The sequence below is a fragment of the Schistocerca serialis genome, chromosome 4 (assembly GCF_023864345.2).
Source record: "Schistocerca serialis cubense isolate TAMUIC-IGC-003099 chromosome 4, iqSchSeri2.2, whole genome shotgun sequence".
Classification (NCBI taxonomy): domain Eukaryota; kingdom Metazoa; phylum Arthropoda; class Insecta; order Orthoptera; family Acrididae; genus Schistocerca; species Schistocerca serialis.
Genome location: NC_064641.1, coordinates 95282306 through 95570663, shown reverse-complemented (window position 1 = coordinate 95570663; position 288358 = coordinate 95282306). Strand labels below are relative to the sequence as shown.

The window sequence follows — 288358 nt, the reverse complement described above, 5'->3', positions numbered from 1 at the left end:
GACCGTGTAGTTTGCAAATTCCTCCACTTGCGTCATAGGGTGTTGGGTTTCCGGATCCCGCTAATCAGGTCAGCAGTCCACTACACACAGGAAGTGATCACATGGGCAGCGGGACTGTTTTGACGGACTGGGTGGTTTTTTGGTTTAGGGGGTCTGGGGAGTTTTCAGGACGAGCACAAGAAGAGAGTGGACATAGGAAGGACCAGTACTGCAGTTGTAAACTGTCGCAGCTAAGTTGGAAAAGAACCAAGGACCAGAGCTCCAAGTGCTAATAGAAAGCACTGAATCCTAAATTGTTATAGGTACGGAAAGGTAAATAAAGCCGGAAATACGTTCAGCCGAAATTTTTTCAAAGTACATAACCCTTTAATAAAGGATATTTTAAATACAGTTGGTGGTGGAGTGATTATTGCTGTCAGAGGTAGCTTGCCTTGTTGTGAAATTTCAGTAGATAGTTCCTGTGAGTTATTATGGGTAGACATTCTACTTGAAAACAGAAATAAATTAATAACTGTTTCCTTTTATCGACCTCCTGATTCAGGTGATACAATTGATGCATAGTTGAAAGAAATGTAAAACAAGTTACAACTCACCTGTAAGGAATATTATACGTAGAATTTATACTGGCAGGCTGTGAAGGGGTTGCTTGTTTTTGCTAGCAGGAATTTCTTTTATTATTTTTTTTCCAGCCTGCTGTGATAGAACATCTTGGGAACATTCTTGTTTATGGCGACGTAACCTTCTCTCATTATTTTGCCGGTTATTTGATTAAGGTTTAGGCCCACCTAAGTTTTTAGAACAATCTTTATAGCGATTGAATTTATTATTTCCGGGTGTTCCTTTTCACCTGTGGATATTATAAGGTTGGAACGCATAACGCAAAAATATTTGTGGGGGCAGTCAGAGAAAACAACATGCTGTGAACTCATCTTGGAGCAAGAACCTTAGATTTGGGGAACGGAACGTATTCATCAAATGCTACTAATGTAACAGTTTTTTATGGCATGTTGAGAAATAAATTAGCTATAACGGAAATTTTCTTCAAATGAAAAATCTTTATTTTCGATTAATCTTTTGCATTTTAACAGTAATCTTTTTGCATTTAACAGACGGAGAAACATTCACGATATTTTTATAAGTGATCCTATGTCTTTCTCACACGAGAATTATATGCCGCGTTGGCTTTAATCTACATAGTCCTGTGGGGATGGAAGATCTGAGGAGCACGTGGTCACTGCTCTATTTTAAAACACAGACATTCACATGCGCTAAATCCACCACACAGGCAAGCGAATGTCGACAGCATTTTTAGTCAAAAGAATTGTATACACCTAGTGGCTGGCAACGAGTAGGGTTTTGTGGCGGCATATTTTTAGCACTCATCTTGCAACATGCACACTCGATACAGTTTTTCTTTTTTTGATAATTTAAAAATGTTTACCACGAATAAAAATAAGAAGACAAGCTGTAACGTTTAAGGTTTAGGTTGAGGTTTGAATTTATAGACCGCGTGGTCGCGCCTAACGGAAATCTCATTGTTCTGAACCCGCTTAATTGAACTAAAAATTATAACCGGTACCTAAATGATGATTGCAAAAATAGCTTCGAAAAAATTGTACAGTTTAACAAATACGTAACATATTCAAATACCTTTTATACCTTGTCCGACGCAACCCTTCTGAGGGAACGTCTGGTCGCTTAGCTGTTTCCACCCTCCCCCGACTAACCGTCGCTCGGAGCTCTCCCCGAGCAGTGCGAGATGGTGGGGGAGGCCCATGACCAACCTTTGCTAGGAAGACGTTTAGCTTTACGCATCTTTGGCCAAACCCTCCTGTTCCTGCTCTCTGCCTTCTACTGACACCTTTTAGGATGTTAGAAGATTAAGAAACCCACCACTTCTCTGGTTCGTCTACTACTACATTCAAATCACTCACACATGACCACACACTTTAAGGAAGGGCGAAAAAACGGAAATAAGGACACAGGACGTATACATACGAATGAAAAAGAAAATACCTCGACCCATATTGTTTCTACAAGCATGTGGTTGTTGGGGCTGAGATTATTTCACAGTTAATTAGCTGCATACAAGATCGATTTCATTCTGATTTTGTTATATCAGACGCTACGGTCGCAGCTTCGAATCCTGCCTCGGGCTTGGATGTGTGTGATGTCCTTAGGTTATTTAGGTTTAAGTAGTTCTAAGTTCTAGGGGACTGATGACCTCAGATGTTAAGTCCCATAGTGCCCAGAGCCATTTGAACCATCTCAGCAACAAATAATCCTGCCCGAATAAGTAGCCACTTGACAGATACGAGAATTAGTGACCACAAGGTTTTTGTAGCTAGAGTTAACTCCGGTACGTCCAAACCCACCAAAAATTAAATCTATTTAGAAAGCAGATAAAAATTCGCTTCACAGCCTTCGTAAGAGACAGGGTCCACTCCTTTGAACCTGACTGTGTAAGTAAAACCAGATATGGTTTGAATTCAGAGAAATAGCATCGATGACAGTTGAGAGATGTACACCCAATAAATTTATAAGAGACGCTACTGATCCCCCGTGGTAAGCAAAACAGGTCAGAACACTATTGGAGAATCGGCGAAAAAAGCATGCCATATTTAAAAGAATGCAAAATACCCAATACGGACGAAGATTTATAAAAACTCGAAATTTAGCGCGAAATTTAATTCGAGAGGCTTTTAATAGTTTCCACAACGAAACGCTGTCTCGAAGTGTGGCAGAATACCCAAAGAGATTCTGGTTGTACGTAAAGAACACCCGTTGCAAGACGCAATCAATACCCTCACTGAGCGATAAAAATGGTGATGTTGTTAATGACAACTCCACTAAAACAGAGCTACTAAACACGATTTTCCGAAATTTCTTCAGAAAAGTAAACGAAGAAAATATTGCAGAATTCGAACCAAGAACAACTGTCAACATGGATAAGTTAGAAGTAGATACCCTCGGTGAAGCGAAGGAGCTTAAAACACTTAAGAAAGGAAAGGCTTCCGGTCTAGACTGTACACCCGTCAGGTTCCTGTCGAAGTATGCTGACAAGTAGCTCCATATTTAGCATTCACGTACAACCGCTCGCTCCTGGAAGGATCCGTACCAGAGACTAGAAAGTTGCGCAAACCACACAAATATCCAACAAAGAAAACTGGAGGAAACCGCTGAATTACAGAGCGGTATCATTAACGTCGATCTGCAGAAGGTCTTAGAATCTGTACTGTGCTCGAACATTATGAATCACCTCGAAGAAAACGATTTACTGACCAATAGCCAACACGGATTCAGCAAATACCTTTCTAGTGAAACGCATCTAGCTCTTTATTCTCATGAAGTACTGAGTGCCAATGTCATGGATCTCTAATAGATTCCATATTTTTAGATTTCCATAAGGCTTTCGATACCATTCCTCGGATGAGACTTTTAATCAGGTTGCGTGCCTGTGAACTATCGACCCAGTTGTGCGACTGTTTTCGTGATATCCTATCGGAAAGAACACAGTCCCTAGTAACTGACGGAAAAACATCTAGTAAAACAGAAATAATATCTGGTAATGTTATAGGCTCACTGTTATTCCTGATCTACATAAACAAATTCAAATGGCTCGAAGCACTATGGAACTTAACATAGGAGGTCATCAGTCCCCTAGTCTTAGAACCACTTAAACCTAACTAACTTAAGGACATCAAACACATCCATGCCCGACGCAGGATTCGAACCTGCGACCGCAGCAGCAGCGTGGTTCCGGACTGAAGCGCCTAGAACAGCTCGGACACATCGGCCGGCTACATAAACAATTTAGGAGGCAATCCGAGCAGTTCTCTTATACTGTTGCAGACGATTCTATCATTTACCATCACTTAATGTCTTCAGATGATGAAAACGACTTAACACAATGATTTAGACAAGATATCCGTCTGATGACACTATATCATGAAAAGTGTGAAGTCATCAACATGAGCACTAAAAAGAATCCGCTAAATTATTTCAGTTACTGGATAAATCACACAAATCTAACGGCTGTGAACTCAATTAATACTTAGGAACCACAATTACGAATAACTTTAATTGTAATATGTAGGTAATGTTATGGGAAAGCAAATCAAAGACAGCTACCTATTGATAGAAAACATAGGAAATGTAATAGATCTACCAAAGAGACAGCTTACACCACGCTTGTCCGTCGTCTTCCGGAGTACTGCTGTGCGGAGTGAGATCCGAATCAGATAGGACTGATGGAGAACATCGAAAAAGTTCGAAGAAGGGTTGTTCGTTTTGTATTATCGTGAACTATAGGAGATACTGCCACGGATGTGATACATGAATTGGGGTGGCAGTCATAAAACAAATGCGTTTTCCACTGCTGCAGGCCCTCATGAAATTTCAATCATCAACTTTCTCCTCAGAGAGTGAAAATAATTTTCTGACCTCCACCTCCTTAAGGAGAAATGATCATCATAATAAAATAAGTAAAGAGGGGAAGGAGAAAGGTGGAAGGAGTATATATCGGACGATATACTTGAGGAGTGTATTATGGAAATGAAAGAGGACGTACATGAAGATGAAATGGGAGATATGGTACTGTGTGAAGAGTGTGACAGAGCACTGAAAGACCTAATTCGAAACAAGGCCCCGGGATTAGACAACATTCCATTAGAATTACTGATAGCCTTGGGAGAGCCAGCCCTAACAAAACTCTTCCATCTGGAGAGCAAGATGTACGAGACAGGCGAAACACCTTCATACTTCAAGAAGAATATAATAATTCCAGTGCCAAAGAAAGCAGGTATTAACAGGTGTGAAAATTACCGAACTATCAGTTTAATAACTCATGGTTGCAAAATATTAACATGAATTCCTTACTGACTAATGGAAAAACTGGTAAAAGCTGACCTTGGGGACGATCAGTCTTCATTCCCCAGAAATGTTGGAACACGACTCACCGTAGAAGATAAATTGGGGAAAGGCATACCTACATTTCTAGCATTTGTAGACATAGAAAAAGCTTTTGGCAATGTTGTCTGGAATACTCTTTCATATTCTGAAGGTGGCAGGGGTCAAATATAGGAAGCGAAAGGCTATTTACAATTTGTACAGAAAGCAGATGGCAATTACTTTGTCTACGAGTCGAGGGGCATGAAAGGGAAGCAGTGGTTGAGATGGGTGTGAGCCAGGGTTGTAGCCTATCCCCGATGTTATTCAATCTGTATATTGAGCAAGCAATGAAGGAAACAAAAGAAAAATTGGGTGTAGGGATTAAAATCCATGGAGAAGATATGAAAACTTTCAGGTTCGCTGATGATATTGTAATTCTGGGGAGTCAGCAAAGGACCTGGAAGAGCATTTGAACGGAGTGGACATTGTCTTGAAAGGAGGATACATGATTAACAGCCAAAAAAGCAAAACGACGATAATGGGATGTTGTCGAATTAAATCAGGTGATGCTGAGGGAATAAGATTAGGAAATGAGACACTCAAACTAGTGAGTTTTGTTATTTGGGGAGCAAAATAACTGATGATGGTCGAAGTAGAGAGGTTATACAATGAAGACTGGCAACGGGAAGGAAAGCGTTTCTGAAGAAGGGAAATTTATTAACATCGAGTATGTATTTAAGTGTTAGAAGTCTTTTCTGAAAGTATTTGCCTGGAGTGTAGCCATGTATGAAACATGGACGATATACAGTCTAGACAAGAGGAGAGCAGAAGCTCTCAAAACTCAAGGTTAGATGAGCAGATCACGTAACTATTGAGGAGGTACTGAACAGAACTGGGAAGAATAGGAATTTGTGACTCAACTTGACTAGAAGAAGGGTCCGGTTGGTAGGAAATGTTCTGAGGCATCGAGGGATCGTCAGCGTGGAGGGTAAAAATCGTAGAGGAAGACCAAGAGATGAATACACTAAGCGAATTCAGATGGATGTAGGTTGCAGTAGATACTTGGAGATGAAGAAGCTTGCACAGGATAAACATGGAGAGCTGCATCAAACCAGTCTCTGGACTGAAGACCACATCAACAACAACAATAACAACAACAACAACAATAGAAAAATAACAGGAATCACAACTCACACGGAAAGATTTAAGTGTTCGTTTTCCCAATAAAAATAAATAAAAAAAAATTGGTTCAAATGACTCTAAGCACAATGGTACTTAACGTCTGAGGGCATCAGTGTCCTCGACTTAGAACTACGTAAACCTAACTAACCTAAGGACATCACACATAACCATGTAGGATTCGAACCTGCGACCGCAGCAGCTGCGTGGTTCCGGACTGAAACGCCTAGAACCGCTCGGCCACAGAGGCCGGCGTTTCTCCCGAGAGTGGAACGGTAGAGTGGTAGCTTAAAGTTGGTACGATGAACCCTCTGCTTAGGAACTTAATTGTAAATTTTAGAGTAATGTCGTAGGCGCAAATGTAAGTTTTGGCGAGAGGGAAGATAAATAAAAGATAGTCTTTGCATCTACACATACCAACAAAAGTTTTGCGTCATCCTTTATTTCAAAATTCATGGCTCCGAAAACAAAACCTATATTTGAGTCAATTGTAGATATTCACTTGCAATGTCTCCATATCGCCAAATCAAGAAAAATAAAAGTAAAAAAAAAAATACAACTGCAAAACCACAAAACCGTCAATCGAGGATATTCAGCTCAGTTTCCAATCATGAGATTGTTGCCACAACATGTTTCGCAATAACATTATTCCTTTTTTCAAGTGCTGAAAACAAGGAAACCAGATAAAGCAACCCTTTTTATACCGACTTACATATAAGAACTACAGACGTCCTGAGTTATAAACAACCTTAAGTAATTTTTATGCAACTAGGCCTTGTCACAACTCAAAAACAAGTTGGACACGTGCATTGTAAACTTAAACGATGAAACTTAAGAAATTACAGGTGCATGCACCGTTCCCGAGGTACAGTTGGGATCTGAAAGCAGCTGCCGTCGCCTACCAACGAGGATCTGTACTGAAAGACTAATGCTCATGCTCAGTACCAACGATATCACTGCTTGTCATCTTTGAGAAAGGCCTGTATGGTCCTAGCCCATTCTAACTTAAAGGTCTCTCTATGCTGCAAACTGAAAGGAATAGCATGCGTAAATCCTGCCTCACTAGATAAAATATGTACGTGACTGCTTTTTAAGGAGGATATCGCTAAAGTGTGCCCAGAAATTTCGTTTAAACAATTCTTTCCTCTCATTTAAAACTCAGACGCACTCCTCTTTCAAGGCAAAATAAATCTTTAGCCTCCTCTAAATTTGATAGCAACTATCGTTTTTCTTCAACATGTTACACCCCCATGCCTTCCGTTTATCCCCAATGAAAGCTGCTCATTCTTGAGATACTTTATACAGCTGATAAGCCGTTCTCTCTATTATTTATGTTCTTTAAATCTCACTTTAAAATTCAGTCCCTTCTGCTCCACAAATCTCGCTCCAGAATTCTGACATTTTACTTCATATACCCCTGACGTCCTCATCCAGTTGTCATCTTTGTCGATCTTATGCCTCAGCCTCTGTCCTAGTTCGTTGTCCGTTGTGAAACCAATTCTTCCATGTTAAACAACCGTGCTAATTTATGTAAGATATTTCCAGAATGAGATTTTCACTCTGCAGCGGAGTGTGCGCTGATATGAAACTTCCTGGCAGATTAAAACTGAGTGCCCGACCGAGACTCGAACTCGGGACCTTTGCCTTTCGCGGGCAAGTGCTCTACCAACTGAGCTACCGAAGCACGACTCACGCCTAGCACTCACAGCTTTACTTCTGCCAGTATCTCGTCTCCCACCTTCCAAACTTTACAGAAGCTCTCCTGCGAACCTTGCAGAACTAGCACTCCTGAAAGAAAGTCCCGAGTTCGAGTCTCGGTCGGGCACACAGTTTTAATCTGCCAGGAAGTTTTATGTGAGATAGTCCACCAATACTGCATGACTCTATGTTGGTCCTAATTTTTATCATTTTGCTGGTTACCATGCTTCTCTCCAACACCCAACCGATCAGTGATAATACAGACGGGATGGAATTTTAAAGTTAGATTTAGAGAGCATAATAATAGAGAGAACGGCTTGTCATCTGTAGTAAAGCATCTCAAGAATCAGCAGCTTTCGTTGGGGGACTTAACGGAAAGCATGAGGATATTGCTGGTTGAAGAAAGAGGGTGGTTGCTATCAAATGCAGAGGAGCTAGAGATTTAGCGTGACTTGAAATCGGAGTGCGTCGGCGTTTTAAATGAGAGGACGGAAGTGTCTAAAGGGAATAATTGTCACAATCCACACATGCATTCATCAAGCCACAATCAGATTTTGACTTATAATGTTACTTAAAATCCGTCTTGATTTCAAATTTTTTTTTTTTTTTTTATTATTCATATGACCGGTTTCGGTTCATTCAGAACCATCTTCAGATCTGTAAAAATAATTATACTAATTTACTATTTCACGAAAGCAAATCTTTTTCATCCTATCTTATCAACATCAAATGTACCAGAACGTACCTGATATTTAAGTTACAGGAGTAACCCGTCCAATTCAGCAACTTTCACATGCTACGTCACATAAAATTGGTTGGCAGAGTGCACGTCATTTATATTAATTATAACACTATTACCGACAGGTGGCGTCTGGTACATTTGTTACATTCCATTTGCACATACTGTATTCAGTAGATCTTTTTTATATTAAAAATATTTAATTAAAATATGTAGATGTCAAAGCTAAAATCTGTTCTTGTCAGGATTAAAAAACATTAAAATTATCATTTTTATACGATCTAACAGGCATAGGGCGATTTATATATCTATGGTGCTGGTGTGAACTTGTTTTCTTCTACGGTCTGCTTCCGTGGTTCCCGCCACTTTGGTGTTGTGCCGCGGTCCGCTCAGTCGTCTGCTGTCCATCGCCGCGGGCAAGAGGGCCGCACAGGAGGGCCCCGTCAACGACGCCAGGCGTTGCACGCGTCTTCCGGCTTCTCCACCGCGCACCATCTGTCATCCCTCGGCCTGGATCTCCATACGCAACAGTTGTCATCTTAGTAGGTCGTCATAAATGCTAAAATAGGCGTTATGATTGAATTCGCTTTGTTCGTTGAGGATTAAATCCGGATCTTTATTTTTGTGGGTGTATATTTCGATCTCTTCTAAAATGTTAAGGAACCGTCCTTTGTGAGCTCTATGCAGGATGTCTAAGTTGTTTTCAATATTCGTGACTGAGTGCTTTGTCGCAGCCATATGCGCCCCAAAAGCTGTTTTGTTTTGAGAGTAGGTGTGCTCCCTGAATCTGGTTTCAAAGTTCCTACCAGTCTGCCCTATATATTGCTTACAGCAGTCATTACATTTGATTTTATATACACCTGAATCCTGAAATTTATTCCTACTATTACACATTCTATGCCGGAGCTTCAATTTTAACGTGTTATTTGTTCGGAACCCTATTTTAACGTCGGATTTACGAAAGCATCTTTCAATTTTGTCTGCAATTCTTCCATTGTAAGTGAGAGCTACATATTTTTTCTTGTTGTTCCTCTTAACTGCTACTTGCCTTCCTTCTGTTTGTTCCATTTGCCTCTTCTTTATCTTCCTATAAATATTCATCACCTGCTTACACGTATATCCGTTCGCTACGGCCACTTGTTTTCAAATACGTAACTCCTTTTCTACTTCGTGTTGGCTTAGTGGCAATCTTAGTAGCCTGTATACCATCGAAGTAAAATATGCCCATTTGTATCGCGGTGGGTGACAAGAGCGCTCGTTGATAACTAGATCTGTACACGTAGGTTTTCTGAATATGCTAAATTCATGCTTCCCATTTTTCTTTATTAGTGTTAAATCTAACTAATCTATACGGTTGTTTTCTTCAAATTCCATGGTGAATCTAATTTTCGGGTGTTGAGAGCTCATTTTTTGTGCTAAGTTTTCGATATCATTTTTATCTCCTTTGTATAATAAAATGGAGTCGTCCACATATCTCCTGTAATATACAATTTTCTCAGCGATATTAGGATTTTCATCAAAGAATTTGTTTTCTAAGTGATTTACAAAAATGTCAGCCAGCGTCCCAGCTAAACTGTTCCCCATTGCCAGTCCGTCTTTCTGTTGATAAATTTTACCATTGAAAGTAAAGTAATTGAACGACAAGACATGTTCCAACATTTCCACTAGTTCAATCACTTCCCCCAGTGCCAATTTACCATGAGTGAGGAGATTGTTCTTAATGATCTCAATCGTTTCTTTTACGGGAATGTTTGTGTACAGATTGGTGACATCCAATGAAGCTAGTGACGCATTCTGAGGTATAAGTACGTCTTTAATTTGCTCGGCAAATTCGTAGCTGTTGCTAATGTTGAAAGTCCGACGATATGTATATGCCGCCTTCAATCTGTTATTTAGCTCTTTATTTAATTTATAACTTGGGCTGCTGGTGTTTTTAACGATTGGGCGAATCGATTTTTCAACTTTATGGAGCTTTATTTGTGATCGTAATTCGGGGATTCGCGGATTCATTACTTTCAGTTTAAACTTTTCCTCCTCTATAATCGACTTCTTTACTTTAATTGCCGTTGAAAATAAAATTTAACAAAACATGCTTAGACGCAGGGATTACTCCTAACTACGCAAAAGTAAAAATCAGGAATATGTCAAACATAGCACAAATTGTAAAACGTAAAAGTGAAGTATTATGGATTAAAACTCAAATTCGAGAAGCATATAAAATGAAAGACAAGTTAAATAGAGAAGCTTTTAATCTTCACTTGATTTTAGGTGACATTTTATCTCCATTACAGTTCACATACGTAAGCAGAGAGATTGAAAATAGAATTGGCAGGGAGCGAGAATTAACTCTTAACAGACATCAGAAGAAGATTTTTAACCTAGGTGTAGATTTTAATACTGATAACGAAACGGCGTATAAAAAGTTGCATACTTTTTGTGAGAGGGTCGTGAACTTAACTGAGATAGAATTAACAAAAGATGAGCAGAATCTTTTAAATAAAGGCCTGCAATATAACCTAAATCCCGCAATTAACTCAAATACAATAAAAAAGACTGTCGCAGAAGTGAAAATTGCAAGTGATATCGCAAATATGAATAGATACCAACAGACAAACACGGCAATTAAAGTAAAGAAGTCGATTATAGATGAAATGCACTCTGCTCACAAGAACAGAAACGAACTACTAACTCTTAAGGGCTTGAATAAGAAGTTAGAATCACGTAAGGCTATCGTCAAAGGCAGATAAGGGCGGCACTATGGTTATAATACACGATACAGACTATATAGAGAAAACTGAAAAGTTCTTTATGGAAAACGGAATAGTAGAAGTCAAGAAAGATCCAACCAAGAAATTTCAAACAGAAATAAGGAAACAAATAGATAACAGTTCAAATGGTTCAAATGGCTCTGAGCACTATGGGACTAAACATCTGTGGTCATCAGTCCCCTAGAACTCAGAACTAATTAAACCTAACTAACCTAAGGACATCACACACATCCATGCCCGAGGCAGGATTCGAACCTGCGACCGTAGCAGTCGCGCGGTTCCGGACTGAGCGCCTAGAACCGCTAGACCACCGCGGCCGGCTAGATAACAGTGTGTTTCTATTCACAGAGGAGGAAAAGTTTAAACTGAAAGTAATGAATCCGCGAATCCCCGAATTACGATCACAAATAAAGCTCCATAAAGTTGAAAAATCGATTCGCCCAATCGTTAATAACACCAGCAGCCCAAGTTATAAATTAAATAAAGAGCTAAATAACAGATTGAAGGCGGCATATACATATCGTCGGACTTTCAACATTAGCAACAGCTACGAATTTGCCGAGCAAATTAAAGACGTACTTATACCTCAGAATGCGTCACTAGCTTCATTGGATGTCACCAATCTGTACACAAACATTCCCGTAAAAGAAACGATTGAGATCATTAAGAACAATCTCCTCACTCATGGTAAATTGGCACTGGGGGAAGTGATTGAACTAGTGGAAATGTTGGAACATGTCTTGTCGTTCAATTACTTTACTTTCAATGGTAAAATTTATCAACAGAAAGACGGACTGGCAATGGGGAACAGTTTAGCTGGGACGCTGGCTGACATTTTTGTAAATCACTTAGAAAACAAATTCTTTGATGAAAATCCTAATATCGCTGAGAAAATTGTATATTACAGGAGATATGTGGACGACTCCATTTTATTATACAAAGGAGATAAAAATGATATCGAAAACTTAGCACAAAAAATGAGCTCTCAACACCCGAAAATTAGATTCACCATGGAATTTGAAGAAAACAACCGTATAGATTAGTTAGATTTAACACTAATAAAGAAAAATGGGAAGCATGAATTTAGCATATTCAGAAAACCTACGTGTACAGATCTAGTTATCAACGAGCGCTCTTGTCACCCACCGCGATACAAATGGGCATATTTTACTTCGATGGTATACAGGCTACTAAGATTGCCACTAAGCCAACACGAAGTAGAAAAGGAGTTAAGTATTTGAAAACAAGTGGCCGTAGCGAACGGATATACGTGTAAGCAGGTGATGAATATTTATAGGAAGATAAAGAAGAGGCAAATGGAACAAACAGAAGGAAGCCGGCCGAAGTGGCCGTGCGGTTAAAGGCGCTGCAGTCTGGAACCGCAAGACCGCTACGGTCGCAGGTTCGAATCCTGCCTCGGGCATGGATGTTTGTGATGTCCTTAGGTTAGTTAGGTTTAACTAGTTCTAAGTTCTAGGGGACTAATGACCTCAGCAGTTGAGTCCCATAGTGCTCAGAGCCATTGGAAACAGAAGGAAGGCAAGTAGCAGTTAAGAGGAATAACAAGAAAAAATATGTAGCTCTCACTTACAATGGAAGAATTGCAGACAAAATTGAAAGATGCTTTCGTAAATCCGACGTTAAAATAGGGTTCCGAACAAATAACACGTTAAAATTGAAGCTCCGGCATAGAATGTGTAATAGTAGGAATAAATTTCAGGATTCAGGTGTATATAAAATCAAATGTAATGACTGCTGTAAGCAATATATAGGGCAGACTGGTAGGAACTTTGAAACCAGATTCAGGGAGCACACCTACTCTCAAAACAAAACAGCTTTTGGGGCGCATATGGCTGCGACAAAGCACTCAGTCACGAATATTGAAAACAACTTAGACATCCTGCATAGAGCTCACAAAGGACGGTTCCTTAACATTTTAGAAGAGATCGAAATATACACCCACAAAAATAAAGATCCGGATTTAATTCTCAACGAACAAAGCGAATTCAATCATAACGCCTATTTTAGCATTTATGACGACCTACTAAGATGACAACTGTTGCGTATGGAGATCCAGGCCGAGGGATGACAGATGGTGCGCGGTGGAGAAGCCGGAAGACGCGTGCAACGCCTGGCGTCGTTGACGGGGCCCTCCTGTGCGGCCCTCTTGCCCGCGGCGATGGACAGCAGACGACTGAGCGGACCGCGGCACAACACCAAAGTGGCGGGAACCACGGAAGCAGACCGTAGAAGAAAACAAGTTCACACCAGCACCATAGATATATAAATCGCCCTATGCCTGTTAGATCGTATAAAAATGATAATTTTAATGTTTTTTAATCCTGACAAGTACAGATTTTAGCTTTGACATCTACATATTTTAATTAAATATTTTTAATATAAAAAAGATCTACTGAATACAGTATGTGCAAATGGAATGTAACAAATGTACCAGACGCCACCTGTCGGTAATAGTGTTATAATTAATATAAATGACGTGCACTCTGCCAACCAATTTTATGTGACGTAGCATGTGAAAGTTGCTGAATTGGACGGGTTACTCCTGTAACTTAAATATCAGGTACGTTCTGGTACATTTGATATTGATAAGATAGGATGAAAAAGATTTGCTTTCGTGAAACAGTAAATTAGTATAATTATTTTTACAGATCTGAAGATGGTTCTGAATGAACCGAAACCGGTCATATGAATAATAAAAAAAGAAAAAAATTTGCAATCAAGACTGATTTTAAGTAACATTATAAAATCACTGATTGCGGTTGTCCCATAAGACATTATGTCTGATTTTGCAAAGATTTTGACTTGTTAAAAGGTAGATGTGCATTGTGACAGTCATTCTGCGTACATTTTATAAGGTATGTATTACCATTTTGATGTTTGTTATTATGATCAGGCACTTTCAGTGCAGCCTCAGTAGGCCAGGCTGGGAAATGAACCAGTTGATTCGAAATTAGTCGCCAAACATATGTACCGCAACTGTTGACAGGTCCTTTAATAAACGGTTCGTGAAAGATCGCACACATGTTCGATTGCTTTCATTACTGGGTAGCAGACACGCCACTCCATTCTGGTGGTCCTAGGATGCTGAACGAACGTGTTCACGGGAACAGCACCGTGGACACGTGACTTGTCATCCATCAACGTGGAATCGTCTCCAAAATTTTGACGATATGGTCCTACTATTGCTTGTAGCATCTCGTCCCTGTTCCGTATAGCAGTTAGATTGCACGCAACAATGACGAGAGGTGTATGGCCGGCGCCAGATAACGCCACCCGAGAACTTAATTCCATCAAGACCATGTTGCACACGTGGGGCACAGTGTTGGAAGCGTTCGATATTACTGGTTGTCTCCAAACACTTGGTCTGCTATTAGTAGGGTACAAACCGAGCCGAGTGGCGTTCATTCTGTATGATTTCTTGCCCAACCGTGAAGGTCACCTTGGTGCTGTGATTTAGGGCGTGGTGGTCACCATGACCATTGTATATGGAGATTCTCGTCATACGACAGTCTCCTAAAACTTTGATGCGATACATGACGTCGGGTATCGTCTTTGAAAACAAATTCAGTTCCGGAGGACTCATTCCACACTTCATTTGACACAAAAGAGGTAGTACATATCGTTCTAGGCACCTGTCGAATATGAGAGCCTGGGCGGTGAAAATCCTCAATACTACCTGTCAACTCGAACCGATACCATGCCAGCATCTATCAGTTCAACTCAGATGCACAAGACGTGAAACTCCCTGGTTGATAAGTCTTTTGTGCGTAACGTGATGATGTGGACCCGATAACTGTTCGTGATTGTCCTTCACGTCACGATGGATGTTAACTCTAGTGTTGTACGTCTCTAAAGTGTCCCTACTAGCGATTCTGCAAACCTAGTGCAGCATTCTACCTGTTAGTAGCTCTAAAGGTAATAGTGTATATGTTTACAAACGTCAGGGCTCACCTCCTGATCTGTACAGGAACAGGCACAATGACAAGATAGGATGTATTGGGGTCATACAAATTTTTGTTGATCTGTGTAAGTCTCGCATGTCTATACGCCATAAACCACCTACGCGCTGTGGTGGAGGGTACTTCTGGCACCATTATCTCTTCCGCCCTTCCCTGTTGCATTCCCGAATGGTGCGTTGGATGAATGATTGTCGGTTAACCATCGTATTAGGTCTAATGTTCCGATTTTCTCGTTCTGTCCGTTTCGCGAGATGTATATGGAAAGATACAAACAACACCCGACTCTTCCTGGTAATTCCTCTTTTGGAATTTCAGTAGTAAACCTCTCCATAATGCACAACGCCTCTATTGTTTCGTCTGCCAATCGAGTTTAATGAACATCTCCGTAATGCGAACGCGCCGCTGTTGTCTATCTCAACCGTTAATCCTTCTTGTTCCTATGCCACTTGTGTCGTACATGAATTACATTTTCTTAAGTCTTCCTAGGAATCTCAGTCTGACATCTGCTTTCCTAGTATTCGCTTTGATGGTCACTAAACATTAGGTCACGACGGATGTTTATTTATAGGCAATTTTGGGCAGTTACTTGTCCAAGTGATTTTTCATCTGTAGTGTAACCGTACATTAGTGCGTTTCTTCTCTGTTTGTGCGCAATATGTTATTTATTTATGTTCAGGGTCAACTGCCAATCCTAAAGTTTTCCTATACATCGCTACAGTCTTCCGGCGTTGTTACCTTTTTATAGAGAGCGCATCATCCACGAATGCCTCATGGAACTTCCGACATTATCCAGTTGATTATATGCAGTAATTGCCTTATCAGACTCTTTGGGGTATTCTCGAAACTACCTTTACATTTGTCCATTTTGTTCGCTGACAACGGCGATTTGAGTCATATCTGCAAGGAATTCTAGTATCCACTCAGGAGCTTGTCTGATACTCGATAAGCTGGTATTTTGGTCAGTGAAAGACATAACCGAAGTGTATAAAATAAAGTCAAGGAACATGGCATAACTCAGGTGTCGACGTCTACGCACTCTGAATGTGATAGAGGAATGGAGACAGCTCTGTTTCGCAAGAACTATGTTTGTGGAATCCATGTTGGTTTTTTACAGGGGAGATTTTTTTCCTGTAAAAATGTTATAGTATGTGAGCATAAAGTATGTTCTATAATTCTACAAAAGGTTGACGTCAGCGATATAGATCTGTAATTACATGCATCTGTCCTACGATCCTTCTTTAAATGGCAAAGATCATTGCTTTTTTTCTAGTCGCTACTTTTTATCCGCTGTTCCAGGGGCCTATGATCAACTATTGATGTTAGGGCCGCAAGTTCATTCGTATATTCTCCGTAGAATCCTTAAAGTATGTCATCTGGTCCTGATATCTTTCCACTATTAAGTGATTGTAATTCCTTTTATATTCCGTGATCACGTATCTCAAAGTCTGTCATGTCGGCGTGAGATGACTGAAAACGAGGGAGGGGGGAGGGAGGTGGATGGGGAATGGCTGTATGGCTGTATTACGTGTATTACAATCTTCCTCTCCGAAAGTGTCTGACGACCGAATTTAGTATTTACGCTTTCTTTCTGTCATCTTCCGTTTCGGTGCCAGGGTGCTAAGAAAATTGAGAATCTGTTATATGATGATCATCCTGGCTTCAGGAAAGATGACTGCACCAAGGAGGCAGTGTTGATGTTGCACTTGATAATGTAAGCAAGAGTTAAGAAAAACCAAGACACCTTCATAGGATTGGAGTGCGTTGAAAAAGTGTTCTCCAATGTAAAACAGTGAAGGGTATTCGAAATTCTGAGAAAAATAAAGTAAGCTATAAGGAAAGAAGGTGCAAGAAGCAAGAGGAAAAAATTAAATTTAATGTATATACATTAAATAATGTCTGTATGAGACCCGCAAAGCCTCTGAAATCATGTCATTTCATTTGTAAAAATTACATAGGAACGTTCAAAACGAAATATTCGAATTGTAAATGGTGCAGTCCCTTTCCCCCTCCTCCTTACTTCTGTTTAGTCCCTACATCAAAGGAACAATGACGGAAATGAAGGAACGAAATTAAAATTCATGTTGAAATGATACTAGCGATAAGACTTCTTGACATCAGTGAAAGTGAGGAAGACTGGCTGGGCATGTTGAGTCTAATGAACAGACTAATTAGTACAGAATGCGCATTGGGAGCGAACCGAGGAAAGAATAATGAGCAGTGGGAAAAAGGAGGTCCGCTATAGGCATAAGATTAAAATTGAGGACTACGAGGAAGATGAAGTCAAACATATCTGCCATCTTGGAAGGAAAATAACGCATGTCGGATGAAGGAAGGAGGACGTAAAAATCGGACTACCGTTGAGAATGACGAAATTTATGGCCAAAAATCGTCTAATAGTAACAAACATCAGATTCAATTTGAAGAAACAATTTTGAGAAACTACTTTTGGAGCACAGCTGTGTATGAAAATAAGTCATGAACTTTGGGAAAACCGAAGAAGCAGAAATGCGAAGCTTTCAAGATGACATACTATGGAAGGAAGATCAAAACAATGTGGATTCATAAAAAGTGGAGAGTTTCTCCACATAACCGTTAAGAATAGGAACATGAGTAGACACTGACAAGAAGAATTGACTGAATGACAGGATATGTGTTGAGACGTCAAGAAATAACTTCCATGGTAGTTGAGCGAGCTCTAGAAGGTAAAAACCGTAGGCGAACATTGGCTATTTTCAGGAAGTAATTAGGACGTAGGTTGCAAGAGCTACACTCAGCTGAAGAGGAAGTTGCCGCGCCCCAAAAGAAAGATGGAATCCTACTTTCCTAATTCACTTTTTGCACTTTTATTATTTTTATATTTAATGAAATCATAAGCAACCACTTTCATAAAAGAAATTTAATTTCTTTACCGGATTCGGGCACTTATTGCCCTTTTTCCGAAGGCTGTACGGGAAAATACACCACAAATAACGACCATGGCATTTTTCTGTATGCACTTTACTACTGACACTCCCAAATAATGCGATAGGCATCAGTATGTGCCATTTTTAAATTTTAATTTTTACAACATTTTTAAAACTTTTCGCCCCTAACTTTAATATTCTTATCTCACTTCTACTTACTTGCGTGTATGGTACAGCGTTCTGAAGAAGGGCACTAAGTGCCCGAAACCGGTAAAGAAATTAAATTTCTTCGCTGCAACTGACTGCTTCTTATTTCATTATATAGACTACGGTTGCTGAAGAAGGATAAAATTCTAAATATTTTTAAATTTTCGTCTTTCATCTATTACCTTCAGTATTTCGTCCGTTATCCAGGGATTACTATCCATATTTGTCTTTTTCGACATTTAATTAATCTGCTGCCTCAAGTATTTCATTAGTCGAAGCTACGGATTCATCTTCTATTGTACTCCTGTCTCATGCTTCAATCAGTCGTAGCCTAATTGTGGCAATGAATCTCTGAACAGTCACTCCTTGAATTTAGTGAAGATCCATCTCTTAATTTTTCTACCTTTGTAATTCCTTCAGTTTTAATCTACAGTTCTTAACGTATCAGTTATGGTCGGATACCAGGTCTACTCGAAATTCTGCAGTTTAAAGTCTGGTTTCCAAATACGATTCTTAAACCAAGTGTTTGCAACAATTGTGATCTGTGCAAAACTCAACCAGCCGATTTCCCTTTCTTTTTCTCCTTTCATTTTTCTCCTGTCCATGTTATGCTATTTGTCCTCTTGCTTTCCCTACTACTGAATTCCAATCTCACACCACAACTGAATTTTCGTCTCCCTGATAGGAATGAACAATCTCCTTTATCTGATCCTATATTCTTTCTGCCTCTGCATCTGCGGAGGTAGTAGGTTTATAAGTTTCTAATATAGTGGTTTTTTTTTTTTTTTTTTTGGATTTGTGTCTGTCGTGGTTACGATAATGTGTACATTATGCTGTTCATAGTAGTTCACCCGCGTTCCTGTTTGGTTGTTTATTATTCGTCCTATTACTGCGTTATATCTATTTGATTTTGTACTCACCTGATCAGAAGACCGTCCTGCTCCCTCGCTATGTCCTGCTATTTCTATCTTATGCATTGCTGTTTTCAAAATCACGTGAAATACTTGTGAAAGAAGAATTTAGTGGTGCGCTTTATATTATTTATTAAAAATAATACGAACTTTTATATCCATACTTGATTTTGTGGTATTTGGTATTAACTTTAAGTTCCTTACCGAATATGTACAATAATGACTATTATAATATGTGCACCGATTGTCTGGATTAGTAACCACCTTTTCCTTATTATTATTTTTCTTTCTTGCCCTTTTACAACGACAATGTTAAACACTTTCTAGTAATTTGACAAATAGTTAACGTAGGTGGGGCAAATGTATATCACAACTAAGTGATGCAAAACAAATGCTTATGGTATTTGTATTAATATGAAGTGACTGATTTCGTGGCAATATGAACGGCACCGGTCTAACGCAATCAATTCGTTTAAGCCAGCCATTATGTCAGCTGAGATTAAAGCCTTTCTGCTGTACGCTCTTTGTGTCAACAGCAGTGGCTGCTATCCTCAAGGAGTTAATTGTCAAACGCGGTCCTTTCATGCAGCAGAAACAATGAGCGCGCGCTCTTCAAAATGCTTGAGTAAATTCACGGGGAGGTATTCTGGACCTGCGGCTGAGCTCTCGTCTTGAAAGCCCTATTATGCGCTCTCTTTCCTTTCTCCGCCCGAATTCACAACAAGAGCTCCGATAAAATAACCCAGGAGAAACCATTGTCTTTTGGAGTAGTCCTTGAAAGTCAACAAACGCATGCAATTAAAGGTGATGTACATATTTATGTTTAGACGAGAGACTGCAATTCTTTACCTGTTTTATCGCTGTTACCTACACCGATAAATCGTTTGTTTCGGAAAACTAGGTTGCGAAATAGCTTTAGGGCAGAGAACGCTGTAGGATCACGCATAACACCCAGCATGGATAAGAGTAAGGCATATAACAGTTCAAGAGTATATAAAATAATACGTAGTGACTATAATAAAGTATAAGTTGCGCAAACAGGGAGATATTTTAAAATGAGGTTTAGAGCTGATGTTAATGTCAGCGAGTCCAATACCACAACAATTTACAGCATTTACTGTTTATTTTAGCGAGTAAGAGTATTCTACTGACCACATCGCCAAGATCATCTGAATTTATCACAGGGCAAGAAACATTATATTATTCACTAGTCTGCCAGAAGCAGAGATTTACACTTACACGACAAAATATCTGGACATTGTCCTTAAAGGAGACAGATTTACGTATTAATATGTGCATATAGAAATTTAACAACATTTTAAACAGATACGTTGAGGTTGGAGTTTTCTCCGTTGTGTTGTATGTAAATTGATAACTATGACAATGTATACTAGTATGAATTTCGAAGAAACTAAGAAACGACGAAAAACGGAAAAAGTGATGATAATACAGGATGTCAGGCATTTCGCGTCAAATTACACTACAGTTACAAAAACATCCATGTCAGACTCCACAAGGCCATCCAAAGCAATAGATTCAGTCAGACTTGGGTATAAATAATCTAATTCCACAGTACATTAACGTAAAGGTCACCAACAACACTTTGGTAGCGCAAAGAACGTAATCATTAACACAAAATACTTGAATGGAATCTTCACTCTACAGTGGAGTGTGCGCTGAAATGAAACACAGTTTTAATCTGCCAGGACATTTCATATCAGTGCACACTCCGCTGTAGAGTGAAAATTTTATTCTAGAAACAACCCCCAGGCTGTGGCTAACCCATGTCTCCGTAATATCCATTCTTCCAGGAGTGCTAGTTCTGCAAGGTTCGCAGAAGAGCTTCTGTGTAGTTTGGAAGGTAGGAGACGAGGTACTGGCGGAAATAAAGCTGTGAGGACGAGGCGTCAGTCGTGCTTTGGAAGCTCAGTTGGTAGAGCACTTGCCCGCGAAAGGCACAGGTCCCGAGTTCGAGTCTCGGTCCCGCACACAGTTTTAATCTGCCAGTAAGTTTCATATCAGCACACACTCCGTTGTAGAGTGAAAATTTCATCCTAGAAACAACCCCCTGGCTCTGGCCTTTCTTCCAGGAACGCTAGTTCTGCAAGGTTCGCAGGAGAGCTTCTGTGAAGTTTGGAAGGTAGGAGACGAGGTACTGGCGGAATTAAAGCTGTGAGGACGGGGTGTGAGTCGTGCTTGGGTAGCTCAGTTGGTAGAGCACTTGGCCGCGAAAGGCAAAGGTCCAAAGTTCGAATCTCGGTCCGGCATTCAGTTTTAATCTGCGAGGAAGTTTCACAAAATACTTGGTTAAAAAACGTAATCAAATCGATTTATACCAATAAATTCATGCTTAATCGAATAAATTTTGATTCCTCCGCATTTATTAACAACCCAACGGTGATGGTTAACATTATACAGGAAACTGAACACATCGTAGCAAGTACATCGTAATATAGGCAGAACACACACAAATAAAAAATCAAACCCTCACGGACAAAAATAACAAGAAAGAAAACACAACAAAATAGAACATACCACCCAAAACGAATAAACCTCAAAGGTACAGAACTAACAAAAAAAGGAACGGATGTATAAGGGAAAGGGATGAAACATATCATCATTACAAACATAGACAACAACTACATAGAAGGTCTGATTGTAAAAACGTAAGGCATCGTGACTGACGAAGAGAAAGAAGACAACAACACTGTAAATATTGGGCTAATACTAGAACTAGCGAAGAAAGATGTGGGCAACATAATCACGTGTGGAAGATTGAGCAAAATTGGAAACTTCAAACAGAAAACTGCACAAAATGAATTTTATCCATAGTGGATGCTGTCGAACTCCGTGACTGTTCCTGGTGCTTCAGGTTTATGTAAGTGCAGATATATCAAATTCTGCATTACCACTTAAAATTGTCCCACTTGTATCTGTGTAGTCACCAGTAAATATTTTTTTTTGTAGTAATACCGTGATCTCCAACTGTATAAACATGTACATGAATGTATAAACACCTGAGGAAGGGCGCAAGCCCGAAACCAGTCGTGTGACAAATAACCTTTTATTGTGACTAGTAGCGGATATTTTTCTACGCCCTAGAAAACTGCACCACTAAGAAATTGAAAAAAAAGCTACACTCTAACAATACCATAGCCACAAGAGTTGACAAAGGGAACATTAGGTTACACCAATACAGAGAAACAAGGATGTCATCTCCTCTAAGAATATCACTGAGCTTGAATTTCATCCAGCAGCACGTTTTCAAACACACATAAACAGCAACCTGAAAGACATCAAACATACAGGGTGTTTCAGAAGTGGTGGCCAACATTCAGGAATATGACAGGAATGATCATTCGAAACAAAAAAGTCAAGTAAACATGAGGTATAAAACGCATACCTTAAGAGCAATCACCAATTCTTGATCTTAGATACTGTGAAACAAATCTCTTCTACGGCAACCTCTTTGCTTTCCATATTTTGCGAAGTGGTAGTATGGACCAAAACAAGAAAAATATGTCCAGTATACATGTGCTCGAAGATGCATACCTTAAAAGTTATGAGCACCTGTTCATTAGAAGAGTTGTATTTCAAAATAGCGAAGATGAACAAGTGCTCTTAGCAAGTTTTGTTGCAACCCGTGTTCACTCATACGAGCAGCCCTTAGCGGCTCGCCATCTTATCTTATTTACAACTTTTCATGACGTCGCCTTTCCAGCTTAGATGTTTTTAGAATGTGACTTGTAAGTACTGCATCACTTTCCAGTCAGTACTCTCTTTAGTTTATTAATTTCTTATATACCTATTATGTTTTAGAACGGTTAGTTTAATTCTGAAGACGAAGTAGCGTCGAAACCTGGTCAATTTTGAGATAATATTTGTGACCGAGGGCTTATTTGTTCTAATATAATTCCGACGCGGTCACTGAACCTTAGCAGCTATGTTCAAAGTTTTACGTTAATCTTGCGTCTAACCTCCAAAACTACAGAAAAACACGAGAAAACACAACGTACTTTAACTACTCCATAATGCATTTCTTTTATATACATTACAGGCCACCCGAGATGCTTCATAAGTAAAACAGGCGAATCACGTATGGCGAAAAACCAACAGCCTTTCATTTAGTTGCAAAGTCGGAACATACGTCAGTAGATTTTCAATCAACTAAGGAACGACGGAAAATGAGAAAAATTATGATATGAGTACGTCCTTACATCTAGGTGCAGGTTTCTAACCTCGTTATGTAGTACACATTGATTATTTTACGCTTACGTACATCTCGCTCCGTGTGCTATTCAAGACAGGTGACTTCAATTTTCTATCTCTTTATATACTGTAACGTTATATACTATTTCTCCAGTCGTGGTGCTGAGTATACACGGTAAATGTACGGCACAGATCTACTTATCTACTTATGTATGGTCTCAGCCGTAACAAGGCACCAATACTAAGCGAACCTTTGCACTGACCGCTAGTTTCGTGTTTTCTTACTGTGACAGTCGCGTCCGATACGGCGAAAAACATGACTTAGACAAGTGTCACTGGACTTCACCCAAATTTATATAGGTTGTCTGACGATACATTTTGCTTGTATTTAAAGAGACGAGCATTCTCATTCCGTTTAGCGTTTCACAGTTTTTAAAGTGTACACGCGACGATCTGTGCATCGCAGAGGTAAGATCCTCTATTTTTAGTAAGAGATGTCGCCCCCATCGTGGGCACGTTGACATGTTTATGTACAGTGTTGTGACTAGTTTTTAAATATTTACGGGTTTCTGTGTTTTCTAGAAGGAATTCATTTGTAACAATCGCAAATATTTCACTCTTGACAGACACGTCGTTTGCATAGTAGGCTTGTATTTCTGCTCCACCTTATTAAAATATTGTTGTGATATCGAGATAGATAAAACAAACAGTTATTTATCATCTGTGTCAGATGTCACAGATAATGAGTTCTGTGCCCGAATATCGGTCTGCCAAATAAATACTCCTGACCTGCAGCACATGAGGTACAACAAGATGTCACTTAATACTAGCAGCCGAGTACCCTGCATAAGAGATTTTGTACTGATAACCATGTATTGCATCCGGACGGCTGCAAACAACAATTTCGATCTTTATTTGCAACGAGAAACAGTCTCTGATATTAATATATATCTGTGGACATTGGTTGTATTTACTCAAATGAGTCTTCAGAAATTGAATGCAGAACAACGCACAACCTGTCACAAAATTATGCCTGCTATTATAAGCCAAGCTCCGAATTCTGCATTCTAGACGCACCTGGAGGCAGAGCCAAAACTTTTCCCTCTTCGCCTATTCTCTCAACCATACTACCACGAAAAAATGTGACAATGGCAAAAGCATTATCTGGAACTTTTGGTGGTGGCCAAATAGCGCATTGTCAGCACTGAAATTGCCGTTGAATATAGAGATCAGTCAGGCACCAACACGCAACATCAACAGAAATTCTGGAATGAGCAAAGTACTGACATCAACTCACTACAGCGCAAAAAAAAGCATGTGAAGAACTGCGTCGTATACTCAATGATTTGAGGGGAAATAATGGCTCTTCCGTGACACACTCATTTTATTGACTGATGACTTTCACCAACCTCTACCACCTACACAGGTTTCAGCAGTCACTGAAGAACTTAATACATATCTTAGATCATTGGTTTCTAGGTGACTCGTAGACAAACTGAGCTTGAAAACCAATACGCATATACAGTTACCACATGCTTCCAGAATGAGATTTTCACTCTGCAGCGGAGTGTGCGCTGATATGAAACTTCCTGGCAGATTAAAACTGTGTGCGGGACCGAGACTCGAACTCGGGTCCTCGGTCCAGCACACAGTTTTAATTTGCCAGGAAGTTTCACCACATGATGCATCTGCTGAACGTTTCCCAAAATATTTGTTGGACGTAAGGAATGGGGGAATGGCAAAATGGCAGTCGATGAATCCACACAATGCACCACATTGAAACAAACTTCTGCAAAATTACACAGACCACTGACAAATTGATTCCCAAATATGCGAATGACATACCTGTCAGAATCATTGGGATGCAAAGCAACAGTACATCTTCTGCTGTAAATTTTCCAGTTAAAAAAGTTACTTCTTCTTTTTCGCTGAATGCCAGTTCCGTTAAAAGTCGTGGCGGATTCGAGTTTCGGGGAAGTCTGACGGGCAACACAATCTTCAGGTTCGAAACTTGTGATGGCTTTCCTGGTAAACCAAGTGCTTTCAAGAGTTCAGTTGGACAGTTAACAAACACCTCTTGATTCATTCATGGACTGATGCGTTGTCGCATTACCTGGTATTTCATTTTGAATGCTGTAATTGATGGCACTGACATTGCTTTTGGCTGCTAAAATAGCATGTGCACTGGGCCACCGATGGTTTTTGTAATTCCTTGCGGTATTTGGGAATCAAATTGTCAGTGTTTGCTGTCTTTTACGTATGTTTATTGCTGACGTGAACCATTGTGTGGATTAATCGATTGCCGTTTTTCTATTCCCAGTGTCGAACAACTGTTAAGCGAAACTTTCAGCGGCTGCATCATGCTGTATTTGTGCAACGGTATTGGTAGTAAAGGCCACTTTGTGTACGTATCGCCGTAAATGTGCTGATTTGAGACAAGCATTAAATTCCTCAATGACTGCTGAACGCTGTATAAATGGTGACTTCGTTGAAAATCGCTTGACAGTAATATCAGTGTGCCATCAAATAGCTGTTCAATCCCTCTAATAACTCTGAGCATACGATGCAGTGTTTCCAATGACTTTCTTGTGAACCATAGCACATTCATTCCATATAATGAGTTGTTTTCATTTCAGTACTTTACCCATGTTGGTATCTAACTAATTTGCATATTTAATGACAATGTCAGTGCTGAGTGCGGTGTTAGCCCATTATCCAAAAGATTTTTCTCGCAGTTACAAATGATGCGAATGCCAGTGCCTTAATTTTTCGTGATGGAGTGGTTGAGAAAGTAAGTCAAATGAGGAAAGATTGGACTATGTCACCTTGCTCAACTAGGAAGAGGACTCTGTAGCTTTGGATGGTAATTACATACATACTTCTGTCACACACCATCCGTTGTTGTGGAGCCTATTTAAAAGAAGCTTCGTTTAAATTAATATGCCCAATCTGAGGGCGTTAAGGTGTGTTTCTCGCTGAGGTTCACGATCGAAAATTCGACTGCAGGTCGGTTCGGCGGAACAATACCAAATTCTACCACTACTTTGTTAGCGATTGCCAGAGGTGTATCCTCAGTCGAAACCAATGCCTCATTTTATACGTTTGGTGCGAATTGAGTGTCCGTTTGCGATTCATAGTACGCAGATGGTGTGGGATGTCATCAGTCTCGTAGTCTTTGTATTTTTCCCAAAGATTATTTGGTTTGGGTGGGATGAACTTTGTCAGTATGATAGTAAGTAATGTGTGTATCTGCTACGGTTGAGCAGTATTTGATGTATCAGCAACTGAAGAGTCACAATCTGCATCATTTTCATGAAGAGTTATTACTTGGCAAGCTTCATTATCATAATTTACTGTTCTAAATTCTTAGGAGGATGATCCACGTGCGTAGATTAACAGTAAATGCAAGTGAAAACGTACTGTATTCCTTAGGTGAATAAGTACAAATCACATAATACGTAGGTAGCATATGAATTGGGATATCCTGCAGCTGATTTGACTAGTCAGCGATGTTGAAACATGATCGCTGTTGCATTATGGATATAGTATGTTGGCACTTCAAATTAATGTAGCGTCTTAGCAAATATATTGTGCCTGCAGAAAATGAATAAACTGCAGTAAACGTTATTGGCGTTGTTAACAATGCTCTTACCTCTTTCACGTACATTTTCCGTTTATGAAGTAAACGCGCAGTCGATTTCCTAGATGCACTACCAAATGAACGTCTGCTGGATATGGTTCGTAGACTGGAAATAGACACAAAGCATCGCACTGCTTCATTGCTACTAATGTACAGTCCCAGTTGATCATGACTGATTTATTTGATAGACGCTGTCGCGTTTGTCACTGCAAAAAAACTGAGATATTATGTAGTTTGTTGACATATTTGCAAATGTGCTTGACTGATTTCACCGAATACCAGTACGCGACACTGATGAGTGTTTTTTACTTTTCGAGAGAAATGGTGAATATCGTAAAAGACAACGATTATCAACTTCGGTATCACTGTTGCGTACTTTTAAAGCGATGGATTGGCCACGAAATTCAGTTAATCGTCAACTTTAGTGGATTTTGAATCCAATTTGGAGTATATAACCGTCATTGCCAGTGATAATCTCGGGAAATCTCTTGGGGTACCGTTTTGTATGATTCTCATTAGACATGCATGGTAAACTGATGTTGGGTGTGCCACATGGAACATGAGACACGTGTGTCTGGGTCACTGTCGACGTCAGATATTTCTGCTGAGATGACATGATCAGTTTGATGTGGTTTAACTTTATCGATCAGCAAAGTTATAATGTCAGCAAGTGGCAATTCTCTTTTTTGATACCCACTGGAATACATTAAACAGTGTGCCTACCAAAAAAAAAAAAAAAAGAAATTGACAATGGAATCCACTAAATACTTCAATTCTTGTTTGAAGACTTACGTGAAAATACCATGTCAGAAGTTCATTGTCGAATGAACAGTAGTTATAATATTTTATACCACGTAAGACTGCATATGAATGTGATAAGTAATAAAATCTGGGCTACTCCAAATGATTGACGTAGTCCCCAAAACTCTAGATTTTGGTAAGAATACCGTGTACGGATGAACCTTAAAAGAGCAATCGATGCTTACGTTATACCTATGCGAGGAATTTTGAATGCTGTGACCGTGATATAACCTAATGGAAACGGAAAAATTAAACTGAAATTCGTTTGCGAAACACTCCAGCAGAGTACAGACAACAGTAAACAGGTGGATCAGGAACAGACGTTCTCCCAGCACAAAAGCAAGTTGTATCATTACATATTAAAACCGGTCACCAGCGTAATTAGGCATTCTTGCATCAAGCAAAATGATAAAGCAGAATGCAGTGCTAGGGCTAACATGACTTTCCTTGACGCACACACTCTAAACTCTTTCTTTATGACTGTTCATACTACAACACATTAACCTAACCCTGCATATAAATCTGCTACTATCAAACAAATGTCCACTGATATAGTAAACAGTAACATATGCTTCTCAACAACATGTACCTTAAATGAACTTGGTGTAACAGTTTACTTAAAAATGTTACCGTTACTTAAAGTTTTTTATTTATTGTTTAGGTAAATATTCACGTTTTTTTATGAGTGGAACCCACATTCCTGTAGTTTACTACAGGTATTGTTTATAAGACACCTGATATAATATTCTCATAGTGCTTTCGGGGTTCTATCAGTTGAAACTTAGTCTGAGTAAATGGCTTAAGGCGTTGCAGAAGTATTAATTTTTGTAGCTTATTTTCGACGTAAAATTTTTGGCATGAAATAAGTAAGAAACTACCTTTCCTATCAACGCCGCGTTTTTACCCACACACACGCCTTATTTTTGTCTTCATGCCGCTGGCTTTTCAGTAACTACAAGGTTCCAATATTTATTGGCTTTAGTCTTATTATTTATTCTGGTTACTTAGCACAACTATGCTTCCGTCGACGGTGGACCACGTGGGTGTTTCCCATCACGGGTCCAGAGCCTGCTTGAATATGCTCTATGTTCAGCAGAGACGGTATTTGTGGTACCAAATGAGTACGCCAATCGCTGCTACTCAAAGTTGACGCCATCTACTGATGACACCGCGAGACTCGCTGGACTCACTAAGGTCGGCCTCAGTGTGGCTGCTCTACCTCCTTAGCTGTCAACTCAACGCGTGCCGGAGTCGTTGTGCCCATTTCTCCGTCCAAAGACGCGCTGTCAAAGTCGGGTTTGTTGTTTAAAGTTCTCAGTCAGCCTCGTAATGGTGTGTCCTCACAAGAGTAATCCTTCAAGGCCTGTAAAATATCCTTCCAAAGCTGCTACTTTCACAGGACTCAAAAAATAGTTTATCCATAAATTTCTTAAGCCCTAGGAATGTTCGGATGCATTGAGTCAGTGTATTCGAACTGCATCATTACATATAGCGATTGTTTTCCAACTGTACCTGTGCTTTTCGTTCCTTCAGTGCATGACAACATTGTTTTGCTGTTGTCAGCAATGGATATGCCGCCGCAGTTTACATTTAGTTGGCGCTGAGACCACTAAGAGTAATAATCTTATAGCCGAGCTATTTTGTAAGCGAAGGGCAATTCACCTATAATTAGGACGAAATTGTGTAGATTCCTCTGTGTGACAATGTGTATCACAGTGTGACTAATTTTCAGTGATTTGCAGCAGCCCGAAATTAATATTGTGGCAAACGAACTGTTGTGATGAGCTTCACAGCCTGCCGAAGTGGCCGAGCGGTTCTAGGCGCTACAGTCTGGAACCGCGCGACAGTTACGGTCGCAGGTTCGAATCCAGCCTCGGGCATGGATGTGTGTGATGTCCTTAGGTTAGTTAGGTTTAAGTAGTTCTAAGTTCTAGGGAACTGATGACCTCAGCAGTTAAGTGCCATAGTGCTCAGAGCCATTTGAACCATTTGAGCTTAACATCCGTTGATCCAGAGTTATTAAATAATTCGAATATTGACAAACATGAGGGAAAAAGGAAATTTCATGCATGGGGATTAGAGTCACAGATAAGCTAGAGAAGTATATTATCCGAATGGAACGGAAATCGGTTGGTGTGATGCACATGTGGAGGCAAGTAATAGAATATCATCGACTGATTATCGCATAATCAGCATAACTGCACATGCATACAAGTTCCTGAAAATAATAATATTCAGAGTAATGGAAGAGAAAATTGCGGATGTATTAGGTGACGATCAGTTTGGCTTTAGGAAAGATAACACCAGAGAGGCAATTCTGACATTGCAGTCGATAATGGAAGCAAGACTAAAGAAAAATCAAGTTATGGAAATAAAAGAAAGTTTCAGCTGTGGAATTAAAATTCAAGGTGAAAGGATGTCGATGCTACGATTCATCGATCAAATTGCACTCAAGAAGAATTACAGGATGAGTTGAATGGAATAAATGGTCTAATGAGTACAGAATATGGATTGAGAGTAAATGGAAGAAAGAAGAAATTAATGAGAAATAGCACAAATGAGAAAAGCGAGAAACTTATCATGGGATTTGTCGACCTGTAAAAAGAGTTAGACAATGTAAAATGGTGCAAGATGTTAGCAATTCCGAGGAAAATGGGAGTAAGCTATAGGGACAGAAGGGTAATTATAATATTTACAAGAGCCGAGACGAAATAATATGATTGGATGACCAAGAACAATGTGCTTGGATTAAAATGGGCGTAAGAGAGGGATGTAGTCTTTCGCCCATACTGTTCAATCTGTACATCGAAGAAACAGTTATGGAAATAAAAGGAAGTTTCAGGTGTGGAATTGAAATTCAAGGTGAAAGGATGTCGATGCTACGATTCGCCGATGACATTGCACTGAAGAAGAATTACAGGATGTGTTGAATGGAATAAACAGTCTAATGAGTACAGAATAAGGATTGACAGTAAATGGAAGAAAGAAGAAATTGGTGAGAAATAGCAGAAACGAGAATAGCGAGAAACTTATCATCAAGATTGATGGTCACGATGCAGATGGAGTTAAGGAATTCCACTTCCTAGGCAGCAAAATAAACAATGTCGGACGGAACAAGGAGAACATCAAAAACAGGCTAGCACTGACAAAAAGGGTATTCCTGGCAAGAGAAGTTTACTAGTATCAACCATAGGCCTTAATTTGAGGAAGAAATTTCTGTTAATATACGTTTGGAGCACAGAATGGTGTGGTAGTGAAACATGGACTGTGGGAAAATCGGAACAGAAGAGAATCGAAGCATTTGAGAGCGGTGCTAGAGACGAATGTTGAGAATTAGGTGGACTGTAAGTTAAGCAATGAGAAGTTTCTGCGCAGAATCGGAGAGGAAAGGAATATGTGGAAAGTGGTACTTTGAACTGAAGACGCTGGCACTGGAGGAAAAAGCCGCTGTGGTGTAGGGGTGACGTGGATGGCATTCGTATGTCATAGCGATCCAACGATGAAGGTAAATGACAGCCCAGATCATCAACCACGGTTGTTGGACTGTATGGCAAGCGACAGCCAGGTTGGTATCCCACGTTTTTCGGGGCTTGTCCAAATACGTTTCCGCCGGTCATCGGGGCTCTTTTCGAAGCGGGATCTATAAATGCAAACAATTCTACTCCAGCCACTGAGATTCCAAGCCGAAGATGTGTCTGGAGACATCCTGGATAATGGTGGGATACTAACCTGTAGGTCTCCCAACATGCGACGCTACAACCAAAAGTAATGATACAGACACTATTTCGTTTCGTAGAAGTAATGATACAGACACTATTTCGTTTCGTAGCAGAAGCCCTTTTGTTGACGCTCGCGGTACCGTTACAGCTCGCCGATGATATTCTATGCTCCGTCGGATCTCTCTCCTATTGAGAAGTTTCGGAGCGTTATGGGCAATGTGTTTCGACAAGCGCGGGATTTTGACGATCTAACGCACCTACTGGAGAGAATATACACAGAATCCCTCAGAAGGACTGCCAACAAACCTACCAATTAATTCCAAGTCAAATAAATGATTTCATAATGGCCAGTCAATTTGTGAACATCTTTCTCTTGAAGAAGGCACGAAAATTTTGTAATATTGTACTAATTTTTTTGCACATGTACATCACACCTACCAATTTCCTGCCCATTAGGATCATTTCGTCGTATCGCGTCCTTTTATACGCTAGGAGTTTAAGATTATAATTTATGATGCACATTTTAAATTCATAAGAAACATTCTAAACTTATAAGACATGAAGGTACGACTTATGTTTGTGTTTGCCAACATGGTTATCTTGATTACGCAGTGTGGATTCGCTGCTAACAGTCTCGTCATAATACGTTCTATCGCCAATACATTACAGCTGAAACTAAAAACAAGTGTTGAGATAACAAAGAAAATTACGGAAACGGAAGTCAGAAGTAACAGGATTTGGTAAGGTGTAATTGTTCCAGCTATTCATGCAGTAGTGAAGAACAAACAGTACGCAGGTTAACGACCGACAAGACTTTATACTGAAATGGTGGACTGATTCTCTGCCTTAACTGGATAATGAAATCTAAGTGTGTGAGGATAAGTTTCTCGAATTTTCTTTCTGCCATGTTTCAGTTAGGCAAGCAACGAAACGTTACTAGAATGCCAGAAAAAAAAACACTTTTCGCGTCTATGCCTTCATGAATCTGTTGCACTGGTTATGCAATATTTGTGGAGAACAACAAGTCGGCGATATCGCCAGAAAGGGATGCGAAAATCTGGAAGCTGCGTAAGACTTTCAGTTGAAACGCCTTTAGAAATGAAACCCTTCTACTAAAATGTTAAAGAAAGTAAGACACATCCTAGTCTTCACGAAAGACTCTGCGCGGGAACTTCAGATGTGAAGAGTACATGAGTTCAACCGCAACTGTGCACTGCTCCACACTGGGGTGACGAAAGTCATGGGATGCCTCCTAAAGTTGTGTCGAACCTCCTGTTATTCAGCGCAGTGCAGCAACTGGATATCGCACGGCTCAACAAGTCGCGAAAAGTTCCCTGCAGAAATAATGAACCACGCCGCCTCTATAGCCGTCCATAATTACGAAAATGTTGCCGATGCGGGATGCGGGCAATTATCCCAAAGATGTTCGGGTTCACATGCGGTTCCTCTTCGTCCAAATGTCCTGGCTCCAACTCGTCTAGCGGTTGAACCGCAAGTGTCGCATTACACGCCCTAAATTAGACACTTGTGACCCTTTGTTTAAAGTGTCTGGCTGATGGCAAGTTTGCGAAATACAAAGTTAACATAACATATAATAATGTCTGGAACTAAATTAACGACCCATAAATGATGTAGGCTATACTGTTGCTATTTGCTTAGAATAATGTTTGTTCGAAAAGCAAACTAACAGTGAAAGTGGTCGTGTTTAGAGTTACTGGTTCACTCGAGTGTATATCCAATTGCCACAGTTCGATCATTCACAATCTCATCGCTAATTACAAGTTCAATACTCCACCTTGCTAACTACGCGAAAAGTTAGAGTTCACACTAGACGCGCTGCTGCTCACCGCTCAGAGACTAAGTCCCGCTATACCACACAACGCGAAAATCTTCCAAGTCGTTTCACTTCCTAGCTGCCTAAAGACCGGCTGTACACTTTCGCGTCTCAATCCGAACTGTCCTTCTGGCCGTCCCTGGCCGCGTTTCCCATGCGCCGAACATCTTCGCTCAACTGACTAGGACAGTTCCCTTTCCTGAAGCCGTCCATCTGACTGGATACAGCTTATTCTACATTATTTTACATTTTAACATATTTAAATAATCAAAGCTTCACCACTTTCACATTCTAAATAAAGTGACAATAATATTCATTACATAATAAACCTTAAATTCTTCCATGTAAAACCAATAAAGTTTCCTTCTCAACTTTGAAGGTCACGTCTTGGAGCCTAGCACCAATGTGCTTCCTGGTAAATAAATTACTATTATTTATCGTATGGAAATACACATGCAATTTACAGCTATATTTACAAAACACTAAAGAAATATTTATACATAACAAAAGGAATGTACAAGAGTTATGGACACTAATTATATCACAAACTGATATCCTGGGAGTCTACCCAACCCAGTACTGTTAGGGAGGCTAACAACACTGCTGTCCAACATGCTGAAAACCGATATTTTCGAGTCTGTCTTCGTGACAAAACGAGCAAGGCATATAACCTTAAGAATGGCCTACCACAAGGATCTGTCCTGGCCCCACTATTGTTCAACCTGTACCCAAGTGACATCCCAAAAACTATATCTATGAAGTTCTGCTACGCTGACGATACCACCATTGCGTATCAAAGCAAGCACCTACAGGAGGGAGAAAATGTGCTCACACAAGACCATAGAGTACTCGGTGATTATTACAGAGCAGGACGGCTAAAGGTCTACACAAATGGAGGTCCAACTTGACCTCATCTCTTTCGCGGTCAAAATGACATGCAGTGACCCCACAACGGCGCTTTTAAGAGCCAAACATCACAAAAAGCTGTAGAACCGTGTGTACGAGTTTGACAGCTAAATATACAAGAAATATCAAGACATAAATGCGACCATTTGAGCAAAATAGCGATAGAAAACGAAGTTGATATCATCTGCCTACAGGAAACACATCTCGCCGAGGGAACCCACATAAACACCCGAACCTTAGTAACCAGATATAGAACAGTAAGCATTATACCCTCCGATACCTGTTGATTAATTGTGTACGTTTGTCAAGACACACAAGACTGCAAGCTGCACACTGCAAGCTACCAGGAATAGAACACTGATAAATATGTACACAATAATAGTAACTATTATGCACTAAAATTTAGAACAAATATTCTATTACCTAATGATTCAATAATGTGTCATGCTGTCATCGCTCAAAGTGTTTCGTGTGGATCTGATGCTTAACTCAAAAGTACAGATAATTTAAATTTACTATATCTTTTAAACGAACGAAGTTACGCAGTTGGTATTTACAACATATCTCATTTGAATGATGGGCCTTTATATGAAATGTCGATCGTTAAAATCGACCAAACCGTTCATATTTTAACAGTCTGGTCTTTGTTACAAAACTTGTTAATTTCCCTTTAACAGTAAACCTGAAACTATTATAGATATGATCAATATTCAAGTTTTATTGGGATTACCATGAAAATTTAAGAAGGACGGTAGATTAAAATAACTGTGGCTTAGTTCCCTGAATTACTACAGAAATAAGTAGTTTTCATAAATGTTTTCCTCTATGGCCGATCTTTTGTCTGCCATATTTTACAACGCTTTGCTTCCCTGGGTTTCCCTATGACGTAGGTTCTCGACTGTCTCACTCGCACACTACAGAGCTTAGGCCTCACTAGACAACAGCCGCCTGTGAATTTACCCATCTAGTGGCGAATCTGCGCCCTTTGTGGCACACGGTCCTCGACGACAGGGTTCGTTTCACAAATCCTGAAGGCTGACTCTTTAGGCCATGTACTTAAATGAGAGCGAAATTCTCGTTAACTCACAGGGATATTGTGCACGAACTGACTTCCAGATTATGTCCTATAAATATTAGACGGAACTAATGTGGGGCAATTCGGGTGGCCAAGTCATTGGCTCGAGCTGCCCAGAATTTTCTTAAAACCAGTTGAGAGCAGTTGTGGCCGGATGCCATTGCGCACTGTCATCCATAAAAATTCGATCGTTGTTTGGGAACATGATGTTCATAAATTATTGTAGGTGGTTTCCAAGTAGCCGAACATAATCATTTGCAGTCCCGGTTCACTAGGTCCAAAGGATCCAGTCCAGTCCATGTAATCACAGTTCATGCCATTACGGAGCCATCACTGGCGTGCACAGTGAATTGTTGACAATTTGGTTCCAAGGCTCCGTGGGGTCAGCGCCACACTCTACCATCAGCACTTAACAACTGAAATCGGGACTCGTCTGACCAGGCCACGGTTTTCCAGTAGTGTAGGATCCAATCGAAATGGTCGCGAGCACAGGAGAGGCGCTGCTGGCGATGTAGAGTTGTTAGCAATGGCACTCGCATCGGTCGTCTGTTGCCATAAAAAAACACGAAATTTCGCCGCACTGTCCTAACGGATACATTCTTCGTATGTATCACGTTGATTTCTGCGGTTATTTAACGCAGTGTTGCTTGTCTCTTACCACTCTACGGAAACGCCGCTGCTCTCAGTCGTTAAGTGAAGGCCATCGGCCACTGCGTTGCCCGTAGTGAGAGGCAATACCTGCGATTTGGTATTCTTGGCACACTCTGGACACTGCAGATCTTAGAATATTGAATTTCCTAACGATTTCCGGGCTTGACTCATCCATGCGTCTAGCTTCTACCACCCTTCCGCATTCACAGTCTGCTATTTCCCGTCGTGCGGCCATATTTATACCGTAAACCTCTTGACATGGATCACCGAGTACAAAGTGACAGTTCTGGCGATGCACTGCCGCACTGCCGCACTGCCGCATCTGTATAAGTACATCGCATGACTTTTGTCACATTAGTGTACTCCGTGTTAGTGAAGGAGGTGTGATCGGATGATCCACAGGAATTCAAGATTTCAGAATAGGAACATCTTGTCGATGTAAATGACGGAATTCGTGCAAGTGAAACGCTGCTGGGGGAGCTATTTCACAATAGTGCGACAACTAAGGTACAAAACGGATTTTACAGTCCTCACTGCGCCGGCACAACTGCTCTGCCTCCTTTGGCTACTGTATCAACACTATCCTTCCTTGCACAGTGGAATAATGCAGAAGACGCAATCTGACGCATACGGTAGTTCCACTAGGTAAGGTAAAATTTTGTGTATATTTACGTAAAACATATAAACTCAAAATTGAAGAGACCTGTAGAAAAAGAGAACCACTTGGATAAATATCAAGAGCTCAGATGGAAACCCAGTTCTAAGCAAAGAAGAGAAACCAGAAAGGTGGAAGGAGTATATAGAGGATCTATACAGGGGCGATGTTCTTGAGGACAATATTATGGAAATGGAAGAGGAGGTAGATGAAGATGAAATGGGAGATATGATACTGCGTGAAGAGTTTGACAGAGCACTGAAAGACCTAAGTCGAAACAAGGCCCCGGGAGTAGACAACATTCCATTAGAACTACTGAAGGCCTTTGGAGAGCCAGTCCTAACAAAACTCTACCATCTGGTGAGCAAGATATATGAGACAGGCGAAATTCCCTCAAACTTCAAGAAGAATATAATAATTCCAATCCCAAAGAAACCTGGTGTTGCCAGATCTGAAAATTCTCGAACTATCAGTTTAATAAGTCACAGCTGCAAAATACTAACGCGAATTCTTTACAGACGAATGGAAAAACTGGTAGAAGCCGACCTCGGGGAAGATCAGTTTGGATTCCGTAGAAATGTTGGGACACGTGAGGCAATACTGACCCTACGACTTACCTTAGAAGAATGATTAAGGAAAGTCAAACCTACGTTTCTAGCATTTGTAGACTTAGAGAAAGCTTTTGACAATGTTGACTGGAATACTCTCTTTCAAATTCTGAAGGTGGCATGGGTAAAATACGGGGAGAGAAAGGTTATTTACAATTTGTACAGAAAGCAGATGGCAGTTATTAGAGTCGAGGGACATGAAAGGAAAGCAGTGGTTTGGAAGGGAGTGAGACAGGGTTGTAGCCTCTTCCCGATGCTATTCAATATGTATATTGAGGAAGCAGTAAAGGAAACAAAAGAAAAGTTCGGAGTAGATATTAAAATGTATGGAGAAGAAATAAAAACGTTGAGGTTCGCCGATGACATTGTAATTCTGTCAGAGACAGTAAGGGACTTGGAAGAGCAGTTGAACGGAGTGGACAGTGTCTTGAAAGGAGGGTATAAGATGAACATCAACAAAAGCAAAACGGGGATATTGGAATGTAGTCGAATTAAGTCGGGTGATGCTGAAAGAATGAGGTTAGGAAATGAGACACTTAAGGTAGTAAAGGAGTTTTGCTATTTCGGGAGCAAAACAAGTGATGATGGTCGAAGTAGATAGGATATAAAATGTAGACTGGCAATGGCAAGGAAAGCGTTTCTGAAGAAGAGAAATTTGTTAACATCGAGTATAGATTTAACTGTCAGGAAGTCGTTTCTGAAACTATTAGTATGGAGTATAGCCATGTATGGAAGTGAAACGTGGACGATGGATAGTTTAAACAAGAAGAGAATAGAAGCTTTCGAAATGTGGTGCTACCGAGGAATGCTGAAGATTAAATGGCTAGATCACATAACTAATGAAGAGGTATAGAATAGAATTTGGGAGACGAGGAGTTTGTGGCACTACTTGACTAGAAGAAGTGATCGGTTGGTAGGACATGTTCTGAGGCATCAAGGGATCACCAACTTAGTACTGAAGGGCAGTGTAGAGGATAAAAAGTCGTAGAGGGAGACCAAGAGATGAATACACTAAGCAGATTCAGAAGGATGTAGGCTGCAGTAGGTACTGGGAGATGAAGATTCTTGCACATTATAGAGTGGCATGGAGAGCTGCATCAAACCAGTCTCAGGACTGAAGACCACAACAACAACATATAAACTCAAAATAATTATTTGTAGAAGTATCTTACTGTGGGACAGCTTATGTAGACGATCATATAGACACTCATGTTCCTCCGCTGTATGCCACAGTAAGTACGCTAATACATCCTTTGTTTCATTTCATTCTAACCATAATAGGCTACCATTACATGCAGGGTACAGCTTTTCTAAATGGCGATACAAAAAAGAATATTCTCATTAGTTTTATTACTGTATTTTTAAAACATTACTCTCCAAAATATGTGTACGATAAATCGCACAACAGCCAAAAAAGTCCTCAACGGCTCACTTATTTTACATCTGCTGACTACACGTAAAAACAACAACAAGCAGAAAGACAGTCGAAATGCTGCGTTATGCACATGCGCGTGTACATCTCTTTGTTGCCCATGCGCCTATCTACGGTACGTTAGTAGGGTGCCAATTTGTCCCCGGTGGATAAATCTTATGCTGAAACCGCAGCTTTACCCGCTCTGCCGGTAGGCGGCAAGCCGCCTGCCCTGACTTCTTCACGTCAGGCGTGTCATGTAACACCGCCTTTAGCGACCATGGCTAATAAGGCGAGATTCTTCTTAAGATCTTGCCACTCCATCTATGCACCGAAAGCCACTTCATCTTTGTGGCTTAGGGTACTTCGGTTGCCATTGTCAGTTCCCCTATTCTTGCTTAAGTGGCGCGAATGGTCGAATCTCTCTGATTATACATCCAGTGCCTTCTCGCGAGTTGTATGTAGGAAGAAGCAGCGTACGCCCTCAGAAGTTTAATATCAAAGCACAAAGTGATGCATTACGCCTCTCTAGTAGCGTCTGCTACCGGAACCTGCTGAGCCAGCGTGTGACACTTTCTGGCTCCACTAACTTAACCTGTAACTAAATGCGCTGTTCTTCTCATGTGCTTCCCTATTTCTTCTATGAGTCCTAGCTGGTACGAGTGGGAACCTGACAGGCAATAGTCAAGCATTAATCGAACTGGCATTAGGGTAACCTACCTCCTCCGTGGGAGAACGACAGTTCGTGAAGATTTTTCCTCTGAATCTTTCGTCTGTCTCACATGCAAGGTACCAATTATTGAACCATATGAAATAAAATCGTCATACCTTCTGAACGGTTTGCGTTGGGACGGTCAGGCTGCACCGCTGGCAGCGGGGAATGATGGGAATTACACTCAAGAGCCAAAGAAACTGCCTAACACCGTGTAGGGTCCCCGCGAGCGCACAGAAATGTAGCAACGCGTCGTGGCATGGATTCGACTAATGTCTGAACTAATGTCTGGTGGGAATTGACACCAGAACCCTGCAAGGCTATCCATAAATCCGTAAGAGCACGAGGGGGTGGAGATCTCTTCTGAACAGCACGTTCAAGGCATCCCATTTATGCTCAATAATGTTCATGTCTGCGGTGTTTGGTGGTCAGCGGAAGAGTATGAACTCAGAAGAGTGTTCCTGGAGCCACTCTGTAGCAGTTATGGACGTGTGGGGTGTCGTATTGTCCTCCTGGAATTACCCAAGTCCGTCGGAATGGACAGTGAACATGAACGGATGCAGGTGAAAAGAGCTGTTGTTTACGTATGTGCCATCTGTCAGAGTAGTATGTAGACATGTCAGGTGTCCCATATCGCTCCAACTGCACACCACCCCACACCATTGCAGAGTCTCCACGAGCTTGAACACTCCCCTGCTGACATGAAGGGTCAATGGATTCATGACATTGTCTCCATATCTGTACATGTCCACCCGCACGATACAATTTGAAACGAGACTCGTCCGACCAGGCAACATGTTTCCAGTCATCAATAGTCCAATGTCAGTGTTGGCGGGCCCAGGAGAGGCGTAAGGCTTTGTGTGGTGCAGTCATCAAGGGTACACGAGTGGTACGGCTCCGAAAGCACATATCGACGTTGTCTTGCATAATGGTCGCACGCTGACACTTGTCGATAGCCCAGCACTGACATCTACAGCCATCTGCGGAAGTCTTGCACTTCTGTCACGTTGAACGATTCTCTTCAGTCGTTGTTGGTCCCTTTCTTGCAGGATCGATTCCCGGTCGCAGATATGTCGGAGATGTGATGTTTCCCGGGTTCGTGATATTCACAGTAGAATCGTGAAATAGTCGTAAGGGCAAATCCCCATTTCATGGCTGTCTCAGAGATGCTGTGTCCCATCGCTCGTGCACCGACTATAACACCACGTTCAAACTCACTTAAAAATTGATAACCTGCCATTGTAGCAGGAGTAACCGATCTAACAACCGTGCCAGACGCTAGTCGTCTTTCATAGACCTTGACGAACACAGCGCCGTATTGTGCCTGTTTACGTTTCATACTTTTGAATACGCATGCATATATCAGTTTCCCTGGCGCTTTAGTGTAGTATACACATATCCTCGCGAAGCCGAGTTTCATTTCGATGGGTTCGTCATTAAGCAAAATTGCCGCTCTTAGGGGACAGAGAATCCGAATTTCTGCATCAAAAACAGGTGACTGTGTGGTCACCGGCCGCTGTGGCCGAGCGGTTCTAGGTGCTTCAGTCCGGAACCACGCGGCTGCTACGGTCGCAGGTTCGAATCCTGCCTCGGGCACGGATGCGTGTGATGTCCTTAGTTCGGTTTAAGTAGTTCTAAGTCTCGGGGACTGACGACCTCAGATGTTAAGTCCCATAGTGCTTAGCGCCATTTTGACTGTGAGGTCTGCAGTGTCCAGTCACGCAGTAATCGGTGCGATATTCCTTGATAGCATGGTGACTACCGAAGGTTTTGGAAGACGATTTCATCCCCATTATCCAAAGTGAGCCTGATATCGACAAGATGAGGTTCACACAAAACAGTGCTCGACCCCATCGAAGCAGAAGAGAGTTTGATGTCCCGGAGGAACACTTTGGGGACCACATTGTGGCTTTGGGCAACCCAGATGCCACTGGCATGAGCCTCGATTAGCCGTCATATTCTCCGGCTTTGAACACATGCGGTTCCTTTTTGTAGGGCTATATTAAAGTCAAGGTGACACGTGGTACTTACTGGAATTAAGGAAAACGTGGAAGAGAGGACCCTCCAATTTAACTTTCTTTTCACACAACATGTTTATTTAACAGTATATAAACTGAAACTTCCTGGCAGATTAAAACTGTGTGCCGGACCGAGACTTTGAACTCTGGACCTTTGCCTTTCGCGGGCAAGTGCTCTACTATCTGAGCTATCCAAGCAAGACTCACGACCCGTTCTCACATCCTTAATTCTGCCAGTACCTCGTCTCCTACCTTCCAAACTTTACAGAAGCTCTCCTGCGAAACTTGCAGAACTATCACACCTGAAAGAAAGGATATTGCGGAGACAGTTCCATGGCTCCACGGTGCATCGCAGCGGATACTGAGTAGTGGCGATGAAATCCAGGTAGAAAAGGGCAGCCAGGCCACGAGGGGTCATCCGACACGATTGTTGCCAACCAACCGACAGGATGTCGGCCTGCTGCTTTTAGTCAACGCTGATCCCGGTGAAGTACTCTGGTACCTTCGCTCTGCGCAGGGCCTCCTTAGTGTGGTGTCACCGCCAGACACCACACTTGCTAGGTGGTAGCTTAAATCGGCCGCGGTCCATTTAGTACATGTCGGACCCGCGTGTCGCCACTGTGATCGCAGACCTAGCGCCACCACCAAGGCAGGTCTCGTGATACGAGAAAGCACTCGTCCCAGTTGTACGAGAACCTAGCTACCGACCAGATGTACGAAGCCTTTCTCTCTCATTAGCCGAGAGACAGAATAGCCATCAGCTAAGTTAATGGCTACGAACTAGCAAGGCGCCATTAGCCATACAGTGATTGTACTTAAAGTCTCCTGTGTATCGTCATGATCGATGTACCTCAATAATTGAGTAAAGTTAAGTATTAAACCTGCTCCGTACTTTTCTTCCTAACATTAATTACGTATCCTGTTCCAGTACTTCACGCCCGTCTGCGTTAGTCTAGCTTGCCTTTTCAGCCATCTCAACTTCACGGTGTCGGCCCAGATACCGACACAACACTTAGGCAGCTAGTGGCTTCGGCCGCTCGGACCTCGTAACCACCTCTTGTCGCGACGCTACCGCCAATCCCCAAACTTCGTGCCTCTTCCACAGGCCAGCGAACCCCGTACATATATCGGTCAGCAAGGACTTTCTGAGGACACAACCCACAGAAACCAACTCTTCCTCATATATACTGGCAATGGGGCAGCAAGAGGGATAGTCGATACTACACTCCTGGAAATTGAAATAAGAACACCGTGAATTCATTGTCGCAGGAAGGGGAAACTTTATTGACACATTCCTGGGGTCAGATACATCACATGATCACACTGACAGAACCACAGGCACATAGACACAGGCAACAGTGCATGCACAATGTCGGCACTAGTACAGTGTATATCCACCTTTCGCAGCAATGCAGGCTGCTATTCTCCCATGGAGACGATCGTAGAGATGCTGGATGTAGTCCTGTGGAACGGCTTGCCATGCCATTTCCACCTGGCGCCTCAGTTGGACCAGCGTTCGTGCTGGACGTGCAGACCGCGTGGGACGACGCTTCATCCAGTCCCAAACATGCTCAATGGGGGACAGATCCGGAGATCTTGCTGGCCAGGGTAGTTGACTTACACCTTCTAGAGCACGTTGGGTGGCACGGGATACATGCGGACGTGCATTGTCCTGTTGGAACAGCAAGTTCCCTTGCCGGTCTAGGAATGGTAGAACGATGGGTTCGATGACGGTTTGGATGTACCGTGCACTATTCAGTGTCCCCTCGACGATCACTAGTGGTGTACGGCCAGTGTAGGAGATCGCTCCCCACACCATGATGCCGGGTGTTGGCCCTGTGTGCCTCGGTCGTATGCAGTCCTGATTGTGGCGCTCACCTGCACGGTGCCAAACACGCATACGACCATCATTGGCACCAAGGCAGAAGCGACTCTCATCGCTGAAGACGACACGTCTCCATTCGTCCCTCCATTCACGCCTGTCGCGACACCACTGGAGGCGGGCTGCACGATGTTGGGGCGTGAGCGGAAGACGGCCTAACGGTGTGCGGGACCGTAGCTCAGCTTCATGGAGACGGTTGCGAATGGTCCTCGCCGATACCCCAGGAGAAACAGTGTCCCTAATTTGCTGGGAAGTGGCGGTGCGGTCCCCTACGGCACTGCGTAGGATCCTACGGTCTTGGCGTGCATCCGTGCGTCGCTGCGGTCCGGTCCCAGGTCGACGGGCACGTGCACCTTCCGCCGACCACTGGCGACAACATAGATGTACTGTGGAGACCTCACGCCCCACGTGTTGAGCAATTCGGCGGTACGTCCACCCGGCCTCCCGCATGCCCACTATACGCCCTCGCTCAAAGTCCGTCAACTGCACATACGGTTCACGTCCACGCTGTCGCGGCATGCTACCAGTGTTAAAGACTGCGATGGAGCTCCGTATGCCACGGCAAACTGGCTGACACTGACGGCGGCGGTGCACAAATGCTGCGCAGCTAGAGCCATTCGACGGCCAACACCGCGGTTCCTGGTGTGCCCGCTGTGCCGTGCGTGTGATCATTGCTTGTACAGCCCTCTCGCAGTGTCCGGAGCAAGTATGGTGGGTCTGACACACCGGTGTCAATGTGTTCTTTTTTCCATTTCCAGGAGTGTACATCTGAACCACTGGTGACAGACAGAACAGTCTTCTAACAAAATGCCGCCATGACTCACAAGGTGTACAGAAATAACATCAGAATCATTGCTGAGCTAAGCTGAAAACAGCCATTTAGGTCATCGACAGCATCGATGGTTCGACACATCAGCGAGTTACGCAGAATTTCGCTATTCGTCTACGTTTCATTATCGGCAATGATGGCAAGCATCTCGAACATGTCATAACTTAAATCCAAGTATTTGTAGTGACGTTTACATGTTGAATATAGTATGTGTAGTTTGTAGTTTTTACATATAGTTCAATAATTGTCACCCTGTATGATTAGTCTTATGTGGTCATTCCACTTTACATCGCTCCGTATGCATTCTCCTCGAGATTTAGCGGATGCGACTGTTTCCAGTGGTCGTTCTGCAATCGTCTAACCATACAATAACAGTTCTTTTTGCCTATTTGTGCGCAATACTTTATATTTGTTTATGTGGTGCGTCAATTTCCACTCCTTGAACTGTGGGCTGATTCTGTGCAGTTCTTAATTTCGCTAAAATTTTCTAGATTTGTGATTTACCTGTGTACAAAATTATCATATGAGGAAAGTCTCATGGAATTTTCAAAGTTATACCGAAGGTCATTGATAATAATGTTGACAAGTAATGGTCCTATAACACTCCCTGGACGTACACCCGAGGTAAATTTACGATAAAGATTTGTCACCTTTAAGAATTACATGCTGTGTTTTGTTTATTAGGAACTCTTAAGCCCAGTCACAAAGTTGGGCTAATATTCTGTACGCTCGTACTTATATATTAGGCGATAGTGCAAAAATATATCGAACGCCTTTCTGAAGTCAGGAATACATCGTAAATCTGGGCGCCGGTAACTACTGACTTCTGGCTCTCGGCGTCGAGCGTTTCACATGAGCATTGTTTGCGGAATCCATGCCGATTCCAACAATGGAGATTTTCGTTTCCAGGAAAGTAATAGTGTCCAAACATAAAACATATTTCGAAATTCTGCAATATACTCAGTGCAGCAGTACAAATCTACAATTCTGTGTATCTTTTAGATGTTCCCTGTTAGAATTGGGAATGGAATGTACTTTCTTCCGATCACTAGGAACACTTTGTTTCACCACTACCTTTGGTGTGCTCCTTAAATATATGTTATATACATCATATACAGGGTTATTACAATTGATTGAAGCGATTTCACAGCTCTACAATAACTTTATTATTTGAGATATTTTCACAATGCTTTGCACACACATACAAAAACTCAAAAAGTTTTTTTAGGCATTCACAAATGTTCGATATGTGCCGCTTTAGTGATTCAGCAGACATCAAGCCGATAATCAAGTTCCTCCCACACTCGGCGCAGCATGTTCCCATCAATGAGTTCGAAAGCATCGTTGATGCGAGCTCGCAGTTCTGGCACGTTCCTTGGTAGAGGAGGTTTAAACACTGAATCTTTCACATAATCCCACAGAAAGAAATCGCATGGGGTTGTCGGGAGGGCGTGGAGGCCATGACATGAATTGTTGATCATGATCTCCACCACGACCGATCCATCGGTTTTCCAATCTCCTGTTTAAGAAATGCTTCTGCTTTAGCCTTTTCCGTAAGATTTTCCAAACAGTCGGCTGTGGTACGTTTAGCTCCCTGCTTGCTTTATTCGTCGACTTCCGCGACTACGCGTGAAACTTGCCCGCACGCGTTCAACCGTTTCTTCGCTCACTGCAGGTCGACCCATTGATTTCCCCTTACAGAGGCATCCAGAAGCTTTGAACTGCGCATACCATCGCCGAATGGAGTTAGCAGTTGGTGGATCTTTGTTCAACTTCGTCCTGAAGTGTCGTTGCACTGTTATGACTGACTGATGTGAGTGCATTTCAAGCACGACATACGCTTTCTCGGCTCCTGTCGCCATTTTGTCTCACTGCGCTCTCGAGCGCTCTGGCGGCAGAAACCTGAAGTGCGGCTTCAGCCGAACAAAACTTTATGAGTTTTTCTACGTATCTGTAGTGTGTCGTGACCATATGTCAATTAATGGAGCTACAGTGAATTTATGAAATCGCTTCAATCGTTTGTAATAGCCCTGTGTGTTATATCAATGCAAGCACCGCCTATTTTGCAATATCTACTCACAGACAACATGTGGCAGCACTAGCAGTGGAGAGTGTATAAAGCATGTCCGGGGGGTGGGAGGAGGTGGGGGGAAGGGAGTGGATGTGGGAGGGATGAGAGATGGAAGGAGTGGACTGTGGGGGGGCATACTCTTGAAAACCGCACTCGTTCTCGCAATGCTAAAACGGAGAAGTTTGCTGGACACCCGAAATGGCTTTCAGCCCAATAATGGACGTAATTCCCAAACAGCTAAGTTTGTAAACTGTTCGTGTGTCTCCGTGGTTAAAGTAAATCACGCATGGCAAAATGGGGCTCTCCACCCAAGGCAAATGTGGTATACCATGGGCCATAGATGACAAGAGTGCGCCGCGACCACGCAGAGGTGTAACGAGCGAATATCCGTGCAACTGTAGGGCACTTGGCTGCCAAGATGAACCAGTGGGCTACTAACAGTGTCCCATCAATGACTGTTCAGCAACTGTTGCTGCATAGGGGCTTCTGCATCAGGCTATTAGTTCATGGACCCACGCTCACTGCTGTTCAGCGGTGACGAAGGCTGGAATTTGCACGGCGTTACCGCAACTGGACATCCAATGAGTCGGGACAGGTAGCCTCTCCAGATGACATATAACCTTTTGCGTGTAAGAAGTGAAGCGTCTGACAGCAAATCGTCAGAAGGGTCCAATCCGGAGGAAGGAGCGTTGTGGTGTCGAGCATATTTCTGGGTCATTCCCTGGGCGACCTCGCCTTTCCTGCGAAGCCACTCCCGCCGGAGGTTCGAGGCCTCCCTCAGGCATGGGTGTGTGTGTTGTTCGTAGTATAAGTTAGTTAAACTTAGTTTAAGTAGTGTGTAAGTCTAGGGATCTTGACCTATATAGTTTGGTCCATTAGGAATTCACACACAACCTCGTCATTCTGGAAGGCAGAATGGGTCAAAAAAAGTACTTAAAGTATGTGTCTCCACGTGGGGTCCACGCCCACCCCTATATGCAGTTTGTTTTTCTTTGGCACGATGGCACCTACCAGCAAGACAAAGCAGTGTGCCACACAGTTCACAGTATACATGTGTGGCTCAAAAATCTCCAGCGTGAGTCTATCGTACTCCACTGCTTACCAAACTCCTCGGACTTGAACTTCATCGAGATTCAGTGGTAGCACCTCGCCTTCCCAGTTCACATCATGGATCCGCAATCGAGAAACCTAGGGCAGGTGCTCATGGTGCTGGAGTCAGCATGGCTCCATATCCCTTGAAGTGCCTCCCAGAACCTCACTGGCTCTCTTCCTGCACTTCTCGCCGCAGTCCGTAAGGAAAAATGTGGTAGTAGGGGCTTCTGACAGGTGGTCACGTTAATGTACCTGGACAGTGTAGAACAGTAATATGTTTTTTTGGCTGTTCTACATAAACTCGCACAGTTTCCGTCCTGTTAAGCAAGTGTGGTAGGTCCTCTGTTGTTTTCTATCTACATAAATGATCTTTTGGATAGCGTGGATAGCAATGTGCTGTGGTGTACGGGACGGTGTCGTTGTTGAGTGACTGTGGGAGGATACAAGATGACTTGGACAGGATTTGTGATTGGTGTAAAGAATGGCAGCTAACTGTAAATATAGATAAATGTAAATTAATGCAGATGAATAGGAAAAAGAATCCTGTAATGTTTGAATACTCCATTATTAGTGTAGCGCTTGGCACAGTCACGTCGATTAAATATTTGGGCGTAGCATTGCAGAGCGATAGGAAGTGGGACAAGCGTGTAATGGCAGTTGTGGGGAAGGTGGAGAGTCGTCTTCGGTTCATTGGTAGAATTTTGGGAAGATGTGGTTCATCTGTAAAGGAGCCCGCTTATAAAACACTAATACGACCTATTCTTGAGTACTGCTCGAGCGTTTGGGATCCCTATCAGGTCGGATTGAGGGAGGACATAGAAGCAATTCAGAGGCGGGCTGCTAGATTTGTTACTGGTTGGTTTGATCATCACGCGAGTGTTACGGAAATGCTTCAGGAACTCGGGTGGGAGTCTCTGGAGGAAAGGAGGCGTTCTTTTCGTAAATCGGTACTGAGGATATTTAGGGAACCAGCATTTGATGCTGACTGCAGTACAATTTTACTGCCGCCAACTTACATTTCGCGGAAAGACCACAAAGAAAAGATAAGAGAGATTAGGGCTCGTACAGAGGCATACAGGCAGTCATTTTTCCCTCGTTCTGTTTGGGAGTGTAACAGGGAGAGAAGATGCTAGTTGCGGTATGAGGTACCCCCCGCCACGCACCGTATGGTGGATTGCGGAGTATGTATGTAGATGTGGATGTGTACCATTAGCTCTGTGTCACGTATCCTCGCTTGGTGTGACAGTGAGCGGCGAGGCGCGGCCGGGCGAGCTTCTGGGTGTGCTGGGCGCGAGCGGCGCCGGCAAGACGACGCTGCTGGACGCGCTGGCGCTGCGGGGTGCCGGGGCGCGCGTCGTTGAGGGCGAGCGCCTGCTGGCAGGCAGCCCCGCCACACCGCTGGCGGTGCGCGCGCTCTCCGCCTACGTGCGACAGCGGGACCTGTTCGTGGGCGCGCTCACCGTGCGGGAGCACCTCGTCTTCCACGTGAGTCGCTTCTGCCCAGTCTGCAGCGTTTATTTTATTCCTCTAGGTTTAAACGAAACGTACGCGAAAGAACTTGCCCCCCTGCTAACAGCCGTGTACTGCAAGCCTCTAGAGGAACGGATTTGAAATGAGCACAGGTAGTTCCAGCCTTCAAGAAGGGTCGTCGAGCAGATGCGCAAAACTATAGACCTATATCTCTGACGTCGATCTATTGTAGAATTTTAGAACATGTTTCTTGCTTGCATATCATGTTGTTTCTGGAAACTCAGAATCTACTCTGTAGGAATCAAACATGGATTCCGGAAGCAGCGATCATGTGGAAACCCAACTCGCTTTATTTGTTCATGAGACCCAGAAAATATTAGATACGGGCTCCCAAGGTAGATGCCATTTTCCTTGACTTCCGGAAGGCGTTCGATACAGTTCCACATTGTCGCCTGATAAACAAAGTAAGACCCTACATAATATCAGACCAGCTGTGTGGCTGGATTGAAGAGTCTTTAGCAAACAGAACACAGCATGGTGTTATCAATGGAGAGACGTCTACAGACGTTAAAGTAACCTCTGGCGTGCCACAGGGGAGTGTTATGGGGCCATTGCTTTTCACAATATACACTCCTGGAAATGGAAAAAAGAACACATTGACACCGGTGTGTCAGACCCACCATACTTGCTCCGGACACTGCGAGAGGGCTGTACAAGCAATGATCACACGCACGGCACAGCGGACACACCAGGAACCGCGGTGTTGGCCGTCGAATGGCGCTAGCTGCGCAGCATTTGTGCACCGCCGCCGTCAGTGTCAGCCAGTTTGCCGTGGCATACGGAGCTCCATCGCTGTCTTTAACACTGGTAGCATGCCGCGACAGCGTGGACGTGAACCGTATGTGCAGTTGACGGACTTTGAGCGAGGGCGTATAGTGGGCATGCGGGAGGCCGGGTGGACGTACCGCCGAATTGCTCAACACGTGGGGCGTGAGGTCTCCACAGTACATCTATGTTGTCGCCAGTGGTCGGCGGAAGGTGCACGTACCCGTCGACCTGGGACCGGACCGCAGCGACGCACGGATGCACGCCAAGACCGTAGGATCCTACGCAGTGCCGTAGGGGACCGCACCGCCACTTCCCAGCAAATTAGGGACACTGTTGCTCCTGGGGTATCGGCGAGGACCATTCGCAACCGTCTCCATGGAGCTGGGCTACGGTCCCGCACACCGTTAGGCCGTCTTCCGCTCACGCCCCAACATCGTGCAGCCCGCCTCCAGTGGTGTCGCGACAGGCGTGAATGGAGGGACGAATGGAGACGTGTCGTCTTCAGCGATGAGAGTCGCTTCTGCCTTGGTGCCAATGATGGTCGTATGCGTGTTTGGCGCCGTGCAGGTGAGCGCCACAATCAGGACTGCATACGACCGAGGCACACAGGGCCAACACCCGGCATCATGGTGTGGGGAGCGATGTCCTATACTGGCCGTACACCACTGGTGATCGTCGAGGGGACACTGAATAGTGCACGGTACATCCAAACCGTCATCGAACCCATCGTTCTACCATTCCTAGACCGGCAAGGGAACTTGCTGTTCCAACAGGACAATGCACGTCCACATGTATCCCGTGCCACCCAACGTGCTCTAGAAGGTGTAAGTCAACTACCCTGGTCAGCAAGATCTCCAGATCTGTCCCCCATTGAGCATGTTTGGGACTGGATGAAGTGTCGTCTCACGCGGTCTGCACGTCCAGCACGAACGCTGGTCCAACTGAGGCGCCAGGTGGAAATGGCATGGCAAGCCGTTCCACAGGACTACATCCAGCATCTCTACGATCGTCTCCATGGGAGAATAGCAGCCTGCATTGCTGCGAAAGGTGGATATACACTGTACTAGTGCCGACATTGTGCATGCTCTGTTGCCTGTGTCTATGTGCCTGTGGTTCTGTCAGTGTGATCATGTGATGTATCTGACCCCAGGAATGTGTCAATAAAGTTTCCCCTTCCTGGGACAATGAATTCACGGTGTTCTTATTTCAATTTCCAGGAGTGTATATATAAATGGCCCAGTAGACAGTGTCGGAAGTTCCATGCGGCTTTTCGCGGATGATGCTGTATTATACAGAGAAGTTGTAGCATTAGAAAATTGCAGCGAAATGCAGGAAGATCTGCAGCGGATAGGCACTTGGTGCATGGAGTGACAACTGACCCTTAACATAGACAAATGTAGTGTGTTGCAAATACATATAAAGAAGGATCCTTTATTGTAGGATTATATGATAGCAAAACAAAAACTGGTAGCAGTTACTTCTGTAAAATATATGGCAGTATGCGTACGGAACGATCTGAAGTGGAATGATCGTATAAAATTAATAGTCGGTAAGGCGGGTACCAGGTTCAGATTCATTGGAAAAGTCCTTAGAAAATGTAGTCCATCAACAAAGGAGAGGGCTTACAAAACACTCGTTCGACCTATACTTGAGTATTGCTCATCAGTGTGGGATCCGTACCAGATCGGGTTGACGGAGGAGACAGAGAAGATCCGAAGAAGAGGGGCGCGTTTCGTCACAGATTTATTTGGTAAGCGTTATAGCGTTACGGAGATGTTTAGCAAACTCAAGTGGCAGACTCTGCAAGAGAGGAGCTCTGCATCGCGGTGTAGCTTACGTCCAGGTTTCGAGAGGGTGCGTTTCTGGATGAGGTATCGAATATATTGCTTCCCCCTACTTATACCTCCCGAGGAGATCACGAATGTAAAATTAGAGATATTCGAGGGCGCACGGAGACTTTCTGGCAGTCGTTCTTCCCGCTAACCATACGTGACTGGAACAGGATAGGGCGATAACGACAGTGGCACGTAAAGTGCCCTCCGCCACACACCGTTGGGTGGCTTGAGGAGTATAAATGTAGATGTAGATGTAGACGAATAATCATCTTCCATCACATCACAACGCAGGGGTTGAACGGAAAAATGTTTCTATCGGAGCACGAAAAGTGCGGATATTCTCCTGTTTAAAAGAATCTGACTGAAAAGTGGAGTACTAGCTTCGTCGTTCCTTCTTCCTCCAGCACCTATAAAAATTTATCTACTAATTTTCGCAAGCAAACATACTCACGGTTCTTTTAACATTCAACTCACTCTTAACACCCTATTACAACTCACTCACACACACTAGTCCACCGCTGTTAAGTCGCGTATAGCCTCCTCTCCCACTTGGTCTTCTCACTCACTCATTCGACCTAACTTATTGTCATTATCTCTGACTGTCTCTCTGTCACTGTCTCACAGCTATAATCTCCTTCGTTCTGTCCTGCTACCACTGTCTCCTCTTACGTCGACACGAAGACGATTTTTAAACATGAACGCAAATAGTCTCAATCGCAAAAACTTGTATTTTGTGGTGACTGAGCAGTTGACGTTCTTGGAGTTATAGCACACTTTTCATTCGTCACCACTGTGTACCATCAAGGTATGAGGCCTGAAGATGGTCGAAAACTGATCGAAACCGGTTACCACAAAATAAACTTTTTGCCGTCGACATTGTTTGTGTTTATTTTTAGTATGTTTTGCCAGACAACTGTTCTCCACGAGAAAAGTTCTCAAAAATTACTAAGACGATCCTTCATTTGGGTATAATAATCACTCCTAGCCTAAGAGCTATCCAAAACACTTGACCCTACCCTTCTATAACCAACGTAACCCGCGATATGGGGTCTGGAACAATTCCATTTGTATGTGCGGCGTTTTGTAACATATTCGTAGCACATGATGTCGCCTGCGTACCAATTCGACCAATAGCTTGCAAACGGGCTGCTGTTTTGGGAGATTGAACTGCCAATGCACGTACTATTTCTAATCTCTGAATTAGTAGAACCATGCTTCGTTATAAAGAAGTTCATTATCCAATAAACAGTTTTAGTAGCGCAGTCTAAATCTGAAACAAATAAGATATTAACACAACATTTCACAGTTACAAACCTCGCTCACGCATTACGACGCGGGCAGCACGTATTACGATGCTGGATCATCAATCACTGATAAAAATCACTCTCAAGATCGTATAAAAATTGCAAGAGTGTAACTTATAGCTGATCACTGTGCAACGACGATCTTGGCCTCTCTCTGCAGTTACTCTACTTAGATATGGAAACGTTTAATTGCAAAATTATGGCTAAACACAAGACTATGACTTCCAAATGTAAGCAAAGTCCATTTCGCGAGTTATTGAAAGCAACTCTCAAGGTTAGAACAATCCAGTTACATGCAGGTGACAGGTTCCGGTAAACTATTAATTATTCAATAGTTTCTACCACTTAACTGCTTGAAAAAGGTTTTTTCTGCTACTTATAGTACCAAGTTCAGTACATCATCATTAGTTTCCTTACTGGTTTTTGCGACCGCCACAACTTCCTCCCCTGTGCCAACCTCCTCTTCTCAGAGTAGTACTTGCACACAGTACGCTTCATTATTTGTTCGATGTGTTTCAGTATCTGTCTTTCCAATAGTTTTTAACCTCGCCTAGTAGCATCGTCGAAGTTATTGCCTTACGTCGATACATATGTTCTATCAAGCTGTACCTTCTTCTTCTCAGTGGTACACATACGTTGTTTTGCTCGCAGATTCTGCGGAGAAACTTATTTCTTATCATTCCAACCAACTTAAACAATGTTCTGTAGCCCCTTACCTCAAACACTTCGATTTTCTAGCTTTCGATTATTCCGTAGTCCCAGATTCATTGCGATACAACGTTGCCTTCCAACGTACAGTTGCAGAAATCTCTTCCTAAAATGAAGGCTAGTCTTTGATACTAGTAAACTTCTTTTCACTATGCCAGTCTGCTTTTCATGTCCACCTTGCTTTGTCCGACATGAATAATTACGCTTTCAGTGTAGCACATCCTGTCACTTTCCTATGTCGTAGTTTTCAGTTTTAAGGCTAGAGTTTCCACTACTCTCATTTATGCTGCTCATCATTAGTTTTGCCTTTCTTCGTTTTGCTCTCAAAACTTGGCGCATTAGACTGTTTATTCAACAGCTCCAGTGTTGAAACTTCCTGGCAGATTAGAACTGTGTGCCCGACCGAGACTCGAACTCGGGACCTTTGCCTTTCGCGGGCAAGTGCTCTACCATCTGAGCTACCGAAGCACGACTCACGCCCGGTACTCACAGCTTTCCTTCTGCCAGTACCTCGTCTCCTACCTTCCAAACTTTACAGAAGCTCTCCTGCGAACCTTGCAGAACTAGTACTCCTGAAAGAAAGGATATTGCGGAGACATGGCTTAGCCACAGCCTGGGGGATGTTTCCAGAATGAGATTATCACTCTGCAGCGGAGTGTGCGCTGATATGAAACTTCCTGGCAGATTAAAACTGTGTGCCCGACCGAGACTCGAACCCGAGACTTTTGCCTTTCGCGTGTAAGTGCTCTACCATCTGAGCTACCGAAGCACGACTCACGCCCGGTACTCACAACTTTACTTCTGCCAGTACCTCGTCTCCTACCTTCCAAACTTTACAGAAGCTCTCCTGCGAACCTTGCAGAACTAGCACTCCTGAAGGAAGGATATTGCGGAGACATGGCTTAGCCACAGCCTGGGGTATATTTCCAGAATGAGATTTTCACTCTGCAGCGGAGTGTGCACTGATATGAAACTTCCTGGCAGATTAAAACTGTGTGCCCGAGCTCCAGTGTTCTTCCTGATTTTCACGAAGGTTAACTGTGTCATTGGGGAATATTATCTTTAAAATCCTTTCATCCTGAATTTTAAATCTGCTCCTAAACCTATCATTTATATCCCTGATCATTTCTACTTTGCATAGACGGAACACTAGGGACTGTAATAACGTTACAGGTACTTACACTACTCAAGTCAAGATGGTCCATTCAGTATGAGGTGCAGGAATTATGGTGCATAGTACTATGTACCTCTGCTATAGTGAAATCAGAAATGCTCTCTCAGCAGTTTTTATTTATTGATTAGCACAATGCCTGCTAGCGGTGATTCGAAGGTGTTGTTAGGGATCGATCCAGTGACTCTTGGCGCTGGGGAACGTTGTTGTGACGATAGCAGTACCTGCCACACTCAGCAAAGCATAGTAGTGCAGTAGTCTTCTGTGGTTGGTAACCATTCCGTGCGACGATGCGTCGGTTGCTGACAGAGCACGGCTGGCCAAGTGCTGGACATGCAGACTTGCAGGCACAGGCATTAGCGAGTGAGGTGGCAGCACTGGGCAGCAGTTTAGAGGCGAGGTGGAACGGCGTACCAGAAGTTGCGGCTCGGAGAAGAATGCAGCCTCACAAGTCTGCGGTGCCAGGGATTGTGTACACTGGACACTGAGTCAGAAAAAAGTTTGCTGTTGCACAGCATCTGAACCAGAGACTCCATGGAAACAATGAGAGGCCAGGTGGTGAGCTGTTTTTTTTTTTTTAAAAAAAAAAAACTTCTTTATTAAATCCATTACATGATACATGATAACCCACTACCTGACTACATTAGTGGGTCCTAATATTATACATGGAAAATGCAGCTATTAGTTATACACTACAGGTATTTGTATTATTGTTATTATTATTTACTCTAATCCTACCGCTATGAGGCTCTAACTACTTAATCTACGAGGAAACTACGTACTACCTGCAGCGATTACAAGTGTGCCAGTGCTACTATAAACCTACTGTTGTCGGCCTGGCCCACTGAGCTAATCCCAGTGGGATGTCCCTGGCACTGGGCTGGCCCTTAACTTGGTGTCGCTGCAGTCTATTCTACAATATTATCCTGTCTTCTAGATCTACTCTAATTATATTAGTCATTATCGGTGTGCGTTTAGTCCGGTATTTTTGTGCCCCCCTCCCTCCTAGTCCAGGACAAGGCGGATTCCAGCCGTCAAGCGGCTGGCCAGTCCCTACCCGGCGGTACAGGAAGGGTACACTAGTCAAAGTCGGTGGAAGTGTTGGTTTCTAGTGGCTATTGTCCCTTAAAAAGTTCTTAATTATCTTTTTTGAGATCTCATTTGTAAGTTTGTTTAAGGTGTCAAAGGTGTTGTCGTGTCTTAGTAAGTGGTACGTGTTGTTGTTTGGTAGTTGATGTCTTAGCTCTTGGGCTACATCATCGAAGAGGTGGCACTCATACACCACATGCTCTGGGGTGCCTTGCACTGCACCACAGTCACACGCTGGTGTAGCCTGCTTCCCAAACCTACATAGGTATGTTGGGTATGGTCCATGTCCAGTAAGAAAGTGCAGCATTCCTCTCGTAGGCGTGAAAAACGTCAGTTTTAATCTTTCTTCTATATCCAGTAGCAACTCGTATGTTCTGCGACCTGTATCCTCGTTGTTCCATTGTTCTTGCCACAGTTCTACCCCTCTCTTTTTGATCGTATATTTGTCCCCTGCGTACACCCCAAGTATCTCCCTAATTTTGTCTCTGTTGTCCTTCTTTACCCAGTACCAGGCAGCCTGTTCACGAATTTTTATGTCCAATGGACAGATTCCCATTAGCACTAACAGCGCTCCCCCAGGTGTTTTCCTATAGGCTCCTGCTGAACGTAAAAGCATGTTTCGCTGCACTCTTCTTACGGCCATGGCAGGCATGACCCTCGTGAGTCTGTGTGCCCAGACTCCTGATCCATATCCTACTATTGAGGTTAATATGCTATTGTGATATAACTTTATTAGATCAGGTGGAAGGTGAAACCGCTTGTGTCCAATTCCGATAAGATTGTTTAATAAAACCAGGGATTTCTGAGATACGGTGTCTATATGTGCTGCAAAGTTCCACCTCTCGTCGATGATTACACCCAGGTATCGGGCCTCGTGGCGCCGAAGGACTGGTATGCCGTTTATTCTTACTGTGGGGTTTCTGGCCAATTGGCCTTTGAGGAGTAGGTATGTGGATTTGTTGGGTGCAATCGTCATCTTGCTTCTATGGCACCACGATGTGAGAATAGTTATGGCTCTATCCACTTTCGGCTCTAAATCCTCGCGGCTTCTGCCGCCGACCGGCAGGAGGAGGTCGTCCGCGTATGCTATGACCTCTAGCACATCGTCACAGTTCTTTAGATCTTCAAGTAATGGCTCCATATTAATGTCCCAAAAGAGAGGTCCTAGGACAGAGCCTTGAGGTCATCCTTTGGTAACAGTCTTTCTGACTGTGCCGCTAGGGGCCGATAGCCAGACCTCCCTGTCTGCACAATAGCTCCTCAGACAGCCATATAGCGGCCCTGGGCAGTTCTTCTCCCGCAAGCAGGAAAAGAGTGAGGGCCACCACAGGTTGTCGAAGGCGCCACTGATGTCTACCATGATGCCGACGACATACTTGTGCGGGGTGGAGCCACAGACCTCGGCGGCCAGGGCGATTGCGTCAGACGCAGAACGCCCAGACCGAAAGCCGAATTGCCCGTCACTCATCCCGCACAGCATGCGGTGTGCTGTCAGTCTGTCTGCCAGTAGCCTCTCAAAAAGTTTGCCCAGTACATCTAACAAGCAGATAGGTCTATACGATTTAATTTCTGTGGGATCTTTGTCTGGACTCTTTTTAATGATAATTATGTTAGCTTTTTCCATATTTCTGGGAATTTCCCGAGTTTCAGACACTCGTTGTATAACTTAGTGAGAGGAGCTACGAGCTGGGGGGCAAGGAATTGCACCACTTCCGCAGTGATGCCGTCTGGACCAGGAGCTTTTCCCCTTTTGAGGGCCTTGATCTGGGCAGCAACCTCCTCCTCAGAGAAGGGGTAGATTCTGATGTTGTTGTTGTAGTCCCTTTGATCTTCTGTCCTAGTTCTTTTTTGTTCTTCTGTTTCATTTTCCTCCACATCGTCAGGCAACAGGACCCGAAGTAGGGCCTCAGCAGTTTCCTGCCACGTGCCCGTCATTCGGTCGCCGTCCCTGACGGTGGATAACACCATAGATGATCTTAATTTCTCTCGAACAAGTTTGTACGGGACTCCCCATGGGTCTGTAACCAGTTGGCTTTTTACGTAATTCTCCCAACTTCTGAGCCTTACTGCCCTTAACTCCTGTTGGAATTGTTCCTTGCTCTCTCGATAGATCTGCAACCATCTTTGTTTTTCTCTCCAGACGACACTCCGCTGGTAGTACCTCCTTGCCCTCCTTACAGCCTGTCGCATCTGTCCCAATTCGTTCGACCATGGTGTGGGGGTGGACGCTACGGCTCTCCTCCTGGTTGGTACAGCAGCTCGCACCGCCCTGGTGATCGCCTGTACCAGTCCTTTGGCGCATTCTTCCACGTTTTCGTCACCCTCCAGCAATGTCGGAATGTTGCACTCCCTCGCGAGACGGTCCCAGTTGGTCTTGTTATAGTTGAGCTGCAGCTCCCACCCCATGTCCCAGCGGCACTCCCTTTCCCCAATGATGAATGTGATTAAGTTGTGATCACTGGTGGTTGCTTTGTCCCATACTCTCCAGTTGTCAACCTTTGTAGCCAGGTTTGGTGTCACTAAAGTGACGTCAATATTTGTGCCTTCTCCCCCTCCACCAGTATAGGTGGGGGGGTTCCCTTGTTGGTTGGCAACCACCAGTTGCAGTGCCATGATAGTCTCCTCAGCTTTTAACCCCCGATCGTCGTGCGTGCCACTGAACCACAGGGGGGACTTTGCGTTTATGTCTGCCGTTACGAGTATTCTGCGTCCCCGCAATGCCGTGGCAACTTGTGTAAGTAACTCCAAAAACTCCTCTATTCCTCTACCATATTGAAAGTATATGTTGCAAATGTAAATCACTCCTGTGGGTGTTTGAAGTTCCACGACATTGCAGTGTTCGCCTGAGAATTGCGCAAGGACTGTGGCTCTGATTGATCTATTAATGATTATAACTGCAGCTTTAGGCTCTATATTAGAATGTATAATTTGCCAATTTGCAGCCATGAATGGGATCCGTCCTGCATGGGAGTACGGTTCCTGTAAACAGAGTACATCCAGACTCTTCTCCTCCACGACCCTTCGCAGTTCCTGCAAGACTAGTTTACTATTGTGTGTGTTTATTTGACCCACGTTTAGTTGGCTCACGTGGGTAGTAGGTATGAACGTGTGATTCTGGCCAGTTTTTTGACCAGTCGTGGGCTACTCTGCCATTTGTTATCACTGATTGACAATATAGTTCATCCAAGTCAAACTTCTCATTTCTTCTTTCGAAGACCTTTTTAACCAGTTCTCGCAGGGCTCCGAAGTCGGTGGGGAGATTCATTGTCTTGAGGTGGATTCTGTCTACCGCCTCCATTACTGGAAAGGTGACATCTCTACCATACTCGTGGCCAACACGTACCACGTGTCTCAGTGCAGTTGTGAGGATTGCCGGCTCCTCAAGTCTTGATAGCTGCAGAGCATGCTCCAGGTTGGGGTATATTCGTTGGGGATCAATTCCCAGTAGACCCCGGGATGGTAAGTCAGAGGATGAGTTTGAGCTACTCACTTCATTATACTGGACATTTTTGGTGGTTACTACATCTTTACTGTGTAATTGTGAACTCCCAAGTACAGGATGCCTGTGTGGTCCAGAATGCTCTTGTTTCGACCCAGGTCCCCAGCAAGGAGGAGAGGGAACGTCTTCTGCACATGGGTCTGTCTGTACGCAAACATCTTTCATTATTATCACCAAGGATCGTGGTTGCGTGATTTTCTGTAAGAATTCTTTGAATTTGTTTGCCCTCAGAGCGTCCCTCAGCCTCTTGCTTGGGGATTTCCTTTTAGGCTTCCTGAGTTCAGGTGTAGCCTCAGCCATAATCAATTCGAGAGATTAATCTCTGCTCTAGCATCCTGTACATCGGGCAGTTCCTCCCAGTGGTATTGCATGGTTTCCTTCCCCTTTTGGTACAAGGAATGCAGGTTGCGTTCTTATTGCAATTTTTCCTTGTGTGGTCCTCAGCCCCACACCTGGAGCAGGCCGGCTTCCTTTCACAATGCTTATGAACGTGGTCTAAATCACCACAATTGTGGCATTGGGGGACTACTAGATAGTCCCTAACATTTATTGCATGAAAACCAATGTAGATTCTCCCCATAGCGGTAAGCTTTCTCCACATCTTGCCGGAGACCTCGGCCACATGATGGACAACATCGCGTTCCCGAGGTCCCGTTTTAAAACGCAACTTGAATTCATTTCTGAATGTTTCATATTCTATATCTTCAAAATTTTGATTGTACATCGTTTCATAGATATCAGTTTCAGTTAATGCCACAGGTACGTCATACAATATTACCAGAGGATTTCTTTTCTTGGGAGGTTCACATTTAATGGCCTTATTGAGTTTGGTGTTATTTAGTATTTTGTCCCTGTCTTCCTCTGTTGCGAGATCTACAACAACTACATTTTTTGTGGCCTTGACTTCGTTTATTTTTATTTTATCCCTTGCTGGGTCAATTGTTGTTGTGAAGATCTCCTGTACCTTTTTAATAGTCTGGCCAGGCAGGGGTCTTAAAAAGACTGCCGTGTCTGGCTTTTTTGAGATCTTTGCAATAGTTTCTTTAGTTGTTTGGGCTTTTGTGGCAGGTTGCGCCACCACTCCGGCCCATGTCTTGACTGGCTGTTGTCTTAGTCTGGCATTCTCCTTTTCGAGCTCTTCAAGACGTCCCTCAAGCTTAGCGTTTGCGATAGCCCAGGCAGCGAGCTCGTTCTTAATTGCTGTGACTGCAGCCTGGCTTATTTTTCCATTCTTGATACTAGAGTCCAAAATTTGACTTATACGACAATGTCTGTCATAAACATTTTCATCATCTTGTCCCACTTCCTCCTGCGAGGTAGGGACAGTAGACATACTTGCCCTCGAAATAGCACTCGAATCACTCGTTTCCTGTTCAGCCATGATGATAACGAGTGAAAAAAGGTTGGGAGCCCGTCTCTTGCCCCGGACCGGCTCCTCTGAGATGGGGGGGGGACTGTTGCAGCTCGCCCACCGACCTCGCCCCTAGGTCAAGGGCACTCCTGAGCTGCAGGGTTCAGCGCGCCGTTGCCAGCGCACTGGTCCCCGTCGAAGGCCTCGTCGTCGACGATTTCACTCGACGCTCCTCGGCAAGTGCACCCCGCACTCCGGAGAGGCGGATGCACCCCTCGCCCTTCGCCGCCTACTAGCCCGAGTTTCCACCTGAAGGCCAGGGACCCACTCCTACTCAGGTGGTGGGTCGGTCCCCCAGTCGTTCGGCGGTCTGGGCCCATCTAACCTAGCCCAGGCGATGTCACCACCTCCTGGGTTTGGCAGAACACGCCCCGGTTACCCAGGGGCGCGGCGAAGCACCCTTGCCGACTCGCGCCGCGATCCCACGCCGACAAACGAGGTCGCCGGCATGCAGAGCACCTGCTGGTCTGTGCCCTGGGAACAGAAAGGGACTGATGTTCGGTCCCTTGACACAGCTCCCCCTGTGCCACGCACCCTTCGCTTTCGCATCGGGTTGGGTCGCAGCTCTCCCTTTTGTCGCAAGGCAGAACGCCAAGCTTAACATCTGGCACCACGGGAAGGCGGAAAGAGCCACTTGGGAAGGAGAGGCTATGAGAGACGCTTCACTTCCCCTGTGAGGACGGCCGCGGCACACCCGACTGGAAAGCGATACGCCCCAGTGCGAGCTTCCGTGCCCTACGGCGCGCCGGCAGCGGGCGGGCCCGCCCCGAAACGCACTGTCAAACGACTGACCTCACGCCAGACAGTGGTGAGCTGTTTGGTGGCCCGAGATGGATGGTGGTATTTCAAGTACCAGCAGCGTCAGGTGTATGAGCGGCCGACAGACCATCAGCTAGCGGAAGTGGCGGCTGGATGTAGTCGAAGTTGGGTGACCCATGTTGGGCCATCTGCTGGTGTGAAGAACACGTCGGCGTTGGTACCAATAGAACACAAAATACAGCTGCGTCTGGGTTTCGAGTATTTATGGTAAATATTCCCAGCTTTCTTATGACTGGCCAGCTCCTCTGGTTAAACAAGGACCTCATTAGTGCAGGGTGAGGCTAAGACATGAGGTTTCTTCAGCTACCTATTGTGGTGGACTGACTTCTTGCACCATGCCAGTTCAGCATTATTCTGGCCCTGGTGTCGGAACTTCACAGGCGGCCATCTGGCCCACCTGGCGACAAGTTGTGAAATCTCCTCGGAGAAGTTGAGGTGCAACACATCTACCCCGCGGTGGTCTAGCGGTTCTGGTGCTGCAGTCCGGAACCGCGGGACTGCTACGGTCGCAGGTTCGAATCCTGCCTCGGGCATGGGTGTGTGTGATGTCCTTAGGTTAGTTAGGTTTAAGTAGTTCTAAGTTGTAAGGGACATATGACATAAGATGTTGAGTCCCATAGTGCTCAGAGCCAGCCACATCTACCCCGCAACACACTTCCAATGCATCTCAGGCTGCTGCCCATTCTGTTACTTACTTAAACATTACATACTATATGTTTTTTCAGATTTATTCTTTTCACACTTCCCTCTTAATGCAGATCACCTGACGTCGCATGGAGATGGGTGCACTCACGTCTGTTTAAGTCCTACGGGTGTCCCACACTGTCTATATGAAGTGAACTAGTAGTTCGGGAAGATGGACAATTCTCCGCCATAGACAAAGGCTGCAAGTCCTAGAATCACGATTCTGATGATACCCGGAAACGAGATTCCCACCACCATGACTCTACTGCGAAACAGCTGATTATGTTGAACGCTTTATTCTGTACTAATGCACCTCTTCTATGCAGCTATAAGCTCGTCCACGGAGATGAGTAATGTGAGATCCAAGGTATTGTTCACGCACGTGAAGTTCCCAGTGGTTAGTACTTTGAAATGTTTGTCGGGGAGTTACACTACAGGGAATGTTGCGTTCCAGATATGTTATTGTTTCCTGAAGCCAAAATATTGATCCCAAGATCTCACTTTCCATACCATTCAATGGCAGTCCGCTGCCCCACAGCTCTCACTTTTTTCTGCCCTTAGATAGCTCTAGTTCGTAGCAATTTGCGATAATTTTGACTGTATTATATACAGAGTGAATTCAGTAAAGTCCTGCCACTTGAAAATAAATTGTAGCAACAATGTCCCGTGAGCATCACCCCACACATGTTCCTTCTAAAAGCAATTCTATCTCACACGTCTCTTTGACACTTGTGATCAATCTAGACGAGCTTACTGAACCATTCCAGGAACTTAACAACAGGCATGCAAGAGTTGCTATTAACTTGCCTTAAACCTATTAAAAGATAAATGCCAGAGTATGTCACTTGACAGTGTTCACAACTCAGACATCACAGTATTTTGCTTTCGGAAAAGAAAGTATTTTTGACGTTTAGTAATTTAGTCGATCATGTTATCGTGTCTGTTTTAATACACTTTTTACGGTGGCGTTGCGAAACACACTACGGAAGAAATGCAACACCTTCGAGAACTGTGTTCAATAGCACCTGTACATAGATGAGGGTTGTAATCTTACTGGTTCATTTGCCAAAGTCATTGGCTGTCAGATAGTGCTCAAGAATCCTGTATGTGAACATCCTGTTTTGACACTGCTGCCAGTAATTGTGCTGAGCTCAGAGGTGAAGAGCGTTAGCAACATACATTATAGAGTATAAACATGTACCCCTCCCCCCGCCCCCACCAAAGTACGTTCTCTTTGAACAGATCCAACCATTTGAACAGGGGCGTAATGTGGGCATAGCAGGTGCTGGATTGATGTATCGACAGACTGCTGCACACGTTGGGCTCAATGTATCGGTAGTGTGTTTAGTGTGTTGCTGCTTTCCGCAGTGGCCTGTGGAACATTGTACACCTGTAGACCAGTTTCTGGTAGTCCGTGTAGTACAGAAGCATGTCAAGATCGCTCATTGTACGAGCAGCGGTGGCTGACGGAGTATCATCTAGGGACGAAATATAGATATATGTTGCAGCTGCCGTATCCAAAGCGTGCGTCTGGGCAAGGTACCAACCACGATATCGCCAAATTTGGGTACTGTAGTGTCTCGAAATAGTTGACTGCAGAGTGGAATGGGGCTGTATAGTCTTCAGAGAATAACGTTCTCTTTGTAAGTGATGGACGTATGTGTGAGTGCCACAGACCTCGTGAGCTGCCTATTCACTCACGAGACACAAGACCCATCGCAGGTTTCATGGTGTGAAGGCCCATCAGTCAGAACTTGCTGTCACATTTGGCGTTCCTGCGGGATAAAGTAACCAGTACCCGCTACATTTCCTTTGCCATTTCTTAGACAGAAAGATGATGTGCTTTTCAGCAGGATAAAGCAAGTCCACAAACGACTGCTGCCACTCAGTATGCTCTTCGTAGTGTACATCTGTCCTGGCCAGCAATATCACCAGATTTCTCCCCAAATGAACACGGTTCGGACATGATGAAGCAGGAAGTTATTTGTTCTCTACACTGACTGCAAGAACCATTGCCAAATCGGAAAAAATGCGCTAGATGCTAGAGACAGTCTATCACAGGATGCAATTCGGCAACTTTATGATACTTTGCATGAGACAATACACGCCTGCGTGTAGCGATGCTACTGTTTGAGCCTCCTTTACTGTGACATGATTGTTCTATTTGGTCTGAATTTGTTATCGTGTATTCCTACGATGATGAACTTCCTGTCACCTCATTTGTCAATAGAATGACCTTGTCCTTCAGGATGCTACATTTTTCCCTGAAGTGTACCTTCCTAGGATACCAAAGTAATGGTGTTTCTGATAAACATCGAATTTAGAACAGGGACATGCCACAAATCAGTGGTTTATTACACAGCGAAATATTTTTACGAATGAATCTTTGCCCTTTATCCTATCTTTTGCAGTACGTTGGCACTTCGTAATTTTTTTTTGGACTAAGTTGTTAATCGTATAATTCAAACATCAATACTGACTGTTTTAAAATAAGCTAATTGGTAATCCGAATGTAATGGCACAGATTGTCTTATAAAAATTTTATCTAAAGGTAAACGGCTTTTGTGACAAACCATTCCCGTAGCGCCGATTACATCTAGCGCTTTTCTCGTAAATATGTGGCCGTCCAGTCGTAATAATTATCCCTATGGTAATATTTCTTTGTTACAGTGACACGATACTTGAGGCGCCTATTAATGTTTTGTGAGAGATATTTATGTTATTTATATATTGTAGAATTCAGCGGTACTTACCTATTAAAAGTAACACATCCATCTTTGAGGAGTTTCGATTTGCATATTCAGCAGATGTGCTCATCATTGCTCTCGCTAATAAATAAGTGAGTAGAAAGAGTGAAAGAACTGCAGTATTAAACTGTCAGTTGTTACATTAAAACCATGCAACTCACGAGCCTGTTTCGGCTTTGTGTGGACCACATGCGCAGTAGGGCTACGCTCTGTTCACACCACACATATTCCTACTGTATGGAGCAAAGGACGATGTTCGCAATCAAACCTTGATTTATTCTACCTAATGTTAAAAATCAGAAGCACATTCGGCTAGCACAATGGTTCCCAAGATTTCTGAGATCATTATTCTCGAATGCATTCAGATTTTAGCCAGGTAGTCCCATATGCCCCTTCGTTCCCCAACCCTTGCCACTCCACACGACACACACACACACACACACACACACACACACACACACACACACACAGTCACACACACACACATCATCAACATCAGCACCAAGCTGAACTTTAGAATGGAAAAGAATTTTCTTTGGACACTGGTTTTTTTTAAAGTGATGAAAAATAAAAGGTACATTACTGACCATTAAAATTGCTACACCACAAAGATGATGTGCTAGAGACACGAAATTTAACCGACAGGAAGATGCTGTGATATGCAAATGATTATCTTTTCAGAGCATTAACACTAGGTTGGCGTCGGTGGCGACACCTACAACGGGCTGACATGCGGAAAGTATCCATCCGATTTCTCATACACAAACAGCAGTTGACCGGCGTTGCCTCGTGAAACGTTGTTGTGATGCCTCGTGTAAGGAGGAGAAATGCGTACCATCACGTTTCCGACATTGATAAAGGTCGGGTTGTAGCCCATCGCGATTGCGGTTTATCGCATCGCGACATTGCTGCTCGCGTTGGTCGAGATCCAATGACTGTTAGCAGAATATGGAATACGTGGGTTCAGGCGGGTAATACGGAACGCCGTGCTGGATCCCAACGGCCTCGTATCACTAGCATTCGAGATGACAGGCATCTTATCCGCATGGCTGTAACGGATCGTGCAGCCACGTCTCGATCCCTGAGTTAACAGATGGGGACGTTTGCAAGACAATAACCATCTGCACGAACAGTTTGACGACATTTGCAGCAACATGAGCTATCAGCTCGGAGACCATGGCTGCGGTTACCCTAGACGCTGCATCACGGACTGGAGCGCCTGCGATGGTGTACTCAAGGACGAACCTGGGTGCACGAATGGCAAAACGTCACTTTTTCGGATGAATCCAGGTTCTGTTTACAGCATTATGATGGTCGCATCCGTGTTTGGCGACATCGCGGTGAACGCACATTGGAAGCGTGTATTCGTCATCGCCATACTGGCGTATCACCTGGCGTGATGGTATGGGGTGCCATTGGTTACACGTCTCGGTCACCTCTTGTTCGCATTGACGGCACTTTGAACAGTGGACGTTACTTTTCAGATGTGTTAAGGCCCTTTGGCTCTACCATTCATTTGATCTCCGCGAAACCCTACATTTCAGCAGGATAATTCACGACCGCATGTTTCAGGTCCTGTACGGGCCTTTCTGTGTACAGAAAATGTTCGACTGCTGCCCTGGCCAGTACATTCTCCCGATCTCTCACCAATAGAAAACGTCTGGTCAATGGTGGCCGAGGAACTGGCTCGTCACAATACGCCAGTCACTAGTCTTGATGAACCGTGGTATCGTGTTGAAGCTGCATGGGCGGCTGTACCTGTATACACCATCCAAGCTCTGTTTGACTCAATGCCCAGGCGTATCAAGGGGTACTGATTTCTCAGGATCTATGCACCCAAATTTCGTGAAAATGTAATCACATGCCAGTTCTAGTATAATGTAATTGCCCAATTAATACCCGTTTATCATCTGCATTTCTTCTTGGTGTAGCAATTTTAATGGCTAGTAGTGTTATTAGTTTTTGTATGTGTTTTATTGAATCACAAACTGGAGTCAATGCGACAATTGGTACAAAGTATTTCTAACAACCTTCTTCAACAGAAAATGAAACAATCCTCATTGTATCTGAATGCTGCCTACAACTTCTTCTCTCAATCAGAGTTGTAACCTTACTAACCACACTGAGAACCGACAATTGTTACAAACATGTGTCCTCTGCATCACTCCTCTGCCTATCAACGCTTACCTTACCCACCCCTTCACTCCAATGAAAATCAACCAAATTAAGTTTTATGCACTACCATAAGGCCTAATGTGTGCAAAACAATTGATTGTGTGGCTCCTTACTTCCGATCTGCAGAAAGTGGAAGCCTTCAGACTGCCAATGCATTGTATCTGACCATTGACTTTAACAATAGCTAAATCTTATTTTACATGGTTGCACTGAATATCACACTTAAATTCCTGGCAGAGGTTTCATCTAACCTCTGTTATTTCACTCTAGAATAGCGCACGAAAGAAGGAACACACATACTTTGCGTGCGAACTCTAATTTCCCTTATTTTGTTATAATGATCGTTTTTCCATACGTAGGTTGGCATCAAAAAAATATTTGCGCATTCCACTGAGAAATCTGGTGATTGAAATTCCGTGAGCATATCCTGCCGCATCGAAAAAGTCTGTCTTAAGGATTTCCACCCCAAATCCTGTATCACGTCCATCACACTCCCTCCTCTGTTCTTCGGTAACATAAAATGTGCTGTCCTTTTTCGACCTTCCTCGATGTACACCGGTAATCATATCTGGTAAGCATCCCACACTGTGCAGCAGTACTCCAAAAGAGGACGGATAAACGTAGTGTAGGCAGTCTCTTTAGTAGATCTAATGCATCTTGTAGGTGTACTGCCAGTCAAACGCAGTCTTTGTTTCGCATTTCCCACACCATTTTCTACGTTTTCTTTTCAATTTAAGTTATCCTTAATTGTAATTCCTAGGTATTTAGTTGAATTTACAGCCTTTACATTTGATTGATGTTTCGTACAACCGAAGTTTAATGGATTCCTGTTAGCAGCCATTTGGATGACCTCACACTTTTCATTATTTAGGATGAATCGCCAATTTTCGGACCATACATGTATCTTTTCTAAATCGTTTTACAATTTGTTTTGAACTTCTGGTGCCTTTATTATATGATAAACGACATCATCATCTGCAAACAACCTAAGACGCCTGCTCACGTGGTCTCTTAAATCGTTTATATGAGTAAGGCACAACAGAGGGCCTGCAGCGCTACCTAGGGAAGTGCTAGAAATCACTTCTGTTTTACTCGGTGATTCTCCGACAGTTGTTACAAACTGTGGTGTCTCTGAAATTAAATCACGAAACCAGCGGTACAACTGAGACGATCTTCCATAAGCACGCAATATGATTACAAGCCGCTTGTGAGGCACAGTGTCGAAAGCCTTCTGAAAATCCTTTGTCGAGAGTAATCAACACTTCGTGTGAGTAAAAAGCTATTTGTGTTTCCCAATAACGTTTTCTAATTCCGTGTTGATTGTTTGTGAATAGGCAGTTCTCTACAATGTAATTCAGTATGTCCGAACACTATATGTTTTTCAATATCCTGTGCAAATATCGACGATAATGATAAGGACTTGTAAGGTAAAGGATTCCTCATATTGCGTCTCTTGAGTAGTGGTGCGATCTATACAGCTTTCCAGTCTTTGGGTACGTATCTTTCGTCGAACCAGCCGTTGTACACGATTGTTAACTATGCAGCTGTTGCATCAACATACTCTGAAAGAAACATAATTGGTATACAATCTGGACCGTAATACTTGCTTTTATTAAGTAACTTAAATTGCTTCACTTCTCCGAGGACATTTATTTCTAAATCACTTACGATGGCAGCTGTTTGTGAATCGGATTCTGGAATATTTACTTCGTCTGCTTTGGTGAAGGAAGTTCGGAAGGTTGTGTTTAGTAAGTCTGCTTCAGCAGCACTGTCGTTAATAGAGTTTTCATTGCTATCGCGCAGAGAAGGCATTGATTGCGTCTTTCCGTCAGCATACTTTACATGCGACCAGAATATCTTTGAATTTGCTATTAGGTTTTGAGACGACGTTTCGTTGTGGAAACTATTATAAGAATCCCGAACTGACATTCGCGCTAATTTTCGAACTTCTGTAAGAGATCGCCAATCTTGGGAATTTTGTCTTCGTTTAAATATGAAAAGCTTTTTTAGTGTTTCCGCACAATGTTTTGACCAGTTTTGTGTACCATAATAATAACAATAATAATAATAATAATAATAATACAGTGTAGGACCTGCAGAAGCGTAGTAATAATTACAAAGAGAATAATGAAGCAATTTCTTGTCTATTGCGGGAAATACCTACAAATTGGAGACGGAAGCTATTTTCATGAGAGATTTAGGTGTACTTTATGTATACGTCGCAATTGTACTGCCATAAATGTATGGTACAAAGTACGAAGTATGTTTGTAGTGTGAGGACAATGTGAGGAAAATGTTTTTCATACATTCATGTCACAAGCTACGAATTCCACCACTTTATGTCATTCGTTAATTCTAGTTCTTGAAAAAAAAATATTTATTGAGGCCCTAATATTGTTTCACGGTCTTACGAAGTAGTGATGATAGTAATTATCTTTTGAAAGTAATTTAGTTCTTGACCGAAACAAAAATGAACCCCTTTGTCGTTAACCCTCAGTGAATTACATTTTACCCTTAGGGGTAATCACTCCAGGTTAGGAACCTCTCTTCTAGCGCAGAACCCGTAGTTTCCAATAAACTTTTTTGAGGCAAACGCATTATTCATTTACATAAGCAGTCTCACATTTGTAAAGGTTTTGTTTAGTGTGTAATATTTTTTTCATATATTTATTTTAGAATGCATTTTGCCAAAGACTTTACATCAAGTTTCATGAATATAGAGATTACAAGGAAGAATACAATTTACACTGTATCTCATATTGCTTTGAGAATAAATATAATTTTAACTCAGTTACAATATCATCGGATTTCCGTTGCAGTGCCTCAAATCATTTAGGAATTAAGTGTCAAAATTAGTGCAAATATCTACTCCGGAAACCGCGCACATCTGTGCTAGTGTGTACAGCATTCCAAGTCCCGTTACTGATTACTGAGCTCGTCCGTCAGCGCCAAGAAAGCAGTCCCCCAGGCCGCGGCTCCGTCAGCGAGCCAACTGTGTTGCTTTTTCTCTCCCTTGAGTCCTTCCTGAGGCTCCCGTAGACGACTGCATCATTAAGGACGCATCAATCTTACTCCGAGCTTTTATCGGGCGCTGAGAAGCAAAGGCCGTACTTTTCAGGAAAATATACATAAACAGCTACGACCGTGACCTCAAGAATATAGCGGTTTTAGGGAACGTGTTAATTAGTTCATTTAAGTGAAAAATCGTTAGATAATTCCGGCGTTCCAGTAATATGTTGTTCCTGATAATAAAAGAGCCCTTGCAGCATTTTAAGGATCAGTGACACAGATATAATTATATTTGCCGGCTCACTCTGAAGATGGCTGGACGATATTTAGCTGAAATATTAGAGGAAGAAGTCAAATTTATGCGGCTGCACGACCGAAATTTTATGGAAGAGTGTTTGCACCGGGAAAATACGAAGACGTAAATAATTATATTCGTTCATCTAGTTACCCCTTCATAGAATAACTGTGAAAGTAATTGAAAACGTATGAGTTTCAACCTAGTATATGAACAGTGAACTTCGTTGATTTCGTGACTCGGGATGATTTTCACTCCACCGGTTGCTAAGCAATAATCCAGCTCGACTCGCATTAACTGCATGAGTAGTAGACTGTTTTGTGCTATTAGTGGAGATGCAGTTATAGCAGAGTGCCGAAAAGATTTCCGTAAAAGTAACATGCAGGCTTGCAAATTACTGAGGATTGAAAACCACTGAGAATCTGTAACAGTTACGGAGGCTATCAACTATATGACAAGTCTGGCCACTGGTGTCAGCGGAAGGTTAAGAAATGCAGACAACACAGATTTCTCTCGCACGACCGTAATAGTTGATCTGTCACTGCCGACTATACCTTTTACGATACAAGTTTTCCCATTAACCAATCTTAAAAACTGCCTGTGGCATAATATTCTCACAGGCACTCATAGGCAACGGGGCTATAACAAAACCTTTGAATCCTGTAAACAAATAGCAGGTTAATACACACATCAAAAAAGGTTTGCATCACCTCGGTTTCGAGAGTTCCGGAACCTGTACAGAAAATTGGAATAGAGATCAACATAAACTTCATTTCCGCCCTTTTTATTGCTTATGAAAACCACACATTGCATTGTGTACCTCCATACAGAGAGACCTTCTGAGGTGGTGGTCCAGACTGCTGCACACGTACCTCTAATATCCAGAAGCGCGTCCTCTTGCGTTGATGCGTGCCTGTATTCGTCGTGGCATATTTCCACAGGTTCATCAAAGCACTGTTGGTCCAGATTATCCCACTCTTCAACGGCGATTCGGCGTAGATCCCTCAGAGTGGTTGGTGGGCCACGTCGTCCATAAACAGCCCTTTCAATCTATCCTAGGCATGTTCGTTAGGGTTCAACAACATAATACCGAGACTCGAACTCGGGACCTATGCCTTTCGGAGACACGTGCTCTACCAGCTGAGCTATCGTAACATGGCTCACGACCCATCCTCACAGTTTAACTTCCGCCAGTACCTCATCTCTTACCTTCAAAACCTCACAGCCTCCGATCTCACGTCCGTCGTTTCTCACGCGTTTCTAGTTGCAGGAAAGAACCAGTCCAACACAAGCACGTGAATTCCTTTGCAAATTCTCAGGACACTCCTCTTATGTCTCACAAGCGCCACTTAAACAAGAGTGTAGTATACCTGCAAGATATCTGTCCTCGCTTCTGAAATCGCCGTACCCCACTCTCTGCTGTCTAACTTACTGGCGCGCTCAAAGAAGACGTACGATCATATCGTGAGACTACATTCGGTTTTAAAAGGCAGAGTGATTTTATTAGACCCGTCATTTTATAGACTGGGTACTCTCTTAAGGTTTTCATGTACGGACGCTAATGCAACAGACGTACAGGGAACAAACAGTTGTATGCGATAGGAAAGAGAGGAAAAGTATAAAATTAGGGAGTCGAAAAAGATGTCCTCAGCAGTTGACATCTTTTCGAATTACACTATGTGATCAAAAATATCCGTACACCCCCAAAACCATACGTTTTTCGTATTAGGCGCATTGTGCTACCACCTACTGCCAGGTACTCCATATCAGGGACCTCAGTAGTCATTAGACGTCGTGAGAGACCTTAATGGGGCGTTCCGCAGAACTCACGGACTTCGAACGTGGTCAGGTGATTGTGTGTCTCATACGTTTGTACGCGAGATTTCCACACTCTTAAACATCACTAGGTCCACTTTTTCCGATGTGATAATGAGTGGAAACGTGAAGAGACACTTACAGCACAAAAACGTACCGGCTGACCTCGTCTGTTGAGTGACAGAGATCGCCAGCAGTTGAAGACGGTCGTAATGTGTAGTAGGCAGACATCTATTCAGAACATCACGCAGGAAATCCAAACTGTCTCAGGATCTAAGAGTACTATGACAGTCAGACAGGAGGTGAGAAAACTTGGATTTCATAGCCGAGCGGCTGCTTACAAGCCACACATCACTCCGGTGAATGCTAAACGACGCCTCACTTGGTGTAAGGAGCGTAAACATTGTACTTTTGAACAGTGGAAAAACGCTGTGTGGAGTGACGGATCACGGTACACAAAGTGGAAATCCAATGGCAGGGCGTGGGTATTGCGAATGCCCGGCCTACGTCATCTGCCATCGTGGTATTATGGTGTAGTCTTGTTTTTCATGGAGGGGGCTTGCATCCCTTGTTGCTGTTCGTGGCATTATCACAGGACAGGTCTATAGTGTTATTTGAAGCATCTTCTTGCTCCCCACTGTTGAAGAGCAATTCGGGGATAGCGGTTGCACATTTCAACACGATCGAGCACCTTTTCATAATACGCGGCCTATGACGGAGTGGTTACACGACAATAACAACCCTGCAAAGGACTGGTCTGCTCATAGTCCTGGTATAAATCATTTAGAACACCAAGCCTCAACGACCGACATCGATGCCTCTCCTCAGTGCAGCATTCCGTGGAGAATGGACTATCATTCCCCAAGAAACCTTCCAGCAACTGATTGAACGTATGCTTGCGAGAATGGAAGCTGTTATCAAGGCTAAGGGTGGGCCAACATCATACTGAACTCCAGCATTATCGATGGAGGGCGCCACTAACTTGTAAGTCATTTTCAGCCAAGTGTCCTGATACCTTTGATCACATAGTGTATGTGGAGACTATCATAGCGAAAGATTCGGTCCTACAGTTACGTATTTAACCACCCATCGGACATGGCTGCCCCACACTGAGGAAAAGATTATTGGGTTGTTTCAATCGTAGGCTGTTAAATCAGTAATGTCGATCAGTTTGATGGTGGTTTCGTGAGGTTTCCCAAACCCATCAAATTACTTCTGTCTGTACACGTTAAAGAGCATTAATCGATGGCATTGACAGCCGGACAGCACCATCGTTCTTGTACAATATTTCGACAACGTGACTCGTTACCTTCATCAGGTGCTATCTGGACCTACCTGAGTGTAGGGTAATTTCACCCATATCCGCCCCAAATATTCCAGATTGACAAACCTCAACCCGCTGCCCCACACCGAGACGACTACGATATTTATCTGAATAGAACAAAGTTCTACAACAGACCACCAGTTTATGCGTAGCGTTCAAAGATGTAAAAACAAATGTCTTTTTTGTGCGTAAAATTCTATTAGAGTCATCGTCTCATCATCAGTACACCGTCAAACATATCCTTGCACCATACATTTAAAGAACAGATTCGTACTGCAATCCTGTTACCAAGACCATCAGAGGAAACGTAAATTCAAATCTGTATTCCTTACATATCTATCATTTATATGTTTGTCCGCGGCTCGTGGTCTTGCGGTAGCGTTCTCGCTTCCTGCGCACGGGTGCGCGGGTTTAATTCCCGGCGGGGTCAGGGATTTTTCTCTGCCTCGAGATGACTGGGTGTTGTGTGTCTTTCATCGTCATTTCATGCTCATTCACTCGCAAGTCACCATAGTGGCGTTAAAGAATTTGTGGAGCGGCGGCCGAACCGCCCCGAGAGGGGTCTCCCGGCCACCAATTCCATACGCTCATTATTCATTTCATTATTTGTATGTTTGAGAAAAAGATGACAGCTTTCGGAAGCCACATCTTCCAAGCATGATGACCTTCGGTTTTTATTTGACAGCTCATGATAGTACTATTGCGAGATATATTATCGAGGTCATTTGTAAGATTTCATGTACAGTGTACCAAGTTATCTGACATTCTTAACTGCAGCAAGTTCTATGTCAAACGAAGTATGCCCAACGAGAATTAAAATGTCGGTACAGTATCCATTGATTGTCTCTACGTTATACTATTTTACTGACATACTTGACTAGCTGATTTTCTCCTGAAACAATAAATCTTTCCGTTTTAAATTCTAGTAATACACACTCAGTGACTTCACATTCCTTTCCGGGAAAGCCTTGTCAAAGAAAAATCTTCTGTTATTATAAATTTGGACGTTTTTGCTCACATTGTCCTTAGCGTTTTTCTGTGTTTTCTTCTTTTATGTTGGAAACCGGGTGGTATAAATTCGCATTTTTCGCCTCTGCTCGGATTCTGATGTACGCGCGTGGGTGAAGAGAATGACAAAGCGCTGGCAATACTCCAGATGTACCGACTGCTATAAATCCCCGACACGCGAATAAAAAGGCTCTCGAATGTTTTTCGGCTCATCGCGATGACATAAATTTTCCATCGAACCTCCGTACCACTGGTGTTCTGCGGTTTCTGCAACTAATGAGTTATCCGTGGGCAGCCCGCTAAAGTAAAACTGTGGTACCTCCATTTATCTTAGTTCTACGCAGATTGGCGTCCAGCTAAACTGTGACAATGGCCGGCGAGAAACGGCCAGATGAGTGAAACAGCCAGTATCGAAATACTCTTGGAACGAGAGTAAAATATTAACAAGTAGCCAGCGGAAGTTCCAACGGGCAGAGGACATCGAACAGGGTGCGAAACTGAACGGTGAAACACCTTAATTTTTTATGCCGTGCCCTTTTATCCATTTACACTTACGTCCAACTTCCTAACACCTTGTGCAGCTACAAAGTAAAAGTCATCTATCTTTCCTACACTGGTATCTCCACCTGCACCTGCATTAATACTCTATGGGCGGCATTTGAGTGCCATTATTTATGAATTTTAGCACAATAAATCTGAATACGAAATTGACAAACGTTCAATAGATACGGAGAATCTGGGCCTAGTTCTGGTGTTACAACGTGGAAAATTAAAACTATTTTCAATTATAATTTTTGAAATAAAGAAAATATACAAACTCGGATCCAATGGCGATATGATAAAAGAATTGCAATACGTGACATTTTAGAACCGCTACTTGTCTCTTCGAAAAATATAGATAGGACCAAAAATCTGTTTATATGTTTGCGGGTGAAGAATGGAGGTTGTCTACAGATTAAGAGCAAATGTACCTTTAGCACCTTTACTTTCATATTTTTTGTGTTATCATACTGTAAGACCGAAAATAAATATTAACAGTGGTCCATATGACAAATATTGGTACATAATATTTCAAACATAAGGAATTCAGCATTCCTAATATCGTTTAGTAATTTGCTTCAGACTTCCTACTTAATACTAATCGTTTTGTTTCCATAGTTAATTACCAAATTACATATTCGGGGAACATACTACACTAGATCCACTTTGGGTGAGTTTACGTAGTTAGTTTCTTTTGCTTGATAAATCATAATGATGTGAAATGAGTCATTTTTTGTTGAGATCATAAACTAGTTTGTAAAATAGCTACATGCCAATCACCTACTTGATTATTTTTTTTTTTTAACTAACAGATATGAGCCATTAATTCCTACCTATGTCCTTTTCACATTACAATAACAGAAATTCTTCTAAGGAATAAGAGTTGCCAAGGAGAAACTTTTGAGCTCGTTTTCAAATTTCGTAGCTCTCTTTCAGATATTTAATGTTACTGGGCAAATGATCATCAATTTTGGTTGCAGCACTATGCACTACTTTTTTTTGCTAAAGACACCCTTAACGTGATGTAATTAATTTCATTTTTCCTTCTGGTATTTTAGTTATGTACGCCATTGTTACTTTTAAATTGCACTATATTATATACAACAAACTTCTCGTGAAAATAAATATGCTGTGAATCAGTAATCAAAATGCTTAACTCCTTAAACAGATGCCTAAAACTTTATCGTGTATGAACACCAAACATTATCCTACAACGAGTTTTTGAGCATTAACGACTTTCTTTCCTAAAGAAGGATTTGTAACTGTGGCTGAAGTGTATACCTGACGTGTCAGTACGTGGAAGATTTGGGATAACTGCCTGAAAAGCACCATGAAGGTAACTAGCATAAACAAATAAGAACGACTTGGTGTTGAGTTGAAGCAGCACTTGCCTCCACGATATGACATTCTTGATACATTGCAACGTAGCCAGTCTATAAGGTAAAAAGAGACAGCGTAACATTTAATTATTCAGGTGTCTAAACTGTGATTTCTCATCGCTCTGTAAATGGATTGAAGACAAGGGTTTAATGCATGAGAGACAATGAAGGGACACAAGCTCGGGGTAGGGAAGTGTGGGAAAAGAGGTCGTCAGTGTATTTTTCAAAGGAAACCTCGCAGCATTTTCCAAAAGCGCTTTTCGGTAAATCGCGGAAACCTGAATTTGGATAACCATGCGGAGACTGGAAGCACCGTTTTTAAGCATGCGGGCCTAGTGTGTAACCACGGTGGTCGGTAAATGCGAATCGGAATAATAAAGTCAACTGTGGCGGTTAGAGTTTTAGTGTGGTCACATAGTGGCTGAAAAAATCGAAATGCAAAGGATCTGCTAGTGCCTAATTTAGAGAAATAAAATTGTACACTGACAGAAAATAAATTACCAACACAAGAAATAATTAATGTAGAATAACTGTAATTTCGGGAATAAATTTATCCACGTGACGTATTTAAGCAATTAAGTTGAAAATTCAAAGGTTACTCTAATCCCGAGAAAAACCTGTGTAAATGTGAATTGCTGGTACATTAATTAACGGCCAGAATGTTGAATGCGCGTATGCAAACATGCATGCTTGGTGTTGTAAAGGTGCCGGACGCCAGTTTTTGGGATGGAGTACCATGTCTGTTGCACTTCGTAGGTCAATACATGTACGGTTAACGTTTGTGGTGAATGACGCTGGAGTTGTCGTCCAATGATGCCTCATAAGTACTCGAATGGAGGTAGATCTGGCTATCGAGGACGTTAAGGCAACGTGTCAGCACTCTGTACAGCATGATCGGTTACAACAGAGGTATGTGGGTGAGCGTTGTGGAAAACACCCCGTGGAATGTTCTTCTGCTGGCCACGGTGGCCGAGCGGTTCTACGCGCTTCAGTCCGGAACCGCGCGACTGCTACGGTCGCAGGTTCGAATCCTGCTTCGGGCATGGATGTGTGTAATGTCCTTAGGTTAGTTAGGTTTAAGTAGTTCTAAGTTCTAGGGGACTGATGACCTCAGATGTTAAGTCCCATAGTGCTCAGAGCCATTTGAACCAGTTTTGAATGTTCTTCATGAACGTCAGCACAACAGTTCGAATCACCAGATTCACGTACAAATTTGTAGTGAGGGTGCTCCTGCTTTCACACGAAATCATAATTTCAGGTGTAGGTTCAGTGTGTCTAGCATACAGACAGGATGGTTGCAGGCCCTCAAGGCCCTCAACTAGCGTCATTCTGCCGGCCGGGGTGGCCGAGCGGTTCTAGGCCCTACAGTCTGGAGCCGCGCGACCGCTACGGTCGCATGCCTCGGGCATGGATGTGTTTGATGTCCTTAGGTTAGTTAGGTTTAAGTAGTTCTAAGTTCTAGGGGACTGATGACCTCAGAAGTTAAGTCCCATAGTGCTCAGACCCATTTGAACCATTTGAACTAGCCTCCATCTAACTAACTAACGGTCATCACTGGCACGCAAGCAGAAGCAGCTGTCATCTGAATACACAACAGACATCCACCCTGCCTTCGAATGAGCTCTCTCTTGACATTGCTATAGATGCAAATGGCCGTGGTTTGGGGTCAGTGGAATGAAAACTACAGCTCAACTGGCTCGGAGCTGTCCTTGAAGTAACCGGTTTGCAACATTTCGTTATGTCACTATAGTTCCAGCTGATGCTCAAATTGCTGCTGTGGGTATAGTAAGAAGCGTAAGAACCATATGTCAAACACGATTGTCTTTCCTCTCGTGTCACGTGGGTGTCCGGTGTCCGGTCTTCTTGCGACCGTTCATTCTCGTTCTCAGGTATCATGTGTTGTGGCTACATTGTTGCCAAGTCTTTCTGCAACATCGCAGAAGGAACATGCAACTTCTCGTAGCCTTATTACGCGAACTCGTTCAAACTCAGTGGGGCGCTGATATTGCGTCTTTGTCGCCTTAAAGGCATTCTTGCCTAACATCAACTCACCACGTCCAATCCCAAAGGTAGCCAACGCTCGGTCTTCAGGCCACAAGTGGCCCAACGGGACCATTCGACCGCCGTGTCATCCTCAGCTGAGAATGCAGATAGGAGGGTCGTGTAGTCAGCACACCGCTCTCCCGGTCGTGATGATGGTTTTCTATGACCGGAGCCGCTACTAATCGGTCGAGTAGCTCCTCAATTGGCATCATGAGGCTGAGTGCGCCCCGAAAAATGGCAACAGCTCATGGTGTTGCGGATGGTTACCCATCCAAGGTCTGGCCACGCCCGACAGCGCTTAACTTTGGTGATCTGACGGGAACCGGTGTATCCACTGCAGCAAGGCCGTTGCCAAATGTAACCGTCGTTCACGACTATTACAGAACGCATGTGAAGCAAACCTTATTTGCATCCTCGTAGTGGCGCTACCAATTTTTGTTTATTTCACACAGATCATTCTGGGTGATGGGATTTTTATACCCATGAGTGTATCATTGGTTATCTTCAAAAATAAGCTTTAAGTACGTCGGTCCTCACTGGAGCTAGTCCCGTGGGGCCTTTGAGATCCTACATGACGTTAAGTGTGGCTCTTCTGAACCCAACGATTTGTGTTCGCATGACAGTCATAGGATCTCGAGTAACATGGAACGCTAAGTCGCAGTCTCGACGTGGCACAGGCTCCTGTCGAATTCCCACAAGTTCTGCCAGAAATTTTTCCTTATTATACGAAGTATACAAAAATCTCTTCACAAAAAATTACAACATTCACAATCGATTTCTGAATGAGAATCACCCTGCGTGGATTTTTCTTACATAGAAACTATATCTCCTATCTACTTTGTGCCGTGGCACTGAAATGTTACTACCTACTTTGCATACCCTAACACGTAGTACACTTCACACCAGTTCGCCGTTTGTTGCATGCCTCCTTCGTAACGTTGTAGTTTTAATGGCCAAAAGGGTACGTCACATAGTATGTTGCGATAATGTTGTTTGGAAAGCAGCGTTCCCTTTTGGAAATCCCGCAGGCGAGGACCTGCGGTATTTCAAATGTTAACAGCTCTTCGGAGGCCTGCTTGCCATGAATCGTTGATGCGATAGCGTTGGGTCGCTCTCCGCAGCGCTCTCGTAAAAGCTGGCAGCAGCTTCGCTCTGGACACCACAGGTCGGCGAAAATATAGTGCTGTGTTACTCCATCAGCAGATTACTGCTGGAATTCTACAGTCTTTAATATCTCATACCCCTCCCCCTCCGCGGCAGAAATCTATTGGTTATGATTTTATTATTATCATTATTATTATTATTTTCATTTCGGTACAATTTATTTAGTTATCGTAGATATATTTATTCGTCATCTGGTTAAATTTAATCCAGAGGAATTATTGTCACTGGCTTGCTCTGGTTAAAGAGATGGTTAAAAATGTGACACATCTTTCTCTGCCTCTAAGCGAAACAGACATATTACGGTGTACTTACGTAGAATATTTTAAAAAAATATTATTAAAAACAATAAAAATGTGCACTTAAAAATAGTCGTCTCGGCTAAATTATTCACGAAATTACTCATCAACAATCCATACCTATTTTACGATAAATACGAGTATTTCCAGCTGTCTACTCTCATTAAAAGAGTTAAGCATATTTCCAAATTACCCAGCAATAGTAACTATGGACGATCCTTTTGTGTTTATGTAGGAATGTGGCTGTATGCATAATGCGAACTCCTTCGTCATTGACACTCTACCTCATCTTTTTTACTATGTATTTAACATATTCTCATAATTAACACTCCGTCTTCAGGCCACGAGTGGCCCACCGGGACCATCCGACTGCCGTGTCATCTTCAAAGGAAGATGCGGATAGGAGGCGCGTGGGGTCAGCACACCGCTCTCCCGGTCGTTATGATGGTATTCTTGACCGAAGCCGCTACTATTCGGTCGAGTAGCTCCTCAATTGGCATCACGAGGCTGAGTGCGCCCGGAAAAATGGCAATAGCGCGTGGCGGCGTGGATGGTCACCCATCCAAGTGCCCGACAGCGCCTAACTTTAGTGATCTCACGGGAACCGGTGTATCCAATGCGGCAAGGCCGTTGCCTCAGCCTTCTTACTAGCCCACATTAAATGCGCCAAGCAAGTCAAATAGTGTTTCGGAAGTGGTGAGGCCTGAGGATAGCGGTAATGTGCTGTCGAAACTAGTCGTGTGACAGAATAAAGACATTCGCAAGATATGGTGGTACTTTTTCTCATATAAATATAGTGTAGATACCCTTTGCGTATTATTCTGTATTACCACAAAATACAGTATAAGATATCTATCTCATTTCAAAGTACGAGAGCCAATTATTAATTCTTATCTTTTTTGATGGGTATAGTGTTGGCAATATAACGCTTTTGCAAGGAATTCATGTTTCAAAAAAAGAAAAAAAACTGTAGGTCCACGACAAGAAACTTCAAGTGCCAGCAGTCCAAACTGTGGTACAGAATCCTGTAACGTCAACCGTTGGTTTATGTGAGGAATCACTAGGGATTACAACAGAATGTAGAAATCTGTCTTATCGATTTATTTTTCCGCCCTTCCACAGACTTGTACTTTATACCATGTATTCTTTCGATGACTGCTAGGTATCTCCTGAAAATGAAAACAAATTTATAGCTAACTAGTCTAAGAAGCAATGAAAGAATTAAAAACAATGCTCAGGGGGGGAAGGACATCAGTTATGTGATTCGGTGTTGACACGGCTGTCTGTGAAATAACAGTGCAACATGTGGTGGATGGGATAGTATATTGAGCACAGAGTAATGGACTGAGATGAAATCAAAGAAGAGCGAAGTAGTAACGGTCTGCAAAAATTATGTGACACGCGTAGCATCAAAACTGGGATCCACAAAATAGACAAAGCTGAGGAATTCCGTTACATCGGAAACAAAATGACGTATGACAAAGCTAGGAGGATAGAAGAAGCAGACTAACACACGAAGAAAATACGTTGCTCACCAAAAGACGACAGCTAATATGCGATACAGGACTTAACGTTCTCAGAATACACAACTGCATTACAGTATTATATGGATGCGGTTAATGAACAGTGAAGGAATCGAAGCGACAGAGGTGTTTTGCTGGAGTACTAAGAAAATTAATTGTAGTGCTGATATAACAAATAAGAATCTCTGCAGGTTCAGCGAGGAAAATAATACATAGAAAAAATTAACTAGGAGGTGTTGGACTGACTGGACGTATGTAGGAACATCAAAGGGACTTGAGTGAGGAGTAAACGGCACAAGTTATAGGGAGATAACAACCAGAACCCACTGAAGGAAAAAATTGCAAGACAGAAGAATAATTAAGGTAGGGTAATGAAAATTCCTGAATGGATTTGTCTAGACAACATCTTTAAGTGATTAACCTTGTAATATGACAGGTTAATGTAAACTCATGAAAAGCCGGCGCAAATGCGAAATGCTGGTACATTAATAACAAGTGTACGAATCAGAATATTGTACGCAAGCTTGCAAACGTGAATGCATTGCACTGTACAGGCGCTCCATGTCAGTTTGCGGGATGGAGTTCCATGCCTATCGCACTTGGTTGGTCAATACACGGACGGTTAATGCTGGTCGTGGATGACGCTGGAGTTGTAGTCTGATGATGTCCCGTATGTGCTCTAATGGAAACAGATCTGGTGATCGAGCAGGTGAAGGCAACATGTCAACACTATGTGGAACTGTAGAGCATGTGGGGTTACAGCAGCGGTATGTGGGCGACCGTTATCCTCTTGGTATACACCAGACGGAATACTGTTCTGTACGATAGAAAACAGCTCGAATCACCCGATCGACGTGCAAATTTTCAGTCAGCGTGCGTGGGGTTACCACTAGGGTACTTCTGCTGCCATGTGAAATCGCACCTCGGACCATACGTCTAGGTCCAGTGTTTCTAGCATGCAGACAGATTAGTTGGAGGCATTCAACTGGCCTCCTTCTAACCAACACACAGCCGTCACTGGCACCGACCAGAGCTAGCTTTCATCAGAAGACACAAATGACCTCCACCCTGAGCTCCAGTAAGGTCTCGCTTCACACCACTGTAATCGCAAGAGGCGGTGGTTTGGGGTCAGTGGAAAGCACGCTACAAGGCATCTGGCTTCGAACTATCCTTGAAGTAACCGATTTGTGACAGTTAATTGTGTCAGTGTGGTATTGATTGCTGCTCAAATTGCTGCTGTAGATGCAGTACAATGCGCCAGGGCCATGCGGCGAACACGACGTCTTCTTTCTCGGTAGAGCCACGGGCCGTCCACGACCCAGTCTTATTGCGACTCTACATTGTCGTGACCACAGTTGTCAGCAATCATTTATAGTGACCACATTCCTGCCAAGTCTTTCTGCAGTATCACAGAAGAAATGTCCAGCTGCTCGTAACCCTATAACAAGACCACATTCAAACTTACTGTGTTGTTGATAGTGGCTTCTTTGTCGCCTTAAGGGGCCCCGGAAAGACTCAAAATCATGAAAAGTTCAATTTTTACTCTTTTGCGTTTTCTGAATCTGCAGACTATTACCTTTTAATAGATATATAATTTATTCAATTCCGAAGACTACAACTATTTTTAATTTTTTTTTGAAATGTGTTCTACATGGGCGTGACCCACTGTGGCGCTGTTAAACTGCTGTCAAATGGTGTTATTATTAACGTCCGTGTTCATCAGGTACATTTTAGTGATGTGAGATAAAGTATGTGTTGTGGCTAACCTGTGATGGTTCAATATATATCGCTCGTGTGATTGTCGATTGTTTCATGTTTATTTACTCTGTCGTTATCTCGAAAATATTCGTAATTAATTCTGTTTCTTGAGTCTCTGTTTTGTTGAAGTATAATAATGAGTAAAAGTAAAGTTATTAGAAATCCTCTGAAGGCTTTTAAGAAAAGGAGAAATGTTGGAAAGCCAAAGGTATGTGTCATTACTGTAAACAATAAAGACGATAACCAAGTGAGTGAACTTAACCTCTCAAGTACACCTGCCCATAGCAGTCAAAGTCGGAAAGAAAATACTTCACAGAAGAAGCTTGGTTCAATGAGTGAAAACTATGAATGTTTTATGGGGGAATCGGATGTGAATGAAATATTTGATATGTCGGTTCTCAAAGGAATTTTTTCAAACTGTGTAAGATGTATTCATTGTAGTGAAGTTGGTTTGGAACTCTCCATAATAAAGCACGTAGGACTTGCTAGTGAAATACAACTGAAATGTGATAAGTGTTCATACATGACCACCTTTTGGAACAGTGTTGCAGTAACTGTAACTGAAGAAAATGGTAGCAAAATCTACGAACACAACAACGAGCGATGTTTACTTTAGACAAGGAACGCCTTCGGGCTGCAGACAGGGCTGTAAAGAGTCTAGAAATACAAGCAAGAGTAAACAGGAGGAGGAACAAGAGGAAGCTGGAGGAGGAGTCTGCAGAGGATGAAGATAATCCATCCTATGGACCTGGACTGCACTAAAAAGTTAATCCAATCTTTTTCGCTCGATTCCCAAAACTTTTATTTTCTCATACTAATTACATGTTTTCTAAGGATCTTCCAAACATATTTGTTTCAAACTTTCAGTAGTTGTTACACAGTACCTTCTGCATAATTTAACACAGCCTTTTTCCAAAAAAACTGCATATTTTTGAATATATAAATAAAAAATTGCAAAAAAATGTTGTGAATTTTCATTACAATTGAAAAAATCATCTTTAATAACTGAACTAAAATTTTGTAAAATCCCTGTGTTAAGTTGTAGCCCATATACCAATAAATAATCTGTAAAAAGTTCAACTTCCTACCTCAAATACTTTGTGAGGAAAGATGTAATTTATAAGCGTTATTTTAACATTGCAAGTATAGGGCGTTCCGGAGCCCCTTAAAGGTTTTCTTTATTCAAATCAGTTCACCAAATCCATTCTCAAAGGTGTCTTATGCTCACCACCGTTACAGCGTCTTTTTAAAGCAAAGCTGGTTTGTATCTTACAGAGCAACAGGCGCAAAATATGGATAGACATCATCCTCGCGATGTAGAAACTCGCCTGCCGACTTTCGTTAATGTTGCACAACTCGTTGGTCTTGCGATTTTTTTCTGTCAGTATACATGTAACAAACGATTGAGGGCAATAGGGGGTTACAGCTAGTCTGCACCGGAAATTGTAGCGCAATAATACACTATCCCTCCCGATAGTAAAGTACCCTATATGGAAAAAGAAACGGTGTTGCCGTTTGCAAGAAGGATTATATGTTTTTACGCTTATAGTTGTAATTAATTTTTTTGTGTTTGATGACTCTTCATGCTAATGCCTGTGATGCGGTTTCTAGTTACTGGGGAATAGTTACCTATTCGCAAGACCTCCTTTCGGGATTACTTGTGTTAATGTTCATTGTATTTGAGACGTAGGCTCTTTTTAATGAAAGATGTGTGTAAGCTCTTGCGCTGCTAAACGTGTTTTCAAGCCTAATGAAATCTATCAAGAATCTTTGTTGGCTTCGTTTGCCTTATTTTTTCTATACCGTTTGCTACCATTAGTTAAGATACTAGAATCTCATTCGGGAACACTGGGCCATCTTAGTCTTAATGTGAATGGCGGGATGGATCTCCTGGATATTCAAATTTCCTTCCTATCATTGTCGTATCGGAGCAGGTACTTCATCTCGAATAGCCTGTTCATGTGTGGTTCACTAAACCCAAAAAAGTTTCTGTTACGCTAATTTCTCTGCAAGTTAAATCCTACTGTTCGAAATTTACCTGAGATTCTTATAAAGTCTGAGGACAGAGCCACACAGTAACCAACAGAAAAGAAGTTAAAATGAATTCTTCTTCGTAGCATGTGAATTACGGGAAATCGTATTCATTTTGTCACAAAATCGGCTTCCGATAAGGAAAACCTATTTGTAGCGTGTTTTCTCAATTGACATGTGTTTCCACATATTTGAATTTTTACTTCAATAGCTTCCCGTCTCTTGTGTTTCAGGCCATGCTGCGAATGGATGAAGAAATACCGTATGAGCAACGCATGCGCAGAGTAACCGAAGTAATATCAGAGGTATGTATGTACACTAAACGGATTAATAAAAGACGATGCTCTATTTGTTGGTGTAATTCTGCGTTCCATGTCGAAGAGCTAGATCTAATAAAAACAAACATGGACAATTAATACCCAGTAACATGAAGGCGTTGGTAAAAGTAACACGTTTCTGGAGGTAACTTTCTCATCTTTAATGCAGTCTGTGTAGTGTCTATTGACGGAGTATAAAATGTTCAGAAATCTCGAGAGAATGCGGCCGCGAAAATTCTTCTAAAGCTGCTGATATTTCGTCAGGTGACTGCATTTACACTGTTACTTATGCTAAGGTTTGTTGACTTCTTGTAAATACCAACCAGTCTTCTTCCAAATATTATACACTGCCGGAAAAAATGCAACGATACGTACAAGATGCTAGGAATAATCTATCGCATGATACCATTCGGCACCTTTACGATCGTTGGCATGCGGGAATACGTACCTATGTTGATGCTGGTGGGGGGGTGCACCATCTATTGGTGGGCATCCTATAATGTGTCATGTGTAATTTTTTCATAATGTAGGGCCACCGTCATAACATATTTCTTTTAAGTAAGTACCGCCATTAGTCGTTTTTTTTTTTTTTTTTTTTTTGGAGTGTTACATTTACACGATCATGATTTCGGCTTCAAGTTGCCATTACCATGTATTTTAATGTTATACAGTGCCTAAGTTGACATACTGTCGTGTTTAAAATATGCTATTAGACACATTGTCCAAGGGTCAATATTTCTAGTAAAAGCCTAGTGCTTTGTTTTATTCATTCAGTCAGGATGGTATACTCAGTGATAACATACGCCGATGGTGGTCATGGAAGGCTCCGGAACGGCTGTACGATACGTGAATGCCATTTTCCGACCGATAGTGAAACAATATGGGTAGCATATAGCCGAGGCATTCGTTTTGAAGGACGACAATTCGCGCCCCTATTGTGTACATCTTGTGAATGACTTCCTTCAGGATAACGACATCGCTCGACTAGAGTGGCCAGCATGTTCTCCATACGTGAACTCTATCGGATATGCCTGTGATAGATTGAAAAGGGCTGTTTATGGACTCTGAAGGACCTACGCCGAATCGCCGCTGAGGAGTGGGACAACCTGAACCAACAGTGCTTTGACGAACTTGTGTATAGTATGCCAGGACGTATACAGGCATGCGTCAATGCAAGAGGACGTGCTGCTGGGTATTACGGGTATTTTTGTGTACAGCAATTTGGACGACCACCTCTGAAGGTCTCGCTGTATGGTTGTACAACATGCAATGTGTGGTTTTCATGAGCAATAAAAAGGGCAGAAATGTTGTTTATGTTGTTCTCTATTTCAATTTTCTGTACAGGTTCCGGAGCTGTAACAACCAAGGTGATGCAAAACGTTTTTTGATGTGTTTATTTAACATCAAAAAGATACATTTTCGGACATTGCTTTCTTATCAAAACCTTATCTATTAAGACTCCTCTGTAACCCCTACATACGTATAACAGGAGTTATGAAATGCGTGTGAAATCATTTTACATATCAATGCTGAGTACAGTAGGCAAGTTTCATAATAGGAGACGGTGTTTTCAATAATGTAAATATCGTAAGTAAAATGGCTCTAATTTTTATGTTAGCATGAAGATGTAGTTACACATCCTCTCTGGCCTCCGAAATCGCCCGATTTCAATATTAGTAAATATTGTTAAGTTATATAATAGTATTCCTCAAGGAAATGAAGTTTAAAGCGTAAGAGTGATATAAAATACATGGACGACCTTTCGGGCTATGTATGCATCGACGACAGCAGTCATATTCCTATATTTGCAGGATATCCAGATTGCTGAAGCTGTACATGAGAATAGGAACCATTTACTGGAGCAATGGTGTATTACTACAACCTTGATCCATTGAATTCATCGGTAGTGGGACTACCATCGACATGACTTCAGTGAACCATATTACTAAATGGCTAACCCGCGGCACAGCCTCAGTTGCAGGTTTTGTATCGAAAGACTTCCAAAGGCAAAAAAAAAATTGGGTTTCAGTATTTCATACAGTTATTGATCGAATTTAAAAACTGAACTCATAATCAGCATAAAGAGCAGTAACATATTGTTCATTACCAAACAAGAGAAGTACTAAAGTTTCACAAATTTTGCGGCCTGTACTCATCCAATATTCGAGAAATAGAGAACTTAGCGACTTACAACAAACTTTACACATAATTTCAAACCTTGATTAATCTTTTTCTCTGTGATATACCCCAAAAAATTATGAAAGAAAATAAGTTTGTCATTTACTACATTTTACCTAATTATGCAGCAAAACCGCAGTATCAGGTATTATGTTTTAATTAATTACTTCTTTACTAACAACTCTATTCGCCACACATTTTACAGACGGTATGCACATTCACTGAAGAGACAAAAGTCACGGAACAGCGATGTGCACTTGTTCAGATAGCGGTAGTACCGCGTACTCAGTGTATAAAGGGGCAGTGCACTAGCGAAGCTGTCATTTGTACCCAGTTAACTCTGAACGCGGAATGGTAGTTGGAGTTAGGTGGTTGGGACATTCCATTTCGGAAATCGTTAGGAAATTCAAAATTCCGAGGTGCACATGTCAAGAGCGTGCCGAGAATATCAAATTTGAGGCATTACCTCTCACCACGGACAACGCAGTGGCCGGCGTCCTTCACTTAACGCCCGAGAGTAGCGGCGTTTGCGTAGAGTTTGTCAGTGCTAACAGACAAGCAACAATGCGTGAAATAATCTCAGAAATCAATGCGGGATGTACTAAGATCGCATCCGTTGGGACAGTTCGGCGAAAATTGGCGTTTATAGGTTACAGCAGCAGACGACCCCGTCAGTGCCTTTGATAACAGCGTGGTATCGCCTGCAGCGCCTTTTCTGGGCTCTTGACCTATCGATTGAATCCATGACTACTGGAAAATTGTGGCCTTCTCACATGAGTTCCGATTTCAGGTGGTAAAAGCTGATGGTAGGGCACAGACCCGATAAGGTCATGCACCCAAGTTGTCAACATGGCACTGTGCAAGCTGGTGGTGGCTCCATAATGGTGTTGACTGTGTTTATGAAACAGACTGGATCCTCTGCCCCAAATGAACCGATCATTGACCCGAAATGGTGATATTCGGCTACATGGCAACCACTTGCAACCATTCGTGTACTGCAAGTTCCCAAAACGCGATGCACCATAATACGGGCCATAATAGTTCGCGTTAGCTTGAAGAACATTCCAGATAATTCGAGCGAATGATTTGACCACCCAGATCGCCCGACAGTAATCCTACCGAACATCTGTCGGAGGCCAGTTCGTGTACAAAATCTTCCACCGGCAACACTTTAGCAATTACAGACTGCTATAGAGGCAATATTGCTCGATATTTCAGCAGGGATCTTTCAACGACTCGCCACGTCGAGTTGCTACACTATGCTGGCAAAAGGAGGTCCTACACGATATTAGGTGGTTTCCCATGACTTTTGTCTGCTCGGTGTATACCAGTGAATGTACCTTCAAAGTTATATCATTGCATGGAACACGAGGTTTTATATGTGGGAGATCGATTCTCTAAATGATTGACGTCAAAGATAACAATGCATATTCGAGAAGCTTTCGAGTGTAATTCACATTTATATCAAACGCGATTCTTTTTAAAAAAAGTTCCGTGGCAGTGTGGACTACTGTTTTCATTAATACTGTTGTTGGAAAATGAGATAGTAACTAATCGAATTGCATTATTTTATGGCAGCATCTATCGCTTCTACGAGTTTTAAATAAGTTTCGGACCATACGCTATTGCACTGTTTTTAGGATTAGAAAAACAGGACTTCATTTATATTGATGAAGGAAACAGGTAAAAATACCATCATAAATTCACCGTCTTTGAACGGTAATTCCATAGGTATAATATTACAAAACTACAGGAGATTGGGAGATCATTATGAGTTTACTCGCGAGAAACACACTACTTAATTTGTGGCACTCTGAGAAACAGTCGCCAGTACTTCAGTTCTTTCAGGAAATTTACATGCACTTTCCACAAAAAATCACTATTTCACAGTTTAATAACACTACCAGGCTTCAACCGAATTTCAGTTCTGCATGTTAAAATGTACTCTCTGGTTTCCTGCTGTTTCAGTGCCGCGCCTTACAGTTATGCACAAACCAATGGTTAGAAATGGAACAAGACAACGCAGCAAGCAACTCCGTTAGCAACGGGGATTGAGTACGCTCTCGGAAGAGTAATCATAATAAGGGAATCACACATCATCCTTTCAATATATAGTAGAAATATTACATGCCATAGAAACCTGTGTTTTTTAACCAATTACTTACTTTCCGTTAACAAGATAATGTAAGTATCTCGTATATTCTACTGAAGGAGACCAAAATCATTTACTTTACGGACCGTTATTAAGTTTTTATTACAAATACTTATCTATGCATTTAACAAGTATACTTGGTACTTTGCGTGAATGTGGGCGAGACAGTGCGTCGAGTACAATGTAGTTCAGTGACGTTTAATTACATCATGGCACGCACATGGCACATTTACTGCACAAAACGTTATTTACACGGTAGCCTTGAAACGGGCCAATGCTTCTTGTAAATTTCTGTGAAAATTTCCTGTTAATTTCAAGTTGATTACATAATTCATACTGTATGAAATTATATTCCTTAATCTATAGTCTTTTAGGCCCACTACATTGTTTATCTATTTTCATGCTGTAATATAATTACAATTCCAAAACCCCTGCTAAGTCTGATCGTTTTATTCTTTATAGGCCTATTACGGCAAATAGATAGCGTCAGTTACCTATAAGAAAATAGTGCATATCTCTAAATTATACGTTACTGTCAAACAGAAAACATTAGTATGTAATAACGTCAGATGGGTTTGACATCCACAGGTTACCGTGGTTCTTGGAGTAACAACGATTACTTATACTAGATATGACTTTTTACCTGATAAGTTTTTCAGATTTTCTTCCTTTTCTATAGAGCTATAATTATGTGACATCTTATTTGATTGATGTACCAGGGATATTGTGTAGATACAGTTAGTTTTGTTTATAATGCTGTCGTTTCGGTGATTTTTGTTAGTGGTATGATTGGTAGTCCTGTGTAGCCTCTGGATGCTTCGTAATATTTTGTGTCTCTATCCTCTTTCTTCACTGATAAATTCAATATAGGTTTTGATGTATTTTTTGTGTTCGAGACCAAATGGCTCATTAAATCTGTTTACGTATACAAAACTATCCATAAAAATGCTGAATGGACAAATCGACCTAAAATACAAAAAGAAAATACATAAAAAACTGAATTGGAATTATCAATCAAGAAAAAAGAGGCACAAAATATTGCGAAACAGCCAGAGATTACACAGGACCGCCAACGATAACACTAACAAAAATTACCGAAATTACAGCGTAATAAACAAAACTAATTTTAAATCTTCGGTTAACAACGAAATAACGATGTTTTCCTCTCGCGCTCAACAATATTGAGACAGATTGATTCATTATTAACAGTTAGACCTTAGACTGTGTGCCTGCAGTAAAAAAAAAAAATCTTCTCGACAAAGCAGGTAACGACACATATCGAAAGATTAGTTGCTTGCAGTTGAGGCTTGTGATCGGCGAGGTGGCTGGCACCGTTTCCAACAAATGTTTCGTGGAACTGTTACCAAGCGTTCTTAGTAAAACTTCGGTATGTCTTACTGATAAATCGTAAGCAATAACTGTTAAACTATCGTCGCTGGGAGATTTCGCTCATCAGATATCTTTTAAAATGGAAAATAAAGACGAATAAAAATGAGATCCCAGTCGACACATGCCAAAGGTCGGCTATAGCTTTGCATACGTGTCCAGATATCGAAACAGTTTTGATGCACCATCCTTCAACAGTGGTAATTACAGAATATCATCAATTGGGTACAATCTAAATGTGCTCTGAAGATCACTGTCCCAGAACGATCAAATGGAGATGGACCAGCATTAATCATTTTCGAATGTGTCGCCTCAGTGTCTGAGAAACAATGTCCAGAGATAAAAGGCAAGGCATCGATCACCGTCAGGCCAACAGCTAAGAGCTCCGAAAGCAACTGCATCGAAGAAGGCAAAGGCAAGTAAAAAGCGCAGTAGGAATGTTGAAGGGGATGTAGGTACGGTGGATATTGATAATGTCGCATAAACTGTGGGAGCTGTAAACGTGGAGAATAACATGAAGTTAAATACAGGAGTTGGGAATGGTAATGTGTATCCTACTTCCCAAATGTCTGTTAGTCGTAAAGACGTGAGCAATCCAGTGCCCACATTAGTTCCTCGCAGAGGACATAACACGTTTATTAGCAAAAGAAAAATACGCTAGTAAAGATAATAGATATAAACCAACAGACATGGGTCCCTATGGTGTCTTTGTAGAGGGAGGAAATGGTGATGTAGGAAAATTACATCCGAGGTCCTCTGTAGAAAGTTGTTTACAGAAAATAACTTAAGTCATTAAATTGTTCGTACCTTAGTTATTGGGAGAAACAGATATAAAATTGCAACCAAAAAGCCGCGCGTTATTAGCCGAGCGGTTTAAGCCGCTGCAGTCATGGACTGTGCGGCTGGTCCCGGCGGAGGTTCGAGTCCTCCCTCGGGCATGGGTGTGTGTGTTTGTCCTTAGGATGATTTAGGTTAAGTAGTGTGTAAGCTTAGGGACTGATGACCTTAGCAGTTAAGTCCCACAAGATTTCACACATATTTTTTTTGCAACCAAAACTGGGCAGTTCGCAAAACATATACGTTTTATTGTTGCTTTTTGAGAGAAAAATGTGGATGCTTGTGTCCATAATTTCCTAACAAAGAGATGGAGAGCTAGCCGTGATGTTGTTATTGAGTTATTCCACGAGTATATCCTTGCAGAAATAAGGTGGGAATTTTTAGTATATGACGTATGAATGTTCACGAAAAAAGTAATGAAAAATTGAGAGTGAAAGTACTCCCACGCCAATATGTGTTGTAACATTTAAATCTAAGCAATTTCCTCAGTATGTATATTTGTAAGGTATGCGATGCCCTGTTGAACCGTAAGTCGTCTGTTTTGCAACGTCGCAATTGCCTCAGTTATTCTTATTTAAGTTCGCAGTGTCGAAGTACCGCTCTCTGCGCCAAATGGGCGGGAGCTGATGAAACCTCGCAGTGCTCACGTCCCGGAGATCGCAAGTGATTTCATTGCAACGGAAGCCACGTCGCCACTGATCGCTGTTGCTCACTCTACGAGCAACACATGGAAGCAATGCGCAACGGATCCTACAGCGCTTGTTACGCAAACGTCGTCTCGTCACGGTGACCATCATTTGCGTAGTTTACTGGTGACGTTTCTCCGGTGAGCTCTCTTCTAGCGACTCTCCTAAAGTATATGAGAAACTAGCAGGTCTAAACATGACGGACAAAAGGTTGAAACGTCCCCTTTGAAATATTATACAAGACTGTGCTTAAACTGACACACAATATTTGCAGTGCAACGCAATCTGACTTTCAAAAATCTCTACAAAAGAATGGCCCTGACTAACATTAACCTATACCTTTCACAAATCACTTACCTCACCAAAAATCTTCGTTACTCGAACTACTGCGATACAGCGAGCACCACTACTGCCAGCTAAATAAAAGATTCAAACTACTGAAGGCACTAACTACTAATAGGCATAGTTAGCATATGAAAAATTTTAATAGAGAAAAAAAAATGTATTTACCTTAATAGTGTTGAAAAATCATAATATACATAGCAGTTCATGACATTCAGTCTTGTTGTTGTTGTGGTCTTCAGTCCTCAGACTGGTTTGATGCAGCTCTCCATGCTACTCCATCCTGCGCAAGGTTCTTCATCTCCCAGTACCTACTGCAACCTACATCCTTCTGAATCTGCTTAGTGTATTCATCTCTTGGTCTCCCTCTACGATTTTTACCCTCCACGCTGCCCTCCAATGCTAAATTTGTGATCCCTTGATGCCTCAAAACATGTCCTACCAACCGATCCCTTCTTCTAGTCAAGTTGTGCCACAAACTTCTCTTCTCCCCAATCCTATTCAATACCTCCTCATTAGTTACGTGATCTACCCACCTTATCTTCAGCGTTCTTCAGTAGCACCACATTTCGAAAGCTTCTATTCTCTTCTTGTCCAAACTAGTTATCGTCCATGTTTCACTTCCATACATGGCTACACTCCATACAAATAATTTCAGAAACGACTTCCTGACACTTAAATCTATACTCGATGAGAACAAATTTCTCTTCTTCAGAAACGATTTCCTTGCCATTGCCAGTCTACATTTTATATCCTCTCTACTTCGACCATCATCAGTTATTTTACTCCCTAAATAGCAAAATTCCTTTACTACTTTAAGTGTCTCATTTCCTAATCTAATTCCCTCAGCTTCACCCGATTTGATTTGACTACATTCCATTACCCTTGTTTTGCTTTTGTTGATGTTCATCTTATATCCTCCTTTCAAGACATTGTCCATTCCATTCAACTGCTCTTCCAAGTCCTTTGCTGTCTCTGACAGAATTACAATGTCATCGGCAAACCTCAAAGTTTTTACTTCTTCTCCATGAATTTTAATACCTACTCCGAATTTTTCTTTTGTTTCCTATACTGCTTGCTCAATATACAGATTGAATAACATCGGGGACAGGCTACAACCCTGTCTCACTCCTTTCCCAACCCCTGCTTCCCTTTCATGCCCCTCGACCCTTATAACTGCCATCTGGTTTCTGTATAAATTGTAAATAGCCTTTCGCTCCCTGTATTTTACCCCTGCCACCTTCAGTATTTGAAAGAGAGTATTCCAGTTAACATTGTCAAAAGCTTTCTCTAAGTCTCCAAATGCTAGAAACGTAGGTTTGCCTTTTCTTAATCTTTCTTCTAAGATAAGTCGTAAGGTTAGTATTGCCTCACGTGTTCCAACATTTCTACGGAATCCAAACTGATCTTCCCCGAGGTCCGCTTCTACCAGTTTTTCCATTCGTCTGTAAAGAATTCGCGTTAGTATTTTGCAGCTGTGACTTGTTAAACTGATAGTTCGGTAATTTTCACATCTGTCAACACCTGCTTTCTTTGGGATTGGAATTATTATATTCTTCTTGAGGGTATTTCGCCTGACTCATACATCTTGCTCACCAGATGGTAGAGTTTTGTCATGACTGGCTCTCCCAAGGCCATCAGTAGTTCTAATGGAACGTTGTCTATTCCCGGGGCCTTGTTTCGACTCAGGTCTTTCAGTGCTCAGTCAAACTCTTCACGCAGTATCTTATCTCCCATTTCGTCTTCATCTACATCCTCTTCCATTTCCATAATATTGTCCTCAAGTACATCGCCCTTGTATAAACCCTCTACATACTCCTTCCACCTTTCTGCCTTCCCTTCTTTGCTTAGAACTGGGTTTCCATCTGAGCTCTTGATATTCATACAAGTGGTTCTCTTCTCTCCAAAGGTCTCTTTAATTTTCCTGTAGGCAGTATCTATCTTACCCCTAATGAGACAAGCCTCTACATCCTTTCGTTTGTCCTCTAGCCATCCCTGCTTAGCCATTTTGCACTTCCTGTCGATCTCATTTTTGAGACGTTTGTATTTCTTTTTGCCTGCTTCATTTACTGCATTTTTATATTTTCTCCTTTCATCAATTAAATTCAATATTTCTTCTGTTACTCAAGGATTTCTATTAGCCCTCGTCTTTTTACATACTTGATCGTCTGCTGCCTTCACTACTTCATCCCTCAGAGCTACCCATTCTTCTTCTACTGTATTTCTTTCCCCCATTCCTGTCAATTGTTCCCTTATGCTCTCCCTCAAACTCTCTACAACCTCTGGTTCTTTCAGTTTATCCAGGTCCCATCTCCTTAAATTCCCACCTTTTTGCAGTTTCTTCCGTTTCAATCTGCAGTTCATAACCAATAGATTGTGGTCAGAATCCACATCTGCCCCTGGAAATGTCTTACAATTTAAAACCTGGTTCCTAAATCTCTGTCTTACCATTATATAATCTATCTGATACCTTTTAGTATCTCCAGGATTCTTCCAGGTATACAACCTTCTTTTATGATTCTTGAACCAAGTGTTAGCTATGATTAAGTTATGCTCTGTGCAAAATTCTACAAGGCGGCTTCCTCTTTCATTTCTTCCCCCCAATCCATATTCACCTACTATGTTTCCTTCTCTCCCTTTTCCTACTGACGAATTCCAGTCACCCATGACTATTAAATTTTCGTCTCCCTTCACTACCTGAATAATTTCTTTTATCTCGTCATACATTTCATCAATTTCTTCATCATCTGCAGAGCTAGATGGCATATAAACTTGTACTACTGTAGTAGGCATGGGCTTTGTGTCTATCTTGGCCACAATAATGCGTTTGCTATGCTGTTTGTAGTAGCTTACCCGCACTCCTATTTTTTTATTCATTATTAAACCTACTCCTGCATTACCCCTATTTGATTTTGTATTTATAACCCTGTAATCACCTGACCAAAAGTCTTGTTCCTCCTGCCACCGAACTTCACTAATTCCCACTATATCTAACTTTAACCTATCCATTTCCCTTTTTAAATTTTCTAACCTACCTGCCCGATTAAGGGATCTGACACTCCACGCTCCGATCCGTAGAACGCCAGTTTTCTTTCTCCTGATAACGACGTCCTCTTGAGTAGTCCCTGCCCGGAGATCCGAATGGGGGACTATTTTACCTCCGGAATATTTTACCCAAGAGGACGCCATCATCATTTAATCATACAGTAAAGCTGCATGTCCTCGGGAAAAATTACGGCTGTAGTTTCCCCTTGCTTTCAGCCGTTCGCAGTACCAGCACAGCAAAGCCGTTTTGGTTAATGTTACAAGGCCAGATCAGTCAATCATACAGACTGTTGCCCCTGCAACTACTGAAAAGGCTGCTGCCCCTCTTCAGGAACCACACGTTTGTCTGGCCTCTCAACAGATACCCCTCCGTTGTGGTTGCACCTACGGTACAGCCATCTGTATCGCTGAGGCACGCAAGCCTCCCCACCAACGGCAAGGTCCATGGTTCATGGGGGGGGGGGACATATAAAAACATTCAGTCTTACAAATTTCAAAACTCCGCCATTTCTCTCCTCGCATCAACCACTGCTGGCGGCTCACCTCTAACGGCCATGCTATGTGCTGTTAACATCCAGCTGCCCAACACTACAATGGCAGACAACAATGCAAACTAGCCACAGACTGCACACAGCACAGCCAGTGATTTTCATACAGAGCGCTACGTGGCGTTACCAATATAAAAACCTAAACAGCCTACTTACATAGCCCCCATGCTCCCCACCAAAAAATTTTACAAATTGTTTTGGGCACTGGCCAATACAGATTTGAAAAATTTTTTTCATAATTACAGTAAGAAAGATATCAAATGCACACACTTATTAATACAATGTTGGTCAAAAGCTAAGGTTTTCTCACAGTCCATACAGAGAGTCCTGATCATTCATCACAGTAAAACTGCCGTTTCTTTTCTCAAAGTCTGAGCAGTAAAAGACAATGCACACGGAAGTAGTGGATTTCCATGCAGTCTTGAAGAAGTAGTGTTGTCCTTCCAACGGAAAGACAGTGCTGACTCTTGACATGCTGACTGGTAATGGGCCACAACAGAGCAAACCCACAGCAGAGTAATTCGACGTTTTGAAGAATATTGGTAAGTAGGTCATCACAGAGCAGACCCACTGTAGCCCTGGTAGAAGTTACGGTATTGTTGGGCCACCAGAGGTGCAGACCCACTGCAGTCCTTGTAGAAATAATGGTATTGGTGGGTCATCAAAGATGCAGACCCACTGTACTCCTTGTAGAGATGGCCAGCAGCCATCTGCTGCGACTGTGCAGGTGCACAATCACCATCGAAGAGTCTTGCGGACAATATAGCAAGTCCATAACCACCACTTGTGCACTCACAAGGTTTTTGGAATTGTCCTTAGAACCAGCAATGCTGTTATCCAGTCCCTTGCTGAATTATTAACACACGTGCATACACTAACAGTCCCTACTTCTCACATATTGTCCATATACTATGACCAACAGAAACGTATGCAGTGAAATGGAACTCACAAGTTAATAATATGATGAACTGGTGTCAATTACAATTTTATAACATAAGAATACAATTACAAAGGTACAAAATACATCATTAAAGAACATAACAATACAGATAACACTTGTAGCACAGGCTTTACAAAAGAATAGAAATAGACATATACATCAGTGTTACCGGAATTATGACATAAGTAAATAAATAAAAGATCAGAATAACTTTTGAAACATCAGCTTCACACATGAGCATTAAAACAAAACAGAACAAATAATGTTTAAACATCTTTACAAAGTAAATAACATAGTATTAGAAAAATTCTACAACATAACAACATCAGCTAAACACATAAAGACAGGAAAAACACAAATACACAAGGGAACACAAACACATTGTGGGATAATACAAGGAAAGGACAGGGTTTCTTTTACTGCAGTATTTTGCAAACAAAACTTTCTTTACTTCTCGGAGATCTCCCTTCGTTCATCATTATTTCCAAAAAGTCCTATCTATACCTGCTTTCTGTACTTTTTTCGTATGACTTCTCAATGCATTTCTTCCAATTCATCGCAACTCATTCTCTTATATAGTCTAACCCCTCTTAAGCTAACTTAAATCTATTGAGCTCAGATGCTAAACTAAGGGACGAGGCAATGCAGCAGCACAAAACAGTTAACACAAACAGCAATGACAAAAAAATTCAAATTGGCAAAGCAAGCAGCAATATTACAACTAATATAAGGCAATGAGCAGCAAACAATAAAGATAAATCAGTAGTAAAACTGGCTTAACAGAGCAATGTAAAGTGAAATTTAGTAGCACTATGCCTGGCAAACAGTAGCAGCAAATGCAATAACTTATTTTTAAACATGACATAGCTCAAGCAGAAAAAATATTACAGTCAAAATGGCCTTGTTTAATACCCATGTCACATCTTAAACTAGAGTGATGCATCACAATAACTTACTCTAGCAGAAAAGTTACCAAATCGTAAAAAAATTATTTATGCAATTCCTGTGAAGGGAAATGTCTATTTATGTTCTCTCGTTTTCTTGGAAGTGGGTCACAAAATTGTTGTTTAATGGATCTGTAGACAGAAAATATTTACGTTAGTACATCTATTAAATTTTATTTTAACCAATGCTGCAGTGCAGCTAGAAGCTGGATATTAAACGAAATGAGCAAATATATACAAAGCAATGTGTGAAACGTCATTCACTAGGCAAATGGCAGGGGACGTTTCAAGGTTACAGCCGGGAACTAAACATATAGTTAAGTCGGTTCCAGCTTCCAGGACTTGAAATAGTAAACCATTTACCTTCAGCATACAAGTTAGTTTATTCTGATATGTTGCATGAATTTTAGGGTCCATAGATTTCAGTATGAAACAATCTGTATACTCCTCCTCCTCTGGCAACATTTAATACAGAACGATAAACTGCCATTAACAGCCTTTCTGCTTTAATTATGCAGATCTTTCTGTCTCTTAAAAACGAAACAAGCATGGTAACGACACAAGTTGTATACGTAATGCGTTGAACGCTTCTCCAAATCTGACAATGGCTTTTAAAGTACTCCAGTAGAATACACGGTCACTAATGTTGAACAGAGGAAGTCTTTATCTGGAGGTTAGCAGCAACCACATATCGGTAGCTTATATTTGCGGAAATTGGTTTCAACAAACACAGCGGATACAATTCAAAGATATACAGTGTTTATAAAAGAGATGGATGTGGAAAACGAGAAGGAGTAGATATTTTAATTACAGGGACGATTAAATTTTTAAAAAAAATGGACATTAACATTAGAACAATAGACTGTCAGGCAGTGGCTGTTGTAATTTATTCTCTTAAGGGCGCATTAACCATTGTCACCATTTACAAACCACCCTCGCTTAAAGTACGAAATCTTTTATTGGATCAGATTATTGCCCAGCTTCAAACGCTATTTCATTTGTATGCAGGCTTCAACGCCCATCACTCGCTATTGGGTTACGAAGTAGACGACACCAGTGCCACACAATTGGTCACACTCCTCGAGAGTCTCAACTTAGTTCTTGTAAGCGTTGGCTCTCCTACTATGTTACATAACCTAAACAGATGACCGTAGGCCGTCTATTTGACATTGAGCGCCGGCCGCGGTGGGCGTGCTCTTCTGGACGCCCCAGTCTGGAGCCGCGCTGCTGCTACGGTCGCAGGTTCGAATCCTGCCTCGCGCATGGATGTGTGTGATGTCCTTAGGTTAGTTAGGTTTAACTAATTCTAAGTTCTAGGGGACTAATGACCACAGCAGTTGAGTCCCATAGTGCTCAGAGCCATTTGAACCATTTTTTTTACATTGAGCTCTGCTGACTTCAACCGTGTAACGGAGTGCACAGTCGAGCGAGACCCTCTTCACTAGGCTCATCTCCCTCTAGAAATCACAATAGATCCACCTATAAGTCCAGTAGAAGGGTACCTATGCAAACAGTAGGTGGAAAATCATGTAAGCTGACTGACCGAAGTACACTGCTACATCCAGGCGAAGTTTCAATCTTTCTCCAACTTCTTAGCTCCAATAGACGCCTAACAACAATTTCAAGTACTGAAGACGCTACAACAACTTCCATTCGAAGCCAAGGGAAGTAATCGTTGTCAAGCAACGTCCATCAGTTTGTTGGACACCAGCGTGCTCTAGAGCCGTAGCACAGTGCAAATTTGCGTACAGTAAATTCTGTAAGCAACAAAATGTAGTAAGCTTCATTGAATATCGGAAAATAGCAGCGTAAGATAAAAGGCGTTTAAAAGACTGTAAAAAGAGTAGCTGGCAAAATTTATGTGCAACTGTAAATAACAATGTTAATGCAATTGACATTTGTAGGAAATTAAGATTTTTTTCAAAAACTAGAACTCCAATACGCGTCAGCTATTAAATGACGCATGGCTTGGAAACTTTGAAATTCGCTCTCACCAGCTTCCGTAGCCAGGGACACCTTTTCACCTTTTGCCCCCCCCCCCCCCCGCCCCCCCCCCCACTCCCCCGAGCAATGGAATCACAGTCACCTGCTCGTGGTTCCAATTTCTTACTAAGAACTGATGAAGGCCATTAAAAAAAGAGGTTGACATCCACACCTGGTAAGGACAGTATACACTAGCAGATGATAAGAAATCTCCCAGAGGTAGCACTCAGAAAACCGTTACAGATATTTATCCAATCGTGGATGAAGGACACAGTAATAAAAAACTGGACAACACAAATAGTGATATCTATACTGAAGCCACTTTAAGATGAAGAGCAGGCCAAGTAACATAGACACACTGCTCTATCTTCCTGTATCGGCAAAACCTTAGAGCGCCTGGTGAAAAATCGTTTGGAATGGTAGTTGGGACCATATCAGATACTGTCATCGAATCAGTATTGGTTTATACCTCAGATATTTATGACAAGAAAAGAGAACGTGACAGCTATCTTCCTGGATACAGCTGGAGCGTATGATAACGTTCATATAACTGTGTTGCTACAGAAGTCTGAAACCAATGGAATTACGCCACAAATGATATGTCGGATCAACACCTTCGCCGACAGACACATATTGGTTCGACTCCGAAATAAATTAACCGGACCAAGTCATCTTACAACAAGCCTTCGACGTGAAGCTAGACTCAGTTCCATACTACTTGCACTACATACTAACAAGCTGAAGAGAATTATCCCTTCTCCAGTTAAAATCCTCCAGTATGCAGATGATATTTGTATGTATCTACCAATTGGATAGTTCAGGCTGTGTGTGATCTATCCAAGGCGATGGGTGTAATCGATGAATCTTTGCATAACTGTGGGTTACCGATTTCGCCAGAAAAATCGGTACTTGTCACTTTCAAAAACCAAACTAGACCAAGATACTTGAACAGTGTAATAGTCTCAGGTCTTAAAATACCAACAAAATCTGAACCTAGGTTTCTTGGTATTCTCTTCGATTCCAGAATAAGTTGGATTCCTCATATTCAAACTGTCGTCACTAAGAGCGGAAAAGCGTTGAACGTTATAGGATCGGTGACAAGGGTATGGTGGGGGCTCACTCCAACACTCTGCTCAAATTATACCGCACGTTGATACGTTCCCGTATAAGGGATGCATCAATGCTGCTAGAAGTACCTAGTGTTGCTGGATAAACTGCAGTACAGAAGCTTACGCATCTGTTTCGTAGCTATGCATTCTTGTCCCACTAATCCATATCACCGGGGATCGTCAGGGACGCCGTTAAATATTCGCAGAACATTGCTGTGTGATCGTTATACCTTACAGCGAATGGCAGACACTGAACATCCACCGATAACTGAGTGCGGAACGCTCTCTCAAATCGAGAATAAGAGAAATATAAGGAAACAGTAGTTTTATACCTCCAGTCGGTACGAACACTGGAAGTATCTACGGAACAAGACATACCGAAGTGAAATTTTCCCAAGGTTTCTAAATGAGTAAAACAGCTCTTGTCACAATATCTCTCCAATAGAGGTCGACTGTTCCAGCAAAGAGAAAGGGTATGGGCAACTTTCACCTACATCATATTTCGCTGAAAAAAGGCCAGGATATTTTCAACTCTATACAGATGACTCAAGAATGGCGACATAAAATGATATCCGATGCGCTTTCTTCTGTCCAGAATCTGAGAAGAAAGAAAGATTCTACTACGAGTTGACGCTTTAATGTTTCTAGATGAAACTTTCGCTATTACAGAGGAAATCAAATTCGCAAGATCTCTCAAAATGCCCTATACAGTAATAATCATCGCCTGTCAAAGCGTTCTGGATGCAATGAGTTACAGGAACTGGAACAGAAGAACTAATAAATACACTTTAGACATTGTGGATCATTATCATCAAGCTAAGAAGAGTGGTCAAACTGTAGAACCTGTGTGGGTTAAATCACATTCTGGTATTCTATACAATGATAAAGTCGATCAACTAGCTAGAGATGTGATTAACACGGGAAGACCTATGGACATTTAACTCCTATACACAGAATGACTCTTAACATTAAAAGAACAAGCACTTCTCTCGTGGTAGAAAGAATACAATGAATGTCAACATACAAGAGGTAAAATCTTTGTACGTATACAGTCATTCATACCAAGACAGCCATGATTTACGAAGTCGAAACATTCAACGAAAATTGTAACATTCATTGTGAGAATGCATCTCAGTCATGAATCCTTCCCTGCCGATTTACATAGAATCGGTGAATGGAGACATCCTACTGTCAATGTGAAGAAGAAAAATTTGTGATATAAATCACATCTTTTACCAATGTAGACGCAATGAGAAAGGCAGAGTCAACTTTCTTTAGGGGCTCTTAAGAGTTGGTCACTACTAGCCGCTTTGCACGATCCCAGTTCTCATAGACATAACCAGGAGGATCTACGACGCCATATCCAGATTTATAGCTGAAGAAGACTTAAAAATTTAAACGGAATTATGATCATTAAACATAACTAAAGAAATTAATTAACAACAGAATGGTTAATTGTCAATTGTGTCTTTATGAATGAAAAGAACAAATATTACCTTGCTATGTCTATATGTATCAATACCTTTAAATTGTGATTGCTAAAATGTTGGTATGCTATAAGCCGATAAAATCAAATGAAATAACCATACACTATCACTGGTAAATCTGTGAAATAAGCTGTAACATAATTATTGCTCTACAGTAAAGAAAGACAATCTGAAAATTACGTCAGACAACAAGTCATATGCAGTATAAAACAGTCTGACTCAGCAGCGTTTTTGGAACCGTAATTACATTATATCTGTTCATTAAGTAAGAAATAAGACAGGTGGCATTGTAGATCTCCAATACGTGTTTTAAAGGATCAATAGAAATTTAGAGATTTATAAAGGCAGAGTGGTAAGTGTGTAAGTGAGTACGTGTGTGTGTGTGTGTGTGTGTGTGTGTGTGTGTGTGTATGTGTGTGTGTGTGTGTGTGTGTGTGTGTGTTATGCCATTATCACGGTCCACTTCTCATTAGAAATTTGTTCAGTACGTCTAATTTCTGTTCACAGTTTTCACTGAGCGCCTGCCAGGACGTGATTATTGGAATCCCAGGTCGAATCAAAGGAATCAGCGGCGGAGAGAGAAAGAGACTCGCTTTCGCCTCAGAGGTTTGTTGGAGCCTTCCATTTGTACCTAGTCTAGCAGGTTAACGTAACGTATTTCGATTAATGTGAACTACCCTGTTACACACGGTTTGGAAATACGTTACTTTACATATGTAGATGTTAAAAGTAACAGCTTCAGAGCAAAAAAGTAAATAAGTGAGTAGATAAAAGAGAGAAAGAATAGAGTTTAATGGCTGGTGGACATCAGGATATAAGTCTAGCAGTAACACGGATTGGGCAACAACTGGAGAAGTAGACGTGAAAATGGGCTTTTCTAGGGACCGATCTCAGTATTTACTAAAGGTGGCTCAGGGTAAACGAGAAAAACCACGATGGCAAGATCTGCACATGAGTTCAGAGTCTTAAAATCGCGACACTCTGCTAGCTAGCACGCTCTCACTTCGATCTTTCGCTCTTCACACATAAGTCCTGACTGGATTCCTTGTGAGCCACGATTAAATTAGTGCGGAACAATTAGCAAGTTGTTACAACCAAGGACTAGAGAACCGTATCAGGAATGTTAGATTGTAATTTATTTCATAAGGTAGGAGGTAACTAATTAAGTATAAGGTAACTATAGCACATTCGGTTCTCTTTTTGTGCAGCTACATCATCATTTACAATCTATTTACATATTTCTACCTGAACGTTTATTTTCATTTAGTAACTGTAAGAGAATTTATTCATTTGCACACGTTCTCATATTAGATTTACTTTGTTTTTCGTTCTATCAACAATGCAAATAGCTGGCTCTTGTAATTCCAAAGCATAGATTATTAAGATACTGGAGGAATAAAGACAAAATAGAATATTACAATTCACAACATACGTTTGTTTACTTATTTGCTTTCATAAATTGCAGATTGAACAATGATAAAGCTGTTAATATGTTAGTTTAACAGAAAAAAAGGAATTAATAAACTGTTAGGTTGTAAATTATGTGTGAGAGCCCCATATAATGGTCACACGTAAAGGGAACTCGACAGCATCATTCGACTTGTAGTTCAAATGGCACAGTTTAATGAACAGCTAAAGAAGCTGAATGTCACCTTTACCAGCAAATCAGCGCCCACCGTCCACATCTGTCATCGACATATGATCTTTCGATTGTCATATCTTGAATATTTCAAGGTAAACGCTGTTATGCTTTGGAAAAACAGTTTTTGTGCGAGAGGATCGATTTCGTATAAAAATTTTGTTTGTACTGATTCGCAAACCACATATATGGGTATAATTTACATAGTCATCACAGCACTTCGAATCTCTACTGCCATTTGTTCTTGACAACTTGCATGAAAGGAATAGCTGACACATTCTAAGGGCACAGTACACAGAGGAGCTATGTGCATCCGAGAAGCAAATTTTTCTTTGCTGTACTGGATACTACGCAATACTATACTGTTTTCACTCTACTTCGAATCGATAATAAGTGACGTACGTCAAGACTTAGGCTTTTCCGTTGTTCGATGTAGTACAGTAGCGTGCAATTTACCTGGGACAAGCACATATTTTAGAATGGATTGAACTTGGTTAGTTGTAACCAATGTTATCCCCACAGTTGTTGGACTCTTGGAGAAATATTGTTGCCTTGACTATGAACAATAATGCTTAAGTCCTCTCCAGTTCAACTGAGTACTTGTTTGTATAGCTAGAGCGTGTGTTATTTCTATGTTCTCTGCACGAAACCTTAGTGTTAACATGAACATTTCACCTAAGAAGCGATCAAAAACAGTTTTTCTTCAGGAACACACATCTAGATGTTTTTGACGTTAAAGATTTTCTGATGGACATCATTTCTGTTGGGGTAGAGAGGGTCAAATTCATATTATGGAAGTTACTTGAAATGTCTGGTCTGAGGAATTCCATAGCAGCATCTACCGAACCTGACAACCCCATCTTTTCAGTAACAGTTATAAAATGCCTGTTAAAAAGTTCTGCAACACTATACACATCTGTCACCAATGTATCATTTACTCTTACTGCTATTTGTTCCTCTTCATGTCTGGTTCTACCGGTCTCCTCCTTCACTATACCCCATATTGTCTTTATTTTGTTATCTGATATGACTATCTTTTCCTTGTAATATATTTGCTTTGACATCAGTATTACAGTCTTTAATATTTTGCAGTATTTCTTGTAATGTGCTATAGCATCAACATTGGAACTGTTTCGGATTGACAGATACAGTTTTCCTTTGGTTTTACAAGATACCCCTATTCCTCGAGTAATCCATGGCTTCTTTGTAGACTTTGCTCTAACCTTGGTAAGTTTTGGGGGAAAACAGTGTTCGAATAAGGCGAGCACTTTATTAGCAAAACTGTAAGATATTCTAAATGCGGCAGTAAACGGCGGTTAGCTACATGGAAAGACAGGTAATATACAACACGTACAAGAGACAAGAGGGAATAACAAGAGTGGAAGACCAAGTAACAAGTGCTTGTTTTAAAAAGAGTATAAGACAGGAATGTAGTCTTTCACTGCTACTGTCCAATCTGTAAATCGAAGAAGCAATGATGGAAACAAAACAGAGGTTTAATTGTGGAACTGAAATTCAAGGTGGAAGGCTGTCAATGTTAAGATACGCTGGTGACAATGCCATACTGAGTGAAAGTGAAGAAGCATTACAGGATCTGCTGAACCGAATGAACAGTCTACTGAGTACAGAATATGGATTGAGAGCAAATCGAGGGAAGAAGAAGGTAATGGGAAGTAGCGGAAAAGAGAACATCGAGAAACTTAGCATCAAGATTGTTGATCAGGAAGTAGATGAAATTAAGGAATTGTCCTACCTAGGCAGCAAAATAACTCATGACGGACGGAGCAAAGACATCAAAAGTAGACTAGCCCTGGCAGAGACGGAATTCCTGGCCAAGAGAAGTTTACTAGTATGAAACATAAGCCTTAAACTGAGGAAGAAATTTATGAGAATGTACGTTTGGAGCACCGCATTCTTTAGTAGTGAATCATGGACTGTGGAAAACCGGAACGGAAGTGAATCGAAGCATCTGAGATATGGTGTTACAGACGAAAGTTGACAGTCGTGTGGACTGATAAGGTAAGGAATGAGAAAGTCCTGCTCAGCGCTGGAGAGGAAAGGAATACATCGAAAACACTGACAAGAAGAAGGCACAGGATGATAGTACATCTGTTAAGATATCAGGGAATAACTTAAAGGTACTAGAGGAAGCTGTAGAGAGTAATTACTGTAGAGGAAGAAAAATAATGGAATACATCTAGCAAATAGTTGACGATGTAGGTTGCAAGTGTTACTTTCAGAAGAAGAGGATGGCACAAGAGAGGAATTCGTGGCGTGCAGCATCAAACAGGTCAGAAGACTTACGACTCAAAGAATGGGAGACCTAATTTGTCTTAACTTATCTTCGTGGTCCTTACGCGTAATGTATGTTGGCGGCTGTGGAAGCGGTTTGCACTCAGCTTCAAATGCCATTTCCCTAAATTTTGTCGATAGTATCCCTCGAAAAGATGGTCGCATACCCTCCAGACATTCCCATTTTAGTCTCCAAAGCATGGCCGTAACATTTGCTTGTTGTCCGAACCTACCAGTACCAAATCCGAAATGCTTCGATGTCTTCCTTTACCTCGACGTGGTACGGATCCCAAATACTCGATCAGTATTCAAGAACAGGTGGAATTAGCGTCCTATACAGGGTGTTACAAAAAGGTACGGCCAAACTTTCAGGACACGATCCTCACACACAAAGAAAGAAAACATGTTATGTGGACATGTGTCCGGAAACGCTTACTTTCCATGTTAGAGCTCATTTTATTACTTCTCTTCAAATCACATTACTCATGGAATGCAAACACACAGCAACAGAACGTACCAGCGTGACTTCAAACACTTTGTTACAGGAAATATTCAAAATGTCCTCACTTAGCGAGGATACATGCATCCACCCTCCGTCGCATGGAATCCCTGATGCGCTGATGCAGCCCTGGAGAATGACGTATTGTATCACAGCCGTCCACAATACGAGCACTAAGGGTCTCTACATTTGGTACCGGAGTTGCGTAGACATGAGCTTTCAAATGCCCCCATAAGTGAAAGTCAAGAGGGTTGAGGTCAGGAGAGCGTGGAGGCCAAGGAATTAGTCCGCCTCTACCAATCCATCGGTCACCGAATCTGTTGTTGAGAAGCGTACGAACACTTCGACTGAAATGTGCAGGAGCTCCATCGTGCATGAACCACATGTTGTGTCGTACTTGCAAAGGCACATATTCTAGCAGCACAGGTAGAGAATCCCGTATGAAATCATGATAACGTGGTCCTTTGGGCGTAGGTGGAAGAACATGGGGCCGAATCAAGACATCACCAACAATGCCTTCCCAAACGTTCACAGAAAATCTGTGTTGATGACGTGATTGCACAGTTGCGTGCGGATTCTCGTCAGCCCACACATTGTCAAAATTTACAATTAGATCACGTTGGATTGAAGCCTCATCCGTAAAGAGAACATTTGCACTGAAATGAGAACTGACACATTGTTGGATGAACCATTCGCAGAAGTGTACCCCTGGGGGCCAATCAGCTGCTGATAGTGCCTGCACACGATGTACATGGTACGGAAACAACTGGTTCTCCCGTAGCACTCTCCATACAGTGACGTGATCAACGTTACCTTGTACAGCAGCAACTACTCTGACGCTGACATTAGGGTTATCGTCAACTGCACGAAGAATTGCCTCGTCCGTTGCAGGTGTCTTCGGCGCTCTAGGTCTTCCCCAGTCGCGAGTCATAGGCTGGAATATTACGTGCTCCCTAAGATGCCGATCAATTGCTTCGAACGTCTTCCTGTCGTGACACCTCCGTTCTTGAAATCTGTCTCGAGACAAACGTACCACGCCACGGGTATTGCCCCGTGCTAATCGATACAACAAATTGGCATCTGCCAACTCCGCATTTGTAAACATTGCACTTACTGCAAAACCACGTTCGTGATAAACACTAACCTGTTGATGCTACGTACTGATGTGCTTGATGCTAGTACTGTAGAGCAATGTCGCATGTCAACACAAGCACCGAAGTCAACATTACCTTCCTTCAATTGGGCCAACTGGCGGTGAATCGAGGAAGTACAGTACACACTGACGAAACTAAAATGAGCTCTAACATGGAAATTAAACGTTTCCGGACACATGTCCACATAACATCTTTTCTTTATTAGCACGTGAGGAATGTTTCCTGAAAGTTTGGGCCGGCCGCGGTGGTCTCGCGGTTCTAGGCGCGCAGTCCGGAACCGTGCGACTGCTACGGTCGCAGGTTCGAATCCTGCCTCGGGCATCGATGTGTGTGATGTCCTTAGGTTAGTTAGGTTTAAGTTGTTCTAAGTTCTAGGGGACTAATGACCACAGCAGTTGAGTCCCATAGTGCTCAGAGCCATTTTTTGAAAGTTTGGCCGTACCTTTTTGTAACACCCTGTATACTGTCTGCGTTACAAAATGGTTCAAATGGCTCTGAGCACTATGGGACTTAACTTCTGAGGTCATTAGTCCCCTGGAACTTAGAACTAGTTAAACCTAAGTAACCTAAGGACATCTCACACATCCATGCCCGAGGCAGGATTCGAACCTGCGACCGTAGCGGTCTCGCGGTTCCAGACTGCAGCGCCTAGAACCGAACGGCCACTTCGGGTCTGCTTTATAGATGAACCACACTTTTCTAGACTTCTCCCAATAAACCGAAGTTAACTATTAGCCTTCTCCAGCACAATCCTCATATGCTCGTTCTGTTTCACATCGTTCTGAAAAGTTACGCCCGGATATTCAAACGGTGTGACTGTGTCAAGCAGGACATTACTAATGCTGTATCCGAACATGAAGATTTTGTTTTTCCTCTCATCCGCGTTGTTGTTGTTTTGGTCTTCAGTCCTGAGACTGGTTTGATGCAGCTCTCCAGTAAAGCTGCATGCCCTCATCCGCATTAACCTACATCTTTCTACATTTAGAGCTAGCTGCTATTCATCACGCCAACTAGAAATTTTGTTCAAGTCAGCTTGTATCCTCCTACAGTCACTCAACTTCGACACAACAGTATCGGCCGGCCGGGGTGGCCGAGCGGTTCTAGGCGCTACAGTCTGGAACCGTGTGACCGCTACGGTTGCAGGTTCGAATCCTGCGTCAGGCATGGATGTGTGTGATGTCCTTAGGTTAGTTAGGTTTAAGTAGTTCCAAGTTCTAGGGGACTGATGACCTCAGGAGTTAAGTCACATAGCGGTCAGAGCCATTTGAACCATTTTGAACCCCAGTATCATCAGCAAGCAACTGCAGATATGTGCCCACGCTGCCCCCCAAATCATTTATGTGTATTGAGAATAATAGTGGACCTACCACACTTCCCTAACGATACCCCTGTGTCTAATGAACTCTCGCCGTCGAGGACTACGAATTGCTTCCCTGAGGTTGGCTGGTTGGTTGATTTGAGGGAGAGTACCAAACAGCGAGGTCTTCGGTCCCATCGGATTTGGGAAGGGTGGGGAGGGACGTCGACCATGCCCTTTCAAAGGCACCTTCCTGGCATTTGCCTGAATCGATTTAGGGAAATCACGAAAAACCTATATCAGGATTGCCGTTGCCCTCCCGAATGCGAGTCCAGTGTGCTGTGAGGTGACAGGCGAATTGTGGTGCCCTGAAAATGTTTTAAGTTCGGAGTTTGCGTGGCCGCAAGGATCGCTCGGCGGACGCGGGCAGCTCGGCAAGCCGACAACGTGGTGCCAGACGTTGGCCGAAGCAAGAGGGGTCCAGCCCGATCGCGTGGCTGGGAATTCCATGTTGACGCTGTGACGACAACGGTGCTTTGTATCGATGAAGGAGATGCCTATGCCGAGAGAGCCAAAGATGGCGGACTTTGTGAAACCATCATGGCAGACATTTCATTGTTCATATAGAAATTAATAGTAGCCAGATGAATCACGATACCTCAAAAAGAAACATACACGCATTAAGATTATCTGCACGATTCTGATGGTGTATTCAAATTTCCAATGTCTTTATTACATTAAAGTTCAGTATCTGACAGTAAATTATACAAGTGATACCCAGCAACGAATTTCCAAAATGTATACGCTTCATCCGATTTCGTCGATCGACGTGTTTTAGGAAGCTATTAGTGTAAACTGAAATTGGTATGAATTACAGGCATGTAACTTGAATAGTACATGAGTCATTGGACGTCAAATTGGCCAATTACTGTCGATCGCGTCAGGCCATACGTACTCCACAGTTACACGAAAAAACGGTAGCAGCGTCCTTATCAATATATTTATTCATCTATGTCTTTATTTATATCCGATATATGGTAGTCATAAAGAAATTGGTCAATTAGTTATTGTGTTTTAGAAAGCACAGTTGCGTTAGGCTACTGGCCTACTTTTGCTTGCTATTCCTGTGATATATGTCTATTTAATTTGTTTATGTATTTAATAACGTGTTATAACGTGTTTATGGTCCAGCCATAAGAATAATTATTTAATTTCAAGTTATTTAAATGTAAATCCAGTATTTCATGTATGTTTCAATATTTTGGAGACATGGAGGGAGCGCTCTAACCAATCACAGTGCTAGTTACTAAGAGAGATGTGTGGAGTTACATGAAAAGTGCTGGATGTGAAGGAGCGACGTACGGTCGCAGGAAAGTCTTGGAGAGTGTGGAGCAGTTTGCGCGCGATCACGGGAGATAGACATACTTCGGAGTGCCGACTTGTGAACTTGTGAGATTTCCGTGGCTTCTGCTGTGAAAACGAAGTACGAGTTTAGAAGTGAATATATCGAGAGCTATGTTGTTGTTCATAACTATTTGCATGAAGAAAAAATGGTTCAAATGACTCTGAGCACTATGGGACTTAACTTCTAAGGTCATCAGTCCCCTAGAACTTAGAACTACTTAAACCTAACTAACCTAAGGACATCACACACATCCATGCCCGAGGCAGGATTCGAACCTGCGACCGTAGCGGTCTCGAGGTTCCAGACTGTAGCGCCTAGAACCGCTCGGCCACTCCGGCCGGCGATTGCATGAAGCAGGAATCTATTGTTTCCGTGTTATTCAACTTATATTTTATTTAATTGCAGGTCCATCGACACCAATAAGTGTTTTGCAGAAATATACCGCAATGTCAAAGCTACCTCTACTATCGTACTCATCATTTAAAGTCGTTAAGATAGTACCTGTAGATTTTATTTAATTGCCATCTTTCATTTATAAATTTGTACCTTACATTCGCAATTGCCGAGTGATAGGAACCTTTGACCATTCGATCCATGTGTATATTAATATTGTATACTGTAGACTCAGCAGTATTTGGCATATAATGCTGCAACTACGTATCCCAACCCCTAGACAACGAAACCAGCCAAAACGTTTAATATTTCAACTCAGAGTCTGTGAGTGCGTAGTTGAGGGCCACCACCACATCATTTCATTTTATAAGAAAGCCCGCAGTGCTAACCACTGCGCCACCTCGCTCAGTCTTCTCTCATTTGTAGCTATCACTGCTGACTTTTATTGTCAACAATTCAGACATCGTGCAGACGTAATCCAGAAACATCGATGTGCAGGTCTGCGTAATGTGCTGCAAATCTACGATTACGCCCGCCCGCATTTTGCTAGACTGACACAAAATACTACATGGGAGTTGGTTTGGGAAGCCATTCAGCATTCACTTTATTCAAGTGATCTTGCGCCCTCAGATTTCCACCTTTTCCGCTCTCCATCGGACAGCCTAGAAGATGATTGTAAAACCGTCTTTCAGGAACCCCATGCACGCACCTAAGTTTTTAGTTCCTCACTTACGCACAACATTTTAATTTTTGATTGAGGCAATATTGTCAATGAAGGATGATGCCCCAGAAATAAATTAACATGATTCCAATCCGCTGGTTCCGACGAAAATTTGAGGTGTTTCTCTTGGTTGTAAGGCGTATGTCGGAGCTTGTAAGCCACTTCCATTAATTCTCAATTGTGATCCACCGCAACCCCCCCCCCCCCCCCCACCCTATGCCACACTATAAGTGTTTTTGATAACTGACTGAATAGAAGCGTGGCTCTTAATGAAAAGAATATGCAAAACAAATGCTTCGTTTATACTGTTATTGCAGTAAGAGTGAGTCTTTTCAACAAAGCTTCAACGCCCATCCACGAGTCTCTTTTATTACCGACTCTGGAAATAGTATTGTAGCGGGTGCGATGTGTGCACGTTTGAAGTTTGCAATCGGTATTTTGGCATGCTTGAGTAACTCATATTATACAGTAGTGACACCTTGTGTGTGCCATATGGATATCAGCTTGGCTGATAACGGCGATACAACAGCCTTCATAGCGATTAAGTTCAAAGGAATTGGGCAGCTATCATTTAAACTTCACCATACAGCTATAAAGTATAGATTTCTTTTATCACAAGGGGTTTACTTTTTCTTGTAATGCTACACAAGATGAATGTAACAAAAATATCAGCTCCTAATCCCCCTTTACATCACTTGTTCCGCTGAACGTCAAGAGCCGTCGTCAAACGTGCAGCATGTCATTCGCCCATGGTAGCGACCAGAGCTACTCCCAAATCTCTTTTGTTCCTGTGGTTGAAGCCCAGTTCATAACCTATGTTAGTTGTCTGCTAGCAGATACGTGGAAAAGATAGACGTTCCGGATACATTGTCACTGATGCAATAAAAATAAAGGGTTTTTCAGCATTCGTATGATAACTGTAGTGCAGTGGATCATAACACAGAGCGTAAATACCCTCCTTGCAATCTAGCGTGAATGAATGAATGAAACCTGAATGAAAATAGCCTGTGTTGTCCCACTGAGGGCAAAGGCCACCTACAATAGGGGTAGCTGCTTTTAAACACTCCTGCGGTGAGCTAGTCCGCGTAAGAGGTTACCGCACACTACACACTGAATTACACTTGATCACTTAATTGTAGTTCTACTTCTTTCCACTCCTTTCCGTTTCTGGCTACGCTGGTCCACTGTCTTCATGCTTGTTTTCTGAATAAATCCGACCATTTGCGTCTTGGACTTTCTGGGAGTCTCTCGCCGATGTAGGGGTCCCATGTGGTAGCTCGTGCCGTCCATCCGTCGTCTTGCAGCCGCTCCATTTGGCCTTCGTAGCCTGTTGTGCTATGGCTATGGTTGCTGACCTTTTGTGTCAAGAAGCTCGATGTTTTGTCTTTCAGAGAGATGCCAAGGATCTTCCTCTGCATTTTCCCTTGGCATGCCTGTAGAGTGTTCCTGTCTTTGGCTTTGAGAGCCCATGCCTGATATCCATATAATAACTATGGAAAAACGCAGCTTTCGAGTGCCTCCATTTTGACCCTCCTATTCAGGGTTCTGGCCCAGAAAGATTTCCAACCTAATGAAACTCTTCCTTTTATTTCTGTTTCCAATTAGTTGTTAAAATTATTTGGCTTAGGTATGTGTATTGTGATGCATACAATAGTTCCGTTCCTTCAAGATATATTGGGGTTTCTAATCCATTTGTCATTACTTGCGTTTCAGATTTGTTCATTGTGAGTCCTGCCATCTTGTTTTGTGTCTAGAGCAACTGGAGCATTGATTGCAGTTCTCATGCAGTTTTCGCGAAGAGGACTATGTCGTCAGGGAACCTCAAATTTGTTAGTCTCTTGCCGATGAGGCATATTCCGTCCTTCATATTCAATTTTAGGTTACTGAATATGTTCTCCACTATGTAGGTAAATCGTTTTCGGGAGATGGAATACCTTTGTCTATGTCCTCTTTCCACGCGGAAAGGTTGACCTGCCTTTCCAGTTTTAACTCTAGCAAAGCTGTGATTTTGAATGTTTCTTAGCAACTGGATGTATTGCGCTACTACCCCTTGGTTTCTTAGTGCTTGAAGTACGTTTGGGTGTTTTATGGTATCGAATGTTTTGCTGCAATCAACAAAAGCAAGGTGTATTTTGAGGTGGCCATCTTTCGATTTTATTATCTGATTAATGTTTGAATTTGGTCCACTGTGCGAAATCCTGCATGTTCTGAAGGTTGGTTCTTGTCTAGTGTTTTCGTTAATCCGCTTGATAGTATTTTCGTGGACAGTTTATATAGGTTAGACATCAGACTTATGGATCTCTAAATGTTCATGTCATCTTTCGTACCTTTTTTTGTTCAAAAGAACAATCGTTCTTCTTTTGTTTTCGGTTTGCATGATTTTGTTGAACACTTCTGTAATGACTGGTGATAGAAGACCTTGGACTCACTTTGTAAGTTGCCTTCCCCAGGTGACTTTCCTTTTCTCAGTTCCATGATGGCTGTTCTAACTCCCCTGTGTATTATTGGGGGTATGGTTGCAGTGGTGTTTGGGTCTGGATCGACAGGGTTGCGATCTGTGGCTTTGTTTGGTAGAGAACTTGTGTATATCGCTTTGTGGAATTCCGTTGCTGATTTGATTATATCCTCTCTTGTGTTTAGACGTTCTCCCGACTGATTCTTCGTTCCTAGTATCCATTGTTTCCCGCCCTAGGCACTTATCCTCTCTTTTCTAATTGATTTATTTGTTCCTAGCATTTGTCTCGTTGTTGCTGTTCGGTGCTCGAGGATATCTTTCCGTATTTCCATTTTCGTTATTTTGTCTAGTTTTCTGCATTGTCCTTTATTCCTGTCTGAAATATCTCTAGTTTTTAACGTTATCGATCTGTGGTCGATTAGCTGTATGGTACTCTGACTTAATTTCCTTCGACTTTTCTTTATTTGCTCGTCTTTGCTTGTGTCTTTGTGAGCTTGGTATACGCATTTTTCTAGTGCGTAGTACGCTTCTTGAGTGCTTTGTTTTGTATTGATATTTGCTTGTTGTAGTTGCTTTTGTAGTTATTGATTAAATTTATCTCTGTTCAGATTTTCTGTTTCTGGTTTGGTTTCTTTTCCTACTTTACTTCGTTTCTTTGGAATTTTTAGTTTTGCCCTCACCATTCTATGGTGTGTGCTAAACTTTAATTGTGAGATTAGTAGGATGTTCTTTATTATGTTTTGTTTGTCCTTTAGAATGTAATCTATTTAGTTTTCCGTCTTGCCATTTGGTGAGCGCCAAGTCCATCTTAGGTTTTGATTTTTCCTGAAGATGTTGGTTATTTTCAGTTTGTGTTCTTGAGCAAATTGTACCACTATTTCCTGTTCCTTATTCCAAAGCCGTGTGTCAGACTGGGTCTTCGTCATCGTTACTTTGGGGCCAACTTTACTGTTGAAATCTTCAATTATTAGGTTTATTGGTGATTGATATCTCGCTAAGGTGGTCATCTAGTTTCTTATAGAAATCTTCTAATTCTTCGTCGGTACTCGTTTCTGTTGGGGCGTATATTTGTATGATTGTTATTTGATGACTTCGTGTGGTAAGTTTCTAAGCTGCTATTCTTTCCGACACTCTCACTATTTCTTGTGTGAACGATTTTAAGTAGTTTATGATGTTGAAACCTATCCTTTTTTGTCCTGGGATTCATTCCTTGTAATGCAGCAGATCGCCGATTGATTTCTCTATGATGGCTTCACCTGTTTTCCTCACTTCGCACAGTCCGAGTACATCGAATTTTAATTCTTTTACTGTATTTTCGATCTCTTCTTCTCTCTCTCCAGTTCTCAACCTTTGTACGTTCAATGTTCCTACTATGATTTCTTCATTATTGCTCCATGTTAGTCTGGTGCTCTTGCCCGTAACTTCTTCTATGTTGTCTGTTGTGATTGTATTAGGTTCTTGGCCGGCAGTGTACCCAAATTAATGGCATCCAGCAATTATCAGTGATGGTTATTGAAGAAAACTTCAAATGCCAAGATCGCTAAAAAACATTTTATTGAATGACCGGTTTGGACAGAGCTATGCTGTCGTCATCGGATCTTATGCTTCAAAATAATTACTGACGACAGCATAACTGTCATCCATTAAAATGCTTTTTTTTACTGATCTTGACATCTGAAGTTTTCTTGAGTTACCAGTGCCGATCGTCCACATACTGATAATGTCGGGAATGTGTAATTACTAATGAGATTAAAGCAAAGGAGTCGTCATCCTCTTCCTGGCTGCGATCCGACCCGCACACATTACGCAGTAAGCACTGTGGGGTATATGTGGGCGAGTGTTAATAGCCCCCTTTCCGTCTTCCATCTGAGAACTGTGCGCGGGAACGATCGTTGGTAAACCTCCACAAGGCATTTAATCTCCCTAACTTCACCTTCTTGATGTTTTCACGAATTATACTTAGGAGGGAGCAATATATTGTAAAACTACTCTCTCGGAAATTTTAACAGTAAGCCACACCGTGACACACAACACCTCTCCTGTAATATGTGCCACTAGAGTCGGATGAGCATATCCTAGCTTAATATACGAAACTACTATGATATTCTCTATCAATCGTCTCTTGTAAGGGTGCCACACCGATGGTTTTGTAAACTATCTCCTTCGTGAGTGGAGTATACTTCCTGATGGTTCTTCCAATGGTATCTGCATTTGCTACGATTAGTCCAATGAGGTCGTTCCACTTTAAACAGATCCGTACCCATATTCTCAAATTTTAATGGATGTAACTGCTTCCTGTGATTGTTTTTCCATCGAGTGATCAAACAAATCATATAGCGATGTGTCTTTCTGCACATTTATGTGTGATATGTTAGATATGTTTCTCCTCCAGAATGAGATTTTCACTCTGCAGCGGAGTGTGCGCTGATATGAAACTTCCTGGCAGATTAAAAGTGTGTGCCCGACCGAGACTCGAACTCGGGACCTTTGCCTTTCGCGGGCAAGTGCTCTACCATCTGAGCTACCGAAGCACGACTCACGCCCGGTACTCACAGCTTTACTTCTGCCAGTACCTTCTGTCTCCGCAATATCCTTTCTTTCAGCAAAGGTCCCGAGTTCGAGTCTCGGTCGGGCACACAGTTTTAATCTGCCAGGAAGTTTCATATCAGCGCACACTCCGCTGCAGAGTGAAAATTTCATTCTGGAAACGTCCCCCAGGCTGTGGCTAAGCCATGTCTCCGCAATATCCTTTCTTTCAGCAAAGGTCCCGAGTTCGAGTCTCGGTCGGGCACACAGTTTTAATCTGCCAGGAAGTTTCATATCAGCGCACACTCCGCTGCAGAGTGAAAATCTCATTCTAGAAACGTCCCCCAGGCTGTGGCTAAGCCATGTCTCCGCAATATCCTTTCTTTCAGGAGTGCTAGTTCTGCAAGGTTCGCAGGAGAGCTTCTGTAAAGTTTGGAAGGTAGGAGACGAGGTACTGGCAGAAGTAAAGCTGTGAGTACCGGGCGTGAGTCGTGCTTCGGTAGCTCAGATGGTAGAGCACTTGCCCGCGAAAGGCAAAGGTCCCGAGTTCGAGTCTCGGTCGGGCACACAGTTTTAATATGTTTGTCCTGATGGTCAGCTAACGATTACAGAAGCAAGCCTTACCCTCTGCTGGTCTTCCTCTAATTTGCTAAAATTTTCTAGAGCTGCGACATCAATATGTGCAACAGCACTTGCGCGAATAGCTTCGTGCAGTTTCCGACGATTTCCTTTCATTTCTGTGTATTTATAACAGTGATAGTCGTGTTACACTCCCTTGGGGTACATCCGAGGTTACTTTTACGTCTGACGCCCCATTAGGAACGGCGTGCCGTGTTCTGCTTTTGTAAGAAACGACATTTTGCTAGAAATTCTTCAATCCAGTCACTGACCTGATCGTACTCCCGTTCTTTGTTCATTATACAACAGATCCGAACTGAATCGGGAGACATACAGTCTTGAGGAATGGTCTCTCTGTTATCTGAGAAACAGTTGCGAAAAACGTAAAAATGCGTTTCCAGCTCAGTGGCTTGAAAACGAACACCCATTACCCTATTTCCAGCCGTCACCGTTCCTAAAACATCAAATACATCTCCTACTACAGGGCTCAGTTGACCTTGTTTTAACTGTGACAATGGATACATTAAGGTCGGAAGGGAATAACATAACTCTATTCAAAAAAAGTTTCGGCCACAGACTGAATTAAATATGTATATTTCCGTAAGACTCACGAACACGTACTCAGAGAGAAAAGAAAAGAACAAAAGGCGACGAACCACGAAGAAACTATCCGATTGGAACGGGAAACAGTAGATGTGATGTTCTAGTACAAACAAATAAATGATTATTATTTCAGTAAAACTGGATGATTTATGCAAGAGAACGATCTTCACAAATCGAGTGAGACAATAATGTGTTGTCCAACACTGGCCCTTATGCAAGATGTTATTCGGCTTGTCACTGATTGACATATTTTCTGGACGTCTTCCTAGGGGATATCGTGCTAATTTCTGTCAACTGAAGCGTAAGATTTTCAAAATCCCGATATGTTTGGAGGGCCCCACCCGTAACGCCCCGAACGTTCTCAGTTTGGGGTGAGATCAGGCGACCATGCTAGCCAGGGTAGGGTTTGACAAGCACGCGGACAAGCAGTAGAAATTCTTGCTGTCTACAAGTGGCTATTATCTTGCTCAAATGTAAGCACAGGATCGTTTGGCATGGAGGGTAACAAATGGGCGCATAGATAACTTCGACGTACAGCTGTGCCGTAAAGGTTGATGACAACCAAGGGGGACCCGCTATGAGAGTAAAGGGTACCGTCGGGCCGTATGGTAGGTGACAGTTGTGTTAGTAGACATTTCTATCTAGAGCGTCTGCTGACACGTCCTCTGTGCTCAGAAGTGGAACTCATCACTGAACACAATTCTACTACAGTCAATGAGATTCCAGGCCTAATGTGCCCGACACTACGTCAGACGCCCTTGCACGTGTACAGAAGTCAATGTTAGCCGGCGGAAGAACACCGTGAGCATAGCCTCTTTCGTATAAGCCGCCTATTAATGATCCTTGTAGTCACCGAAGTACCAGTTGCCCGTACTATCGATGAAAATTAATCTTGTACTCTGAGTGCCTCTATTAGCCCTGCCCTCACGTGTTGTCGTCTCTTCTTGACCCTGTGTTCGTGTATGGTACAACCGTTCCTGCCAACATCGTCGAATAGCGGTATCGCTCTGATTCAAATGTCGAGCGATTCGCCTTTGATTCATCCAGTTTCTTTGAGCCCAACTACACGTCCTCTCTCAAACGCTGATATCTGCGTATATTGTTCATGCGGCTGTCTGTGAGACAGAGGTACCGTTGATCTCCTTACATATGAAATGAAATTAGCAAAGAATTTATGCTCTCGCATCGACATGTTCCATGTTAACTGTCCTCGCCCGTTGCACCGTGAAATCGCACTACATCGTCACACATTCATCCATTGGCCGCCAAAGTTTAGAGTTTTGCGTTTTCCGTCGACACCCGTATGAATATCAGTTTGTATCCGATTTGTATAACTCTTGCGTGATGCTTCGTTTCTCTCTTGGGGTGTATTAACATATGGAAGAGGCTAAAAAAGACACTGACATTTATGGGAGCAGCGCCTTGGTATCAGAACTCTATTACAGAACCAGTAGGCAGTCTTGATCAATCAAGTAATCCACACACATCAGTAATTACAGGACACAAAAGAGCGAAAAAACAAACAATTGAGGATAAGCAAGAGCGGTATCAGTGATGACATACGGCAGTAGAATGTGGCAGATTACCTCGGCGGCAGCATGGAGGCGTTGGTGGACGAGACGCAATCGTAACTACTATTCTCCATCGTAATACCGGAAGATTTGACTATCGCAATTTGCAAGCAACTAGTAGTTGGTTCTGTGGTGTCACCGCCAGACACCACACTTGCTAGGTGGTAGCTTTAAGTCGGCCACGGTCCATTTAGTACATGTCGGACCCGCGTGTCGCCACTGTGTGATCGCAGACCGAGCGCCACCACAAGGCAGGTCTCGAGATACGGACTAGCACTCGCCCCAGTTGTACGACTACTTTGCTAGCGACTACACTGAAGAAGCCTTTCTCTCATTTGCCGAGAGAGAGTTAGAATAGTCTTCAGCTAAGTCAATGGCTACGACCTAGCAAGGCGCCATTAACCGTTTTAAGATAGAGTCTCACTTGTATCATCAAGGAATGCTGTACACAAATAATGGATTAAAAGTTAAGTATTATAGCAGCTACGTACTTTTCTTGCTACCATTCATTACGTATCCTGTTTCAGACCTCTATCTAGCCTACGTGAGATTACGCGTGCCTTTCGGCTTACTTCAGTGTGGCGTAGCTGTCTTGTTACGCCACAACAGGTTCTCTGACCAATCTGCAATATCATATTGCTCTTTCTGGTGCCTATTGCAATGAGTTAAAGTATCTCAAGATGGCGCTTGATCGGTAGGACCACGTGATCTGGAGAGTGTAGCAGCCGCGAAAATGCTGTAAGACTCCCGGCAGTACGAAAGGGTGGGATGCTTTAAACTGACCACATACCTGATATCCCGCGACGGTCGTACTGTTCTGCTACAGACTGCTGCTGGCTTGACTGAAATTATCTACTAAAATATGCAAGCGGGTTTAGAGGAGCCACTCAATGTCAAGCACAACACTGTCCTACGACTGGTTTCAACATCTGTATTCTGAGACGATAAGGAATCCACAGGTTGCACTGTTTACACTCTAAATCGTAAATGTTTATCCCAATTAACAATCTTGATGATTGACAGTCCTAAATATGATTCGGACGAGCGTACGCATAACCGACACGACGCGGGTGATTGTTGATGATGCGGAAGCCGAATGATCGCACGAAAGTTCTTACGCTCATCATGCATACACAGATATTTGGTAGCAGTCTTCCTTGACACTAGTAATGATACTTTAACACTGTTCACAAGTTAAATTTACAGTTCACAGTTCTCAGTTGTACAAGCGTGCGCGTAACCGTTGCGGTGCGGCTGAATGTTGATAATGCGGAAACGCGACGATCGAACGCACGTTCTCACGCTCGCTATAAGACACTGGCACTTTTTTGTACTCTTTTGCGGTAAATAATGTTTGCTGATTCACATTAGTTCATTCTGAGAGACCGAACACAGCGCGGATGATAGATACAGTACGGTACGACACGCAACGAGAAGACACACGAATACGTTATCAGCAGCACTGCTCATTTTTAAAATTACTTCTTGACGCACTTTCCTCTGAATCATTTGCATATTTTACATATTTTATCACTTTAATGTAATAACACTTGTAGCAACACTTCAACTTCCATGCTAACAATGCCTCTCACATGCAGAGCTACACAAAACACAACAGTTCCGTGTCCCGCGCTCGACTCTCTGCACGCGGCTGCCCGCAAACATACTCCACAACTAAGCCAGCGATATGACAATACGCTTACAATGCGTCTTCACAGCAGCTGAACTGGTGTTCTTGTGACGTAGGGCTCTTGCTGTGGAGGTTATTTAAAACTTCAGGTTTCAAAGAAAACGGCCGACTGCACAGAGGACAATGCTTTACGTTGTACACCTGACTGTGCTCCTACGCACTGCTTAGGAGAGGTTCCTTAGTTGTGTTATGTTGCCCCACACCGACTTCTTCTAACGGCCAGAACCGTTCTCTGACACCTAACGTGTATTCATGCGCGGAGAACGATTCAGACTTACCACAGGGGGCTCTCTGTCTACTTCCGTGTGAGGCTATGTTGTTTCTGTAGTCCGAAGACTGGTTTGATACAGCTCTTCAGATGATAGTCTGTACTTATTATGGCTCTTCGTTCCTGCATAACAACTGAAACCTACACCCATTTGAATCTGCTTAATATATACAAGTCATGATCTGCTTCTGGACTTTTTACCTTCCTCTCAAACTTCATTCTTTTACCAAAGTGGCCACTCAATGATGTTCAGGATATATGCTGTCAATGGATCACTTCATTTAGTCAAGTTGTAGCACTAATTTCGTTTTTCCCAGTGCGATCTAGCAATTCCTCATTAGATCTCGTCTTTTAAATATCAACATTTCTTCTGTAGCATCACATTTCAAAATTTTCTGTTCTCTTCTTGACTGATCTGGTTGTACCAACCCACATTCCAGGCAAAAACCTACCGAAAATACCTCCTAACACTTAATTTTATATCCCATTTTGAAATATTTCTTTTTCATTAATGCATTTCTTGGTATTGCCTAATTGTATTTTACATCCTCCACACTTCGTCCATCATAAGTCGTTTTGCTGGCCAAATGGCAAAACTTATCGACGAATTTTATTTTCTTATTTCACAATCTAATCCCTTTAGAATCACCTGATTTAATTCAACTACACTCGATCGCTGTTGTTTCACTGTTGTTCATGTTCATCTCAAAATCTCTTTTCAAGGCAGTGTCTCGCTAGTTCAACTGGTCTTCTAGGTCCTTTGCCGTCTCTGCCAGACTTTTAATAACACCTGAACTCAAATTCCTCTTCCAGGTTTCTCATCGGCTTCCTGCACTGCTCGATCAGTATGCAGATTGAGTAACATCGCATATAGACTATAACTCTGCCTCATTCCCTTCTCATTTGCTCTCCCCATTTCACGTCCTTCCACTCTCATAACTGCAGTGTGGTTTCTGTACAAGCTGAAAATAACGTTCCGCTCTCAGTGTTTTATTCCAGATACGTTCCGAATTCCAAAGCCTGAGTTCGTTTGAACCTTGTTAAAAGCGTTCTCCAAACGCTCGGCTGCAATCTATCAGTATACGTCGTAATATCAATATTCTTCCCCGTGACATTCCCTCGCGTGACCTTACGTTACTCCAGAAGTTCGCGTGTTCCTACATTCCTCCGAAACTGTTCCACTCCAGTCCAGTTTCTGTCAGCTGCTCCATTCAAGGTGCACAACATAGGAAACTCTTTACTGTCCGGCAGAAACGACCACATAAGGGTTATTTGTTGTGAGTGTTTCATGTAGCTTGAAATCAATGCAATGTTTGCTGAAGTTCTACATACAGATCTATTCATCACATATTGCTGCCAGAGTCCATTGGTCGTTTACATCCAATCAAAACAATCTCTACACTCTCGCCTCTCCATATTTGTCATTCGTCTCGATAATTTCAATGTAGAGCATGCAGGATCCACATATCACAGGCCACTACCGTGTTACAGCGAATTATTCTTCTTGGTTTTTTTGCGCATCACTGTTTTACATCACACATTTCAAGCTGCCTATCAAGTCAACCTATTACGAGGGCAGTTCAATAAGTAATGCAACACATTTTTTTTCTGAAACAGGGGTTGTTTTATTCAGCATTGAAATACACCAGGTTATTCCCCAATCTTTTAGCTACACAACACTATTTTTCAACGTAATCTCCATTCAATGCTACGGCCTTACGCCACCTTGAAATGAGGGCCTGTATGCCTGCACAGTACCATTCCACTGGTCGATGTCGGAGCCAACGTCGAACTGCATCAATAACTTCTTCATCATCCGCGTAGTGCCTCCCACGGATTGCGTCCTTCATTGGGCCAAACTTATGGAAATCCGACGGTGCGAGATCGGGGCTGTAGGGTGCATGAGGAAGAACAGACCACTGAAATTTTGTGAGCTCCTCTCGGGTGCGAAGACTTGTGTGAGGTCTTGCGTTGTCATGAAGAAGGAGAAGTTCGTTCAGATTTTTGTGCCTACGAACACGCTGAAGTCGTTTCTTCAATTTCTGAAGAGTAGCACAATACACTTCAGAGTTGATCGTTTGACCATGGGGAAGGCCATCGAACAGAATAACCCCTTCAGCGTCCCAGAAGACTGTAACCATGACTTTACCGGCTGAGGGTATGGCTTTAAACTTTTTCTTGGTAGGGGAGTGGGTGTGGCGCCACTCCATTGATTGCCGTTTTGTTTCAGGTTCGAAGTGATGAACCCATGTTTCATCGCCTGTAACAATCTTTGACAAGAAATTGTCACCCTCAGCCACATGACGAGCAAGCAATTCCGCACAGATGGTTCTCCTTTGCTCTTTATGGTGTTCGGTTAGACAACGAGGGACCCGGCGGGAACAAATCTTTGAATATCCCAACTGGTGAACAATTGTGACAGCACTACCAACAGAGATGTCAAGTTGAGCTCTGAGTGGTTTGCTGGTGATCCGTCGATCATCTCGAACGAGTGTGTTCGCACGCTCCGCCATTGCAGGAGTCACAGCTGTGCATAGCCGGCCCGCACGCGGGAGATCAGACAGTCTTGCTTGACCTTGCGGCGATGATGACACACGCTTTGCCCAACGACTCACCGTGCTTTTGTCCACTGCCAGATCACCGTGGACATTCTGCAAGCGCCTATGAATATCTGAGATGCCCTGGTTTTCCGCCAAAAGAAACTCGATCACTGCCCGTTGTTTGCAACGCACGTCCGTTACAGACGCCATTTTAACAGCTGCGTACAGCACTGCCACCTGTCGGAAGTCAATGAAACAATACGAGACGAAGCGGGAATGTTTCAAAATATTGCACAAGAAATTTCCGGTTTTTTCAACCAAAATTGGCCGAGAAAAAAAATGTGTTGCATTACTTATTGAACTGCCCTCGTACATGGTTAAATATCTGTGAGTCAGAAAGCATGATAAATCAAACTCCGCGGTTAAGGGGGCAGTGTTAAATAGCTAACTGGAGTCCATCGGTTTTTGAAAATTTACTTCCACGCCCTAATGGTTCAAATGGCTCTAAGCACTATGGGACTTAACATCTGTGGTAATCAGTCCCCTAGAACTTAGAACTACTTAAACCTAACTACCCTAAGGACATCACACACACCCATGCCCGAGGCAGGATTCGAACCTGCGACAGTAGCAGTCGCGCGGTTCCGGACTGAGCGCCTAGAACCGCTCGGCCACCGCGGCCGGCCACGCCCTAATGGACGAGGTAGGTTGTCTGAGGTAGATGGCATCTAACTGCGAATGAATTTGGGGGGTTATCAAATGTCAGTATCCGAAAATGATTTCCGGTCCCAGAATAAAAACTTTAAACAAAGCCTAGCCTCCAAAAAGCCATGATCTGAACTGGGGGATTGTAGATACTTTCAAATTTTTTCTGAGGCAGTATGTAACAGACAAAAGTATGAAGTCCCAAAGTATTTGACAGTCCACGTAGCGGAAAAAATTTCGTAACACGTATAGCAGTATATCTCCATAGAATATATAGTAATCTCCCGTTTCATACAGACACATTATATTGTCAGCATGTTACTCTGTGTTTATTCGTCATTTCCAGTGTTTCTTTTCTCCACAGATAATGCAATGGGGGGCCAAAAGTCATGAGAAGGCACTGGATGTGGTATACGGTGTAGGCTGCTCTGCACGTATATTTTATCGCCCAGTTTTCGTAGGAATGGGTGCCTGAGGTGCCTCATTCAAATCGGTGGAACTCTGATTTACAAAGACGACAGATCACCTCGTTGGGCCGGCCGCTGTGGCCGAGCGGTTCTAGGCGCTTCAGTCCGGACCCGCGCTGCTGCTACGGTCGCAGGTTCGAATCCTGCCTCGGGCATGGATGAGTGTGATGTCGTTAGCTTAGTTAGGTTTAGGTAGTTCTAACTCTAGGGGACTGATGACCGCAGATCTTAAGTCCCACAGTGCTTAGAGCCATTTGAACACCGTTGGCTCATTCTAGACGGCGACTAACGCATGTGCAAACATACTCTCTCCCAGACCGATCCATCGTAGACAGTGTTATCCTCACAAACCCGAATTCTTATGTTACTTCCGACATGCTACGACTCGTCGGTTTTGCATCGAGTTTTATGACATGTTCGAAGTGGGTTAACTCGTGACGTGCTGTGATATTCACTACAAACACCTGTCTGTAACAGACTGCTCAAGTATCAAGTTGAAACGTCCCCTTTTGATCAATTATACACGAGACTGTGCTTAACCTGACACACAATATTTTTTAGCGCAACGCAATCTGACTTTCAAAAAATCCCTACGAAAGAATGGCCCTGACTAACATTAAACTATACCTTTCACAAATCACTTACCTCACAAAAATCTTCGCTGCTCAAGCTACTGCAATACAGCGAGCGCCACTACTGCCAGCTAAATAAAAGAATCAAACTATGGAAGGCACTAACTACTGATAGGGATAGTTAGCAAATGAAAGATATTAATAGAGAACGAGCAATGTATTTACCTTGATATCATCATGTATAAATATAGCAGTTCATGACATATTACAAATCTCCGCCATCTCTCTCCCCACATCCACCACTGCTGGCGGCTCACCTCCAACTGCACAACGCTACGCGCTGTTCACATCCAGCTGCTGCTGCCCAACACTACAATGGCAGACAACAATGCAAACTAGCCACAGACTGCACACAGCACAGCCAGTGCTTTTCATATTGAGCGCTACGTAACGTTGCCAATAAGAAAACATAAACAGCCTACTTACATAGAGAAAACATAAACAGCCTACTTACATAGAGAAAACATAAACAGCCTACTTACATAGAGAAAACATAAACAGCCTACTTACATAGCCCCCATGCTCCCCACAAAAAATTTTTACAAATGGTGTTGGGCACTGGCCAATACAGATTTGACAAAAATTTTTCACAATTACAGTAACAAAGATATAAAATGCACACACTTATTGATACAACGTTGGTCAAAAGCTCAAATTTTCTCACAGTCCATAAAGACAGTCCTAATCGTACATAACAGTAGAATAGCAACATGCTGACAGATAATGGGCCACAACAGAGCAAACCCACAGCAGAGTCAGTCGTAGTTTGTAAGAATATTGGTAGGTAGGTCATCACAGAGCAGACCCACTGTAGTCCTGGTAGAGAGTATGGTATTGGTGGGCCACCAGAGGTACAGACCCACTGTAGTCCTTGTAGAGATAATGGTATTGGTGGGCCATCGAAGGTGCAGACCCACTGTAGTCCTTGTAGAGACGGCCAGCAGCCATCTGTTGCGACTGTGCAGGTGCACAATCACCCTCGAAGAGTCTTGCGAATAATATAGCAAGTCCATAACCACCACTTGTGCAATCACAAAGTTTTTGGAATTGTCCTTAGAACCAGCAATGCTGTTATCCAGTCCCTTGCTGAATTAGTAACACACGTGCAAACACTAACAGTCCCTACGTCTCACATATTGTCCATATACTATGACCAACAGAAACGTGTGCAGTGAAAGGAATGCTTACAAGTTACTTAATTTGATGAACTGGTGTCAATTACAATATTATAACATGAGAATACAATTACAAAGGTACAAAATACATCATTAAAGAACATAACAATATAGATAACATTTGTAGTAAAACAGGCGTTACAAAAGAATAGAAATAGACATATACGTCAGTGTTACAGGAATTATGACATGAGTACATACATAAAAGATCAGAATAACTTTTGAAACATCAACTTTACACATGAGTATTAAACAGAACGGAATTAATAATGTCTAACATCTTTACAAAGTAAATAACATATTATTAATGCTAATTATATTCGAGGATAACAGTATTCTTCATCATAGTGAATGTAGCTTAGTATTAGAAGAGGAACAAATTCTATGAAACTACACAGAGACAGGAAGAAAACAAATACACAAGGGTACACAAACACATAGTGGGATAACACAAAAGGAAAGGACAGGGTTCGTTTTCAGTGTAACATTTGGTACTGCAGTCCAACCCAAAACTTCATATATCCTTCCTCTTATTTCATCCTTTGTTTCCACCAAAAAAATTCTATCTAAGCATGCTTTCTGTATTTATATGTTCACACATTTCTTACCTCAACATTTATTTCCAAGAAAATCCTACCTAAACCTGTTTTCTGTACTTTTTTTTATAACTTCTCAATGCATTCTTTACCTATTCTCCATAGTCAGTTTCTTATATAGTCTACCCCCTCTTAAGCTAACTTAAATCTACTGAGCTCAGATGCTAAACTAAGGGACGAGGCAATGCAGCATCACGTAACAATTAACACAAACAGCAATGAGAAAAAAAATGGAAATTTGCAAAGCAAGCTACAGTAAATCTAAATTAACAAGCAATGCAACATTACAACTAATATGAGCCAATGCGCAGTAAACAAAAAATTAAATCTGGCTTAGCAGAGTAACACAAATTAAAATTCAGTAACATGATGCCTGGCAAACAGCAGTAACTTATACCTAAACATGACATAGCTCAAGCAGAAAAAATATTACAGTAAAAACAACAATGCAGATAAGGGAAATGTATATTCACATCTTACTGTCTATGTAATTAAAGTGGTGCACCACAACAACTGATTGTAAAAGGAAATATTACCATGTACTTGAAAAGAAAATTATGTGTTACTGTTACTGGTTCCTTCTTATTGTTCTTTCCTTTCCAAGTGCTCCTTTTTTAAAGAATGTGGATCATAAAATAATTATTTAATAGATCTGTTGACAGAAAGTGTTCACATTAGCAAATGCATTTCATTTTATAAAAGCAATGCTGCAACACAGCTGGAAACCAGATATCAAATGAAATAAGCAATTACGCAAACCAAAGCATAAAAACATCATTCAATAGCTATGTGGCATTTCGTAAGTCAGTAGCTCTCAATTCTCGTAGAAAGACACTTGTCATAATCAGGTGTGCAGATGTAAGAATATTTCCAAGGATAATGGCCTCCCCTTTTTTTTTTGTTCTACCTGTGCCGCTGAAAAGGGCTCGTAATAATGGCTTTTTCTCCAGGCGTCTGACACAGCTGGGTGCCCGCGACGCATTACGTGCAGGTGGTCACTTAACTTTCGTACGGAAATATTTACGACAGCAGTTTCTGCTACCGTGGCAGTCTCATATAAAAATATTTCACAGGTCAAGAATTAGCGTTGCAAATCTGTAGAAACAAAATCCTATAAATATAAGTGTCCAAAAAAAATATTCGTCAGCATTGTGATACAGTCACACATTTCATAACTCTTAAAGTACGTTTCTTGGTTTCCAACATCCTTTTCATAAATCAGAGTCCCTAACCCCTACTCCTTATTCCTTACCTTATTACACATATACATATTCATATTCATCAACACATCTTCAATATTTCATCATAATAGCTACATAGCATCAGCTTATTTATCATAAACATACCTCAACAGCATAATACACATCGTCGTCGTAAAAATAACATCATAACACTTCAGTCAAATCTCAAAATCGTCGTAGCTTCCTCCAATAATTAAAAAAATTCTCTGCTCATGTCAAAAGTGTCAGCTGCCTCAAACGTACTTTAAAAATCATGAATCCATACCAAATACATCATTCAAAGCTCTCATAGTATCACAATGATTCTGAAAAAATATGAACAGTTTACAAAGTACAGACAAAATACAGTTTCATAAGTGTGAAGTTATCCAACTGTGTAATTACGTAAACATCTGTCACTGATATAGTAAAAATAAATGTTTGTCTCTCTCAGTTAAATGATCAGATAGCTGTGTAAATTGTGTGTTAGAGAAATATGGTACCGATGTGTAAAGTTGTATAAGCAAATACCATATTAGCTAGGGCTCCTTGTGGTTGCCAAACACATGGTACACAAAGTAGACGTGTACCCCCCTGAGGATTTATGTAATTATACCCTCAGGTGTTACAGATTACACCAATGGAATGAAATATATCACGGAAAACTTTCTTTGTAATTCAAAAATCTTTAAAAATAAATGTTTTAAGTATAAAATTGATCACTGAAATGCGTGTCCTGTAGCGCTAAATGTGCATCTTGTTGTAAGATAATCTCTGTGGAAGTGTCGTAGTTATTTTCCTCCGAAAGCTAAGTTCTGCAGAAGCCAATGTACTTACCTCATGATAAACAAAAGTGAAATGCTTTGCGTATAGATATCGTAGTTATAATGCTTATTGGCGTGATGAAGAAAGTACTGTACAGTAACGTAATGTTGTGCCACGAAAAAGGCTGTCTCATTGTTGCTATACCACAAAAGTTACTACTAAAACATGTTTTTCTTTCCAGAAGAATTCAGAAAACTGTGCAGATATAAAACAGATACACCACAAAAGCAACATTGTAAATTGTCACTCATTAGTAGCGTCGTGATAAAAATCGTGTAGCTGTCACATAAACTAACCTCTGTGTCATCTGGTATCTCTCAGAAAGCACTTTAAATACAGAATGTATTTTCAGGTAACCAAAATGTTGCATTAAAAATCTCATTAGCAGTACTGGTAAATGTTCTAAGTATGTGAGCCTTATAGTCGTTACGTAATCGTACAACTAACAAGCAAGAATGTACACACACAATAACACTGTGACGTCTGTTCACTATAACAATGCATTCGTCATTTCTGTTTAAATAAGTTCTCTTGGTTCTTGATTGGATATTTAACTTCAAACATTGTTGTATGTTAACAGATTCTAAGTCTGACAAAGCATATTAGTAATGTGAAGCGAAAAATTTTATGACAAAGACTAAGTTAAAAAGCAGATTATCTTTCAATAAACGGTTTTACATGTGAAATGCGGTGTAAACCTTTACTCTTCCTAGTACGCAGAGTTTCAACTTCAACGCAATTATCATGTGGTATACGTCGGATTCTGTAAGGTCCATTGTAAACTAGAAAGAATTTGTGACTCAAGTGTTTCTTCTTATGTGACAATGAATGAGCTTTAATGAGAACTTTCTGACCAATATACAACTTCTTTGCATTTGCTTTACCGTGTAGTTTTCTCCTTTTGTCTGCTGCAGATTTTATATTTTTAAGAGCCAAATCAATTATGTCTTTGTGTCGAAGTTTACGTGTATTTGGGAAAGGTACAAGCTCTCTGATTCTGTTCGGTGGTTCTTCATTCTTTAGTACAAGAGTAGGTGGTAAAGCAGTGGAATCATGAGGCATTTCATTCAGCACATTTTGAAATAAGTGTAAATATCTGTCCCAATGCTGATGCTTTCTGTGGCAATAAAGTCTGCAAAGCTTATTGATTTCTTTCATAATCCGTTCGGAAGGGTTACAATGTGGTGAGTACAATGAAATAAAAACAGGTTTGATTTTATGGTTGCGAAGCATGCGTGACCAAACAGCAGATCTGAATTGCGGTCCGTTATCTGAAATGACTTTACTAACGTGTCCAACTTCACGTAAGAAATTTTTAACAAAGGCATTGGATACAGACCGTCCAGTGGCTTTACGTAACGGAGTGAAAGAAACAAATTTTGAAGTAAGTTCAACAGCGACTAGAACGTACGAAAATCCATTGGATGTTCTGACAAGCGGTCCCAAGAGATCAACAGCGGCAAATTCTTTTAATTTAGAAGGGATAATAGGAAACAACGGAGCACGATGTGAGACAGTAGATGGTTTCGCCTTTTGACAAAGTTTACAAATAGACAAGACTCTTCGAATTCTTTTTTCCATATTGTTAAAATAACAAGTCGTTCGAAGAATATGATAACATTTTCGTGGACCAAAATGTGCGTAGCTGAAATGAATGTACCAAATGAGCTTATTAACAAAATCGTCTGGAATGCAAAGTACCCATAGCTTGTCATCAACAGTGCAGCGTTTGAAGAGTATGTTGTTTCTAACCAGGTAATAATGCCGAATCTGTGTGTGTGTCTTTTCATGCCATTTGCTCTTGATGTCCTTCCAAATCGGATCTTTATCTTGTTCATGAGCAATGTCCTTTAATGATGTGGTGATGAAGTTTTCAAAGGCGACTTTCTGAATGTAAAGAATACTGAAATTTTTCTCGAGGTTGCCTTCTGTGTTACTTTTCTCAAGCCCAGCCGGTGCGCGTGACAGTCCGTCCGCAACAATGTTCTCCTTGCCGGGAATGTAGACTATTGTGAAGCGGAATTCTTGCAGAAACAATGCCCAACGTTTTAACCTGTCATGATTTAATTTTGAAGACATAAGAAATTGTAATGCACGATGATCACTGTACACTTTTACGTGCTTACCAGAAAGAAAGAAACGGAATTTGTTAAATGCCCAAACGATAGCTAAGGCTTCTAATTCAGTAACGGAATAATTTTTTTCAGATTTTGTTAGCACTCGGCTAGCAAAAGCAACGGTTTTCTGAACGGTAGTGTCATTTTCTATGGCTTCTTAAAATAAATGGGCACCAAGACCGACTTTAGAAGAATCCGTGCTAAGGCAGAAATCTTGTGACAGATCTGGATGAGCTAAGATTGGCGCGTGAAGTAACGCTTCTTTCAAAGAATTGAATTCCAACTGTGCTTGTTCGTCCCAGTTCCAAATAGTATTTTTTCCAGTGAGAGAACAAAGTTTTGGTGTAACAAGAATTTGCATATTCAGAAAACGACGGTAAAAATTTACGAGACCTAGAAAACTGCGGACTTGTCTTTTTGTGGATGGAACTGGAATGGCTCTGATTGCTTCTAACTTTTCAGGATCCGGCTGAATGCCTTCAGAAGAAATAATATGTCCCAAAAACCTCACCTTTGACCTACCGAATTCAGACTTTTCCAAGTTAACTGTAATTCCAGATTCTGCAAAAATATGTAACACGCTGTTGAGGATGCGATTGTGTTGTTCCCATGAGGCTTCTGCTATCAGAATATCGTCTACATATAAGGTGATGTGACGTTTTAAGAATTCAGGTAATATGGAATTTAGCCCACGAATGAATGCTGCCGAAGAAATGTTCAAACCAAAGGGAAGTTTCCGAAACTGATAACAAACGCCGAAACAAAGGAAAGCTGTGTATTTTCTACATTCTGGATGAAGTTCGATCTGATAAAAGCTGGATCTGAGATCAATGGAAGACAACACTTTTACACCATTAAAATTTTGAAGAAGTTCTTCCAACGTTTGCGGCCTGTCTGTTTCAGGAATAATGATCGTATTGATTTGTCTCGAATCTAAGACAAGCCTGATCGATCCATTTTTCTTCTCAACAACATGTAATGGATTGTTGTATGAGCTTACTGCAGGCTCAATAATGCCCTCATCGAGCATAGATTGTATTTCTGTTCTAACACGGTCCCTATAATGTGCTGGAATTACATATGGTCTAACACAAAATTTAGTATGCTCACGAACACGAAATTGGTATTGAAATCCCTTGATTGTTCCTGTTTTATGAGTAAAAACTGTGGAATGTGCTTGTAAAATCTCAAAAAGGTCCTGCCCATCAGTGTCATTACAATTCTCAATTGTTTGAATTTTATTCTGAATTAACTCATTAATTTCAAATATGCCATCGATGTCATCCCTGTCAGTTCTTGCAGAGTGATTGTTAGTGTCTAGTTCCGTAGAAAATTCCGAACTGTTGTCTAACAGAACGTAAAGCCGATTAATTTCCTCATCATGGTTTGAGAGCCAGTCTTCAAATTTCAAAGCTATTGACTTACCTTCTTTCTCTAAACTTATTTCAGCATCGTGAAAGTTTAAGATTGCTTTGTATTCCTTCAAAAAGTCTACTCCCAATATAATTTCCGTCGACAATAATTGAACAATGAGAAAGTTCATAGAGAAGCTGTGGCTTTGACAAAAGAATTCTAAATTGGTTTGTTGGCGTACATTTACACTTTTTCCAAAGATTGCACCTTGTAATTTAATCTTAGGTAACGGAAGTGTGGGGCAATCGTTCGATTTGTTGCATTTGCTAAAGGCTGTTTCACTAATTACTGAGATGGGACTGCCAGAGTCAAGTACTGCCGTAAATTTTACGTCATTTACAGTAATGTGAATCACAGGATATGCAATGTTGTTAAGTTTTACGTCGTGTTCCTGGAGTAAGATGTCCCTAATGTCTTCCATTTTTACGTAATTATTAGCTACGGCAGCTGCGTCATCAATTTCATAAGTAAGTTTTGTTGCTGCCAGCGGTGTGAGTCATTGCCTATTGTCTCTTTGTTGGCGCGCGTCGTTATTGGGATTTGGAGACCTAACTTCTACAAATTCACCGTGACGAGAGGGCCCTGCTCTGTTTGAATCCCGCCAGTTCTGATGCAATTCAGGTCTGTCGTTACGATCATATCGTCTGTCGTCATGTCGGTAGATTCCATAGTTTCTTTCTTGTCGGTCACATGGTGGAGAATTTCTCCCTGAATCGTAACTGCGCGCTGGTCCATTGCGTCTAAAGTTATTCTGTCTCCCTTCATAGTATTTATTTTGGTTCCCATATTGTCTGTTTCTCTGATTGTCTCTGTGATAGTCATTACCACGGAGAGGTGATCTTTCCCTGTAATTATTACTACTCTGCCAACGGTTGTCATACGGGTGGTGTCTGTTTTGGTCACGATATGTGTTGTGAGAATAGCCTTGTCGTGTCCAGTTATTATTTCTTTCATCGTGAAATTGTGACAGATGTGACCTGTAATTGTTGTGCTCCTGTTTCCGCGTTCCCCGATTGTCAGTGTCAATTTCCAATTCTTGTAACAGACCCTGAAATGCTTCAATGTCATCTTTGCAACGTCCTGCTAAAATAATATGTCGTAAATGTTCAGGCAATTTGAGTAAGCTAATGCGGATGAGTTATGAGGGGCTGTATGGGTTTGAAAGATATTGATTCTTATGCAACATGTCTTCAAAATATTTGACAAGACTGGAAAATTCAAATTGTTCAAAGTGTTTCATCATCATGATGCTATGTTTTACACGGTCTTGTGTGGCTTGAGACCAATATGCTGAGAGGAAGGCATGGTAAAACTCTCCTTCACTGTGGCAATCGTGAATGACCGATCGCATTCTTACAGCTGGTTCATTCTCTAAGTAGCCACACATAAATTCTAATCTGTGTTCCAACGACCAGTTGGGAGGAAAACAATGAGAGAATTGATGGAGCCATGCTTGTGGATGAATGTCGTTGCCAGAATTCTTAAATGTTCTGAATTTACGTGTAGTAATGAACAGCTTATAGTCAAAATCATCATGTCGGCGAGTCGCATATCGGTCATTGTTAGGTCGTGTCGGCCGTTCCATCTCAAAATTCGGTGCACATTGCCAATTTCTTTCATAACTTCCGAAATGCCCTGTGTTATTATTTTGCGGCTTTTCCGTATTTCTAAGTCCCTCTTCCCGTGTTGGAGCGCGAGTGTCCTCTGAAATACGTAATTCTTGTATTACCTGTGTCAGCTGATCTTGTACTTCCCGGATTTCTCTTTGGTGTTGCGTATTAATTTGATTCTGATTTTGTTTGAATTTCCTAATTTGTTCATACTCTTCTGTGTCAGTGAAGGCTACAGGTGTTGTGTCATTCAGATCATCATCTACCTTTGTAGATAAGTTAGTGAACTGATCTGAAAGTTCGGCTACTTTATCCGATAGTGTACTTATTTCCTCAGTGTGTTTTTCTGAACCAAGTTTCAGAGTATCTACTGTGTCCTTTAAGTTTTCCTGAGTTTTTGCAAGTTGCGTAACCGAATCGGTAGATGCAACTGAGTCAAATTTTGCTTGCAAGGTCTCATGATTTTCATGAACAATAATTTGCAGTTCTTTTATGGCTGCTTCGTGATTCTGTAATGCATTTTCATGCCGCGAAAAAATAAGTTGAAAATGCTCACAAATTTGAGTTTTTACGTCATTACAGACTTTTTGACATTTCGATTCAATGTGATGTAACTCAGTAGTTAAATCTTCACGCGTTTGTTCAAGAGTTTGTTCCAATGAGTCTAACTTTTGAAGCTGTTGATGTGTTTGTCTCTGATTTTGTTCCATTGTGTCTAACTTTAGAAGATTTTGTCCCATTTGTTTCTGATTTTGTTCAAGCGTTGTGTCTGACTTTTGTAGCTTTAGTCCCATTTGTTGCATTAACTGTAATAACAATGCACTGGTGTCTGAAACATGTTCCTCAGTGCTTTTCGGCAGTGAATTTGCACCGGCAACATTCACATTTTGACAAGCGGTAAATGTGTCTTGACTCATTTGAGAAAACGGTGAGGACGCAACACCTGAATCTAATGTATTTGCAAAATTGTGTCCTGTCATTTCGGATTCCTGAGGCGAGCCGTTGCCGACCGATCGATCGATAATGCTTCCCTGTTCACTACCTGTTTCAATGTCTACACCATTGTTTGCAGCCCTCTCCATTTCCCTATGCACAATTACCAAATTACTACTTTGAACATCAGTTAATTCATTACTCGGTGGCGCTAACACACTGCTTTCATTTTCACTGTCATTTCTCAGTTTACTTTGGAGCCTAGTATTACGTTTTTCACACGCCATTATTGTCACAGTATTTCACACGACAACACAGAAAAACACAATTTGAAGAGCAAAATAAAATAACATAGCAATGGAAATAATGTCTACTTAATTGCCAGCGCAGCTGCGAAATACTTGGTGCAAATCTATATGCATGCCACAACTGTTTTACTGTACAACAATGAAAAACTACAACTACAAAGGAAATTCTCTCTATGATTACGCGCTACCAATAAACAATAGCTACACCAATTACACAAACTACAAGAAAAATCAGAAGATTCCAGTGAGGTATCCTCGGCTAAGGGTCGACATATGAAACGTCCCCTTTTGATCAATTATACACGAGACTGTGCTTAACCTGACACACAATATTTTTTAGCGCAACGCAATCTGACTTTCAAAAAATCCCTACGAAAGAATGGCCCTGACTAACATTAAACTATACCTTTCACAAATCACTTACCTCACAAAAATCTTCGCTGCTCAAGCTACTGCAATACAGCGAGCGCCACTACTGCCAGCTAAATAAAAGAATCAAACTATGGAAGGCACTAACTACTGATAGGGATAGTTAGCAAATGAAAGATATTAATAGAGAACGAACAATGTATTTACCTTGATATCATCATGTATAAATATAGCAGTTCATGACAAATTACAAATCTCCGCCATCTCTCTCCCCACATCCACCACTGCTGGCGGCTCACCTCCAACTGCGCAACGCTACGCGCTGTTCACATCCAGCTGCTGCTGCCCAACACTACAATGGCAGACAACAATGCAAACTAGCCACAGACTGCACACAGCACAGCCAGTGATTTTCATATTGAGCGCTATGTAACGTTGCCAATAAGAAAACATAAACAGCCTACTTACATAGAGAAAACATAAACAGCCTACTTACATAGAGAAAACATAAACAGCCTACTTACATAGAGAAAACATAAACAGCCTACTTACATAGAGAAAACATAAACAGCCTACTTACAAAGTCTACACTGGCGGCACACGCCGCAATAAGCCCGCATCATTCGGGAGCCATAGACGACAAATTTTGAAATACCGGCTGATCAAAAAATCAGTATAAATTTGAAAACTTTATAAACCACTGAATAATGTAGACAGAGAGGTAAAAATTGACACACATCCTTGGAATGACATGGAGTTTTATTAGAACCAAACAAAAAAGTATTGCTAGATGCGTGAAAGACCTCCTGCGCGCGTCGTTTGGTGATGATCGTGTGCTCAGCCGCCACTTTCTTCATGCTTGGCCTCCCAGGTCCCCAGACCTCAGTCCCTGCGGTTATTGGCTTTGGGGTTACCTGAAGTCTCAAGTGTATTGTGATCGACCGACATCTCTAGGGATTCTGAAAGACAACATCCGACGCCAATGCCTCACCATAACTCCGAACACGCTTTACAGTGCTGTTCACAACATTATTCCTCGACTAAAGACATTGTTGAGGAATGATGGTGGACATATTGAGCATTTCCTGTAAAGAACATCATCTGTGCTTTGTCTTACTTTGTTATGCTAATTATTGCTATTCTGATCAGATGAAGTACCATCTGTCGGATATTTTTTGAACTTTTGTATTTTTTTTTATCTAATAAAACCCCATGTCATTCCAAGCATGGGTGTCAATTTGTACCTCTCTATCTGCATTATTCCGTGATTTATTCAGTTTTCAAATTTATACTGACTTTTTGATCACCCGGTATAACAGCCTGTCTTTCCCGATGTTTTTGGCCACACTTTTGTTAGCGACGCTTTACCAGCTACAGCTCATTAATATGCGGCAAGACTGGAGCGTGACACAGAAGGCTACTAGTACTGACACTCACCACAGGTACTGACGATTGTCACAGGTGCTGACCGACCCACCACTGATGTTCTGCGACGAGCCGACGTCCGGGCTGGACTCGTTCATGGCGCTGACGGTGCTGTCGACGCTGAAGCAGATGGCGGCCAAGGGCAAGACCGTGGTGGCCACGGTGCACCAGCCCTCCTCCGAGATGTACGCCCTCTTTGACCGGCTGCTGCTGCTCGCCGAGGGCCGCGTCGCTTTCCAGGGCACTCCTGCCGAGGCGCTCGCTTTCTTCACCAGGTAACCATGAAACATATATGTTTTCTGTACATATAAACAGCCAGCCTCTATCATTTTCTTTGATGAATATTGTTCTCATGCCTTGATTGGCTACAGCCAATGCTTGTCGTCTACAAAAATACACTGCTGGCCATGAAAATCGCTACACCAAGAAGAAATGCAGATGATAAACGGGCATTCATTGGAAAAATATATTACACTAGAACTGACACGTGATTACATTTTCACGCAATTTGGGTGCATATATCCTGACAAATCAGTACCCAGAACAACCACCTCTGGCCGTAAAACGGCCTTGACACGCCTGGGCATTGACTCAGAGCTTGGATGGCGTGTACAGGTACAGCTGCCCATGCAGCTTCAACACGATAACCACAGTTCATCAAGAGTAGTGACTGGCGTATTGTGACGAGCCAGTTGTTCGGCCACCATTGACCAGGCGTTTTCAATTGGTGAGAGATCTGGAGAACGTGCTGTCCAGGGCAGCAGTCGAAAATTTTCTGTATCCAGAAAGGCCCGTACGGGACCTGCAATATGCGGTCGTGCATTATCCTGCTGAAATGTATGATTTCGCGGGGATCGAATGAAGGGTAGAGCCACAGGTGATAGGCCAGTATGGCGATGACGAATACACTCTTCCAATGTGCGTTCACTGCGATGTCGCCAAACACGGATACGGCCATCATGATGCTGTAAACAGAACCTGGATTCATCCGAAAAAATTACGTTTTGCCATTCGTGCACCCAAGTTCGTCGTTGAGTACACCGTCGCAGGTGCTCCTGTCTGTGACGCAGCGTCAAGGGTAACAGCAGCCATGGCCTCCGAGCTGATAGTCCATGCTGCTGCAAACGTCGTCGAACTGTTCGTGCAGACGGTTGTTGTCTTGCAAATGTCCCCATCTGTTGGTTCAGGGATCGAAACGTGGCTGCATGATCCGTTACAGCCATGCGGATAAGATACCTGTCATCTCGACTGCTAGGCTCTTGGGATCCAGCACAGCGTTCCGTATTACCCTCCTGAACCCACCGATTCCATATTTTGCTAACAGTCATTGGATCTCGACCAACGCGAGCAGCAATGTCGCGATACGATAAACCGCAATCGCGATAGGCTACAGTCCGACCCTTATCAAAGTCGGAAAACTGCTGCTACGTATTTCTCCTCCTTGGACGAGGCATCACAACAACGTTTCACCAGGAAAAGCCGGTCAACTGCTGTTCGTGTATGAGAAATCGATTGGAAACTTCCTCATATCAGCACGTAGTAGGTGTCCCCACCCGCGCCAACCTTGTGTGAATGCTCTGAAAAGCTAATCATTTGCATAACACAGCATCTTCTTCCTGTCGGTTAAATTTCGCGTCTGTAGCACGTCATCTTTGTGGTGTAGCAATTTTAATGGCCAGTAGTGTACTTTTGTGAATCAGATTTACGAGGCTTACTCGGAAAGTAAGTTCCCACTGGTCGCGAAATGGAAACCACTATGAAAATCCAATGAAGTTTAGCCCAGATTTATTGGACAGTGTCTCTAGTACGCCCATCGATTGCGGCAAGTTGCTCTTTTCAATTCTCATGGTATGGTGTACACACATAAATGCATGGAAAATTGTATCTTCCGCTAAGTACGAGGACCTGGCCTCTTGAGAGATTTAGCCTGTTGTCGTACAACTGACATAACGTAACCGTCCTGCATTTCGTTCTTCATGACACTTCTCAGCCGCACTCTGCAGGGCTAATGAAGAAGCCCCTGCAGCTTTTTCTGATGGCAAGTGTTTGATCACGCACAAGACAGTCCGTAATTTGCTCGTCCTGAGCTTCGTATTTACTCACATAAACCGCTAGCAACGAAGACATTTTCGCGCACTTTTTTTTTTGTGCTTTGCCGAAAACAATGCAACGAAGGGGAAATGTTACAAGTTTTCGCCACTTTCGACAGACAGCGCAGCTGCAGGACAGTTTCAAAATGTACAGTTAGTCGCACGGCACAGAGGGTGAGGTCATCAGAAGGCGGTTCGGAAGAGCTCCAGGATTTGCAGCTATAGGGGGGACTATCCACGGCCGTCACACATGACATGTAGCAGAGAGCTGATGTTGTCATTCGCGAGGAGAAACGCATTCGTGGAAGATATTTTGGGGACGATGAGGAGGAGATTCACACAGCGAAGCTCTGCCTCGCCACCAGGACAAAGACTAGTACCGAGAGGGCATACACGCCCTTTTTTCGCCCTGGAGGGAGGACATAGAAAGGGATGGAGATTACGTGGAAAAATAGGGTGTGTAGATAAAACACCTTTCTTTCTTGTGTCTAATTCTGATTATGTTCTATAAAGAATTGTTGAAGACGAAAATGCAGTGCATTACTTTCTGGGCAAACCTCGTATTAAATGGCTCTGAGGACCATGGGACTCAACTGCTGTGGTCATAAGTCCCCTAGAACTTAGAACTACTTAAACCTAACTAACCTAAGGACATCACACACATCCATGCCCGAGGCAGGATTCGAACCTGCGACCGTAGCGGTCGTGCGGTTCCAGACTGTAGCGCCTTTAACCGCTCTGCCACTCCGGCCGGCAAACCTCCTATTAAAACACATGAATGTAAACTATACTATCAGCTGGAAATTGAGTGGAAGTTGAATCGAAAGAAATTCGTTTATTTAAGACTCTATAGAATATATTAAGTGTGCGACCACATTGTTCAACACAAATGCATTGCCAACAAAATACGTGAAGCACCCAGAAGACATGGTCGGATGTCCATGTAACTTCGTACAAGAACAGACCATCAATGAGTTTGTAAATGATTAGCGTTACAGTTCTCTCTGACTGATAGAAAGATCACCAGAGGGCGTTATTGTTGTTTGTGTAAAGTTTTGCTATTAGTTCTGATAGGTAATTACGGCTCGTGAAGAGCTTTATACGTTGATTGATCACTCTGATGCTGACGTATCCCAGCTTGGGGCACTTTCACAGTAAGTCAGTTGATTACACTCTAAAATCAGTTCTTTGACACAATCAGTTTATGTTCACAAATACAAGTTCTGCAATCCGTTATCAGTCCAAAACAAATAGCAAAAGTTCTTCTTGAAAATAAAGAGTGACTTCTTTGGCAACTTAAAGTTATTGGTAAGCAACACAAGTAAGTCTTTGCGTGAGACTATCTTCTGCATTGTTATCTTGTAAGCGAAACGGACTATCTTCATAGACATCTACATCTACGTGATTACTCTGCTACTCACAATCAAGTGCCTGGCAGAGGGTTCAATGAACCACCTTCAAGCTGACTCTCTACCGTTCCACGCGGCACGCGAGAAAAACGAGCACTTAAATTTTTCTGTGTGAGCCCCGATTTCTCTTATTTTATCGTGATGATCATTTCTCCCTATGTAGGTGGGTGCCAACAAAATGTTTTTGCAATTGTAGGAGAAAACTGATGATTAAAATTTCATGAGAAGATCCCATCGCAACGAAAAAGCCTTTGTTTTAATGGTTGCCACTCCATTTCAAGTATCATGTCTGTGACACTGTCTCCCCTATTCCGCGTTGATACAAAACTAGCTGCTCCTCTTTGTACTGTTTCGATGTCATCCGTCAGTCCCACCTGATGCGGATCCCACACCACACAGCAGTACTCCAGAATAGGGCGGACAAGCGTAGTGTAAGCAGTCTCTTTGGTAGACCTATTGCACCTTCAAGTGTTCTGCCAATGAATCGCAGTCTTTGATTTGCTCCACCCACAATATTATCTATGTGATCGTTCCAATTAAGGTTTTTTGTAATTATAATCCCTAAGTATTTAGTTGAATTTACAGCCTTCAGATTTGTGTGACTTGCCGCGTAATGGAAATTTAGCTGATTCCTTTTAGTACTCTTGTGAATAACTTCACACTTTTCTTTATTCAGGGTCAATCGCAACTTTTAGCACCCTACAGATATCTCAACTAAATCATTTTAAAAGTCGTTTTGATCATCTGATGACTTTACAAGACGGTAAATCACAGCATCATCTGCAAACAATCTAAGACGGCTACTCATATTGTCTCCTATGTCGTTAATATAAATCAGGAACAGTAGAGGGCCTATAACACTTCCTTGGGGAACGCCGGATATTTCTTATGTTTTACTCGATGACTTTACATCTGTTACTATGAACTGTGACCGTTCGGACTGGAAATCACAAATCCAGTCACACAACTGAGGCGATACTCCGTAGGCACGCAGTTTGGTTAGAAGACGCTTGTGAGGAACGGTGTCGAAAGCCTTCTGGAAATATAAAAATTTGGAATCAATTTGACATCCCCTGCCGATAGCACTTATTACTTCATGAGTATAAAGAGCTAGTTGTGTTCCACAAGAACAATATTTTCTGACTATGTGTCAATAAATCGTTTTCTTTGAGGTACTTCATAATGTTCGAATACAGTATATGTTCCAAAATCCGAATGCAAATCGACGTTAGTGATATAGGCCTGTAATTCAGCGAATTACTCCTACTTCCCTTTTTGGGTATTGGTGTGACTTGAGCAATTTTCCTGTCTTTAGGTTCAGATCTTCCTGTGAGCGAGTAGTTGTATATAATTGCTAAATATGGAGCTATTTTATCCGCATACTCTGAGAGGAACCTGACTGGTATACAATCTGGGCCGGAGGCCTTGCCGTTATTAAGTGATTTAAGCTGCTTCGTTACACCGAGCATATCTACTTCTATATTTCTCATCTTGGCAGTTGTTCTTGATTGGAGTTCAGGAATATTTACTTCGTCTTCTTTGGTGAAGTTGTTTCGGAAAACCGTGTTTAATAACTCTGCTTTAGTGGCACTGTCATCAGTGACTTCACCGTTGCTATCGCGCAGAGAAGGTATTGATTGCGTCTTGCCACTGGTGCGCTTTATGTATGACCAGAATCTCTTTAGGTTTTCTGTCAGATTTCGAGACAGAATTTCGTTGCGAAAATTATTAAAAGCGTCTCTCATTGAAATACGTGCCATATTTCGAACTTATGTAAAACTTTGCCAATCTTGGAGATTTTGCGTTCTTTTAAATTTGGCGTGCTTCTTTCGTTGCCTCTGCAACAGCGATCTGCCCCTTTTTGTGTACCGTGGGGGATCAGTACCATCACTTATTAATTTATGTGGTATATATCTCTCAATTGCAGTCGATTCTATCTCTCTGAAAACATTCCCCAACTTTTCTACACTTACATGATCAGATCGGAAGGAGTGAATACTGTCTCTTAAAAAGGCAATAAGAGCATTTTTATTAGCTTTTTTAAATAGATATATTTTGCATTTCTTTTTGATGGTTGTAGGTGTTACGGTATTCAGCCTAGCAGCAACTGCCTTGTGGTCGCTAATTCCTGTATTCGTTACAGTACTCATTATTTGTACGGGATTATTTGTTCCTAAAACGTCAAGTATGCTTTCACAACCGTTTACGCTTCGAGTGGGCTCATGAACCAATTATTGAAAATAATTTTCTGAGAAAGCAGTGCCGGCTTCAGTGGCCGAGCGGTTCTAGGCGCTACAGTCTGGAACCGCGCGACCGCTACGGTCGCAGATTCGAATCCTGCCTCGGGCATGGATGTGTGTGATGTCCTTAGGTTAGTTAGGTTTAAGTAGTTCTCAGTTCTAGTGGACTGATGACAGACGTTAAGTCCCACAGTGCTCAGAGCCATTTGAACCATTTGAGAAAGCATTCAGTACAATTTCGGATGACGTTTTATGCCTGCCGCCGGCTTTAAACATATAATTTTTCCAGCTTATCGAGGGTAGATTGAAGTCACCACCGACTGTAATTATATGAGCGGGGTACTTATTTGAAATTAGACTCAAGTTTTCTTTGAACTGTTCACCAGCTATATCTTCTGAGCCGGGGGGTCGGCAGCTCGTGGTCGTGCGGTAGCGTTCTCGCCTCCCACGTCCGGGTTGCCGGGTTCGATTCCCGGCGGGGTCAGGCATTTTCTCTGCCTCGTGATGACTGGGTGTTGTGTGATGTCCTTAGGTTAGTTGGGTTTAAGTAGTTCTAAGTTCTAGGGGACTGATGACCATAGATGTTAAGTCCCATAGTGGTCAGAGTCATTTGAACCTGGGGGTAGTTTAGTCCGATTGTCAGGTATAACCTCTACCCATACTATTTCACACAACTATCTACTTCAATTTCGCTACAAGGCAAACTACCTCTGACAGCAATAAATACTCCACCACCAACTGTATAAAATCAATCGTTTCTGAACACTATTAGATCCTTTGAAAAAATTTCGGCTGAACTAATTTCCGACTTTAGCCAGCTCTCTGTCCCTACAACTATTTGAGCTTCAGTGCTTTCTGTTAGGGTTTGGAGCTCTGGTTCCTTCCCAACACAGCTACGACAATTTACAACTACAATACCAATCGTTTCTACAACTATCTTACTGTGTTTTACCTGCCCACTTTTAGACGGACGTCCCTTCTGTGGTTCCCCGAAACAGTCTAACCTAAAAAACCGCCCAGTCCCCTCCACACAGCCCCTGCCACCTGCGTAGCCGCCTCCTGTGTGAAGTGGAGTCCTGAATTATTACGCGGAACGCGGAAACCCACCACCCGATGGCGCAAGTCAAGGAATCAGCAGCCTACACGGTCACAGAACCGCTTGAGCCTCTGATTCAGACCCTCCAATCGGCTCTGCACCAAAGGACCACAGTCGGTTCTATCGACGATGCTGCAGATGGTGAACTCTGCCTTAATCTCGAAAGCAAGACTGGCAGTCTTTACCATTTCCGCTAACCTCCCGAAACCAGACAGATTCTTCTCCGATCCAAAGCGACACACGTCATTGTTACCGACATGAGCCACCACCAGCAGTTGGCTGCTCCCTGTACTCTTCATGGCATTCGGAAGCACCCTTTCAACATCCGGAATGAGTCCCCCCAGAATGCACACGGAGTGCACACTGGGCTTCTTCCCCTAGAAACTTAAAGTCCCATCTCACGAACAGGACAAGGAGTTCCTCGGCCAGAGCAACGGCTTGCGATGCGCGGTGGCCCCAGGTGGCAAGGGCGGCGGCGAGTGCACGAGGCGGTATGGTTCTGGCGCTCTTCTTCTTCTGCTGGAGGAGACGGCACTGCATGCTGCTCTCCAGGCGAGGGCATTTATACCCGCGTGGCGGACGACCACCAGATAGTTATTGGTCTAGCAATGTGGGATTGGATTGGCTGAGGAAAGTGGCGCGGTGGATGCAGCGAAAGGTCCGTTGACGTGGCGGTCGCTACACTCTTGCAAGCACCCTCTTAACAAGCCTGCTTCCTGCAGGTCAGGCAAAGTCCAGCTGACCTTGACCGATGCGCCTGCAGAGCTGGAGCGATGACCCGCATAGCGGTGCTACATTGGGGGGTTGGCGACGTTGCAGGAGATCCCGGAAACACACTAGATTCCACATAAAGGTATGAGACATTGTTATCAACTCGCGACAAAGTTTGAAAACGGGAATCTCTGTGGGTCTACGTTTCGTCAGTTGATCGAACCGGGCAGTATCCAGATTTGTCGTGCATTCGTATGTGAAATGGCCTCTTATTGGGCTGCATAGGAAACTTAGGACAGGCATACATATCGTTGAGGATCCAGTCTACCAAATACGACCACCAAAAGGTTGAATTGCCACTTCGTGTACCAAGAACGTTGTTATCTCTTCACATCTACATCTGTTATCTGAAAATAAGTACTAAACTCATCGCCACATTTTGTATCATGCCATACCGTTTGTCGGATAATACAAGCAGCTGGAGTAGGGAATTAGCTTTCCATGCATAGGCTGTTGTTAACATCACATGGTTGGGTTAGGAGTGATGCTGTGAACGGTAAGCTCAGATTGCTGATAAATGGCGACACATTGTGTTCAACAATGATTGAATCGTGGTTCTGCGTTGTCCCAGATGACCATTATCGGCGGTCACCTGGAGAGAAGCACCATTCTTCCAGTGTGCTAGAGAGGCACAAAGGTACTAATATTGGCGTCAAGGTGTGGGGAACCATCAGGTATGGCTTCAGGACACAGGTGGTAGAGCATGGTAAAGAATTCCACCACTGTTGTAAAACGCTTTTATTGACCAAAGTCTTACATGACAGAAGTCGCTATGCACTACCACAGTTTCGACAGTGTAAGAATCCGAGCAATAAAAGCGTTTTACAATTTTGGCCCTGAACCTTTTGCATAACAGCTGTGGATGTCCCACCAAAAAAATACAGCTGGTAGTGATTGAGGGAGCTCTGACGGCACCGACATGTTGTGTTCTCACGTGTTCTCAACCATGAGACAGTATTGTGATGCCATTTTTCAACAGGACAATGCTTGTCCACACATGGAACGTGTACCGATGACATTTCTGCTTGATGATGAGGTATTCCCGTAGTCGTACGGGTCCCCGTATTTGACCCAGATAGAAAATGTTTGGGTCCAGCTCGGACGTCAACTCCAACACAAAGCCACTATCCAGGATATCAAGAACCAGTTATAAGAGTTGTGTGCTATCTCTGTTTGCTACAACGGCTGTATGAGACCCTCCCCAACCAACCAGGTGGATGGATGTAGGCCACATTGAGAAGTGGGCTCGTATTGCCACGCTTTTTGTTAATTCCACACGATTTTGTAACCAATAAAATGACATCACATACCCTTCCAACGTGTGAAAATTCATGTCGCCCGCTCCTCCCCTTTTAGGAGGTTCGCTTCTTTTGTCAGTCAGTGTATATTTCAAGAGAATAACTTCTCAAATAAAAAACTGAGTAATCGTGTCGTACTGCACCAAGTATGAGGCACGTCCTTATAATAAAATGTGTTCTGAAATGATTTCTGGTACGACCCGCACGTGGTCTCCCAAATCCATTCTGGGATCCCGCCAAAGAATGTCTGCATATATTTCCGGGTTCTTTCTCGCGTTGCACAAAGAACTTCCGCATCTCGGTGCAAAGATACAAGTCTTAGTCTTTCGGCGCCAGAGATCATATTGGAAATTCGATTTCGTGCTACTGAGTTAACTGATTCAGTCGGCCGGCGATCGCTGTCAATTTACATAAGCAGAAATAGCACTAAGCAGGCGTAAATGCACACCTTTCAACAGCACAACAGTACAAACGTGTTTTCTTCTGACTACAGCTACAGAGACACCACTCAACAACTGTTAACGATTATTTCGACTATATAGTCACAATACAGTTCGACGCTACGACTTTGTATAATTAGGTAACTATGTTAACAGCAGTAGGGAGCTGTGTACGTAAAGAATCATACTACATTTTATGTGACACGTTTGGATAATTCGATAAAAGACGCTTATACACTCCTGGAAATTGAAATACGAACACCGTGAATTCATTGTCCCAGGAAGGGGAAACTTTATTGACACATTCCTGGGGTCAGATACATCACATGATCACACTGACAGAACCACAGGCACATAGACACAGGCAACAGAGCATGTACAATTTCGGCACTAGTACAGTGTATATCCACCTTTCGCAGCAATGCAGGCTGCTATTCTCCCATGGAGACGATCGTAGAGATGCTGGATGTAGTCCTGTGGAACGGCTTGCCATGCCATTTCCACCTGGTGCCTCAGTTGGACCAGCGTTCGTGCTGGACGTGCAGACCGCGTGAGACGACGCTTCATCCAGTCCCAAACATGCTCAATGGGGGACAGATCCGGAGATCTTGCTGGCCAGGGTAGTTGACTTACACCTTCTAGAGCACGTTGGGTGACACGGGATACATGCGCACGTGCATTGTCCTGTTGGAACAGCAAGTTCCCTTGCCGGTCTAGGAATGGTAGAACGATGGGTTCGATGACGGTTTGGATGTACCGTGCACTATTCAGTGTCCCCTCGACGATCACCAGTGGTGTACGGCCAGTTTAGGAGATCGCTCCCCACACCATGATGCCGGGTGTTGGCCCTGTGTGCCTCGGTCGTATGCAGTCCTGATTGTGGCGCTCACCTGCACGGCGCCAAACACGCATACGACCATCATTGGCACCAAGGCAGAAGCGACTCTCATCGCTGAAGACGACACGTCTCCATTCGTCCCTCCATTCACGCCTGTCGCGACACCACTGGAGGCGGGCTGCACGATGTTGGGGCGTGGGCGGAAGACGGCCTAACGGTGTGCGGGACCGTAGCCCAGCTTCATGGAGACGGTTGCGAATGGTCCTCGCCGATACCCCAGGAGCAACAGTGTCCCTAATTTGCTGGGAAGTGGCGGTGCGGTCCCCTACGGCACTGCGTAGGATCCTACGGTCTTGGCGTGCATCCGTGCGTCGCTGCGGTCCGGTCCCAGGTCGACGGGCACGTGCACCTTCCGCCGACCACTGGCGACAACATCGATGTACTGTGGAGACCTCACGCCCCACGTGTTGAGCAATTCGGCGGTACGTCCACCCGGCCTCCCGCATGCCCACTATACGCCCTCGCTCAAAGTCCGTCAACTGCACATACGGTTCACGTCCACGCTGTCGCGGCATGCTACCAGTGTTAAAGACTGCGATGGAGCTCCGTATGCCACGGCAAAGTGGCTGACACTGACGGCGGCGGTGCACAAATGCTGCGCAGCTAGCGCCATTCGACGGCCAACACCGCGGTTCCTGGTGTGTCCGCTGTGCCGTGCGTGTGATCATTGCTTGTACAGCCCTCTCGCAGTGTCCGGAGCAAGTATGGTGGGTCTGACACACCGGTGTCAATGTGTTCTTTTTTCCATTTCCAGGAGTGTAGATCAGCATAATCGGTGAAACGACAAGAATTGACAATACCTGATGAATTTCAAAAAATCAATTTTTGTTTTGTTAGCCGCTGTTAGCAGTACACTGTGACCAGATTTGGTGAACGTTTCGCACGAGTTTCTTTGGTTTGTTTGATTTTAAACTGTCGAATGACTTTCTATATGATTTCCAAATCGTGAGTGTCCTTGAGCACATTGGTCTTCGGAGAGCATCCAATGAGACAAAGTCAGTGCAATCAAAATATACGGCCGTCCTCTAAGATCCCTTCTCCTCGGCATCATATAGGGGTATGAAGTTGAAATTTATGTCAAATAGTAAGGTTTGCGGTCCTCGGTGGTGTAAAAACTTTAATCTTCTAAGTCTTCGCAATCAAAAGATACTGACATTTGTGACACATTTTGACAGTCGCAAACTCACTCATCAGAACCACTAGGTGAAATAACTGCATACCTAATGAAATTTGTGGTGGAATCCCAAAGGCTGAGTCCTGGTCGCACTTCCCCGCGTGTTTTTCCTGGTTGTCATAGCGTCGTCAGTATGTTCAGCATGTGGTCACATCATTTTGTGTACTTCCTGTGGAATTTTATCGCTTGATGTTCTAATTCAACGAATAAGCACTCATATTAAAAACGGCCTACCAGTTCGTATTTCAAGTAATCCTGGGAGTTGTTGGTAAGTAAAAATTGCTCCCGCTTATCAATTATATAGTCTACCATTCATAATCAACTAACTTCCCTCTGTCTTTGCAGTGCCATTTTCTAGCAAGTAACCTAGAACAAATCACCAGGAACATTCTTCTTTCCCTCTGTATCAATCGTCTAACGTGCATGTATTGCTATCCTTTCAAGGTAGCGTACGTCCTTCACTAAGGCCAGTTTCTCATCCAAATCAGCAAAAAATGGGCATAGTTTTGAATTTATTTTTTTTTATTTTTTTTTTTTTTTTTTTGAGACATTGAAGAGACATATAACAGATATGTTTGAGGATCATACTCTGAAATTTATTTTAGATTTTCGAAGGAAAAAAAAGACCTTGTCTGTAATTATGAATTGATGAAGGGCCTGCGAGTTTGAAGTGCGCAAACGGCGTCCAGTGTAATTCCTGAGGAGTTATCTGAAATCAAAAATGGATAACATGAGTCGATATTATATTAAATTTATGGGAGTTTATACCTAACTACAATGAAATAACCTTAAATTTAACGATATCGAGCCAACTCGAACTCTGCCTTCGATTTTTGAGGGTTTGTTTCTCTCTTTACGGCTTTACAAAAATTTGTTAATATTAACAAATGTCATATATAATAGATAAATGCTCCCAAGAAAAGTTTTATACTTTTCACGGGTCGAAAGTAGAGCTTAACAGAATGAACCGTTTTTATTTTATGTTGCACCCATTTCTGACAAATAGATTCTCGAGAAAAATCTCTTTAAAATTTATGGAAAACTTGTTATGTATTATTTGCTCAATTTGCATGAAAACTACATGTTATTATACATTTTTGATGTCGCTAAAGACAAATCTGAAGCTCGATTTCCGAAATTGAAAATGGCTGATCCAATATGGCCAACCAAATATTATGTTTTGACCAATTTCGATCAAAATATGACAAAAAGTATTTTCGTTAGTTTAGTCAGCAATTCCAGGACCATACATCCACCCTTCCGCTAATTGGAATTGTTCCTGGAGACCAATCCCCAATTCCCTTGTTCCTCTGGTAGAGAAAAACCGATCTGGCTGAGCAGGATTTTCAGAAGTTTCCACACGTTGTTCGTCAGTTAATTGAGCGAATTTATTTGCACGCATTCTGCAATATAAAGCATTTTGTGAACGCGCGTCACGGCACGACCTGAGCCGAACGTCATCGGCTGAGAGCGTCACTTGGAAGCCGTAACATTTTTCGAACAATGGCCTGTCGATACTTTTGTAACGCACGGATTGAAAAATCATTTCGTCCCAACATTCTACACAGATATACCATTCAAAAAATGCAATAAAAAATCGAATTTCCCACCATTTTGAATCATAACCTGCCTTCAAGTGCTGAATTTAGACTACCCATTGTAGTGATGCTGCTGGTACTGCACGCACACACAGAGAAGAAATACACATCAAGTAACCTGTTTTACTCATGGTGAGAAATATATTACAATTATTACTTTATCTTTCGAAAAATATTAGCTGTTACTTATTCGGCAGATTTTGTAGGATGTGAAAATATGTCACGAGCTCGAACATTTGCAAATCAAATATAATCAGAATAGTTTATTATAATCACAGAACGCAAATCAAATATTATTGAATTAATATTGAAGGAAAAATGGGCCCCTTAACATGCATAATAATTACACTCTGCCAGGACTCAGTAGGAGCGTTGGCATACATGACCTGTGTAGGTGTGGACGAGGAAACAAGGAAATTTGATAGAACAGAGGATAATTCTGTCTTGCGTACTCATAATCAGGTGCACCATAGTGGTTCCTAAGACGGGGATTGGAGAGGGGGGGAGAAAATGAACTACAATTGGATAGAATTCGACACGAAGCTTTTCGAAAAAAGTCACTAAATTCAATAACTTGATTTGAACTGGATCCCTGTGTAACACGCCCGGGAGTACGAATGGGTGAGGGGTTACTTATACTGACTTCTCGTTTCGTGACCGTTGCTTGACCGTGCGACCTGTCCACACCACGTACCTGGTAATCCCGCGGCGGTCGTATTGTTCTGCTCCACAGCTGGCTGTTGGCTTGCCTGAAATTGGTTATCGAAAAAATGCAAGCGGGTTTAGGGGAACCACTCAACGTTTAAACACAACACTGTCCTATGTCTGGTATGAACATCTATATCCTGAGACGATATGGAAACCACAGGTTGCACTGTTTACACTCTAAATCGTAAATTTTTATCCCAATTAACAATGTTGATGATTAACAGTCCAAAAATATAATTCAGACGAGCGTACGCGTAGCCGACACGACGCGTGTGATTGTTGATGATTTGGAAGCCGAATGATCGAACGGAAGTTCTTACGCTCGTCACACATACAGATATCTGGTAATTGTCCTCCTTGTCACTAGTGATGATATAACACTGTTCGTAAAGTTAATTTTCCAGTTCTCAATTCTCATTTGTACGAGCGTGCGCGTAACCGTCGCGGCGCGGCTGATTGTTGATGATGCGGAACGCGATCATTGAACGCACGTTCTCAAGCTCGCTACAAGACACTGTCACTTGACTGCACTCTTTTATGGTAACTAATCTCTACTGATTCACATCAGTTCATTCTGGTAGACCGAACACGGCGCGGATGATCGTTGCTGTGCGACACGCAACGAGAGGAAACACAAATACGATATCAGCAGCACTGCTCATTTTTAATTACATCTTGACGCACTTTCCTCTGAATTACTTCCATATTTAATCACTTTCCTGTAGTAGCACTTGTAGCAACACTTCAACCTGAATACTAACAATGCTTCAACATGCAGAGCTACACACTACACAACATAACAGTTTCGTGTCCCGTGCTCGACTCACTACAAACGTGGCTGCCCGCAAAGATACTCCACAACTAAGCCAGCGATATGACAATAGGCTTACACCTGCCACACAAACATGGATTCGTTCTGCGCAGAATACTTTGTCTTGTTCATTGGTGCTGCCTACGGCGATGAAATCGTAATTTTCCTCACATGTGGCGATTGCTCCTAACGAACGATGAAATACCAACACATCTGACACTATTACAAAATGGCCGCTAAAATTAACGGAAGCACACACCAGAACCTAAACGGTTACAAATTTTACACAAAGTTGGTATGACTCTGAAATTCATCGCTCAATTTCACTAACTTACTCACGTCCTGAAGATTTTATTTAAAATTCTTTATCCAGCGTCACATAATGCTCGCGAGTTGAGAGCTGTTAATTTTTGAAACACACGAAGACTTTCAAGTTAACAGGCACAAGTGCCGAAGTCATATGGCTGTGTCTGAACGCAACAAAGAGCAATGTTCAGTCCGCCCTTTTCACAGTAAATGTAGAAGTATTACACCGCTAATAAACTAAAAAAAAAATCGTATAGGAATATCTATCTGCATAGCTCATAAAGAAATAGCAAGGGAACATAAACGGGGAAAAATGAAAAGGGTCTAAAACAGAATCCTTACAGGACGCGATTCTGCAGGTACTGTGTATCAGCAAGGCCACGTATTTCATATGGAAAAGCTATACTGAGCTCGATGTTGTTACAGGTTACTATGTTTTTGTTGGCGGTAATGTACTACATGTCCTTAACATTGGATGATAGGCTGTGTAGATGCCTCCAGAAGATATTCTAGTTCATTTGACGTATGATCAGCTCGTGATCATATTTTTGTTGTTCTTCCTTAAAAAGCCATAAATTTGTTTAAGGTAGATTTCCGATTGTGGTTATTATATAAGTAGCTGATCTCGAAAAAATATGGGCTAATTTGTTTAAAAGTTCTTGGTATCGTTATGTCAGCTGGCTACTACATTCTTAATAACCATAACTAGTTGATTAAGATACGTGATCGGAGGCTTTCCCGGCGTATGTGTTGTTTCCAGGGCTCTCGGGTGTCCAGCCGGATGCTATCGTTGAAGTCCCACGATATTTCGGTGAATAACCATTCCGCCGTCAAAAATAGTTCAAATGGCTCCATGCACTATGGGACTTAACATCTGAGGTCATCAGTCCCCTAGACTTAGAACTCCTTAAACCTAACTAACCTAAGGACATCACACACATCCATGCCCGAGGCAGGATTCGAACGTGCGACCGTAGCAGCAGCGCGGTTCCGGATTGATGGGCCTAGAACAGTTCGGCCACAGCGGCCAGCAAAGCGGCACTGACCGATTAATAAATGCACCACCCTCATAAAACGAAATACGGGGGGAGGGGGGGGACGAAACGTTGGCTTTATAAACAATATGACGACGCAATTATATATCCGAAAACGTTTCAATGAAAATGACAACGATCGCACTTGCGTAAGTGTTTACTAACAGATCCTGTTAAGGAAGGAGGCGTAGTTTGGTCAATATTTTAGCGGAAACTCCCTAGATATTAAACAGAAGTCAAATATCCTCTAGTACTGTTCTAAATTCTCAATCGGCACCTCATTTGCTGTACATGATTTTGACCATAAGTCAAAGGTGCCTCAAATTTGTCTCTAAAACGTTTTATTTCTTACTTTCACACAAATAATTTTACAAAGCATTTGAGTAATTTTTTTTTCCAAATGGTTTTCAGCTCAACTCTTGCTGGAATACTAGGTGGAGAAAGTGATCAGAGACGTTGACACTTTAAATAACAAATAATGTTCAGCACGTGAATGTAACCATAAACAAGCATTAACTTAATGACATGCGTGGTCATATATGTAGGGTTGTCTGGTATTATATAGTAAACCAAAGACAACAAACTTTGAAAGATGATAAAGGGAATAAAGGTTTTGTTAGCTGCAGATGTTAGTGATAAATATTTGAGTAAAGACATAAAAATGCATTGAAGATCAGCATTCTACTAACATCCCAATGTATAATTTCAAATGTCGTAGACCTTTAGTGGTAGTAACGCTGCGAGAATTTATACGACGGTTCGACAGCCAATTGATGTATCGTAGAGTAACAAATACGCAGTCAGTGGCTCATTCATTGTATAAAGGGAGGACATGCATCTATCGAGGCAAACTAATACTAAAGGGTAAATGAAAACGAACTAGTGTAGAAAATATGATGTAATAACGCAAGCTGTATTATTGCCAACGACGAATCTCGGTTACTGTTTATGTTAGTGCATCTGATGTATGATCAGAACATTCGCGTGGTAGCAAGAGGTTTTGTTTAGTGATATACGCGTGTTATTTTAAACGTGGCGTCGCCTTCCTCTCCCCCCCCCCCCTCACACCATCATCCCACCCACCCCTCCCATCAGCCAATCAAATGTACTGGCGAGGGGGTGGCGGGATGTGGCGCGGTCAGTCAGCCTGTTACTAACACTCGCTGGCCGCAAAGATTTATGGGAGCTGTCATTACGGCACTCTCCTGTGACCGACATAACGAATCGACGCCCACGTTGCTCCGACCGCTTTTTTGAATTATTGTAATCGCGTGATGTGCTCTGAGCGAAATGTATACGTGCCTAGAAAGTCAGCTTTTAACTTCAGCTCGTACCTTATTCATTTTTAGCTATCGAATTCGCTTGCCAAACATATTACAAGTGTTTTGGTCACGTAGAAAATAATTTTGGTGGTGACGATTTCGTTGTCCTTTATCGTACTGGCAAACGAAACCCATAAAAACATCTAAGAAGCAGTAAAATGTAGTTCCGTTCAAAGAGCGTTTGCAGCCGCTATTTGCTCCTTGACTTACACGGCTTCAGCAGTGTATCGTTATTGTGGCTGATTATGACGTCTATCTGTTTTCGCTGGCAGACATCCTACTACCCAATAGCAGCAAGATAAGCGAGGGGGCCCTGCTCCTCTATGATGATCATAAACTCTCTAAGACAATGTACAAACGCAAGTCATGAGCGTCAGGTCTGTTAGACGTGAACGATTCGTTCTGGTCCATCTCTTTCCGTGAATATCTGGCGACGAATAGTTGCAGCACCAAGATTCGAACAAGGTTCCGCCGGGTTGAGAGCTACTCAATTGAAGATGATTGCACTCTTTTTGTGTTGGAAGAATGATAAATCCATACCACTTGTCGTAGAGTGATTTGCGTTGTCATCGTTAGGAAATATACCATAGTTATCAGACAATCTACGTAAATAACCGGACAAAATAGTGGTAACAGGTGTAGTCATTAAGAGGGAGATAGTACGATATGCTGCGTTTTTTGAGAAAAAACTCTTAGGTCACTCTCATAATGCTTCATTTGAACTCCACATGATGGTCTTGCAACCGCAAACACTCGGTTTTGAGGATCTAGGATAGTCTCAATTACTAAGGATTCATGTTAGACTTGTAAATGTTGTCATTGCGGACAATAATTTGTTATGTGTATCTTTTTAAGTTTAATTTGTATCATATTTTTTGTTAATAATTAGATCTAAATAATGAATTAGTCAATTCTCTAATCACTTTCATGGTATTTCCTCGACGTTGTATCGTTTCGAGATTTGTTAGTGTACAGCGCACTACGTTCAGACATGCTACCACGCTACCAGATAATATTACACATTGACCACGATCAGTCAAGAACTGTCGGATTTTTCTCTTTTATATATATATATATATATATATATATATATATATATATATATATATATATATATATATGTGTGTGTGTGTGTGTGTGTGTGTGTGTGTGTGTGTGTGTGTGTGTTATTTAACACATTGTAAGATGTCGTGGTCTCCTGACCTTCATTGCTTACATATTCCGCCCTTACAATCATATTCCACACATCAAGACACTTCATTCTAACCTAAACGCCGGCCGAAGTTGCCGTGCGATTAACGGCGCTGCAGTCTGGAACCGCAAGACCGCTATGGTCGCAGGTTCGAATCCTGCCTCGGGCATGGATGTTTGTGATGTCCTTAGGTTAGTTAGGTTTAACTAGTTCTAAGTTCTAGGGGACGAATGACCTCAGCAGTTGAGTCCCATAGTGCTCAGAGCCATTTGAACCATTTTCGAACCTAAACTCGATAAGATAAAGTCAATGATTTATTAATTCATGTAAACGATATGAAAATAACAAGTAAATCGTAAATGCGCCTTGAGATTGAAATACTCGATTGCTAGTGTAAACACACACATTCAAGACACGACAGTCGCAGGGGCTTTTACTTCGGGAGACGCAAACTGCACAACGGAACGCCGCTCCCTTCAGAGGACGAGTCAACCTCGACCGCCCATGGAACAGACAGAGTTTGCCCGAGTAAAAGAAGGAACGACCCCGTGTTCGGCTTAAAAGCAAATTCCGCTACATTGTGTGGGAGCGCCCAGCCTACACATTCTTTACAAATATAGCACGCGGTTTCAGAGATTTTCACAGGGATACAGCAAACGCCAAACGCCGATGCTACAGATTTACGGATTGGTCGCCTAAAGCGAAACGTCATTCTCCCGTTTTAGAAGAGCAATGCTGATTGGCAGACGATATATCTGACGCCTTGAGTTGAAGGAGTAATGGAACGGACCGAAAGATATACCCCTCCACGTCTGGCATGGAGAGGGGCCGTTCCGTTGTCGCTCTTGGAGCGAGAACACGTAACGAGAGCGTGCTCGCTCGTGCGTGTACTCAAAGAGCGATTTTTTTTTCTTTATTGTATTTCAATTCCCCATCGGGGCGGGCTGGCAGCAGCATATGCGCTGCTCTTCAGCCGAAAGACATAGAACAAAACAATAGAAGACATTTAAAAACAGCAAAGGAGAGAATAAGGTGAACATACACTCCTGGAAATTGAAATAAGAACACCGTGAATTCATTGTCCCAGGAAGGGGAAACTTTATTGACACATTCCTGGGGTCAGATACATCACATGATCACACTGACAGAACCACAGGCACATAGACACAGGCAACAGAGCATGCACAATGTCGGCACAAGTACAGTGTATATCCACCTTTCGCAGCAATGCAGGCTGCTATTCTCCCATGGAGACGATCGTAGAGATGCTGGATGTAGTCCTGTGGAACGGCTTGCCATGCCATTTCCACCTGGCGCCTCAGTTGGACCAGCGTTCATGCTGGACGTGCAGACCGCGTGAGACGACGCTTCATCCAGTCCCAAACATGCTCAATGGGGGACAGATCCGGAGATCTTGCTGACCAGGGTAGTTGACTTACACCTTCTAGAGCACGTTGGGTGGCACGGGATACATGCGGACGTGCATTGTCCTGTTGGAACAGCAAGTTCCCTTGCCGGTCTAGGAATGGTAGAACGATGGGTTCGATGACGGTTTGGATGTACCGTGCACTATTCAGTGTCCCCTCGACGATCACCAGTGGTGTACGGCCAGTGTAGGACATCGCTCCCCACACCATGATGCCGGGTGTTGGCCCTGTGTGCCTCGGTCGTATGCAGTCCTGATTGTGGCGCTCGCCTGCACGGCGCCAAACACGCATATGACCATCATTGGCACCAAGGCAGAAGCGACTCTCATCGCTGAAGACGACACGTCTCCATTCGTCCCTCCATTCACGCCTGTCGCGATCCCACTAGAGGCGGGCTGCACGATGTTGGGGCGTGAGCGGAAGACGGCCTAACGGTGTGCGGGACCGTAGCCCAGCTTCTTGGAGACGGTTGCGAATGGTCGTCGCCGATACCCCAGGAGCAACAGTGTCCCTAATTTGCTGGGAAGTGGCGGTGCGGTCCCCTACGGCACTGTGTAGGATCCTACGGTCTTGGCGTGCATCCGTGCGTCGCTGCGGTCCAGTCCCAGGTCGACGGGCACGTGCACCTTCCGCCGACCACTGGCGACAACATCGATGTACTGTGGAGACCTCACGCCCCACGTGTTGAGCAATTCGGCGGTACGTCCACCCGGCCTCCCGCATGCCCACTATACGCCCTCGCTCAAAGTCCGTCAACTGCACATACGGTTCACGTCCACGCTGTCGCAGCATGCTACCAGTGTTAAAGACTGCGATGGAGCTCCGTATGCCACGGCAAACTGGCTGACACTGACGGCGGCGGTGCACAAATGCTGCGCAGCTAGCGCCATTCGACGGCCAACACGGCGGTTCCTGGTGTGTTCGCTGTGCCGTGCGTGTGATCATTGCTTGTACAGCCCTCTCGCAGTGTCCGGAGCAAGTATGATGGGTCTGACACACTGGTGTCAATGTGTTCTTTTTTCCATTTCCAGGAGTGTAGATACAACAAAGGGGGAACATCATGGAAGGCAATAGGCAAAAAACGGGGTGACTGTAAAATTGTGATAAAAAACTGTTTAAAAGTAGCACACACAAAAAGCCACACACTGCGACGATTAAAAGAACACAAGGCACAGTATGACTGGAGCATAAGGTATCGACGGATGGCGTAGCACATAACGTAACACTGACGGCGGACCTCAAGGCAGTACACAATTAAACTCACACCTCTTGACGCACAGGAGAAACAGCACTAAACACAACACTGATGATGATCAGTACAGAGGATCTGCCAGGCGCAGGGAGATGAGGGAGACCTGAAGAAGGGAGGGAGGGGAAGGGATGGGGGAGACGAGCAGGGGGCGCGTGGAAGAGAGCCAGGTAGGGAGGGATGTGGGAAGGAAAGAGGCAAGTATGGGGTGCAGGGCCTCAGGAATGGAGGAAAATCCGCTCTGGGAGAAGAAAGGAAGAGGAAAAAAGGGGGCCCTGGGGAGGGGGGGGGGGGAACAAGGCCAGGTTACAGTTGGAAGGAAGGGTAGATGTCACGGCGAAGTTCGTCATCCGGGAGGAGGAGGTGTTGGAAATTGCCCTGATGAAGGAGATGGAGGGTGTGGAGGTGGAGAGAAGGAGGGATACAGCGATAGAGGCGCAGCAATGGGCGGGAGGTAGAGAGGAAGGAGGAAACCAGAGGGTGGGGGGATCAAGCCTGCGAACAATGTAAAGGATGCGGAGATATAGGAGGAACAGGTGGAGGAAGGGGATCAGTTCATACAGGAGCCGTGTGGGGGAAGTAAGGCGGATACGGAAGGCAAGGTGGAGCGCATGGCGTTCAAGGATTTGGAGGGCCTTGTAAAAGCGGGTGGGGGTGGAGATCCAGGCAATGCTGGCATAACAGAGGATAGGACAGATGAGGGATTTGTAGGTGTGGAGGATGGTAGAAGGAGGCAATCCCCATGTCCGGCCAGACAGGAGTTTCAGAAGGCGGAGGCAGGAATGGGCTTTCTGCTGGATGGTCTGGAGATGAGGGGTCCAGGTGAGGTGTCGGTCGAGGGTGAGGCCAAGGTATTTCAGTGGGGGGGGGGGGGGGGTGAGCTGGATAGGACGACCATAAAGGGTGAGGTAGAAATCATGGAGGCGAAAGGAGCGAGTGGTGCAGCCTATGGTGATTGCATGGGTTTTGGAGGGGTTGAGACTGAGGAACCACTGGTTACACCAAGTGGTGAACTGGTTAAGGTGGGTTTGGAGGGTACGTTGAGACCGTTGAAGGGTAGGATAGAGAGCCAGGAAGGCGGTGTCATCAGCATACTGGAGAAGGTGGACTGGTGGGGGTGGCTTGGGCATATCAGCTGTATACAAGAGGTAAAGGAGAGGGGAGAGGACAGAACCCTGGGGGACGCCAGCCGTGGCATAGAAGATACGGGAGTTGGTGTTGTGGAGGGTGACATAGGAAGGACGGTGCGAGAGGAAGGAAGCGACCAGACGGACAAAATTGATAGGCATGGCGTAGGTTTGGAGTTTAAAGAGGAGACCAGGATGCCATACACGGTCATAGGCATTTTGGAGGTAAAGGGAAACAAAAATGGCGGAGCGACGGGAGTTGAGGTGGAGGGACAGAAGGTGAACAAGGATGAGGAGTTGGTCTTCAGCAGAGAAGGAGGGTCGGAAGCCACACTGGGTAAGGGGGAGGAGGTGGTGTTGAGCAAGGTGCTGATGGAGACGGTGGGAGACGATGGATTCAAAGACCTTACTGAAGACGGAGGTGAGGCAGATGGGACGATAGGAAGAGGCGGCAGAATGGGGTTTGTTGGGTTTGAGGAATAAGAGGACGCGGGAGGTCTTCCACAGATCAGGGTAGAAGCCAGTAGAGAGGACGACATTATAGAGATGGGCGAGGACAGTCAGGAAGGAATAGGGGCTTTCTCGAAGGTGACGGTAGGTGACACAGTCGTGACCAGGGGCCGTGTTGCTTTTGGATTGGAGGATTCAAAGAGCGAGGAACAAGTCTCTTCTTATTACATTACTGGGAGAGAACCTCTGTCGAGAGCGAATCTGAGTGCGACTCTATATTGAGTCCTTGCGATTACTCGTTGTTCACTGTGTTGGCCGCCACACTTATTGTGTGGTGTGAACGGACAGATTTGTAGTTAAACTCCTGCAAGCGAATTTTTGAGTGGCATCGCGGTGGACTGGTTATCTGACAGGTGTACCACGCCAATAGTTACACTAGGGGCGAATAGGAGTCCTTGACTTTATAAAGGCGTAGGGAGAGTTTGATTGGCGAAGGTCAATCCAGATAAAACGAGAGTTATCTTATTTGTCAGCAGCGAGCGGCGCAGACAGCAGCCATCGCAGCTTACGGTATTGTGCGCTACAGCTCTTGCGAGCCCCATATTTCCTCCACAACAGTACACTTCACTGCATTTCACACGTGACAGCCTCGACAGTACCTAGCAACATTCTAAGGGATAATTATTCAAGTTGAGTAGGCGCGGCTCTCAGCCATTCTGCCAAGTCAATAACAATCTTAAACTTTGTATAGAAATTTCATTAGCGAATCCTATCCTTAAGAGGTAACTTCATATTCCGAAAAGAACTCGGAAATAACTTGTTCAGTTCATAACTAAAAGTGCCATTGAGATTTCTCTGAATTTTAGCAAAATAAAAAATAATTTTCGTTAGTTTCATGTTTTTCTTTAAATAGCACTAATCCAGCACCCAAGTATCCCACTAGTTACATATGAAATTTTGTGAATTTTTGTGTCATTTCCTTACAGCGGACGACTCCAGAAGATATTTGTTGCTGAAAGTCTTTTAGGCATTTCTTTTTAGAACGTTAGGAGCGTCTGTCTGACATCTGTAGTAGTGTGGGGGTGGAAATTGCATCTTGCAGGAGCCACAGGGTAATGGGTACATCTCAGATTAATCCGTTGCGCAGAATGGCAGAATAGCATCCCACCGCTCACAACATATCTATCATTTTTATGAAAACATATCTAACTCTTCATTTGTTGCAAACTTTTTTCCCACTGAAATTGCTGTGTGTAACGGAACAAGTGGTCTAGCGGTAGCGTTGTGATCCATAATCAAAACGTTTTCGGTCACGGCTTCGAAACCCGCCGCTGCTTAAATTTAGATCAATAGTCAGCATTGGCGGCCAAAGGCTTCCGGCATAAGAAGTCACCCTCATTTTGCCAACTGCCTTGTCAACGAGGGCGGAGGAGCCGACATCGGTTCAGGGCACTCTCTTGTCCTACTGGTGGGGAACTGCCCCAAAGCGCGGAAGAATCAGCATCAAAGACCCGTAACGTGTATCCACAGGACATGTGGCCTGTAATTGAACTGGCATGTTGATTTCTCCAATGGCAAAAGACTCTGGAATAGTCCCCCATTCGAATCTCCGGGAGGGGAATGCCAAGGGGCGGATTACCATGAGAAAAAGATTGAATCATCAACGAAAGGATAACGTTCCACGAGTCGTGGGGTGGAGTGTCAGAAGCTTGAACGTGATAGGTAAGCTTGAAAATCTGAAAAGTGAAATAGAAGGCACAATGTAGATATAGTAGTGGTTTGTGAAGCGAACTGGAAAGAATCAAGGATTTCTGGTCAGATGAGTGTAGGGTAATGTCAACAGCAGCAGAAAATGTTATAACGGGAGTAGGATTCCTTATGAGTAGGAAGGTAGGACAGAGAGTGTGGCCGCGCGGGGTCGCCGCGCGGTCTTGGGCACCTTGCCACGGTTCGCGCGTCTTCCCCAGTCGGAGGTTCGAGTCCTCCCTCGGGCATGGGTGTGTGTGTTTGTCCTTAGGATAATTTAGGTTAAGTAGTGTGTAAGCTCAGGGACTGATGTCCTTTGCAGTTAAGTCCCATAAGATTTCACACACATTTGAACATTTTGATAATGGAATTGAATTTAATTAAATCAGGTGATGCTAAAGGAATTAGATCAGGAAATGAGACTCTTAAAGTAGTACATGAGTTGTGCTACTTGGGGAGCAATATAACTGATGACTGTCGAAGTAGAGAGGATATAAAATGTAGACTAGCAATGGCAAGAAAAACGATTCTGAAGAAGAGAAGTTTGTTAACATCGAGTATAGAATTAAGTGTCATTTCTAACAGTATTTGTATGGAGTGTAGCCATGTATGGATTTGAAACATGGACGATAAATAGTTTGGACTAGAAGAAAATAGAAGCTTTTGATATGTGGTGTTACAGAAGAATGCTGAAGATTAGATGGGTATATCACGTAACTAATGAGGAGGTACTGAATAGAATCGAGGAAAGAGGAATTTGTGGCACAATTTGACTAGAAGAAGGGATCGGTTAGTAGGACACGTCCTGCGGCATCAAGGGATTACCAGTTTAGTGATGGAGGGAAAAGTGGACGGTAAAAATCGTAGAGATAGAGCAAGTGATAATACACTAAGCAAATTCAGAAGGATGCAAGTTGCAGTAGGTACTGGGAGATGAAGAAACTTGCACAGGATAGAGTAGTATGGAGAGCTGCATCAAACAAGTCTCTGGACTGAAGGGCACAACAATAATAACAACAACAACATACAGATACTCCAAAATTGTATTACGTTTAAGTGAGCTACAACTATCGTAAACACTTAAAGCAGCTGTTGTATTTATGCTTAACCAGTAATTTATTATCTCTTACTCAAAGCAGTTACAATCACCATATGGAATTAACTAACCCTGAAGTGTTCTCGCATGAACTGGGCGACGCTTACCGACAAAAGCCCTGCAGTGTATGTCTTGGGAAAGTCCGGCACTGCATCTCTTGTGAAAACTCATTGAATATATACGTCTCACGGTGCTGCATACTATTTCTTTTACAATATTTAAGGATGTGTTTGAGTCATTGGGAAAGTAACTGTTAGTTGTAAACAGGTCACGTTGTCAATCATAAAGCTCATAGTAGAGTCGGTGCACTGTCGTATCAGTGTAAACATCCTCTCATTATTTTATGTTAAGTTTGTTTTTTGGTGTGATCAATCTTTTGACATTTTTTACGAATCCCCTACTGTGGTTAAAGCTTCATCTCAGAATAGCACTTACACCCCACATATTCTATTTCAAGTTGCATATTTTCTATTCCCTCTCTTTCCGTTCATATTTTGCCCTCTACGGCTCCCTCATGTATGATGAAAGGTATTCTTTGATGTCTTAACATATCTCACACGTGCCGTCCGTCCTTTTGGACGGAGTTCTCCACATATTCATTACTTCATCGATCCTCTAGAAACCTGATCTTTTAAGCCCACCAAATTTTCCACATTCGTCTACAGCATCACATCTCAAACGCTACGATCATCTTTCCCGGTTTTCCAACATTCCATGATTCAGTTTCAAGCAGTGCAGAGTTCCAGGAGTGCGTTCTCAGAAATATCTTCTTCATCGGGGAATTATTTCTTTGCTTGTGCTAGTCTACTTCTTATATCATCCTGGCTTCGTAATACATTAGTTTGCTTCTAAGGTTTACTTTCGATCCACAGTGTGTGGTCATTAGACCGATAACCCGCCTTCGTAGGCGAGGTCTGTGCCTCTACGGAATGGCAAGAAGAACAGGTTGAAGTGCAGGACCCGTTACGAGACGCTGCGTCGCCGGCACTGCTCCAGAACCATACTCACCCCTGTATCTCCTGGGGCCGAGCGAAATGACGTTCCACCGCGACGCCCACGTGCTTCCGCTGACGCCACGGTGGATCAGCCTCCATCGGTCCGCCACCAGGCTGATCGAATGCCAACAGTCAACACCGATAACATCTTCAAGCTGGAGATTTTTCGCCCTCCTGCTGGAAGTTCACATGGCCAATTCCCCAGATATCGATGACTATACTTCCCATGTCTCCGCAGGTGATCTCATCGGTCGTGGAGTCGCCATCTAGGTCCCTGAAGGGATTCCTGTCAACAGTGTCACGTTCCTTTCACCATCTCGGGGCATAGAACTCAATGCAATGATACACTTCATTAGTGTACACCAGTGGCATGAATGAGCCCAGTTTCATTCTGAGGACGTAACTCCCCCCTCCCCCTCCCCCACTTGGATTTGGGTCGACACGAACACTGCCTGCTAGGAAGAGGCTCTAACTGCGTTTTGCCAGCGAAAGATCATGCCCCCCTACAGTAGCACATGCCAGGAACTATATATAGTGGTGCGGGATCTCCTGCTCCACAGTATTTGGGAAGTCAAAAATGGTGACCATATTCTGGCCATACCTATCATACAAGTCATTCTGCAAACCGTCTAGACAGGATAGAAGTTTCATGGGATCATACAAGTTTCACAGGATCTTACATGTACAATATGGGACACCGAACGTTGGCCACTGGCATTTTCCGCCAATTTCAAAAAAATGGTTTAAATGGCTCTGAGCACTATGGGACTTAACATCTATGGTCGTCAGCCCCTAGAACTTAGAACTACTTAAACCTAAGTAACCTAAGGACATCACACAACACCCAGTCATCACGAGGCAGAGAAAATCCCTGACCCCGCCGGGAATCGAAGCCGGGAACTCGGGAGCGGGAAGCGAGAACGCTACGGCATGACCACGAGCTGCGGACCCGCCAATTTCAGTTACATCAGCAAGGTCCTCCTGCCCCCCCCCCCCCCCTCGTCCCGGAAATTGCGCCGTGGAAGCTGAATCCTTCTCATCTGCTCGACCCGCATTGCATCTGCATCTACATATACACTCCGCTAGCCACCAATCAGTATGTGGCGGAGTCATATTTCCACTTTCTGTTCAAGTAGCGGATCGTGAGACAGAAAAACAACTGTCTGAACGCCTCAGTACGAGCTCTTTTTTTCCTTATCTTTGAATGGTGATCATTGCGCGATTTGAAAGTTGGCGGTAATAATATATGCTCTACATCCTCGATGAAAATCGGACTTCGGAATTTAATGAGCAGCCACTTGCGTCGTCTATCTGCAAGTGTGTCCCACTTCAAACTTTCTATGAGATCTGTAATGCTCTCGCGATGGATAAATGTACCGGTCACGAATCTTGCCGCTCTTTTTTGGACCTTCAGTCTCTTGAATCAGGCCCAACTGGTAAGGGTCCCATACAGACGAACACTACTCCAACACTGGACGAACTAACGTATTGTAAGCTATTTCCTTTGTTGAAGGACTGCATCGCTTCAGGGTTCTACGAATAAACCGCAATCTAGAGTTCGCCTTACCCGTTACTTGTGTAATCTGATCATTCCATTTGAGATCATTTCGAATAGTCACATCCAGATACTTGACGGACGTTACCGCTTCCAAAGACTTGGTATTTGTTTTGTACTCGCACATTAATGGAGATTTTCGCCTTGTTAAACGCATTAGGTTACACGTATTAGTATTGAGAGATAACTGCCAGTCATTACACCACGCATTTATTTTCTGCAAATCCTCATTGATTTGTTCACAATTTTCGTGTGATGCTACTTTCCTGTAGACTACAGCATCATCGACAAACAGTCTAATGCCGCTGTCAATACCATCAACCAGATCGTTTATTTAAATCGTAAAAAACAGAGGATTTATTACGCTGCCCTGGGACACACCTGAGGTTACACTTGTTTCTGTTAAAGTCACCCCGTTCAGGACGGCATACTGCTCCCTGTCTGTTAGAAAACTTTCTATCCAACCGCATATGTCATCGGATAGACCGTAAGCGGGCACTTTTTGGAGCAAGCGACAGTACGGAAGTGAGTCGAACGCATTTCGAAAGTCGAGAAATATGGCATCAACCTGGGAGCCGGTATCTAGAGCCTGTTGTACATCATGCACAAAGAGGGCCAGCTGTATCTCGCATGACTGCTGTTTCCTAAAACCGTGCTGGTTTCTGCAGAGGAGCTTTTCAGAGTCTAGAAAGGTCATTTTTGTGGCGGCGTTCGTAGCGACAAGCAATTCGCTGTAGAAACGGCTTACGAAGTCACCGCCACACTTTTGATAGCGGGCCGACCGGTCCGATGGAACAGTGAACAGAAAGATGAAAACCCAAACACTCTGATTAAATAAAAGTCGGTACTTATCTTTATTAACGAAGATACAGAAACACAGTGGTGAACGTGTCTACCGAGATCTGTCTAGTTCGAGTCGGAGCGGATAGGTCAGCGTAGGCTGACGACAAACAACAACTCTGCTGTGATGAACACACAACTGACTAGCAAGTACACAATTCGGTGGCGAGTATACAACTGAGCGGCGAATACAGAACTGTCCTAGCGCTCGCGACTCCAGCGCTTAAGAACCCAGAAGCCAGCGGTGGCGCGCGCAGACTTGCGGCGATTTCCTCTCTCGCTGGCGCTGCTTATACGGACGGGTTCCGGACTTTGATGCTGCCAACCTTTTGGCAGCGGGCTCGGGTGGCATTACTGGCTAGGATATAACAGTCATTATGTCTGAACACAAAATATGTTCCATGATTCTACAAAAAATCGGTGTCAGTGAAATTGGCCGGTAATTGTGTGTATCCGATTTTCTGCCCTATTTATAGATTGCTATGACCTGGGCCTTCTTCCAGTCCCGTGAAATTTTCCGCTGTTCCAATGATCTCTGACAGATGATGCATGAGAATGGTGCTACATTTGTAGCATAGTCAACATAAAATTTTAAGGGGATACCGTCAGGGCCAGATCCCTCCCTGACGTCTAAGAATCTTAACTGTTTTATAACGCCAAATGCACTAAACGCTATGTCAGCCATCCTTTTGTTTGTTCGATAATTGAAATGCGGAATGGTGCTGCAGACCTCTACCGTAAACGAGTATTTGAAAGCTAGGTTTAGAATTTCGGCCTTCTATTTATCATCAGTTATATTACCCGTACTGTCAGCAAGAGAAGATATTGAATTATTTGTAGCTTTCATAGATTTTACGTACGACCAAAATTTTTTGGGCTTATTTTTAGAATACTCAGATAAAATATTGCTTTCAAATTCGTTAAAAGAATCTCTCATTGTCATTCTGACAGCTGCTTTCATTTCACATAATTTCTGTTTGTCAGTGGGGCAGTGACTACGTTTAAAACGACTGTGCAAAATTCTCTGCTTTCTCAGCCACTCCCTAATATATTGCCGCCAGAAAATCACTGCGACTTGGGCAGACTGCGAGCGAATCCTTCCCAGATACCAAATGGTGGATGGACTGCGCCAAACTTGCGATCCAGAGGACACTGATGAGATATGGGAAAGAATTCGATGAACGGCATCACAACATCATTTTCTACTGTGCGAACCTCCGAGATCTGGACGCCCAGTCGCCAATCCCAGACACCCAAATGGAACGGCACAGAACTAGGGCTAGAATAACTGCATTGACACGTCACAAATTGCAGGGGCTGTTGATACGGACTCGACGCCACGACCTGGCGGATTGAAAATTTCATCTATGCATCACATAGTGTCTTACAAACGACTCTGGTCACGCAGGTGACCAATCTGAGCGAAATAATCAACGCGTTCGTCAAACACTACCGACGTACTTATATGGAAGAAGATACCAACGCGTGTGCGGATGACTCCATCTTGTATTACGTCACGCGCATCCTGACCCACACGGAAAGGGATAATTTAAAAGTGGTGCTCACACGAAACGAAGTTGACGATGCGATCGATAAGGATGCAGACAACAGATTGCCAGCATCGTCAGCTTACCGGCTGAGTGGGCGACTGTGTTCCAGGAACTAACGACGTCTGACGAAGGAGTACTACGCACCTACACTATGTGATCAAAGGAATACGGACACCATCCTGAAAATGACTTACACGTTCGTGGCGCCCACCATCGGTAATGTTGTAATTCAATATCAGCCATGATAACAGCTTCCACTCTCGCAGGCATACGTTCAGTCAGGTACTGGAAGGTTCTTGGAGAACGGCAGTCCATTCTTCACGGAGTGCTGCACTGGGGAGGGGTATCGATGTCGGTCGGGAAGGCCTGGCACGAAGTCGACGCTCCAAAACATCCCAAAGGTGTTCTGTAGGACTCAGGTCAGGACTCTGTGCAGGCCACTCCATAACAGGGAAATTATTGTCGTGTAACGACTCCGCCACAGGCCGTGCATTGTGAATAGGTTCCTGATCGTGTTGAAAGATGGAATCGCCAATCACGAATTACCCTTGAACAATGGGAAGCAAGAAGGTGCTTAAAAGATCAATGTAGGCATGTGCTGTGATAGTACAACGCAAAACAACAAGAGGTGCAAGCCCCCTCCATGAAAAACACGGTCACACCACAACATCACAGCCTCCGATTTTTACTGTTGGCACTACACATACTGACAGATCTCGTTCACCGGGCACTTTCCATACCCACACCCTGCTGCAGGATCGCCACATTGTGTACCGTGATTTGTCACTCCACACAACGTTTTTACACTGTTCAATGTTTACGCTCCTTACACCAAGCAAGGCTTCGTTTGGCATCAACCGGATTATGAGCAGCCGCTCGACTATAATCCAAGTTTTTTCACCTCCCATCTGACTGTCATAGTATTTGCAGTACATCCTGAAGCAGTCTGGAATTTCTGTGTGATGGTCTGGATAGATATCTGCCTATTACACATTACGACCCTCTTCATCTGTCGGCGGTCTCTGTAGGTCAACATGACCACCGTCTGGCCGGTGCCTCTTCTCACGACGTCTGGCGACTCGTGCTGCAAACGACTGCCTGCTTTAACCAAGTGCCAGCGGATGCGATCGGAAAAAAATGGTTCTAATAGCTCTGAGCACTATGGAACTTAACATCTGAGGTCATCAGTCCCCTAGAACTTAGAACTACTTAAACCTAACTAACCTAAGGACATCACACACATCCATGCCGGAGGCAGTATACGAACCTGCGACCGTAGCAGCAGCGCGGTTCCAGACTAAGTGCCTAGAACCGCTCGGCCACTGCTGTCGGCATGCGATCGAACCGCGAATGTTTTTATACTCTGAAGATCCATATTTTCCTGCCGTCAAGTATCATGAGATATCGTAGGTCAAGAGGTGGGTGGTCAGTTACCTACTCCGTGACAGAGCAAAGTCTCGCCTCGACTTCTGGACGTATTTACAAACATTCAATAAAATGTTTCTGTGTTTTTGACCGCATTGTCAATAATAAAACTACCGACGTTTTGGTCGCTGTTGCAAAAGACCTTATTCAGGGTGTTTTTGTTTTATTTAACGTGACCATGGGCGCGGAAGCCTATGTTTCTATTTACAAACTGGCCATGCAGCGCTCGAACACACTCGACATTGACGACTTTTATTTGCTAACCATTCTCGAGGGATCTTTGTTAGACCTTCACTTAGATGGGGAGTGCCCAGAGTTAACGGTACCTACTTGGTGATATCTGAGTTTCAGTCGACTATGATTGATCTCACTCTCGACCTCCGCGAATGGGAGACCGCACCATAAATGCGCCACCTTCTTATCCAGTCTTCTGTTTCTTTTTCATTTTCTCTATGTAGGTGATATCTATTCCACATAATTTCATAAGAATACTAAATTTTTTCAAGAAATAAATAAATAAATAAAGCGTTTGACTACCGTTGGTTCCCATGTCTCTCACTTTCCTGCTCCTATGCCCCACAGGCTCAGTGGCAGGGGCGGTGGTGGTGAGGGTGACACTATGGCCAGGTCTCGGGTTTCGACCTTTCCCACCTGGACAACGCCCCCCCCCCCCCCCCCCATTCCCGACCACCACGGCCCCTGCGGTCCATCCCTACAAAAATAAATAAATAAAAATAGAAAGGTAACTAACGCACGCCTCTAAGATGGTGCTCGCCTCAGAGATAATCTGGTTCGAACCCTTGTGGTGGATGAAAGTTTCGTTTCCATTATTTAGCAGGCAAGGGGAGAAGAGGTGATAGTGTGAAGTTCCTGATCACCAGTCTATGCGCCGATATCCCGGATTAAATTCGAAACGTGTCTCGTGGAGTCAGGGCAAGTGACACTGTTGATGGTGATCCGTTCGACGGATGGGGACATTAAGCTCAATGACTCTTTTGGTGCTATTCGAGAGGTGTAGGCTATCTTCCAGCACCGGGTTTCGCCTTTCTAACCTAATCATGCAACACCTCTCTGTACACACATTCATCACATTAACCTTCACTACAGAAATACAGATAAGACATAACTTCACATATCCACCAAGAGAGGGGAAAAAAACCTCCATGGGGTCACCCTGCCAACAATGACATACGACATTAGTTCTTAGCAATTTACGTATTATAAGGCCAGAAGCATAATATGTCACAGTACGACTGTTTGTATAAAAATAATTCCAGTTACATCTACATCTACATCTACGTAATTACTCCGCTATTCCCAATAACGTGGCTGGCAAAGAGTTCAATCAACCACCTCCGCCGTCCGGGGTGGCCGAGTGGTTCTAGGCGCTACAGTCTGGAACCGCGCGACCGCTGGGGTTGCAGGTTCGAATCCTGCCTCGGGCATGGATCTGTGTGATGTCTTTAGGTTAGTTAGGTTTAAGTAGTTCTACGTTCTAGGGGACTGATGACCTCAGACGCTAAGTCCCATAGTGCTCGGAACCATTTGAACCATTTTGAACCACCTTCAAGCTATCTCTCAACCTTTCCACTCTGGAACGGCGCGCTGGAAAAACGGGCACCAAAATTTTTTCTATGCGAGCCCTGATTTCCCTTATTTTATCGTGATGATTATTTCTCTCTATGTAGGTGGGTACCGAAAGAATGTTTTTGCAATCGGAGGAGAAAATTGGTGATTGAAATTTCATGAGAAGATACCGTCGCAACAAAAAACGCCTTTGTTTTAATGATTGCCACTCCATTTCAAACATCATGTCTCTGGCACTATCTACACAATTTCGCGATGATACTAAAAGAGCTGCCTTTCTTTGTATCTTTTCGATATAATCCGTCAGTCCCACCTGATGCGGATCCCACACCGCACAGCAGTACTCCAGAATAAGGCGGGCAAACGTGGTGTAACCAGTCTGTTTAGTAGACCTGTTGCACCTTCTAAGTGTTCTGCCAATGAATCGCAGTCTTTGGTTTGCTCTACCTACAACAATATGTATCCTACCGTTCCAATTTAGGTTATTTGTAATTGTAATCCCTAATCATCATCATCAAGTATTTAGTTGCATTTACAGCCTTCAGATTTGTGACTCATCGCGTAATCCAAATTTAGCGGATTTCTTTCAGTACTCATGTGAATAACTTCACACTTTTCTTTATTCTGGGTTAGTTGTCACTTCTCGCGTTATACAGATATCTTATATAAATCATTTTGCATTTCGTTTCGGTCATCTGATGACTTTACAAGTCGGTAAATGACAGCAAACAATCTAAGACGGCTAATCAGATTGCTTGCTATGTCGTTAATATAGATCAGGAACAATAGAGGACCTATAACACTTGGCTGGGGAACACCGGATATTAATTCTGTTTTACTCGATGACTTTCCGTCTATTACTACGAACTGTGACCATTCTGAAAGAAAATCACGAATCCAGTCGCACAACTGAGGCAATATTCCATAGGCACGCAGTTTGCTTAGAAGCCGCTTGTGAGGAACTGTGTCGAAAGCCTTCTGGAAATCTAAAAATATGGAATCAATTTGACATCCCCTGTCGGTAGCACTCGTTACTTCATGAGTATAAAGAGATAGTTGTGTTTCGCAAGAACGATATTTTCTGAATCCGTGTTGAGTATGTGTCAATAAAACGTTTTCTTCGTGGTACTTCATAATGTTCGAATTGCGTATCTGTCCCAAACCCTATTGCAAATCGACGTTAGTGATACGGGCCTGTAATTCAGCAGGTTACTCCAACTTCCCATTTTGGGGTGTTGATGTGGCCTGAGCAATTTTCCAATCTTTAAGTATGGACCTTTCTGTGAACGAGTGATAAATATGGGGCTATTGTATGAGCATACTCTGAGAGGAACCTGACCGGTACACAATCTGGACCAGAGGTCTTGGCTTTATTAAATAATTTAAGCTCCTTTGTTATACCGAGGATATATACTGCTGAAAGATTTATTAATTGTGTAGTGTTGGCCTATTTCGGTGCTGGTGCAATTTACTAATACAGCTTGGAAGTAATACGAATGGTGTAGGTATCATCTACTTAATGATAGTTTAAGTAAAAGATGTTTGAAAGTTTTACTTTAGTCTATATTTTCTTGACGTACTTACATAATGCAAAGTCGTGTGGTCGTTGTTGGTTGTCTTCCATTTAACGTAATTTGACTATTGGTTTGAAATTTGATAGCTATTTGACGTACTCCAAAAATTCTGTATGGTTACATTTATCTATATTTGCCATAGATTATGTTTAGGTTGTCATGTATAGTTTTTATGTGTGTAATCTTTGGATGTTGATGTCATATGGCGTATCGCTTTAAAGATCAATAAATTGTTCTAGGCAATGTTTCTGTACTGTATATGTTTGTTCGCTTAAAACAATTCTAGTTGGTTTTCCATATGTACGTAATTTCAATTTCATCTAAAAACTCGCGATGATCCCTTTCGAAATTTTGTGTTTTTTTGCTTTATGATTTTGCATTTTTAAATGTAGTAAGAAGTGAGATTGGTTGCTGTTTGAATTTCTTATGTGTACTCTATAGCTGAGATGAAATTCCTGCCTATTCTTCCCTTGTAAAATCATAAAGCAGAAAATATAGAAGCTACATTCCAAATATTACAAAAAATTCCGAAAGAAACCCCGTGAATGTTTTATAGGAAATTGATATTTACATGACAAGGAAACCAGCCGGAAAGTATTTTATACGAACAAACAGTTCTATGACACAAACACTACCTAGAAAATTTTATTGATCATTCACATCGATAAACCACATAAAGTCACAACTCAATGATTATATACATAACGACTATAAACGACAACCTAAAAATCATCTATGGTAAATGTAAATAAATGTGAGCATACAGTGTCTTTGCAGTACGTCGAACAACTATCACACTTCAATCCAACTGTCAAAATTATCATAAATAGATAACAGTTCACAATGAATAAAGACAGTTCGATTTTACACAGGGTACGCGAAGGAACTTGCCCCCCTTCTTGCAGCGGTGTACCGTAGGTCTCTAGCAGAAGGGACGTCGAACAGATGTGCAGAACTATAGACCTATATCTCTAACGTCTATCAGTTGTAGAATTCTGGAACACGTATTATGTTCGAATATAATGACTTTTCTGGAGACTAGAAATCCACTCTGTAGGAATCAGCATCGGTTTCGAAAAAGACGATCGTGTGAAATCCAGCTCGCGCTATTCGTCCACGAGACTCAGAGGGCCATAGACACGAGTTCCCAGATAGATGCCGTGTTTCTTGACTTCCGCAAGGCGTTCGATACAGTTCCCCACAGTCGATTAATGAACAAAGTAAGAGCATATGGACTATCGGACCAATTGTGTGATTGGATTGAAGAGTTCCTAGATAACAGAACGCAGCATGTCATTCTCAATGGGGAGAAGTCTTCCAAAGTAAGAGTGATTTCAGGTGTGTCGCAGGAGAGTGTCGTAGGACCGCTGCTATTCACAATATGCATAAATGACTTTGTGGATGACATCGGATGTCCACTGAGGCTTTTTGCGGATGATGCTGTGGTATATCGAGAGGTTGTAACAATGGAAAATTGTACTGAAATGCAGGAGGATCTGCAGCGAATTGACGCATGGTGCAGGGAATGGCAATTGAATCTCAATGCAGACAAGTGTAAAGTGCTGCGAATACGTAGAAAGAAAGATCCCCTATCATTTAGCTACAATATAGCAGGTCAGCAACTGGAAGCAGTTAATTCCATAAATTATCTGGGAGTAGGCATTAGGAGTAAGCTAAAATGGAAGGATTATATGAAGTTGATCGTCGGTAAAGCAGATGCCAGGCTGAGATTCATTGGAAGAATCCTAAGGAAATGCAATCCGAAAACAAAGGAAGTAGGTTACAGTACGCTTGTTCGTCCACTGCTTGAATACTGCTAAGCAGTGTGGGATCCGTACCAGATAGGGTTGATAGAAGAGAGAGAGAAGATCGAACGGAGAGCAGCGCGCTTCATTACAGGATCATTTAGTAATCGCGAAAGCGTTACGGAGATGATAGATAAACTCCAGTGGAAGACTCTGCAGGAGAGACGCTCAGTAGCTCGGTGCGGGCTTTTGTTAAAGTTTGGAGAACATACCTTCACCGAGGAGTCAAGCAGTATATTGCTCCCTCCTACGTATATCTCGCGAAGAGACCATGAGGATAAAATCAGAGAGATTAGAGCCCACACAGAGGCATACCGACAATCCTTCTTTCCACGAACAATACGAGACTGGAATAGAAGGGAGAACCGATAGAGGTACTCAAGATACAGTCCGCCACACACCGTCAGGTGGCTTGCGGAATATGGATGTAGATGTAGATATAGAGAACGACCACACAAAAGGGCAGATGTAAGTACGGCGATAAAACATAGACGTAAGCATAACTGCCATACATCTTTTATTTAAACTAGCACCAAGCATTCATTATTTGAACCTGCACCTCTTGTCCTTTCTTTTCGCGTTTGCAGATAAATTATAGGTTATGGGTTCCACCTTTTTGCTAATACACTGTTTTTTTATTTATCTAAACACGTTTCAATAGTGTGTTTGCAAAAAGGCGGAACTCATAAGCTATAATACCACCAAGTAGATGACATCTATACTGATCGTATTAAGTGCACGGTGTACTATAAAATGGCGCTAAGGCCAATATAGGACTAAAGCACATATTTAATAAATCTTTCAGTAGACTTTGCTTTTATTGACCTTAAATTATAATACCATTCCGGAACATATCGTTTATTTCCAACACTGCCTCGTAGCTAAACTTTAGAAGATGGGCCCTGTTACTTTTAAAAGAGGAACCTCGCTGTATTCAATAGAACTGTACGGTGTTTTAGAAAGGAAGCCTTGTGTGGTTTAGAACAAATTCCATGTCGCATTTAGAACAGTTGAATCATTGGTGTTGTAAGAAGAGCCAGGAGTACTTTAGAAGAGATGCTGTTGGTTGTTCTAGAACAAGAAGAAAGTGAAGGTGTTGTGGCACAGATTTTTCGGGGAGTGGAGCGAACTAGTGGTAAACTGAAAGTCAAAAGAAATTACCACACTTCGCTGACGCTCAATAGCCCAACACACACACACACACACACACACACACACACACACACACACACATACACAAAATAATATGAACAGTCACACCGAGCTCTACCACAGTAATTGATAACGAACATTTAAATTAAAATTTCATACGGTATTTCCCTTCGGAACTTTGTGTGATATTTTGAACGTAGCTCCTACGTTTTCTGCATTAAGATTTTACATAGGACACACAGGCAGAAAACTTGCCACAAAAATGTAACCAGTTTTACTTATTAGGTCAATAACACGCACACTGTCGAATTCTTTATCTGTAATATTTGGCCGGCCGCGGTGTTCTAGCGGTTCTAGGCGCGCAGTCCGGAACCGCGCGACTGCTACGGTCGCAGGTTCGAATCCTGCCTCGGGCATGGATGTGTGTGATGTCCTTAGGTTAGTTAGGTTTAAGTAGTTCTAAGTTCTAGGGGACTGATGACCACAGATGTTAAGTCCCATAGTGCTCAGAGCCTTTTTTTTGTAATATTTGACTTCTTTGACCAGCAAAATGTAAATTAGGCTCAAGACCTTCAAACTTTTCAGTAGAAACAAATGTGAAACCTTTTACTATTCATTAAAGGCAGTAATATTTACTCGTAATGACCGTTACCACGCTGAGTACTCAAACTTTTCAACCCTCAGAAATTACAAAATCTTTTTTAGGTCAAACAAAATTTTTAAACTTACAAATCATAATTTGAGGAAAATTAGTTGAATAAAATAGCATTCATTAAAGTCACACAGTAGTTCCTCTTTGACATTTGTTGCACTCTGATAAAATTTATGCGAACTTACCCAGCTTTTTACGTTCTCCTATTTGCATGTCCAACAACTTTCATTGTATTCTACCTGGGACAAATAAATTATTGCTTGCATTTATCCACTCCTTTTACTGCTCATTTTTCCGAAATTACTCATGCCACTTCTGTGTGGCCTCAAGATTAACAAGGTACCTCTATCAATACACAAAAACTTATAATCACATCGCCGTACCTCAGATTGTGAGCAGATTAAAAGTTGTGCAAAAGGTCTCACTAGTTCCCTGTGGCACCATTTTCAAAGAGTCTTTTTGTCGACGGCTTCCTCAATGTCCCGTAGCTCTTCTAACAGAAAAACGTTTGTAACTCAATTTTACAGCGCGTTTCAACATGACCACGTCCTTTGGCGAGACTTAAATCCGGAACCTTCTTTTAGGAGGGGCACAATGCCTCGAAAGTTCTCTCGTTCAGTGCACAGTAGGACTTTCCGTCGTTCACCAGAGGACACTTCCAACCAATACTCACGGACCTCTTCCACTATTTGAGGCTTAATCCAGCGACTGTATTCTGTACACCACAGTGTATGCCTTTGGAACCGCCTGACATATGATCAAAAAATAATCGAGAACATAATATGATTCAGAAAGGTTCACTTACGAAGAGCAGTTTGTTAATTTGTTGTTCTTGAAGAGGGAAATTGTTTGTCTTAAAAGAGGATCCTAATGCTTTTAACTGAGAAGTCTTGGTTCTTTATTGAGAGAGGAACTGTTTGTGTTAGAAGAGGAGTCTTCAATGTCCGAGGAAAGAAGCTCTGATCTAAAAGGGTAGAGTCGTTTAGTTTAGACGAAGGAAAGAAGCACGGTTTGCTGTAGAAGGATAGCTTTGTTAGTGTCAGAAGCGTAGAAATGTTCATTCCAGAGGTGAGAGTCCTGTTTGTTTGTAGGAAAGCTGTTATGTTTGTTTCAAAAGAGGAGATTTGTTCATCATAAATGAGGAGTCGTTCTTGCTTTGGAAGAAGAGTTTTATTCGTTTTTGAAAAAGAGTTCTGTGCTTTTTTGGAAGTGGTATCATGTTCGTGTTTCGAAAACTGTTTTTTTTTCCTCGAAGAGGAATCGTAGGTGTTATTGTACGTTGAGGAGGAGTATTACGTATTACTCGCTAACAAAACTGTGAGGAATGTACCGTCAGAATTTAGCTGTACTAATCATTTCTGGAGAGGGACAGGATGGTTTATGACCAGATGAAACCGCCATCGTCCGGGCGAAACTGTGGATTCTTTGATAGGTGGCTCAGCGTATCTACATCATATGAAATATTAATTCACATTATTACACGAATCATAAAAACATTTATTTAACTTGATGCAATCCTTTGCTACGGAAGTGCTTGATAGGTTATAACTGCCATTGACTACTACAGACTCTCTTGAAGCCCTAATTAGTAGACTGTTCTCTTGAAGTACAGTTTTTAACATTTATGAAAGAATATTCCCATCTGAGCCTTGAATAACTCTCTAAGTCTAACCGATGATGTTGAGAGCTTCAGCTGAGGTCACAAACCGTACACAGCGCTTCCACAGCCGGATCTATATTGACATCTGTGCGGCAATGCTGCTGTGCTGAGAGAGAGGGCACGTCGCCTTCAGCCTCTCCCATTCTCTGTTGCAGACTACAGCGAAATATCCCTAATGTCGATAGTATCGATGTGCGTTGCCGACTCTGGTGTGGCGCAGAGATCTTTGAACGACATCACATGGTGTGTTACTGGAAGAGAGGAGAGGCAATCAACAATCTTATTAAAGAAAAAGCAGTCTATGAGAACATTGTTCGCGAAGGGGATGAATCTGAGTAAGAGTCCCGGTCAGGAACACAGTTTTAATCTACCATTAAGTTCCCATTAAGGATGTCAAATCGTAAGAAATTTTTCTGCGTATAGTTGTTACTGTTCGTAAACTTGTAAATCTTAAGACTAACGAGTGAGTATATGTACTGAGTTGCAAGTATACAATAATCCCCTGACCATTCGTAGAGGGAGCTTACACACCTTGTAACCTCCCCCTCACTTATCGACCTTAATGACAGTGAAAAATTAAATCGCGTGCACCTAATGGAAATTTGGGAAAAGCAATCGTCACCGAAGTTAATTTGTCGGTAAAGAGGGAGGAAAGGGTTACATCTAAATGAAAGGAAAAATGCAAATGAAATTGGTGGAAATTAATTTTGAGAAAAGGGTAAAATTAATAAAGAAAGTAAATGTGTGGTCGTTACGTTAACAATTAATTGGCGTTAATTAGATATAGATTTGGGAAAAATTACGGTCGCCAGTCCTATGGACAACTACTATAATAACTGAAAATGAAAGATTAATACACATATAATTAGCGCTAAAAGCGTGGCAACTGGAGGTTGACAAGTGTTGTGTGAAAACTGAATGTTTGTCAGAAGTAATAAATTTCTGCTACACTCTGACTTAATTTAGCAAAAGAACTAATAACAGCGGAAAATTGATAGTTAATTTAGTGACTGAAATTAATAGTGAACTTTGTTTCTGAAGCACTACGAAATTCAATAAAACAAGGTTAGCCTTGGGCTACCTCAATAATCATTTCAAAAGCTACTTGAATCTACGCAATTTAGAAATAAGAGATTTAACTTTGAACTTGAATTAAATTATTCTGAACAATTAACAATAGTAAAATTTTGTACGTACCAAGCTGAGCTGCAGTCACAGGTAAGCTAAAATATGGTAACAAAACTCGCACTTTTAATTTGTGCTTGTGTAATCTAAATATTGTAGCAAGCTATGAATACTTTAACTGAGCTTTGAAATTAAAGCAGTGAAATGGAATGATGTTACTTTAATGCTGGAGTATGATTTTCAACGACACTCGGGTTCATTCCAGAAAATGAAGGGACCTGCTTGGTAATGCAATTGGGACAATCAGCAACAAAGGTTCATGCTAAGTTGCTGTATTTTTGTGATGCAACAGTTTGAAAAACTGAGGTCTGCCATACAGTTCTAAAACTTTACGTGCTTTTAGTCTTCCTTGCTGGTTGATTGAAGGTTTGCAGTCGTCGATCGGGGAGGTGGCGACAGTCACTCATTGTCGGCCGTCGCTGTTGCAGAAGCTGGATGTTGGTGCGCCTTCTTCCCGGCACGGTCACCAGGTGAATTGGGCTCTTGATGTGCGCCAGCTAATGCTTCCCGTCAGCGACTCCCTGTCAGAAACTGTCATAGCAAGTCGAGCGCAATTACATGCTGCCAAACTCGCGAGAGCGTTACACAACACACCTGCTCCCCCGCCCTACTCCAGCCAGACTCTCTTCTGCCCGCGCTCCATGCGGCAGAGTTAACCCTACCAAAGATCCTAAAAACTTTGGTTCTCCACACGACCTATCGATGCAATCGATCGATAGCCTAATTTTCCCTAGGCCAGACCCAGCGTAAAAATACAAATAATATTTACAAAACAAACCAATTATGCATCGACATTAATGCATTTATATATATATATATATATATATATATATATATATATATATATATATATATGTACAAATAGTAAACCAATTACAATATATAAAGACACAGAAATGTCATATCTTCAAGTAACAAAATAAGGAAACAAATTTATAGTACAATAGATGGAAATAGGAGGATATGCATTTCCGGCGTTACAACCTCTAATAAGTCTTTTGTGAGCGAAGATACAGTGAGGTGTGTGGTGGCGGTGCAGCTTGGGAGCGCCGTGCCCGGACGGCTTCAACCCGGCGGACTTCTTCATGCAGCTGGTGGCCGTGGTGCCCGAGGAGGAGGACCAGAGCCGCCAGCAGGTGGAGATGCTGTGCGACGCCTTCCACAACTCACCGGCCGGCAGAGCGCTCGCCGGAGAGGGAGCAACCGCTACCGGTGACGGCAACGATTCATCCGTCTGCGGTGAGGTTAGTCTCCTACAACCTGGATCGCAAGTTTGATTCGAGAACCATCTTACATATCGTACAGAAAAACAATGAGTTCTATCCCATTTCAGTTTCCGCATCGACGGCAAATATCAGTTTGAAGTTTAAAGGGACCAAACTTCATGGTCATCGGTCCTTAGATATTAGTGTCAGCGGGGTTGAGAAACAGTTAAAATCTGAAATCAAAGCTTTAGAGCCAGGTGACGTCGTTGTAATGCTCTATATAGAATTTAACCGCAACATACCGTATATCCCATGAGCAAAAGACTGTTCCCAGTAGAAAGAACAGGACGGATCGTGAAGCTTCCTGTGAGATTAAAACTGTGTGTCGGACCGAGACGCGAACTTGGGATCTTTGCTGCTCGCAGGCAAATGCTGCACTGACTGAAGTAACCAAACACGACTGACGACGTTTCCTGACAGCCTTACTTCCGCCAGTACCTCGCCTCCTACCTTCCAAACTTACGAGAAGGTGTCCTGCGAAACTTCCAGGACTGGTAGTCCTGAAAGAAAGGATATTGTGGAAGCATGGATTAGTCACAGGCTGTGGGCGTGTTTCCAGAATGGATTTTCACTCTGCGTCGGACGTAAAGTTGTGAGGATGGGTAGTGAGTCGTGCATGAGTACCTCATTTGCTAGAGCATTTGCCCGCGAAAAGCAAAGGGACCGACTTCGAGACTCGGTCAGGCACACAGTTTTAATCTGCCAGGAAGTTTCCTATGAGCGCACAGTCCGCAACAGGGTAAAAATTCATTCTAGTAGATAGCTCATGACGTACATTGCCTTGCAAAACTTCTGGACGGTATAGATAAATTAACATAACGTATTAACTACTCAGTGAAACTAAGTGAAAGTGTGACAGGATGTAGAAAGAGAAATGCCTGTCGTGTAGAGAAGCAGGACGACAAACGGCGTGAGGTAAGCATGAGTGTAGCTCTAAACCGCAGTGAAGGAAATGGAAAAGACAAGGAGTGTCAATTAGCGAGCGGTTAGGAGTACTGCGGCGTTGCTGATCATCACATGACCTGCAGACGAAATTTAGATATCTTCACTTGGGTAAGAATCATCGGGTAACTGAAAGAAGGACGAAGTGTGACGAGGGTAACCCAAGAGTTTGGTTTGCTCACCAGAGTAGAATTGTCTTCAGTTGTGAGTGCCAACATCGAAGTGAGCCCCGATGATAGGAGAAAACATGTCTGGAGACGCTACCCCTGCCCCTCTCCTACCTCCTCCCCCCTACCCTCCCCCCTAACGGGCAGCAATCGGAGACCAAAAATGACTATCGCTCGCCCTAAAGCCCGACAACCAGGTGTGATGGTTTGGGTTGCAATTTATTCTCATAGCAGGATCTATTTTGTTGGCATCCTGGGCACGCTTACAACAAAGAGATTCGTCGACGATACTGTACACCCTAGTTTGTTGCATTTTGTTGCTCTTCATGGGAAGCCGTCTTGGGCTTACATTTCAGCAAGACAATGCCCGCCCGCACACGGCGAGAGTTTCTACTGCTTGTCTTCGAGCTTTGGCTAGCAAGGTAGCCTGATCTCTCCCTATTTGAAAACGTTTGGGGCATTGTGGGCAGGGCCCTCCCATCATCTCGGTATTTTGATGATTTCAGGATAGAATTTGACATGATATCCATCATATGGCGTTCCAACAACTATACCAATCAATGCCGTGCCAAATAATTGCTTCCGGATCGAGTCAGACGTAAGAGTTCCCCAATTTGTGGAGCTCTTTCTGTCGAATGAAACATCAAATTTTTATGAAATTGTTATCATTCGTTTTTCTGCACATGTGCATCACACGTACCGATTTCCGTCCCATTCGGATAATTCCTTCGTGATGATCATGTTAACACAGATCTCATTACCCCACCATGTTTGAGATGTAATTAATTAAAAAGAAAACACACAAACGTCAGTATTTGCGGCATTAATATATGGTGCATGATTGCTTATGTTCAGAATCTTACATCTGATCAATATCTCTTAGGTAAACACTAAAACTCCATAAGACAGGCTTACAGCAAAAAGCTTTGTCATCGCCTAGTAAAACAATTTGCAGCAAAGCTTACATTTATGTGGGTATCAGGCCATCAATATGATAAACACAGCCCACAAAATATATTCACATGAATCAAATAAGAGAGTCAAGATCATTACGGAAGCGAAGAACAGAAGCGACTTCATAAGAGGAAAGTAATGCAGCGATAATATACTTTTTACTATGCGACAAATAATACAGGAAAGAAGAGAATTGCCAACATACTTGTTTTCATAGATCTCGGGAAAAAAATGGATACCCAAACCACTTGGCCAACTGTGTGTGTGTGTTTGTGAAATCTTATGGTCATCAGTCCCTAAGCTTACACACTACTTAACCTAAATTATTATAAGGACAAACACACACACACACGCCCAAGGGAGGACTCGAACCTCCGCCGGACCAGCCTTGCAAATTGCTTCAAGAGTCTGGATAACGGAACTACTATACTTGATATCCCAAATTTATCAGCTACTCTTTCTAATATTTGCATAGATGATGCCATTCGAAAGTGGAAGGAATGAGTGCCAGCAGAATCCTTATAAATGAGGATGATTTTATTAACGAACTAGTATATTCTGACGACATTACACGAATTTGAAACTCTGACTACGTACTACCAAAATCCTCCAGCTTTTAAACGTAATCGTAAAAGATATAACTCTTATACTGTATAGTAGTAAATACAAGGATACCAATCGCTATTCATGGGAAATATCCAGCCCGAAAACTGTTTTGAATGTTTCGTTCAGATGAAACAGTGGGAATATAAGCATATTTATTGCTCACAGTCTCACTTTCTTGTATGAGGAAACTGGCGCCTTTCGGCACCACCTTGTGTGGTTTGAGAACGGGCGGGTCAACCTGAAACCGGTAACCACTGCACCTACAAATTATACCAGGGTTGGAACTTAAATAGTGGCAACTATTTATTCACAACCGATACAAAAGTGTTACATGTTTGCACCTGTTACTGTCCTTCAAAGTAGTCACCAGCGTTGTGTAGAACCCGTTGCCAGCGATGTGGAAGGCGTAGTATACCGTTAGCAGAGCCTGTTCTGTTGATGGTGCGAATGGAGCTGTCTACATCTTGTCGTATCTCTGGAACAGTTCTGAAACGAATGCCACGAAGTGATTCCTTCATCTTCGGAATCAAATCAAAATCACAAGGACGTAAGTCCGGAAAGTATGGTGGACGGTACAGTACTTTCCAGTCCCATCGACCGAATAGAGCAGCCATAGCTTGCGCTGTATGCGCCCTCGCATTGTCGTGCAAAATGATGGGTGGGTTGCGCAGAAAGTGTCGCCGCTTCTTTCGCAAAGTTGGTCGCATGTGATGCTCCAAAAACGAACAATAATAGTGTGCATTAACGGTCTGCCGTGGAGGAACATAATGCGCTAGGGTAAGACCATCACCGTCGTACACGGGAATCACCATAACTTTCACCACACTGGGATCTGACGCACTTTCGACTTTCGCGGCGACCCATGGTGACATCATTCGTTGGATTGGCGTTTCAGTTATGGCTTGTACGATATGGCCCATGTCTTATCCAGTGTTACAATACGTGGTGAGAAAGCCTCTCCTTCGCGCTCATGGCGCTCCAAGCGCGTCTGAGCAACGTCGTAACGCATCCATTTCTGCATTTCCGTCAAGTCATGCGGAACCCATCGTCATGCTTGATTTGATTCCGAAGATGAATGAAGCACTTCGTGGTATTCGCTTCAGAACTGTTCCAGAGATTCGACAGGCAGTAGACCGCTCCATTCGCACCATCAACAGAACGGGTTCTGCTAACAGTATACTACGCCTCCCACATCGCTGGCAACGGGTTCTACGCAACGCTGGTGACGACTTTGAAGGACAGTAACAAGTACAAACTTGTAACTCTTTTGTGTCAGTTGTGAATAAATAGTTGCCACTATTTAAGTTCCAGCCCTTGCATATTCATAGAACTGAGTCGGACTAAATTAAAATTAATCAGATTTCTTCAGTAATGGGTTTGCTTCGGGCTTTTAACACAGTCGTATAAAATCTCTGAAACGTCACTTCCACCATCGACTACTGGCTACTACTGACAAGGACATGAACAACGCAGCCCTGCCCGTGCACCAGACTCCTGCTCCCCTTCTGTCTTCCCACTTTCAACCCAACACCAATCTTCATCTTCATAGTTGCTACCCATGCAACACTATATTTTCACCCACATCCCTGCACCTTACAGAATACAATTTTCCTACCGAAAACGTTTTTTCCTCAGCGCAGGTTATTCAAGTTTTGGTGAAATTGCCGTGCTCCTTTTTACTAACTGTTGAGAGCCTTTTCCACTTGCTGTAAATGTCTGTTTTTTTTTCTTCTTATGCTTACCTTTCGAATTTTTATTTTTATTTATGAAAAAATAAGAAAAACAATACTGTAAATTTATGTAAGTAGCACCAAACATTCATCTCCTCTCAGATTTTAAACTACTTTTAAATTTGCATTCTCTTACCTCGTTTGTAATGTCTTTATATATTATAAACTGAACTGAAATAAAACCGCAAACAGCTGTTAAGTGATGATTTATCCACAACCGGTTTTGCTGCGTTATTTCATTTGGATTAGCACACAGAGACGCCCCGAGCGTTCTTAGACACCGAGTCCAGCCCCATGAAGAGGGGAACACGTCAACAAATAATAACTGGCAGAGCACTGGGACGAATAGTGCTGAGGATAAGCAACCTGTAGACGGTTGCCACGGGGGTAATACACTGGAAGCGGTCATCTGTATGGTATGCTGTATTTAGTATATTACTGTAGTTTTTATATATTATAGCATACTACTATATATAGTATATTACTACATTACATTTTTAAAATTTTTGGCTGAAGAACAGGATATTGTGACGCTGTCAGCCCTCCCCCCTTCCATATGATAACAAACAAACAGAAACATGATTAACTATCGCAAGTCTTAGCTTTCTCCGCAATGTGGTAGTGACTGTACAACACGGTAGCCTGTCCTTATAAATGTCTTGTACAGATAAACCGTAACCTCTCGTAACTATGGCCAGTTCCTAGTATATCACTGGACACTGATATCATAGCTGGAATTGGCCTATAGTGGAAAATAAACAATAATCACTTCTCTGTAAGTCCATCCTGATACAGATGTTTGCGGCATCTCGGCTGTCCAGTACGAAATGTCGAATCAAACACCTTTCAGCCATCTAAAATTTACACTTCTACACTTTTTTTTTTCGAACAACCAATTTCCGAGTTACATTACGCCATCTTCGGGCCGTCTGACCGGCGTGTAGGAAGATTCCCACCTCTGGTCCAGTCAAAATAGGAGCCAGCGACTGGTATCCGTAAATTTTTGACAAGGGACTGGACCACAGGCGGGAATCCTATAAGCCGGTCAGGGGACCTGAAGATGGCCTAATTCAGCGCCGAAACTTGTTGCTAAAAGAAAAAAAAAGTTTTAGACGACTGAAAGGTGTTTCAAGCAGTAATCAGGCTATAACGAAGATGTTGGCATGACACGGGCGAGCCATACAGTTTTACTGTTTGTACACGAGATACAGTTTCTCGCCCCCAACGACTCTTGCTGTTTAAATAATGATTGGTATAATGATTACCCTGTATACCAAATAAAGTCCTTTACATAGAAAACGAATATGCACAGTGGAAAGCTGTTACCCTTTGCGCTGCGGAGTTCTTAAGCAGACGATCTGCGTTGTCCTCAGGAGTCGACGCCAGCTGCGGGGGACCAGTGCGAGCCGTTCGTCGTGCAGCCGTCGCAGGTGCCGTCTCCGTACAAGGCCTCGTGGTGCACGCAGCTGCGGGTCGTCCTGTGGCGGTCGTGGCTCAGCGTCATCAAGGAGCCCGTCCTCATCAAGATGCGCATGCTGCAGACCGTCGTGAGTTTCCCACTCCCGTGCGGAGATTACACGTAGTGCGACGCGGTCTTTCATACTTGCTTTCATTCTCAAAATTCATTTTCCATTGCTGCTAAGACGTTGCAACCTCCCAGAAATATGAAAATGACGCCACATGTTCCTAGCACCTGACGAAATAAGCATTATTAGTATCAGTTTCAGACTAACATTTTTTTATGAAGAAAAAGAAGTAGAGCCTTTCCATTCCAGTACTTGCATGATGACCAACACAAAAAGTTCTGCTGTCACCTCTAATAAGCTAACAGCATTTCAGGCAGACTGCAGTACAATTTTACTGCCGCTAACTTATATTTCGCGGAAAGACCACAAAGATAAGATAAGAGAGATTATGGCTCGTACAGAGGCATATATGCAGTTATTTTTCCCTCGTTCTGTTTGGGACTGGAACAGGGAGAGAAGATGCTAGTTGTGGTATGAGGTACCCTCCGCCACGCACCGTATGGTGGATTGCGGAGTATGCATGTAGATGTAGATTTTTACTATGGAGTTTCAGGGTACAGGACTGTGATGCTGTCTGTACGTCTGACAGCGATCACACATTACTACCGTTCCATTTGTACGACAGCAGGAAAAAAAAAACATTTGAGCAGTAGTGGTTTTAGAGCAGAGGCAAGAAAGTGTCGCGGCAAGCGCCTTGGAAAAACACCGTTGCGACAGACTGCAAGGGTAGTACGATTACCTGCTGATTTATGCTGCCACAGTTCAGGCATGTGTGTAAGGAAATTTTTGTAGAGGGTAAATTACCGTTGTTGCGTAGCAGCGGCGCTGTGTTCTTCACCACCTGCAGCGTCAGTATATATATGCGACAATCGTCAACAGAGAGGTCAGTTTGACAATAAAATTGGCCGCCCAGTGTAGGCAGGCATGCCGCTTTCTATACAGTGTGAAAGGTATTTAAACCGACAAATTCTAGGGGGTCGCACAGGACACCAAGACAAAAGTTTTTTCTCTAATGTCATAATTACCTGTGAGCATGTTTTATTCTGGGAGAGGGATTCGTAGGATTTGTCGACATGGAAAAAGCGTTTGACGACGTCAAATGGAGCAAGAAGTTCGAAATTTTGAGGAAATAAGGTGAAGTTATAGGGAGAGAAGGGTAAAATTTAACATGGACAAGAGCTAAGACACAATAATAAAAGTGGAGACCAAGAACGTTGTACTCGTACTGAAAAGGATGTAAGACATGGCTCAAATCTTTCGCCCCTAATTTTCAATGTATACATAGAAGTATAATGATGAAAAAAAGGATAGAGTGGAATTAAAATTCAAGTTGAAAGGATTTCAATGATACCATTTGCTGATGATATGTTGAATGGAATGAACAGTCTAATGAATACAGAATATGGATTGAGAGTAAATCGAAGAAAGACAAAAGCACCTAGGCAGTAAACTAACCAATGGCAGAAGAGAGAAGAGGACATCAAAAGTAGGCAAGCACTGACAAAAAGGGTATTCCTGGCCAAGGGAAGTCTACTAGTATCAAACAAAGACCCTAATTTGAGGAAGAAATTTCTGAGACTATAAGTTTGGAGCACAGCATTGTGTGGTATTGAAACGTGGACTGTGGGAAAACCGGAACAGGAAAGGATCGAATCATCGAAATCGTGATGCTATAGATGAATATTCAAAATTGGGTAGACTCATAAGGTATGGAACGAGCAGGTTCTCCGTAGAACCGAATAGGAAAGGAATATGTGGAAGAAAATGAAAAGAAGAAAGGACAAGATGGTAGGACGCCTGTTAAGATATCGGGGAATTGCTTCCATGGTATTAGACGGAGCTGTAGAGGAGTGAAACTGTAGAGGAAGGCAGAGATTGGAATACATTCAGAAAATAACTGAGACTGATAAAAGAAGGAAAAAAATTAGGTACTAATCGTTCTCTGCACTCTTGCTATTGCGCATAACATGGCGACGAATCAAACGAGTGCCAGAAACATTTTCATGAGTAATTGTTGATCTATCTGACTTACAGCGTGTGCAGAAACTGGAACGAGATGATTATTCCTCAGTGAACAGTATCAAATGTCTCCTAACTTCCACCTCCTGTGCTGTTTACAGTTGAAGTAACGTTCGGCCGTGAGAGGTTCTTCAGCATCCACAATTCGCATGTTTTGACTAAGATTAATTCACATGGTACGCTTACTCGCGCTCAGAAAGGGCAGTTCTACGTGAATGTGTCGGCAAGTGTTGCTAGTGATTGTTTAATTGCACCTGACCTCCTACCTAGGCCATTAAGTACCGACACTGTTACAGTTTCCTCACCACAGCATTGCCAGAGTTACGTGCCACTCACTAGTTTACAAAACCCTTGTACAATCAGAAGAGGATCGCTTTGTCCGGATAGTAGTAGCGGCATTATGAATTAAGGACACTCCTGCAGCCTTTGACCGTGTCAGAAACGCCATGTTCCGCAGGTGTAGCCTCTGTCTACAAATCAATGGAGGCATTTTTGAACCTCTAATGTAAGTGAAGTAATTATGTTGTGTTAATGCTGTTGTCTCTTCGTAAGACTTCTTTGTGTTAGCATCTGTCATCAACGAAAAACACACTAGGAAAAGTATTCTCATTATCCCATGCAACCACCAGAGGTTATTAGCTTAATTTTCATCGAGAGATAACTTTCTTTACTGACTTAAAAAGTCCCCACAGAAAAATATGGCATTAGTGAGAAACATTTGTTCGTTGTCCCGTGCAACGTCCCAGAATTTTTCCGTTCAAATGATTTTCATCCTGTATGCTCTGGACATATCCGAATGAACAAAGACCGCATAGATATATAGTAAGGGTCGACGACCAAATACGTTTTCCTTCAGTGCGAATGCACGCCAAGTCCCATCTCTTGCGGGAATCGCAAACTGCGAGCGGGACGTTAACAGGTGCGTAATCATTCACTCATAGTGCGGAACAGGCTGGAAATTTGGATGGGATGCGAAACGACCTCGGATGGCCGAGGTAATTAAGGCGACCGCTCGCGTAAATCTGGAGATCCGCGTTCGAGTCACAGTGCTGCACAAATTTCCATCTCTTGCGACTGATTCATTTCAGTTCCAAAATGCGGCCAATGTCATTGAAAATCTACGAATGCATGGGGATTTCATTTGCGTTTTCGTGTGTTTGGCTCGGCTCGAGGTGGAATTCATTGTGTATCTCCTCAGTGCGTGTGCATCGTGGAGCCTCGGTTACGATTCCTACATCTTTGTTTTGTATGACGTGCAGACGGCGGAGACGTGTTGGAGCTGTATATCTCCAAATAGGTGCCACATAAGTCATCATCATTAGTCTAATACGTGTTATACATGCAGCGATCAACACCCTCCTATTTAGTGTGCAAATGGTTCAAATGGCTCTGAGCACTATCGGACTTAACCTCTAAGGTCATTAGTCCCCTAGAACTTAGAACTATTTAAACCTAACTAACCTAAGGACATCACAAACATCCATGCCCGAGGCAGGATTCGAACCTTCGACCGTAGCGGTCGCGCGGTTCCAGACTGCGGCGCCTAGAACCGCTCTGCCACCACGGCCGGCTACTTGGTGTACTTTGCCTGTTAGTGATTGGATACAGTTATGAGAGCCTAACACACGCTTTTTGGTTTCCTCTCCAGACTCCGAGGTACGTAACTTTCTCACGGAAATGTATTGGGCGTGCGTGTAGTGTAATTTGTTTGAAGTGTTTCTACATCTGCGGTTGTTTCTGTTTACGTGGCAATAGAAGTGCCTAATAGTCATTTCTTCAGCAAACGGTCGATAGTTTAGTACGCTGTCTCTAATTGTGAGTTAATGTTTGGTGCATTCCAAACTTCCATTATGTTGGCAGTATCATCTGCGTAGACGGCTGTATCGCGTTATGTGTCAGTCGGATGTAGTTAACGTAGAGGTCAGACAATAGTGGCCCCTACATGCTACAATGACACAATATACACTGATAAGATTAAACATTATGACCATCGCCAACGGCGAAATAGAAAGCCGCCTGGTGACGTTGTGGACACGTGACGCGGTTCAAATGGCTCCAAGCACTATGAGACATAACATCTGAGGTCATCAGTCCCATAGACTTAGAACTGTTTAAACCCAGCTAACCTAAGGACATCACACACATCCACGCCCGAGTCAGGAGTCGAACCTGCGACCGCAGCAGCAGCGCGGTTTCGGACTGAGGCGCCTAGAACCGCTCGGCCACTGCGGCTGACGTGACACGGTAACAAAAGTATGTAAACGGAGCGGACACGGACGAGGTATCACTCTAGGGAAGATATTATCACGCTGAGTCTGTGAACGAGTACCTCGAAAACGGCGAAGGTGGTCGAATGTTCACGTGCTACTGTCGTGAGAATCTTCGGAAAGAGATAAAAGGACAGTTGTGACTACTTTTAGGCGCTGAATGGTTAGACGTCAACGACTCCCCACAGAACGTGGGGTTTAGAGGCTTGTCGGCTCTCTAAAGTAGGATAGATGGCGATCTGAGGCATCTCTGCCGAAAGAACACAATGCTGGTGCACGAACAAGTGTTTTGGAGCACACCGCTTATCGCACGTTGTTGAACATCGGGCTCGGTAGCAGACCACTCCTACGTGTTCACATGCTGACCCAACGACATCGTCAGGTTAGATTGCAGTGGGCACGGGACCATAGGGATTCTATCGTCGATGAATGGAAAAGTGTCGGCTCTTCGCGTGAATCAAGTTTTCGCTACACTAGGTCGATAATCGTCTCCACAATCCCAGTCTGCGTGATAAACGGTCGCTCGAAACGTGTAGCGACCCACGAACGTAGGTTGGTGGGAGCAGTATAGGAACCGTTCTCCTGCGCTTACATGGGACCTGTGGTAGCAGGTAGAACTGCCCTTGTCTCGGAGCCAGAACCGTGCTACAGTGGCTTAAGGGGCATTATAGTAAACTCAGGTTCACCACCAAATTCGCTGAATGTAAATTCTGTGCAACCCCTCTGGGTCGCTATCGGATGCCGTCTCTCTGCATACAAACCAACTGCCCTTTATTTACGCAAATCACACGACCTGTGCGTAGACATCAAATACCACATGCCTCCAAACCCTACCAACAAAATGTCGGATCCCAGGTACACAGAATCAGTTAACTATCTCGTTCCAAAGACGGACAAGCAGGCTAGTTAGCATGTGGTCATAATGTTTTGGCTCAGCAATGTATACCACGTTGTGTCGATTGTTAGCCCTGCACATCAGTGTTGAAAGTTTCGTTTGTGAGATATGAGTCCATAAGATACACGAGTCCGTCGGGTAAACGGTCGTTATTGAATTTTCGGATGAGACCATTGATCAATCGCTGGTCGAAGGCCTTTTCGAAAACCAGGAACACAGTCCCCGGTGCCTCCTTGAGGCCAGCTCTATAAAATAACTCACTAATGATCACGAAATCTCTTAGAATAGAACTGAAAAGATTTGTTGCCTGATGAGGGTGATATGGCGCTCTGAGCCAGGAATTCTTTTGGTGGCGCGCTCCTGTCACTCATTCTTACACGCACTTCCCAAAAACTATATGTGCTAATACTATTGTGTTTAAATATCTACAAATATTACAACAAATACACAGTGAAACGATTACAGCACCAAGAAGGAGTCGTCCGACATAAGCGAAAGTTGGTAGACGTGTTCCTACGTATGAAAGATGAAGTTTAATAAAATTTCGCGCTATTCGAATAATAGTAGGTCAGTAGTGCCCCTATGAGGATGTAAATCAGGTTTGCTTGAAATACACGCTGTATAGTCATGAGCACTAGTAGCCTTTGAGGCTGGATGTGGAGAACTGATTTTCGTCAAGTACATCTTTAAGGCGACAAAAACGCCAGTCTTAAGAGCTCACTGGGTTTGAACAAGGTCGTGTAGTAGGAGCTGTAGGTCCCTTCTGCGATGGATTGTAAACGCCTGCTGGCTGCAGTGGCCACGACACCGTGTGATTGCAAGAGGACCGGGACGATCATATGACACTACGGAGACGGAAGACAATCGTGTTAGACGTTGGCTCCGGCGCACCGTACTGCATCTGCAGCAGCATTTTGAGCAGCAGTTGGCATCACAATGGCGCAACGAACTGTGACAGAATGGTTACTTCAAGAACAGTTCCGAGCCACACTCCATGTAGCCTGCGTTTCACTCACGCCAAACCACCGTCGCTTGCCACTTCACCGGTGTCAAGTGAGAACGGATTGGAAGGCAGGGTGGAGATCTGTTGTGTTTCCCGATGGAAGCTGGTTCTGCCTCGGTGTTAGTGATGGCCATGTGCTGGTTACAAGGAGGCCACCTGAGGGCCTGTAAGCCTTCTGTCTTCTTGTTAGAAACAGCGGACCTGTACCTGGATTCATGGTCTGAGGTGCGATTTCGTATGGCAGAAGGAGCAGTCTCGTGGTTATCCTACACAGCAGGACTGTAAATTTGTACGTCAATATGGATATTCGACCTGTTGAACTGCCATTCATGAACAGCATTTCAGGGTGTATTTTCCAACAGAATAACGTTCGCCCATATTCCGCGTTGTAGGTCAATATGCTCTACATGTTGCCTTGACTTTCTCTATCGCCAGGTCCGTCTCCAGTCGAGCACACATGGGACATCATCCGATGACAAACCCAGCATCAGCCACAATCATAATTAACCACCCCTGTATTGACCGACCAAGGGCAATAGGCATTGAGCTCCATCCCATAAACTGACTTCCCGCACCTGTACAAATAATTCGTGCACATTTGCATGCTTGCATTCAACATTCGGTGGTTACATCTATTATTAGTATACCAGCGTTTCACTTTTGCAAAGAGTTTTCTCCAGCCACATTAACCTGTGATCTTGCAATGTTAATCACTTTTAAATATGTTAACTGGGCAAATGTATTCACAAAATCTCATTGCTCTTCATAAATTACTTTTTGGCGCTAAGATTTTTCCCGTCAGTGTATGAATGGTCAAAAGTCTTTTCTACACAAGTTACTTATCATTTGACACCATCCTCTCTCCCACACCCACTCGCCCCTTTTCTCTCGTACTCATTCACCCGCGTCAGTGTTCGCTATTAAGTATGATACACACTGCATAGAAATGAGCTCCCCAAGTGGCTGCTACTAAGATGTGACGTCAGTTGGGGGCTACTGAAACCTATGTCATTGATTTGCCTCCATACCGACCTAATAAATGAGCCGTGCTGCAGCTTGCGTCGGTGCCGTTTGTAGGTTTCCGTCCTCTGTTGGAGGCCAGACCGTATCGTTTAGTTGACATGGTTGCGGTTGTTTGACTTCTTCTCTTGATGACTGGTGCCGCTTGGTTTTCCAAGCATTGCCTGTCTGCTAGTGGCAGCAGAAGCGGTTATCGACATGTAGTAACTGTGGCCCTATCTTTGGGGCGACGTTATTGTTCTTCCAGAGCGGTGTCAGTGTGGGGTTCGGTTGGGGACTCAGTAGGAGCGAAGTCCGTGCAGTGCAAGAACACGCTGGGACCGCTGGCTGCGCGCATGGACTGCCGGACAGAAGGGCTGTGGTCACGAGGGTGCAGGACCTCGTCGTGAACCGGATCCTGCGAGCCTTAAGTCGAGTGCATTTGGATTCAAGTATAGAAACTAGAGTCCTGCATGACCGACTAAGCGAGCACAAAATACGGGATGGGGCGAGCACACCCTAACTGGATAGGCTGCCCGCACTAGTTCTAGTGACCGAGCATAGAAGCCGTGACCGAATGCGTAGCACGTAACTTCAAACACATTACACGTGTCATTATCCGTGTGAGACTGCTGCCAGTACGGGCTTCTCATTTGTGGTGTGTCTCTCTCTCTCTGTAATCATGCAGTGCGAGGAAGCCAGTGCAGTAAGACGTAAGATTGAAACCAATGTTTATACATTGAAGAGACGGGAAGGTCTATAAAGCCAAGTATAGAGCACATTTTTGTTGGTCGTAGACGAAAACAGTGCGTCTACTGGGTACGTATTGTGCATAAACTGCTCCACATTATTGTGTTTCCAATCGGGAACCACTCATTTAAAGAAACACAGTTGCAAGAAACCTCACAAAGATACAGCTCCTTCATGGATACAGGCAGTAATAAAAAACAGTATTACAGCAAAGTGTGTTGCAGTGTCTGCGAAAGATATGAGACCTTTTAATGCTGTTTGCGGTGAAGGTTTCAGAGAACTAGGCCAAGCATTAATACATGTAGGTGCGCATTATGGAGAAGTTAACGTGGCAGATGTCATGCCACATCCCTCTACTATAAGCAGACATGTCAAAGAACAAGCTGAAGTTATACGAAACAGCATAATGCCTTCTGTTATTGCAGAAGTTATTAATAAAACATGTGCTGCGACAGTTGATATGTGGACTGATTCGCATAATCAGGTGCACTATTTGACGCTTACAACACATTACATTAACACTGATTGGTCTCTTGTGATCAATGTTTTATTTACAACAAAATTCCCGGACGTTAGGAAGACGGGGGTGAATATTGTAAAAGAAAGTGCTCTATGAATTTAGCTGTGTTACGTACCCGCTCTTGGAAACGTTACTTTTGTATTAAAAGAGAGAGAGAGAGAGACAGAGATAAATACATTGTGTGTGTGTGTCTGTGTGTGTGTGAGACAGAGAGATAGAGAGAGAGAGAGATACTTTGGATTTGTACAGTACAGTGCAGCGAGCCGGGGCGAGGCGAGGTGAGACGTCGGCGGTGACCGGTCATGCTCGGTTATCCGCGTGTCCGGAATCCGGACATCAGACTTGGGGCGAGTACGTGACCGAGCCGAGTCGTGTGGGGCCGGACACTAGCGGCTCGGTCCCCCGTCAACAGACGAGCTGTGACCGCTCGAACATTGAGCGTTGCAGCACTCTAATAGAAACCACTATTGTGAGATCTTGCGATTCTCCAATGACTTTGGTTCCTGTTGCTGCTTGTAGTGTTGCCGAGGTGAAGAGCAGCGAGTGGAATGCTTATGGAAAGCGGATCTCGTTAGCTTTCCTAGACTTCTAATTACCATTTATTGGTTTGTTACTATTTTTTAAGTCCCACCTGCTTTATTTTTGCTGCCTCGTGGCTGCTAACGCCCCGGTTACCTGCCCTGAGGATTAGTGTATGTAACGGCAGTGTACATTTCCTCGCTTTGCTCTGTTGTCCTGTGAAGCGTGTAGTTTTGACAGCTTTATTGATTGTAGGTTGGTTGGCGATTCTTCAACTCTGGTGGTAGTGACTCCTTTCTCGTTCTGGGCGCTGTAAGCATAGTATTCTGCCGGCGGAGTCCAGACCGCCGGTTCCGGCTTTGGCGTATTTTTTACATCTTTGCATTTGGTTTATTGGACGTCAGGTAGCCTCAGCGAGATTATCATTAGTCATACGCTGGACTGCCACTAGTCTGAGTTGCCATTTCGTGAAGTGAATGCAACTCTTGGATCTCATCACTCGCGAAAGTGTTTTTTTTTTTTTTTTTTTTTTTTTTTTGCCGGACCTACTCCGCGGTCGATTCCTGGTGCAACGTCTGTGACTGACCCTTATGTTTTATTTTGTATTGGCTGTTAAGTTGTATATTTCTATTTCTTATATAATTGCCATTCTTGGCGTTACAACAAGTTTAAGTGATTGTGCTACCAAGTTTACCATCATTTTCTCTCACCCGTTTGGTAAACAGTTGCCGTCTTTTTACATTAACCTTGCTATTGCTACTCAGAGGTCGATTCCTGGTGCACAGTCTTTCACTGGCCCTTATGTTTTATTATTGTATTTGCTGCTTTGCAGTATGTTTGTTATTTTTTTTTGTAATTGCCGTTGTTGGCATTAAAGGCCTTCAGCCGTGACTGTGGTTACTTGCTTTAAAATTCTAATTGGGATCACATTGGCTTGTTTTTAAAACATTATTTGCTGTGTCTGTATTTTATGCTCATTTGGTAAATTTTAAAGCGCTGAAAGTACTCTAAATTACATAGTTCTTCATTAATAACGTGTGACATCTTTATTTATTGCTGAGTCTGGAACTACCGTTTTAAAATAAATAAAGGAAAATAAAAAAAAGGGAACCAACAGTAACTGATTACGGCCCCGTGACCGAATCCTGCCTTCCATGATTACCAGTTTTCCATAGAATTGGCTTCCTAAAGCAACATGCTCAAATTGGTGGTGATCTGACGCACCAGAGAGTGTACGGCTCTTTGAGGAGCGACATGATTATCAGTTCATGAAGCGCTTTTAGTTACGTTGTGTGGCGGCCTACCGCTTAAATATATTGTCTTTTCGTACAAAAGAGTGCGTGTTCTGTGCTTCCGCAGTTGTGGTACTATATTTTGTAGCGGGATCTCCGCAAACACCTGTATTTATACCAATTTTATTGAGGCACTACCGGTTTTACATTATAGCCACATTATCAGATAGATATAACGGTGAAACATGGTACACAACATGGCAGAGGAAGTTGAAGGGCAACCCTTCTTAGTTAAAACAATTCGACATACGGAAAACCGTCATGTTGTGTACCATGTTTTAATAAGAAGGAAGGTCAGCCTTGGCCATAATTTTGATGTTTTATTAACAGCAAAATCGATTTTCGATCACATAATGATCATCTTCAGCGTTTTAGCGTACAAATTAAACCTCATAGGCACTGGTGTCCAGTTATTAGCAGTAACAGAAGGTATGACACGATCACAATAATGTTTACACGCAATTGATGATGTGGCTACAAGCCAAGAAACTGGTAATGCCTCAACAGAATATGTTTAAATATAACTGTTTCCGGATTTCTTGTTACAAGATGGTCTTTTTTCGCTGTGCACATAATAGAGTCTTTAAACAGAAAAATGTCACAAATAGGAATTTTATGTGACTTGTCAAAAGCATTTGATTGTGTGAACCCTGACATTATGTTACAGAAATTACAATTCTATGCTATAAATGGAATAGGATCTGAGTGGTTTAAGTCATCCCTAAAGAACAGGAAGCATAAAGTTCCCTTATGTGGGTCAAGTGTTTTAAATAAGTTTGCCACATCATCTAACTGAGGTGAAATTACATTAGGTGTTCCACAGTGTTCAATCATGGGTCCCCCTCTCTTCTGATATATGTGAACGACCTCCCTTCCTGTATGAAACAGGAAGCTGAATTGACACTGTTTGCTGATGATAGAAGCATCATTAGTAATCTAGTAAAATAAACTCCAATTGAAAACGATAGAAATAAGATCTTTGGAAAAGTCATTAATTGGTTTTCTGCAAATGGGCTTGCTCTAAACTTTGAAAAAACATAGTAAATCCAATTTTCTGCGGCAAAAAGTACAGTTCCTTCAATAAATATAACACATCAACAGAATTCAGTAGACAGGGTAGAGTTTACTAAGTTCTTGGGTGTACATATAGATGAAAATCTTATTTGGAAAATTCATATTCTGGATCTTCTAAAGTGACTTGGTTCAGCAAATTTTGCAATCACAATAATTGCCAATTTTGAGGATATAGAAATTAGTAAGCTGACATACATTGCATACTTTCACTCTCTGATGTCAGACAGAATAATACACTCCTGGAAATGGAAAAAAGAACACATTGACACCGGTGTGTCAGACCCACCATACTTGCTCCGGACACTGCGAGAGGGCTGTACAAGCAATGATCACACGCACGGCACAGCGGACACACCAGGAACCGCGGTGTTGGCCGTCGAATGGCGCTAGCTGCGCAGCATTTGTGCACCGCCGCCGTCAGTGTCAGCCAGTTTGCCGTGGCATACGGAGCTCCATCGCAGTCTTTAACACTGGTAGCATGCCGCAACAGCGTGGACGTGAACCGTATGTGCAGTTGACGGACTTTGAGCGAGGGCGTATAGTGGGCATGCGGGAGGCCGGGTGGACGTACCGCCGAATTGCTCAACAGGTGGGGCGTGAGGTCTCCACAGTACATCGATGTTGTCGCCAGTGGTCGGCGGAAGGTGCACGTGCCCGTCGACCTGGGACCGGACCGCAGCGACGCACGGATGCACGCCAAGACCGTAGGATCCTACGCAGTGCCGTAGGGGACCGCACCGCCACTTCCCAGCAAATTAGGGACACTGTTGCTCCTGGGATATCGGCGAGGACCATTCGCAACCGTCTCCATGAAGCTGGGCTACGGTCCCGCACACCGTTAGGCCGTCTTCCGCTCACGCCCCAACATCGTGCAGCCCGCCTCCAGTGGTGTCGCGACAGGCGTGAATGGAGGGACGAATGGAGATGTGTCGTCTTCAGCGATGAGAGTCGCTTCTGCCTTGGTGCCAATGATGGTCGTATGCGTGTTTGGCGCCGTGCAGGTGAGCGCCACAATCAGGACTGCATACGACCGAGGCACACAGGGCCAACACCCGGCATCATGGTGTGGGGAGCGATCTCCTACACTGGCCGTACACCACTGGTGATCGTCGAGGGGACACTGAATAGTGCACGGTACATCCAAACCGTCATCGAACCCATCGTTCTACCATTCCTAGACCGGCAAGGGAACTTGCTGTTCCAACAGGACAATGCACGTCCGCATGTATCCCGTGCCACCCAACGTGCTCTAGAAGGTGTAAGTCAACTACCCTGGCCAGCAAGATCTCCGGATCTGTCCCCCATTGAGCATGTTTGGGACTGGATGAAGCGTCGTCTCACGCGGTCTGCACGTTCAGCACGAACGCTGGTCCAACTGAGGCACCAGGTGGAAATGGCATGGCAAGCCGTTCCACAGGACTACATCCAGCATCTCTACGATCGTCTCCATGGGAGAATAGCAGCCTGCATTGCTGCGAAAGGTGGATATACACTGTACTAGTGCCGACATTGTGCATGCTCTGTTGCCTGTGTCTGTGTGCCTGTGGTTCTGTCAGTGTGATCATGTGTTGTATCTGACCCCAGGAATGTGTCAATAAAGTTTCCCCTCCCTGGGACAATGAATTCATGGTGTTCTTATTTCAATTTCCAGGAGTGTATTTTGGGGTAACTCAACATTTAGATAAAAAGCATTCACTGCTCAAAAGAAAGTGGTTAGAATAATGTGTGGGGTTCATAGTCGCACATCTCGTAGGCATCTTTTTAAAAGACTGAGAATTTTTACAACAGCCTCACAGTACACTTACTCACTAATGAAATTTGTTCTCAACAACATGGACCAGTTTAAAAACAACAGTGACTTTCATGATTATAATACCAGAAAAATGAAAGACTTACACTATCCTTTACTCAACCTATCTTTGGCACAGAAAGGAGTAAAATATGCTGCTATAAAATTTTTCGACAAATTACCAGATAAAATAAAATGTCTGACAGGCAGCAGTAATAGCTTCAAAAATAAATTAAAAACATATCTCCTTGACCACTCCTTCTGTACCATAGATGAATTCTTGAATAGGAATAACTAAATCTATAAATATATTATATACATTTGTACCATTTAAGGGAATGGGGTAAATAATAGAAATATTAATCTTTAACTCTGTACTGTATTAAAAAATCTCGTTTCATATGTGCGTTGCTAGTGCACTTGACGTGTTCCACATCATAACGGGTATCGTACGGTGCCATTGATCAATGGAACACACAACCAACAAACTAACTAACGACAGACACTGCGGTATCAACAGTCCTGTTTTTACGGTTAAATCTGAAGATGGCTCAATTTGGCCCAAAAGGGTCATAGCAGTTGCTTAAGCGTGACCTCGATTATTTTGTTCATTGAATAATAAAACATGATAACTGACATCCCCAGCGCCAAAATATCACTTTCACATGCATTCGTTAATTTTGTTGAGGCCATCGTTAAATTTATCACCCAAGGCAAAACGCCAAGGCATGTGGTTTTTCTAAAACTGTTTCAGTTCTGTTGTAATTTGACTTAGTAAATATGTGAATAGACGTGAAACGTTTCATACAAATCAGTTGAGTTATAGATTTTCCCTTTGCATTCCCTGGCCAAATGTCGCTACTGAGGAAAGCGTAGACACAACCACACTTCCTTTTTAATTTTTTTATTATATTTACCACTTTCGTGTAGCGTCGACACATATTGGTGCCACATATTCTTTTAGTGAGTCACCGTAGTCTACGTCAGGCGTTTTGGCCCATTATGTGTCTTCAAAGTTCGTCTCGCAACTTGTTACATCTTCCCAGTGAAGTATTTATTGATTTACAGTATTTCGTCTCTGATATCGTTTATGGTTTCGAAAATATTCAGAATTTTTTTTCCAGCTGTTAAACTCCTTCTAGCTATATGTCACAAACATCTTATTTCCCTGGATAGAAATGTTTTCTTCATCTTCTGTCGTCAATTCTCACACGCAGATAAGAAAGATGGTATTGTTATTATTTCACAAAATTTCAAAAGGGTTTCTCTCTCAATTTGATTTCTCAATGTTGGTCGAAGGTTCGCCAGGTATGCTAATAATCACTCAGTTCATACTCTCTTTTTCTTACCAAGTTGCGATGCTGTAAGCTAAGTATTTAAAATAATAAACTTTTCGCATTACTAGATTTTGTCAGTTAGTGCTTCAAGCATCAAGCGTAGTATTTGTAGACGAAATCACAATCGCCCATATAAATGTTGCCAACAGGAGCCAAGATTCTAAGATTTACAGCTTTTTGACATAACTCATTCGGTAACTTGGCAGACGTGTGGTGTCCCAGGAATTAAAATCTTAAAAGAAGTGCACATCCCAAGAGGAAGTTACTTTAATACGTAAACAATAATCGTATTTAAACAGTATTTAGAAAGCATCTCTTTTCATATTATCAGTATGAATATGGAACCTGTTTTGATTCAATAATTTGAAATTACATCTTCATGTGACTGAAGCCACGGTATGCAACCAGTCAAGAAATAAAGCTGGAGAATAATTACAAAAATTATCTTTTCATATTCTTATAACGTTAGGTTGAAACTGTACATAAAAAATATTAGATAGAAAAAACAGGGCAGCACGAGGAGGAAATATCTACAAAAATAACCAACAGAAGACATCTCTCGAGGTGAAAAAAGAATAAATTTCAAAAAAGATTTGTTCAGCTTTAATACCATCTACAACACTTTGGTCGCTTGCAAAACTTCAACTGGACCACGTTACAGGATTTATTTCATTGTGTTCGTGGCATCTATTTTTTCCCAGTAAGAATATTTCGGACGGATTAGGGGCATGAATACGGTTGCAATGTTTAAGTCGCGGCGGTAATCTGGGTCCCCCGCAAATCAGGTTGCACAATGCCTCCCATTTTTCAGCTAGATAATGCCGTTAAAGGAAATGCCATAGAAGATACTGATGGCGATTTTCGGACACTGTTCTTTAAAGGTTAATATTCACCTTGAACGTAGGACACAGCCAAAATCACCTCGAAAGCAAGTAAAGTAATCGGTATAATTCTGTCGTGAACAGCTTCAAAACCAAAATAATAAAAGGTATACGAGATGCATTCAAGTTCTAAGGCCTTCGATTTTTTTTCTAATTAACTACTCACCCGAAATCGATGAAACTGGCGTTACTTCTCGACGTAATCGCCCTGCAGATGTACACATTTTTCACAACGCTGACGCCATGATTTCATGGCAGCGGCGAAGGCTTCCTTAGGAGCCTGTCTTGACCACTGGAAAATCGCTGAGGCAATAGCAGCATGGTTGGTGAAAGTGCGGCCATGGAGAGTGTCTTTCATTGTTGGAAAAAGCCAAAAGTCACTAGGAGCCAGGTCCGGTGAGTAGGGAGCATGAGAAATCACTTCATAGTTGTTATCACGAAGAAACTGTTGCGTAACGTTAGCTCGATGTGCGGGTGCGTTGTCTTGGTGAAACATCACACGCGCAGCCCTCCCCGGACGTTTTTGTTGCAGTGCAGGAAGGAATTTGTTCTTCAAAACATTTTCGTAGGATGCACCTGTTACCGTAGTGCCCTTTGGAACGCAATGGGTAACGATTACGCCCTCGCTGTCCCAGAACATGGACACCATCATTTTTTCAGCACTGGCGGTTACCCGAAATTTTTTTGGTGGCGGTGAATCTGTGTGCTTCCATTGAGCTGACTGGCGCTTTGTTTCTGGATTGAAAAATGGCATCCACGTCTCATCCATTGTCATAACCGACGAAAAGAAAGTCCCATTCATGCTGTCGTTGCGCGTCAACATTGCTTGGCAACATGCCATGTGGGCAACCATGTGGTCGTCCGTCAGCATTCGTGGCACCCACCTGGATGACACTTTTCGCATTTTCAGGTCGTCATGCAGGATCGTGTGCACAGAACCCACAGAAATGCCAACTCTGGAGGCGATCTGTTCAACAGTCATTCGGCGATCCCCCTAAACCATTCTCTCCACTTTCTCTATCATGTCGTCAGACCGGCTTGTGCGAGCCCGAGGTTGTTTCGGTTTGTTGTCACACTATGTTCTGCCTTCATTAAACTATCGCACCGACGAACGAACTTTCGACACATCCATAACTCCATCACCACACGTCTCCTTCAACTGTCGATGAATTTCAATTGGTTTCACACCACGCAATTTCAGAAAACGAATGATTGCACGCTGTTCAAGTAAGGAAAACGTCGCAATTTTAAGTATTTAAAACAGTTCTCATTCTCGCCGCTGGTGGTAAAATTCCATCTGCCGTACGGTGCTGCCATCTCTGGGACGTATTGACAATGAACGCGGCCTCATTTTAAAACAATGCGCATGTTTCTATCTCTTTCCAGTCCGGAGAAAAATAATCGGAGGCCTGAGAACTTGAATGCACCTCGTATGGTGACTGATAACGCCTACGAATTTTACATTGCACTCGGCAGAGTTCAATATACTGTTTAGCAGTGTTTCCGACAGTCATTGCTAGACATTATCGTGAAATCTGTAATGGAGAAACATTCTGCGCAAAGGTTTCAGGAGCTGGCAAGTGCCCCCTCTCTTGTCGGTGCTTTTGGATGATACTGGGTGTCTAGGATAAAGTAGCTCAATTTTACGGGTTTCCGTTAGACAGTGTCACCCTGTGTCCTCTTTGGCACTTGCAACTGAGAAAGAAGAGTGTCCTTGACGAAAGAAACAGATATTATTCATGGGCATAAACCACAACAATCTGCATCAGAAGTTTATGCTCGTTAGAATTACTCGGTGTAAGTAGTTCCGCGTAAGTCCGGCAGATACCGATACAGCCGCCTTGTACTGATGATGCACTTTACTTGATTGAAGCTCGTCCGAGCGTCTCACACTCGAACTGCCCGGCGTCTACTACAGTTACACGAGCGCCGCTATGTCATCAGCTCGAAGATCATGACGCGTGAACCTGAGATGAAGGACAGCACAACACGCTATTTCATTCCAAAGAATATATCCTGAGTGCGAAAAACGATGCTCCTTATAATTGTAACAGAGATTTTCACTAATAACTGATAAGGATGTCCTCTACATGTACTGTGGCAAGTGCTCTGTTCGTCTTACGGATCCACCATCACACATCTAAAGGCACATGTCTGCATAAAACACCAAAGCCTTGCCAGTTTGATTCAGTGTTACGGCTTTCTAAGGTGCGTAGAAATGTGTACCAGAGATCTTTGTCCATTTACATTAAGTGTAGGATTTAGCACATTTGGCAGGAGCTTGTAAACGTCGGTTCGTAATTGGTACATGTAGACGTCTCCAACATTTTGCCTCATTTTACGACAGTATCACGAGGCAGTAGAAGACTAACCGATGATATATAAGAGAGTATGGTGGCCAGCATTATCCACGTCACACGCGTTAGTGCATATTGGATGTACCGCGGATATATGACGGATACACATAGGAAAATGTGTAATGTATCTAATACAGCCCAATTTGTACATGTAAATGAGATAATGCGAAATATGCTATAGGTGACCTCGCTTTTCCGAGAAGAAATGACCTGGTGAATTAATTGAAACTACGTTGAGGAAAAGTTATGAAATTGTTAGGAGTAAACCCCAGCATTTTAATAAGATATCATTTCTAACTGTCCGAGGCAGTGTTATATGCAAGGCATTGCAGCCTTTCGGCACTATGCATGCACTCACGTCTTCTGAACATAGTCCTGAACCACATTTTCGATGACGATTATTTGATAAATGAGACTGCAATGGTTTATTCCACGACATATGCTCCCAGAGGGACTCTCTATTTCACGAAGAAAACTGGTGACATGGATTCGATACAGACAAGCTTGATGCAAGAAAGGAGAGTAGGTAACACAGCTCGTATAAGGTGCTAAAGTGTATAGGTAGGCAGTGCGACAAAATCGTAGAAATGCTTCTGATGTGAGACGTATTTGAAAGACTTACTGGATACGACAAAAATAATTCAAAAGAACTCGTGATATTTCTAGAGCTGTTCAAAGATGCAATAGGAGTGCTGGAAACCGAGAAGTAGCCAACAATTCAATTTGGTTTGTTATGTGTGCACAAAGTGAAACGTCATTTTTAATACAGGGCCCGAAGATACAGACGTACGTTTAGACCACTGTAGACCCAGTTTTCTTAATGGCTGCACGCTGGCCGGCCGCGGTGGCCGAGCGGTTCTAGGCGCTTAAGTCCGGAACCGTGGGACTGCTACGGTCGCAGGTTCGAATCCTGCCTCGGGCATGGATGTGTGTGATGTCCTTAGGTTAGTTAGGTTTAAGTAGTTCTAAGTTCTAGGGGACTGATGACCTAAGATGTTAAGTCCCATAGTGCCCAGAGCCATTTGAACCATTTTTGATGCACGCTGCGTGTCCATCACATGAAAAGTGCAGTCGATTGCAAAGCTATAGTTTCAGTGTCATCGGTATTTTTATGGTACAGTATAGCTGTCGTATTATCGTCTATTAACTGTAGATACTATGACCGCTGTAAGAGCGCTGTGCCTTTCCCATAGAGGAGAAAGTCGAAGTTCGGACCTTCCACAGAACAGTAATATTTCTGCGGTCGTCCTTTCGATTGCTGAAAGTTTTGTGTCTTATAGGGATGAGACGTTACATATTGTCGGTCACATATACGATGAAATTTCAGTTTCTGACGAGCTAGAAAAACATTATAACGTGGCTGTAATGTCCTGCTCTTTTTTGTGATACCTGTAAATATTTATTTAGGGCCTTGAGCGAATGACAGCCTCACTCAACAGCCTAAACCGGAGTGATTAGACTGTGGGAGATGTCATACTCCATCTACCGATGATGTTGACTTTTATTTAACCCAGATGGAGAGTAGCGTTGACGATGACAGGCTTGAGAGGTGACAATGTAACCATACCTTCTTTTCCACGCTATCTAATTTAGAGAGAAAAGTCTTTTGTGTTCCAGCGTCGAACGTGGAGAACGAAAGATATTTCAGTGCTGCATGAAACCTTATCTCAGATGCACGAAGCAGACTATATCTTAGACCAGTCAATCCATTGCAATTAAAGTAACGGGTAATAATTCGGAGATAATATTTTTTCCTGTTAGATGTACATTATGACCTGCCCACCGGAAGGTTCAATACCTCCTGCTGGTTTTGTGGGCATGTGCCACAGTAAAGAAAGAATGTAAGCGGAAGAGAAACGAATGGGTACTCGTTATAGCGAAAATATTGGTCGCAAATGCGGAAATCCGCTGATATAAGCGGTTCTGCAAATGTCGTGAGCACGTATGGAAAGTGGTTTAAGGATGGTGGAATAACGCATAGGCCGTTTGGTACTGGACTTCCACGTCCACTCATAAAAAGTAGAGGACTGAGGATCCCCCACTGTGTGATCCAGGACAGGCAGCGATCTGTGGCACGTCTGACGGCAGAGTACAATGCTGGTGCAAGCGCAAGTGTTTCGGACCACACCGGTCAGACGCCATTATTGAACTTGGAGCTCTACGCCAAGTGACCGTTACGTCTTCATGTGTTGACCCTACAATATCGTCAGTTGTGATCACAATGGGCACAGCATCACTCAGTTTTCACCGTATATTAATAGAAACATATCACCTGTCGAATGACTCATGTTAATTGTTACAGCAGGTTCATGGTTTTTGGGTCCTTATACGTGGTGATCCAGGCGAATGGCTCAATGAAACACGCACTGCTCCACACATGCAGACCTTTGAAGGCAGCACTGTGCTACGGGGTGCATTGAGCTGGCCCTCCATGGTATCTGTGGGGATAAACGAACGCATCATGACATCCGTGAACTAGGTGAACATTATTGCGGACCACCTGCTTCGCTTCATGGCTGAAGTCTTCTCTGATTCCGATGACATCTTCCAGCAGGTCAACTCTCCGTGGAACAAGGCCAGTGCGGCAGTGGTTTGGGTGAACTCACATTGATATCATAGCCAGCAAATGCCCCCGATCTGTTGGCATTGGAACATATATCGGGCACCAGCTGCGTGCCCACAAACCACCGTCCCGTAATCTGCGTGAATTTAGTGACCTGTGAGTAGGCGGTTCAAATGGCTCCAAGCACTATGCGACTTAACATCTGAGGTCATCAGTCCCCTGGACTTAGAAATAATTAAACCTAACTATCCTAAGGACATCGCACACATCCATACCAGAGGCAGAATTCGATCCTGCTACCTTAGCAGCAGCGCGGCTTCGGACTGAAGTGCCTAGAATCGCTCGGCCGCAGCGGCCGGTCCTGTGAGTAGACATTTGGTGCTACATACTTCTGGAAACCTGCCAAGGACTTGTAGAATCCATGCCACCCCAAGCAGAATCGCTGCTGTACTGTGTTCGAACAATGGACCAACATCCTATTAAAAAGGTAGTCACAATGTTTTGGCTTATCGGTGTATAAGTTCTTAGACAGTCAAGTTCTCATACGTACATTTGAATGACTGTTATAAAAACAGCAATGTGATTTTACCATCATTAAAAAATTTAGTAGTTACATAGAGTCCCTGTGAAACGCGAAACTGTTTTCAAATTTTTGTTATTGTATAAAGTAAGCTATTTTCTCTTATCGGTCATAATGACGTCGCGATTAGACACTATCACCCATGAATATACGCCTATAGCGAAACCAAATAGATCTGAGTGTATTTCCATCAGCTGGTGGGGTGTGTCGGGAACGATAACTACCTGCAGGCACACAGAGCGGCTAAGGTAATGACGCTGCCCTCCCCACGGCTCCTTGTTCGAACGCAACCCGACCGCTTCGAGCGTTCGCAATCGGGCAAGCCGTGCTCAAACGAAGAGCGCTCGAGCTAGTATGAGCCAACAAAGCGCCTTGTTTGCAGAACTCTGCTGGGAATCGGGCCCATGATCCTGCCTTCCACGAGCAGCGTGATGCCGATTGCACTATCTGAGAACGCCTCTGGTACTAACTAAACCATCAGGTCTCCAATATCTCCTCTCAGTGTCTTCCCAATTCGACAGAGACTCACCAGCAATGTCCCACACCAGCGGTTCGAGTGCAAGGGCGCCAATACCCAGGGTAAAGGGGAGGTCACCCACCCCCACCCCCTCCTTCCACCCCTCCTCCGTAGGTCACAGGGCCGGCCGCTGTGGCCGAGCAATTGTAGGCCCTTCAGTCCGGAACCGCGCTGCTGCTAAGATCGCAGGTTCGGATCCTGTCTCGGGCATGGATGTGTGTGATGTCCTTAGGTTAGTTAGGTTTAAGGAGTTCTAAGTCTAGGGGACTGATGACCTCAGATGTAAAGTCCCATATACACTCCTGGAAATGGAAAAAAGAACACATTGACACCGGTGTGTCAGACCCACCATACTTGCTCCGGACACTGCGAGAGGGCTGTACAAGCAATGATCACACGCACGGCACAGCGGACACACCAGGAACCGCGGTGTTGGCCGTCGAATGGCGCTAGCTGCGCAGCATTTGTGCACCGCCGCCGTCAGTGTCAGCCAGTTTGCCGTGGCATACGGAGCTCCATCGCAGTCTTTAACACTGGTAGCATGCCGCGACAGCGTGGACGTGAACCGTATGTGCAGTTGACGGACTTTGAGCGAGGGCGTATAGTGGGCATGCGGGAGGCCGGGTGGACGTACCGCCGAATTGCTCAACAGGTGGGGCGTGAGGTCTCCACAGTACATCGATGTTGTCGCCAGTGGTCGGCGGAAGGTGCACGTGCCCGTCGACCTGGGACCGGACCGCAGCGACGCACGGATGCACGCCAAGACCGTAGGATCCTACGCAGTGCCGTAGGGGACCGCACCGCCACTTCCCAGCAAATTAGGGACACTGTTGCTCCTGGGATATCGGCGAGGACCATTCGCAACCGTCTCCATGAAGCTGGGCTACGGTCCCGCACACCGTTAGGCCGTCTTCCGCTCACGCCCCAACATCGTGCAGCCCGCCTCCAGTGGTGTCGCGACAGGCGTGAATGGAGGGACGAATGGAGATGTGTCGTCTTCAGCGATGAGAGTCGCTTCTGCCTTGGTGCCAATGATGGTCGTATGCGTGTTTGGCGCCGTGCAGGTGAGCGCCACAATCAGGACTGCATACGACCGAGGCACACAGGGCCAACACCCGGCATCATGGTGTGGGGAGCGATCTCCTACACTGGCCGTACACCACTGGTGATCGTCGAGGGGACACTGAATAGTGCACGGTACATCCAAACCGTCATCGAACCCATCGTTCTACCATTCCTAGACCGGCAAGGGAACTTGCTGTTCCAACAGGACAATGCACGTCCGCATGTATCCCGTGCCACCCAACGTGCTCTAGAAGGTGTAAGTCAACTACCCTGGCCAGCAAAATCTCCGGATCTGTCCCCCATTGAGCATGTTTGGGACTGGATGAAGCGTCGTCTCACGCGGTCTGCACGTCCAGCACGAACGCTGGTCCAACTGAGGCGCCAGGTGGAAATGGCATGGCAAGCCATTCCACAGGACTACATCCAGCATCTCTACGATAGTCTCCATGGGAAAATATCAGCCTGCATTTCTGCGAAAGGTGGATATACACTTTACTAGTGCCGACATTGTGCATGCTCTGTTGCCTGTGTCTATGTGCCTGTGGGTCTGTCAGTGTGATCATGTGATGTATCTGACCCCAGGAACGTGTCAATAAAGTTTCCCCTTCCTGGGACAATGGATTCACGGTGTTCTTATTTCAATTTCCAGGAGTGAATGTTAGAGCCATTTGAATCATTTTTTGTAGCTCACTGGAAATTAAAGAGTGTAGTGTAATCTGTTTCTCTTTCAAGACAATGATTTACTAGTCGGTAGGATGCAGGTTGTTAACAAGGTAAAAACTGAAACTTTTTTATTACGTCTTCCAAAATATTAAAAATACTCCGTAGGCCTCACAATCTGTCGTAGGAGCGCCCCTGTCATGTCGGAACGCTATAATAGGGAGTTAGGCATAACCATCGTCTTGTGTCACTGATATGCTATTCGTATGCACTTCCCAGGAGTGTACTCCGCGATGCGAAGTTATGGGCAGGAATCAGTAATAAGCTGAAACTTCAAGGCGGACCTGTAACCTTGCCCTGGGTAATCGTCCGTTTTCACGAAAGACAATTATATTACTCGAGTTCCCATCGAATACACAAATTTGTTACAAATACACATCGCAGCGCACACTTTTGTAATCCTACTGGCAGTATCGCCGTCTGCCGCAGAATCGATAGTAGCCTCTTAATAGAGCACGGAGAGTGATTGTTAAATCTGCGCGTCAATTTGATTGTGTGCGACACGAGTATAGACCAACATGTGTTTTCTAGAACGCCAACCATTGCTTTACTTTATACATGTTTTCGCATCAGTATTTCATTGGTAAAAGAGTAAATTATTATCATAAAATGTACCTTCCGTTTTCGCGCGCCGGTCGTCGAGGTAGCAACTCAGCCGTGTCATGGTGATTACGAAATCAAGAAACGTGAAATTGAAAATAATTCGGTGAACATTACTTTCGAGAGAGACCTGTAAACTCTTTCTAGTTTGAGACCCCGACTGATGCTATGTTTGTTGATGTATCTGTATCGTGTCTCGACATCAGCAGCCTATTGCGTTACAAAACACTGTTATGAGTACAATCGTGAAAGAGGTCGCCAGCGTCAGTTCTGAGAAAGAGTGTTAATTATAAGGAACTATGTCAGTTACTAAAATCAGACCGGAATCTCTGGACAGTGACTCTCAAATGATGGAAATGCAAGTGAATGAACAGTGTGACTGAACAGCACAGCAGTAGGACACTAGGTATTGCTGACAGACCACTGTGGCTAAGTGTTAATAGCAGTTGGGGCCGATTATATTATTCAAACCGTGACTAGTACAGCCCAGATTTGTGTGTTTCCTAGTAGAATATGCGTGTGTCTTTACCAGATGCTTTATGTCCTCACCATCTGTATGCTTCCCCGACTTTCAGGTGCAACGATTATATCACCTGGTCTGTAGTTGGCGGTTACAGGAAAGGCAAAAAAAAAAAAGCCCATGATGTACACAACTGGCCATTAAATTTGCTACACCACGAAGATGAAGTGCTACAGACGAGAAGTTTAACCGACAGGAAGAAGATGCTGTGGTATGCAAATGATTAGCTTCTCAGAGCATTCTCACAAGGTTGACGCCGGTGGCGACGCCTACAACGTGTTGACATGAGGGAAGTTTCCAACCGATTTCCCATACACAAACTGTAGTTGACCGGCTTTGCCTGGTGAAACGTTGTTGTGATGCCTCGTGTAAGGAGGATAAATGCGTACGATCACGTTTCCGACTTTGATAAAAGTCGGATTGTAGCCTATCGCGATTGCGGTTTATCGTATCGCGACATTGCTGCTCGCGTTGGTCAGGATGCAATGACTGTTAGCAGAATATGGAATCGGTGGGCTCAGGAGGGTAATACGGAATGCCGTGCTGGATCCCAACGGCCTCGTTTCACTAGCAGTCTAGATGACAGGCATCTTATCCGCATGGCTGTAACAGCTAGTGTAGCCACGTCTCGATCCCTGAGTCAACAGATGGGGACGTTTGCTAGACAACAATCATCTGCACCAACAGTTCGACGACGTTTGCGGCAGCATGGACTATCAGCTTGGAGACCGTGGCGGCGGTTACCCTTGACGCTGCATCACAGATAGGAGCGCCAGCGATGGTGTACTCAACGACGAACCTGGGTGCACGAATGACGAAAGTCATTTTTTCGGATGAATCCATGTTCTGTTTACAGCATTATGATGGTTGCATCTGTGTTTGGCGACATCGCGGTGACCGCATATTGGAAGCGTGTATTAGTCATCGCTATACTGGCGTATCACCAGGCGTAATGCTATGAGGTGCCATTGGTTACACGTCTCGGTCACCTCTTGTTCGCATTGACGGCACTTTGAACTGTGGACGTTACAATTCAGATGTGTTACGACCCTTGGCTCTACCCTTCATTCGATCCCAGCGAAGGCCTACATTTCAGCAGGATAATGCACGACCGCATGTTGCAGGTCCCGTACGGGCCTTTCTGGATACAGAAAATGTTCGACTGCTGCGCTGGCCAGCAAATTATCCAGGTCTCTCGCCAATTGAAAATGTCTGGTCAATGGTGGCCGAGCAACTGGCTCGTCACAATACGCCAGTCACTACTCTTGATGAACTGTGGTATCGTGTTGAAGCTGCATGGACAGCTGTGCCTGTACACGCCATGCAAGCTCTGTTTGACTCAATGCCCAGGCGTATCAAGGCCGTTACTACGGCCAGAGATGGTTGTTCTGGGTACTGATTTCCCAGGATCTATTCACCAAAATTGCTTGAAAATGTATACACATATCAGTTCTAGTGTAATATATTTGTCCAATGAATACCCGTTTTTCATCTGTATTTCTTCTTGGTGTAGCAATGTGTGTCCTAGTTCCTCGGTCGTTAGATATTGCGATCTAAGTGAGTATACGTGTAGCTGTGTATGACACAATTTTCAATGGACGAAGAATTATCATTTGTAGTTCCTTTGATATCTTACACATTGCTAAATGTTATCTGTATCAGTGGAGCATTCAACTAGCTGAAATGGTAACCAAAGCTTTTCAGCAGCTCAGTAGGCCTAAAGAGCGCTACCGACAGGACATATCACTCAGTTTCGATCTTTGCTTTGTTGCTGTACTACTACAATTGCGTCGTTTACCAGTCATGACTCGATGGACTGCCTGAAGATCACATACATCCAAATGAGTTTTTACAATTTTTTATATAAGAACATCGTTCACCATAAGGACGCTATTGTTCAGTCATCAATGTTCTGACTAGTTTAATGCGCCCACTACTAATTCCTCTGCCGTGCCAACTTCTTCATCTCAAAAGAGCACTTGCAGCTGGATGTACCCCAGTCTGTATCTTCCTCTACAGTTTTTAATCTCTAGCGCCCTCTACGTTCTTCTCTGTTGTGTTAACACATGTCCTATCACTCTGCCCCTTCTTCTTATCAGAATTTTCCATATATTTCTTTCCTCGTCGATTCTGCAGAGAACCTTACCGGTCCACCTAATTTTCAAAATTCTTCTGTAGCAACATATCTTAAATGCTTCGATTGTCTTCTGTTCCGATTTTTTCCCACTACTGTGTCGTCCGATCAATGCGCAGCCAGGACAAAAGCACCAGTTGCGCAAAGATGCGAGTTGGTGCTAGTGCCGTAGAGACTCGCCACTTGCGCGAGTTCCACCAGCGCCACGGTCGGCGCAGAGGATAAACACATCGACTACGCCTCGGCCAACTGCCGGTCAAGTAAAATCCGCCAATGACCGGACGACAACGGAGAGAAGCCTATGTGGAAGATAGAAAATGATAATGATGATGTTTGGTTTGTGGGGCGCTCAACTGCTCGGTCACAGTCCAAAGATAGAAGAGCAGCTCTTGCACTTGGCTATAGATCATCCTCCAGGGCTAACTAACATAGGGAACGCCGTTTAGTGATCTCTTAGAAGTGAATAGACACTTTTTGTAAATTGCATTTGCTGTACTGTGAAGTTTACCTACGATTATTTGCACTTAGCCACTGTAAACCTTTTTTATGTTACATTAGACGCAGTGTTGCAGACTTCATTATTCTACAAGTCACAGAGATAATTAAACCTTTTTACCTCATGTGTGTGACTTCGTTACTAATTTGCAGGACTGCTGTAGAACCCCAGTTCTCCTATCCTGTTACCTCACCCTGGGACGTAGCCATGTAACACTGGCGGCGAGAGATTGTCTTAGCGATGTACTGCGCCAGAAGCTGTTTCACGAACTCAATACCTCGGCCTATCGTAAAAGGAATGGCAGCTCGGTTTCCACAGCACTACTCACGAGGTCTTTACAAAACTGGTGACAAGGGTTTACAAAACCCACAGCCATACAATGCTGTGCTCCAAACGTACATTCTTAGAAATTTCTTCCTCAAATTAAGACCTATGCTTGATATTAGGAAACTTCTCTTAGTCAGGGATGCCATTCTCGTAAGGGATAGCAGCGCGGTGTAGCCGCACGGTCTTGGGTGGCGTGCACTGTTCGCAGGGCTGCCCCCTTCGGAGATTAGAGTCCTCCCTCGAGCATGGGTGTGTGTGTGTCGTCCTTAGCGTAAGTTCGTTTAAGTTAGTTTAAGTAGTGTCAAAGCTTAGGAACCGATGACCTCAGCTCTTTGGTCCCATAGTACTTACCACAAATTTCCAATTTACCACAAGGGCTAGTCTGCTTTCTATGTCCTCCTTGCTCCGTCGGTGACGCGTCATTTTGCATTTTCCTTAATTTCATCAAATTTGTTATCACCAGTTATGATGTTAAGTCTCTCGCTGTTGTGATTTCTGATACTTCTCATTACTTTCGCCCTTCTTCGTTTTACTCTTATTCCGTAATCTCTACTCATTAGAGTTTTTATTCCATTCAACAGTCCATGTAATTCTTTTTAGCTTTCACTAAGTATAGCAGTCTCATCAGCGAATCTTAATATTGATATCTTTTCTCCTTGGATTTTAATCCCAGTCTTGAACTTTAGTTTTATGTCTGCCATAGCTCTTTGTTGTATGGATTCAACAATACAGGCGAAAGACTTCATACCTGCCTTACAATCATATTGATCAGTGAACTTCGTTCTTGGTCTTCTATCCTTATTTTTCCCTCTTAGTCCTTGTACATCCCGTATACTACCTGTCTTTCCCTACAGCTTACACGTACTTTTCTCAGGTTTTCGAATATCTAACTGCATTTGCCACAAAAATACTTTTTTTTTTACTTCAAGTAACAATACTGTCTCATTGAAAGTAGTTCCCTTCAGCAGGTATACACCGTCGTAGTCGTTCTCAGTCTTGGTAGCAGGTGTGAAAGGTCTCAACTGGTAAGGTATTTAACAGGACGATCACGTTCTTATGGATGTTCTCCAAAGTCACAAAATGAATTCTTTTTAAGTCAGTTTGCAATTTTGGACTCAGATCACCTGAATAGGGGGTTGTAAAGCAACAGGAATTCCCTTAGAGGTCGAAAAGTCCATGATGGAAGTGACTGAGTGAGATGGGGCATTGCCAAGATGCAGCGTCCACTTGTCTGCGATGCCTGTCTGACTCAGTTCAACATTTTCCTGTGCCTTTCAAGGACATATTTGCTAAAAACGTGCTTGGCGGTTTGTCCTAGATGAACAAATTCTTTATGCATGATTCTCCTACTGCCAAAAAAGCAAATCAACATTGTTTAGATGTTTGATTTTCTTATTCGAGCTTTTATCAATGGAGGGGATGTCTAAGTGTGCCACGTCTCACTTTTCCTCTTTGTCTGAGGATGGTACTAAAAAATCCAGGATTCATCATGTGTGATCACATGACTGAACCATTCGTGGTCATTGCCAATTGTCTCAAGAATATTGAAGTACATATTTCTTCGATTGTCCTTCAGCTCAGTTGTGACGTTATTAGGCATCATTTTGGAACAAACATTTTGCATGTGCAAACCTTCTGTCAAAATTTGATGTACAGTGAAAGGGATTAAGTTTCACAGCTCACCCATTGTCATTATTGTTAAACATAGGTGTGATCTTACATGAATACACAAACGTTCGGCGTTTTCATCGGTTTTTTAAACTGAGCATCTCCCTGAACGAGGTTCGTCTTCAACGTGTTCTTCGCTCCCCAGAAATAATTCCTGCCAGCGAAAACCTTGTGCTCTTGATAACGACTGTTCTCCACAGGCCTGCTTCAACTTTTAAACCGTCACCCTCGCGGATTCCCCAAATTAAACACAAAATATGACTGCACAACGCTGCTATAAAGTTCGCTGTTCCATTTCCGCAAAACACAACAAAAAGAAAACTTAACTGATGGCGTTCACGAAAATCACGTGATCCCTGTATGGAGCTGAAACTCTAAATGAGCATCTGGAAGGAATGAACATACAGATGTGTACAAGTAGAACAATGTGACGTTGCCAGATCGCTCGCAGTGTTGCCAGTCTCATTATTTTTACTCGCACACCTGGTGCACCTTTCAGTCTCCCCAGAAGGTACTTTTACTGCGGGGTTCCACGGTAGATCAGATTACAGAGACAAGCCGCGGGAAAAATATGTGTTTTTAACATTCGGTAATGAAATACTGCAACTTTTCACCTCTCTAAATCGGATCTGTCTTCAGTGTTGAATACAGTTTCATTTTTAGCATTAGAAGCTCCTCTTCGTGCTTTCCTTCTCTCTCATTCTCCCTCTCTCTCTCTCTCTCTTTCTCTCTCTCTCTCTCTCTCTCACACACACACACACACAAATGCGCGCGCGCGCGCGCGCGCCTTCTCTCTCTCTATCTCTCTCTCTCTTTCTCTGCCTCTCCCTCTCTCTCTCTTTCCCTCTCTCTCTCTTGCGGACTGCGTAAGTCACAGAGTTTGCTGACTGCCGGGCGCCAGTGGTTGTGACTGCGTGACGTGCGAATTCGTTTGTACGTTTTATGCGGCGCAAACAAAACCCGTCACAGGGCGGCAATGCAGTTAGCTGTCCGCGGTCACCCCGGCACACACACGTACACACACACACACACACACACACACACACACACAGCTAACTCTATCGCGGGGGTTGCGCAGGGGCCCGCCGCCTGACAGCAAACGGCAACAGCGCGCCGGATTTTGTAAACAGCGTTAATGAGTTATCGCGGGATTGGCCCGTGTTTTAGTACACGATCGGGTGGGGGGGGGGGAGGGTGGAGGAGGGGAGGGAGGGCGGCCACTGAACTGGGTGACTCGTGCCACGCTCTGCCCACACTCCACTACTAGTGTGTTGCGGAGAAACTGTGGGATATGCTAAAAACCTTCACTGCCGTCCCTATCTGGCAAAGAATCCAATTTACTCTGCCTGTATTTTTAATTAAAACATATTACTTTTATACACATATTTAGACACCCACTTTCAGATTATATGGACTTACTTTCGTGATATAATTATTCATTCTACTAGAAAACTCATAATCTGTGCACCAAGACGTATGTGTCCTACCAAGTCTTAATAATCATTTAAGTAGCACATATTTAGCAGACAATCGGAGCAACCTTTTTAGATTGATTGCAGATGATACTGTTGTTTACCGTCTAGGTCAATGGCAAAAGGATGTACACAATGTATGTGTAAGTAATTCAGCGTGAACATTAAAAAGTTTGACGTATTCCACTAGAGTATTGAAATTACGTTACATTTCGGTTGCACGATTAATCACATAAATTTAAAAGTCCTGCATTCAACAAAATATATAGGGATTACAATTATGAACAACTTAAATTGTTACCATCACGGAGATAACGTTTTGTCGAAGGTGAATGCAAGACTCTACTGTATAGCAGAACTCTCAGAAGGTGGAACAAATCCAAACAGACTTCCTACACTAAGCTTGTACCTCCGCATCTGGAGTATTGCTGCATTTCTTAAGGGGACCACACCGTGGTTCAGGTCGAAAAAAATCGATTTTCGGTTTTCATCATATTTCGATTGATTAAGGTTTTATTTAAGTGCTCTGAAAAGGATTTTTCTGACAAAAAGTTTTTCGAGCATTTAAAGAGCATTTTCCTACCAAGTGTGTTTATGTGCCACGCCCACTTTTCTGTCACTCACTTTTCTGCATATATTTTAGATCTTTATATCCCCTACATTGCACGAGAGAGATTTTTTTTTTTTTTTTTACTCCCGAGTGTGTTGACTATCCTTGGAATGCAACGGTCGGTATTCTTCTGTTTCTGCTGTTTGTAAACAACGCGAAACGTAATCCACAACCACGAACAGCGAGCAAAATGGACACATTACATGACAGACGACATTGGTGTCTGTCTGCTGCTACGACGAGATCATTAGAGAAATAGAAGTTCGGATATGACAGTGGTAGGGAACACCATGGGCAACTGTCTATTAAAGCACGCAAACTGAAATTGACCTGAAATGATTTTGTGGAAACGCTAGACATGTATGTAACTGAGATTTGAACACTATTGTGCAGAACGCTAAATGACGTCGTCCGACAAGGGCGTAAGCCAGATCAGAGCAAAAGAGCAGCGGGAGTGGGTTTCAACTCGTATTAATCTCGTGGAAGGGAAGGAGTATAGGAAAGGAAGTACAACTTCTGAAAAGTTTAAGGGACGCATTAAGAACTGTATTTATTGATTGTCATTCATGCTAATTGGACCATTTTATAGCAACTACCTACTACCTGGAACCTACTTAATTGAGAGAGCTTTGGTGTCAGGCATGTAGTGTTAGGATGTATTTCGAATGATTTTGATATTAACATTTGTAGTGGCTTTAGAGATTGGGTGGTAACAGTAGAAAAGAAAACACATTGCGAATTGCGAAGTCTTTTGAAACTCATAACTATCTGGAATTTTCAGTTGCAAGGAGAATAGCAGCCATCGGTGAAACAATTCTGAGGTTTCATGACAACTGGCTTGCTACCAGTCAATATACTGTATATTGGATGTTTCTGCTTTCTTTATTGAACTGTGTGGCGATGCAGGATATCAGCACATTTTCCAAAGATCTTATGTTTATTCTAGTGGGTAAGAGACAGGGGGTGCGGGAGTAGAGGCGACGGAGGTGACATTTAGCCAGTCGGAGTCAAGAAGACAGTGACTGTGTGAGTCATTTTACTGTTGCCGCTCTTCCACGGTACACGCACTACTGACAAAGATGGCAACCGTTAGCAATAACCACTATACAGGGTAATTCACGAAGATATGAAATTATTATAATATGTTATTCTACAAGTAAAACTAAAGAAAAAGTCCGTATAAGCATAGGTCCGCAAATATTTAGTTACGGAGTTACGGCTAATGAAAGATTTTGCCTGAAATTCAGCAACTTCGCTAATATAAAGCCATCGCAAAACTACACGAGGTTAAAATAAAGCACGATTTCCTTTCATTTTGTCGTTATTGGTGTGGGGAATGTAATAAAATATGTCCCAGGCGTGTATCTGCAGTAATTTTCCAGATTATTTCCTGATAACGAACGCTAGGTAGAGAACCTGTCTCCTGTAATATTCGAAATACTCCTCTAATGGTTCGTGCATTCGGAATCCTCCGAGGTGGGTAACGTGCGCGGTATTCTTTAACTGCTGCCGTAGTATTACCATCACATTTGCCATAAATAAACACCATACCGGCGTATTTACCTGTCGTAAATTTGAAAGATATCCCTATTCCATAAATAATCTACAAGCTACAACATTTACTATGTGTTTTCACTTAAATACACTGAAGAATAAAGGAAACTAACTCGTTTTAAGGTTAGGAAACGACTGAAACAACTCACTATCGATTGCCAACAACGCCATAAAACGTTTCTACATTCTTAATGGAAAGTAAATAAACTTACTTCTATAATAATCTTTGCTCCTCTGGATGTTCTGGAAAACTACGACGGATACACGTCCGGCACATGTTTTATTAGATTCACCAGACCAATAACAAGAAAATAAATGGAAATCGTGCTTTACTTTAACCTCGTACAGTTTTGTGATGGCTTCATATTAGCGAAGTTGCTGAATTTCAGGCAAAAGCTTCAGTCCGGAACCGCGCTGCTGCTGCGGTCGCAGGTTCGAATCCTACATCGGGCTTGAATGTGTGTGATGTCTTTAGGTTAGTTAAGTTTAAGTAGTTTCTAAGTCCAGGGGACTGATGACCTCAGATGTTAAGTCCCATAGTGCTTAGAGCCATTTGAACCATTTGTTTTCAGGCAAAATCTTTTATTAGCCGTTACTCCGTAACTCAACATTTGCGGATCTATCTTTATACGGACTTTTTCTTTAGTTTTACTTGTAGAATAAAATATTAAAATATTTTTCACATACTCTTGAATCACACTGTATATCAGGCAAAAAATTGAACTATAGATATGACGTCAGACCTGTGTACTGCCGACGCTTTCTGAAACTGTTAGAATTTATATATATACGGTTGTGAGCGAGGTGAATGTCATCAGTACTGTGTTAGATTGCTTCATTTTCACTACATTATTCAGGAAAAAGATAGTTGTAGGCATATATACACTGATAGAAAAAACTGTAACACCGAACAATAGTGTAGAGTAAAATAATTTCGGGAACAAATTTGTGTAGGTAACATATGTGATGAATACTGCAACATCGCCGGTTAATGTAAGAACGAGACAAGCAATGCAGGCTACATGGCGTCGTGCTCGGAGTAGCCTTTGAAAAACCAAGTTGAACCAATTCATTGTGTCATTCTGGTGCCAACTGTTGCTCACATTATTGTCGTACATGCAGTATGATGACTCAGAGCCGTACGCCGAACACAATGTGATATGCTGGTACATTAATAACAGATGTAATCGCTACAGTTTTGAATGTAAGTATCAAAAATGGTTCAAATGGCTCTGAGCACTATGGGACTTAACTTCTGAGGTCATCAGTCCCCTAGAACTACTTAAACGTAACTAACCTAAGGACATCACACACATCCATGCCCGAGGCAGGATTCGAACCTGCGATTGTAGCGGTCACGCGGTTCCAAACTGAAGCGCTTAGAACCGCACGGCCACACCGGCCGGCAATAGTAAGCATCAAACGGGAGTGCATTATATTGTACTCGTGCCGGATGACAGTTTTTGGGAAGAAGTTACATGCCTGTAGCAGTTCGTCGGCCAGTACAGGGACAGTTAATGCTGGTTGTGGATGATGCTGGAGTTGTCCGATGATGTCCCATACATGCTCAGCTGGAGACAGATCTGGTTATCGAACAGGCCAAGACCACATGTTGACACTGTGTAGAACATGGAGCATGTTGGGTTACAACAGCGGTAAGCGATATGTGGTCGAGCGTTGTTCTGCTGGAACCCTCCACCCCACCCCAAATATGAAATGGCAATACAACAGCCTGAATCACCAGATAGACGTACAATTTTGCAGTCAGGGAGCGTGGTATAACCACAAGAGGGATCCTTCTGTCATACGACATCGAGCCCCTGACAAAATTCCAGGTATAAGTTCAGTGTGTCTAGCACGCAGACAGTCGAAAATGCAGGGCGTTTGGGGTTAGTGGAACGCACGATACACGGCGTCTGGCTCGGAGCTGCCTTTGAAAATCCAATTTATACCTATTCATTGTGTAATTCTGGTGCCAACTGTTTCTCACATAGTTGTTATATGTCCAGTATGATGAGTCAGAGCCATACGCCGAACACAGTGGTCTTCCCTCTCGCTAGTGTGTCGTGATCTTCTCGGGCCTGCCCTTTTGCAACCACACGTTCCTGTGACCATCACTGCCAGCAGCCATGTACAGTGGCCACATTCCTGCCAAGCCTTTCTGCAGCAGCGCAGAAGGAGTATCCAGCTTGTCGTAGCCGTATTACACGACGTCGTTAAAACTTAGTAAAGTATTGATAATGGTGTCTTTGTCGTCTTAAAGGCATTGTATTGCACCTAAAAACGACGGAGAGGCTCCGTCCCCGCCGCAGCCGCAGTGGTCCACAACCCTACGACGACTACCGCAGTCCACTTCACCCCTCCACCGCCCCACACCGAACACAGGGTTATTGTGCGGTTCGGCCCCCGGTGGACACCCCCCCCCCCTCCCACCCCAGGGAACGTCTCACACCAGACCAGTGTAGAGTAATGGTGGTGACGCGTACGTGAAGAACTTGTTTGCGTAGCAATCGTCGATATAGTGTAACTGAGGCGGAATAAGGGGTACCAGGCCGCATTCGCCGAGGCAGATGGATGTTGTTGTGGTCTTCAGTCCTGAGACTGGTTTGATGCAGCTCTCCATGCTACTCTATCCTGTGCAAGCTTTTTCATCTCCCAGTACCTACTGCAACCTACATCCTTCTGAGTCTGCTTAGTGTATTCATCTCTTGGTCTCCCTCTACGATTTTTACCCTCCACGCTCCCCTCCAATACTAAATTGGTGATCCCTTGATGCCTCAGAACATGTCCTACCAACCGATCCCTTCTTCTGGTCAAGTTGTGCCACAAATTTCTCTTCTCCCCAATCCTATTCCATACTTCCTCACTAGTTATGTGATCTACCCATCTAGTCTTCAGCATTCTTCTGTAGCACCACATTTCGAAAGCTTCTATTCTCTTCTTGTCCAAACTATTTATCGTCCATGTTTCGCTTCCATACATGGCTACACTCCATACGAATACTTTCAGAAATGACTTCCTGACACTTAAATCAATACTGGATGTTAACAAATTTCTCTTATTCAGAAACGCTTTCCTTGCCATTGCCAGCCTACATTTTATATCCTCTCTACTTCGACCATCATCAGTTATTTTGCTCCCCAAATAGCAAAACTCCTTTACTACTTTAAGTGCCTCATTTCCTAATCTAATTCCCTCAACATCACCTGACTTAATTAGACTACATTCCATTATCCTTGTTTTGCTTTTCTTATATCCTCCTTTCAAGACACTGTCCATTCCATTCAACTGCTCTTCCAAGTCCTTTGCTGTCTCTGACAGAATTACAATGTCATCGGCGAACCTCAAAGTTTTTATTTCTACTCCATGAATTTTAATACCTACTCCGAATTTTTCTTTTGTTTCCTTTACTGCTTGTTCAATATACAGATTGAACAACATCGGGGAGAGGCTACAACCCTGTCTTACTCCCTTCCCAACCACTGCTTCCCTTTCATGTCCCTCGACTCTTATAACTGCCATCTGGTTTCTGTACAAATTGTAAATAGCGTTTCGCTCCCTGTATTTTACCCCTGCCACCTTTAGAATTTGAAAGAGAGTATTCCATTCAACATTGTCAAAAGCTTTCTCTAAGTCTACAAATGCTAGAAACGTAGGTTTGCCTTTCCTTAATCTTTCATCTAAGATAAGTCGTAAGGTCAGTATTGCCTCACGTGTTCCCGTGTTTCTACGGAATCCAAACTGATCTACCCCGAGGTTGGCTTCTACTAGTTTTTCCATTCGTCTGTAAAGAATTCGTGTTAGTATTTTGCAGCTGTGACTTATTAAGCTGATAGTTCGGTAATTTTCACATCTGTCAACACCTGCTTTCTTTGGGATTCGAATTATTATATTCTTCTTGAAGTCTGTGGGTATTTCGCCTGTTTCATACATCTTGCTCACCAGATGGTAGAGTTTTGTCAGGACTGGCTCTCCCACGGCCGTCAGTAGTTCCAATGGAATATTGTCTACTCCGGGGGCCTTGTTTCGACTCAGGTCTTTCAGTGCTCTGTCAAACTCTTCACGCAGTATCATATCTCCCATTTCATCTTCATCTACATCCTCTTCCATTTCCATAATATTGTCCTCAAGTACATCGCCCTTGTATAGACCCTCTATATACTCCTTCCACCTTTCTGCTTTCCCTTCTTTGCTTAGAACTGGATTTCCATCTGAGCTCTTGATATTCATACAAGTCGTTCTCTTATCTCCAAGGTCTCTTTAATTTTCCTGTAGGCGGTATCTATCTTACCCCTAGTGAGATAGGCCTCTACATCCTTACATTTGTCCTCTAGCCATCCCTGCTTAGCCATTTTGCACTTCCTGTCGATCTCATTTTTGAGACATTTGTATTCCTTTTTGCAGATGGATAACCGCCGAAAAACCATCCACAGACTGGTCGGTTCACCGGACCTCGACACGAATCCGCCGGGCGGATTCGTGCCGGGGACCAGGCACTCCTTCCCGCCCGGAAAGCCGTGCGTTACATCTACATCTACATCTACATCCATACTCCGCAAGCTACCTGATGGTGTGTGGCGGAGGGAACCTTGAGCACCTCTATCGGTTCTCCCTTCTATTCCAGTCTCGTATTGTTCGTGGAAAGAAGGATTGTCGGTATGCCTCTGTGTGGGCTCTAATCTCTCTGAATTTATCCTCATGGTCTCTTCGCGAGATATACGTAGGAGGGAGCAATATACTGCTTGACTCTTCGGTGAAAGTATGTCCTCGAAACTTCAACAAAAGCCCGTACCGAGCTACTGAGCGTCTCTCCTGCAGAGTCTTCCACTGGAGTTTATCTGTCATCTCCGTAACGCTTTCGCGATTACTAAATGATCCTGTAACGAAGCGCGCTGCTCTCCGTTGGATCTTCTCTATCTCTTCTATCAACCCTATCTGGTGCGGATCAGTGCGGAGTAGTATTCAAGCAGTGGGTGAACAAGCATACTGTAACCTACTTCCTTTGCTTTCGGATTGCATTTCCTTAGGATTCTTCCGATGAATCTCAGCCTGGCATCTGTTTTATCGACGAACAACTTTATATGATCATTCCATTTTAAATCACTCCTACTGCGTACTCCCTGATAATTTATGGAATTAACTGCTTCCAGTTGCTGACCTGCTATATTGTAGCTAAATGATATGGGATCTTTCTTTCTACGTATTCGCAGCACATTACACTTGTCTACATTGAGATTCAATTGCCATTCCCTGCACCATGCGTCAATTCGCTGCAGATCCTCCTGCATTTCAGTACAATTTTCCATTGTTACAACCTCTCGATGTACCACAGTATTATCCGCAAAAAGCCTCAGTGAACTTCCGATGTCATCCACAAGGTCATTTATGTATATTGTGAATAGCAACGGTCCTACGACACTCCCTTGCGGCACACCTGAAATCACTCTTACTTCGGAAGACTTCTCTCCATTGAGAATGACATGCTGCGTTCTGTTATCTAGGAACTCTTCAATCCAATCACACAATTGGTCTGATAGTCCATATGCTCTTACTTCGTTCATTAAACGACTGTTCATTACACCGCACGGCCAACCGGGGGGGCTGTCTTAAAGGCATACTTGGCTAACATCAACTCCCAAATCCAGTCTCGAAGGTAACGACCGTTACAGCGTGTATTTGAAGCAAAGCTGGTCTGCATCCTCACAGTGGCGCTACTAGAGCCGTTATGAAGCGACTGGAGCGAAATTTTAATACACATCGTCTTTCGGATGTAGAATGATATTTTAATATACACTTTTGGGTTATGGAACTTATACTACTTTCATTCAAGACAAGCTATTATTTGCTGATTACAGGTCCCAGTTACTACTGCTTCTAATACTACATGACTCATTGGAGTATTCTTCCTTTATTCCAGATTACTGTTATGTTTCTGAACAGTACTTAACCTATGTATTTCCTGTATACTCAGAAACATCCAGATAGCAATCTTCTCCCAGTAAACCAGCGATGACATAATTGCAGCCTAAGTACCTGCATTGATTACAGGAAATATGCACTGTTAAAGAAATCATCTTCTTCTGACGATAAGCAGGAGATCTAACTGACAAAGTGTTAGACATAATACTTGAGTTTCAGTATGATTTTCTCATCTGCATCTTTACTCTTAATTACGCAATGTAAGAAATGTATACTTTTTTTTCAGATGCTGTCTCTTATGATTGGAACAGTATTTTTTGGACAGAAGACGGATCAGGCGGGAGTGATGAACATGAATGGCGCTATCATCTTATTTATGACAAACATGACGTTCCAGAATGTCTTCGCTGTAATAACGGTAAGCATAATAAGACAATTTTCGCAACTTGTGTCAAAAAGGTTGTTTCCTTTTCAAATATTTGAAAGGGTATAGCTAAGAATGGTGGCATGCCAGTAATGACAATTTAACTGAGGGTCGAACTAGTGGAGCATGGGTGGATTTCTTGTGGTCACGTTCACACAATTTGTTATAAAATAATGTTAATAAACGAAAATAAAATTAATGCGTCTGTACTGCTTGTAATCTACTTACCGCTAGGTTTTGCTGATTCTTAACTGTAACAGTTTTATTTGCGGTGATCGGACTTGGATGTGGGATGCTTAACAAAGCGAACACGCTTCACACGAATCCTGTTATGTTGCCAAAAACAGAAACGTGTCTTTGCTTCAGTTTAAGTGGAAAGGTTGCTTTGAAAGGGTAACAGCTCACTCCATTTACTTCGTTTATTGACTTTGTAAGAAAAATTATACTTCATAAGAATAGTCAGTTCCATCCATGCTCATAGTAGTAGTTAACTTCAGTTGTACTTTGTCACTGAAGTTTGTCATTGCTGTATTACTTTTTCAAAATGAACTTCAGTCTATAAAAATTCGCTATATTATTAACTACCGATTAGGTAATAAAAAAGCCCACCAGTAGATAGTACTGGCTGATGACGATTCTGATTTTTCCCTGATTTCGAGTGTAACACCTTCCGCAAATAAACTGATTATTCACTCACTGTTGCGCTACCAGTCAATGCCAGACTTCAACACTCATTTTTTATGGAGGACTTCGAGGAATAGGCTCTGGAATCTGTTAGATTGAAGCCTACAGTATTTTGGAGGTATGCTGATAACACGTTTGTAGTGTAGACCCATGGAGAAGATAAATTAAAAGAATTTTTAAATCATGTGTATTCCATCCATAGACAAATTCAGTTCACGATGGAAATCGAAAAAGATGGGTGCTTGCCAGTTTCGGATGTTTTGATACGACACAAAGATGATGGCACTTTGGGACATATAGTATAACGGAAACCGACCCTTACGGATTTATATTTACGCACAAATAGCTGTCACTATCCTTCGCAGACGATGAGTGTTCTCAGAACTATGGTACACAGTGCACACGTCATTGCTGACGAGAGGAGTCAGCAGGACGAGCTTCTACAGTTCAGAAGAAGTTTTGAAGCCCACGGGTACTCTCCACCGCAGATACGTAAGGCACTAAAAATGAAACCAACATTGGGTGCAAGGAATGCAGAAGAAATATTCGTGTATTTTGTGCCATACATTGCCACACGTGGGAAGCCTATCGTCAAGAACAGGGCGAATCCTCAGAAAACACAGATTGAAAGTGATTTTTCGTCCTCCACCAAAGACTCAAACCGTTGAAGATGATTTGGTGCTTCGGAAGGCTGGGGTTTATAAGATTCCCTGTGAGTGGGCCGTTCATACATCGGACAGACGATACGTACAGTCCATGAGAGATGCACAGAGCACCGCAGGTACACCCGGCTCTTACAACCTCATAAATCAGCGTGGGCCGGACATTGTATTGGCACTGGGCACGCTACGAAACGTTCGAAATTTTAGCCTCGACTTCATTTTTATGGAACTCGGTAGTGAAAGATGCCGCTGAAATTCGGTTGGCGACAAATTTTATTAATATAGATAGCGGCTTCAGCTTGGACAAATCATGGAATCCGGCACTTTCTATAATAAACTCGCATAGACGTCGCAACGGTGCAGCTCTCAGTAATATATCGATAGCGCCGTGTTGTTCGACCATGCAGCCATAGAGCTAATTTTACTCATTGCTGCATCTCTTTGCCGCCGGTCAAAGTCTCTGGCGCCTTGTGTATGTACACTACTGGCCATTAAAATTGCTACACCAAGAAGAAATGCAGATGATAAACGGGTATTCATTGGACAAATATATTACACTAGAACTGATATGTGTATACATTTTCAAGCAATTTTGGCGCATAGAACCTGAGAAATCAGTACCCAGAACAACCATCTCTGGCCGTAGTAACGGCCTTGATAAGCCTGGGCATTGAGTCAAACAGAGCTTGCATGGCGTGTACAGGTACAGCTGTCCATGCAGCTTCAACACGACACCACAGTTCATCAAGAGTAGTGACTGACGTATTGTGACGAGCCAGTTGCTTGGATACAATTGAACAGACGTTTTCAATTGGTGAGACATCTGGAGAATGTGCTGGCCAGGGCAGCAGTCGAACAATTTCTGTATCCACAAAGGCCCGTACAGGACCTGCAACACGCGGTCGTGCATTATCCTGCTGAAATGTTGGGTTTCGCAGAGATCGATTGAAGGGTAGAGCCACGGGTCGTAACACATCTGAAATGTAACGTCCACTGTTCAAAGTGCCGTCAGTGCGAACAAGAGGTGACCGAGACTTGTAACCAATGGCACCCCATACCAACACGCCGGGTGATACGCCAGTATAGCGATGACGAATACACGTTTCCAATGTGCGTTCAACGCGATGTCGCCAAACACGGATGCGACCATCATGATGCTGTAAACAGAACCTGGATTCATTCGAAAAAATGACGTTTTGCCATTCGTGCACCCAGGTTCGTCGTTGAGTACACCATCGCAGGCGCTCCTGTCTGTGATGCAGCGTCAAGGGTAACCGCAGACATGGTCTCCGAACTCACAGTCCATGCTGCTACAAACGTCGTCGAGCTGTTCGTACAGATGGTTGTTGTGTCTTGCAAACGTCCCCATCTGTTGACTCATAGATCGAGACGTTGTTGCACTATCCGTTACAGCCATGCGGATAAGATGCCTGTCATCTCGACTGCTAGTGATACAAGGCAGTTTGGATCCAGCATGGAGTTCCGTATTACCCTCCTGAACCCACCGATTCCATATTCTGCTAACAGTCATTGGATCTCGATCAACGTGAGCAGCAATGTCGCGATACGATAAACCGCAATCGCGATATGCTACAATCCAACCTTTATCAAAGTCGGAAACGTGATGGTACGCATTTCTCCTCCTTACACGAGGCATCACAACAACGTTTCACCAGGCAACACCGGTCAACTGCTGTTTGTGTATGAGAGATCGGTTGGAAACTTTCCTCATGTTAGCACGTTGTAGGTGTCGCCACCGGCGCCAACCTTGTGTGAATGCTCTGAACAGCTAATCATTTGCATATCACAGCATCTTCTTCCTGTCGGTTAAATTTCGTGTCTGTTGCACGTCATCTTTGTGGTGTAGCAATTTTAATGGCCAGTAGTGTATGACCGCATGCGCAGTGGTGCGATCTGCGTGTTAGGATTGAACAATTGCTGGAACGTCAGTCGCCTCAGCTCTCTCTGAAGATGGCTGGACAGTATACTGCCGAAATATTGAAAGTAAAATTGATGTGTCTGCTCGCCCGAAATTTTATGGGAGATATATTGTCAATTTGTTCAAACTCTTCATACACTTTTTTTGTGACTCTATCGGTAGTGCCTGGACGATGTTGAACGAAAAAAAAGACAGTGCCTCCTATGCAGACAGCTCAGAATGTCGGAGTGAAACAGCGATATGAAAGGGTACAAACAGAGTTGTAAAATTATGGTGGGTTACTGGAGACTATCGCGTGTACCCGTACGCTATGGTGCTTTCCCTATTGTTTTGGTTAGTAAGGTAGCAACCCCATACATGTACATTAGGTGGTGTTGCTTGCCTATCGGGTGTAACCACATTTCGATCGATTTGTTTGTGTATGTCATCAGTGTCTTACTAGATTCCCTAGAACCAGGAAGTGCTGAAAGTTTAGAAAAATGAGTGAGGATATATAAAGGGTCGTGTAACCTACAGAAATTTTTGTTCTATAATATTATCGTCTTGTCTGGTACTTACAAGCAAGTAATATTTACAGCAAAATTGAAGTTGTCGCTAATTAGTTCTTGTTTCAGTTGAAAGCTTTCTAACAAGAAACAGAGGGATGTTGCCGTAAAAGTACAAAAGCAGTACAGATTTATCATAGAGATGATTGCTGATACAACTAGTTGCTGATTATTTCGACAATAAAACTACAGTTGCTGAACATGGATAATATATTAAACGCTATAATGTAAAGAATTGGGATACACAATAGACTAACACTGAACGATCTCTACTCCTAAATATATGCAAAACTAAAAAGGGGAAGTGGTCGACTCTTATTTTCTCTCTCACACATTCAGTTGTATTTCTTTGGTTACTAGTACTACCAATATTACCGGTAATCCTATCACTTACTATGAAGTTGTTTACTGCATCAGCACGACCGAAAAATAGTTTTGGTAGAGTACAATTGTAGAAACAACTGATTACTTTGTACCACCATCGATACCAATACACCATACACATTACAACAAAAAGATAGGGAGGTTGAGGGGTTAAGAAAATATAGGTAATGTCTTCATACTAAATGTTTACGTGAAGAAAAAAATTTGTTCCCCTTTCTTTTCAGATTCCTTTCTTCCAGTTGTGTGGGAGAAAGGGATTCATTAGCCGTGTCAGAATATATTACAGATGGACTCCGGTCAGTAACTGCTGCAAGTATCTCGCTCCCTCATTCGAATGAATACCAGGGACGACAAAGCATTTTGTAGTTGAGTTTCCCAAGAACTAGTAAAATGGCATCAGGGAATCAAGATTAAAGCATTTGATTTCGAACGAATCAGAAGAATATCTTTTATACACAAAAACTAATAAATAACCACAAGAAATAACTTGTTCCCAGGTTAGGAAGAAAGGAACTCAGTTGTGCCCAGTGACGAGAATAGATGGTCCCCAAAACTTGCTATAGGTCAAAAGAATGTGCGTTGTTGCCGCAAATCTGAAGTATATTAAGCATAACTGCGTAAGCAAAGGCAAAGTATTACAAGAAAAATTTTGGTTACATCACCCAAGTTAAATTTGGGGATGAGAAAGAATTTTATTAACAGATATGTCTGAAGCTTGTCCTTGTGTTTCTCGGAAACGTGGACTGTTAGTGCATTTGACAACTGACGTTTGGAATCAATTGAAATGTGTTGCTACATCAGTGTGGAAAAGGCCTTTTGGGCACTAAAACTCACAAATAAAGAAATTCTTAGAAAAATACTAACAGTACGCAAAATGATAGAGCAAGTAAATGCCCACCACTACCGACGCAGTACTTCCGTAGATAATGTAATGGGAGGAATGATTCGGAAAGACCTAGAATGGACCACTCCACGCAGATCAGATACGATGTTGGAGCAGTCTCGTATGTGGAAGTGAAGGGACTAGGAGGGAAGAAATAGCACTGCTGTCGACCAGTCTTCATACTGAGACTGGAGAAGAACGTTAACAATTGCTTCATTTAGTCCATAAGAAGTGGCCAACGACGCTGAACGCCTGCGGCAGGTGTTCTCCGACGAGCTGGCGGTGTTCCTGCGAGAGCACCTGAACGGCATGTACCGCGTGGACGTGTACTTCCTCAGCAAGACGCTGGCCGAGCTGCCAGTCTTCGCCGCCATCCCGTGCCTCTTCACGACCGTCTTCTACTACATGGTCGGCCTCAACCCGGAACCCAGCCGCTTCGTCATCGCCATGGTCATCGCCGCCCTCGTCACCGGAGTCACCACGTCATTTGGTGAGTCCAGAATGTACCAGTGAATTACTTAAGAATTCCATATACCTTTTCAACAACTATATTATGGAAATTGTATGGAACGACCCGTTGCTTTTGTCTCCTTTGGTTTGTTTTTTGCCGACCACCAGTTTTTAAATAAAAAATCCAACATGAAACTGAAGGAGTTGTCCAGAAAGAATCATCTTATGGTAGACATAAAATTTGCGTTGCCACCTGTTAATGTTATTGGATAATTTATGAACAATATTTGTTGGTGCTGACAGCTTCTGTAATGTGTAATAAAGGTGATATTTTCCTCTAGCGGCGTAGAGGCAACATGTAGTCAATATCGATTCCTTATTAAGGTCATTGACTGATTGCGTAACAACATTTATTGTTATATATGAAGATGGTAACTGTTCTCGCAAGAACAGTTACCATTGATGACCGTGCAGCTTCTGTAGAATAAATGATAATTAATTTAAACCCTCAGCTACCGACAGGTGTTGTAGGTATACCTCGATGGGGACAGTTGAAAATGTGTGCTTCGACAGGGACTCGAAACCGGGATCTTCTGCTTACATGGCAGACGCTCTATCCATCGGAGCCACCGAGGACACAGATGAATAGCGCGACTGCAAGGAGTTATCCCTTGCACACTTCCCGTGAGAGCCACATTCCAAACTGACCACAATCTACATACGTAATGTACCTAACTGATATGTACCATGTAAGCAGGAGAGTTAAAGGCTACGCGGCCACTGACCTTCGTCTGTGCGAATGCGCACAGGTTGCCCGAACTCTTACGGGAATCGTCACCTTAGTGGGCGCGAGTTATGAGTGGATGGGCAAATATCTATTACGTACTTTATGTATGTAGATTATGGACAGTTGGGAATGTGGGTCTCACGGGAAGCGTGCAAGGGATAAGTCCCTGCAGTCGCGCTATTCATCTGTGCCCTCTGTGGCTCAGATGGACTTGCCAGCACGGTAGCTCAGCGTGTTCGGTCAGAGAGTTAGCTGCCCTCTGTAATAAAAATAAAAAAAATCTCAATTAACCATCAACGACGAACTTACACAGGTGTCTTAGGACGTCCGCCCTGAGCAGACGCATCGAACGAAAGCGAACAATACGAGATTTTTTTTAAGGTTGGATAGGGCGATAGAGCGTCTGCCATGTAAGCGGAATATTCCGGGTTCGAGTCCCAGTCGGGGCACACATTTTAAACTGTCCCCATCGAGGTATATCAACAAAACCTGTCGGCAGCTGAGGGTTTCAATTATTGTTATATAATTGGGGCAATGGCGACTCAACTAGTGCACCAATATCAACTACTCTCATCCAAATCAACAATTCTAAAACTTTTATTCTCGATGTACATTTTTCATCAGATTTTGGCCTCCATAGCATGGGTCGAGACATCAGAGGCGTGTTTGACAAATCATTATGATTTCATTTGGTATGGTTGTTTTGAAGAAACGGCTGTGGACATTAATAGAACAGATATTGGAATTACGGTGAACGAAGTATAGATCTTTTGCCTGAGGCTATGCTTTACTGAGTCAGTGTTTCTGAGTTTTAGTTAACTTCTTCTACACACTTAATACTGCAAGTACCAATTGAAACGTCCCCTTAAAACAATTATACATGACTGTGCTTAACCTGACACACAATATTTTTAGCGCAACGCAATCTGACTTTCAAAAAATCCCTACGAAAGAATGGCCCTGACTAACATTAACCTATACCTTTCACAAATCACATACCTCACAAAAATCTTCGTTACTGGAACTACTGCAATACAGCGAGCACCACTACTGCCAGCTAAATAAAAGATTCAAACTACGGAAAGTACTAACTACTGATAGGCATAGTTAGCAAATGAAAGATTTTAATAGAGAACAAACAATGTATTTACCTTAATAGTCATAATATATATAGCAGTTCATGACAAATTACAAAACTCCGCCGTCTCTCTCCCCACATCCACCACTGCTGGCGGCTCACCTCCAACTGCGCAACGCTACGCGCTGTTCACATCCAGCTGCCGCTGCCCAACACTACAATGGCAGACAACAATGCAAACCAGCCACAGACTGCACACAGCACAGCCAGTGAGTCCCACACAGACCGCTATGTAACGTTGCCAATAAGAAAACATAAACAGCCTACTTACATAGCCCCCATGCTCCCCACAATAAATTTTACAAATTGTTTTGGGCAGTGGCCAATAATGAATTGATGAAATTTTCCACAATTACAATAACAAAGAAATCAAATGCACACACTTATTGATACAATGTTGGTCAACAGCTAAAATTTTCTCACAGTCCATAAAGACAGTCGTCATCATTCGTCACAGTAAAATTGCAGTGTTTTTCTCAAAGTCTGAGCAGTAAAAGAAAATGCACACAGAAGTAGTGGAATTCCATGCAGTCTTGAAGAAGTAGTGTTGACCATCCAACGGAAAGACAGTGCTGACTCTCGACATGCAGACAGGTAATGCGCCACAACAGAGCAAATCCACAGCAGAGTCAGTCGAAGTTTTGAAGAATATTGGTAGGTAGGTCATCACAGAATAGACCCACTGTAGTCCTGGTAGAGATTACAGTATTGGTGGGCCACCAGGGGTGCAGACCCACTGTAGTCCTTGTAGAAATAATGGTATTGGTGGGCCATCAAAGATGCAGACCCACTGTAGTCCATGTAGAGACGGCCAGCAGCCACTTGTTGCGACTGTGCAGGTGCACAATCACCATCGAAGAGTCTTTCGGAGAATGTAGCAAGTCCATAAACCACCACTTGTCCACTCACAAAAAGTTTGTTTGAAATGTCCTTAGAACCAGCAATGCTGTTATCCAGTCCCTTGCTGAATTATTAACACACGTGCAAACACTAACAGTACCTACTTCTCACATATTGTCCATATACTATGACCAACAGAAACGTGTGCAGTGAAATGTAACTTACAAAGTACTTAATTTGATGAACTGGTGTCAATTACAATTTTATAACATAAGAATACAATTACAAAGGTACAAAATACATCATTAAAGAACATAACAATACAAATAACATTTGTAGTAAAACAGGCTTTACAAAAGAATAGAAATAACATATATATCAGTGTTACAGGAAATATGACATAAGTAAACACATAAATGGTCTGAATAACTTTCGAAACATCAACTTCACACATGAGCATTAAAACAAAACAGAATAAATAATGTCTTAACATCTTTACAAAGTAAATAACATAGTATTAGAAAAATTCTACACATAGCTCTCATCAGCTAAACACATAAAGACAGGAAAAACACAAATACACAAGGGTACACAAACATATAGAGGGATGACACAAAAGGAAAGGACAGGGTTTGTTTTACAGCAGTATTTTACATGGATATCTCCCTTTGTTCATCATTCTTCCCAAAAGTACTATCTAAGCCTGCTTTCTGTCTTCTGTTCACATCCTCTTTCAAAATAGTTTTTCTCCACTGTACACTACCTTTTTTTTTTTTTTGGCCAAACCATTTTCTTATATCTTCTCAGTGCATTTCTTCCAATTCATCATAGTTAGTTTCTTATATAGTCTACCCCCTCTTAAGCTAACTTAAATCTACTGAGCTCAGATGCTAAACTAAGGGACGAGGCAATGCAGCAGCACAAAACAATTAACGCAAACAGCAATGAAAAAAAATGGAAATTTGCAAAGCAAGCTGCAGTACATCTAAATTACCATGCAATGCAACATTACAACTAATATGAGGAAATGCACAGCAAACAAAAAAAATAAATCTGGCTTAGCAGAGTAACACAAATTGAAATTCAGTAGCACTATGCCTGGCAACCAACAACAGAAAATGAAATAACTTATACCTAAACATGACAAAGTTCAAGCAGAAAAAATATTACACTAAAAATAACAACACAGATAAATGAAATGTTTAATAACATCTTAATGTCTATGTAATTAAAGTGGTGCACCACAACAACTTATTGTAAAAAAATATTACCATGTACTTGAAAAGAATATTATGTATGCAGTTACTGTTACTAGTCCCTTCTTATTGCTCTTTCCTTTCCAAGTGCTCCTTTTTTGAAGAATGTGGATCACAAAATTATTATTTAATAGATCTGTTGACAGAAAGTGTTCACATTAGCAAATGCATTTAATTTTATTTTATGAAACCAATGCTGCAAGACAGCTGGAAACCAGATATCAAATGAAATAAGCAACTATGTACAAAGTAAAGCATAAGAACATCATTCAGTAGTCATGAGGCATTTCATAAGTTAGTAGAAAAATCTCTCAACTAGAGAGACAGTAGTCATAATCAGGTGTATAGACATAAAAATATTTCTCATCATTTCATTAGGCATTTCAGTAAATATCATAAATTAAGAGCTCCACAGTGTAATCATATGTTTTCAAGTTCGACCATGTCGTTTTTGCGATGCTTTCTACAAAGGAACATCAATAGCGAGGATAATGGTCTCCCTTTTTTTTTTCTCCATCTGTACTTCAGAAAGGGGCACACGCTAATGGCTTTTTTCCAGGCGACTGTCGCCCAGCTAGGTGCCCACGACGCATTACGTGCAGGTGGTCACTTAACTTTCTTACCGAAATATTTACGACACCAGTTTCCGCTACAGTGACAGTCTCATACGAAAATTTCACAGATCGAAAATTTACGTTACAAAAGTGTAGAAACAAAATCCTATGAATATAACAGTGTGCAAAAAACTTTCGCCTGCATTGTGATACATTCACGCATTTACACACATTTCATAATTCTTAAAGCACGATTCTCGGTTTCCAACAACCTTTTTCACAAATCAGAGTCCCTAACCACTACTCATTATTCCTTACCTCATTGTACATATACATATTCATCGACCCTTCTTCAGTATTTCATCAGGAGAAATACATAGCATAATCAACATTCCTCAACAACATAATACACATCGTTGTCGTACTAATATCATAACACCTCAGTCAAATCTCAAAAACTTCGTAGCTTTCTGCAATAATTTCAAACCCTAAAAAATATTCTCTGCTCATTTCAATAGTGTCATCTACCTCAAACGTACTTTAAAAATCATGATCTCATACCAAATACATCATTCAAAGCTCTCGTAGTATCACAATGATTCCGAAAAAATATGAACAGTTCACAAAGTACAGACAAAATACAATTTCGTAAGTGTGAAGTTACCCAACTGTGTAATTACGTAAACATCTGTCACTGATGTAGTAAAAAAAATGTTTGTCTCTCTCAGTTAAATGATCAGATAGCTGTGTAATTCTGTCTTAGAGAAATATGGTACCAATGTGTAAAGTTGTATAAGCAAATACCATATTAGCTAGGGCTCCTTGTGCTTGCCAAACACATGGCACACAAAGTAAGCGTGTAACCCCCCCCCCATCCTGGCAGGGTCGCCATATGATACATCCGCTTAAATCAATTATACATGACTGTGCTTAACCTGACACACAATATTTTTAGCGCAACGCAATCTGACTTTCAAAAAATCCCTACGAAAGAATGGCCCTGACTAACATTAACCTACACCTTTCACAAATCACTTACCTCACAAAAATCTTCATTACTGGAACTACTGCAATACAGCGAGCGCCACTACTGCCAGCTAAATAAAAGATTCAAACTACGGAAGGCACTAACTACTGATAGGCGTAGTTAGCAAATGAAAGATTTTAATAGAGAACAAACAATGTATTTACCTTAATAGTCATAATATATATAGCAGTTCATGACAAATTACAAAACTCCGCCATCTCTCTCCCCACATCCACCACTGCTGGCGGCTCACCTCCAACTGCGCAATGCTACGCGCTGTTCACATCCAGCTGCCGCTGCCCAACACTACAATGGCAGACAACAATGCAAACCAGCCACAGACTGCACACAGCACAGCCAGTGATTCTCACACAGACCGCTATGTAACGTTGCCAATAAGAAAACATAAACAGCCTACTTACACAATATGTTATGTTATGTTCTTAATTAATTCACTTTTAATAGCATACGCCATCTTTTAGAAATATTGTGTCACATTACGTCCATCACAGCTTCAATTTTTTGCATGAAGAACAACTAGAGACCGTGACAATTCTATCAGGCTATCGAAATAAAATATCTGAACTTGACAGGTAATTACTGGCTTTATTGCAGATATTTTTATTTATTTATTTATTTTTCGACTCGTCACTCTTCTGACTGATTTGATGCGGCCAGACACAAATTGTTCTCGTGTGTTCTTGTGTGCCAACCTCTTCATCGCAGGGTAGCATTTCAACAACTTACGTCCTCAACTATTTTCTGGAGTTTTACTCTCTACAGCTCCCTCTAGTACTATGAAAGTTATTCCCTGATGTCCGCCTATCCTGTTCCTTCTTCTTCTCTGTGTTTTCCTTTCCTATTATGCGCAGAACCTGATAATTGCTTACCTTATTAATCCACCAAATTTTCAACAATCATCTGTAGCATTATATCTGAAATGCTTAGATTCAGGTTTTCCCATAGTCCATGTTTCACTACTATTCAATGGTGTGCTACAAACGTACATTCTCAGAAATTTCTTCCACAAATTAAGGCCTATATTTGATACTAGTAGACTTCTTTTAGCTAGAAGTGCCCATTTTGCCAATGCAAATCTGATTTTCATATCCTCCATGCTCCGTCCGTTATTAGTTATTCTGCTGTAATAGAATTCATTAACTTCATCTATTGCGTGACTGTCAGTTCGGATGTTAAGTTTCTGCTACTTGTCATTAATGTCGTCTTTCTTCGAATTTAGTTTCAGTCCATATTCTGTACTCATTAGGCTGTTCATTTCATTCAGCAGATTATGTAATTCTTCTTCAGCTTTGCTGACCAAAGTAATGTTAACAACGAATAGTATCATTGATTTCCATTCACAATGTATTTTAATTTATTTCCTGATTTTTCTTTTATTTCCGCCGTTACTTATTCGATGTACAGATTGAACGACAGGGGAGAAAGAGTACATTCCCGTTTTACGCCCTTCCAATCTGAGCTCCCCTTTCTTGGTTTTCTACCCTTATTATTCCCTTTTGGCTCTTGTACATGTATTACCCCTCTCTCCCTATAGCTTACTCCTATTTTCCTCAGAATTTCGAACATCTCGCACCATTTGACACTGTCGAACACTTTGTCCAGGTCGTAGAATCCTATGTTATTTTTGTATGCGCACGCAACAGTGTGTTGATCCTTGTTTCTCTGAGTCGAACAGTCTTTCCATTAAGATTTAACAAAGTTTACGACCTAATGTTTTCTACCCAGTCGTAATTGCAACACTAAGAGGACCTCGCCTGTCAGTGTACACTATCCATTTTGTGCCCCCGCATCCACACTTCTAACCATGACTAGCTACGCAGGGGAAAATAAGCTTTAATAGCTGGCTGGCTCTTGCCACATGTACTTGGAGGTACTACATAACCCAAAAATATAGGATTTGTAATAGCTGTCACTGTCAATCTGCAGATCACATATACAGGCCGGTCCATTGATCGTGACCAGTCCAAATATCTCACGAAATAAGCGTCAAACGAAAAAACTACGAAGAACGAAACTTATCTAGCTTGAAGGAGGAAACCAGATGGCGCTATGGTTGGCCCACTAGATGGCGCTGCCATAGGTCAAACGGATATCAGCTGCGTTTTTTTTAAATAGGAACCCCAATTTTTATTACATATTCGTGTAGTACGTAAAGAAATATGAATGTTTTAGTTGGACCACCTTCTTCGCTTTGTGATGATTGATGGCTCTGTAATAGTCACAAACATATGGCTCACAATTTTAGACGAACAGTTGGTAACAGGTAGGTTTTCTAAATTAAAATAAAGAACATAGGTACCTTTGAACATTTTATTTCGGTTGCTCCAATGTGATACATGTACCTTTGTGAACTTATCATTTCTGAGAATGCACGCTGTTATAGCGTGATTACCTGTAAATACCACATTAATGCAATAAATGCTCAAAATGATGTCCATCGACCTCAATGCATTTGGCAATACCTGTAACAGCGAGTAGTTTGCCTTCCGTAATGTTCACACATGCATTGACAATGCACTGACACATGTTGTCAGGCACTTCCGGTGGATCACGATAGCAAATATCCTTCAACTTGCCCCACAGAAAGAAATCCGGGGACGTCAGGTCCGGTAAACGTGCGGGCCATGGTATGGTGCTTCGACGACCAATCCACCTGTCATGAAATATGCTATTCTATACCGCTTCAATCGCACGCGAACTATGTGCCGGACATCCATCATGTTGGAAGTACATCGCCATTCTGTCATGCACTGAAACATCTTGTGGTAACATAGGTAGAACATTACGTAGGAAATCAGCATACATTGCACCATTTAGATTGTCATCGAAAAAATGGGAGCCAATTATCCTTCCTCCCATAATGCCGCACCATAAATTAACCCACCAAGGTTGCTGATGGTCCACTTTCGCAGCCATCGTGGATTTTCCGTTGCCCAATAGTGTATATTACGCCTGTTTACGTTACCGCTGTTCTGAATGACGCTTCGTCGCTAAATAGAACGCTTGCAAAAAATCTGTCATAGTCCCGTAATTTCTCTTGTGCCCTTGGAAGAACTGTACACGACGTTCAAAGTCGTCGCCATGCAATTCCTGGTGCATAGAAATGTGGTACGGGTGCAATCGATGTTGAAGTAGCATTCTCAACACCTTCCCGATTCTCGCGCAACTTGTCTGCTACTGATGTGCGAATTAGCCGCGACAGCAGCTAAAACACCTACTTTTTTAAAAGAAAAATCTTTATTACAAAACCATAATAATTATACAAAATTAACCCACTTCCTTATCTCATTAGTGGGTCATAATAATTATACAAATGGTACTTACATTGCAGCTAGTTACAATTTTCAGGCGAGCTACAGTTAGTGTTACATATATTGTGCATTTAATTTCTAATATCTACGGCTTATATCTATTTCTTGTAACTAGTTACTATCGCCTGCAGCGTCACATGTGTGCCAGTGAGAGATATAAACATACTTTTGATAGACCTGCTCATCGAGCTAAACCCGAAGAGCGTGCCCCTGGCACAGGGCAGGCCACGATGTTGATTCGCTGCAGTTCCCTAGCATAATTTTCCTAAACTAAGTCCTACAAACTAACTTATCCTACGCAATTTCCGGTGCATGTCCTTATCTGTAGCATTGACCTCACTTCCCTTAATCCTGCACTTGGCGGATTCCAACTATGATGGAAAGTCGGTCAGTCCACACACAGGCGGTATGGGAATAGGACGCAATCAGTGTTGGTTGCCTAAGTTATTTAGTTTATGTCCCTCAACTATTCTGTTAAAACTTTCCGTGATACCTCGTTGGCCAATCTGTTTAGCATTTGGAAAGTGTGTTCACGTCCAAGCAGTTGATATGTGTCGTGGTTTGGAAGACTGTGTCGAAATGTAGTCGCAACATCATTGAAGAGGGGGGCACTCGTAAAGTACATGGTCGGGAGTACCCTCCGACACGCCACAGTCACACGCTGGTGTAGCCCTCTTCCCAAATCGACATAAGTATGTCGGGTATGGTCCATGGACAGTGGGAAAATGGATCAGTCCTCGTGTAGGCTCAAAATATTTCATGTCCAAGCGCTCTCTCACATCTGGTATGAACTGAAAAGTTCTACGTCCAGTTTCTTCTACCTCCCAAGTCTCCTGCCAAAGTTCCTCCCCTCTTGTCCTTATTTGCCTTTTGTCCTCCACCCTAACACCCATGATGTCTACAATCTCTTAATTTCACTTTTTTGCCCAGCACCAAACCGCTTGTTCCCTTATTTTGAAGTCCAGAGGGCAGAGCCCCATTATGACTAATAGCCCCCCCCCCCCCTGGAGATGTTCTGTAGGTCCCCACAGATCTCAATATCAAACTTCTCTGGACCTTTCTCACTGTCATGGCGAGCACAATCCTCGTGAGCCTGTGCTCCCAGACTCCCGAGCTGTAACCCACTATTGAGGTTAGGATGCTATTATGGTAAAGTTTAATAAGGTGTGGTGATGACTCCTAGGTAGAATGTCTCACGTCGCCGGAGAACTGGTGAGCCATTAATTCTGACAGTAGGATTTCTGATTAGATGTCCTATTAACAGCAGGTATGTGGATTTGCTGGGTGAGATTGTCATCTTGGTCATGTAACACCATTGTTGGAGTTTATCTACGGCTCTCTCAATTTTCGGTCCTATGTCTTCCCGGCTACTGCCGCAGACCAACAGGCTATCACCTCTAGCACTTCTTCGCTTTGTTGTAAGCTGTCTAGTAAATGGCTCCATGTGGATGTCCCAGAAGAGGGGTCCTAAAACGGATCCTTGGGGGCATCCTTTAGTGATTGCTTTCCCAAGTCTCTCGATAGGGGATGATAGCCAGACCTCCCGATCCTTACAATAGCTCCTCAGACAACCGAATAGCGGCCCTCGACACTCTTTTTCCCGCAAGCAGGAGAAGAGCGAAGGCGACCACAGGTTGTCGAAGGCGCCACTGATATCCACCATGATGCCAACCACGTACTTACGCAGGGTCGAGCCACAGACCTCGGCCGCCAGGGCGATTGCATCAGATGCCGATCGCCCTGGCCTGAAGCCGAACTGTCTGCTGCTCATCCCGTACAACACTCGGTGTGCCGCCAATCTGTCAGCTAGCAATTTCTCCAGTATCTTTCCGAACAGATCTAAGAAGCAATTCGGCTGTATGACATTACTTCTGCAGGTCCTTTCTTTATTATGACTACATTTGCTGTTTTCCATTTCCTCGGAAACTTCCTTTGCCTGAGGAATTCATTGTAAAGATGAGTAAGTGGCGCAGTCAGCTGGGGGGCCAGGAACTGCACCACCTTCGCCACAATGCCGTCTGGCCCAGGTGTTTTCCCTCTTTGTAACGATCTTATATGGGCTGCCACCTCCTCCTCAGAGAAGGGGTAGACAGCCGTCTCATTGTTGCATATTTCTTGATCTTCATTTCGCAGTTGCTGTTGCCCTTCAGTCTCCCCATCCACATTGCCGTCAGGCAGCAGGGACCGGAGGAGGACCTCCGCCGTCTCCTGCCAAGACTCCGTCATCCTGTCCCCGTGCCCAACTGTCGATAACTCCATAGGAGAGCGAATTTTCTCTCTTACCAGCTTATAGGGAAGCCCCCATGGGTCCATGACTAGCTGGTTTAGCACGTAGTTTACCCAACGTCGCGTCCTCACCTCTCGCAGTTCTTTTTTGGAACCTCTGCTTTGCCTCTCTATATTGCAACTACCACCTTTGTCGTTCCTGCCAGACGACACTGCGCCGGCAGAGCCTCCTCAGCCTTCTGACAGATTGACGCAGTTCTCCTAGTTCGGCAGACCATGGTGACGGAGAGGCCGCCATGGCCTTCCTCCTAGTTGCTACAGCAGCCCTCACCGCTCTGGTCACTGCACTCACCAGTTCCTCCGCTCTCTCGTCCACGTCTATGTCCTGATGCATGTCACCTTCCGGTAATGGAGGAATGTTGCACTCCCTTGCTAGGCGTTCCCAGTCACTGCTGCTTGTAATTTATTTGTACCTCCCACCCTATGGCCCAGCGGCACTCTCTTTCGCCTAAAGTGAAAGTTATTAAATTGTGGTCGCTTGTGGTGACGTTTCCTATAACCCTCTACTGCTGAATGATATGTGCTGTGTTTGGTGTTACCAGAGTAACGTCTATATCTGTTCCTCGTCCTCCTCCTGCAGCGTAGGTAGGAGGATTGCCAGGCCTGTTGGCCACCACAAGTTGCGATGCCATAATAAACTCTTCTAGTTTTTCACCGTTTGCATTACGTAGGAAATCAGCATACATTGCACCATTTACACTGCCATGGATAAGATGGGGGCCAATTATCCTTCCTCCCATAATGCCGCACTACACATTAACCCACCAAGGTCGCTGACGTTTCACTTGTCACAGCCATCGTGGATTTTCCGTTGCCCAGTAGTGCATATTATGTAGGTTTACGTTACGCTGTTGGTGAATGACGCTTCTTCGCTAATTAGAACGCGTGCAAAAATCTGTCATCGTCCCGTAATTTCTCTTGTGCCCAGTAGCAGAACTGTACACAACGTTCAAAGTCGTCGCCATGCTCATCGCCATGCAATTCTTGGTGCATAGAAATATGGTACGGGTTCAATCGATGTTGATGTAGCATTCTCAACACCTTCACGATTCTCGCGCAATTTGTCTGCTACTGATGTGCGGATTAGCCGGTACAGCAGCTAAGACACCTACCTGGGTATCATCATTTGTTGCAGGTCGTGGTTGACGTTTCACATGTGGCTGCACACTTCCTGTTTCCTTAAATAACGTAACTATCCGGCGAACGATCCGGACACTTGGACGATGTCGTCCAGGATACCGAGCAGCATACATAGCACACGCCCGTTCGGCATTTTGATCACAATAGCCATACATCAACACGATATCGACCTTTTCCGCAATTGGTAAACGGTCCATTTGAACACGGGTAATGTATCACGAAGCAAATACCGTCCGCACTGGCGGAATATTACGTGGGTACCACGTACTTATACGTTTGTGACTATCACAGCGCCATCTGTCTCAAATCAAAAAAACTGATCCAACTAAAACATTCATATTTCTTTACGTACTACACGAATATGTAATAAAAATGGGGGTTCATATTTTAAAAAACGCAGTTGATATCCGTTTGACCTATGGCAGTGCCATCTAGCGGGCCAACCATAGCGCCATCTGGTCTCCCCCATCAAGCTAGACGAGTTTCGTTCTTTGTAGTTTTTTCGTTTGATGCATATTTCGTGAGATATTTGGCCCAGTTACTATCAATGAACCACTTTGTATACTGACGTAATGTTGTCACCTCGTACACCGTACACAGTCTCCAATAGAAATATCTGCATTTATACCCGTGATAAAGCTTATCAGTAGCGTTTAGTTCCATCGATTGAATCTCTAGGATTATGTTCCTCAATTTTCAGATACGTATACGGTTAACACAGTAAATTCTAACCGACATTGTACTGTATATTCCGCTTATGAACCACGGCGCACTCGCAACTCATTCGTCCGGTTTGGTAGCCTTCAGTAACACTAAACAGCCAACCGAGATACTCATATGAAAGTTTCTAGCTTTTTTAACAATAAAGAGCCGCCAAGACTGCAATAAATCATTTAATTCCAGTGATCGGACTATACTGTCATCACTAAACCGTAGGCACCAGATGAGGTGAAGAGTCGGTTCACGGAGCTGCTACACGTCGCCTAATGCTAGGTTCCACACACTCCTGTAGCTTTAATGTGAAAAACATTGTTTATATTCTGTGAAATTTAGGAGTGGGAAAATCAGCGAGCCTGTTATACTGGGCAGAATCCTTAGACTCTTTTCTACATTCAGTAAAAGCAAGAAGGCTAGGAAAATATTTGCGTTAGTATTGGAGGGAATAATGAAATTGTGGAACATGTTTACGTTACCAGTTTACCTCTATCACAGGTCTACTCACTTAAGTAATTACACTGAAAATGTTTTACCACATTTATGACATTTTTCATCTATTCCTTGGCAATGGAGTGTAACTTTCTCGCTTCTGCCACTTCCTTTTTTTTTATAAAATGCATAATTCACCACAAACCAAGTGGTCTGTAATTTCTTTGCACACGAATATGTTTTTAACAACCAGCTGCCGGAAACAGGAACTAAGAGCAGTGCATATTTTCTCGAAAAAAGTTCACGTTTATTATAATTATATAGAGTGAGTCAGTTAAGTCAGGTCACCCAAAACATCAAAGATGACGTATTTGCAGATAATAATGCAATTTTCACTTAGAATATCCTGCCACATTACGACAGCGAAGTTCTTTAAGGGAAATATGCGGTTTTCTTTTGGCACGGAAATCAGCTTTTCAAGAGGACTTCCGTGATAAAACGAGTGTGTAACCAGATGAAATAGCAGCAAGATAAGACCACCGGAAAACGCTGCCTTACGCTCAGGAAAAGAACCCTGCGAAAATCTGTCATCATTGTACCAAATGCAAGATACCACGTAACTCACGTAGGGTTCCCTCGCTCATTATTATGCCTGTCATATCAAGTGTTTAAAATATTTACGCTGATTACTGATTCAAGCGACCGCTACGGTCGCAGGTTCGAATCCTGCCTCGGGCATGAATGTTTGTGATGTCGTTAGGTTAGTTAGGTTTAACTGGTTCTAAGTTCTAGGGGACTAATGACCTCAGCAGTTGAGTCCCATAGTGCTCAGAGCCATTTGAACCATTTGAACTGATTCAAGCTATAAAGCGACACAATACTTACATACTGCACGTTGAATGCAAACTGTATCTATCGCGGAACCGGCCCGTTTAATAAAGCATTGGATGTCTTCGGGTTTATACGGTGGAAACGTAGGCACAATAACGGATCCGAGCTCTGTGTTTGCTTACATTTCGTATAGAAGGGTAGACGTTTCTGGGTTCTCCGCTGACGTCGAGACAGTGCTTTGCGGAGTTATGTTGTTCTCGTTAACTTCCTTCCACGTTATGACGTTACACTGAGGTGACACAAGTCATGGGATACCTCCCAACATTGTGCCGGGCATAGTGGAGCAGCTGCAAGTGGTTTGGACTAAACAGGACTTTGAAAGTCATTTTCAGAATTATTCAGCCATTGTTGGATGTATTCCAATCTCTGTCTTCCTCTTAAGTTTTTACCCTCTAAAGCTTCCTCTAGTACCGTGGACATTATTCCATGGTGTCTTAATACTCGTAGATGTCATTCCATTTTATCTCTTCTTGTTGTCGCCGGCCGGAGTGGCCCCGAGTGGCCGAGCGGTTCTAGGGGCTACAGTCTGGAACAGAGCTACAGCTACGGTCGCAGGCTCGAATCTTGACCCGGGAATGGATGTGTGTGATGTCCTCAGGTTAGTTAGGTTTAAGTAGTTATAAGTTCTAGGGGACTGATGACCACAGCAGGTGCTCAGAGCCATTTTTTTCTTCTTGTCGTCAGACTTTTCCGTTCTTTACTTTCCTCGCCGCTCCAGAGAACCTCCGAAACTTTATCAGTCCACCTAATTTTCAACATTCTTCTGTAGCACCACATCTCAAATGCTTCGATTCTCTGTTGTTCCGGTTTACCCACAGTTGATGTTTTACTACCATACAACACTGTGCTCAAGACTTACATTTTCAGAAATTTCTTCCTCAAATTAAGGTCTATGTTTCATACTAGTAGACTTCTCTTGGCCAAGTGCTAGCCAGCTTTTTAGGTCCTCTTTTCTCTGCCCGTCATGGGTTATTATGCTGCCTAGGTAGTAGAATTCCTTAACTTCATCTGCATCGTGATCACCAATCCTGATGTTAAGTTCCTCGCTGTTCTCATTTCTGCTACTTATTATTACTTTCGTCTTTCTTCAGTTTACACTTAGTCCATATTCTGTACTCATATAGTGCTCATTCCATTCAACACATCCTGTAATTCTTCTTCACTTTCAGTAGGTATAGCAATGGCACCAATGTATCTTATTATCGATATCCCTTCACCGTGAATTTTAATTCCACTCCTTATCCTTTCTTTTATTTGAGTTATTGCTTCTTCAATGTATACTCTTCCCAATTTAGATATTTTGGAGCATTATGGACAGAGCCCACCCACGAGGTCGGGATTTTGAAGATCTAACGTTGTAACTGGACAGAATTTCTCACGATATCCCTCCAGAGGACATCCAACAACTCTGTTACTCAATGAAGTGGACGAACGCGTTACTGAAGATCTTTCTCTTGGATAAATCATCCAATTGTTCTGAAACTGTAATCATTTTTTGTCTGTAAATGTACATCACCTCCTCGAATTTACATCCCAATCGCATAGTTCCTTAGTGGTGTGACGTTTTCCTTTTTTTTTTTTAAGAAAAATATTGAGTGTATGTTAACAGAATAAAGTCATACATTGTCGGCCGTTAGTTAGATAGTTAATTTTTTGTGTGTTGATTCATCATTTGATCTGTATTATTACTGAAATGGTGTAGAACGATTCAATTCACAGAATCTGTTTAAGTGATTAGTTTTTACATTAATTAACACATTATTGTTCAGTCCTTCTTACAGTATGTATCTGCATTTAAAACTAAGCGTTTTGGGCTACGAGTTTCTAAATAAAAATTCTTCTGTGGAATATGATGTATCCAGTAGATACTTTTTAGGTTAGATATTGTACCTGCTTTGCTACCTGTTAGATCTTTTGTCTTATTGGGCAAATCATCAAAATTTTTGTTCAATCATATACAGCTCATTTCTGTGCTACTGACAGCTTTAATATTGGATATTAAAGGTCATTTCTTTCTTCTAACGTACTGATTATCAACATTATCATGGGTGAACATCATTAATCATTCTTGTTGTTCGCTTTTTTGCAAATCTGTTTCCTCTGTCTAATTGATGAATTATCCCAGGAAATTATTCCGTAATATGTTTTTGAGTAGAAATATTCAAAATATACAAGGAGACTGATTCGTTTGTTTCCAGAACTAACAATTTTATTAAAAGCAAAATTAGTTGAACATAACTGTTAGAGAAGGTCAGTAATATTTTCCTTCCGTTTTCAGGTTTTCATCAATATGTACGTCCTAAAATTTTTATTGTCTCCTTTTCATGTGCTGCATCAGTTAGAGGTATGACTTTATTTGTTGTACAGAACGGAGTGAAGTGTGTTTCCCCAAAAAGAAATAGGAAATCTACTTTTAGAACATCCTCTAATAAATCTTTGAAAATTATCATTAACATGTCTTTTTGCTACATTGGCTCTAATGGGATTTATTATAACACTAGTGTCGACTGCAAAAAGTACCAAATCTTTTTTGGTGAGTGGTACGTGGAAGCTCATTCATATATAAAGACTGTTTCTGTACTCGACAGCAAAACTTCAGGAATGAATTCCTCATATAACAAGAAGAAAAAATAGGCTACGCCAACATGGGTCCCGAATTGTATCATTATAGTGTTATTCGACCTTTTGTTCCTACTAACTGCATTGTACGTCTGTAGCGCCAGCTTTTACGACCTGCATACCGGCATGTGCCAGAGGAAATGTTCAAAGTGACCTCCTCCTGCCTGAAGAGATGCCTCCATCCATCGCCTCACTGAATTCCACACATGATCAGAACGTCTCGTGCAGTGGTACTGCCTGAAAGGTTGTCACAACGCCTACGTGTAGAGTAGATCCGTCCACAACAGCAATCGACTACACGAGTCTTTACGTTTCCCAACAAGTGAAAGTCCGGGAGATTTAAGAGAGGCGAACGGGGTGGTCAAGTAATCAGTCCATCAAAACCATCCTACCACTTGGGAAAATGTGCGTTGGTGTGCCACTGGTCGGATAGACTGAAATGTGCGGGAGCTTCATCGTGCTTGAATTACAGTTGTCGTCGGAACGCAAATAACGTTCTTCTAAGCGCTCAGGCAATGCAGTAAGTAAAGAAGTGTATGTAGTTCTGCCCACTACGTCTCCATGGAAGGACGTAGGGTTAGAATGAAGAGTCGGCAACAACTGCTGCACAGTTGTCAGTGGAGAACCTCTGGACAGTTGGACAGTTGAATGGCACATCGTGTCCGCTCACAAGTGCTAGTTAAGTAAATTCTGCATTCCGTCTCTCGTGACTGTGGTATCTTCTGTGAATAAAACAACAGCTGCAAAGTAGGGCATTCTAACACACTGTTGCAGAAACCACTGGCAGAACGTTACTCGTGGAGAATAATCGGCATGACACACGACATGTACACGCAGCAGATGGTATGGATACAGCATGTTTTCGTGAAAACGTCTCCAGATCGTCACGAGCGGCACATTGCTCTTCAAGTGTAACCAACTTGTGCTCATTCCAGGATTTTCGTTCACAGCTTTGAGTAGACGTTTCGCAATTATCTGGTATTGTGCGTTTTGTCTGACCGCCACTACCTGATGGACGTGTGAAGCACGTATGTTCACATAAAAATTTCTACAAATGTCTTTTATTATGGTAATCTGCGGTATATGTAGCGTTTCTGGCACACGCGATATACTTCCAATGTACTGCCATCCGCCAAACCGTACTTGAAAAATACGTTCGGGAGCTCTTGGTTCGTGCATATTTCTAGTCTGAAAACCAGGACCATAGGCAATAACAAATCACCCTTTACAGACCTTTGTTAATGGCTACGGTACATTTAACGTTTCCAATACTTACGTGTGACTCAGAGCAGACTGCAGACCACAGTCACTAAACACAGATACACCGACATCTGCGTATTTAACTGGGGATCACTGTACCTCATCTGCGCATGCTGAAGGATATTCAGAGCCATATCACATTGGTTTCCAGTTTGTTTACATGTACAACGCTTGTAACTTGTAGACTTGTCTCTGGCAAACAATAGTCGTCAGCGTATGTTGTGTAATAGTGACGTACTCGAAAAGCTCGGTAGCTATGCATTCACAGACCCAAGCTGACACAGCATTTTTTCTTCTCGTTGTATGGGGAATCCATTCCTGAAGTTTTGTCATTGAGTTTTGAGACACTGTGTATAAGGAACAGCCCTTCCAGACGGAAGTTACAGTCCTCCCTCAGGCATGGGTGTGAGTGTTGTCCTTAGCGTTAAGTTCGTTTAAGTAGTGTGTAAGACTAGGGACTGATGACCTCAGCAGTTTGGCCCCTTACGATTTCACAGACATTTGAACATTTTTTATAAGGAACAGTAGTGGAACCAAAATTGAACCTATTGTAACACGCTTTTTGATTTTTTCTTTTTTCCCCCTCACTCACTAAGTTTTCTTCTCCTGCTAACATTATTTTTAATTATTCAGTACAATATTTTGCATTCGACATGATTTTGCGCCTATTCAGGAGAGAGAATGGGGGTGTGGGAGCCCAATTGGCAAAAATACCGTGAGGAAGAGCTACCGCCAGCGAACAGTGCGAGCGTGCTGTGAGACGTTGCCTACACTGTGCCGTTCTATAGAGTGCATCTACATTGTTCCACAGGCTACCTGCTGTCCTGCCTGAGCCCCAGCACGGCAGTCGCGATGTCCATGGGCGCGCCGGCCATCTTTCCGTTCCTGCTGTACGGCGGCTTCTTCATAAACGTCGGGTAAGTTGTCGCACTCCCACAGGCTGCCCATAACAATCTCCGCCAGCCGCGTCCGGTCGTTGCCTGCTGTTGGATTCAGGCCAAATGGCGAAGTACAGCGGCTGCGAGACAGTGTTTACGATCGAGACGTCTGCGAGTGGTTTCCGGCGATGTCGCTTTTTGGTTAAACTTCTCTTGTCTACCCCTGATAATTACTTTGTATTAATGGCTTCACAGAAATACTGCGACAATTTGGGAAGTTTCTTGCATGTCATGTTCTGGTGATGCGGAAGATAACGGTTACGATCGTTATGCAAACGTCGAATTAGCATCAGACTAGAAAATATTTTCTTAAATTGCTCAGTAAAAACGAAATTCAGTGGCCCGTCTGTTATTTGAAGAAGGTTTAGACGACTAACAGTAGGGAAGTTGACAGTAAACTACAAAAAAAATGGCTCTGAGCACTATGGGACTCAACTGCTGAGGTCATTAGTCCCCTAGAACTGAGAACTAGTTAAACCTAACCAACCTAAGGACATCACAAACATCCATGCCCGAGGCAGGATTCGAACCTGCGACCGTAGCGGTCTTGCGGTTCCAGACTGCAGCGCCTTTAACCGCACAACCACTTCGGCCGGCAACAGTAAACTACAGCCTGGACCATATACATTAAGGTCTGTAACAAGTACTGCACTACTTTAAAATTGCAAGTTGTCCAAGACCGACGCTGAAACGAAATATATTCAGTATTACAAAGAAATAAACTAGTGACACAATCGGTCAGTAGTTCACATTGTGAGAATTTATTAAACAAGGTATAAAATAAGTAACAGATTATAAAGGGGTAAAACTCGCAGTTGGGTATAGTGAGTCATAGTTCATATAATAAACTTGATTACTTAGTTAATGTCAGTTGCATAAGTGTTAACCTTTATTAAATAATGTTGACATATCCAGAATGAGATTTTCACTCTGCAGCGGAGTGTGCGCTGATATGAAACTTCCTGGCAGATTAACACCTATATCTTTCTGTACGAGCTCTGATTTACCTTATTTTATCGTGGTGATCGTTTCTCCCTATGTAGGTCGGTGGCAACAAAATATTTTCGCATTCGGAGGAGAAAGTTGGTGATTGGAATTTCGTGAGAAGATTCCGTCGCAACGAAAAACGCCTATCTTTTAATGATGTCCAGATCAAATCCTGTGACACAAATCCTGTGACACTCTCTCCCCTATTTCGTGATAACAGAAAACGTGTTACCCGTCTTTGAACTCTTTCGATGTACTCCGTCAACCCTACCTGGTAAGGATCCCACACCGCGCAGCAGTATTCTAAAAGAGGACGGACAGTTTTAGCACCATTCAGATATCTTTTCTAAATCGTTTTGCAATTTGTTTCGATCTTCTGATCACTTTATTTGTCGATAAACGACAGCGTCATCTGCAAACAACCGAAGACGGCTGCTCAGATGGTCTCTCAAATCGTTTATATAGATAAGGAACAGCAAAGGGCCTATAACACTGCCTTGGGAAACGCCAGAAATCACTTCTGTTTTACTCGATGACTTTCCGTCAGTTACTATGAACTGTAACCTCTCTGACAGGAAATCACATATCCAGTCACATAACTGAGACGATATTCCATAAGCACGCAATTTCACTACGAGCCGGTTGTGTGGTACAGTGTCAGAAGCCTACCGGAAATCCATAAATGCGGAATCGATCCGAAATCCCTTGTCAATAGCACTCAACACTTCATGTGAATAAAGAAAGAGCTAATTGTGTTTCACAAGAACGATGTTTTCTAAACCCATGTTGACCGTGTGTCAATAGACCGTTTTCTTCGAGGTAATTCATGATGTTCGAACACAATATATGTTCCAAAATCCTGCTGCATATCGACGTTAACGATATGGACCTGTAATATAGTGGATTACTCCTACTAACTTTCTTGAATATTGGTGTGACCTGTGCAACTTTCCAACTTGAACTCGGGACCTTACATGCACAAAAGTGGCAATTTTTTAGAAAAGATAATTACATAAAATGTTATTGAGGAGTGTAGAGAAAAAATGTACACTAACAAGAAAAAACTTAATATAGAGTAATAAAATTTCGGTGATCTGTTTGTCTAGGTAACATATTTAAGTGATTAACGTTGTAAGTTCACATTTTAATGTAAGCGCGAGATAGGTCTTTGAAAAAGTAAAATGATGGTACATTAGTATCCGGTGTAACCGCCAGAATGTTGAATGCAACAATGCATACGTGCATGCATCATGTTGTACAGATACCGGATGTTACTATGTGAAATGGAGTTCCGTGACGTTGCATTTGGTCGGTCAATACAAGGACGGTTAATCTGGTGATCTACATCTACATCTATATGTACAACCATACTCCGCAAGCCACCTGACGGTGTGTGGCGGAGGGTACCTTGAGTACCTCTATCGGTTCTCCCTTCTATTCCAGTCTCGTATTATTCGTGGAAATAAAGATTGTTGGTATGCCTCTGTGTGGGCTCTAATCTCTCTAATTTTATCCTCATGGTCTCTTCGCAAGATATACGTAGGAGGGAACGATACACTGTTTGACTCCTCGGTGAAGGTATGTTCTCCAAACTTCAACAAAAGCCCGTACCGAGCTACTGAGCGTCTCTCCTGCAGAGTCTTCCACTGTAGTTTATCTACCATCTTCGTTACGCTTTCGCGATTACTAAATGATCCTGTAACGAAGCGCTCTGCTCGAGCAGGCTAGGACGGAATCTTGAACCTCTGTATAGCATGTTGGGACACATCAGCGGTATACGGGCGAGCGTTACGCCGTTCGAGAAAGCCCCCTGTAATACTACTCAAGAATGGCAGCACCACAGGACGAATCACCAGACTGATATCCGAGTTTGCAGTCAGGGTCCGTGGGGTAAATATGATACTGAAGCTGCCGTCATATGATATAGCACCCTAGGCGATAGCTCTAGGTGTAGGTCCAGTGTGTCTCGCAGGCAGACAAGTTGGTTGCAGACGTTCACCTGGCCTCCTCCTAGCCAACACACGTCCATCTCTTGCACCGAGGTTGAACCACCTCATCATTACACAACAGACCTCTACCCTGCCCTCCAACGAGCTCTCGCTTGATACCACTGGAGTCTCAAATGGTGGTGGTTTTGGGCCAGTGGAATGCAGGCTACACGGCGTCTGGATCGGAGCTGTGCTTGAAGTAATCGACTTTAAACCATTAGTTCTGTGACGGTGGTGCCAACTGCTGCTGAAACAGCTGCTGCAGATGCGGTTATGCGAAACACATCCATACACCGAACACGATGGTCGTCCCTCTCGGTAGCGCCACGTAGCCGTCTCGAGTTCAATCTTCTTGTGACCGTAGATTCTTGTGAGCACCGCTGCCAGCAATCACGTACAGTGGTTACCTTCCTGATAAGCCTTTCTGCAGTATCTCTGAAGGAACATCCAACTTCCCGCAGCCCTGTTACACGACCTCTTTAAAATTCAGTGAGGTGTCAATAATAGCGTCTTTGTCACCTTAAAGGTATTCCTGACTAATATCAACTCAGCACGTCCGACTTCAAAGGTAACTAACGCTCACGATTGGGTGACATCATGTATTTAAAGCAAACCTGATTTACATCCTCACAACGGTGGTACTGGCGCCACTCTTATGCGAATACCGCGAAATTTGATTAAACGTGATCTTTCAGATGTAGAAACACGCGTACCAGTTTTCGCTCATGTCGCGCAACTCTTTCTTGGCGTCTGATTTTTTTCCGTCAGTGTAATTCAATATTACATGGAAATGAACTAGTGATGTGGCAGGGCATTATACTATTGGGAGGATTTATCGAACTAGCAATCAGTACAAAAATAAAATAAGTGACAAGCTTATCGTCTTACAAAATGAGAGTTATACACACTTGCACACTAGCAATCAGTACAATGGCTCTGAGCAATATGGGACTTAACTTCTGAGGTCATCAGTCCCCTAGAACTTAGAACTACTTAAACCTAACTAACCTAAGGACATCACACACATCCATGCCCAAGGCAGGATTCGAACCGGCGACCATAGCGGTCTCGCGGTTCCAAACTGAAGCGCCTAGAACCGCACGGCCACTCTGGCCGGCCGCAATCAGTACAAAATAAAATATGTAACAAGCTTATCGTCTTACAAAATGAGAGTTATACACACTGGCACGAAACCGGCAGTCAGAGCTACTTATATAAATTATTATTTAGGGGTGTAGAGAAAAGTATGAAGGAAAATATATAATGCACTAAGACAACAATTAAAATGGAGGCGATGTTTTTCTTCTCTAAATAACTGTAGGTGATCACTTTGATGATGATTTTGAAATCGACACAGTCGAATTTCTTCCTCAACCTTCCCAAATCCGAGCTTCTCCTCACACTAAAAACCTTTTTATCGACAGGACGTTAAGACTAGATTATATTACATGTACTATACGTTCCAGTAGATCCATAGTGATAAGATCCTCCAGTATGTAGAACATGTCAGGAAAACATGAATGCACACTTAATTTTTACAACAACAAAAAACAAATATGCTAATGTATCTTCCATAATTCGCAAGTGGACTGTGCCTCGTAGATGTGGAATATGTCAACAAATCTTAAAAATATTCTCGCTTTAAAAGTGATGAAGTAACTTATTACAAAACATGTTTATGTTCAATACACTGAGGAGCATATGACAATTTTTAGGCTATTGCACCATCAGACAGAAAAAGTAGTTTTACAACACTTGTTTACAATGATCGCATTGCTGTACTGAATTTGTACACAAGTCAGGTTTTACTACTGCTTTCGTTATTTGATACTGTTCATAACGTATGCAAATCAGATGGTTCTATTAACAAATTCATCAATGGAGTAGAAGGGGCTAAACCATAAATTTGGTTTTTAGGGGCGATCGTTTCAAGCAAATGATGGCAGAACGACGATAGAATATTCGACATTACACAAAATTATTCGGATGAATTTTTGACAGACTAGGAGCGAAAGTAATGAAAATACAGTGGTAGTGTGCGGAAACCAAAACTAAACTCCCGACGAACTGATATCACATCTGATCAGTTATGGCAGCACATGAAACAGTGCCTAACAAAAGAGTGAATACTATGAGCATTACAAGATTTCTGTACATGTGAGAGGAATTCACGAAATCAATCAGAAATTCACAGTAATGAAAGCAAATGAAGTTATGCGAGATGCTTGTGAAGTAGTTGTTGAGGATGGACTTTCAGAAGATTTTTGAGCTTGGTTGCAGCCAAATCAGCTGAGAAACAACAGCTGAGAAAGAAGGCATTGATTCAGTCGGTATGATTATTCTGAAATCACAGGTTGCAATATATGTCATTATGAAAATAGGAAATTCAGAATTGAAAGCGTAAGATTTGTAAGAACAGTAAACGGTATCGACTGAAAACAGACTAGCAGTCTAAAAATGGCATTGTGCTAGTAGTAGTAAACAAATCAGAGTTTTCAGAAAGATTATCCTAATGGAATCACTGTATATTATCGGTCTTAACATCTATCAGTGGGAACGTTAATGAGAAAATCAATAAAAAAAAGTGTCTATCCTGCTTGGTTTGGAGAGATTCATGTTGGGGAACCCCTAATAAGTAAATCAAACGGATAGGAGTGGGACTAGGGTGCGAACATGATACGAGAAAATTGGCGTTAGATGCACCAACGAATTTATTTACTGGTTTCCTAGAGTAAAAAAGACGGAGACGAAAATCTCATGCACAATAGGTAAATGATCTAAATGCAGGGTTAATTATCTAATTATTGCCATAGATGAACGTGAAGAAACTCTTGGCGCCAAGTTCTGGGAGTAACCACTGATTTACTTCCGTACCTCTAGTTTTGTACTGTTAAACTTCTCAGCGCAGCCACTAGCTCACAGGTCTTTGTATTTCTTTCATGCATATGACGGAGCGTTATTGTTTTGCGTTTTAGTTTGCTATGGGCTTATTTATGGATTGTTAATTTTTATTTGTTGGTCATTGTTGCTATCTGAGTTCACATATTGTCGTTCGGAGATAGTGAGCACAGCTGTGGACGGGACAGAGCAAGGCAAGAAAATAGTTTTCTCTTTTATAAGTAGGATAGTTTTGTCATTAGTTGCTGAAGATCTTTGAAACGCATTAATCCAAAACAATCCACATCATTTTATCCGAGAAACAGCAAATGTGATGATATGTGACCATTCCATCATGGGGTGACATTTGAATGCAATGGGGAAGGTTCAAAAATCGGGTGTATGGAACAACAGGCACTAGCCAAAATTACAAACATCAGTCGGTGGCCATATGTGCATCTCTGCTAGTTCATCATCAATTGGCTAGAGAACAATACCGACCATTCCTATCCTGTATTATTACTGGGGACGAAGAATGGTATCTTTGTGCTAACATAAGGAAAAGAAAGGAGTGCTTCCGTCCAATAAAAGCAGCAAGTCCCCGTACAAAGACCTGTGACCATCCACAAAATATAGTGTTACGCCTCTGGTGGAACAGCGACGGTATGGTATTCTACGAATTGTTTCTCCAGGTGTAAATATTAGTGCCGACATTTATGCTCAGCAACTGAATCGTCTTGCAGACACAATCCAAAAACAGCCACCAGGAAGACTGTGTGAAGTGTTGCTACTAAACGACAACTTGTAACCTTCCCCCTCACTTATCGACCTTAATGACAGTGAAAAATGAAACCGCGTGTACCTAATGGAAATTTGGGAAAAGCAATAGCCACCGAAGTTAATCTGTCGGTAAAGAGGGAGGAAAGGGTTACATCTAAATGAAAGGAAAAATCTAAATGAAACTGGTGGAAATTAATTTAGAAATGGGGTAAAGTTAATAAAGAATGTAAATGTGCGTTCGTTACGTTAACAATTAACTGGCGTTAATTACATATTTGAGTTTAGGAGAAAATTACAGTCGCCAGTCCTATGGACAACTACTATAATAACTGAAAAAGAAAGGTTATTGCACATATAATTAGCACTAAAGGCGTGGCAACTGAAGGTTGACACGTGTTGTGTGAAAACTGAATGTTTGTGAGAAGTAATAAATTTCGCTACACTCTAACTTAATTTAGCAAAAGAATTAATGAAACTGGAAAATGGAAAGTTACTTTAGTGACTGAACTTAATAGTGACCTTCGTTTCTGAAGCACTACGAAATTCAGTAAAATAAGATTAGTCTTGGGCTACCTCAACAACCATTTCAAAATCAATTTGAATCTACGCAATTTAGAAATAAGACTTTGAACTTCAATTAAATGATTCTGAACGATTAACAATAGTAAAATGTAGTACGAACCAAGCTGAGCTGCAGGCACAGGTAAGTTAAAATATGGTAACAAAACTCGCACTCTTAATTTGTGCTTGTGTAATCTAAATATTGTAGCCAGCTATGAATACTTTAACTGAACTTTGAAATTAAAGCAATGAAATGGAATGATATTACTTTAATGGTGGCATTTGAATCTCAACGACACTAGGGTTCATTCCGGAAAGGAAGGGACCCTGCTTGGTAATGCAATTGGGACAATGAGCAATAAAGGTTCATGCTAAATTGCTATAATTTTGTGAGGCAAATGGAACAGTTTGAAAAGCTGAGGTCTGTCATGCAGTTCTAAAACTTCACGTGCTTTCAGTCTCCCTTGTTGGTTGATTGAAGGTTTGAAGTCGTCGATAGAGGAGGTGGCGACAATCACTTATGTCGGCCGTCGCTGTTGCAGAAGCTGGATGTTGGCGCGCCTTCTTCTCGACACGGTTACCAGGCAAAACGGGCTGTTGATGTGTGACAGCTAATGTTTCCCGTCCGCGACACTGTGCCAGAAACTATCATAGCAGGTCGAGCGCAATTACATGCTGCCAAACACCGAAAGCGCGGCAACTCGCGGGAGCGTTACACAACACACCTGCTCCACCGCCCTACTCCAACCAGACTCCGCTCTGCCCGCGCTCCACGCGGCACAGTTAACACTACCCAAGATCCTAAACATTTTGGTTCTCCACACGACCTATCGATGTAATCGTCCGGTAGCGTAGTTTTCCCTAGGCCAGACCCAGCGTAAAAATACAATTAATATTTACAAAAGAACTCAATTATACATCGACATAAATACATTATATATATATATATATATATATATATATATATATATATATATATATATATATATATATATTTGTGTATACAGATAGTAGAACAATTACAATATATAAAGACACAGACATGTCATATCTTCAGGTAAGAAAATAAGGAAAAGGTTCATAGTACAATAGATGAAAATAGGAGAATATGCATTTCCGGCATTACAAACTCTCGTCAGCATTCTGCTAGACTGGAAAAAAAAGTTATACAGGAGTTTCATGTAAAATGAAAAGCACCTTCAGCCTATATTCCCAGTTTCATTTTATTTTGCTACCTGTTTTGGCTTTACAACACTCCATATTCAGGCCCCTTGATGAACGTAGGGAATTCCACTTCTTGTACAATAGAAACTGGCCGCATACAGTCGCTGGTATCCGTAGGCTGCAACTGATGATGGAAATGATCGAGTTATTAGAAAGAAGTTTACAGATACCAGTGAATGTATGCTGGTCACTATTGTACAAGAGGAGGGATTCGTTCTACACGTAGATCAGGTGGCCTGAAGATGGTAGCGTCTAAACTAGTAAAAAAATAAAATAAAACTCGAAATATAGATTTCTGACGGTGTTTTGGATCTGACATTTTATATTCAACAGCTGAGGACCCGCAACCATTCTGTATGAACTTAACAGACACAGGTGTTGAGTTGGGAAGTCATTACACACCGACTTTATTCACCTGATCTTGCACCTTCATAATTTCACCTTTTCCAATCTGTATCGAAAAAAGTTCAAGGAACTTCCTTTCCGGATGAAAATGCGCTTCGAGCATGGTTAAGCGAGTTCTTGGTATCAAAACCTCGTGATTCGTATAGCCGCTGAATCAAAAATTTACTGGAACATTCACGGAACTTTGCAAATAGTGAAGGAGAATATGTTATTCATGACTAAAATCTGTGTCATGTGTATATGTTTATTAAACTTACGGAAAAACGCTACGAACTTATGCACCAAGCTAATAATTTACAGCTAGTTGTGCTATCAACAAAACTTTTATATACGAGGTTGGGACTCCCCTAATTGAAATTACATTCCACGATGAAGTCTTAATAACTTAAATGGTCTGTCATCTACAGCAACATGACACTCCAAAAGCCTCATCTAACTGTGTGACTGGAAACTACTTCTCATACCACTAACCGATCCCTCCTTCCCCGTTCCACTACTGGATGGCTCGTAGGACAATAGATTGTCGGTAACCCTCTGTATTAGGTCTAATTTCTAGAATTTTCTCGTCGTGGTCATTTTGTTAGATGACTGTGGAAGGAAGTTATGCGTTTTCGTGGCTTTTCCCGGAAAGCGTTCACTCTAAATTTCAGTAGCAAACCTCTTCGTGAAGCGCAACGCCAAAAATTGTAACATCTGCTGACTAAACGAACCCTCCACGAACCGCGCCGCTCTTCGTCGGACCTCCACCCCCCCCCCTCCATCTCTCTCTCTCTCTCTCTCTCTCTCTCTCTTCTGTCAGTTATATTTGGTAAGGACTCGATACTGATGAACGAAAGTCAAGAAGCGATCGAACAAGCGACTTGTAAGCCAATTCTTTCGTGGATGAGTTACATTTACTTAAGATTCTTCCTTTGAATCTGAGTGTGGAAGTTGTTTTTCTTAGTATTTGTTTTATGTGATCATTCTGCTTAAGGTTGCTCTGGACCGTTACTTCTAGATATTTTATGTTGGTACTGTTTCCAGCAGATTGTCACCAATAGTGTAGTAGTACAACAGTAGATTTATTTCCCTATGGGTGCGCAACATGTTACTTTTATTTACATTCAGGGTCAACTGCCAGATCTTGCATCATTCATCAATCCGCTACAGGTCACTCTGCAAATCTTTCCACTTTCTTGAAGACAAACGCATCATCTGCGAATAGTCTTAGAGAGCTTCTTACGCATTAGACTACATAATTCACATACACTGACACAGTAACCTTCACATTTATCGTTAAGAGAGGCGTATTGAGTACTATTTGCAGGGAAGTCTTGTATCCAGTCTCAAAACTCGTCCGATTCTCAGTAAGGTCGTATTTTTTTCGTTGAGCTGCAGCGCGGGATTGTGTCAAATGCCTTCCTAAAGTCAAGGAACAGGGCATCAACTTGATAGCTGTTGTCCAGAACGCTATAGATTTCACGGTGGATCAGAGCGAGCTGAGTTTCGCAAGACTTCTGTTTGCAGGACCTCCCAAAACCTTCACAATTCCTTAGCATAAAATATGTTCCATCATTTTACAACAGATTGACGTCAACGTCATAGGCCTATAATTATGTGTATTTGTCCAATAATCAAAACGTACCATTTCCCGTGTTCGAAGCAAGCCACCGCTTAAATTTCGAAAAAAAATCATTAGCAATGGTGGTCGAAGACTTTCGGCATAAGAAGGCACCCTCAGCCTTGTGAAAGAGGGTGGAGGGGCGGCCAGGGGTTCAGGGTCAGTCTTGTCCTTGGGCGCCACTAAGGGCGGAAGAGTTAGCAATGATCGACGGCGTGGGATGCAGAACGCAACAGGAACAACGGCATTAATCCAAAGAACATGTGGCCTGTAAATGAAGAAGTCTCATGGTCACCTCTCTATTGGCCAAAGATTCCAGATCAGTCCTCATTCCGATTTCCGAGAGGGGCTGTCAAAGATCAAATAAACAACGAAAGGGTAACAATCTACGAGTCGGGCGTCTAATGTCAGAAGTCTAAAGTAGTGTTGAAGGTAGAAAATCCGAAAAGGGAATGGTGAGGCTCTGTCTAGGTATATGGGTGTTAGTGGAGTGAAATGGAAAGAAAAGGTTTTCTGGTCAGATGAATATAGGGTAATACCAATAGCAGCATCAAATTTTGTAACAGGAGTACGATTCGTTATGAATAAGAAGGTAGGGCAGAGAGTGAGTTACTGAGAATAGTTCAGATAGTTCAGTGATAGGGTTGTTCTCATCCGTCTCGACAGCACAGAAACACGATGGTTCAGATATACATGCCGACGTCGCAAGCAGAAGATGAAGCGGTAGAGAAAATATATGAAGACACTGAAAAGGCAGTTCAGTACATAAAGCAGATGAAAATGCAATAGTCATGAGGGGTTGAAACGCAGAAACGCATTTGTAGGAGAAGGAATAGATGAAAGGGTTACGCGAGAATATGAGCTTGGTACTAGGAATGAAAGGGGAGAAAGACTAAAATGCAACAAATTTCAGCTGTAACACTGGATGAACTATTCAAGAATCACAAGACGAGGAGTTAAAGATGGAACGGATCGGAAGATATTGAAGAATTCAGTTAGGTTACATCATGGTCTAGCAGAGCTACCTAAACCGGATACTAGATTGTAAGGTGTACCCAGAAGCAGATATGGAGTCAGATTACAACTTAGTAGTGATGAACAGCAGGTTGACATTTAAGAGACTAGTCAGGAAGAATCAACGCACAAACAAGTGGTATAGAAAAGTATTGATGAATGAAGGCATACTCCTGAAGTTTTCTGAAGTAATAGCTACTGTGATAAGGAATAGCTCAGTACGCAGTTCAGTTGAAGAGGAATAGACATCTCTAAAAAGGACAATCATGGAAGTTAGAAAGAAAAGCGTATGAACAAGAAAATAAACTAAGAAGAAACAAAAGGTAATGGAACAAATATTTCAGTTGATCGATGAAAGAAAGAAGTACAAAAATACTCAGGATCATTCAGGAATACCGAAATGCAAGTCACTTAGGAATGAAAAAAAAGAAAAAAAAACAGTTAGCGCATGGAAGCTAAGGGAAAATGGTTGATCGAAAAATATGAACAAAATGAAAGAGAAGTGATTGTTGGAAGGACAGACTCACCACGTAATAATTCAGAATAACCTTCGGTGAAATTAAAATCAAAGGTGGTAATATTAAGAATGGAAAGGGAATTCCGATGTACACAGAGGAGAGAGTGGAGAGGTGGGAAGGGTACATTGAAGGCATCTGTAAGGGGGAAGACTTTTCTCATGACGTGGTAGAAGAGGAGAAAAGAGTCGCTGTAGAAGAGATGATCCAGTAATAGAATCAGATTTTAAAAGGGCTCTGGGAAACCTAAGATCGAATAACACAGAAGGGAATGATAACATTCCATCAGAATTTCTAAAATCATTAGGGGAAGTGGCAATAAAACGGCTGTACACTCTGGTGCGTAAAAAGCGTTCAGTCTGACGATATACCATCTGCCTTTCGGAAACACATCTTCCACACAATTTCGAAGATAGCAAAAGCCGACAAGTGCGAGAATTATCACACAATGAGCTAAAGAGCTTATTCATCCAAGTTGGTGTGAAGAACAGTACACAGAAGAATAGAAGAGAAAATTGACGATGTGTAACATGAGCTTAATTTGAGTTTTGCGAAAGGTTAAATGGGCCAGAGAGGCATTTCTCTCGTTGCAGTTCATAATGGAAGCAAGACCAAAGAAAAATCATGACCCTTTCATAGCTCAGTCGACGAGGAAAAACAGTTTGATTATGTCAAATGGTGTAATAGGCTCGAAATTTTCTGAGCAATAGGGGTTAGCTACACGGCAAGACGGGTAATGTACGTTATGTTCTAGAGCCAAGAGGGGACAATAAGGGTGAAAGACATAGAGAAAAGTGCTTAGATTAATAGGATGTAAGACAGGGGTGTAATATTCCGCCCCTGTCTTTCAAGCTCTAATCGAAAAAGCAAACGGAAACAAAAGAAAGTTTCAAAAGTGGAATTACAATTGAAGATGAAAGAATATAAATGATAAGATTCGCTGATGACATTGCTATCGTCAGTGAATGTGAAGATAAATTACAGGAGTTGCTGAATGGAAAACACAGTCTAATGAGTACAGAATATGGATTGAGAGTAAATCGAAGGAAATCGCTAGTAATGATAAGCAGCAAGAGAGAAGAGTGAGAAATGTAACGTCAGGATTGGTGATCACGGAGTAGTGAAGTTAAGGTATTTTGCTTCATAGCCAGCATAATAATCCAGGACGGACGGAGCAAGGAGGTCACAAAAAACAGATTGGCACTGACAAAAAGGGAATTTTTGTCCAAGTAGTATCAAACATAGGCATCAATTCGCGAAAGAAATTTCTTAGAATGTAATTTGGGAGCATAGCGTTGTATGATAGTGAAACATGGATTGTGGGGAAGCCGCAAAAAAAGAGAATCGAAGAGCTTGAGTTGTGGTGCTACAAGATAATTTTAAATGTTACGTTTACTAATAAAGTAACGACTGACGTGGCTCTCCAGAGAATCGGCAAGGAGAGGAATATATTGGAAACAGCGACAAGAAGAAGGGACAGGATGACAGGACATCTGTTAAGATGTATTACAGGGAGTTAGAGAGGGTAAAAACTGTAGAGGAAGACAGAGATCAGAATACATCCAGCAAATAACTGAGTACGTAGGTTGCAAGTGCTGCTCTGAGATGAAGAGGTTGGCACAGGAGAGGATATCGTGTCGGGTCGCATCAAACCAGTCAGAAAACAGATGACTAAAAAGAGACTAAGAGATAAAACTATCTACGGGTACAATTAGAGTTGAGACAACTGCTAATTTTTTGACCTTCTACCCCAAACCATTTCTAAAATGGTTCAAATGGCTCTAAGCAGTATGGGACATAACATCTGAGGTCATCAGTCCCCTAGACATAGAACTACTTAAACCTAACTAACGTAAGGACATCACACACATCCGTGCCCGAGGCACGATTCGAACCTGCGGCCGTAGCAGCAGCACGGTTCCCCAGTGCCTAGAACCGCTAGGCCATAGCGGCTGGCAAAAACCATGTCTCAAATAAAAAGAAACCGAGAATTTGTTCAGATTTAGTAGAAACGGAATAACAGCTTCGGTAAGTGAGGAAAGACTTGGAGACGAGAACGGGATACATGCAGTTCCCCATCCTAAGTTTAATCTGAAACTGGTTGAGGTGGGCCTCCATTCACTGATGGTAGCTAATTCTGTCGAGTTGAGACTTATTGTCTTCTCATTGACAAGACGTGCCACAAGTCTCCTTTTCCTGTCGGTTACTAACTTTTTAGGACCAATGATATTATGCCTCTTAACACGGCTGCTAGTGGACACAATTCCTTGTAGATTAGTTACAAAGGTATGTACTAAGGTCTGATCAGGGTAGCTCCAGAAAATAGTCGGTAGTTGCCAACCGCAGGGTGGAACGAATATAATATCATTGAGTAGGAGGTTCCTTGATGGTTAAGAGAGCTGGGCACGCGCAGCAAAAAACCGAGGGATCGGAGGTATGTGCCCAGACGAAGCACACGTGTGCAGACAGCTTTAAGGCAGGAGTCGCCGCTAGGTGCCCGGAGGAAGCGGACGTGTGGTGACAGCTTTAAGGTAGGTCGCGCTCGCTGCCCCAGACCAAACCTTAGCACGTAGATGAGAGAAGATATATAATGATTTGAAATTGGTTTTGTTAGATAATATTCAGAGTTAGGATTTGTATGCCCAAGGTGTGACACAGTAAGCGTTTGGTAAAATTTTTGTGAGAATGTTACGTGCTACGGTGGGTTTTAAAGTTTTAACAATATATATATTTAGATCAACATTGTGTTTCTAACAGCCTGAATCATAATGCAAATCCTTTGCTTAAATTGAATATGAAAATGAGTAGTAGAGTAAAGTTACCCACCAATGAAAGAACCAAGTAAACATCAGGGCAAAAAATTAATTTTCCAGTACCATCTAAATGCCATTGCACAAACGGCATTAATGTCTTAAATTTTATTGCTGAGTCAATAAATGTTGCATTTCTGACAAAATGGAGGAGTGCAAGAAACAATTTTACAGACGCAGTCAGATGCAGGTTTGCTGAATAATTAATTTAGAACAATCTTATCAATGATACTTTCACTGAATAAAAGGATACAATTTTGGTTAGATACTTTCAAGTTGGCTACTCCGCGTTGATACACCAAAAAATCTCACAACTTCCTGATCATACGTACCTCCAAATACGATAGCTCCTTTCTGCCTTTGTGTCACGTCTCCGAGTCGGCCCAACAGTGCCCTGAATCCATACAGGCGATTGGCGTATACTCACCACTTTACTGCCATCACTTCGTCAACTGCAGAGGGTCATAGAACGCTCTGGTCCAGTTCTTCCACAACTATAGCACTTCATTTGGATCAGTATGTGTGGCTTTCGGAGACATCGTTCTACTCTCGACACAGTCATTTTGTTGGAGGCGGAAATAATGTCCCAGTCGAAAATGAAGTTGCATTACGATAGCTTTATACGAATACGAAGTCGGTAGATGTTAAATACATGTACATACAAAGAAATTATTGCAATGTAAGGAAAATTGGTTGATACATTGAAGAGAAAGAGCTTCTGAAATTGAGTAAGTCAATAACACGTTGTTCCACGTCTGGTCCTTGTGCAAGCAATTATTCGGCTTGAGTTTGATTGATAGACATCATAATGATAGCACTTATAATAGTTGGTAAAACTTGGTATTAATTGACCACGCTACTGGTTTCACGGCATTTTCAGGTGCAACAAAAATAATTGCATTAAGTCACCATAGATGAACCGAATTTTCTTAGTCAAGGTATTGCCACTCAGAGAATATTGTCAATATTTAAAAAATCTGTAAAAACGATAGTTTGCTCAGTTAAAACCAAGTTTTACCAGCTATCATTCACCGTGTACTGCAGTATATGAGGATGCTCTACATATAAAGTTGTTCTATTCATAGAGTTGCCGGATGTCCTTCTAGGTACATCGTGCCAAATTTTGTCCTACCGGCGCGTTGGATCGACAAAATTCCGACATGACTGAAGGGTCCTACCAACAATGATCAACTGCGCAGAGATCCGGTGACCTTTCAGGGTAAGGTACGATTTAGCAAACACGAAGATAAGAAGTAGAAAATTTCGCCGTGTGTAGGAGGGTGTTATTGTGTTGAAATGTGAGCCCAGGATCGGTTACCGTGAAGGGCAACAAAACTTGACGTAGACAGTCATCAGTCATCGATGTACCGCTCTGCTACAAGGATGCCCCGGATGAAGTGCAAACGAGTTCTGCTACCAAAAAAAAAAAAAAAAAAAAAAAAAAAATTATTATTTCATTCCATATCATCATTCCTGCTTGTCGGGGCATATAGCGGGATAAAGTCAGTTTGGTACCCCACCGCTGTCTAGCTCTTCTGTAGACACGACTTCGACTTGTGATCTCATTGACTAAAACAAAAATATTATGTTCAGCGAGCTGACCCGCTTGGAACAGAGCCGCGATGACCAACGAAGACCCGTCTGAAGACGCCGCAGATAGTATTGGGATACTAGGCTGATTATCGCACGCACATCATGCGGCCCGACAACTACGATTGGTGGTCTGCCTTGCCATTTGTTTACGTAAGAGAACCCCTTTGTCACCCGCTGCACCCTTACAGCAGACCGATGCGTCAACGATATTCTACTCCTACTTTCTTTGGGCTTCATGGCAATGAATGATACATGTCAGCAAGATAACGCCCGCCTGCACACGGCGAGAGTTTGTATTGTTTATGCTTGCCAAACCCTACCTTGATCTTCAAGGTCGGCGGATCTCGTTCCAATCGAGAACGTTTGGAGAACTATGGGCAGAGCCCTCCAGTAATCTCGGAATTTTGACGATCTAACCCGCCAATTGGTTAGAATGTGGCACGATATCCCGCAGGAGAACATCCAACAATTATCTCAATCAGTACCAAACCGAATGATTGTTTGCAAAAGGGCTAGAGGTGGACCAACGCGTTACTCACTTGCTCAGTTCGGAAGCTGTTTCTCCTGAACAAAGTTTGCATTTTTTCTGAAATTATCTGCGAGGAGATAACGAAACGGAGTGCAGTCTATCATCGACGTGCCTCTGTGCTGTATGGTTGCCGCGTTGCCGCAGATGACCACCAAAGGGGCTTGTTATTAAAAAGAATTGCATCCCAGACCGTTACTCCTTTTTGTCGGGCCGTACATGTACATGTCTGTTGCCCGAGTGGTTCTAGGCCCTTCAGTCCGGAACCGCGCTGCTGCTACGGCCGCAAGTTCGAATCCTGCCTCGGGCATGGATATGTGTGCTGTCCTTAGGTTAGTTACGTTTAAGTAGTTCTAAGTCTATATGGCTGATGACCTCAGTGCTTAGAGCCGTTTGAACCATCACATGTCTGTACAAGCTATTAAAAGAAATTTCAGCGCAGACCATCACTTCTGGCTGTAGGGACATACATTTACATGTCTGTAAATGCTCATCACTTCTACCGGTTTCCGACCCATTCAGATAATTCTTTTACGGTGCGTAGTTTTTTTTTGTATTAGTGTCTACAATTATCTTTCCTACGCAGAAAACACATCATTGGTATCATCTTCGATCTTGTGGTGGCCTAATACTCTTTTTGACAGCATCACGTCTTGGGTCGGCTCCACAAATTTGGCTCCGATAGCGATTACCAATACTCATACTGTCCTACCTCTCCTGACGATTTTGTAGTTATCGTGTCGATAATGCTCTTTCCGAGCGATGGGAACAAGAGAATTCTGTCCCTCAGGGAACTATTTTGAGCTTGAGTCTGTTAGCATAGCCATCAATGGCTTTCCGCCCTCATTTAAGTTTCTCGTTTGATGTTTATTATTATTGGATGACTTTTCTATATTCCACTCCTCCTCTAACCTTGCAACGACCAGTGGTCAGCAGTAATTAACGATATGACTGTTACGAGGAGAGGACGATAACACAGTTTTGAACTTTTCTGCAGAGAAATACGGGGTGTATCAAAAGAAATCGTCCGATTTAGCACGTCTATACTTCTGAAACTAATAAACATACGCAATGAATTTTTGTATTTTGATGAACGACAGAGAAAGTTTTTATCTCATACCTTTCCATACATGTTAAACGCAACGGCCTTGCCACAGTGGATACACCGGTTCCCGTGAGATCACCGAAGTTAAGCACTGTCGGGCGTGGCTGGCACTTGGATGGGTGACCATCAACCACCATGCGCTGTTGCCATTTTTCGGGGTGCACACAGCCTCGTGATGCCAATTGAGGAGCTACTCGACCGAATAGTAGCGGCTCCGGTCAAAGAACACCATCATAACGACCGGGAGAACGGTGAGCTGACCACACGCCCCTCCTATCTGCATCCTCGCTGAGGATGATACGGCGGTCGGATGGTCCCGATGGGCCACTTGTGGCCTGAAGACGGAGTGCTTTCCATACATGTTCAGTATGCCCCCTTGAGACGCACAGCATATGTCATTGCGGTATTCAAATTGTTCCCACACTGCAAAGAGCATGTCTTCAGTTACAGTCGTCCACAGTTGCTGTTATGCGATGTCTCACTTCATTCATTGTTGTTGGTAACGGAGGCACATAAACATAGTTTTTTATAATACCCCACAAGAAATAATCACAAACAGTTAGGGCTGGCGACTTTGGAGGCCAATAATGTAAGGCTGAATCATTTGGTCCAGTGTGTCCGGTTCATCTTTCAGTAATTCTTTGATTTAAAAACCCCGCACTTCCTGATGCCAGTGTGGCTGTGCCCCCGCCTTAATTTACGAGTACCATCCTGTTGGTAAATGAAGTCGCTCTAATCAGCCTAACTGTGAGAAAAGATAGTTCTCAAGCATATCGAGGTATGTCCTTCCTTTAACAGTTCTCTCGTAGAACACAAAACGCTTTCTGTTGTGCCGACACAATTTTTACTAGAACTGAAATGGACGCACATAACGGGAACGATGTAAGACTGGAGAGTTAGCTCTTTCCAATAGTACGTTGTTCACGAACATATCTCAAATAACATAACAGTTATGATTTTTTTTTTTTAAATCGGATGATTATTTTTGATACAGCCTGTACATTTGTGTTAATTTTAATCAATCTTTTCGCCATTTCAATCTGCTCGTTCTTGAAATGAACGACATCGTTCTCAATTTTAAAAGTAAATTGAGATCTATTGCACTCATGTTTGATGAACTGCTGACATGGCTACTGCATTTGAAGAATATAGAAAGCAAAGTTCTGAAGATTAATCAGCATCTGTATTTAAGCTGGTCAGCCTCCTCCCTCCATCCGATCTACTTTAAGACATTCCATACCGTTGTTCGCCCTCCAATAGAGAGACTGCTGAGAAATAGACCACGAGCCTCGATGCCATTCGGGATTCGCGTTCGGAAGGACTTAGTGGCACATAATGCGGACCGAATTTCAGTGCTTCATCGAGGTTGGGGTCTTTCACCAACATGGTTAATAAGGAGTGTAAAACTGATTTTAGGTTTGTCAGTGCACGAAACGATTTATACAGTAGGCTATGTTTTTAAATCTGTTTTACAGAATGTTATCCAAGCACGGCGATTGTCTGGTTGTTTAGATTGAAGTCCTACGCAGGGGAGTTCCATTGGCTGCACTGTGTTATTTCCTGAATATATTCTCAATACTCGATTACCTAATAAATTCACAACGTTTGGCTTTCTTGAGGACGGCAAATACTGTGTCCTGCTGCATGGACTCTGTAAGTACCCTTCATGCCATCTCTCACATGTATCCAACAGAAAAGTATATTAAATTGATCGAGGAAATAATAGTCCACTTATAGTGGTAGGGGATGGTGGTGTCATTGTACTGAGTCTCTGGGCAAATGGTAGTTCAGAGTAATGAAGCAGCAGATGAAAGAGCGGAAAATGCCTGCTTGGGAAATAGAATTTCCGAACGTGCTGCTCCTGTACATTCAGTTTCGCTGTCAAGGAAAAAGGTGTGGTTGGGGCTGAGGAACAACAAGCTTCGTATGGTGAATCCGACACTGCCGTGGTGTTCCTCCTTCTCAGCGCTGTAGAGGAAGGAAGTATTCTTAACGCGTCTTTGGATAGAGCACTGCTCACTGACGCACTGAGTTCTCCTTGAGCGGAGGGAACAACTAGTTCTTATTTTAAGATTATGTGTTGTTCGTTTTAACAGAAAACCTGTAAATTTTTCTTTAAGAAAATATATAGCCTAAGCACATCTGAATATTTGTTAGAGTACTATGTAAAAATGTCTAGTTGGACAATAACGTTTCGAGATTTTTGATACCTCTCCGTATTATGCAATATAAAACTTATGTCCGTCTAAATATTTAGCTGAGTATCGTGTAAATATTCGAAGACAGTTGGCCTCAAGTGATCAAAATTTTTTCCAACAACATTTTCCCTTTATACATTACACTTATATGTTTGTATACCATACGTGTTAAAAACATATATGGATATATAGCCCATATTTGCCCATCTGTTTATCAGAGTATAGCGTAAGATTTTGAATTAAATAAGTCAATAAGTTTTCACGTTTTTTCCTAACAACGTTTAACATCTATGTAATATATGTTACAGCATCAAGTAAAGTTTTAAAGCCTTTGAAGTAAATCGGCGAAGGACTCCTAGAGACTTTTGCTAAAAATTTTGCCCATATATATATATATATATATATATATATATATATATATATATATATATATATATATGGGCACATTCTCTGAAGTATTCTGATTAATTGTTTCATTAATTTTGTCTTTATATATTTGCAAATATATATAAATATAAAGACAAAATTAATGAAGGAATTAATCAGAAAACAACAGAGAATTGGACACACCTGGCGAACACAATTCAGAAAGCAATGCTTTGGGGTCAGCCTCCCAGCAAACGCAAATATAAATGGTGGAATGCGACTTGTGACCAGGAAGTTGAACGAAGAGTTAAGACATGGAAGAAGTTTAGTGGCAACAGAAGAACAGAAACATGGCAGGATTTCCACAATGTCCAAAAGCAATCCTCGAAAGATATTAGAGCAGTGAAAAGGGCTTACGACAAAAATAAGCTAAATGAAATCGAGGAAGACTTCAAGAAAAATAATACGAGTCATTTCTACAGAATATTCAAGGAAATTATAATGGGTTAACAGCATCTAGATATCTGCTTAGGAAGAACAAATGGATCTCTAGGAACAAACATTAAAAAAAATTTCAATGTTCTTATAGGTTACTTTGAGACACTCCTCAACTGTGAGAAACCCAAAGACAAGTTGCACTTCACGAAAACACTACCAAACCCAGACTCGAAGCCGCCTACAATCACAGAGGCAGAGGAGGTTCTGAAGCAACTAAAGAACAACAGAGCCCCAGGGGAAAGTAGCATTATCGCTGAGATGTGGAAACTCGCAGACCAAAATATTACAAAGAAAATTCATAAAATTCTCTTGGAAATATGAAGTACAGAGAAAATTCCACGGGAATGTAAATGCTCACTGATTCACCCATTCCACAAAAAGGGAGGCAGGACAGTTCCTAATAATTACAGAGGGATCTCATTATTACCGGTCACTTACAAAATTCTGTCCAAGGTGTTACTGAACAGGCTTGAACCACAAGTAGATACAAAGTTATGTGAATGCCAGGCAGGGTTCAGAATGGGAAGATCCAGAATTGAACAAATTTGGAGCTTGCGAACACTCTTGAATGTCAGACAGGAAAACAACACTGTAGTTTCATTCAGTGGACCTTAAGGCATATAACTTCATTGACAGGCAGACTCTCTTTGACTCACTAGAAGAACATGGAATAGACGGAAAAACTAGTGCACTGATAGAACTGACGCTGACAGGCACCACATCCAAAATAAAATTTTGGGAGGAATCTCAGAGTCTTTTGAGATACATACAGGGGCCAGACAAGGAGATTGCCTCTCACGACTTCTATTCAACATAGTCCTGGACAAAATTAATAAGCAGTGGGAACTAAAAATAAAAGGAATTCGGTTAGGAAGATCACGTGCAAACAACACAATCATAAATGCCTAGCATTAGCAGATGACTTGGCAATACTCAGTAACAATAGAGAAAAAGCGCAAGAAGAAGCCCTACAATATTTATATGAAGTATCTCCAGAAACAGAGTTACAGATACCATACGAGAAAACACAGTACATGGAAAGAAAGAACAACAATACACAACTCATGCACACAAAATACGGATGAGTTAACAGAGTGGAAAAATTCAAGTATCTTGGAGAATACATAGAAATAGGACTACAAACAAGGCATCCAATGCAGAACGAGCGGAAAAACTTCAGAAAGCGTACAAACTTACATGGACGTACTGCAATAAGAGAAACATCTGAAAACAGGTGAAACTAACGCACTACAATACAGTTGTACTACCACAAGCCCTCTATGCATCAGAAACGACCACAATCGGGGCATGAGGCATCACAGAGACACATAAGATAGAACGTAAAATCCTTCGAAAAATTATTGGAGCAATACATAGAGATGGTGTGTGGATGAAGTTGCCAACCAAAGAACTGTACAAAGATACAGACAGACTCACACACATAATCAGATAACGTCAGTTAACATTCTTTGGGCACATGCACAGACTGAACAACACCAGACTCACTATGAGGATTTTTGATGTAGTCAACACCTCAATAAAAAAAACAACTGGTTTCATGCAATAAAAGAAGGCCTAAAACAAGCAGGAGTGAATAAAGAAATGATAGACGAAAGAGACCAATTCAGAAACAAAATTATGAACATGTAATTTGAAGTTACAGAAAGGGAGAGACCGGGGAAAATATGGACAGAACAAAGAGAACACGAACAGAGTAAAAGAATAAAGAGGTTTTGGGAAGAGAAAAAGAAGAAGACATCATAAATTGAATAATCAGGTAATATTCAAGTTCATTCACTGTCTTAACGTTATTACGAAATTGAAGAAAAGTTCCTGACCGATTTACTGCTAATTTTCGGGCAAGCAGTACAATATATATATATATATATATTCATAACAACGTTAAACAGTATCATGTCTTTAGATACTAGTAGTAGTAATACGGATAAGTCATATTTAGAAGTATCTTTTTAATTTTTAAAATTGTTTCAATGGATTGAGGTTTCTGGAACAATGATATCATGGAAATCTGGTTAGCAAAATTTCTCGTAGATGAATGCTAGTGCAGGAATTGTGATGACGCCGCAGATCCGTCCCGCGGGCGCTGGACTGGTTCACGTGGCTGTCGTGGTTCCGGTTCGGCAACGAGGCGATGTTCATCAACCAGTGGGCGGGAGTGCAGCACATCGACTGCTCCGGCGCCGTCAACGACACCTGCCCCTCCAGCGGCCACATCGTGCTCGAAATGTTCGACTTCAACGAGGTCAGTGCATTCTGCGTTTGCACCACTCGAGATCTGCACGTTCCTACAGGCTCTTGTCCACTGTAATTGGCGAGTAAGGAAAGCTGCAAGAACGCTGTGAGTGCATGGAAACATCTGGAGTAAAATTAATATATTGCTTGCGTAAATAATTTTAAAATACCCCCAACAACAACATTATGTAGAACAAAAAACAAACAACAGCTGTATTGCAACCATTTCTTATTAATTTTTCTTTCAGCTACCAGTTTCGGCACTTCACCGGTGCCACCCTCAGGCCCCTGTATTTTAGAACATCAAAAAGAATATACAATAAGGTTACAAAAGTAGTGGAATACCTCCTAATACCATGTCGGGCCTCATTTTGCCCAGCGCAGTGTAGCAAATTGCTGTGGCATGAGCTCAACAAGTAAGTTCCCTGCAGAAATACTGAACCATGCTCCGTCTAAAGCCGCCAAAAATTGCACAAGTGTCATGCTGAATTTTCTGCACCAACTGACCTCTCGGCTACGTCCCATAAATACTCGATGGGTTTCATGGCAAGATATCCATATGGTCAAATCATTCACTCGAATTGTTCAGATCGTTCTTCCAGCCAATCGCGAACAATTGTGGCCCGGTGACATGGCGCATTGTCACCCACAAAAATTACATCGTTGCTTGGGGACGTGAAGTCCACGAATGGCTGAAAAGGTCTCCAAGTGGCCGAACATACTATTTTCAGACATTGATCGATTCAGCTCCATTTAAACGCAGCCCACACCATTATGGAACCACCTCAGCTTGCACAATGCCTTGTTGACAATTTGCGTCCATGGATTCGTGTGGTCTGCGTCACAATCGAAACCTACCATCAGCTCTTAGCAGGTGAAGGTGGGATACACGTGAGCTGGCCGCGGTTCACCAGTAACCTAGGGTCCAATCGATATGGTTACGAAATCAGGAGAGGCAACGCAGTCGATGTCGTTCTGTTAACAATGGCATTCGCGTCGGTCGTGTGCTGCCATAGCACATTAATGCCCAAAATTCTCCGTCATACGTGCCACATTGATTGCTGCTCCTATTTCTCGCAGTCTTACTTGTCTGTTAATCTTGACAATTCCAGGCAAACGCCGCTGATCTCGGTCGTTATGTGAAGGCCGCGACCACTGCGTTGCCCGCGGTGAGAGCTAATGCTTGAAATTTGATATTACTGGCAGATTCGTGACACTGTGTATCCCTGAATATTGAATTCCCTAATGATTTCCGAAATGGGATGTCCCAAGCGTCTAGATCCACTTACTATTCCGTGTTCAAAGTCTGTTAATTCTCGTCGTGTGGCTACAATCACGTCAGAAACCTTTTTACATGAAATACGTGAGTACAAATGACAGATCCGCCAATTTACTGCCCTTTTGTTCCTTGTTTTCACGATATTACCATCATTTGTATCCGTGCCTATCGCTAGCCCGTGACTTTTGTCACCTCAGCGTAATGTGTATCTGATACATAACACAAGATAATTATACAGATTCAAATCAATACCAGTAAAGCTCTTTGTTGCACATTTTGCGTTGTTTACCTCCTTTGCTGGTCCTGCTTTGTAGCTGTATTAGTATCTTCTGTTTTACACCAGACACACACTGTATACTTGTTGATGTTCTAACATAAGGGACCTGAGGACGGCACCAGTGAAGTGCGTAAACGGGTAGCATAAAGAAAAATAAGCAGTAACTGATTGACCTAAGGCTGTTATTGGTTTTGTTCTACATACTGTTCGATCAGCGACAGTCTCGAGTCCGTGGAGGGTCCAAGAACAGCCAACAACATCCGTCTGACCACGAAAGTTGAAATATATTTTCTGGTAAACCTTCTTGGATGTAAGGTCGTGGTCCATGAAACTCTTCAGCTCCTAACGTTTCGTCCAGAGCTGCGCTGGACGAAACGTTAGGAGCTGAAGAGTTTCATGGACCACGACCTTACATCCCGGAAGGTTTACCAGAAGATATGTCATCCGGTCGTGAAAGCCTTCATACTTTGAAATACATTGTTACCTCTCCTATGGCAATCAGGTATACAGAGAGTGAAAATCAGTGAAATGGTTATCGTTGGGCTACGTGTGATACAAAAGAAAAGATCAAAGTATATGCTTCTGTATTTATGAAAAAAAGTCTGCACAGGTATTCAGACCCAGTCTCCATCTTATGTAAGTGTTTGCTGTTGACACTATACCTTGCAGGACTATAATATTAACCCCAGATACCGAGCTGTATCCTCCACATTCACGCTGACCGTTATTCATGGTGTACAAAAATATGTCACAAACTTTAAGGACATATTACTGTCATGTTATCATTAGAAAAAGTTCATATGGACATGGATCCAAAAATCCTTCGTTAGAGATGTTCGAAAGGTTTTATTGTTTATGGCACAAAAATGCAACATTTACCAAACCCATTTACTTATATGAAAGGATTTGTTGTTCATGGTTAACAAATTACACAGTTACCAAACACAATGGAAAGTAGCCGCATGTTTGCTGTCATGGGGCCCTTAACTGATGTATAAGTTACAGGACTAAATCACTACGTTATGCAAATCACACCCAAGGGCTTTATATTTAATCGGTACGGGGTGTGTACCGTAGTCTTCTAATGGCCCTGCTCTAAATCCCTTATGGAGTGACTAGTGTCCCATACATTTCATTCATTAACTAAATTGATCAAAGTTTCCCTCCAGAAATGATGATGGGAAAGGATTCTGGTGAGTGTGACTGATTAGCAGATAAATACCATCCCAAAAATTACAATTACATTTATTTTCTTTAAATGGCCACAAAATGTATCATGAATTCGAACAAGGAACCATCATGTATATGAACGCAAGCCAAACATGTAAGCAGTCCTCATGTGACAGACGTATTCGCAAGAACCTAGTATAAACGGCACTGCATGGAATCTAGTGTGCTTGTCTACTATGAGACTAAGAAAGCAAAAACAACAGATGAAAGGCATAATATCGATAAACAAATGGGTAATCAATTACAGTTCCACGATATCACCTAAGCAGGCAAAGTCGTTCTACAGCTTCAACAGCTGGGAAACCTGGGTGGTTAAAAAGTTAACTGAAACTCTACATGTCGCAACTGGGAAAGTAGCAGTGCTGCAAGTGCTAATAGAAAGCAATGAATATCAATTCGTTATAGGCACTGATAGCTGGCTAACTCCGCAGATACGTCCTGCCAAAATTTTCGCTAAGGACCAAACAGTGTTTAGAAAGGATAAGCTGCATACAGCTGGTGGTGGCGTGTTTTGTTGCTGTTAGAAGTAGTTTATGTTGTAGCGAAATTTTTGTAGATAGTTCCTGTGAGCTAGTGTGGGTAGAGGTCATTCTTGGAACCGCAATAAAATAATTGGATCCCTTTACCGACCACCCACGTTAGGTAATACTATTGCTCAAAGGTTCGAAGAGAACATGAGGTAATTTCAAACACGTACCCGACTCATACAATTATAGTTGATAGTGACTTCAACTTACCCTCGATATGGTGGCAGAAATACATATTTAAATCCGGAGGCATGCATGATACATCATCTGAAATTGTGCTAATCGCATTCCGTGAAAATTATTTCGAGCTATTAGTTCATGAGCTGAACTGAATGCTGATCGGTTGTGAAAACACACTTGACCTCTTAGCAACAAATAATCCGAACTGACAACAAGCATCAAAACGGATGCAGGGATTAGTGAACAAAGATTTGTCGTAGCGATAACGAAAACTGTTATTTCCAAATCCCCCAAATATAAACGAAAAATATATATGTTTAAAGAAGCAGATAAAAATTCGCTTAAAGCCTTCTTAAAAGACAGTTTCCACTCCTTCCAAAATAACAATGTGAATGTAGACCAGATGTGGCTTGAATTCAAAGAACTTGTATCGACAGAAATTGAGAGCTTTATACCTAATGATTTAACAATGACGGAACTGATTCCCCACGGTATTACTGTATGATTAAATGATGATGGCATCCTCTTGGGTAAAATATTCCGGAGGTAAAATAGTCCCCCATTCGGATCTTCGGGCGGGAAATACTCAAGAGGACGTCGTTATCAGGAGAAAGAAAACTGGCGTTCTACGGATCGGAGCGTGGAATGTCAGATCCCTTAATCGGGCAGGTAGGTTAGAAATTTAAAAAGGGAAATGAATAAGTTGAAGTTAGATATAGTGGGAATTAGTGAAATTCGGTGGCAGGAGGAACAAGACTTTTGGTCAGGTGAATACAGGGTTATAAATACAAAATCAAATCGGGGTAATGCAGGAGTAGGTTTAATAATGAATAAAAAATAGGAGTGCGGGTAAGCTACTACCAACAGCATAGTGAACGCATTATTGTGGCCAAGATAGACATGAAGCCCATGCCCACTACAGTAGTACAAGTTTATATGGCAACTAGCTCTGCAGATGATGAAGAAATTGATGAAATGTATGATGAGATAAAAGAAATTATTCAGGTAGTGAATGGAGACGAAAATCTAATAGTCATGGGTGACTGGAATTCGTCAGTAGGAAAAGGGAGAGAAGGAAACATAGTAGGTGAATATGGATTGGGGGGAAGAAATGAAAGAGGAAGCCGCCTTGTAGAATTTTGCACAGAACATAACTTAATCATAGCTAACACTTGGTTCAAGAATCATAAAAAATGGTTGTGTACCTGGAAGAATCCTGGAGATACTAAAAGGTATCAGATAGATTATATAATGGTAAGACAGAGATTTAGGAACCAGGTTTTAAATTATAAGACATTTCCAGCGGCAGATGTGGATTCTGACCACAATCTATTGGTTATGAACTGCAGATTGAAACTGAAGAAACTGCAAAAAGGTGGGAATTTAAGGAGATGGGACCTGGATAAACTGAAACAACCAGAGGTTGTAGAGAGTTTCAGGGAGAGCATAAGGGAACAATTGACAGGAATGGGGGAAAGAAATACAGTAGAAGAAGAATGGGTAGCTCTGAGGGATGAAGTAGTGAAGGTAGCAGAGGATCAAGTAGGTAAAAAGACGAGGGCTAATAGCAATCCTTGGGTAACAGATGAAATATTGAATTTAATTGATGAAAGGAGAAAATATAAAAATGCAGTAAATGAAGCAGGCAAAAAGGAATACCAACGTCTCAAAAATGAGATCGACAGGAAGTGCAAAATGGCTAAGCAGGGATGGCTAGACGACAAATGTAAGGATGTAGAGGCTTGTCTCACTAGGGGTAAGATAGATACTGCCTACAGGAAAATTAAAGAGGCCTTTGGAGAGAAGAGAACCACTTGTATGAATATCAAGAGCTCAGATGGAAACCCAGTTCTAAGCAAAGAAGGGAAGGCAGAAATGTGCAAGGAGTATATAGAGGGTTTATACAAGGGCGATGTACTTGAGGACAATATTATGGAAATGGAAGAGGATGTAGATGAAGACGTCATGGGAGGTAAGATACTGCGTGAAGAGTTTGACAGAGCACTGGAAGACCTAAGTCAAAACAAGGCCCCGGGAGTAGACAACATTCCATTAGAACTACTGATGGCCTTGGGAGAGCCAGTCATGACAAAACTCTACCATCTGGTGAGCAAGATGTATGAGACAGGCGAAATAACCTCAGACTTCAAGAAGAATATAATAATTCCAATCCCAAAGAAAGCAGGTGTTGACAGATGTGAAAATTACCGAACTATCAGTTTAATAAGTCACAGCTGCAAAATACTAACGCGATTTCTTTACAGACGAATGGAAAAACTGGTAGAAGCGGACCTCGGGGAAGATCAGGTTGGATTCCGTAGAAATGTTGGAACACGTGAGGCAATACTAACCTTACGACTTATCTTAGAAGAAAGATTACGAAAAGGCAAACCTACGTTTCTAGCATTTGTAGACTTAGAGAAAGCTTTTGACAATGTTAACTGGAATACTCTCTTTCAAATTCTGAAGGTGGCAGGGGTAAAATACAGGGAGCAAAAGGCTATTTAGAATTTTTACAGAAACCAGGTGGCAGTTATAAGAGTTAGGGCATGAAAGGGAAGCAGTGGTTGGGAAAGGAGTGAGACAGGGTTGTAGCCTATCCCCGATGGTATTCAATCTGTGTTTTGAGCAAGCAATAAAGGAAACAAAAGAAAAGTTCGGAGTAGGTATTAATATCCATGGAGAAGAAATAAAAACTTTGAGCTTCGCCGATGACATTGTAATTCTGTCAGAGACAGCAAAGGACTTGGAAGAGCAGTTGAACGGAATGGACAATGTCTTGAAAGGAGGATATAAGATGAACATCAACAAAAGAAAAACGAGGATAATGGAATGTAGTCAAATTAAATCGGGTGTTGCTGAGGGAATTAGATTAGGAAATGAGACACTTAAAGTAGTAAAGGAGTTTTGCTATTTAAGGAGTAAAATAACTGATGATGGTCGAAGTAGAGAAGATATAAAATGTAGACTGGCAATGGCAAGGAAATCGTTTCTGAAGAAGAGAAATTTGTTAACATCGAGTATAGATTTAAGTGTCAGGAAGTCGTTTCTGAAAGTATTTGTATGGAGTGTAGCCATGTATGGAAGTGAAACATGGACGGTAACTAGTTTGGACAAGAAGAGAATAGAAGCTTTCGAAATGTGGTGCTACAGAAGAATGCTGAAGATAAGGTGGGTAGATCATGTAACTAATGAGGAGGTACTGAATAGGATTGGGAAGAAGAGATGTTTGTGGCACAACTTGACTAGAAGAAGGGATCGGTTGGTAGGACATGTTCTGAGGCATCAAGGGATCACAAATTTAGCATTGGAGGGCAGCGTGGAGGGTAAAAATCGTAGAGGGAGACCAAGAGATGAATACACTAAGCAGATTCAGAAGGATGTAGGTTGCAGTAGATACTGGGAGATGAATAACCTTGCACAGGATAGAGTAGCATGGAGAGCTGCATCAAACCAGTCTCAGGACTGAAGACCACAACAACAACATAAAACATGTCAGAACACTGTTGTAGAAACAACGAAAAAGCATGCCCAACTTAAAGGAACGCAAAACCCCAAGATTGGCGATTTTTTACAGAAGCTCGAAATTCAGTGCGGACTGCAATGTGATATGCTTCTAATAGTTTCTGCATCGAAGCTTGCCCTGAAACCTGTCAGAATGGCCAAAGAGATTCTTGTCGTATGAAAAGTGTGCTAGCGTTAAGACAAAGTCAATGCCTTCTCTGAGCGATAGTAATGGAAATACTATTCATAACAGTGCTCCTAAAGCAAGGTTACTAAACACGCCTTCAGAAAGTCCTCCGCCAAAGAAAACGAAGTGAATACTTCAGAATTATAATCAAGAACAGCTGCCAACATGAGTAATTTGGATGTAGATATCCTCGGAGTAGCGAAGCAACTTTAATCACCTAATAGATGCAAGTCTTCCGGTCCAGACTGTGTGCCAATTACGTTCGTTTCAGAGTATGCTGATGCAATAGCTCTATACTTAATAATCATTTATCAGTTAGGTTCCTTTCAGAGTATACTGATGCAATAACTCCATACTTAACAATCATATACAACCGATCGCTCGACGAAATATCCGAACCCAAAGACTGGAAAGTTGCACAAGTCACACTGATATTAAAGAAAGTCAGTAGGGGTATCGAGACCGCTACGGCCGCAGGTTCGAATCCTGCCTCGGGCATGGATGTGTGTGATGTCCGTAGGTTAGTTAGGTTTAACTAGTTCTAAGTTGTAGGGGACTAATGACCTCAGCAGTTGAGTCCCATAGTGCTCAGAGCCATTTGAACCATTTCAATAGGGGTATCCACTGTATTACAGCTCATATGATGATGAGCGTTATGCAGAAGGATTCTGGAACACATATTGTGTTCGAACAGTATGAAGTATTTCGAAAAGAACGGTCTATTGGCACAACGTCAAAACGGATTTAGAAAACATCATTCTTGTGAAACACCACTAGCCCTGTACTCACACTATGTGTTCAGTGCTATCGACAAATGGTTTCCAGGCTTTATGCACGATACCTCTCAGCTGGCTTGTAATAAGATTGCTTGCTTACGGAATATCGTCTCAGTTATTGAGGTTGTGGTTTATAGTCCGAAGACTGATTTGATGCAGCTCTCCATGTTACCCTATCCTGTGCAAGCTTCTTCATCTCCAAGTAATTACTGCAACCTACATACTTCTGAATCTGCTTACTGTATTCATCCCTTCATCTTTCGCTATGATTTTTACTCCCCACAGTTCACTCTAGTACTAAACTGGTGACCCATTGATATCTCAGAATAGGTCCTACCCACCCGATCCCTTCTTTTAGCCATGTTGTAGCATAAATTTGTTTGTTCCCCAGTTCAGTTCAGTACTTCCTCACCGGTTACATGATCTACCCATCTTATCTTCAGCATTACTGTGCAGCTCTACTTTTCAAAACTTCTATTGTCTTCTTGTCTGAACCTTTTCGCGTCCATGTTTGAGTTCCATATATGGCTACAGTTCATAAAAAAACTTCCAGAAAAGGCTTCGTGACACTTAAATCTATACTTGATGTTAACAAGTTCTTCTTCTTTAGAAACGCTTTTTTCGCCATTGCTAGTCAACATTTTATATCCTCTCTCTCCCGGCCAACATCAGTTATTTTTCTGCCAAATACCAAAACTTATCTACTAGTTTAAGTGTCTCGTTTCCGAATGTAATTTCTTCAGCAACGTCTGATATAATTTGACCACATTCCATTACTCTTTTGTTGCTTTTCTTGAAATTCAGCTCACATCCTACTTTAAAGTCCCAGTCCAGTCTGACCAGTGCGACAGGATTCGTGATTTCCTGTCAGAGAGTTCATAGTTCGTAGTAATTGGCGGAAAGTCAGCGATTGAAACAGAAGTAATTTCTGGTGATCCGAAAAGTGGTCTTATAGACATCTGGCTGCTCCTTATCTATAGAAACGATTTAGGAGACAATCTGAGCAGCTGCCTTACGTTGTCTGCAGATGATGCTGTCGTGTATTGTCTTGCAAAGTCGTCAGAAAATAAGTACAAAACTATTTAGATAAGGTATCTGTATGGTGCGTAAAGTGGGAATTGACCCTAAATAATGAAAATTCCTCTATATCAGTGCTAAAAGGAATCCGTTAAACTTCGGTTGAACGGTAAATCAGTTATATCTAAATGCCGTAAATTCAACAAAATACCTAGCAATTGCAAAAAATGCTCTGAGTACTATGGAACTTAACATCTGAGGTCATCAGTCCCCTAGAACTTAGAACTACTTATATCTAACTAACCTAAGGACATCACACACATCCATGCCCGATGCAGGATTCGAACCAGTGACCGTATAGTGGTTGCGCGGTTCCAGACTGAAGCGCCTAGAACCGCTCGGCCACACCAGCCGGCCTAGCAATTGCAGTTACGAACAAGTTAAATTGGAAAGATCACAACAACAACAAATATGTTGTGCGGATGGCGAACCAAAGACTGCGTTTTATTGGCAGGACAGTTAGAAGATGCAACAGAACTGTTAAAGAGGCTTCCTAAACTACTATTGTCCGTCCTCTTTAGGAGTGCTGCTGCGGGTGCGGGATCCTTAGCAGATAAGATTAACAGAGTACATCGCGAAAATTCAGTGACGAGCAGCACGTTTTGTGTTATCGAGAAATAGGGGAGAGAGAGCCACGGATATGATACAGGGTTTGGGAAGGGCACTATTAAAGGCATTTCCTTTTGCGGCGGGATCTTCTCAGGAAATTTCAGTCACCAACTTTCTCCTCCGAAAGCGAAAATATTTTGTTGGCGGTGACCTACGAAGGGAAAAACTACCATTGGAATATAATAAGGGTAACCAGAATCGCTCGGAAAGTTATACGTGTGCGTATTTTCCGGGCACTGTTCGACAGTGGAGTAACAGAGAATTATTGTGAATGTGGTTCGATGTCTTCTTTGCCAGGCACATAAGAGTGATTCGCCTAGTAGCCACGAGGGTGGAGATGTGTTACCGACAGTTCGGCGCAAGGCGGCGAGCTGATGACGGCTGCTACTCGTGGTCGTTGGGATGCATAGAGATGAGTTCCGCCTTGGAGGTCGATCGAAGCACGTGCACGAAAACAACTAGGTGTTTGTCCGGTTGGCCGGACGAGTGAAACGACGGATGAAATTACTCTGCAGCAAGGGCGGCAAAGTACGCGACCGACTCCTATGGCGGTCAGAAACAAACTCTCTCTTCCACCCCGCGCCCAGAGAGCGACAGCTCTGCCTGTAAAGAACTAGACTAATCGCCGCAGATAAACAAAGCTTTCGAGCACTGCGACCTTAGAACAAATTAGTATAGACTCCCACAACCGTACTCTGTCAACAGGTTGGCGACAATACCGCTCCTTCCCGCCAGTGCCCGACGGTGTTTGTAAATGTGTTCAGCCATAACAGTCGAGCAGCCCATCACAGCTTCCGCCACAACTTTGCGTGGGAACCTTTCTAGCGGCGGGTGCCAACGGAATCAGATTATTTAATTAATACGGTGCTACGTATGGCGCCGTTCGGCCGGCTGTTCTGTGGAGATCGACGATCATTTCTTCGAGACGTCCGAAACCATAGAACAAATGTGGCACCAAGATGGCGCGTTCCTGCCGAAAACTTTAGGTTTTCGGAAGAAAACGGCCTCCAGCCGTAGTAAAAATAGCGAGTGTCGGTCTGTCTGGCCCTGAGACCCCTCATCAAAAGAAAAAGCCGCCAGCTAAGGGTCGAGGCTCTGTCTGCGATTCCCAGTGACCGGATATTCCTCTCAACTTCTGACCGTTCACTGCTGTTGTTATTGGCCTCCTCATAGCCCAAAAGTTCTCACTTGTCTCCAACATGAAATGAACAGAATTACAATATGCCTCCATTCCACTCCCGATCATTTACATGCCGGTACATAGCATCCGATTGTCAACTTTGCATCACGGTGTAACACAGTAGCGAAATGACATTACTTTGCGCGCATGCAAATTCAGTGGTTAGAAATGCAAATTTTCCACTAACCCAGTGACTGCATTAACACTTCATCTAAATGGCCACCTGTGAGACGTTACATGCGCTGCTTTCTGCCTTTAGTCACCGTACTTCTTACTTTCTCTGCGCATGAAGTTAACAGCTCTTGCCAGCGTAGCTTCCATCGAGTACACACCGCCTCACTCTCTAGGCACCGCTCTTTCCTCATAAGTCCAGTGTCCATCCGTCTCCGTGCGTCAGCCCCCTCCCCTCTCAACCAACGATCCTCCTTCTTTCAAAGCTCACCCTCTCCACAGTTAACAACTTTCCTCCTCAGATGTCTTCCACATACATAAGCAAGGCAGTCCAGCGAACACTGATCAGCTAATACAGACCTAAATCACAAGTACAGGGCGCAATATTTGTGTATAAGAGCTCCTCAGCCTTCCAGAGGTCTGTTACTACCACATACCTGGGGTGTCCAGTGCTGAGAGAACATTACAATGCGAAACTATGTTGACAGACTTCAGCCTTATGCTCACTGCAAGACTTCACAGCATGTTACTTGGGTATATTTGCAGGGCGACTTCATGTGCGACATCATCGGCCTGGTGTGCCTGGTGGTCAGCTTCAGGCTGTTGGCAGTGCTCATCCTGACGCTGAGGGCGAAGCGCGGCTGCAGCTGAGAGACGAAAGAAACCTGACAACCACCAGCACCAGCTGCATCACTGCGGCCCGTACCAGCACTGTGACTGGCTTCTGTGCTATCACGTGTGGACCGGAGCAGTCGAAGCTGCCACTATGGCACATTCCGTGTATAACCTGTATTTTGATAAAAAGTAATGTACACAACCTGATTCTGACATTTATGTGCAATAAAAACTGACTGAGAGCTCACTTTACACAGTACGATCGTGTTGTCAATTTTCAAAGAGCACACCGAGGTGACGAAACTCACGAGAAAGCGATATGCACAAATACAGATGGCTGTAGTATCGCGTACACAAGGTACAAAAGGACAGTGCATTGGCGGAGCTGTCATTTGTATCCATGTTCAAAGGTTTTAGACTTGTTTATGGAGGCACGACGGAAATTAACAGACCGTGAAAGCGGAATGATAGTTTGAGCTAGATACATGAGACATTTAACTTCGGTTTTGGTTAGGGAATTATATATTCTGAGGTCCACAGTGTCAAGAGTGTGGCACGAATACGAAATTTCAAGCAGTACCTCTCACCATGGACAACGCAGTGACCGATGGCCTTTTAACGTCGCGAGTTAATGCGCGATAACATTCGTTGCTATACAGCCCGCAGTATTGGAGCCGGAGGCTGTGAAAGAAAGCGCCACTTGTGTCTTAACCAATGAGTCATGTATGTACACCTGCTACTACGGCAGCGTGAAAAAGGCTCCTGTGTCACTTCGTAGCGAGCGTACATTCGCCACCTGTAAGAACCTAAATAAATGATATTAAATATTATTCAATAATTTTCAAAATTGGTACACTACCTTTGGACTTTCAGGAGAAGATTGTATCCAAATTACAGCTTTATAACTATTATAGTTTCAGAGATAGAAAAAAAATTTGCTAAAAAAGTAAAAAACAGACACTTAGGAAACTAAATTCAGTTAGGAAATATAATAGTTTATCCTTTGGTATTTTCTAGAAACATAAACAGAACTCGCAGGGTGCATAATTCAGTAATTGAGATTTTCATACTAAAACTTTAATTGCTTTTCGTTTTCGTAATATGAAAATGAGACAAAATTATTATTGGTGTTTAAGATTGTTGAGGGAGTATATGTGAATGAATGAGAGTGTGTACTTGGGGACATTCGTCGGATTATAATGTTGCATTATATACCGTCTTAGGTAACCAGCAAGAGTTACGCAAGCCTGTTGTGGGAAAATGTTCATAGGGAATTTATTCACTTTGCTGATGATGTATGTCTAGGTGTGATTGCTATTGTAACAGACCAGCCAGAAAGTCAGCTGGAGTATTATCTGTATCTAAACGATATTTCCAGATTTACTGCCTTTTTGTTTTCGTTTATTAAACATTACTTTAGTATTTGTATATCAGAATGATGTAGATGCATCTGTATGTAAGGATTGGTGCAGGCCAGTTTTGGCGCGAGTATGATCATGAGAGAGAATTCTGACTGTCAGCAAGTATGGTTAGCCAATCAGAACTGAGAAGGTCCCCACTCGTTACCTGATAGCTATACTGGGAGTGAGGCTCCAAGAAAGGAGTCGCTCGCCAGCTTCGGTCGTGGAAGGACATGTTAAATGTGATGTTTCTCATTATGTGTAAAATCAAGTAATATTGAGTTCCTCGCGTTTGATACGTGTCGTGACTAACGCTGATGTAGTTACGGACAGTTTTGTACAGTTTGAAAGTTCTAGAACTGTTTAGTTGGACAGATATTTGAGTGTGAAAATTGGCCTTCATACGAGCTACTTGGCAATGTTTCAGTATTCAACCACTGAGCATTTTTTGGCGAGCAGTTCCTTTTTTGAGAAATCCACAAGAAGGACTGGATGTAATACCTCATGTTAGTAGTGAAATTAATGACTGTGAGAACGTTGTTCAATTCGGGTCAGGTTTGGACAGATTTCTGGCTGCTGTGCTTATGAAATGAGTGTACGTATTGTGAACATGAAGAAAATAGATAATAGTATAAATGTGGACTGAATAGTATCGTATCGTTGGCTAGATGGACAAAATAAATCTTTTTGTATGGAAATTTCAGACAACATTTTCCAGAAGCCAATCCATTTTCTTAGCGCCCGACAAATTTCATAATGACAGTTTTTCTACAGATTTTCATTTCATTACTAGAATTGCACGACCTCAGTAATTTTAGATATTAGATGGTGCTTTTACATCCTATTCTGAGTACCTACAGTGCCGAGCGGAGGGACATCGAGCAGACGCTGTTCTGATGTTCTGAGGTAGGTGAATTCTGATTTGCAGCCTGCACACACACAAAAAAAAAGAAAAACGCCCCGCCACAGCCTTCCTTAACAGCTAAGAACAGCGGCGTTTGCGTGGAGAGGTAAGTGGTAACAGACAAG

The 288358-nt window shown here is 42.7% G+C and overlaps 1 protein-coding gene and 1 pseudogene across 1 annotated transcript; one reads left to right on the top strand and one right to left on the bottom strand.

Annotated features, from left to right (window-relative positions):
* The first annotated feature begins 48581 nt into the window (after nt 1-48581).
* Nucleotides 48582-286185, top strand: LOC126474286 (protein white-like). Its single transcript, XM_050101750.1, has 12 exons — nt 48582-48591; nt 48635-48873; nt 85547-85618; nt 103775-103873; nt 138770-139008; nt 181235-181439; nt 187233-187406; nt 226119-226250; nt 231615-231843; nt 250891-250996; nt 274153-274327; nt 285861-286185. Exons 1-12 carry the CDS (start codon nt 48582-48584, stop codon nt 285963-285965), a joined length of 1785 nt encoding a protein of 594 aa, XP_049957707.1. The 3' UTR covers nt 285966-286185.
* LOC126476806 (5S ribosomal RNA) lies at nt 78777-78894 on the bottom strand (annotated as a pseudogene).
* Nucleotides 286186-288358: the final 2173 nt, after the last annotated feature.

Coding starts and splice junctions, on each gene's coding strand:
- LOC126474286 (XM_050101750.1), top strand. Junction 48,874..85,546: donor GGGAGCACCTCGTCTTCCAC/GTGAGTCGCTTC, acceptor CTTGTGTTTCAG/GCCATGCTGCGAATGGATGA. Junction 181,440..187,232: donor ATTCATCCGTCTGCGGTGAG/GTTAGTCTCCTA, acceptor CGTTGTCCTCAG/GAGTCGACGCCAGCTGCGGG.